The sequence below is a fragment of the Cyrtonyx montezumae genome, unplaced genomic scaffold (genome assembly GCF_038088225.1).
Source record: "Cyrtonyx montezumae isolate F1298 unplaced genomic scaffold, pur_monq_1.0 scaffold_8, whole genome shotgun sequence".
Lineage (NCBI taxonomy): Eukaryota > Metazoa > Chordata > Aves > Galliformes > Odontophoridae > Cyrtonyx > Cyrtonyx montezumae.
Window position 1 is genome coordinate 29,373,630 of NW_027072089.1, and position 276,947 is coordinate 29,650,576.

General features: G+C 39.7%; 6 protein-coding genes across 10 annotated transcripts; 3 read left to right on the forward strand and 3 right to left on the reverse strand.

Annotated features, from left to right (window-relative positions):
• Nucleotides 1–693: 693 nt before the first annotated feature.
• Nucleotides 694–7,306, reverse strand: LY96 (lymphocyte antigen 96). 2 transcript variants are annotated; one of them, XM_065752409.1, is made up of 5 exons: nucleotides 6,779–7,302; nucleotides 5,297–5,386; nucleotides 4,137–4,265; nucleotides 2,904–2,956; nucleotides 694–1,248 (listed from the first exon to the last, which is right to left on the reverse strand). In XM_065752409.1, exons 1-5 carry the CDS (start codon nucleotides 6,864–6,866, stop codon nucleotides 1,147–1,149), a joined length of 462 nt encoding a protein of 153 aa, XP_065608481.1. In that variant the 5' UTR covers nucleotides 6,867–7,302; the 3' UTR covers nucleotides 694–1,146. The 2 variants fall into 2 exon arrangements, with proteins under 2 accessions (XP_065608481.1, XP_065608482.1); XM_065752410.1 differs by lacking the exon at nucleotides 5,297–5,386 and having other exon boundaries at nucleotides 6,779–7,306.
• A 6,491-nt stretch (nucleotides 7,307–13,797) lies between these two features.
• Nucleotides 13,798–16,606, reverse strand: TMEM70 (transmembrane protein 70). The gene is made up of 3 exons (XM_065751833.1): nucleotides 16,422–16,606; nucleotides 15,421–15,532; nucleotides 13,798–14,429 (listed from the first exon to the last, which is right to left on the reverse strand). Exons 1-3 carry the CDS (start codon nucleotides 16,587–16,589, stop codon nucleotides 13,981–13,983), a joined length of 729 nt encoding a protein of 242 aa, XP_065607905.1. The 5' UTR covers nucleotides 16,590–16,606; the 3' UTR covers nucleotides 13,798–13,980.
• Nucleotides 16,607–17,062: 456 nt separating this feature from the next.
• Nucleotides 17,063–29,304, forward strand: ELOC (elongin C). 2 transcript variants are annotated; one of them, XM_065753402.1, is made up of 4 exons: nucleotides 17,063–17,149; nucleotides 23,021–23,080; nucleotides 25,002–25,145; nucleotides 27,121–29,304. In XM_065753402.1, the coding sequence occupies exons 2-4, from the start codon at nucleotides 23,077–23,079 to the stop codon at nucleotides 27,309–27,311; spliced, it is 339 nt and encodes a 112-aa protein (XP_065609474.1). In that variant the 5' UTR covers nucleotides 17,063–17,149; nucleotides 23,021–23,076; the 3' UTR covers nucleotides 27,312–29,304. The 2 variants fall into 2 exon arrangements, with proteins under 2 accessions (XP_065609474.1, XP_065609475.1); XM_065753403.1 differs by lacking the exon at nucleotides 17,063–17,149 and adding an exon at nucleotides 17,497–17,588.
• Nucleotides 29,305–36,969: 7,665 nt separating this feature from the next.
• UBE2W (ubiquitin conjugating enzyme E2 W) lies at nucleotides 36,970–72,620 on the forward strand. Of its 2 annotated transcripts, XM_065751670.1 has the most exons (6): nucleotides 36,970–37,068; nucleotides 55,682–55,773; nucleotides 61,050–61,152; nucleotides 64,376–64,531; nucleotides 65,523–65,598; nucleotides 69,050–72,620. In XM_065751670.1, the coding sequence occupies exons 1-6, from the start codon at nucleotides 37,054–37,056 to the stop codon at nucleotides 69,061–69,063; spliced, it is 456 nt and encodes a 151-aa protein (XP_065607742.1). In that variant the 5' UTR covers nucleotides 36,970–37,053; the 3' UTR covers nucleotides 69,064–72,620. The 2 variants fall into 2 exon arrangements, with proteins under 2 accessions (XP_065607742.1, XP_065607743.1); XM_065751671.1 differs by lacking the exon at nucleotides 69,050–72,620 and having other exon boundaries at nucleotides 65,504–65,570.
• A 9,261-nt stretch (nucleotides 72,621–81,881) lies between these two features.
• STAU2 (staufen double-stranded RNA binding protein 2) lies at nucleotides 81,882–237,991 on the forward strand. 2 transcript variants are annotated; one of them, XM_065752897.1, is made up of 15 exons: nucleotides 81,882–81,964; nucleotides 100,200–100,407; nucleotides 101,447–101,577; nucleotides 105,399–105,558; nucleotides 107,623–107,758; nucleotides 129,710–129,869; nucleotides 133,943–134,050; nucleotides 140,133–140,345; nucleotides 143,713–143,850; nucleotides 146,914–147,045; nucleotides 149,379–149,439; nucleotides 160,646–160,953; nucleotides 175,115–175,228; nucleotides 235,915–236,003; nucleotides 236,853–237,991. In XM_065752897.1, the coding sequence occupies exons 2-15, from the start codon at nucleotides 100,209–100,211 to the stop codon at nucleotides 236,944–236,946; spliced, it is 2,043 nt and encodes a 680-aa protein (XP_065608969.1). In that variant the 5' UTR covers nucleotides 81,882–81,964; nucleotides 100,200–100,208; the 3' UTR covers nucleotides 236,947–237,991. The 2 variants fall into 2 exon arrangements, with proteins under 2 accessions (XP_065608969.1, XP_065608970.1); XM_065752898.1 differs by lacking the exon at nucleotides 175,115–175,228.
• On the reverse strand, nucleotides 81,905–86,584 carry LOC136058496 (protein FAM246C-like). The gene is made up of 2 exons (XM_065751973.1): nucleotides 86,548–86,584; nucleotides 81,905–82,635 (listed from the first exon to the last, which is right to left on the reverse strand). The coding sequence occupies exons 1-2, from the start codon at nucleotides 86,582–86,584 to the stop codon at nucleotides 81,905–81,907; spliced, it is 768 nt and encodes a 255-aa protein (XP_065608045.1).
• Nucleotides 237,992–276,947: the final 38,956 nt, after the last annotated feature.

Consider the following 276,947-nt stretch of genomic DNA (forward strand, 5'->3'; position numbering starts at 1 on the left):
AGCTATTTTAATTTCTATGCTTCCTTTTTGTTTATTATTTTATTTTATTTTATTGTATTGTATTTTATTGTATTGTATTTTATTTTATTTTATTTTCCCTTTCCTGACGCTCAATTTGAAATATGCCTCTGGGTGTTAAGTGAGATTAGAAGCTTTACTTCTAGTAATTTTCATGCTTTGAGCAGCCTGAAAGAGCTGGTTAGTTCTGATTTCATGGTTTTGGCCGTTTCGAAGTGATCTGCCAGGTATAGCACAACCTAGCGGCCAGTGTGAGCAAAGCACGGGCACATTTAGTGCGGAAAAAAACCCACACCTCTATTAATTCGCTGAGCCCAACAGTTGAGAATGAAAAGAGATTACAACGTGCTTTTAATATCTGGGAAAAATTTCAGTCTCGACCATCAGGACCAGGCTCGATGACCATCCTCCTGCTTCTAAAGGAGACAGCATGGGAGTCTCTGCCCAGCAGAGTTTTAGCTCTTTGCTCAACGCATCAGTAAACCTGCGTCGTGGTGGTTACAGCTCTGTACATGTGAACTCAGTTGTGCTGGATTGGTGCAACTAGAAACGCTATTCACTTTGGGTTATATTAGCCTCAGCCACATAGCAACTTTTTTTGCTCCTCTGCTACATCTCTGTGCAGATGGAGTTGAACGTTAGGAAAACAACCCAGAGTAAAAGTCATTTCACAAGTTGATTGTACAAACAAATTTATTGTTAAAAGAAAAAAAAATAGAAAAGCAATTTTTCCAGACTGAAATGCTGTTGTATTTTAAGTCGAATACTTCTAATTCTTGTACTTCAAATCTTCAAAAATTCTTGTATTATTTTAGCATAGTCTGAAGTACTTGGCTTTTCCATAACTCAAGGCACAGCACAGAAATGCAGTTCTCAGTCTGATCATTTGGAGTTATTCTGTGGATTCCTCGGGTCGCCCAGCTCCAAGAGAAGTTGTGCATATTCATATTGAGCATCCGATCGCAGCCATGCCATAAATGGATAAGACTCTGTCATGTTGCTTTCCACACAGAACTTGATGTGTTCTACCTCAGGAAAACTGGAGTGCTTTATATTTCATAAGATGGATTCCAGTTGTTTGCAGAAGGAGCCTCTATGCCCTGGATTTATTTGAAATGTTTGTGAAATTCAGAAAGCATCTTGTTTCACTATCATGGTGAAATTCAAGCACATGATAATATTCTGCTCGGAAGCATCAGAGAATGCTCGTAAAACAACAGTGTAATGTCCCTAAAGAAGAAACAAGGAAATTAGTACATAATGCTGCCCATTCTTGGCACAGTGGTCCCTTCAGGTCTCAAGCTGCCTAGTGACCCTTTGGCTTTATCCGAAATCATGGTGAAGCCTTGAGAAAACTCTGATCACAGTGATCAGCCCTGCACTGTGTTCCCTGACTGAGCACAGTATGGGCAGTGATGGCCCAGCTGTTACCAGCAGCTCCCAACTCACTTCCCCTCCTAGAACAGCTGCTCCTGGACAAGTAGAATCCTGCTTGTCCAATCCTGATCCTTCAGCCCATCTGTAATTCATCCACGTTTTTTTGTAGTGATCACTACTGTAAGCATCAATGGCCTTTGGGTCGGATGGAAATTCCTTCCAGACCCACAGTTCTGCCCATGTATATCCTGCAGTGTGACCCATTAAGCAGTACAACTATAGATCTATCTAGCTGCTGCCTAGTGACTCATCTTCACACCCTTGCACAGACAGAATTAGTACGTCAGGACAAAAAACATCATCATAGCCCCTGCTGAACTCACTTGCCACTCTACCTCCTTTGAAACCTTCCTCTTCTGATATGATAAACTAGTGATGAGAACTTGGGAGCTGAAGGGTTCTTCAGACTAATCTAAAGACTGGGAAGCCTGTAACAGTTTCTGCTTTCCTTATGATTAGCCATAAGGAAGCATCAGGTATGCCATAAACAACTACAGGAGGACTGCTTCTGGCAAAGACAGTTCCAGTCTACTACTAGCTCTGAGGCTGGAAGAAATGTTCAGATGTCCAACCTCCTCAGGGGCCAGATGGGCATGTAAAAAGAACCCATGAAAAAGAGTGAAATGGACAGAAATAATAAGGATGGATCTATTCAAATGGGTAAAAAGAAACAGAATAACATACCAAAAGCAGTTAATGTGCATTAACTTATACTTTTGGTCTTTTCATTTATAAAATAGAGGAGTAATAAAGGAAAAATGATCTGAGCACATCTAGAACTTCAGAGATGCTACCATTCTGGACTTGTCATTTCAAGCACAAGAAAGTTTTCTGACATTTTCTTTTGCTGTTTTCTACAGTTCCGTTGAACCTATCTTCCTAGAAAATATATAAATATAAGACGTGGACCTGTTAGAGTTGGTCCAGAGGAGGACCACACAGATGATTAGAAGAATGGAGCACTTCTGCACAGAAAGTCAGAGACAACTGGGCTTGTTCATCCTGGAGAGGGCTGAGGCCTCCAGAGAGAGCTCATTGTGGTATTTCAGTATCTAAATTGAGTCTACTGGAAAGATGAGGGAGTCTTTATCAAGGAATGCCAGAGAGGATAGGAGGAGGGATTTTAAACTAAAAGAGGGTGCATTTGGATTAGATAGAAGGAATGAATTCTTCACTATGAGGGTAGTGAAGCACTGGAACAGGTTGCCCAGAGAAGCTGTGGATGTCCCATCCCTGGATGTGTACAAGGCCAGGTTGGATGTGGTCCTGGTCTGGTGGAATATGTCCACAACCATGATAGAGGGCTTGGAACTGTATGGTCTTTAAGGTCCTTTTCAACCCAAACTAGTCTATGGTTCTATGATTCAATGATCATATGATTCTACAGTTCTGTTAAGTATGCTTTTATTTAACATTATTGTCAATTTGAATAAAATGAGGAAAAGTACCTTTGGAAACAATATTCTATTTCCTTTAATGTCAAATTGTGTTCCAACAGTTTCTGTAAAAAAGATAAGTAAATATAAATGGCTATTAATCACAAAGCCGTCAGTGAAATTTCATAAATAACTTCAAAGAAATATAGCATATCTCTCAGCAGCACTGCCATTGTCATCTACTCTTCCAGGGATAAAACTTCCACCTCTTTATCCTCCTAAAACTCAGCCCATTTGTCTAAACAATGTGCAAGAAAATAGAAATCAACCAGAAGGCTACTGCAATATCTTCTACCAACCAATCCTATCGTGATATGTCTGGCAATTCAACTTGTAATAGTAGTTCAGACAACTGGTAACTGAATAGAACTGATATTCACTTCCAAAAAAGAAAAAGAAAAAGGAAAAAAGGAAAACATGGACCATATAATTGGAGCTCTGTTCTAGTCTTTTTGTCTTTTAACCAATATCCTGAATACTCCAGATCAGAGCCTTTGTCATGATAATGTTGGTTAGCTTGTACAACAGGATTGACTCTAACAAAACATGTTCTATGTGGATACAGATAGTATCTCTAAAACGCCATGCAGACACTTACCTGAATAATCCATTCTGTATGTTAGTAGTGACCCTAGATCCTCTTAAGCTTTGTGTGCAGTCCAGTCAAGTATAGTGTTTCCATGTCATTTTAGAAGTGTTAGCAATAAAAGTGTCATAATGCAATAAAGTGTATTACTAATCCCATTTTACAGAGATGGAAACAACAGTACAAAGACATCAAAGAGCATAATTTGGAAACACTCGATTTTAGAAGAGTTCTGCCACCAGACAACTGCATGCTTTAAATTCTGTCACCTGAATCATGAAGTGAGGGGTGAAATCATTGGCCCATGTGGCTTGACTAGAGTCCAACTGTGCGCAAACTGTGATTAGATCCTTTGCTCTCAAATGGTGAAGTATTACACCTTTCAGTGCCTTAAGCTGCTGCTGCTGGGAGTCAGAGGCCTCAGAGAGAAAGGGCAACTCAGTGATGGCTGAAGTGCTATAGCACAGCTAACTTTGATAAAGGCTCACCTTTATGTTTCTTTCTTTCATCTAAGCATGATGAATTGATCATAGAGAGAAAATTCTATGTGCACGGGTCAATCAATTAGTCTTCTCAGAAATCTGCTCGGTAGCAAGTACTAGAAGAGAGGCCAGTTTATGCCACAATCTGCAACCTGCAAGGCAAGGTTTCTCACTGACCTCCTTTCATGCTTCCACACAGAGAATATGCATCATCAGTCCCGCTGCAAAGAACTTCTTTCCAGTGCAATGCTCTGGCACCTTCATACCAGACTGTGAAGAGTATCTTCAAATAGATGACATCACTTTCTAGTTAAGACATTGCAAGTAAGAAAAAAGTAACAGTTGGGAGGAAAAAATACATGTGCAGATACACTATTTAGATTCAAAAACTATTTTTTTCTGAAATCTGGATTTTTGTAGAGCCCCTCAAAACTACAAATGCATTTCTTGAAAACCGTTCTCTCCCGAAAAAAAAAAAAAAAAAAGTTGGTTTCTTTTACCAAAAGGCATCAGACTTAAGAAATATTAGAGTGACAAATTTCAAAATCTCTTCTAATTTCTTCAGCAAAGACAATACTGTTCACTCAGCTTCACAGCTCCTCCCTGAGAGATTCCACACCTGTAGTTTTAAGGAGGTATTGTAAACAAATTGTCCAGATTGCTGGTAGCCATCATAAGGTTACCTTACTAAGGGAAGCAATCTTACCCCAGATTTATACATTTCACTGAGAAGGTGAAGTTTAAGATGCAGCTCAAGGAATAATAGAATCACAGAATATCCCAAGTTGAAAGGGATAAGTATCATCAAGTGCAACTCCAGGCTTCATAGAGAACCGCTCAAAAATCAATCTATATATCTGAAAGTGTAGTCCATACAAGTTTCATTACACAGTCTGCCAACTTAAAACTGGGTTTAAAGATTAATTTAAAGCTAGGTTTGCAAACACAATCCATTACCATATTTCCAGTTTCTGGAGAACACATATTCATAGTCCTGCCATGCTTGGAATTTTTCTCTCTTTAAAATAGCTGGGTCTTTTTCAGATCAGATCAGCTTGTATACAGCAAAAGTTTGTTTGCTCATTTTAGAAGTACCTGAGCTGTCTCAAACTGGCTTATGCAATGCCAGTCAGTGTGTTGAGCTCTGAAACCTGGTCAAATGACTCAAATTCAAACATGCTTACTTGTGTGTTAATCGCAGAAATATATCTCTTAAATAAATTGACATTTAGGATGAAGTGTCAGCTTTTTGCTTCTGTCACTTTTAAATTTTTTTTTTTTTTTTTTTTTTTTTTTTGCATTTGGACAGTATAATTCTCCAGGAAATAGTGACTCACTTGGAATCCAGGTAAGAGTAGCATGCCAGATGGATTTGTTGAGGATGCTGCAAGGTGTCACATTAAACTTGAAATAATGAGATGAAGAATCTACAGGATAAAATTATTTCGTGTTGTGAGAATAGATTTCTCCAGTGAATTATTGAAAATGTATATATGTATACATTTACAGTAAACACAAACACAATACAAATAGATTTAATATAAAGTACATATTATACAATTGTGAAATCTAACTATTCATGGTAAACGTTAAAGATTTTTTCAAATGATATTTCTGATTGTTTACATGCTTAGAAAGCAAAAGGAGCATCATATTACCTCGTGACTGAGAAGTAAGAAAAGTCATTTGTTGGATTAACTACATTTTGCTCTCAAACAGGCAAAAAATACGCTTCTTCCTTTTTCAGTCACACACTTTTCATTAGCATTATGACATCAGGATCCTCTGATGAAAGTATTCCCACTTACACTACACTAACACGTTACCCAAAGCTAATGGGCCTCCTTAGGCAGCAACAGTGACTTCATCATGATTTATAATGAGCTCTGTCTTCTATTTTGTGAAGTCAAGCAAGGGTTGTGCTAAAGGACTGTCAGTCTGCTGGTAATTGGCAGTCGTGTTCTGATCATAACTATTATTTATAACTGTTATTATCATAACTAATTATGATAGAAAAATGGACAGCAAAACACACTGTAGTCTCAAAGGCTTAAATTGCAAGCTTATGCCATTAGACTTGTTACATTTTTAAAATGAGTATTAATGGAAAGCAAAGAACCCAAAGTAAACTTTCCCTCTTGTACATTAGTTTATATAGCTATTTTACAGGTGATACACTCTGGTAATGCTCATAGACATGCATCTTTCCTTGCAAAATACTTCCTAAAATTCCTGTCTTCCTGACATTGAGCTATGCAAGTGCACGGAGCCTGCTTGGCCCTCACAGCCTTGTTGTGCCTCATTGCTGCAGAACTGATGAAAAAAATCAGTCACAGATCCCAAGGCCTACCCCTCAGAGACAGCTAACAACCAGGAGAGGAGCTGTCCTGATGCCCCAGAGATGCACTGACCCCAGCCTGGCACAGCCTCACAGCCTTTTTTTTTCCATATTTTGAGTGTAAAATATTAACTAAATCAGTGTGGTTAATTTATACAATACAAAACTTCCAAACCAAATTCAAAACTCCTATCATCCTGTTTTTCCTGAATCAAAATATGCCTCATGCTTTATCTACTGAGTAGTAAACAACTTCCCTCTTAGCTACTGCTAGCCACCACTGAGGTAGTATTTATATTTATGAGGTAAAAATCTTATAACAGGGTGATTAATAACAGAAATATATACCAGCTGAAATTCTTGTTTAGATTTGCCTGTATTCATCCAAGAAACATATGGAAGAGAAAACTCAGATTGCCTTAGACTGAAGTAATTACTATGCACACACCAGAAAGAAAAGAATAAGTTAGTTTCTACTTACCACAAAAAGTATACGACAGCTCTAGATCTGACGATGTACAAAAGAATCCACTGACTCCAGGAGTGAACAAAATGAAAAAAACAAACATATTTACTTATTTTGATTGGTATTGGAAGGAACACTTCATTTTAGGGAAAGAGGAACAAAAATTCAGCACAGTCATCATCAGTCACATGTCTTCAGGGGATATTCAGTTATTTTGTCAAATTCTCTGCAATGTTAATTAATCCTATAACAGCACTATCAGTTATCTTCATCATAAATTTCACGAAGAAAAATAATTTCTGCCTTTGTTGTTACATCTTCTCCAGACAGTGCAGCTCATGTTAGGAGTGAAAATGAAAGAGAAAACTGTGAAATAAGGAAGTGAGAGAAACTAAAAATACAATTACCAGAAGAATGTAAAAGGCAAATGGGGCTGACTCAACAGAAGCAACTGTCGTTAAGGCTTGATCTCTCACATGCTCATGAGGTATCCTGTACATAATAAAGGCAAGTTACACTCAGTTGATGAAAACCTAGTCCACCCTTACTGGTGTGTTCGTCAATAGTTCTCATGATGAATTTCTTACAAAGCTCGACATACCACAAGAGCACTCAGATATTATGCATAGGCCTAACTGGATGATATAATTCCAAAAGTCAGTAAGGATGGAGGTGAATGTGACCAGTTAACATATTAATGACCAGAACCACTGAAGTTCTGCACTATGTCAGCTACTGTCTTCAAAGCTGCATCGATCACAGTTAAACTTCTTAGTGAAAACAACCCTAAAAATCCATACAGTTTTTACTAATGAGCTCCACACCCCTCCCCCTAACTCTGTGACCTCTTCTCATGCTCTTCACTGCCATCTCTAGCAAAGAATCTGCACCATGCAATTCCTGCAGGAGCACCAAGTCCAAACACTGAACATTTTGTCAATACAGTACATGATGGGAGGTTGGAGCCAAATGACCTTTTCCAGCCCAACCCATTCTACGATTCAACAACTTCAACATTATATATTTTCCCTGATAATACCCAGAGTACATACACCCCACACAGACTTTAGCTGTCATTTAACAGACCACTATAAAACATCCAAACCATTTGCAATCATTGCAGTAATAGTTATGTTTCCAAATTGTCATTTTTTTTCTTAAAATTATCAGAATGAGTAACAAAATTAAAATAAATCAGAAGGCTGTAGAAGCTGGAAAAAGAAATGTAATAATGAATTAGACACTAAAACGTATCTATCTCATAGCTGTGTCAAAAGAAAAGATTTCTTTTAAATAACAAAGCTCTGGCCATTGATCTGGAGTGAGTCTAACCAGCCAGAGCACTAGCCAGGATTGACAGAAGACTCAATAGATCCAGCAAAAATCACACTCCAGTTTGAAGTGAATGGGAGACTGCACTGACTTCAGGGCATTGACATGAGATGACCCCACTGAATGCATGCCCCTCTGCTGCCAGGATGGGACTTGCTTCACTGCACAGCACATTGGGTGACTGATGGACTCATTAGAAAGAGCTCTGCAGACTTACAAGGTCATATATAAAAGCTCTTAAAACTAAAATGAAGACAAACTCTTTGTTGAATCCTGTGACTTTCCAGACCGGGTTCAAAGTTGTGTTTTCTCTCATAGTTATTGCTATAAATGAAATAGATGAGGAAGGAGTCCCCCCTGGTGGCATACACAAACACACAGGGAACCCCTGCATCCTGTGTTATTCTTTGTTGCAATTGTACTGCACGAGACTATTTCAATACTTTAAAAAATACAGCATAACTAGGCTTCATTTTAAATCATTTTTATCTGGCTGTCCAACTAGAGAAATGTAACAATAAGTTCTACTGGCATATGGCTAAAATTTCTCTTATGATGACGACAATGAAGTCTGTAACCTTTACTATCACCTCTGGTCAAACTGTACTTAATTCAAACTAACTTGTCCTTTTCAAATCTTTTTGCCAAATTCAGTTTTAGATGTATGAGTACTCTAATGCTTGTATCAATGGCAGTAACAGAAGTGATCTTCTGTGGCTCCCAATGGCCAAAGCCCAAAACTAGTACACCACAGGTGTGCTTTTCCACTTCCAAGTTAGTATGAAGGGTGCTGGAGAGGAAGCATACTTCTGTATGTTTGATTTTTATTAAATAATCTCTCTTCAGTGTTTTTCATTTGTACTCTTATTTAGGAGGAAGGTGAAAAGAAGAGAAAGAACAGTGGAGAGAGCTACACAATTCATTTTGTAGAGTGCTGTGAAAACATACTTCAATTTTGAAATCCTTTATAACTACATTTCATAGCTACCAAGTGTCATGCCCATTTAACAGAAAATAAATCTCAATATGGATAATTTAGGGATTTTCATTTTCATCTCAGATGCTGTGAATAAAATTTAACTCCAAACCTTCTACCTGATTTGTGTTTAAAATCCTTAAACAAGTTTATGAAACTTCTATCTTCTTTCTTAATACATCCAAACAAGTGCTGTGATTACATGTGATTGCTCTTTAAAATAATAACTTTAGATTGTTGGCTGCAAATGAGTACTGTGACCAGATGAGCACTTATAAGACTCTGAAATCTCTCTCAGGAAAGATTTACAATATACTTTAGCATAATGCCCCATCACAGGAAAAAAAAAATAAAACAACGAACAGCAACAACAGAACGCAGACCAACAGTATTCCAGGGCAGACAGAATTAAATATAACAGAATTGTGGCATATTATGGAAGCGGGGTTATGACTGGGGACACTAGACAGAGCCAGAGAATTCATCTCCTCTACATACAGCTGCTGGAGTGCTGGGAGTGACAAGGGAGGTGCACCCAGAGCAGTGCACTACTGGTGAGTTTGTGCCATTTGAGACAGCAAGAAAATAACTGTGGAAATAAAGAAAGGGAGCAATGTGTATTATTCCAAATTATTTTTTTAAATGTTGTATGCCCTTTGGCTTAGTGATGTGATGTGAACATAACATGTTAAGCCATCAGAGGCCGTTAAAAGTGAAGTAAATGCAGACCAAGTGTTATTCTGTGGAAATGATTGTGTTGCAAATAATTGTCTGTTGCCAGTAAGCTACAAGTCTATTCTTTCCAAGCCAAGTTTAGGATCAAAGCTTATAGTTATACTCTAAAGTATGCATTGAACCATTAAATTTGGCAGGAAGAAGAGAAAGCAGAAGTAAAAGGAATTAGAAAGGGCTGTGTCCTACCTGAGGCTGACAGTCAGAAAGCATACCACAGCAACACTGCCTAAAAGGGTATTCAGGAAATTAAGACAGCTGGACATATTCCCTGTTTGCTCTTGTTCTCTGTTCTTCCCTGCTTAAAATAGCTGCTCATTTGAGCTTCTTTAAAGCTACTCACTGAGGCCTGTATAGCTGTGCTATAATCTTATTACAGTGGATCCAACTCTTAGTCAGCTCACTTGTCCCATTTCTCAGGGGGGCTGCAGCGGGCTATGTGGCACATAGGGTCATGAGGAAATCCATGTTATGACCATAGAACGCCACACCAACCAAATTACAGCAGTTTACCAAGTTTCCACCTATGAAGTTATACTGAACAGTTGTAATAATTCATGTGCTCTTACTTCTTATGGTACCATTTCATTAAATTTCCATCACCTTAATTAGATTCTCACAGTACAGTGCAAAAAATCTACTCAGCTTTTTTTCTCATCTTTGTCAATGAAATGACTTTGATGTGTAATAAAGCATGCTCCAGTGAAACTAGCTGATTTTAGGAAGTGTGGTTATGAGTGTGAAGCACCTCAGAGCCTTAAAGGTTTCTCTTTGAAATCAGAAGGGGATCATTTTCTGATCAGAATATTTTACATGTACAAAAAAAAAAAGTCTGAGGGCTGTGGGGTAATGTTGTTAAAAAAATAACACTGAAGAATGACAAGCATTGCACTATATAATTCAGAACACATAGGTACTGATGAATAATACAGATGAATAATATTGTGGACAAAGCTAAAGACTTTGAGAAAAAGGGAAACACTGGCAAGAGAACATCATGCAGCCAGAGACTGGAAAGAAGTATCTGCACTTACCCTGTTTTCCCACAAAAACAGCAGTCATCCACCACCTTCTGTGGAAACTCTTAAGGCTGGAAGGGGGCAAGTGTCTAGGAAGGAGATTTGAGGCATTTCGTATGCTCCTGCTCTTCACAGCAGATTGAGCAAAATCAGTACTAGAGCAAGATGCAAGACCCAGCTGCTTATAACAAGAATCAGGTTGGCACTGAAAGGCTGTGGGAGCTCTCAGCTCCTACAGTAGGTGCAGCCTTGCTAATAAGACAGCTTGTAGAGCACATCTTTCACAAGGTTGAACTTCTATATCTGTATTTCCTTCAGAATCTCTGCTCACATGTACGTACCCATTCTTCAAGTCTTATAATTTTCTTCTATGATGCATACCTACAACTGAACAAAACTACCAGGAATAAAAACACTAGATTGTAGGAAACTCCCTGCAATTACGTATAGGTAAAGGTATAAAGCTGAAGAAAAATAAACAAGAAAATGGCAGTTGACAAAATTATGGAACAGTGAATACATTCAACAAACAAACACGAAAGGACGTGGAGATGATACACTAAAAAAAATATCAAAACATATTCAGGGACGAGGACTAACTTAAAAAGTCACAGTTTATTGCAACACACTATAATCAGTTCTCTTGCAGAATGTGTGAGTAGCAAAAGGGGCTGTTTTGCATTACACAATTTTCTAGCTTAAAAGTATATCAATCATTTCATATTTTCCAACTTGGAAATGCACTTAGTGCACTATAGAACGCATCTAAAATTCAGTATCTGGAGAATTGGATTGCATGGTATGACAAAAGGATGGGCTCTGCAAATGGGGAGTAACAACACTGTGAACTGAAATATCTGTACTCAGTTAATACTATTCAGGACCCAAAGTAAAACAGAAATTCATCTAGAAGTCCTTGTGGATTATATTTCCATTTCTTTATTTTGTTCCTAACATAAAGAACAAAACATCATTGCTCTGGTTTCAACAAGTTCCAGGGATCTAAACCAGACACCTATGCTTAAAAAAAATAAATAAAAATCCAACCATCCCTGAATTGCAAACAAGGGCAGTCAAATGCTAACAGGAATTGGGTCAAAAGCATACTTATTTAGTGGCCATACAACATCTACGAAGGTAAAGAGCTTGTTTCCTGAGTTTACAGTTTGCAAATTTAGGAGCAAATAAATTGTAGACTCAGTGGAATATTGTGCAACGCCAGTAAATTTGATCTTCCCCAGTGCTGGAAAGCAAAACCTGTTTTCATATTTTAGTGAGATTGCACTTCTATATTAAAGTACTTTAGCCTAGAGAGGTGGTGGAGTCTCCTTTTCTGGAGACGTTCCAGACCCGCCTGGACGCCTACCTGTGCAACCTGGGCTAGGGAGCTGCTTTGGCAGGGGGTTGGACTCCATGATCTTTGGAGGTCCCTTCCAATTTTCTGAGAGTACATCATGGCCACAGTTATCACCTAAACCTGGGTTTTTATTTTTTTATTTTTAATTTATTTGTCAGAAAGCCACTTAGTAGCTTACCTTGCATTTCAGTCAGGAGATAAACAAGCACCAGAGATCATTTTTCCTTGTCTGTTTTTTTTGAGAAACATAACCACTTGGATGGAAATCTCTTATTATTGCTGCTTAAATCTGATCCAGTAGAATTCCAAATCTCAACAGTGAAAATTCTTTGCATTCAGAAGAAAAGGCAGAGGATTTTAGTATTGCTTAAGAGGTAAGTAAATAAAAAGTTGGGGCCTTTCCATTAGTGACTCTTGCAAACTACTTCTTGTTCTCCATTTGGCATTCAAAGATGAACTTTGTCCACAAGCACAAAAGAGAATTAACACATCTGACATGAAAACGTTGGACAGATTTTTAATTTGGTGTAAAACATGACTTCAACAATGACAAGTACCACAATCATGCAATTAGAATTGTTTATTACTGGCCTCCTGCCTTCAGTATGATGCATTAAACATACAAAAATATATCGCTGCTTACTTACCTAGTGATACTGGCTAGTGATACAGAGATAGATCAGGCTTTTCAATTTAAAGCTGCTAATATGAAAGAATCAATTTGAATTCTGCACCTATTCTTCTTCAGTGATTTTTTAAGCTTCAAAATATTCAGGTCTTCGTCACTTGTACACAAGCATCTGTCAGTTTCTGTGACAAACCTCTACTCGGTTTAAAAATGTTTAAATGCAATTTCCATATACTCAGAGTGCAGAACTAATTTAAGCAGTCTAGTCACACGTGAAGATCTAATGTTCTTTACTTGAACTAAATGTGACTTTCCTTGCAGAGCTTAAGACCAAGAGGTATATTTTTTAAAGGCACAAGCTCTAAATAGTACTCTGTAAGAGACTCCCTTTTGTTTCCCTGGCTTTCATAAATGCCAAAATAACCCACTTAAACCACAAGTTGCTGGTAATTTAAATTGGTACAAATATTTGTCTCAACTTGATTTTCACAGCACAGACCTTGATGCTAAGATGCCCCTTCCACCACACACAGAAAAGACAGGCCAATTCTTTTTCAGCTCTGCAAATAGAGCTGCTTGGAAGAGTGACTATCTCAGGAAACTGTTTAAGTAGCTGTGAATAGTTAAGAGGTTGCAGTGACCCAGCCATTCTTTCCATCTTTTCCAGAGACCCACAGACCTCTAAAAGGAGGCTACAAGAGGAGTTAGCAGTAATACCTGTATGCCTTCTGAAGTGAAGGCCAACCCTACTCTCATAGGATGAAGAGTAGGCTCCACTAAAAAAAAAAAAGCCTGACCTTTATGTGTTAAATACATCTTATCTCTAATCTTAAAAACTTAACAATGTACTTGACAGGTAATGAACATTCCTGATTATTATCTATATAAATAGCTCCTTTTGAAGAAGAGATGGTGAACTTGCAGCACAGCCCATGCATTTTATAGTTCTCCCGGTTAGTCAATAATAAAAAATAAACCAAGAATAAGCACAAGAGAAGCATTTTTTAGTGTATTTTGTGTCGTTAACTCTGAAGAAACTCTGCATTCTGTACATTCCAAAATTTGAGAAATTCTGAAGTTACCTGATACTTAAGAAACCGTAAGATAGCTTAACATTCTTTCACATTTACAGCAGTGCACTATGAACAGTAAGTGACATTCCTTATCTTCAGATTATTTACTTTCACCACCTTTCTCTTCCTCCTCGAAATCAAAACAGAAGGCTTTGTCACAGCCCATGAGACGGTTATAATCCTGAGGATCTGGGAAAAGCGTTGGATTAACAAGCATTGATTTTGTTTTAGCATAAAATGTTGTAAACATCTTGGTGATATCTGGAATCTTTACATCTTTCTGATGGAAAACTGTTGCTTTTTCTGCCAAGATTGCATTGTATGTAATAGCTGTGTACGTGTCCATTTCCTCTTTGTAATAGAGTCGAATTACATAGCCCTTTGTAAGGATATGCAAAGTAACTGGAGTAACAAATGTAAAAAACCCAATCAACCCATAAAATGCAGCTTGTAGAAGCAGGCTGTCTGTTCCAATACCAGTTTTGAGCATGAGGTAGGGTGCCATGAACAGGTTGAATATGCTGGTGGAGTAGGAGAAAAATCTCACACCTACATAGAACAAAAACAAAAACCCAAGGTTAATACTTACAAGTAGAATTGTCTCTATAATTACCTACATTCTGCTACTACAGATTTTTGTTATTACTTGAACAGCTAAAGTTATTGAAAAGCCATTTTTAAAACACTCTCAAAGAGAAGCCATTAACAAGTACCAGGAGGTCCAGTCCTCTCTTCCTGCCACTCTTATGGTTTGTTATATTCACGCTGGGTCTAATCAAAGCTAGTAGCTGGCTTTATTTCTAAGATGAACTCTGCTATCATGCAATTATACAGATATATGCATTTTTCACTTCACAGACAGGAGTAATCATTAAACATATAGCTGGGAACTTCTCTTGCCATCAACAACCACATCAGACATTCAGTATGCATTAAAGAGAAGAGTTTGCTAGGTTCCCCACTGTGTTTAATTTGAAAACTGTAGATTATTCTACATTCACAAGTATTCTGCAGACATCTTTGAACACAGCTTGAAAGACAGCAGCCACTGACATCCATCACCCACACTTGAGACACAATGAGAACCAGTAGTTTAAAAATGCTGTGAAAATTAAATACATACCAGGGCATACTTCACCCTTCAGTTCAAAAATGCCCATCAAAAAACATTAAGTGAACGACTTTTTGCTAAGTCTTTAGAACATTAATTGGTCAAAGAGACATTAACCAAAGTCTCATTACCGACAGCACTTTTGTCATTCTAGTGACATTCAAAAGCATACAGAATGCAAATATCAGATACAGCTGGTCAATGTTGGGTAATCAACTCTGAAGGCTGCAATAGAAGCAGAAGCAGGCTGAGGGATTACAGGGTTGCACTGTACCTTTGGAACTCCCTACAGACCTAAAATTAACTGAAAAAGAAATATTGTTAACATTAATCATTATAAACCACAGAAGTATAAAACAGAGCACCACAGACAGATTTTTTAAATTATTATTATTTTTTTTTTTGCTGTACAGAGGTCAAGTTACACACCTAACACTGCTTTTGCTAAGTTTCCTTTATAAACCAGTCTTCCATGTTCTGGATGGTCAGAAGGGGCAGATGTGCTAAGGCTGCGAACTGCTACCCCTTGAAAAGATGTAACCTGGAAGATAAAACCAACATCAGTACCTGTCAGCACTTCAGGGAATTGTAGAATAGAATCATTGAGGCTGCAAATGACTTCTAAGACCACCTAGTCCAACCATCAACCCACCCCACTACACCAAATAACCATGCCTCTCAGTGCCACATCTAAGCATTTCTTCAACACCTCTAGGGACAGTGACTCCACCACCTCACAGGGCAGCTTGTTACACCTCAACATTCTTTCTCAGAAGAAGCTTTCCCTAATATCCAATTTGAACCTTCCCTGGCACAACTTGAGGGGACCACCTCCACAGATGATTCTGTGTCCTGAACCTATTCCCAGCAACCTGAATTACACATTAAGGTTAGGTTATAGGATATAGAATCATTTAGATCAGTAAAGTCCTCTAATGTCATCAAGTCCAATTTACACTGCTACTAAACCACATCCCTAAGCACCACATCTACACATCCTTAAATCCCCCGTGGAGAGTGTCTGCTTCCCTTGGCAGCCTATTATAGTGCTTTACAAGACCTTGCGTGAAGGGTTTTATCTTAGCATCCAACCGAAACCTCCCCTGCACAAATGGATAAATCACATCCCTGATCCTGCTAGCTATGCAGTTTCCAATACGGGCTAGGATGCTGCTGGTCCTTCTTGCTCACCTGAGCACACTGCTGCCCCATGCCCAGCACGCTGTACGACACACTGCATTATAACCCGAGATCTTTTTGTACACAACCTCTACCTCTCAGAACCCCAGCCCAAGACCACGATCCCGTTAGCAAACTCCGTGCCAAGCGAAGCTGAGAAACTAAACACGCCTTCCCAGCCTCTTCGTAACGTTCGTCTTTCTCGCAAAGCAAAGCACCGCCAACCCGAGCCCCCTCCCCGCCGAGCACACCTCGGGGAGCGCCCCGCAGCCGCTCCGCAGCCGCCGTCCTCCCGCGGGCAAGGGCAGACCCAGGCGGCAGCCAGTGAGCGGCAGCCCGCGGTGCGCCGCACCCCGCAGCCAAACGTGGCCGGGCCGAGAGGCGGCGGCACGCCAGCAGCCGGCGACGCGGAGCAGCATGGCAGCCACGTCCCGACCCGCACAGCCGGCAGCGAGGGGCGCGGGGACCGGAACGGCGCGGTGCAGCGGCACAGCCTCCGGGCAGCGCAGCCCCGATCTTTGGTTCCGCCGCAGAAAGGGCTCCCCCTGCCGTCACACCGCCGCGCCACGGAGCCCGGGGGTGCCGGGAATGGCAAAGCAGCGCGAAACGGGCCGGGGCCGCCGTGCCACGCGGGAACCCTTAGACACAAAGCGCCCGGGCTGTGCTTTACGAGCCGGGCGGCACGCGGCTCCGCTCTGACCGTACGGATCGTACTCTGCCCTCTCACCTCGTCTTCCCTGTTTCTAACATGGCGGACAACACCTACCCCACCTCCCAAACCTCAGCCGCCATGAACTACAGCTCCCAGCATGCCCCGCTTCCGCCGCGCTGCACGCCGGGAGCCGAGCGCCCGCACGCCTTCCAAGGGCAGGGCGCGGGGGGCCGGAAGTGCGCCGTGACCCAGCGGAAGCGCTTGGGGGGCAGCTGGCCCGATACGGCGGGGGCCCTGCGAGCGGGGCGGACGGAGCGGCGCCGACGGGTGAGTGTGTGCCGAGGCCTCGCCGCGGTCACCTGTGGGCTTTCACCGGGCTCTGCCCCTCGGAGGGCAGCGAGCCTCGCTGCCGGGGGTGAGGGGCCCGGGGCGCTGAGCGAGGAGGCCTGGAAGAGGCGGAGGTGCGTGGGGAGGCGGCGGGGTGGGCTGGGAGCCGGGAGTGGGCTGGAAGCGAAGAGCGCGTTTCTCCTCTCTGTAAAAGTCCCTGAATTCTGCGCGGCGCCGGGAAAGGGGCTTTCCAGAACGCTTGTTGTGATTAAATATCGCTCTTAAACTTTTTCCGCTACGAATGACCGTCCACTATCATCCCACGCCGTGCCCTAAAGAAAGGGCTGTAACTAAGGCCGAAAGAATTCAGGATGCGTTCCCTGGGGTTGTTGTGCCAAGGTGCGAAGTGCCAGTTGAAGCACTTTGGCTGTAGTGGTCGGTGAGTGTAAGCAAAACAGGATTGCTGGGGAAGAGCCGTAGATGGGCTGACTTGTAGGGAGGAAGACGTGCTTCTCAGCAGCCCTTGCTCCTTAAAGGAGGCTTCAATTTTTCTATGAACGACCACAAGCTTTGCAAAGTTACTGATGGCTTTACATGCATGTGTGTAAAGTGTGACGCCAGCAGGCAGCTCTGAGGGCCACTGTTACCTATAACGTGTAGTACTGTTTGAAGGAGCTTTAAGCATGGTTAATATTGTAGATTGTCAGGTGAGCATTGTGCTATAGGTAGGCAAAGTTGTACTTTTTCTATTTACTTGGATTTGCTCTGGTTTTGCTGTTGCAGAACTTCAGTTTGGAACACAGAGACATGTTGGAGACCTTTTGGATCTAAGAACAGCTTTGTGCCTGTATTTATGTACTCAAGTTTCCTTCTTTTGCTACTATAAGAACAAGACTATAATTGAGAGTGAAGTGCTATTTATTAACTGAAAGGCTCCTTACAAAGGCTAAGTGTTTTTCTGTGACATATCTTGAGATTGGCTATGGAGTGTGTAAATAATTGGTTCCCTAAGTTTTACTATCAACACTGAGAAATTTAAGATCTATGATCTTTAGAAACTATCGTCACTTCTGGCATTTCTTTGTAACAGAGAACAGTCACATGAAATCTTTTCTTTATTGTAGTAAAGTGACGATGAACTGATGTACAAAATTTCTTACATTCTTAATGTGAAGAGTTAATAGTGGTTCAGTGAGGAGATCCAGTTTTCTAAGGTACTCTCTTCTGTCTTCCATCTTTTTTCCTGATCCATTTGCCTTTGTGGTCATGCCCCTTATGCTTTCTTTGTGAATACATTAATATCTTTTGAAAGTTTGCTTAAATTCAGATGTTTTTACTGTGGGTTTTTCTTTTTTTTTTTTTTTTTTTTTTTTTTAATTCTCAGTGTACACTTTAAATTTTGTCATAGAAATACTTTTAAAATCAGAATAAAATATAAATATCCTGTATTAACATTCTTCTAAAAGTTAATCTGGAAAGTCTCAGAATGTAGTTATCATGGTTGTGGGGTAGTTTGCATAATTGTAGTTTTTGATGAGAACAGAAATTGATACCGTGTTAAGGAATTGGAATATACAGGCATCTTTTTTCCTCCTTACAGCAAGAGATGTAAAGTAACCAGGGCTTTCCTGCTATGTTAGGGAGAAAACTGTAACACTTTTTTTTTTTTCCCTTGCGAATTACTGGAAAAGAAAGCTTCTTAAGAAAAAAGAATACCTTAAATAGAGTTATTTGATACTCCATGCACAGCATCCTATCTCACCACCTGCATATCTGAACTTAGCATTCACCTTTACTGTACCTTCCTAGTGGATTGGCTGATCTGTCAATTTTGCTGTATCAGGTTTTCCTTACGATTTTTCTAAATATGTTTCAATCCATGTTTACCTTTTTTTGGCGTGTGTGTACCCTAAACATTGAATACTAAATTGAAACGTGGTATTTTTAAACAAGCTTCTCTTTAGGATCTAAAGTAGGTAAGTATACTTGGATCTAAAGTAGTAAGTATAGTATAGTTTAAAATTACACAGTAAGACACTTGATTTTGTGCACAATGGCCTTTCTTTACTGAAGAACTCTTCCTGATATACAAACAACACTCGGAAAATTCCCCATTTTTCCTCTCAGCAAACCCAGGAATTGTGAAGGCATTTTTGTTATTTGCCCCACATTTTCCAAAAAGTTGATTGCACAGAACACAAAAATGTCACCAACTGAAGCGTACAAAAGACGTGTGTGTGCCTGTAGTGCACAGCTAATGAAATGGAAGCCTTCCGAGTTACCCTACACCAGAATCCGAGTTTCAAACATTTTTCTGTGGGAACAAAGAATCCGAGTGCTTGCAAATGTTTGCATAGATTTAAGTTTCTTGTGTTAACTGGAGTAAAAGGATGGCGTTCTGGAATGTGTACAGCAGTTGTGTGTGTTCAGTTAAATTAACATATGCCCATCAACTGTATTTTAGTCTTCCAGGCTTAGAAGGTGTATAAGGAAGTGATGTTCTGAAAATTCTGGGAGGGTTGGGTGGCAAGCATGCAGCTTTGGGTGTAAGTCAGGAAAGGGGTCATGGCCTTTTTTTTTTTTTTTTTTTTTCCTCCTGAATTTGATGCTTAGAAGACACAAACAAACAAAAAAGAATAAAAACTAAACTCACTGTACCATTCTATTTCTTCTTGGGGTTCTGAGAAGGAGAGTAACATATTTAAACACGCAGACAGGAACACTTGTGTTGTGTTGACAATTATGGAGGTTTATGACACTGAGTTATATTCTACCTCAAGGTGTAAATCTGTTACTGCTTCCACTAACTCTTGTGTAAGCTTGTGAACCAGGAAGGGAGTCGACTGAAGAAAACAGGCTGTGGCTCATGCAGGATCATGTTAATACCATCTCAGATAACTTGGGCGTAGTTGTTGGAAAGAAGATGCTTTTCACAAAACAATGGTGTTGAACTGAACTGTGTTCAGATCTTCATAATGTGTCATGACACAGTGAATACTTCTTGATCCAGAAGGGGAACCAGTACTTGCTAACAGTTTCTTAGTTTTGTTATAGCTTTTCCAAGACTCCTATTTTCCTTTGCTTGTCTCTTCTATTGTTGCACTGAGCTATGATCCTTTTATGCTCTTTACTGTCCATGTTTTGTCGTAAGAAAATCTGCACTCCCATTCTTAATCATAATTATCCCTTGGTTCCTTTTTTTTGACATTACACATTGTTTTGTCAGTGGAACCAAGTTCTATCCCTTGCCTCCAAGCTGAATGCAGTGGTGTGTAGAGGCTTCCAAAGTCTTCTGCTTTTAGCAATGGAGTGTTATTTTTGTTCTGTACTAGCAATAAAATGTTATATTTTGCTAGTACTATTATGTTCAAGGAAATAACAGATTCACTCCTTACATGTTAGGTTACTTCAGTGGGCTAATCCTTATTGGATCCTGTTTTCTTTTGTATTTCATACGATCAAATGCCAGTTAATAACTGTTATTATTTTCTTCTTTCACCATATGATAACACATTCCATTTGAAGTTATTAAAATGCTCTCTGTGCATTTTTTTTTCAACAGCTCTAGTATTTAGGTGTAGCCATTATTTCAGTTCCCCAGCTTTAGCTCCCTCAGGTTATTCATGTAAGGCAGCCTTTTTGTTCCTGAGCAACAGATGCTCTCCAACAGGTCTATTTCCATTTACAAAACTTGTTGAAACAGATGAAAGATGCCGTCAGTTTTGGGCTGTTACTGTTCCAGTGCTCAAATGTAATTTCTGTGGAGGAGTCACTGGAATTGCTGAAAATGGTGAAGGCATTTCAAGTTTGATATGAAGATATGGTAGTTTACACAAATTAAGATAATTTTTGACCTTGCCCAATGTTTTTATGTGGAAGAAGATTTTAAGTGTACCAATGGGGGGGGGGGGAAGATGTTTCTGTGAAGTTGGAATAATTTTCAAACACAACAGTAAAGCAGGCAGAAGAAGATGCCTTTTGCTCAGTGTTTTGCAGGCACCTAAAATCTATTGTTTAATAGTTAGGAATGGTTAATCATAGTTAAAGTGCCTTCTTGTGAGAGCTCGAGTGACCATTGGGATCATTTCATACTTCCTTGCCTGAAATTGTTATGAAAAAAGGGAGATGGAAGAAATCAACGCTCAGCATTGAAGTACTGTTGAGAAGTGCAGCTATCTGCATTAGCAAGGAGCTGTAGCTTCCAATGATCTGAGTCTCTTGACTTTACTCAGGATCCTCTTGTAAAATTTCCTCCTAATCTTTCAGCTCCCTCCTCAACTTGCTTACTTTTTTTTTTTTTGGTCAAGCTTTTACCACAAATAGAAGAGGGAGGAGATCTGGGGAGCAGTTTCTTCTGCTTTTTCATGCCTTCTTGGGATCCTTCTCAGTAGTAATAGCAGCCCATGCGCCTGCTGTTGCTCATTGCCTTTCATTGCTATTAAATGAATTATCAGAATTCTTAACAGTTTTTTGCTGCCCCAGGCATCTCCTGAGTAATCAACCAGAATCACTGGTTGTGTTTTGCTGAACCTGTGGGTGTGTAACAGTACATCATTGATTTGTGCTGGGTTAATGTTTGGAGAGTAGCTGTAGACATGAAGGGAATTTTAGGACAGCAGGTAGATGGAATTTCTCTTTCACAGTTTTCTTTGCCACACTGGAGATGCAGTTTGGTATAGAGAAATACATGCTGAATCTGAAAATAGTGCATTTGTTATGCAAATAAGTGCTTTCATTTCTGCAATTCTTTGGATTCATGTACTTGCCTAATATCTGCAGCAAGCTGAGTTTCCTCTTAAAAGCTATGGAAGTCCTGGTCAACTTACCATGTGAATACCTACATTAAATATCTGGTGTAGGTTATCTAAGTGACACTGGTGTCTGTGTCAGGAACTTGCAGTCTTCTAGGAAGGACGGCCTGGGGGCCAGGTATTTAATGCACACTGATCAGATTGTTCTCTGAGCCTTCTCCAGCCTAAATTCCCCAGCTCTCTTAGCTTCTCTGTGACTGACAGATGCTCCAATCCAGGATGCATGACAGTATATTTTGTACTGAGGAGCCCAGACCCGGAGCAGTACTCCAGATACCTCCCACCAGAACTGAACAGAACACTCAGCATGCTCCCAGCATTCCTCCTTGATCAGCCTGGGATGGTCTCGCTCTTCTTTGCTGCCAGAGCACATTACTGGCATGTGTTCTTGCCATCCCATAGCTTGTCCATCAGCATCCTTGAGGCTCTTTCTGAGCAACCCACTTTTTGGCCTTCAGTCAGTACTGGTGCATGGTGTAATTCTTCTACAAATGCATTTTCCGTTGAACTTCATAGAATTCCTGTTCTTCCTTTTCCAACTTGTTGAGATGTCCAACAAATACTAGGGCACCCATGTGATGTAACAGCCCCTCCTGTATTCACAATTTGCTGAACTGTTGTCTGACTTTGCTTCTGGAGACAAACTGTTAAAGAGCCTTCTGCGCTGTGACAGAACTTACTTGCTTTATCTCCCCACTACAGCTTCATAGGTGGTGTCCATGGTAATAAAAGCATAATAAGCTCCTGAAGTAACTCTGGCTTTATGGTCAAGGGCTCTTAAAAAACATAGGGAAGCATTTTCTTTACAAAGCTACAATTTGGAGATTCTAGAATATGGTAAGCTGGTAGGGGTATTGTTAGCAGAAAAAGCAACAACAACAAAAGCCAAACCAAAACTAAGAAACACCAGTTTCAAAACAGTGTTTAGTGTTCATAATATTGCATGCTTTGTGCCATCATGTTCTTTGTAATGGCCTTTACAATAATATGAAGGTTAATAACTAATTCTGACTTAAGAAGTTGTATTAGTGACTAAAAACACCACCTCGTGTATTTTCAGACGCTCCTACTGAAGAAGCTGCTGTTGAAAAGAAATAATTTTTTTATAAGAAGAGAATGGGTAAGTGAATTTTTCTTAGATTCTGCTGTTCCTCATGTGAAACATTTTAGCTCTTAAATTGTTGTAGGGCTGGATTATAAGCCTCCCAACATTGATCTTGTAGCTGTTTTTTATTGTAGCCTGAAAACTTGCTGGAACTTCCTGCTAATGTGGTTTTTGGAGGATTTTTTTGCGTGAGAATGTTTATTGAGATGCATATCTGTCTAACAGTAAATGTATTTATCTTAACATGCCAAATGATGAAAATGTATGTGCTAAAATAGGATGCCTTTAGTTTTTATAGCACAAAAAGGTAGGGGACAAGAAAATTTCCCTGTATACCAGCTGAAATTCTTCATTATTTTGTTTGCTAAGGTCAATCTTTTTAATTCTGATCATAGTAAGATCATAAATTGATCATAAAGAGATCATAATAAGGACTGACTCGTGTGTGTGTGTGAAACTTAAACTAATAGAAACTGTCATATCTATCTCACTGCAAATGATGGTTGAAAAGACTGGTGCTAGCTGTACTTTTTCTGAAAGTGTTTTAGCATCTTTGTCACTGAAAGCAAGTTATTAAAATGGGCAGTAACTAAAGTAATTTTAACTTCAAATTCATGAAATGACTTAATTGATGGGGAGAATATTGCATTTGCTATATCACCAGATACAGTATAAGATAATATATTGCAGTTAATATAAATCTTTTTGTGTGTTGCCAGAAGTAAAAACGACACTAACAATCAGATGTCAAGTGTGTAATTTGTTTTGTCTCTGTACTCATGCATGCAATGATGAAATCCTGGCAGTAGATTACTTTTCTAGAAGTATATAAGTATCACCTGCTATAATTTTCCAAGCTTTTATAACTTGAAAGGCTTCCAGTTTTACCTTACTGCCAAAATTAATACTGTCCTGAAAATTAAATCTTATGTGCAGTATCAAATTCAATTATTAATTTCTAATAGAACTGAAGCAATGCTTAGTGTAGTGGTTCTGTACACCTTTAGAAAATACGGTATTTGAAATGTGACATTAACTTTTCAGTTTGAATATGATAGAAATTGTGCACTTATTGAATTGGGGTTTTCTTTGCACTTTAAAAGAAAGGGAGAGGAAGGCTTAAAGTTACAGTAATCTTCATTGCAGTTTATAGGGGTGTGTGAAGACCAACTCCAAGGTCATCTTGGTGCTAAACATGATGTGGGTACAGAGTAGTCAGTGGTTCCTACCCCAGAAAGCATGTTGTCAAAGCAAATAGGCAGGGACACAGAAAGACAAAAGAGAGAAGAGATACAAGAAAAGCATAATCAAAACTGTTATGGGCAGACTTCACAAATTTATTGGGTTTTTGTGCTTTTTCACTGAAGTCACAATATGGGTCTGCACCAATGTTCTTGGCCTGGCTGGCCAGTGAGGGATGAATTACTTCATTTTCAGTTTTCCAGTACAAAAATATCTGCTTTGCTTTCATTCACACTGTACTTCAAAAAGCATTTTTTTATCTTGCAATCTGTATTTTAAAATATTAGATACATATTCAGATGACTTCGAAGTTATAAGAACTAGCGTGCCAGACATAGCAGTAATTTTGTGACTGGAAAAAGTAGCACGTTCTTAAAAGAGTAAATTCTTTTCACTTAAGAATTCACCTAAGGAAAACTTCTTTCCAATGCAGATTGTTGAAATCATATCAGAATTTGGTGATGGAGAAAGGGGAGTTATTAATCAAAATTGATGCATTTCCTAAAAATTCCTCCTTTGAAATAGGTTACCAAACTCTTCAGAGAACTCTTGAAATATGCCAATATTTACCTTATTTTTGGTGGTCTGCAGTGGTTCTTCTGTCTGCAAACATAGTCATGGGAAAGACTGAAGCTTGCATTCCTAGTGTTTGGAATCAGTCATTGTGTACTGAAACTGTTGTTTTCCATCACAGATGGAGAGGAGAAGACATACGGTGGGTGTGAGGGCCCAGATGCTATGTATGTGAAGTTAATATCTTCTGATGGCCATGAGTTCATTGTAAAAAGAGAGCATGCGTTAACATCAGGAACAATAAAAGCTATGTTGAGTGGACCAGGTAAGTTGAACACATGTAATTATCTTCATGTATTTTTCTTTCTCTGTTGGACTAATTGAATTTCTATTGTGTAGTGAGCAAAAGCTGGAGCAAATAATAGTTTGTACAAACCATTACTAATTCCGTTTCCATTGGAACAATCCACCTCTGTGGAGTATTGTATACCATATAATTGGACTCTGGTCAAGTTTCTGGACAGTTAGTAATTTTATGATGTTATTACTACTAGTTTCCTCTGTTAAATGAACTTGAGGGCATTATGTGAAGCTTGCAGCTTATTCAAGACAAGTGACTCCAATGCCACCTCCATGGTAGAACTTTCAGTACTCACAAAATCTTCATGGCAAGGAGTCCTTGAGTGTAATGGCACAAGTTAGTAGGCATGTGAAACTACTTCTGCTTTTAAGAAGTGTCTGAACTAACTGTTGAAGCATGAAAGGGTGGAGGAGAGAATGAGAAGCTGACTTGCATGCTTTCCTTCTTCTCTGCCCTTGTCCCATAGAATTAGTTGTGGCCCATTGATTAGCAGTAGGCTGTGTCAACCTCTGATCCTCATATGGTCATTCACTTTTTTATTCTGATGAATGGAATTGCTGGCAAGATCTATTTGCTAAACATACTTTCAGATTGTTCAATGATAGTTGAGCAAATTAAGCAATTAAAATTCTCAGTTTAATAGTTTGTAATGGCACATGACAGTATATTGCAGATCTATTATCTGATCTGCTCAATATCTGTCTCCCAGGTGTGCAAGAAGAAGAGTAGTTACAAAATGCACTCTAAATTTGTTACGTGATCTGCAACATTAAGAAATAAAAGGCAAGGAGAGCTAGAAAAGTGACTGTGTAAAGGAGTCAGCATTTAAGTGTGTTTATATAAACATTTGTATGATAAACAAGTTAGCAAGTAAAATTATTCTTACCGTCTACAGGCCATGGTTTCACCACTGTGTGTTCTCTTTTCAGTACTGTGACAGTGTCAGTATGCTAACACTCGTGTAGCTTCCTATTGTTTGTATTATAGACTTCAAGGCAATTGGCTTCAGTACGTGTGTTCAGATATTTCTACACAAATACATGTAGCCATTAGTACATAGCTCTGCTTTGTGGTTATTATGAAAGGGATCCCTACGGAGATATTCCTATAGGAATGACCACATACTGCTAGGTCACCTATAAATACAGAGTGTATGTTTAGTGGGATTTCTAGTGTCTTTCAGCTTCATAAGCTTAAAGTTGAGAGATATGAAAAGTAGTGACAAAGATAGTAGAGGAAGGCTGTGGGATTAACAATGGGATGATTTCGTGTGCCTTGTTTCAAGTTTAGAGGACACAAAAGAAAGGTTAAAATATAGTTGCATTTTGAGATTTGAATTGGATATATTGTTCAAATCTAACAGGGATAAACCCTTACAGTATGTGACCTTTCCTCCAGTACAACTAGGGTTTCCCTCTTGTTTCTTCATGTCTTTTTTTTCACAGCTTAACAAGTTAATGTATCTTTAAGGTTTCATTCCTCTATCATATCTGCCTGAAACTGTCCAAGAAATAGAGTGGTAGTGGGAGGAGACAGAACTGATAAGTGTGCATGTGCAGATGTGCAACATATGTAAACCATCTTTTTTTTCTTGAGAAAGCTAGCTAAAAAAATAGATGTATACCTCTTTCTATAAATGATAATGTGAGCTTTAGTGCTGAGCACGCTGTGAAAAGTATTAGAATTATACCTAAAAAAAATAGTTGTTCAGAATGTTAGTATGTTGCAGCCTAAATAAACAAACATTTTATAATACAAGGGATCCTCGTGTTTGTGAAGGTTTTGAATGTGGAGCACCCTTATTTGTACTGAGGAGTATAGCAGCTAGGAATATGGAACCTAGTAAGTCTCTTGGGAATATCCTTATTCTTGTAGTGAAGTGTTTCATTTTGCAGTGAATTGAGATTCTGATTTTTTTTGTTTGTGTGTTTTCCCACAGGACAGTTTGCAGAAAATGAAACAAATGAGGTGAATTTTAGAGAGATCCCATCCCATGTCCTATCCAAAGTATGCATGTATTTCACCTACAAGGTCCGCTATACTAACAGCTCTACGGAGATTCCTGAATTCCCAATTGCACCTGAAATTGCACTGGAACTTCTGATGGCTGCAAACTTCTTAGATTGTTAAATAAAATAAATTATAATAAAAATGTAAAACTTTTTTCAGTATTTAATACATGTAGTTAAGTTAGTAACTTTTTTCAGATAGCATGTTGCGTGTGTGCTGTTGAGAACTGTAAAGTTCACTGCAGAGGCAATTGTCTTCAGTCCTTTTGCATATAGCAATCATTCAGTTGAGATTTGTTTTGCTGCTTACACAAATGAGGACCTTTTCACAACTGAGACAAATAAACAGATATGCCAATTAGTAGATGGCTATGCCTTATCCTTTAGGTGTGGTAGAATTTTCTTTTAATACAACTGTATAAAATACTGGAGTTTAGCCTAATGCTCTCTAAAAGGAATAGTTAAATAGAAGTAGCTGTTTAGGGTTTCTAACTTTCTCTTATTGTTAAAGTTTCTAAACATCTGAACTTAATCTCCTTTATAAGGTGGCTGTCCTTTAGCATACTTATACTAACTAGATTAGAAGTGCCCTCTCTAAGGTTTGCATACTGACAGCAATATTCCATTTAAGTTGGAAGTGGAGTATGTAGGACAATGTTTAAGGCTTTTAATTTAATCATCGATTGGACAAGTGAAGAAGTGTAGTTGATGCATTTTTCCTTTCTAACCTGAATTTTCTCCTTCAGTAATTACAAATACTGAAGTCACTAGTCTATACAGTAACACTGTGATCATACTGACAGTGGCTTTTAGTCTGTGTATATGCTGTGAAACGTATAAAGTTGTTCTTAACGTACTGTCACTTGACCTGATATGAATTTAATATAGTTTCAGTTATGGTTTATTTCCATTGTTGTGGTGGATTATGTACTGTATTTAATCTTTAGATTAGCAGTCATTCCAGTTTTCTAAAATAGCAACTGAAATGATAGCAGTTATCCTATTCTTTACCTCTTTCCTGACCTCTCCGTTAGATCCACAGAAAAAGACCCTAAATGTGGAGGCCTTGTGTTGGAAGGAAAGGGCATTAAGGAGATGTTTAAGGAGCTTTTTAAAATAAATGTAATATAGTTATTTCCAATGTTTTTACAAGTATTTTAGAGGAAAAGGATTGGCAAGCCAGTCACATGCTAGAGTGAAACACATCAGTTCTTAGTAATTCCTGCTTCTAATTGCCTATACAGATGGTTCTTAGTTTAAAACAAATTTCCATGAAGCAAAAAAGGAGGAAAAAAAATGCTTCTTGTTCAATCACGGCCTGAAGAACCCTTCTGCCAAAGTAGTCTGTAAATGAGAATGTGTCATGAAAAGTAATGCAAGAACAATGTAGTTAGCATTTCTATCAGCCGTCTCTGATTCATATTTTTGATTAAGAAGTGATTGTGGTCTTTTATGGAGAAGTCCCACTAACAGATGCTGGGATCTCTTCATTAATGGATTAACCAAGGGTGAATTTAGCGGGTAAAACTCTTGTCTAAGCCTGATTGCCAACATAAATACAATCTTTGAGGTTTTCCAGACAAAAACTGGTAACTTGCATAGACTGCAGTATGCCTAGGGAGGAGTTAAGTTCTGACAAATGAACTTACTCTGGACTTGAGCAATGCTCAATAGACAAGCTTACGTATGTCAACACGTTGATTAGATGAGCTGGCATTAATTCACATCACATACTTTGGCACAATTCATCGTGTTTAGTGTGGGGATGTTTATGATTAGATTGGTTTTGCATGATAAAGCTGAAGTGTATTGCAAGGCAATTGTCTGAAATCCTATGTCTGAGCACTATGGTCAGTACTGTTAATAACTCAATTTCAAGAGCACTAAAAAGAACGCCAAACAGGAATACCCTGTTATGCTGCTTTTGTTAGAGCAGCTAGGAATATGCCCTAAAAGCAATAGAGGTACTGGCGTAGATGTTTAAGTTCCAACTACGTTGCAGGCTGAGAGTCTTAAGTTCTTCAGCCATTTTTAATAGTCTTGAGGTTAATAACTTGAAGCTCAATCTGTTTAGTTTAAAATGGAAGTAAAAATAATGTCATTAAAAAAAAAAAGGTTTGTTTTAAGCATTCCAAAACAACCTTCTGTTGAAATACATTGCTTTTTCTTATTCCATGCTTCAGCAGCAAGGTAAAATACCTGTTTTATTTCTGAATGATAATTTCATTGTTTTTCCTTCAGCTCAATGTATCATACAGTAGCTCTGAACACTCAGGAAATGCAGTAGTGTCCTAGAACACACTATTTGCAAAACCACTGGCTGTTAAGAAAACTAACCCGCAGATTTCTAATGGGGAGGGGGGCAGAGGGAATTAGTGCAATTTATTTGGTAGTGACATGGGTATGCTATTAACAGACATTGGAAAATTACCACACTTAACGCCTGAGTTCTAAATAAATTTCAAAGTTGAAAATTTTTAAATCTTTTGTGTTTTTGTGGATTTGTGACTTATATAGATTTTCATGAATGCGATGAATTAATTGCTAGTGTTAGTGTAAGCACTTGAGTTACAGGTTTTGAAACGTGTATGATGTTCAGAAGTTCCTTTCCTAGTTCTAAAGAGTTTTGTTGATTTAGTCATAGTTTAGATGTCTTTGTGTTCCCCCTAACTGCAACTACTCACAGTTCTGAAAAAGAAAAGGCCTAATACTGACAGAAGATGGCATTCCTAACTGCCTTGAAGAGCGTATTTTAAGGTTCCATCCCCTATAATACTGAATTCCCTTTTGCTTAATCTGCTAGTTTTGTATCTGATTATTTGAATTTTAAACGTCATCATAACTTATAAATTTGTTCCCAACCATAAGGAGCAAGGAAAGTCTTGCTGAATGTTATGGTTTTTTCATGGTACAGGCTACTGACGAAGTCACTGATGGCCTCCAGCATGAAATGGTTTGCTCATCTGGAGCAATCTGAAATATGTTTTTACAATATTGGAAATTCCCTTTTGGTTCTGAGGTTTAAAAATGCAGAACTTGTCAACAATCACTAGGCTCTTATATTCAACAACTGCATGCAATACATTCTTTGAAAGGAATTGCTTAAATAGTGGTAAATGTGTAGTTGCTTCTGCCTTTGTTTTATTGGTATATATATTGTTGCTCATAGTCAAGAGTTACTGAATTGGCTATTTCCTCTCCCCTCTTTTTTTTTTTTTTTTTGTCTTTTTGCTGTCCCTTGTAAAGGAATTTCCCAACACCCATCTAAATCTGTTCATTTATGTGGTAAACTGAAGAGGAAATCACTAGCATGGTAACATTTTTCAGTCCATGTTTTATGCTGACTATTGGTTTTTAATTTCTGTCTCAAATGTTGCATTGTAATTTAAGAGTACCAGCTATTGCAGGGTCAACAAAAGCATGACAGCGTGTAGGAATCAATGAGAAACAGCTACCTATCCTAGCTTAAACAAAAAGTAGAGACTGAGGCGCAAGCTTAATTTCTATGTCAATAACTGATAAAATATCAGGAAGTCTTCTTTTAAAATTGAATAGATTTGAAAATTAAACTATAATTAGAAAGATTAGAAGAAAAAGCATATAGTGTTGTTGTTTTTTTCCATGGAAAATGTTCACTTTTTTTTTAAACGATAAACTGAAACTGGATTTCTTTTTAAATACAGCTTATTAGGTGGTGGTGCGATGCGAACACATCAGCACTGTGACCTTGATGTGTTGCACAACAACTGGAAGAACAGACAAGCATGTGGTAGTCGTGGTGATTATTAGTCACGTATGAAGCTTGTTTGAGTGTTGGCAGTAGGGCAACGCTGAGAGAAGAATGATGACTTTTTATGAGTTCAAGTTTTTAAAAGTGCTCTATGCCATGAAATAAAGTTTTGAGCAGGTTAATTCTACAGACATAGCGTATGGTGCAATCTCTTTACTATGGGAGAAAGGTCACTGAGATAGAACAGTGACATTGCCATGACACTGTTTTATGTTTACAGAATAGAGGATTTCCCTCCCGTGCTATATGAGAGGAGAACCAATGTAAGAAAGATCAAAATTACACTATGACAAATGGAGTACTTCACCTTTTTCTCTTGAACGTGACATTAGTCACCTTATGTTTTGTAGCCTCGCCTGTTGAGTGTAGAATTAGAAAATTAAAATTGCCCTTAAAATATGTGCAGCAGTGTAGATGGGTGAAAGTAACAACTTAGATGAGAAACTAACATCCTGGTGATGGAAGGTACTGGTCCTCAGGATAGTGTTGTGCTATCAGGTTTGGAGGACACAGACAGTTTTGGTGACTTAATGGTACTCCTTATTTATTGCCATTTTATTTTTTTTTTAAGTTAAAAATAAGTGCAATGAATTCTTTCAATATTAATAATTAATTAAAACTGTCTTTTTAGATGAGACTTCACAGCTAAGCTTTTTCTTCCCATTTAAAAAAAATACTACAGATATACCCTTTTGCAAGAAAATAGTAGAATATCTTCAAAATGCCTTTTACATGAAGCCATAAGTAATCCACGATTTTTGTCTTCGGTGGCTACAAATTCTTGTCACTCTGCTTAGTATAAATAAATAAATAATAAATTGACAGAATATTTGTTAGGCTGTTTATTTCTCTTGCATAAATAGTTCTTGGTTTTGTTTGATATCCCTGAGACTGAAAAATATCTGGAATCTATTTGCATTTGGAATAAAAGATTTCATTAAGCTTTTCGTATAGGCAAATGCTTTTTTGCATTACTCTAGTAGACTGGATGCAAATGATTTTCAGAAATGAGGCTCCATTTCAGTCAGAATTATTTCTAGTCAATTACTCAAAACATAAATGATCTATCAATTAGACGCTCTCATTTAAACTGTTTTCAGATAGTCCTAGAGCACTTCGATTATGAAAACTACTAGTATTACTTAGGAGAACTGTTTGAAGATATTTAACTGAAATAATGAGTAACTACTCATCCTTTTTATTTTCTTAATGTAGTTAAGACATTGTTTCAAGGCAGACATATCATGTATGAAGTCTTGTCTTCTCAAGGAATGCTAAAAAATAAACAGAAAAACCCCATAAAACGCAATTTTGTAAGCTGTGGTGGCTAGGAAAGGTAGTGCTCAGTGTGATGCACACATCTGGAGGGTTCATTTTTCATCTTTGAGGAGTTGTGACCACTTACTTCACAGCTGCCTAGGTCACCTGAGAAGTCACTTCAGCAATTTTACCTTGGTTCTATGCTTACATGATCAAAGAGCAGCACAGATCTGAAAATCCCTTATCAGTTCTTTCCTTTTTCATTGGTTGTGAAGTATGAGTCACTTCTGTGTATAACAAAATCCATTCATGTACCCCTTGGGCTTTCCTGAGCAGCTTTCAATTCACAGTCTTTATAAAAACAACAATAAAAGAGCTAACACAAAGACTTAAGTGATGTTTATATTTAAATCTTAAATGTTTTTCTTATCACTGAGTAGAGTCTGAGCCATTGTTTTTGAAAGGTGCAGTAATCATCCCACTTACAAGAGCACTGGAACAAGATGCTTTTATGTTTTAAGAACTTAAAATGATTACATAATGCCACAGTATTTCATCCATTTAATCAATTATAGGTCCTATGCTGCCCTCATTATTTAATTTTTGTAGCTAGACAGGATTTTATCTTTTACAGGATTTTTAAGAGTCAGAAGAGTACTGGTGCCAAAATCACGTTTTGACAATTAATTCAAAGTGTTAATTGCAGTATACTACTGAAACCAGCAGTTTCCTTCCTTGCCCTGGCCTTGTGTCCTTCCTCCCTTGCAGTAATTACAACAACTGTGTGTTCACAGAATAGGACAGACTTTTTCTGATCTGATGGAAAATGATTATATGTGATGAAGCCCTGCTCTCCTGGAAGTGGCTGAACATCTGCATGACAGTGGGAATTAGGAATGAATTCCTGATATGGCTTTGCCTGTGCATACAGTTTTTGCTTTACTTATTGAACTGTCTTTACCTGAATCTGTGTCTTCTCACCTTTTTGATTCTTTCACATCCCATTGAGGGGAAGCTAGTGAGAAGCTGTGCAGAGCTTAGCCACCTGCCAGGGTTAAACCACAACAGCAGTACAGTCTTCCAGCGGTTAAGCTGAAAGGTCATCCAGTGATCATCCAGTGGCTGCAAAATTGCTAAATCCCACATAATAGAAGAAATGGAAACGTATGACATCTTAGAACAGGCTCACCCTCTTTTGAAGTTGGGAATATGGTAAAAGCCTTCCCTTAGCCTCCGTGTGCTCCTTTGAAAGACCTGAGACAAGTGACAAACGTGTCCCTCAGTATTCTCAGCTAAGTAAGATAAAATTGGAAGAAGCAGTTGATGAAATTAAGTAAGGAATAAAAGAGCAATAACATTTCAAAGGTAAAAAACATCTTGAAAATATAGCTTATATTTCATTTTTTGCTACGTATGCAATTTATTTGTATACTTGATGTATTTCTGTCTTGGTTTGATTCTATACCTTTTGCTACTGTGACACGGACAGTGCTTTCTGCAGGTGTGTCAAGCTTGTGTTTATCAGATCATCTCTGTTCCATGGACATTTTAAGCTCAGTGTACGTGAGCCTGGCAGTGAAAGAAGCTGGCACAATTCCTCTGAGGTGTGCAGCCCTCTGTGCTCCTGAGACACAGTCTCCTGGCACTGCAGATTACGGTTGCTATGTCACTGGTGCCACAAAGGGAGGTTCATGTCAATGCACAGCTAAATTCTGTGGGAGAAAGAGGTAGGATGGAAGGCTAAAATGTACACTGCTCTCAGTCAAAAGGAATCAAGCATGAGTTATAGTGGTGGAAGAATGATATAGGGAAAAGGAGAAACCAGAGGAAAACATGTTGGTAATGATAATGGGAGAAATGGAATGTAAAGAACGCTGATCAATAAAAATAACTAACCTTTGTAAAACTGCTTACATAGATCAGAAAATTCCTGATAAATGCAGATGGCTTTTTTTTTCTGTAAACAAAAGGTAATGCAGACTACAAAGAAAGGTGGATTTTTGAATCCAATTCATGAATATTTTCAGGTACATTTTTAGTAGGAGGTGTGGTTGCAATTTTCATGATTTGCACTACGTATAATAGATGTGAGTCATCAGCCAGCGTTTGATCAGACCAATGCAAGATGCATCCTGAAATAATGAAGATACCACATTAAATTCCTCTGAAGTTTTGAGTGTTTGTGATCTAGGACCACAATATAGGGAGCTTCTAGCAAAAACTTAACTGATGCAGGATGAGGCCACACTAGCTAAATACTAAAGCTTTCTTTCACAAAGATGATTAACTAAAAATTTTTCAGTTCCCACAGCGGCTATCTCTGCAACTGCAATGGATTACGAAGGGTTAACTGCACACATCTTTTCTCCCATATTTTGTATAGGTAAGGGTCAGCACAGCAAATTGCACTGTAACCAACTCCTTGTGAAATCGACCCACACTGGGATTTGGTGCTTTTTGCTGTTTAGATTACTGGGTAACTTAGAACAAAGAATGCTATGAGCCATCACAAAGACAGGGACCAAAATGTAAGGAAGAAAATGTGTATTCATGAAATTCTTCTTGAAAGTCTGCTAATAGCTTTTTGTTTTGTTTTTTTTTTCTTTTGCTCTAATTCCTATAGCATTGTGCACTGTACAAACACTTATTAAAAACACTGCCTACAATTCAGGTTACTGAGGTATTGGGAAGGAATTCTCCAGCTGCCCCTATTGCAGTGATAATGAGGAGGTAAAAAAGTTGCACAGATATATCAGGCAATCGCATGACACTTGAAACAAACAAAGATGTGTAGTGTAAAATAGACCTTTTGTGTAAGCAGGAGTTTATTTATGGATGCTGACTGGATTCTTCCGGTCACAAGTTTCAGCGGCAGAGTAACTGCCCAGTTTCATAAATGTTTGGTTAAGATAGGGTGGGATATAACCCATTTGTGCATTATAATTCATTGAGGGGCAGATCCTGAGCTTTGTTTCCCATGTTTGTTATCCTGAGGAATTAAATTTGCTGCTAGATTAAATAATTTCCGCAAACAATACTTTAGCCCAAAATGTAGTAGGTGCCTTTATTTTTAACATTGAAAAGCTTCAGTGATTAATAAAAAAGACTTCTTGAACTTCAGAATGGTTAAGAGGTATGAATTTTTGCTAAAGCCTCTTCTTACCCAGAGATTATTTATCTTTATTACAGAACTATTTTGATTACAGTTGTTACAATGCGACACTACAAAACTGTTTAATGTAAAGCTACCTTGCAGTCTCTGAGGTATGCTGGTGTTCATACACTTTTATGCCTTTTCGTAACTTGACCTTGATCAGTGTTCTCTAGAACAAGGTTAAGAAACTGAATATAATGGATTCAAATCAGTTTTGTCTTGCTGTGATTACATCAACAGGAATAGTCAATATGTCCATGTTTATAGCTGAACACATGTCCGTTGCTTAAACTTGATGTTCTTGCTATCTTTGTGGCATATGGCATTAAGAAATGTATTTTAGGATAAACATATGCCTGAATCATACAAAAATAACAACATCTAGTAAAACAGTTAGAGCAACAGCAATGTTCTGCTTAATATTGTAACGGCTCAAGACAGATAGGAAGAACTGTGGGGAAAAAGAACCCTTCTACATCTACTGAATGCAATAAATCTGCTCACCAATACTGCTCACCACAGCAGAGTAGAGGAGGAGCATCACCTCCCTTGACCTCCTGGCCACGCTCTTTTTAACACACTCCAGGATCCCATTGGCCTTCTTGGCCACCATGGCACACTGCTGGCTCATGGCCAACCTGTCATCCACCAGGACACCCAGGTCCATCTCCTCAAGGCTCCTCTCCAGCAGCTCATCCCCCAACCTGTACTGGTGCATGCAGTTATTCCTCCCTAGGTGCAAGACTCTACACTTACTCTTGTTAAATATAAAGACATAACATTTGTTCAGCCATTTAATTGGGTCTGCACCCACCAGGACAGCTCCAAAAAAGGAAAATCAGGTACTGCCTGTCTGGGGGAGGTGATCCAAGAAGGTTCTTTACTGATCATAGAGTACAGATGCAAAGGAACTCAAAAAGTCCCTGAAGCATGAAGTGAGGCCAGTTGCGAGACAGAGGCTGCAGCTATAAAGCCATACAAAGTCTTTGGGTTTATGTACATGCTAACATTAGGGATTCCATGGGGTCGTGTTCTAAAGTACTGTGTAGGTTTACCTTGAGAACCAGGTAGGTCTGAAACGGTCTGGCAGGAATAATGTCTATGGGGAAGGTGTTTCCACAGGGTGCTTGCTTTACAGACTGCGTGCAGGATGACTGTGGGGCTTTTTGCTTTCACCTCCACAGCCACCGCAAAGGCACCTGGTGCAAACGGCACAACAGCTCCCTCCACGAAATGACAACACCCAATCCAGAAACGCTCCCACCTGAAATATGCCCTTGCTAGTTCGGGCACGCCTGTACTTACAACGTCAGGGGAGGAAGTAAAAAAATAGATGAGAAAGGCGGTAGCGCTGCACTGGAGATAAGGAGCAGCTTCGTTAACAACAGCATCCCAGCTCAGCGCTGCTCGGGGTCCGCTCGGAAGCGGTCTCCCAGCGCTCTCTTCAACCCTCCCACACGGTGAGGGCAGCAAGACCAAGGACAAAACCCGCCCGCCCGCTTCGGCAGCCGGCCTTGGCGCCTGCCCGCACCGTCTCCTCCGAGCGCATGCGCGGCGTGGCGCTCACGTGACCACAGAAGGCGGGGAGGGAGAGGGGCGCGCGGCGCTGCGTTTGTGAGGGTGCGGAGTGGCGGCGCGGCGGGAGGGGGAGGATCCATCATGGCGTCCATGCAGGTGAGCAGCCTGCGGCGGGGCCGGCTGCGCGGCCGGGAGCTGAGGAGCACCGTTACCTGAGCGGTGGAGCCGCACTGGGGGAGTGCTGCGGGCACTGCGGTGGTTCCGAAGGGATCGCTCGGAAAGGGCGGGGGGGGGGAGGCTTGCATCAGGAGTCCGGGCTGGGCTGGGGCGAGCTGAGGGGCGAGGCCGGGCTCCGGCTGCGGGGTGGGGGAGGAGGCGGGAGGTGAGCGGCCCTGTGCTGAGGTGCGGGGAGCGGGTCCTGGGGGGCACATCCTCGGAGGTGGGGTGAGGGGATGGAGAGGAGGCCCTTGGTGGGGTTTGGGGGACGTGGGGCTTTGCTGGGGGCGGGGGAATGAGGGAGGGGGATCGGGGCTCCCTATGGAGACCCCGTTAGGTCGGCGGCAAGGACGTGGCCGGGAACCCCGTCCGTGTGGGGCTGTCGTTGTGGCCGGTAGGAACGCCGCGGCCCACGCCGTGTGGCCCCGTTGTCCCCTCTCTATGAACCGAGGTCGCGGCGCAGCTTCGGTCCTGCGGGCAGCTCTCGTCTGGTTTGGCTTGGCTGCATGGATGGGGCTGCTGGAGGCACGGCGGCGTGAAACAGCCTGCTGCTTGACAGGTCTTTCCAGCTGAATTATTTATTCATACGTGCTCCGAAGGAGTGAGGCTTAAATAGTAGCTGCAGAAATTGCTCTGTGAGAATGAGTTGCTTTCGCTGTGTACTGTTCTGAGTGGATGGGGATTTATGGTGACGTGCCCAGGAAAAAGGATCACTGGGTTTGGTGGCTGTGGTCTGTCTTTTCTTACCTCACCTATAAGTAGTCTGCTTTACCTTAATTTTTTGTTTTCACAGTATCTTTAAATGTAGATGGCCGACTGCTTCTGTTTTCTTCCTCCAACTGCTGTTTCTTGTTTTCATTCTGATATTTTTTTGTCACTACTAATTGGACAACTCTGGAGTGTAGAAATAATCAGATTAAGTTGTCCTGATAGCCTGGCTTTAGTGTTAGCGAGAGGTAAAATGTCAAAGCAGTGAACCTTATGGGGTAAAAATTCTACCAGTTATGTTCCATGCCATAAAAATAACTGTGTGTCTTTCTGAGTTATTGAAATGAAATGGGATCAAGAACTTGAACGCACTTGAACATACTGTACAGAACGTTCTTGATTTAGCAGTGCTTGAGACAGATAGTCCGATGCGTCTTGGATTTATCAGCTTAATCTGGCAGATACGTTTTTGTAATGCTTTTCTTTTATGGTCCAACTTCACAAGCGCAAGTGCAGAATTGAGGCAATCCTTCCTGAAGCAAAACCTTCAATAAAATGATGTGGGGAGAAAAACAAAGTAGGGAAGTGACAGCTCTGAAACATGAAGGAGGGAGGCACACTGTGGGCTTTGGTAAGCCTGGGCCGTGCTGCTGTGTTTGGCCTATAAAATGACCTTCTGCTGCTTGCCTCACCCTTGTTCCTGTTGATCCCTTTTTAAAAGGGGAGTGATTACAAAAAGTGAGGCTGTTTAGGATACAGGAATTACAAATATTGTCTCAAAGATCAGTTGTGTAGAGGTTGTGCTGTCTTCCTGTAAACACAGCTATGGTAGGCCTAATGTTGTAGGTGCTTTCGTTTTAGAAATAGTTGCTGTAAGATGCTTTGATTTTAAATTTTTGTCTTTTCATGAGATAAATTTATGGAGGCTTTTTTTTTTGTTCTTTCTATCCTACTAATTGCATAACGTTCTGAAAATTAAAGACTTTCTCCTGAATTTTAGGCATTTGTTTATGTTATATTAAAAACAATCTAGAGAAATGAAATAGAAATTGCTTTGGAACTGTTGTTTTGAATAAGTGAGCCTGTGCGCTCTGAAGACGTGTGTCCCGATTTTGGATGCTTCCATTGGTGACCAAGATACGGAGGCACTGAATTCTTGTAATGAAGAACATTTTACAAAGAAAGCAAGCTGCTGCACTTAATTTTAAGTGGTTTTTCTGTTCAGCAATATTGACTGTTAACGTTTAATGTTGAGGTCTGTCACCATACTGTTACAGCAGTAACATTGGTACTGGTAAGAATGCTCTGTTGGTACTTGAAATACATTTCAGACATATTTTAAGCTGCTATAATTCCATAGAACAGTATAATGCCCTCAGTAAACTAGATGCTGTTTTTGGTATTCACCAGAATTTCTGGGATTGGCTTAAAGCAACATAGGCATTCTGGAAGGGAAGTTCTGAAACTGTACCAAATCACTGCTTTTTGCTGTGTTCAATGAAGTAGCTACTCAACCTCAGTATCTACTGTGGTTCAGCCAATGCACTGTAACTCATAAAACTTGTGAGTGTGAGTCATTGTGTGCATATTTAAGTTTTATGATTTGTTTATGCTGGACACCTGTTGTGGTAGGTTACTGTATGGCTTTGCTAGAATAATAGAAGTTGGTGTTGCTGAGATCCTGTGTCTTGCTTTATAACCCCTCTATTGTCCAAAGTGTTGACTAATTTGCTGTTGGATTCATTTAAGCATCATTTAGGCAAATGCCGTTGTGGTTTTTTTCCAACAGTTTCTCATAAAACAACAAGCTTGTGCAATTCCTTCCTGGAAAAAGAAGGAAAAAAAGAATACTGTAGAGCAAGCAAATGGAATGAACTTGCTTAAGACAATTTGGCATGGCATCTTTAGTCTTAAAGCTAGAGATGATGTAAAATGGATCATTTCTGTGCTAAATATTGCATAGTCAGTGTCTTTTTCTAAGCCCGCAAATCTCATCTGTTTGCATCTAAAACTTGGAAGATTCACTATGTCTATAGTGCTGACATCTTAACCACTCTTCTTTTACTTCTCTTCATTCTTAATGCTGAGTTTCTTGAAGCTTTGAGTTATGGCAGGATGCGTTTAAATGGCTTTCACATACACGTCTGTGGGAACAGCCTTAGCTGTGGATTTTATCACCTCTGGTCTTTTCATTATGTTAAGCACCTGAGGCTTATTACCTGTAGATGTTTAAAACTGATTAAATTCAAAGCTAATGTAATTAATGACACAAGCAACTTTACTGAAGATTGTAGATAGCTGGCCGTCAGCAGGCATGTGTGTTATCAGCTCTTTGTTTTTTTGCCCTTGAAAGCTGCCTGCTGTTAGACCACCATCAAAATGCATGCGCACCAAAATCTCAAGTGCTATGGTAAAAGCAATAGGCATTTTGTTTTCCAAATACCTGTGTATTTAGGAAAAAAAATTAAGAAAATATAATGTTCAGAATATGTCCACATTCATTTTAGCTTCATTGTTTCTGTTTGTTGCCGGCTCCTGTGGTCTCAGTGGGAGCTCCTGTTTCCAGCTGATCTCAGAAAAATCGTGTATTGCTTAATAGTTCTTTGGTATTGATAGCAGCTTTATTTAATACTTTGGAACAAGTGTGTTTTTATTTATTTGACAGCTTTGTCCAGAACAAAAATATCTAAAATGTATTTAATGAAATGTCAAAAATAAATAAATAAAGGGTTGGGGAGAGGAAGGAAGGGGGGAACAAAAAAAAAAGAACTTCAGTGAATAGAACCTCCATCTGACTGGGACTTCAGTAATGTTGCACATGTTCTGTGCTGCTGAAGGTCACAGCACGGAATGCTATTTCTGTTGTTACTTCCATTTTCTAAATATTTAGTTAAAAATAAATTAACTTCTGTAGCTACATAACCAATTCTGAGATGTAAATGTAACGAGATTACTGATAGTAACTACCTGAAATATTCAGTAGTGCTTGTTGGTGCGGTACTGTTGAAGGTTTAAATAATAACAATAAAATATTAAAACTAGAAGGTGAGGATGCCATAACTGAGACTAAAAAGCATTTGTCCTGTCCAGTAAGTGGTTGCTGGTCCTTTGTGTAACCTTCAGTTATCAGTCTGTGCTTCGATGGAGTCTATTAGTTTTGGCTTACAGCCAGAACAGTAGAGTAAGATAAATGTAAAATTAGTATTTGTTTTATCAAGATGGGTTTGTTTAATCTGTTTTTTTTTAATTAACTGTTTAAAGTGACTTGAAAGTCTGTTGAAGACTCACAGCTATTAGCTCAGTAAAAATAAATTACTTTAAGCCCTAAGGAGTCTTGCATGCTTCTTATTGTACCTACACCTGTATAAAATGGTTTGGGAAACACAGCTGCAGAATTTATGGGTTAGACTAGAAGAATTCTCTTTATAATTAGAAAGCAATGGTAGACTTCAGTTTACTAGGAACTTAACTGTCTGGATAGCAGCAGATTTGTCTCCCAGATAGGCCAACTGTGTGGTGGCTGAAGTATGGAAAACTATGAAAGCTTTCAACCTCTTATTTTGAATGTTGATGTAGCATCAATGTGTATATTATTTAATTTAGTAAAATAGAGCAGGCAGATATTTACTGTGAGGAACCGTTTATCCCAGTTGATTGTAGATGGTTTTTTGTTTGCTCTGATAATGCCCTATTCCTGCTCTTAGGCCTTAAAAGGAGAAAAAGAAGACAATAAATTTGCAAAAGTCAGGGAGTGTTGTCTTGTTTGTCTGTGCCTTTGGAAAGCTCTGGGTTTGTAAGTAATAAACTAAAGCAGCTTAGTTTAGGTGAAATAATGTGCAAGATGTAGATGATCAAGCGCTTCAGTTGTTTGGTCAAGTTCCATCAAGCTGAGAATATTGGACTAAATGTTCTTCACTATGAAGGTGTAGGCTGTACCGGATCCTGCAGGAGGTTAAGTGGTTAAATTACCCCATCTAATGTGAAAGAGACGAGGCACAACTTCCATGGAGCTTGCCCATTGTTACAGATGTGCATGGATAGATTTGGTATAATGATCGTATCTCTTGTGTAGCCTTGTTTCATGTTCAGAAGAGAAGCTTGCAAGAAGTTCTCGCTAAGGTTGGCAGTGGTGAGGTGAAAGTCTTTCACTGAAAAAAAATTTCTGCGTTGTTGTGAAGTAGTACAGGACTGACAGTTGTGAACTTTGGGTTGTGTTTCCCCCTTTGGATGGGAGGAAGAGGCAATGTTGAAAGCAAACTGAAACAAGAAGTAATTTTATAGTGCTGTTTTTTTTTTAAGACAATAAACAGCCTTTTGTGGTAGAACATAAGCAGGCAGGTTACTTGATTAATTGAGGGCTTTCAAAAGGTATTCCGGAATTTATTTCTTCCCTGAGTCACCCACCTCCCCTGCATCTGAGATCATCTTTATCATTAATGGAATTAAAACAGAGTATTAACCTAGGGGATGGAAAGAAGGGGGTGGGATGCCGCCGTTAAATGTAAAGTGGGAAAGGCAAGAAGGTAGTGGTGGCAGAACATGATTTACTGAGGCTTACTTTTGGTGGTGATGGCTGGTGTGATTGACAGTGCTATATGGCCTTTAGTACACAGTTTTATAAAGAGCTTTGAGAGGTAACAAAACCAAAGTTGCCATCTTTTTATTCAACTTTTTAAAATGAGAAGTACTGCTTGATTAGCCACAAGGAAAAAAAGATTCCGAATATTTGTTAATGTCCTCGTTATGCCAACCCATGCTACTACTGTCTATTCATTTCTTTAACTGAAGCAGTCTATATGGTGTCCTTAAAAGACTGAATTATTTGTTTGACTTGTTAGAGGCATGTGGGACTTGTGCTAGGTGTTGTTATGCTTGAAGAATCAATTCAGAAAGTAGATTATTAGCTGTCAGTTTCATTTTATTCTTAATTAATGGATTTCACTTAATTTGCTTTAAAGTGAAAGGTTTAGTGTCAAAAATGGGATTATCTGACAAAAAGCTTTTGGGGCTGCGGTGTGCAGAGTGGTTTTGTGTGTGGTTCTTGGTTTCTATTTAATTGTATTGCAGTTCTGATTTTAGGTTGATCTTTTCTCTAGGCAACTAAGTCAATCATACTATGTATTCCTTTTAGAAGAGGAATAAATTATTGCTTTGGCCTCCTGGGCAGATATTGAGAAATCCACAGCATGCAATATTTCTTGCTTTGTTTTAGAGTATCTTGGAGTAGAGCATGTGAAGATAATATCCTGTTTACTGAGCTGAGAGATCAGCACCACCACTCGCCCACCCCTCCCTGGTCCTAGTGAGATCTTAAAATATTCAGAACAACTAAGTGTTATGAGTGGACACTTCATCATGCGCTGCCTTTAGGTTCCCTTAAAAAAGAGAGAAGCACAGAAAATGCTTGGTGCTCAGGACTCGAACTATGGATTGGTCTGGGAGAATATCGTGGAACTGGGCTGCCAGATGTTAACATGTTTTATTAGAAATAAGGAGGAGACTAATCTGCTTCTGCATCTGAGTACAGATTGAAAACCTGATATTTGGCCAAAAATAGATCAAACTGAAAAACAATTCTTAAAAATCAAATCCTGCTTTATTCTGTTATGGATGTGAAGCAGCTTTGCAGTGTGAAGCTGCAGCTCTAATTGGGCACATCGGACAATTTCTTTCTTCCTTCCTCCTCTGGGCCTTGATTAAAACTTAGAATAAGAACTTTGATTAGAAAGAATTCTCCCAGGATTGTTACAGTCAAGTGTCTGGATAGCTTGTGGGTTTGGGAGTCTGGACCAGATGTTTTCACCTGAATAATGTGAAGTATTCTCTGTGGGGGCTTTCTTGAATAAAGCGGTTGTTAGGAACCAGGATTTCTGAGTTTGTAGTAACTGTCACATCTTTTCTATTGATTGCTTTATTTTTAGTAAAAAAAAACAACAACCCCACAAATATTTATATATATATTGTTAGCTGTCTCTGTTTTTAATCTTCATTTGTTTCTCTTGTGTGAGAGCTTTTGGTATTTAAATTTGGATGTCTAATTACAGTAACTTGGAATCAGTTGCAGCAATACCCTGTTAATAATGTGGGGTTTTTTGTTTCTGCTGTTTTTTATCCTGTTTTTCTTTCTGATAGAATTTTTGTTTCACAAGCACTGCTATTTTTCCAGTGCATCAAATATCACATTCCTCAAGATTTGTGATACTTTTTAGTAAGAAATACACGAATGGAAGAACCAGGATACTGAAAGTAGAGTTGTTACTGCTGTTGTTTCTAGCTAGTGGGTAGTACCAGCAGACTTGTAACAGCTCTGCTTGTGAAACAACATGGTAGTGTTGTCACAACAGAGTCATTACAGCCTAGTGACAGCTATTTTTGTGCTTACCGTTTGCCTCCATTCAAGGCAGGAGCATGTCTTTCGTGTGTTAAAACTTCTCCTAATCAAAAAGGATGTTTTCATGAAACATTTTGTAACTTGAATGAGGGAGGAGGTGAAAGCTTGTAAAGCAAAATGTAAGGGGTCTTTTTTTTGTTTCCCAAGACTTAATTACAGGATGCTTTTGTGCTAATAGTTCTGAGTCTCTGGATGTGCAAGATGACAGTTTGCAGTTACTGGAGAAATACTGTTGGATCCCCTTGGAGTGCAGTAGATTGACTAACATAAAGCAGAAGACTGGAGCACATAAGGGATTAATTTTTAACTTTTATTTATGAGTCATCTTTTCTTCCTTGCAGGTCTCAAAACTGGATTAAGATTTGCATTTAAGTGTACAGGACTGTGTAGCCTTGGAGGACTACTCCTTTCATGTCTCATCATAATGAGGAAAGGTCAATGCTAATGCTTGAAAATAGCTTTATGACTAAAATGACTTGCAGATTTTTTGGGATACCTGTCCTTTCAAAGTTGCTGTTAGATTTCTCAGTTTAGTTTTTCCAAGTCCTTATGATAGCACTTAACTGTCTGACTATGGTTACCAACTTCTCTACTATTCAAGGTGGAAAGGCTGCCACGTTTTGGATTAGTTGTCCATCCTATCTTATGTTGGAGAAAAAGGTGTGATGGTAGAAAACTTCCTCCAGAAGAAATGAAAGGAAGCTGTATACTCATCTTCCACTTATGTTTTCTGCTCTATTGCTAGAGTGAGTTGTTCAAGCTGCCCTTGCTATGTCCTGTCTCCTACAGCAACTCTTTTTGGATCAGTCAGCTCAGTTTTTCTCTTCCTGAAGTTTCAAGTCTATTTGAAAGATTGCTCACAGGTAGAGTGCTTGACTAAGCTAATTATTAAGCTTTCAGTTTACAAATTTAAATAATTGCACTTCTTATGTGATGTTTCTGGAAGTACCAGAAAGTGGAATAATCAAGAACTGTGGAAATTTGAAGGCATGTAGTGAGCTTTCTTCGATTTTACTTTTTTCTGCATCATTTACCTTTGTGAAGTATATTCATCTGTGAGTCAGGAGTATGGACACTATTGAATTTGGTTGCATTATGGCATTAATATTTTACTGCTTATAAACAGTGTGTATGTATTTTGCCCACTCCATTTGGGAGGTCCAGTACTTTAATTGAAACAGTATTAATTTGCTGCCTTAATAGCTCTCAACAGCATGTATTTTCATAATTGCTGATCTCTTAGGGTACATTACTTTCTTATACTTTTTGCATATAGCTTTGTTGAACTTTGAACTCCCTCTGGAGTGAAGGAGGAACAGAACTGTTGAAAGAGTTGTGATAATGGCCTTATAACTGGAAATAGACACCTAATATTTGTGATACACCTTTTTAAAGGAGTTGAGAAAGGTAGCTTTAGAGCACCTACAAGAATCAGGCAAGCTTTCATGTCAGAAGTAGTTGAGGGGTAAATGTCGTTAAGGACCCTGTTGCTTTGTAGGATATTGTGATTAAAGGCTGTCTATCTGGGTGTGATTGTTGTTTGTGCTTGAATCAGAAACAAGATCTCTGACTTGATTATTATGACAACGGTATTGTCATATATGCTTTAGGAATACAAGTTTTTCCCTTGTTGAGGTAGCTGACAGGGACACAGAGATTAGTGAAATTTATTTTGTAACTGTTAATAGATGTTTGTGATATATATCATCTGGCTTAGTGGTGCCCGTAATCAAACTCACTGATTCTAGGAGCTGGATTCTGAAACGCTGACATTGCCAGCCTCCAAATCTCCTATCTTATGCTGCCACTCTGTTTCTATTTCCTCATTTTATCTGCCCTGCCTCTGCTGCTTCATGTGATTCTCCAGGAATCAGCACAAGTGAGAAATTTAGCTGTGGTGTTTGAGGTGCTACTGCATTGGTTCCAGAGTTGGCAAAGGAAGGTGTATGCTATGTTGGGGAAAGAAGAATGTCTATTTCTCTTAGCAAAGGGTGCTAGAAGCTATTGGCTATGGATATAAATTTAAACCTGATCTGTGACAGACAGTGGCTGCCATCTTCCTGGGTTGAGATGATGAAGTTTGTTGTCAGCTGTCTGAGAAGCTGGTGGGAATTCTACTGCACCAACACCTGGTAAATTTTATTCTTAGCTCTATATGCTTTGAGAAGTTGTATGAGTTTGACACACAAGAAAATCTGTGGAGGATAATGGAGAGGGTCAGATCCTATTTGACAGAATTAGCAGTAGAATACAAGTCTGTGTAAGGCAGCTTAATTACTTGAATAAAATTCATTTTGGAATTGATATGTGGATTGGCATTAAGCTGTGTTCTTTCTTTTCATCCTTGAATTGCTCTTTCCTGTAGAGGTAGGTGAATTAAGTAATCTTGCTTTCAAAGGCTCCTCCTACCTCTGTGAAAATACTTGTGACTACTGGCTGCACTGTTACTCTCTACCTTTTACAGCTGGTTATTTCTTTAGCAACAAGACTCTGATGTCCGCACCTGGGTTTCTGATCTTCCAGCTCTTTTCTTTCCTTTTTCTTTAGTTAGTGAATGCTTTGTCAGTATGATACCTTTTAGTTTTGTTTACTTGGAAGTTGTATTAAAAATGCTGAAGCATAAAATCTCTCAAAAATAAGCGATCGATGTAAGATTGTCTGTGTGTCTTTCATCCATTCCCCCATGTAAGTAGATAACTCCTTGACTGCATCCAGATTTTTTTTCCTCTCAGTTGTCTTCAATCAAAAGTGGACAAGCAGCATGGGAATGTCTGTACGAAGTGGTTAGCACAGGCACTGTAATGATGAACTTCTGATATGGAAAAGAACAGTACAGCAAGTGTAAACCTCAAGAGCGTATAAATGTATAGAAATATCTGAGTGAGTGATGGAGGTTATTTTGGGAATGAGTAGCTGTACTAGCTGTATTTTGACTTAGATGAGCTGGCTGAGATCCTGAAAGCAACTTGAATATATGATAAAAGGAGCGGCATACTTTGTTTGCAGTGTGACAAAAAAGCAAAAGTAATTATATTTACTTCAGATTTTTCAACACAGCTGGAAACCTGAAAATGAGGAAGGACTCTGAGTGTCGTAGTGCTACAAGTTCATAGCAGAAAATGCTTTACAGTGGAAAGCTGTCTCCATATAGAAAAAAAATGCAGCAAATGTAATGAAAGTTAATGTAAAAGAAAAGGTGAAAGCTATCCACAGTGCATTGTTTTAATTAGTGGATTTGAAAAGCGTTAAGGAAGACTTTTATTCATCGCATAAGAGAAAGCTGAAGAAAGGGATGGACCCATTAATGGAAAAGAAAAGCAAAGAACAGATGATACAGATGCTTAATGACAATGAAGCAGAAAATCACGGCAAATATAGGACGGATTGGATAGCTTTTTGGGATTGGATATTTTGTCAGCCACTAGGATTCAACCGCCTGGATTGTTTTTTTATTATTGCATCTGATTTTGGTAGGTTTTGGGAATTTGTTTGAGTTTCCAGGTGATAAATACTGTTTTTATTACTCTGCTTATGTCTTGAATGATGGCTTCTGGAAATCACTGAACCAAATGTTCTCTGATGCCTATAGGATATATCACGGCTGCTCTGAAAGTAATGCCTCCCTATTTGTTAATGCTGGCTTATGGTGTCAGAAGTGGATGTTGAGGGATGGCAGCAGGGATTGAACCTTCCCACCAATATTCTGTTATGTTTTGTTGCTATGTGACAGACGGCAGCAGAGGGGCAGTCTGACGAAGTGGTGTCTGACTTGGAAGTGCAGATGAAACAGAGGTGTGCAATTGAACTCTTCCATGTGGGGAAAAAAGATGCCTGCTGACATTCATCAGTGCTTGCTGAACAACCACAGTGAGGTGGTGGGTGGTGTGTTTCAGCTGTGGCTACAATGGGCCACCTCCTCTGGTGCAGATTTTTAGGAGCTGGTGAAAATGCATTACTAGTAGTAGTGACTGGTTGAAAAACAGTGTTTTGTAGCTGGGTGGGTGCTCTATCAAGTAGTATTATTGTACTCTTCGTATCTGTTGTCATTTCTGTCAAAATTAATTGGAGGCATTACTTTTGGAATGACCTATGTAAATAGATAAGTTATAGCTAGGAATTCTGTTTTGGCTGTTTTTAAGAACAAATCATATGGATGATCACCCAGATCATCAATCAAGGTATTAAATGGGGCAAGCCCCAATAGCAGCCACTGAGAAACACCTGATGTGACCGCTCTCCACCTGGGTTTCACTCCATTACTACCGCTGTGGGCCTGTCTATCCAGCCAGTTCTTTGGCTATGAGGAGTACACTTGTCCAATCTATGAGCTGCCATCTTCTCGAGAATATTGTGGAAAACAGAGTCAATTGCTTTACCAAGGTCTAGGTAGGTTATTTCCACAGCCTTCTCCTTGTCTACTGGGCAGGGACACCTGGGCATAGAAGGAGATGGGGTGGGTCAAGCAGGGCCTGCCTTTCAGGAGCCCAGTGTGTTGGCTGAGCCTGATCTCCTGGTTGTCTCTCACATTCAGCGTGATTGCAGCCAAAACAATCTGTTCCAAGACCTTCCCCAGTACCGAGGTCAGTCTGCCAGGCCTGTAGTTCCCCATCTCTTTGAACTGGCATGATTTCCATTCTTTTTCTGTGTTGTAACTATTCTGAAAGTGAAACAGTAAGTGTTTTTTGGTGATGAAAATATTTTTTGACTTGTATTACTGTAACTTTTGAATGAGCCAGCAAGAAAAATGAGATACAAACTAACAGATTTTTTTTGTTATTCTCTTAACTACAGAAATATCTTAAGGTATTGCAGCTGTAGTTTGGTTGAAGTGAAATCACTCTGTTTCTACTGAGTGTCTGACTGAGAAAGGGAATATTGTTCTGTCAAGCTGACAGGACCTGTCAAAAGGTATTTTGAGGGCAGTCTTTGTCTGCCATGCTCTCTGAAAGCAGATGGAATGATTGGGATTTTAAGAAAATACGCAAGTAACAACAAATGGAGAAGCTTCAGTTGGAAAAAAGGGTTAAAATAAACAAAATAGGATTCAGCAGAGAAAGCTCTAAGGTATTTCCCTGCTGAGGGAGAGTGGGGAAGTGTATCTAGTTCTCACGTATAAAGCAGTTGCAGGCAAACCGGCATTCCTTTGGCAAGGCTCTAGGCAGTGAATGCTGTGGGTTAACAACACGGCACAGGCAGCTGGGTCCCATACAGGTCCTCACTCACACCATCATGATGGGGAAAAGAATTGGAAGGGTAAAATAAGAACTTGTGGGTTGAGACTGACACAGTAAATGAAGCAAAAGCTGCATGTGCAAGGAAAGCAAATAAAGAATCCATTTGCAACTTTGCATTGGCAGATAACAGTTAAGATATTTGCAGGAAACCACAGTTACATCATGCGTAGGGGTCACTTGGGAAAACATAAACCGTAATACCAAACAGCACTGCCCCCTCTTTTTTTCCCCCATCTGTTTCTGCTGACCAGGACTTGTGTGGAATATCCCTGTGGTTACTGGAGTCAGCTGTCCTGTCTTGTGTCCTGTTCCTATTGCTCGTTCCTCAGCCTCTTCACTGCCACTGCAGTGTGAGAAAAAGGAAAGAACTTGACTATGTAAGCACTGTTCTACATCAGTGTGTGTTAGCAGTACTGTTTTTATCTCAAACCCAAACTATAGCTGCTTAGGCTCTGCTTCAAAGAAAATTAACTCTATTCTAGCTGAAACCAGGACAGAATGCAGCCTGCAAGTGAAAAGCATTGTGCTGCTACAAGGAGAAAGCAAGTACATGGGATATGCACATGAAAGTGTGATAAGTGAATAAAGGTTCTTTTCAGCTGTGCAACTGTGAGGCTTCAGTGAAGTGGCTGGCTTTGAGTATTGAGATTCTGTATGTATGTGTGCATGTTATTACTTATTAAATAAGTGAGCAGCAAAAATGATTTTCTTAAAAATGAGATGATAGTTGAAAGAATAGTCTGTTCAGTAAAGATTGGTAAAGTAAGCTGAAAACAGTAGAAGAATTCTCTATCCATGAGAAGAGTAGGAGGAGTGATATGGTGTAATTTATTTCACTTGCATTTCTTACTGTGAAGAAAATTATTCCAATTGCAAAAGCAGCAGGACAGGCAGAGATAAGGTTATGTGGGAAATAGTAAAGGCTTTTAACTTCAATGATATTCAAAATATCTTTCACTCATACTGATGGTAGAAGGATTGAAAAGAAGTTGACTTCTTTTAGTAGTCATCATCTTTGTTTGTAAGATCCTACAAATGAGATGGCTAAGATTGTTGTAAAGGCATTAATTCACAATCCTTTGTCCTGCTATGTATGCCATTGCTAATGGCAGTTTTGTTCCTGAAAAGCAGTTTGCTACTTTTATGGCTGTCAGACACAAGGAATTCTTTTCTCCCTGTGAAACAGTCCCTTTTCCAGTGTTTTTGAAAACACTCTTCAAAGTTTCTAAAATAAATCTTCTGATTAGCTGTAGCTGCATTCTGGGCTTTGTTTGCAAGAATGAAGGGTAGGCAGCAGCTTAAAGAATGCGATTCTTCTTTCTGGCACTTGAGGCAGCATCTGGAGTAATGTCCTTAGGGAGCCCTGCTGGAAGAAGGACACTGGAGTGAGTTCAACAGATGGCTCCCAAGATGATGAAGGGCTGAACTGTGTGAGGTGCAAGAGGCTGTTCATTCTGAAGAGAAGACTGAGGAGAGTTCTTACTGATGTCAGCAGTGGCTGGATGGGTGGGTGACAGGGAAAACAAAGCATGACTCCTCATAGCTAGAAGACAAGGAGCAACAGGCAGACTGGAATGGGAGGTGTTTCAGTAAGATGTAAAGAAATCTCTTACTGTGAGAGTAGTCGAACAGTGGAATGGATTGACTGAAGTGACCAGTTAAAAGACAGCTTTCTCAGTGCTGGTTAGCTCCCTCGTTTTCGCTATTTGAGTAAATTCTGGTTAGTAGATTATGATTCCCTCTACAAAATTTTGGTCTAGTTTCTCTAAAGGAACTGCATAGTATCTTCCATAGAAGGTCTGTAGGCAGCTATTAGTCTGCCAAAGTAGCTGAGTTTGTAAGATCCTACAAATGATCGAAATGTAATGACATCCTACAAATGCTTGATCGAACAGATTTTGTAAACTTCTGGTAAAATTGTATTATGAGTCCTGGCATGTTAATCAGTCAATGATTGATTTGTATTGCATGGTTGATAAAATGTTAAAGAGCCAGTAGGATTAAATATTTTACTTTCCCAAGTGGAAAAAAAAAATTGTACTCTAGCTTCAAATATGAACTGTTTATCATTTAAGAGAATATATTAAGAGAAGAACTAAGGAGAATTTCTCTCCTTTACTCGATGCGGCAGGGAGTGTAACCATGGAGGATAAGGAAAAGACTGAGGTTCTCAATGCCTTCTTCACATCTGTTTTTAATACACAGAGCAGTTGTCCTCAGGGTACTTCTTGCCCTGACCTGGAAGTCCAGGACAGAGTGCATAATGCACCCCCTGTGATCCAAGCAGAGATGGTCAGAGACCTGCTCCTCCATCTGAACTGCCACAGTTCCATGGGACCAGATGGGATCCACCCAAGGGTGCTGAGGGAGCTAGCAGAGGTGATTGCCGAGCCACTTTCTGCCATCTATCAGAATTCCTGGTTATCTGGAGAGGTCCCACAAGATTGGAGGCTTGCCGATGTGACTCCCATCTACAAGAAGGGCCGTAAGGAAGACCCGGGGAACTACAGGCCTGTCAGCCTGACCTCGGTATCAGGGAAAGTTATGGAGCAGATGATCTTGAGGGAGATCACATGGCACATCCATGGAAACCAGGGGATCAGACCCAGCCAGCACGGGTTCACAAAGAGCAGGTCGTGCTTGTCCAACCTCATCTCCTTCTATGACTGGGTGACCAGACAGGTAGATGAGGGAAAGGCTGTTGATGTAGTCTACCTGGACTTCAGCAAGGCCTTCGACACGGTCTCCCACAGTATTCTCCTGGGGAAACTGGCAGCCCATGGTGTGGACAGGTTCACTCTTCTCTGGGTGAAGAACTGGCTGGAAGGCCGTGCCCAGAGGGTAGTGGTTAATGGAGTTAAGTCCAGGTGGCATCCTGTTATGAGTGGTGTCCCCCAAGGGGCAGTTTTGGGGCCCATCTTGTTTAATATCTTTATTGATGACCTAGATGAGGGAATTGAGTGTACCCTCAGTAAGTTTGCAGATGACACCAAGTTGGGAGGATGTGTCAAACTGCCTGAGGGCAGGGAGGCCCTTCAGAGGGATCTGGATAGGCTGAACAGCTGGGCTGAGCTCAATGGGATGAGGTTCAATAAGACCAAGTGCCGGGTCCTGCACTTTGGCCACAATAACCCCAAGCAATGCTATAGGCTTGGGGCAGAATGGCTTGAAGAATGTAGAGAGGAAAAGGACCTGGGGGTGTTGGTTGATGCTCGGCTCAACATGAGCCGGCAGTGTGCCCAGGTGGCCAAGAAGGCCAACGGCATTCTGGCCTGTATTAGAAATAGTGTAGCCAGCAGGAGCAGGGAGGTGATCATCCCCCTGTACTCAGCTCTGGTACGGCCGCACCTCGAGTACTGTGTTCAGTTTTGGGCCCCTCACTACAAGAAGGACATTGAGGCCCTGGAGCGTGTTCAGAGAAGGGCAACAAAACTGGTGAGGGGCCTGGAGCACAAGTCTTATGAGGAGCGGCTGAGGGAACTGGGATTGTTTAGTCTGGAGAAGAGGAGGCTCAGAGGAGACCTTATTGCACTCTACCACTTCCTGAAGGAGGGTTGTGGTGAGGAGGGGGTGGGCCTCTTCTCCCTGATAAATAATGACAGGACGAGAGGGAATGGCCACAAGTTGCGCCGGGGAAGATTTAGATTAGACCTGAGGAAACATTTTTTCTCTGAAAGAGTGGTCAGGCACTGGAATGGCCTGCCTAGGGAGGTGGTTGAGGCACCATCCCTAGCACTGTTCAAGAGGTGTTTAGATGAGGTGCTAAGGGATTTGATTTAGTAGTTTAGTGGGTAGCGATGGTGATAGGAGGATGGTTGGACTAGATGATCTTGTAGGTCCTTTCCAACCTAATGTATCTGTGAATCTATTTGGTCCAGTAAAACTCGTCTCTTTGTGTAAAGACTGCCTTGCTTCTCTTTAGGTTGTAGCAGCTAGAATAACACTGAGGAAACCTTAGAAGCACTTCTTTTCACCTTGAGCTGCCTAACACTTTCACGGTTTGTCATGATGAGACTGGAGAAACTTAGGGATTGATTATGAAATGATATTCTTTCATTTCAAAAGAAGTTAAGATGATAGGTATAGCTGAAGTTGCATCTTTCTCTGATAGAGCACCTGGAAAAATGAAAAGCTGCTTTGCCGTCTCTGATGGCTGCTGTTGGTCTATTTCCTGCTGCTCTGGGCTGGGATCCTTTAATTTGTGGTGGTCCTGTTTTGTTTGGGTTTTGTTTTGCCTTTTTGAGTTTATTTTATTCTTGTGTGGAGCAGTGTTGGGACGCATGAAATCCATATGGTCGTAATATAGTTGCTTATACCTGCATAGACTTGAGAAGGGTGTGGGGTTAGAACAGATGTACTGAGGTTGAAGGAAAAGAGTATCTTTTGCTAAGACTTGCTTTTGATTGGGAGATTCTTCTGATTCTTCAGAAAAGCAGTTTTCTGACCAGTGGCACCCCCTTCCTCTGCTTCCACAGGAGCTGTGCCCAGGAACTTTCTGTTAGTTGGATGTGCACTGGAGTTTTCCTTGTGTGATAGGTAGTGGTAGTCAGCTTTTCTTTGTGGTTTCCCTTATACCAAGGCAGTAAGTTTCTTTGCTAAAACTTCTTCTAATTTCTTGCACAGTAGAAATGTTGCAGGATTGCTTTTCTGGGGAGATTAATTTATTGAGGTTTTGTTCAAATATTTAGTTTCATTCACGTTAAATGTGTTAAAAAAATTTGGTGGTACAATCTGAAGCTTTTTTTCGCCCAAATGGTAGAGAAAGGAAAAATGAACACAAAGTCGAATTTAATTATTAGTAAGTTACATAGGTTTCTTATGGAAGTGTTATTGCTTTTTCAGCAGTATTGCTTTTACTGCATGCCAACTATAATAGCCTCTAATTAAAATTCTTTTATGACAGCTTTTCACTTCAAATTAATTTCTTACAAATAAGACTTTCAAAAGTCTTAGTGTTCAGCAAGCACAAAGCAAGTTTTCAGGACTGCTTGGTACTAAGTTATTTCAAAATGGGAACTGTGCATGTACTAGAGCTTTTTCATTAGCTTTTTCATGGCCTGAATTAATTGTAGCCCCATTTCAGATCTATTAATGAGATATCAAGTCACTTATACGTTGTGATTCAGCATCGGGAAAATTAGTTTGAGAATTAGTTGGAAAAAAAATAAAAAATACAAAGAATACCAAAGCTACAGTTTGTTTTATGCCTGTACTTAAAAGAAGAAAAAGTATGTTGGATGAAAAAGTAAATGTATTTTGTGATCCTTAGTACTATTTAAGTCTTAAATCTCATGTAAGGATGTTTTGAATAGTAAGGATGATGGAAATAGACTGGTAGGCTGTAAACGTGAAGTGTTGGCAGGAAAAGGGATAATAAGATATGTGAGAACCTTGACTTTTCCCGTTATACAAATGCTTGGAAATGACAAGACATATTGTGTAACATTTTATGGAGAGCAAAAAAAATACTCTTTGAAAGCATTGCCAATGGGTAATGCTTTACAGAGGTCCTGTATCACTCACTCCATACAGCAGCTCTGTTAGTTTTATAGAAAATAGTTGGTTGCAGTTGCTGACTTATCTCTGTGAAAATTGGTGAGAAATACCTGACCTGCTGGTATACTACTTTTGTAAATGTTACTCTGTAGGTTTTAAGATGCAGTTATTTTAAAGTTATAAGGTAGTTTATTTTCTGCAAAATCACATAATGCTGTTTAGCTTTGTCTTAGGTCCTTTGGGATAACCTAAAACAAGGAAAACACTTGCACCGGTGCCAGACAAAATTGTATTAAACAACAAAAAGAAGGAAGAGTTGTACTCTTACAGTCTTGAAAAATTGTAAATCTGATTCTATCTGGGGATTACAAAACATTCTCTGTTAAGAATAGAGCCGTGAATTACATCTTTATTATATCACTAAATCCTGGATACTCCTGGGTATTTTGTGATGCAACAGCATTTCACTTAGTATTGTTGTAGATGTTAGAAAATGCATACAGGAAGTTGCAGTCACAGGACTCTCAGCTTAAAGATGCGCAAACGTGCAGTTTGATTTCTTGGAGATGACCCTTCTTTCTCTCCTTTCAATTATGCTTGTACTTAATACTAGACTCATTTAAAAACTCTAGCTTTTGGGAATTGATTAACATTTATTTAAATGCATGTGCTTACTGTTGAACTTCATTTAATATTTCAAATATTCTGTACAATTCCTTTTTAGAAAAGATTACAAAAAGAACTATTGGCATTGCAAAATGATCCACCTCCAGGAATGACTCTAAATGAAAAGAGCGTACAAAATTCAATTACACAGTAAGTATATCTAAGTGTAAGTAGTGAAAAGTCCGCTCATGCATCTTCCACAAATCATTCCAGGTAGCATTCTGAACTTCTGTTTTTAATTTGGGAATAAAACATTTTTCTCATTAATCAGTCTATTTCTGCAGTGTGCTGGGTAGTCTCAGGAACTGGCATAGTGAATTCATTACATTTGTATGCGTTTTACTGTTTTAAAAAATGGCAATTGGTATAAACTCTTCATGGTTTGGATTCAGGTAACTTAAACTCTTGCAGCTGCTAGCCTGTGAGACTCATCTAAATTTCATTGGAGAATGCAGTAGCTTATTTAGAGTTTTTTCCTTTTTTTAATATTATTTAAACTGTTTCATAGTTATTGATTTCCATCCATGTTTTCTAAAGGAAGTGGAGGAAGCATCTTAAAAAGCAGAGTTGTTGAAGTTCATTTTTTTGCACTGTTGTCCTTGCTGTATTTTTGTGATGAGTGAAAACTGGAACAGAAGTGTGGTTAAGTATTCTCTGTGTTTCTTTGAAGTCAACAGATGTTTTCTTGTATTAAATTAGTATTTTTTAACTGACTCAAATTCAAAGACTTATCCAGAAATGTTAACAGATTAATTTTGTGAGTTTTTCTTGTCCTAATTTTAGAAAAATTAGATTTAGTTAAATTTTTGCTTCTACTATTAAGAATTTCTGAGTATGAATCTCAGGCTGTTTTTCTGCACTATATGTGCTATCGATTGATGGATTGGTTTATAAACCACATGTTGAGCTGCCTTGAAGTTGTTTCACATTTGTATTTGTGATGATGGCACATAGACTGTACTACATGAGGTTTTATACTGCTGTTGCTTTTTAATGTTCCTGCTTTTTGTGGTACATGATGCAGATGAGTATTAATTTAATAAATTGAAATAGTGCTTTCTAGAACTTGTTGCTAATAACAAACTGCCGTGCAATTCATGAATTGCAAGTTTTGTTTCTTGCTTTACTTTGTCATTTTTTTCTGAAAATAAGAAACGTTTTACTTCTCAAAAGCTCAATTTTTTTCTCTTTAAACAGTAATAACTAAGTAATTTTATAGAAGGTGAAGAGTTGTAAAATGGGAAGTTTATGTTCACAGTTTTCCATTCTTTGAAGAATCTTTATTGCCAGAGTGCTGCTAGATTGTTTGTTTTGTTTTTGTTTTGCTATATGTGATTTTTTTTATACCTTTCAATACCTTAAAAATAGAAACTTCCTGTTTACAGTCATGCTAGTGTTTTTTTCTCTTGTGTACTGTCACTGTTACCACAGTGCTGGGATCAGTGCCAGCCCCCTTGCTCCCCTTGTAGGCTGCCATGATGCTTTCCTTCAGCCTCCTGTTCCCAGGGCTAAACAGACTTACTGGCCTCGGTCACTCTTGACATGTTCTGCCCTCTAGGCTCTTTACCATCTTCATAATCCTCCTTTGGATAGAATATAATACCTTTAGTCCTTACGTTGTGGCACACAAAACTGCCCACTGTGCTTAAGGTGAGGCCACACCAGTGCAGAGCAGGATGGTCCCTTCCCTTGATGTGCTAGCAGTGCTGGGCCTGTTGCACTGCTTGGTATTGTTGACCCTTTTGTCTACCAAAGCACACTGCTAATTTGGATTAAACTTGATGACAACCTGAACTGCTTTCTATGAAGCCGTCCTCCAATCTCTTGTCCCCTGAGTCTTTACATATATATGTGGCGTTACGCATCCCAAGTGCAGAATTCAACACTTTTTTTAACTTCATATGGTTGTTATCATCTAGCTCCCTGATTTGCCAGGATATCTCTGCAAGGCCTCTTTTCATTGAGGGAGTGAACAGTTCTTTCCCCATTTAGCATCATTAACAAACTTACCTTAGTGTCCTTAGAGTCCTGCATCCAGATCAGTTATAAAAATGCTGAAGAGAATGGGCTCTAAAATAGAGTCATGTGGTACCCTGGTAGTGACTGGCTGCCAGTGTGATGTGACCCCATTTACTGTAGCCCTTCGAGCCTGACCTGTCAGACAGTTGTTTACCTGTCATACTGTGTGCTTGTCTAGCTGATTGCTGGACATACTGCACAGAAGGTTACTGTAAGTGTTGGAAACTTTTCTGAGATAAAAACCAAATCAAACAGAAAATCCTACATCAGCTAGCTTCCCTTGATCAGCTATATGGACAGCCTTGGTGTAAATACAGTTAAGCTAGTTAAGCAGCTTCAACATCATGAACCAATGACTGCATTATTTCAACTGTTTTTCTGTAACTTCCGCAATAATTTCCTCTATAGCCTTACAAGGAATAACTGGCCTGTAATTACCAGGGTCATAATTTATTGCCCTTCTTGAGATCTGTAACATTCAGTAACTTTGAGCCTACTGAAACTTCTCCAGATTTGTAAGACCATTGAAAAATAATTCAGAGAAATTTTATAGTGAGCTCTTTGAGTAGCCATCACGTTCCACAGATGCATGCATATCCAACTGGAATGGCAGATCCTGCACAAGTTCAAAGTTGGCTGGGAGTTTATCTGTCCTGCAGTTCAGGACTCTGGGAGTTCCAGAGCTATTATCAGTATTAATTATAAAGCCAGAAAAGGCATTAAATGTTTCTGCTTTATGAACATCCCTGTTTGTGAGGTGACTTGGTTTGTCAAGTAATGTACCAATGTTCTCTGGTGCTCATTTTGCTGTTAAAAAAATACTTTGTTGTCCCCTACAGTACTGGCCAGCATCTGTCTCAACTGAGCATTGACTACAGTTTTTCTCCCTACAGGGACAATGCCTCTGTAGTTCTTCCATGTTACTGGGCCTTAATTCTAATATTAGTACACTTTTTTTATTTTTTTCTACCTAATCTCATGAAGAAGATCCCTGTTCACCCAGGCCAGCCTTAATCTTGACTTCTGACACACTGGAATTGCCCTGCTCCTTTGCTCTTAAGATATGACTCTTAAAAGTGACCTGCACTGATGGATGCCAACATCTTTAAAAGCAGATTCCTGGGGCATCTTGCAGACTAGTTCCCTGAGCAGCCTGAAGTCTGCTTTCCCCATATCCACTGCTGAAGCTTTGTTGGCAGTTATTTTCCTGTCACCAAAGATTTGAAACTCAGCTGCTTTGTGGTCACTGTGGCTGAAGATGGCTGCTAATTGCCACTTCACTGGCAAGATTCTCTCTGTTTACAAGTAACAAATCTAGGAGGGCACCTTTCCTACTAAGCTCCCTTAGTAATGTCCTGGACCTATTTATATCAGCTATATGATACCCCCAGTTAACAGCTGGGAAGTTGAAGTCATCCATAAGGACAAGAGCAACTGTTCTAGAGATCTTAATTGTAAAATAATCCATCGGTGTTGTCATCCTTGTTGGGTGAGTTATAATAGATTCCCGCAACAATATTTATTTTATTTGCCTTCCCATTAATCTTTACCTAGAGGCTCTCAGCCATGTAATTGCCAACTGTGAGTGCTGTGCAGTCCAACTCTGTTACATACAGTGACACCGCCTGCTTCACCTTCAATTAAAGGACTTCCCCATTACAGCCATTATTGTATTGCTGCTCAGGATGCATTCCTCCTGAAGAGGATGGCAGCAGTTCAGAAGAGAAGCAATTTTAGTGTAATAGGGGAAGATGAGGGATCGGTGTTGGGAGTGTTGTTATTTAACGTCTTTGTAGGGAACATTGAAAGTGGGATTAAGTTCACCCTCAGCAAGGTTGCGAATGATGCTAAGCTGAGTGGTGTGGTTGACACGCTAGAGGGAAGGGAGGCCATCCAATGAGACCTGGACAAGCTTGAGAGTTGAGCCCATGCCAACCTCATGAAGGGTAAGCGCAAAGTCCTACACCTGGATCGAGGCAATTCCAAACACAAATACAGGCTGGGTAGAGAACATTTTGAGAGCAGCTGTGAGGAGAAAGGTTTGGGAGTGTCAAGTGATGAAAGACTTAACATGAGCCAGCAGTGAGTACTTGCAGCCCCAACACAAGATAGACATCAGGCTGTTGGAGTGGGTCCTGAGGGGGGCACAGAGGTGATCAGAGGGCTGGTGCACCTCCCCTACACGTCAGTCTGAGTGAGCTGGGACTCTTCAGCCTGGAGAAGAGAAGGCTCTGTGGGGACCTTGTTGGGTGGTAAGGCACTGGAACAGGGAGGCTGTGGATGTCCTATCCTGGGGGCGTTCAAGGCTAGGCTGGATGTGACTTGGATCAACCTGGTCTGGAGGGGGCTGTCCCTGCCTACAGCAGGGGGTTGGAACTAGGTGATCTTTAAGGTCTCCCCCAACCCAAACCATTCTGTGATTATTTGAAAAGTGTGCACCACTGAAATACAGGGATTGCCCATATGATGTAAGAATGGAGAGAGGCTGGGAATAGTATCATTGTGACTTTTAGCTGAAGGAGACACTGTTCTTTGAATGCATTTCTGTTCTGAAAAAACTCTTGTGCTTCACCTGCAACTGATGTAAACATTCTTATATGATGGTTTTTGTGGTCTCTTGCCAAATCTTTGTTACTGTATCCCTCAGATTTGTAAAACTCAGTTGTGGAAGACAAAAATGGGGAAATGGTTCTACAAAGGTTGGTATTATTAAATGATCAACCTAGAGTTGATTTTATTAAATGAACAACCTAGAGTTGTTTTTGTTTTAAATCAGTTTGTTCCATGTTGTGATGGAAGGATCAGAAACAGAGGAAAAGTGCATCTTCTTTACAGTTGCAAATCATCCATTTTCTATTTTTAATTTTCTGTGACCTTTCCATTTTTGTTATTAACATTTAAACAGTTTTACTGTTTCCTCATATGTCAGATTATGCAGCATTTTGTTTCTGACTTTTTCATAGATGTAAGCACAGCAGCATTATTCCTGTAACCTGGGGATACAGGTTTTATTTTAATAAACTCTATTGATGATTTTCTTGACAGAAGAATATAAATAGAATGGAAGGAGAATGACAGCTACTCTGTTTTATTCCAAGCCTGTTTTTATGTAGGAGTAGTCTTTGGAAGTCTTCTCTGTCAGCTATGGCTCATGTAACAATGAATTGATGGGTCTTTGATGAGTTCAAGTCATCATAATTCGCAGTGCTATAGCAGTGCCTGTATATGAAATACCAAGCTTGTTTCTTTCAGAGGTGGGCTTTTGATACGTTATTCACTTCTGTAATAGCTATACTAATGGAGAGTTTGGAAGATTGGCTGCATGGTAGTTGATTTTGTTTGTCCTGTTTTCTGGGACTAAAATAATATATTAGTCCATAATTCTGTTTTACTTTCTCCATTCTTAGGTGGATTGTAGACATGGAAGGTGCTCCAGGAACGTTATATGAAGGGGAGAAATTTCAGCTTCTGTTTAAGTTCAGTAGCCGATATCCTTTTGATTCACCTCAGGTATCTGCTTTTCTCCTTCCTGCTTAATTCTGCCTCTAATAGTTGTGTAGCACAACTGCTGAATATTAATACTGTCTGTACGCTCTCATGTGAGGTTAGTTGTTTCAATTTATGTTAAACATATTGTGCAGATGCCTTTTTTCTAGAAACAAGTCTTCAGTGAAGTGTAGTGCCTACCGCAGTCCACTTGGTTTCATGGGAGATGAAACAACAGTGTACACCTGAGGTTTCTTTATTTATGTAATATGAAAGAGCAGCACAGAATAGCAGGAAGTTTCCTTTTGCTGCAGTACAGGAGTGAACAACAAACAACTCTTTTGTCACTTCAGCTTCTAGTTCCTTTTAAAACCTTTTTCGCCTTCACCTTTTAATATGGCTGTTGAAATACTGTTAATGTAATTAGGAATTCTCATAGATACCTGGCATCTTTGAGTGGTCTGCAAGTCTAGTGGTTATTATTAAGGTGAGCTACTGCTTTTATGACAATGTGAAGTACTGAAGGGGCAGCATTACTGCTAGGGAATAGGATGAGCTCTGTATGTTCATCTGTCCATTACCTGAGAGGGATGTTACAAATCATGGCTTGTAGGAGGGATGTAGGTGTTCAGCTATCACTTCAGCTGTCCTGAGAATGAAAGAAGAAACAGTAGTGCTTTAGTTCTGGCCCTGATTCAGCTCAAGGTTTTAAGAATCATCTTTGCTTTTCTCATGATTTTTGAGTCACAGAATTGTACGGGTTGGAAGGGACCTCTAGAGATGATTGAGTCCAAGCCCCTGCAAAGCAGCTCCCTAGCCCAGGTTGCACAGGTAGGCGTCCAGGCGGGTCTGGAGCGTCTCCAGAGAAGGAGACTCCACCACCTCTCTGTGCAGCTGTGCCACTGCTCCATCACTGCACTGGGAACAAGTTCCCATGCACATTTGTGTGGAACTTCCAATGCTGATTCAGTTTGTGGCCATTTCCCCATATCCTATCACTGCACACTGCGGAGAAGAGTCCAGCCTTGTCCCTTTGCCTCCTACTCCTTAGATATTTATAGATGTGGATCAGATCCCCTCTGAGTCTTCTTTTTCAAGGCTGAACAGCCCCAGGTCTCCCAGCCTTTCCTTATAAGGGAGATGTTCCACGCCGTTCATCATCTTTGTAGCCAAACTCTTTTGAGGAGGTCCCTGTCTTTTTTTGTAGTGAAGCTCCAGCAAGGAGCAGCAAGAGTTACTTGAACTGTAAAAACACCTGTCTTTACATATTAAAGTACTAACTAGAATGCTGACTCTTTGGCCTCAGATTTTAAGGAACAAACTGGTACATTCCCATCTGCATTTTCATCAGGTTTGCAGTAAGCTCATAGGTGGTCCACAAGAGCCGCTTTGTTTTGGTACCAAGTAGGTACCAAAATGCATGCAGTCACATGCACAAAGTATGGTAAAACAGCAGTCTAGATCAGTACAAGTAGGCAAATGTATTTATTTATTTATAAGCATAAAGGAAATTAAGTATTTAAGTACTGGATATTTAGTTGCTGTAATGGCTAGAATTTCCATCCTGCTGCGGTAGAATAATTTCATTCTGTTTTAAAGCTCTTAATAATTCTTTCTCGTATAAATCTTCTACCTATGAATTGACAATTTATGTTTCTGCTATTTAATCACTTGATTGTTTTCTTCCTGAAATGAATGTTGTCTTGTAGTGTGCATGTTTTACTTACTATTCTACCTAGTTCTGGTTGCCTGTAAAATGAATACATTAATTAATATTACATACATTACTAAGTTATGAAGGTAAGCTTTTCAGTGCATAAGAAGTACCAGGTAAAGACTTAGGAAAGATCATTCTGCATCCATTTTTTTATTGCTGCCATAAAAAAATTGCACGCTATTTGGCAGATCATAGAATCGTATAGAATCAGAGAATGGCCTGGGTTGAAAAGGACCTCAAAGATCATCTATTTTCAACCTCCCTGCCTTGGGTAAGGTCACCAGCCACTAGAGCAGGCTGCCCAGAGCCATGCCCAGCCTTGCCTTGAATGCCTTCAGGGATGGGGCATGCACAGCCTCTCTGGGCAGCTTGTTCCAGTGAGTCACTCTGAGTGAAAAACTTCCTCACAATATCTAATTAAATCTCCTGTCTTAGTTTAAAAGCATTCCCCCTTGTCCTGTTGCTATCAACCTGTGTAACGAGTCATTCCTCCCCCTGTTTATACACTCCTTTCAAGTATTGGAAGGCCACAATGAGTTCTCCCCTGAGCCTTCTTTTCTCCAAGCTAAACAAGCCCTCAACCTTTCCTCATGTTTCAACCCTCTGATCATTTTAGTGGCTTTTAGATAGGTTTAGCTTTCTCACCTTTCTCACCTTAGATTCATTTGTGATTAAGGTGAAACTTCTTTCTGGTAGTCATTAATGAGATGGGGTGTATGTACATGAAGTTATAAGTTCTTAAGAGGCTGCTTCATGTTGTGATTTGAGTGGTAGAGGTTTATTGTGTCGTTTTGTATAAGATTACAGTGCTTATGCTGGATGAAGCTCAGGAGGATAATGCTGCTGTGAGGATTTTTTTTACTCCCTTTTCATTGGTCCTGAGCTGACTGTTTTTTTGTCAAACTTACTGTAAGAGCAATAATTATCAAAATTGATTTTCTAACCTTTGTATTATCCTTTAATAGAGAGGAGTTGAGGTTCTCAGTGTTGTTCTCTGTTGTTCACTTCTGTTAAATAAAATTCCATTTAAAATAACAATTTAAAATATTTCCTATGTGGTAAAGTACTGTGTTGTAAGAGTCCTTTACGTTACAGCTAATAGGATTAGTATGTTTAACTCTTTGAGTTGTCCAGAATTTATGTCCTATTGTGTCCATAGAAATAGTGATCCCAGAACCTGATGTTCTGGCTACACAGTTGTATTCCTTAGGATATAAAAGACTGAGGTTGCAAGATTCAAATATTTCAGTATGATGTATTTACACTGTTGCTTTTATATTCTTTTAGTTTTGTAGCAGTTTGTAGGAAAAAATAGCATTTAGCCATTTATGCAACTTCATCTTTGCTAGCTAAGAGGGCTTCTGTTTTCATTTTACGTTTTGACTAATCGCTCAAAAAATGAATGAATATAATATGTTACGTTGTATTATTTATAGTAAATGAAAATGTCAGAGCCCACATTTTTTTCCAAAACTGGTGTAGTTTGATTTAAAAGTTGGACAGTAAATTGTTTGTGTATTTTTTCTCTAGGTCATGTTTACTGGTGACAATATTCCTGTTCATCCACATGTTTATAGCAATGGTCATATCTGTTTGTCCATTCTAACGGAAGACTGGTCTCCAGCTCTCTCAGTACAATCTGTTTGTCTTAGCATTATTAGCATGCTTTCCAGCTGCAAAGAAAAGGTATGTGGTTTTTTTTCATTGTAGTCACTGGCTTGTGTTGGAAGGGAATGTTAAAGTTTTTATCATCTCGTTCCAGCCCCCTTGTGATGGGCAGTTATATTAACATGTGAACTTAAATTCTTGCAGTTCTGTTAAAATAGTTTGTTTCCAAAGGCAATGCAGGATGACTACTGAAATGTCTTTCTTGCAGATGTCTTATTTATTGCAGTTGTACTATTCTATTGACCTTGATTGCTTTTATTTCAGAGAAGTAAATGACCCTAATCTGCTTTTTTGATCATAAATGAGTGATGCTCAGACTTTTCTTGTAGAAGTCGTTCTTTTACCATTAGTTGTTCTTTTGACCATTAGTTTTGGAGTGGAATTTCTGTGTAAGTTAATTTGGTCAGAGCTCGTATGTCTGTGCTTTCCCAAAATGCATATTTAACACATCCCAGTCAGTCTTAGACATGTGATTTTTGTAGAAAAATTCCCCCCAGATTGCTTTGTTGCATCCTCTGCTTCTGAGTTTCCCCAGTGATGATGTTTGGAAGAAAACCGAAGAATCTGAAGTACTGATCAGACATATATGTGTTTATTTGATGGCAGCTTAACTGAAGATCATTTTTTGCCCATTCCAAGCTGAAACTTGTGGTTGTGAACTGGACCTAATATATAACAATTAGATAAACTGCAAAGGAATTCTTTTCCCCTCTCCCATCAAAAGCTGTTTCTTTCTCATGGGCTCTCCTCTTTATTTATTCTTCCTAACACCCATGTATTCCTACCCCCAATCTTCCTCCAGGCTATTTGGAATTTTTCATGGAACCTTAGCTTGGATTATCTCCAGTAAGAACCATTACTTAAATTTTTCTTGCAAGAGGGCTATCCCTGTTTGCTACCTTACTTTCACTATATTCACATAATAATCTTTCACAAACTTCTTAAATAGTTCATGTATTTACTACATGGGGATTGTTTAATTATTTGTAGGTCTTTTCTTCTGTTGCAGAGGCGGCCTCCAGATAACTCATTTTATGTAAGAACATGTAACAAGAATCCAAAGAAAACAAAATGGTGGTATCATGGTAAGTATTTCAGTAGCACCAGGAATTTTGAAGGTTTTTAAGCAGAACACAAAATGTAGGGATGAAGGATAAATACACTGAAAGTCTTAAACTTAAATTTCAGAAGTTTATGAAATTTCTGCGTCTGAGATACTGGCTGTGAGTTTTGTGAATTTTTGTATATCTCATTTTAAATAATTCCCAACTGACATTTCAACAGCACAGATTCATATGTTTTAAATTGTTGGACTAAATTTGAGTAGCAGTTCCTATGAATTGTCTCACTCCATGATGGGTCTTAAGTTTTAGGTGAAGAGAATCCTTGATTAAACTAAGTGTAGCTCTTTCTTTTATTGTCAGTAACACTTTTAAAGCTTTATCTGTAGTAAAAGTACACTTATGTGTTTATAACAGCCACATTTTTTTCAGTTAATTCTGCTATCTGTCAGTATTTTTGACATGAAACAGTTGGCTGACTTAAAGACTCTTAGAAACTTACAGTTAGAAGTATAGTAGTAAGATTTTACGAGTACGTGATAAATATTGATGTACTAAAATTGCTTTTTATAATACTACAGTATCTAGTGTTGTGTTGTTGTTGTTTTCCTTGCTGTCTGCTATCTTACTTTATTCTGTGTGATTTCTTTCTTCTGCTTCAACATTTGTCATCTTCTTCCCAGAGCTGGGGTTGGCTGTATGTCCTAGTTCTGTCTGGTTCAGGAAAGAAAGGAAGGCAGGATGGGAGGGACTGAAATAGGCAATCCTTTATTTTTCTCTTCTCTTGTTGGCCAGTATGCTCTTGGCTTTTGCTAGGAAAATACTATCAAATAGTTGCTATCAGTAATCTTTGTCTTTAGGAAAGAGCAAAAAATGCTGTATGCTTAGATGGAGCAGGGAGGAGCTGGTCTTACCTTTAACTGAAGCCTCCATCATAAGACATTCATTTTCTGCTGTTCTCCCCACCCCAGGGAATGTTCTGTTCTGTATGTGAAGTGAGGTCAGGTAGTTTGAGGTATCAGGACTTGAGAGGCAGCGCTGCTTTTGTGGGTAAATTCTTAAAAACTCAGATGCCTTAGCAATTAATAATGCTGATGCCTGTGGATTTTTGATAAATGGAAGCAAAACAGAATGAAACTTGTGATACTCTTGATAGTCTCTCTAAAACAACTGACTTCAATCACAGTGACAGTGCTGTATGTTGTAGGGTTAACAATTAAGAAATATAGGACTGCTTATTACGTATTTGTAAATAATGCCTTTTTTTAATAAAACTGACTCCAATAATAATGATATTCTTGCAAGGATTATAGGTTGGATTTTTCGTCTTCACTAGATGATTCAGTACTCACTTTCTCTTCTATTTTCTCACTCATGCATTTTCTTTGGTGCTTGATTATTTCGAGTTTCCTTTCTCTTTATTGACAATTTTGGGGGAAAAATTCATTTACTGTTTTAATTTTGTTTTTACTGGCTAGTTATTTCTAAAGAGAAATGAAGTTGCTTCATTTATTGGCTTTATCTTGTAATTAAAATAAGTCTTGTTTGCTTTGGATCGGTACTATAGTCATCTCCTTTTGTTTGTGATTTGAAGTTCTCTCAGGGAGAACAGATGCTACTTTTGTTTCTTATTTATGAAATTCAAGTTAAGTAAGGAAAAGATCAAAGGAGCATGGAAAAGAAATGTGCTTATTTGACTCTGAAAGTTACCATATAATTGTGACTCAAAAAAAAAAAGTAATCAAGCTTCTTATATTTTGTATTCTGAAAGTCAGAAAACTTAAGTCAGAGTAACCTAGAAAAGCAACCTGAGAGACAAGAGAAAACAAGTGAGTTTATTTAAATAACTTACTGTTTTGCTTCATTATATTTTCATTTGTTTTTTACTTTTTTTTACTAATTACAAAGTAGATCGTAATGTTTACTGAGCTTCCAGTCCTTTTAAATTCTTATATTCAAGTAAAACCTGCTAATGTGTGTTGGACAAAAACTGTCATTTCATCCTTACTTTGGCAAAGCAGCTTATTCCATAAGCAGTTATAGATCTGTATCGTTACAAATTCAGTGTCCTCAGAAGCCCTTTTTCAAAACTCCTGCTTCCTCTTATTAATTATCTCTTTGGCAACTAAAGAAAATTTCTGGATTATCTACCTTACTCAACATCTCCATCAACTGTACACTGAATTTCACATTGACTTTCTCAGAGCTGCTCATGCTGTGTCAGAGACAGAACAGGATCTTCCAGATGAGGCTTTTGTAGCCATCCAGACTGAATGGGTTTCATAAAGCTGTTGTCCACTCTTTTGTGTTGCCAAGAAGTAGAATTTTATGGGGGGGAAAAAATATGTGGCAGTGATACTTGTTTTTCAGCCAGCACTTCCTTACTTTTTCTGGTTTTTGATTATTTTTTGTTAAAGGAAGTGTTCTCCCTGGTATTCCTTCTAGACTTCTAGTATGCTGTTTAAACTCATCTCTCTCTCTTGCTTTCTTACCCGTATTTTTCTTTACACGTACAGTTTTTTTGTTCCTTGCCCTCATAACAAAACAAAGGCTTTTTTTTATGTAAGAGTATTGAGGATGTAGTGTTTCCAGTGAGAATGTAAAATTGTTTGCTGCTACTTTTGGTTTTACTGTCTATGAATTTATTAACTTATACAGTTAGTATGGCTGCCTTTTCTGTGTGCAAGGTTACAGTTAAGTGCATTGAAAATTACCAGGCAGCAAGTTTACTTTCTGTTAACAAGCTTAATGTGTCCTGTTACCAGTTGCAAATATTCTGCAGGTTGATGTGTAGAATAAAAGATTTAAATGGGTAAGTTTTCACAGGCAAATAGTAATATTTCAGTATTAAACTATAGTGTAGAAATGTCTGGCATAGAATGCTCTTTTTTAATGGGTCCAGTCACAGTACTTAAAATTCAGTGAATATAAATATTTTCACATTTAAAGTTTTAGTATTGCAGTAGTGATCAATTGCTTTTGTGTGATTTGATCAGCTGTAGTTTGTATTGATTCCTGAGAAGTATAGAAAAGCATTGAGATTGGAGGCATGTGCATAAACCCACTGCTGACGCTTGGTGATACGTATTCCTTGTGAAAGGATTTCTCAGTTTCATCAACGGATGTAGACCTGTTATTACTTCGGGGGGGCAAAAATGTTAAGCATATTTGGTATTTTGATGTTTGACTTTCTAAGTATTGAGTATGCTAATTATTGTCCTTCTAATTGTCTGCTTGCCAATACTAATGTGCTCGAGAATGTGTGTGTGTTATTTTGGAAGTTTTATATTTTATATTCTCATCTCCTGTTTTCTTGAGTCACTGGAACAAAACGGTGAACTTATTCAGTTGATGTGTTTCCACTGCATCTTAATCTCTATGCCGGGATTTGCTTCTGCATACAGCACCTTGCTAATTTGGCCTGAGAGTGCTCATATATTTTCTATAAATACTCTCTTTTTATTTTATTTTAAAGATGACACATGTTGATGCCACCATTTTGTGATCCTCGTAGCAGAAGATAGTCCTACTGAGAAAATGAGCACTTTGATCATTCAGTCTTTGAACTTTAACCTTTGACTGGAAGTGACCTATAGGCAAAGAAGACTACTTCCTTTGACTGCATTTTTACTAGTGTGCATTCTGGGCGCATGTTGATCGCTGGTTCAGTCCATGCAACTGACATGCTTTTATTAGTCATACAGTATTAATGCAGGTGTCCAGAAATGTCAGAATAATTCCATTGTTTTTATTTTAAGCTTTTGGAAGAATTCCAGGTCTTCATATATTGTGCAATAACACTGAACTCCTTGGCGGTTTTGGTGCATCCATTGCCGGCAATGGACATTGTACCAGGGAAAGGTTTTGCTCCTGCCATTAAATATTGATGCATAATAGAACTTAAGAAGGTTTCGGATATTTGAATTGTAAGCAAGGGATCTACCTTTACCTTCAAAGCCACCCCATTCCTTTATATTTGGATTCTATGCACTGTGATCACAAAACTAGCAGCATGAGTTGACATGCTTAGCTGAAGGACTGTAATAAGATCATTGCATATTTATTAAATTGTTTGTCTGCTGTCAAATTGTTTTGACATGGAAGGTTTTTCAAATGACATTGGCAGGGAGGTACAATGTTATCCCTATGGTGAAATAAAACTACTTTTTGTATATAGTTATTCATATCTCTGAAGCAAAGGTATGAGTAATTTAGGGTATGAATGATCTAATCAAGAATTTATTTTGGAGATAAGAGAGGATGGCAGTGATATAACTGAACTTGCTGCAGTCCATAATGGGGCTTGTAATTTGTACTTTAGAGCTTTTTCCAAATAGATTGCACACTGTTATTTCCTGCTAGCCATCAGCATGAGCCCTACTGCCTACACCAATATTTCATTTATTTATGTGTTCGAAAGAAATCCATATAACATTTGTTTGCATTCGCTGTTTCTTTTGTTGTTGTATGTCATGTTTGAATGTTTCAAAACAATATTTTGATTGAAAAGCTTTGTCAGAAGATATTTTCATGTAAATTATTTCTTTACCTTGTAAGCATCATCTTGTCTTTTAATCCTGTACTATAAAAAGAAAAAAAATACATTTTTGACAGAGGCTTAATGTTTTGACAAAAAAGTGTGGACCTTCTTATTTAAGTTTAGACTAAAGTATATTTTCTTAAATTGCTTGTCCCTCACAACCATACTGTTTTGTTTTGGTTTGGTTTTCCTCCAGGCTTTTACTTCACCCCCTCTCCCCCTCCAAAAAAAAACAAAAAAGGTGAAAAAGCCTAAAACCATATTGATGTATTTTCTATGGAGCAACGTTTTATTGAAATAATAGTTGTTCTCACCACTCTGTAATATTTTGATACTGCAATTAGGCTATCTTTTTAGGAGGCACTTTTATAAACTTAATACCTTTACACGTATGCAAAATTTCTATGACTTTTTTTTTACTGTTGCCTTATTGTTGCACTCAAAAATAAAGAATCGGGTGGTCAACATGTGAATGTTTAGATGAAGTGACTACTTGATTTAAAAAAAAGAAACTGAAACCAACAGTGACACAACCCAAAATGAATAACTACAAAAACAAACAGAATTGGCTGATAGTACTGAATTTTTTAACTGCTGTATAGTAACTGACAAATTTTATAGCCTTGTACATACTTCTCTGTTATCTAATGTTTAAAACATTTTTAAAAATAATAGAAGCATAACTCAGGGTGGATAGAGTTCAAATGAATTTGCTTTGGAGAAGTATTTTGTACAGCAATTCAGTTGATACTGTCGGGAAAGTGAGGCTACAATATACTTCAGGAACTGCTATTTTTTCTACTGTATTGAAAATATCTCTTGGCCTTTAAAACTAAATGGTAAAAATCTAGCTTTGGATATAAATTTGATGTGTATATATATACTTTCACAAAGAGCCTTTAAAATCTAGAATTCAGATTCTTTTAAGAGACAAAAAAAAATCATTTTAAGCAAATGAAGTAGTTGTGCTCCTAACTTTTTGTTTAGATAAAATTTATTGCTTTAAGTTAATCAAACCTGTTACTTTTGGAAATGCTTTGTATGAATGAGCAGTGATCTGAATATTTAATCTGTATATTCTTGTTAACTGCTCTCTATTAGTGATAGAAATGATTGTCACATCTTGTAGAAATTCATGTATTTTCATACAACTGGTTCACATAACAGATCCTTTCAGATAGTCCACAGTGAAGAGACCTTATTTTGATACAAGGTAATGTGTCTGAAGAAATGGTTAAAGTGCATCTTCTCAGATACTGAAATCTTTTCATATGTTGGATTGCCGTTCTACAGTACATGATTTCAAAGAAGCTTTATGACATACTGTATGTGTTCTGTTGAAGATACGTGTTGTAATGCAAAGCATTATATATTTTTTGATCTATGCTGTCACATGGACTACAATGAAGTTAACTAAATTCATGCTGCTCTTCAATGAAATCCTCTGTAATAAGAGAAAAAGAAATCCAAGGTAGATTAGAAGAGAATTTACCTCAAGTCTTTTAGTTTACAGTAGAAATGCATTCACTGGTTCTCTTGTAGATCTATTGCTAAGTTCTCCTATATACAGAGGGCAAGGACAAGGCCTATGTACCACTCGAGCCCTCAAAATAATGCAACTACACAATACTACAATGCCCTGAAAGGGAGCTTAAGTTAGTTGAAGGTGGTGCCATCCTTTCCATAGGGTGACCCTGGGTATGTAATGCTCTTTCACTCACATTAAATGGTTCCAGAATTGGCTTGAAATGATCTTGCTTTTATTTTGTGTCAATATTAATGTTGTTAAACACTGTTCTTGTGTTTAGTGTCTTTATACTATAACACAATAAATTCTTGTTTTAAAATAGATTACTACCCTTGAATATAAGTACGTGTGGACCTTTTCATGGTGGAGTGCAGAAGTATTGTTCATTACATTCAGCTGCTCTTGAGACAAAGCTGTCAGTGCTTCCTAAAAGCTGTGATGGACATCCAGGAAGGGATTTCTGTAATACTGAGGTGTTGTGTTTTTCTTCCAGACAACATCTGCTGCAAGGATGAAGAAAATGATATATTTAGGAAATGAAACCAAAACTTAAGATAAAAGTAAGAAATTTTCAGGTAGAGCTGTGAGATTATTTTTCATTTCTTGTAGGTTTTTAAATAGTTCCTTACTGTGGTTCTCTGTTGTTTGACAGATGCTTTATATATCAACGGGAAGTTTCAGATGCTTGTTTACAGTTATGGGAAAGAGAGTTTCTGTTATTTGATGAGCATATGTTGGGATTGTTCAATGGAACTTACACTTGCTTTCAGTTTTGAACAGTTTATGATGCAGTGTCTTCTGTTTTGGAAAAAGACACTTTTGTGATATCTGAAAAAAAAACTAAACTATTTTTTTTAAATATTCACTTTTTAATGCATATATCATATGTTAGGAATAGTCTTCTGTTTTGTTTGATTTTTAGTTCTCACATTATTTGAGATCATGGCCAGACATAGTTAACAGTGTCCAAGGTTTTAAAGGTAAGGTCTAAGGAAACCATAAAATGTCCGTGTCAGTTTAAAGAGTGGATCAGACAAACACTTGCCGTGAAAAAATATATAATCAATAATAAGACTTTTTGATGGGGTTTTTGCTTTTTTTTCCTCGTTGTTAATGTAGACATTTATTTAAAATTAATGGAGTTTAAAAAAAAAACACCTGTTACACTCATGTTTTTCAAATCATGTCTTGTTGTGTTGTGATAGTGGAGTTGCATAATTCCTACCTTTGGGGAAAGCCAGTGTAGTTTTTGCCTCCTTGATAAAGAGTTCAGCAGTATGTTGTGCTGTACGCTTAGATTGAAGCCTCACAAATCCTGATCATTCTAAGAAAAACAGCTGAATAGCAATAGCTGGGTGTTGAACTGAATAAAGAAAACTAAATGGCTGCGGTAATATTCCATTTTCAGCTGCAGGCTACGCAGGAGGCCGAGGAGGTTGATTTGGGATTTCATTTGTAATGCAAGTACTTGTTGGCCTATTGTTTCCAGGACTTCTACAAACTTTCCAGGCTGTCAAGCACAAATTCCTTAAAATAATGTTGAGGAGTAAAAAAGCCAATCTTTTACTGTATTAAAACATAATTCAGAAATGCAAATTTGAAAATACATAGCTACTGCTATTTATTTTTACTCATGTCAGTAATGAAGGATATTTTATTTGCTTGCCATATTTTTTCTTCCAGGTTTATGCTACTTTAAAAAGGAAGTTTGATGCCTTTTAATCAGTTTCGTAACACTAACTTCCCTTGTGTTGTTGTGCTCTCTGATATTTAAAATCTCTACAGTAACACCTTTAAACTCCTGCTTTGTCTGAGAATTCTGAGCCCCCACAGTCTTCTGTTCTCCAGGCTGAGCAGTCCTAGGTCTCATCTGGTTCTCATAAAGGAGGTGCTACTGACTCCTGATCGTCTTTGTAGCTCTCCACTGGACTTTGTGGAAGTTCCTTGACTTTCTTGAACTGAGGAACCCAGAATGGTATGCGTTATTTTGTGGTTAGTGGCTTGTTGATTTTTTTTTCCTGGACTGGACTCTCTGAGGTTGGAGGTTTTCAAGAGAAATCCACACAGTTTGTCATCTCACCCCTTCCTCTGAAGGTCTTGTTGGAAAAGCAGATGAAATGTGATGGTTTTGATATCTATTTATACTGGGTCAGTAAGGAATGGCTGCTGTCGTTTTGACTGACAGTGAATTTATTGCAGAGGAGCAGCATGCTCTCTCTTACTCTCTAAACTGTTCATATGTCTACAGAAAAATATTGGTAGCTGTGCTTCATATGTTTGAGATAAAGTCACTTGTTTATTGGATGTAGATATTCACATTGACAGCTGGGAAACACTGATTAGTACTTAAGTAGTAGTATAGGAAGTATGTATCACTAGGTAAATGATCTACAAATACCTGTAAAAATGCTGATTATCCATGTGATTTATAGTATATCTAGCCTGAAGTCTTGGTTTGCAACAGTATTTGAATTTTCAGGGAAAAAATAAATTTGAGGCATCGCCGTGCACTGATGTGCTGTATATCTACCTCGGTTTTGGGCTCTTTTCAGTCTATTATGTATCTGTGTGTTACCACATGCACCAGGCAGCAGTTTCCATTTTAAGCATCATGCTGAGGTAATGGATGACTTTGGTCTCCGTAGTAGTCCAGGCAATCCTGTGCTGGGGATGATTTTCCAAATTCTCCTGTGAATTGTGTTGACTGACAAGGGATGCCACATGGAGATGAGCTATGCTTACAGAGAGGGCTTGGAGGGATTAATGATGGGGTGAAGATCCGTTTTGATAGATTTCTGAAATCCTTGGTGGTGGCTGATGGTAGTGTAGGAAGGTTTTTTGAAGAGGACGTCAGTAATTGCACCGAGCTGTAAATGTTAGGTTATGAATCTCTTCAAGAAAGGCAAAAAGGGCAAATACAAGGCAGCTGATGGAAAGGCCGCTGTTTTAATTTTTGATCAAGTTAAAAAAAAAAAAAAAGATACTGGAAAACCTGTGTCGGTTTGCCAGGATGTGCTGAACAAACTAACAGTACTGATCCAGTCAAACTCTGCAACTCAAATGGTGTTTCGCCTTCTCTACAAACTGAAGTAGTGTTTTTCTTTATACCTTTACAATAATTGCTCCAGAACTCCTAATAAACTCAGCCAAATAGACATGGCACTTTGCCAGATGAGATTCTGAACTTTGCAGATGAAAAGTGGATCTAATGTGATACTTTGCTGTGTGCTTTTGTAATCCTGCAAGCTCTTTATCTTCCTTCCTTTATTTAGTCTGCAGGAATAGACTAAATGGCATCTAGACATCACTCATCTTATTTCCCAGGTGTGAAGTGGCATGTTATATAGAAAAGCTTTGAACCTTTTTCATAAAAACCATGCAAATGCTTCTTCTAATATAAGTCTCTATGCTCTCCTAGATGTCATCTATGTTTATATTACCTACATCTGTGCTACTTGGTAGTTTTTCTTAAACTCGTTTCCTTGCAGCAATCTGTGACAATTCACAATGTTTTAAAGATTTGCTACTTGTATGTGAAGTGAATTGCTGTTATATCCAGAAGGCCAGTTTTCTTACAGCAGAAGTGGTAGAAAGTTTTAGGTCGTCCTGATCAATTTCATCTTCCTGAGAATTCTGAAACAAATCCATGTCAACTCTTTAGCCAGTGTTGGATGTTCCTGAGTAAGTACAGGAGTTGTTTGGTACCAGCCAGCCTGGCCTGCAGCACTGCTGAACCTCTCAGGGTTTCAGTCTCAGGATTCTATGTGGAGTAGTAAATCAAAGATGCAATGGGAACATTTCTGGTGATCTTGCATAAGCTGTACTGTTTTGTGGTGAGATAGGTTCCTTGAAATGCACAAGGAAGTCGCTATAAAACCTGCCTGATTTTCAGTTTTGCTGTTAGGACTTGGTCACAATATCATGCATTCACCTAATATTTTTCTTTCTTATTTACAAAACATTGCTAGGTTTGGGTTCTGGAATGGAATTTTACTGCGTGGTTTATGCCAGAACTTGGCTTCTTGTTTTTGATCTCCACAGTAGTTTTATGTCTAGGCAGTTGTTAAAAATGCTTAATTAATCTTGCTTTGATCACGTATTAATCTGGATTGAGATCAGTGCATATCCATCTTGATAACGTATGCTGTATGTTACCATGTTTATTTTCAGCTATTCATTTTCTTTAAAAGTGAAGGTTTCTACTAGCTTCTACATTTCCCTTCTTTGATTTATTAAAAGTAAAGATGAAAAGAATTACAAAGAATTTGAAGACAAAGTGAGAATTTGCCAGCGTAGGTCTCGAAGCTGAAACTTAAGGGCCGCCTCTCTCCCGCTCTGCATTTCACTGTTGAGGATATCTTCTTTTATTGTTTTTTTTCTTTCAACAAACGTGTGTATATATAAAAACAATAATATGCCTGGTGTCAAAGAGAGCTGTGTATGTGGTGGAAAAAAACTGAGAATTTTGGGATGGTGTTCATCTGTCTGTACAGATGTGGTGCATTATAGATTTTGTCTTTGTGTAGCTTTGAAGGATAAAATCATTGTCAGAGGTGGGGATGTTTTGCTAAACTCTAAAGGTGTGTAGGCACTGTGTTTGCTTAAACTTCCAGAGGATATGAGTACTCCTTTTTTAAGCATTTTTAATTGCCATTCATGTAGATTGGTAGTATTTTGTTAAATACACACAACTCCACAAATTGAGTGGGGGTTTTACTGTTGCATAAATTGTCAAATATCACAAAATAAGCACTTTTGGTTAAAAAAAAAAAAAACCAAAAAAAACCCACACACACATATATATATATAATGGATGAGAATGGTTTGGCTCAACTGAGTGGTGTAAAGCAGCATTTTAGCAGAACCATCCAGTGAACAAATTCGTGTTCTTTCTTCATAGATCCTGCCACCCCCTCAGCCACCATGTTGCCATTACCCTGACAGCACATGGTTGCAAACTAATGATTCAGTGACAGGGCAGCATAAGTTTAAATGGAAGTGTAGTTTTTCAGTGTTCTTAGCAGACACAGAAGGCCTTTACTAAGGGCAGTAAATTAATTCTGACAATTATTTAATTAACTTAATTTTGACAAGATTAGGAAGGCATGCTAAGAAATGCTCTAAAGTCAAACAGACGTCATCTAACAAATAATTCTTATGTTCAAAATGACATTGTTATGATATTAATTTTCTGTCTGGAAAAGTTCCCACACCAGTTGCTGTATTATGTGGCAAAATATTCTGTATTTTAAATGACGTAATACTGTTCAGTAATGAAAAGTTAAAGGTATAAATCACAGGATCAGTAGCTGCATTAAAACATTTGAGCTGCAGTGCTGCCAGCTGTCCTTGCTTTCAGTGCCTTCCATTCAAGAGATCACTGTAAGATGAGTGTATGTAGCCAATAACTTTGCTTTAGTGTCCTACTGATTGTGATAAAACTTGTGTTACTGATTTCTGTTTACAATAGCAGTAACTTTTAATGCTTTTTTTCTGGGGTGCAAAGAAGCCTTTTCCTATATGAAGTATCCATATAATGTTGTGTACAGAGGATTTTTTATTTTATTATTGCATAACTTCATATATGACTAAGAAAGCCCTTGTTCCAAGAAAGTAGTTGTTCAGAGTGTTACTCATTTGACATAGCTTTGAATTGCCGTATAATTTTATAACCTTGCCCAACTGCCTTTTTTTTTTTTCCCAGAGAATGGTTTAATGTCACTGGAAAATACAGATCCTTTTAACTAGTTGCAGGGTGTATTCAGTGTCCTGCGATAAAAGGAGTGTTGCAGGAAGGCTGGGCTTCATCTGCTTTATAATCCCTGCCACAGCAAGGTGGTTAAGATTGCTAATGTAGTGCACAACATTTTTTTTAGTTTACCTTGCATAGCAGGATTGAAAAACAAGCTCACTGTGCAGTATGGAAAGCACATTCCTACTGATCTGCTTATGTTCAGTCTAGTTGTGATATCTTAAATCTACTTCAGGTAAATTAATTACAGGACAAGAACATATTTGGCAGTAAGTGAAATAATTGAATTTTCATGTGCAGTACTGGGCTGGACCTTTAAGAATCTTTCCATCCAGTTCTTCCTTTTTTTGGTGACCTGGTCTATAAGTCTTTGACTTGGAAATGGTTGGGTGCACCGTCTCAGCAGCACAGGCAGCGTTCTTAGCACGGACACTGATGCAGAGCGCTGCTGCTGGCAGAGTAGCTTTGTATGTGTCTGAAGTGTGCTGCTGTGACCTATGTGCAGTGAGGCAACCATGAGAAGCCAAAGCACTTCGACATGGGTGTGATGCTTTCTTGCAACACTGCCAGTGAAAACAGCACCGCGTCTGGACTTGTTTGAAAACATCTTTACGTAGTCAGAGTGCCATCAGTAAAGGGAAATAAAAAACCAAACAGCTTGTAAACAGCAATTTAATCTTACAGAGTCTACTGCTGCTCTGGCCTGTGACTACGCTTTGGCTTTCTCATACTTTTCTCGTGAGCAAAGGCGACATAATAAGTAACAATCCCTCAGAATCAAGGAGCAGGCCATTCCTGAGCTTCTGGCTGTGTTTGTTGTGACGGAAAGCTGATACACAGTGATCTGCAGGTTGGTACTCCATGTGTTGTTACTCTCTGTAATTCATCATGTAGTTAGATCTGTCTTCAGTGCCTCTGTGCTCAGGAGGTTGGAGGCACTGATTAACCTGAATTAGCTTTCTGTTTTTTTCCCCTCTAATACATTATGGCCTGCATTTCAGAGGGATAATGGAAAGCTAGTTTTTTGTCAAGGTGAGAAAACATGAGAAATAGGAGGCGTTTTCTGCACTCAGTACAGATGGGAAACTTGTGTGCAGTAACTGAACGCACGAGTTCGTGCAGTTACCCTGCATAATAGCTAGATGTGCATAAATACGCATAACATCCTCTCCAGTTACAAGGGTGGGATGACTGTACGTGAAGTTCTTACAGTTCCTTGTGTAGGAATTAAATTAGGAAGATGTGTGATGATGCAAATAGCTGACACAAAGCCAGTCGTGTCTTTAAAACCCCAAACAAATTAAACGTGTAAATTCTGAGTAGAGGTTTAGGCCTGGCTCTGTTGCAGTTTTGGATACACAAACTAGAATATAACACTGTAGTTTTCTTAATGTGTGAGTACAATTACTACTACGTACCATAAAATAATTTGCCAGTATAATTTTTAATTCTCACTAGCATTATTAAAGCATTTATTTAGGCAAGACATCTATGTATGAGTACAACAGGAAGAAATAATTTCTGGGAAAGGCAATTCTACCTGCAGAGCAATCTGGATTTGAGTCACTGGGCAGCTAATGAAGAACTGCCTATTATACCGTCGTGTCCAGAAAAATAGATGCAAGCTGGAAGTTGCAAACCCAGCACATAATTTTGGTTGGGCTCACCTTGTGGTGTGTTCTTAAATAATAATATTTTTACAGGAATGGAGGAGCTCATTCTTGGTACTAGCAGGAATGTTGGAAATACGCTGACAAGCACGAGTCCTAATTCATTTTCATTCTGCTAATGATTGTGATTCATTTGCTGTAGGGAGCTCACATCTTAAGTGTGAATCATGGAAGAAAATATGTGAGTTGTGAAAAGCTTGCTGCTAAAGTCTTTACTGGAATGTGGAGAACAAATGGTCTCTGTTAACTGAAGAAGCACTGTGCAGTGCCTGTAAATCGCCATCCATGGGTGTTTTCAGAACCTAAGTGGGTGGGGCCCTGAGCAACCTGCAGGATTCAAAGCCACCTGTCCAGCTTTGACTTAAGTCCTACTGGGCAGGACTTGAGAGGCTGTCGAGCAGATGACATCCAGAGGTCTTTTCCAACCAGCTTCAGCCATTTGGTGTTACTGTGGTTTTCATTTCCTCCCGTTTTCAAATGGCATAGTGAATTAATCACACCCATTCAGATTTAGCTATGGGGGCTCTCAGCTGTTGGGTGTCACAGCACTCGCACTGCGGACACGTGGACTAGAGCAGATGCACAGAATGTGCATTAGGATACAATGCTCTTCAGAGTTTGCTTAAACAAATTAAATTCAACATACATTTTTAAACTTTTTTTTTACATCTTGAATTTTTTTACATCTTGTATGATCAAACAAATGCTGAATATTAATAGCACAGAGCAGAGATTTTAGGAGCTTGTTGGAAATACATCTACTGCTTGCTGAAAGCTTGGATTCAGTACTTACAGTGCAATAGGGTTCTTCAAGCTAACAGCGAGTTAAAACTAAATGCTACAAGTAAAAACAACTGAACAAAAACTTGTATGGGATCTGTCATGATTCAGCTTCTAAATTACTTTTGTGCAAAAGCTTTTGTAGTAGCCTTATGAAAGTAGAAACTTTTATTTCCCACCAGTACACTATAGCAGAGCAGTATGTAAGAAGTAATATCCTGCTGTGTTCTTAAGCTCGATTCGTACATGAAAGTCAAGGTAAGGCATCTCACAAAACTAAACAACAGAAGAATAAGAAGGGCAGGGTGACGAGCTATCACAGCTCAATCGAGGCTGTGTATAAAGCTGTCTAAGCAGATGCTGTGTTCCCCGAAGGGTATTTAAACAAACTGTGTCATAGCAGTGCGCTGTCAGTGTGGATAAAGCCTTGCTGGCACCTAGGTACTTGTAACACCATCCATTTGCTGTATGAGTTACCGTCAAATTTGGACAAAATACGGCTGGGGTGCGCTGTTAGGGTGCGGTTATACCCCCAGCCCCTGGGGCAGTGGTTGGGCTCCGTCCATCGTGGGGCATTCTTTGCTCTCAGCGGGCACACAGCACCTGCTGCTCCAAGATGGCCACACAATAATTAATTTCATCCCGGCCCCAATATTTTCATTGTTCTGTTTGGTTACAATTTTTTGTAACCAATTTTTTCGTTGCTGAGCAGTTCGGCAATCTCAGTTCTGCACTAAATCTGACAGTCCATGTTGTTTTTCCTGGCCAGCCCTATGTTGTGTAAGTGACAAGCAGAGCCCGGAGCTGCGCTGGGGGCAGTGCTTTGTTAACGGACCGTAGGACTGTGCTGTGTGGAAGCGGAGCCCTCCACGAGCAGCGCTGGGTGCCGACAGCCTGAAGGGCTTTGCCGCCTTCCTGGGCAGCTCCTAGGTGGGAAGCCAAGCCGAGCTTTCGCCACTGCCTCTGCTCCCGTGGCCACGCCCAACGGTTGTTGCAGTTGCCCTCCTCTTCACCACGTCTGTTGCAGCGAGGAGCGCGGTTTGCTCGGACACCACGGAATGAGATGCTGACATCAGTCGTATTAATGACGTTGCGCCTTCTCTCGTCGCCTGGGAGAGGAGAGGGGTCGCGCTTTCAGCGGGGCTGTTCCGCGCAGAGGCAGAGCGAGATGAGTAAAAGCGAACCACAAAACCGGTTCTCCGAGGCGGTGCGTCGTTTGCTCCCCTCGCCCCATGGCCCTGCGCGCCGTTCGCTCCCCGCGCCGCGCACGGAGGTCCGCCCCGCGTGCCATAAAGCGGGGCAGCCGCAGGCGGCGGCTCCTGGAGCGGCGGCGGCGGCGGCCTGCGCCGGGCTGCCGGTAGGGGGCGGGCCGCTGCTGGGGGAAAGCGGGAGGGAAGGAGCAGCGAAGCGCTGCGGGGCTGCTAGCGGAGGAGGTAAAAGCGAGCGGCTCGGCTCGGCTCGGCTCGGCTCGGGGCGGGCGGCCGCCGCCGGAGTAAAAGGCGATTCTTGGCAGGGCGCCAATCTGAAAGAGCCGTGAAGTTAAAGGGCGGCGGGGGCAGCAGGGCGAGCTCCGCAGCGCTACCGCCGCTCGTCCGCCCGCCCGCTGAGAACTTGCGTACCCCGCGTTCCCCCCCACTCTCTCACCGCCTGCGCGCTGCCGACAGCGCCCGGGCCGCTCCGCCTCGCCCCCGCCCGGGCACGGCTGCCGCGGAGAGCCCGACGTACCGGCCCCGGCAGCGCGGCACGAAAGGGGCGGCGGGAGGGCAGCCCCGGCCCCGCGGCACGGCTGCCGCTAGAGGCGCTGCGTGGCCTCGCCGGGCCGGGAAGGGATGCGGACGGGGCCATTCGCGCTGCGGAGCGGGGGGAGAGCGAGGCCGTGGAGCCACGCCGGGAGCGCTCCCCGGGCGCCGGGGAACGGAGGGGGCGACGGAGGGGCGGCAGAGGGACCGGCGGCGGGCGCGGGGCGGAGGGCGGACGGACGACGGAGCCGCGGAGGGAGCTCCTGGGGAGGGGGTGGTGCGGAGTGGTTGGGGCCGGCGGCGGCCGCCGCGGCGGCGGGGTCAGTTCTCTTTAGTGTTTGCCGATGTTGGAGGCGGCTCCCGAGCGTCCCCGGGAAGCAGGTAACGGGGCCCGCCGGGCCGCCCCGCGCCCTTCCGCCGCGGGACGAGGGCGAGCGCGGGACGGGGGAGCCGAGTCCCGGCCGGAGGGGAGGGGGCCGCCGCAGCCATCATGTCCGGGTTCTCGTCCCGCTTCTCCTCCTCCCGGCTCCGTCCCCTCCCGCCGGCGCGGCGCGGCCCCGGACATGGACTCCGCCGACCCCCGGGCGCCGTCCTCCCGGGGCACCGCTGCGCCGCGGCGGGGATGGAGGAGGGAGACGGCGGAGGACGCGTCGACTCCGCCATCCGCCCCGCGGCCCTCGCCGCCTCCTCCTCCTCCTCCTCCCCCGGGCTCCGGGGCCGGGCAGCGGGCACACAGGCGGACGCTCCGCCGCAGCCCCGGGTCAGGCTCGGCCCTGTTTTCGGGGTCGTGCTCGGCACGGCGGGGCTGCGGGCCGGGCCTGCTCGGAGCTGCGCGGGCAGCCGCTGCGGGCTGAAGCGGTCTCGCTCTCCTCGGCCTGCAGCCCCCTCCCCTTCCCGGTGTGCCCGCAGCGCACGGCGGCCTCGGAATTCCCCGTGCAGTAACGCTCGCGCTCCCGCACTTCGCCCATCCGTTTGCCTGCTTCGTTCCCCGCGCTCTTCGCCTGAACTCGGGACAGGGTCCTGAACTTTGCCAGCAGGACTGCGCTGTCGCGCTCCCAAAATGGATGTCAGCGTTCATTCCATGAGGCAGCTGGCGGCTGAGCGGTTCCTGGGGCTCACCGGGCACGGGGGCTGCGCGTGACGTGGGGTACAAAGACGGGGACGCGTTTTGCTCGGCCCTCGCTGCCCTTCAGGTCTGTGGGTAGAAAGGGTTCACCCTGAGTGCAGCCTACAGCTCAGGGTGCTGCCTGCCCAGCCTGCCGTGCCCAAGCAGCGCCTTTCCCGGCCGTGTGCCCACCCGGCGTTGCCCTGCGGCCTGCGGGCTGTGCTGCTGCCTGCTCAGGAGTGTCCCCTGTGCAACTGTTGTAGTACTAAATAAAGTTTGTTGCACCGAAGAGTGGGTGGAACATCCCTTCTGCTGCTCCTCGCCGTGCCTCAGTGGCTACGGAGGAGATTGTGTGCGGATTGCCACAGGGCACAAGTAAAGCTATGGCTCCCGTGTAGCTAGGTGGGGTTGTGCTGCACTCCTGTCATTGGGTGCACTGACATTACAGCTGTGGAGGAGGAAAGCCCGAGGTGTATAGTAACTCCAGGTTGGGAATCTACACCCGCGTAATGATTTTGGTGTATTGAAGCTGTTTTCTACATACAGGGAGATTCCACACAGGCTTTGTTGTGACACTGCTGCCTATAGACTGTGCCAGGTCTGGCAGTTCCCTGAATGAAAGCCTTCTGACACCCAGCAGCACTGTGCGATTCCCAGCACTGACTTCCAGCCAATTTGCCCCAGTAAAGCTTCCAGAGAGGGAGATGCCTGCTCTTGCTGTGCTCACTCAGAGTCCTGGTGCTGGGAGCTGGAGTGAGGCCGCTGCTTGGTCATGGTTTGTGAGGGAGAGCGCAATTCAGGTTTTTCTTTGCTTGAAGGAACTTTTTGGTGATGTTTGCCTTTGGCATCCAGTTTGAGTTCTGGTCAGGATGCAATTTGGAGGCTGAAGTCTTGAAATCTCTTTGCCAGCTTCAGCTACCTCTTCCCTCAAGGGTAACGTCAAACCCATAACACGTTTGAATAATCTTCAGTCCTGAGCTGTGAAAGCGGTTTCTAAAAGAGCTCCCTGATTTTACATGCAGGAAAACTTTGTCAGAGGTGTTTCAATGGCTTGACCAAGTTTAAAGAGGCAGTTAACTCAGTCAGCCCCTTCCCTGAGGGCATATGCTAGGGCTCGGTCTCCCACAGAGGTTTACAAACACGGCTCTGCTGCCATCCTGGCATGTTGGTGGAGCTGGGTGTGTTTGGGTTGTCAGGTGCCACAGAGTGACCTTGGAAGGTTAGATGGTGTGGCAGAGCAGGTCAGCAGTTCCAGCACTGCTCCCCCAGCTGCTGTGAGGGCTGCACCTGTCATGCACTGTCTCTTTGCTTTGACCTGCCTGGAGCATGTGGCTATTGATCTGACAGTCCTCGAAAAGAAGAGAAATGCTTGGGTCAATTATATCCGGTCCTTCAAAATGCATCCTACTGCAATATCGTGCAACAAGGAAAGGAGGCCTTGGAAGGTGTGCATAGGCAGTGCTAGTTTTCTTGTGTACTTACTTCATACGTACGTGTAGACATCTGCATAGATTTCATCCATTGGAGAGCTAGATATCTGCTTCCTCACACCACATGGGTGTGGTTGGGGGAGTGGGCACCTAACTTGTGATTTATAGGATAACTCTGAGTAAAGATAAGTTCTGTGACTGAGCCACCAAAGCTTCACTTTTCTTTCTTGGCCACATTGATTGAATATGAGCAGCAGCAACAAGGAGCTCCCTCAGATAGGCCTGCCCTTGCCAGAACCGATTATGTTGCGTTTCTCATCTTTGGGTTACCTCACAGCCCATATTTCTCACAACGATTCCTGATTTTTCTCTCTCTTCCCAAAAGAGAAAGAGAAAGCAAGGAGAAGGATGATTTCCTCGTGCAGCTGTGAGTTCTGCTGCTGGAGTCTGTGCAGGTGTGCCCTTCAGGTGTTCATGTGTCCCAACCACCCTACTGCTGGGCAGACTGTGTTGGCATCAGACCCACAATGAGGATCAGGGCCGTGAGGGGCCTTGCGGAGGTCCTGACCTGAATGCCTCTCTTTCTCTGCTTGCTGTTCATTGCCTGCTGCTGCGGTACCTACAGGTTTGGAGTTCTCTTTGGTGCAGGGGTGTATGAGATGTGAGATGGGGGTGCTGTGAAGCAGGCAGGGAAGAGAATGAGGTGCACGTCTCTGCACAGGGAGGAGAGGTCTGTGAAGGTGTAAATGTGGTGGGAGCAGAGCTGGTCGGAGCATATGGCTAATCCCTGGAAAGGAGAGAAGTGGGACCTGTGCATAACATGTAATATATAATAAGAGCCAAGGGGCCTGCTCTTAGAGAGTGCTCGTGTCTGCTCATTGTCAGGGAACAGTCACCATCACATTATCCAAAGTGTGTTTGTGTTACAGGAGCAAGAGTTCAGTTAAACCTGAGAAATGGTTTGCCCTGCCTTGGTCTGGAAACTGTTTAGAATTAAAAAAAAAATTCCTGTCACAACTTCTCATCTGAAAATGAATTTTGAAAACCTGTGTCTAGTGGTGTAAGACTGGAGTCATGTGTGTCTGCAGCTGGCAAAGCTGGTTCGTGCTATGTCGACAGCCACCATTGTGTTTTTAAGCTGGTGGTGGTTGGAGTGTATCCTGGTAGCAGAACCTGCGCTGCAGTGGTAATAGTGTCCTCACCTGTGTCATGCCACCTCTTATTTTTGATTTAATCATGTACACTTCTCTATAGTACATGACTAGTATGTAATGTATTTATTGACACTTTATCTAATCAAATCAGAAATGCATATTTTTTCCTAGTAAATAACTTTTTTTTTTCCATATTAAATGTTTAATTTTATAGTTCTCTATCCCCACAATCTTCTGTTATAGTCCCTGCTGAAATGATAATGGGGGATTCTTTTCAGACTGGTTAGAAGTCAGCATCTGGGCACAGATTTCAGATGGTGTTGGAGAATGATCATGGTGATAGCCAGTGGCTAAGTTGTACAGCTTGCACGCTGGGTTGTCTTGCTATCCTTAGTTTCTGGAAAAAGGCAGCTTGCTAAGATGTTGACCATAGTACCACACACTCAGAGGATGTATTTACAACTTCCTGAAAATCTCCAAAGGATTGCACTGACGTTGTTCATGCTTACAGTTTCTCTGCCTGCCAGCTTTGAGGAACAGAGAGTTAATGCTGTTTGCCTCCTGGCTGCAGGAAATGTTTTTGAGGGTAGGAGGCTGGATTTTCTAGGGAAGCTTCTAGCAGTGAAAATGGTCATCTGTGGGAATAAGAAGACTTCTATAGAAGTCAAGAAACCTCATTTTTACTATTATTGCTATTCTTAGTTCCTTCTTTTCTTCTTCTATCCATATAACCGAAATTTTAAGAAGCAAGTGAATTATCATGCACTGTTCCCAAGGTGAAATTGCAGAGTTGGTACGGAGCAGTGTTGGGTCAATTTGTAGCATATCCAGTTGTACTGAGATGAACAAAGAACTGACATGTCTGCAGGAGCTCTGACTGTGTTATTAGAGAAGATAAAAACAAGAAGTAGTCTAAATGTTCCTGTTAGAAATTCATCATTTTCTTCCCAGTGTTCATCCTCCTTCAGTCCTGGGTATAAGCTTGCAGGGTTTTTTCCTTTTCAGAATGTGGTAAGCATTTTCTTTTCTTTTGGTTTCAGTCCTGTGTTTCTAATAGTACTAAAGCAGCCTGCTTTGAGCCGTCTTCCATCTGTGATGGCGGTGTTTCGCAGATGGACATTGCCAGTTGTGTTGTGCTTAAGAGAAGAGTATACACCCAAGAAACATTCTTTTTGCAACTGGTGAAAGGCTGGGAATTTTGATGAATATAAAGAATGACTACAGAGGGGTTTTCATGACAATCCTTCTGTGTGTAACGCAGTCCAGCACACTTACAGGTCTTGTATGAAATAGGCATTCTCTCTGCTTCCATTGTGCAATTAAGGCTGGCTGTCAGTAATGAAAAGGGATGAAATCTTGTCCCAGATCAGGAGGCAGGAGAAGCTGACCCTGCTTTCTGAATACTGTCTCTAAACTCTCATTAGATGAATCCTTGACCTTTTCAGAAAGGGAAAACGGCCCACATTGTCTTTTCTCAGCTCTTTTCATCTGAGTAGTCTTCAGCAGTTAGGCAAAGCATTAAGCAACTGATAAGTCATTGAAGATACCAGGACTGGATCCCATTTCTAGGGACTGATGAAGCTTTGATTCACGAGGACGTTCTGGATGTGGAGTTGAAGGCAGCTGTAGGCAGGTTTGCCAGGTTCCAGGGGAAGAATTAATCCACCAGTTTTATCCAGCTGTTGCATTACAAGACTTCTCCAAAAACCAGCTGTTCCAGGTGTGTCTGTGAGTGTGAATCAATGCAGCACGTGCTTTGGAGTCCCTTTTTCATGTGACCATTACATTAAAGAGCAGCTTTCTTTGCTATTGTTGCAAATGATAGCAAAGGGCAATGAAGCTGGTGCAGGTTCTGGAGCACAAGTCTTCTCCCAGATAGCAAGTGATAGGACAATAGCTAATAGCCTTAAGTTTTGGCAGGGGATGTTCAGGTTGGATATTAGGAAAATTTTCTTCCCACAAAGAGTGCTGAGGTACTGGATCAAGCTCCCCCGGAAGGTGGTGGAATCGCAGTTCCTGGAGGTGTTCAAGAAACATGTAGCTGTCATGCTTGGGGACACGAGTTAGTGGGCATGGCAGTGATGGATTGATGGTTGGATTTGGTGATCTTAGAGGTCTTTTCCAACCTTAATGATCCTTTGATTCTAAGTCCTGTACCATTTACCTTTGCTTACATGCCTCAGCCATCAGGAGCAGGTGAGATGTATTTGCTCTCAAACTGATATAGCTAATGGCCTAGGTCATTCTCAGCTTCTTGATTTCTTCAGTTTTGGCAGCCTAGTCTTTTATTCCAGTTTATGCATTTTCCTCTTCATTCCACTATCATAAAGACAGGGCAGGGCCTCGGAAAGACAGGGTAGGGCAGAGCACTGTGGTTGTACTTGTTCAGCCAAGGCAGTTTTCATTCCAGAGCCCATTCCGCTTTATTAATTTGGATGTCTCTGCTGTTAACAGTGGATTGCAAGCCTCTGCTCCACCTCTTTGAGTCTGCAAGTTTACCAAAACTTGTAACACATAACAGTCAAGATGCTGGGTGGCTTTTGGGCTGTGAGCCCTCCATCCCTTTGGTACTGAGGACCATTCTTGTTGGCCAGTGATAAGACTTCGTCAAACATGTGTGTGGGTAGCAAATAGCATGTATTCTCTTGGAGATCTTAGAAAGGTGGGCCCTCCTTTCCTTTTGAAGTGTTTTTTTATTTAGTTGATTTTCATTTTGAAGGTGAGGAATAGGACTTTCAGATCAGAAATGAACAGGAGTGTTAGCTCCCTGAAAGTTCGGAAGTTGATTTTTCTTTCTCTCTGATTTAGAGTGATTCCCCATTCACAAAAACTAACTTCATTTTGCTGGAGTTAATGGTCTGGGAGTCCTGAAAGTGATGAAGAAGACATTTATTTAAAGGCCAGCTCCGAGTGTGATGCATCTGTCCAGTTATGGGCCTGTGCTGTTGCTAGCAGTTCTGGCATTCCTCCTATCTGCAGACTTCTTTGTCACTCAGTTGCAGGTTCTGTTACCTTTTACTTTGAATCTTTTCTTGTTACCAGGAAATCAAGTTGCACTTTCAGCCAAGGCTATCCTTCGTTTTGTTTCTAATTCTATATCTGTATAAAAGTTCTTAAAAGAATTAAAAATTTTAATTCAGTTTCAGGTTACATTTTTTCCTGTAATAGTTATGCTTATAACTTCCTCCAGTGTGCAGAAACCAAGTTATTCTGAATCATCAGCTGTATGGATTCAGATCTCTTATTTGCTACCCTGTAATATATCTGACTCCTAATCATTAGTATGTAAGCAGTTGGAGGAAAAAGTCTCCTTATTTTGTCGTGCTGATTCTCTGTACTCTCAGGGTGCTCAGCTTGAACCGAATCTCTTCTTACTAGCCTCTTTTCTGCTGTTTGTTGTTAGTTTAATATGCTCCTCACTGATCCAGCTATAGAGATTAACCTTTTGCCATCTTGCCAGATGCATGTTAGTCTCTGCTGCGCTGGAATGTGCTTGCTCAGTTCATCAAGTTTTTAATGTTTAGCTTCTCTGATCGTATAGACAGAAGTTTTTCTTCAGTGTTTTTTGCCTTTGCTAACTTACATCACCTGAAAGGATCTGTAAGCATACCACTAGGATTTTCCCCCTTACAGGATTGCCCAGACTTCTGTAATCTGCACCTTCTTGTGCAGAAAAGTATTTTTTATCACCCCACTTAAAAAATATCTGCCCAAAGCAGGGATTTGCTATAAGGAATCAACAGGCCATTGCTTTCCTCATGTACTGTGCTGAGTTGTTGCTGATGACTTATTGCATTCTCAGGATGCTTAAAGAGTCTGTATTGATAGCTGCTTGCTGCATGTGGTTGGAGCAGTTAGCTTTGTCCCCTTTGGCTTTCTGTGAGACCCTCCCAGGCATATGTCTTTTCCCAGCCGGTTTGCTGGAGCTGAGAGTATCACCAAGGCACCCCTGACTACGTAGGATCTTTTCACTTCTACACTCTTAACAGTTTTCGTTGCTGAGCCAGGCATGTGTCATCAGTTTTGCAACAGTTTGTGACCTTGCCCCCAAACTTAGCAACTCTAAACTTTTCTCCAGTTGAAAACAGATCTTCAGACAGATAATGTGGTATAGCATATTTATTTTGCCTTTTTTCATCAGTTAGAGAGGGCTGCATGTGAGATAGGAAAAATGCTCTTTCTCTGGGTTCTCTGCAGAGCTCCTGATCTAAGATAAGCTACATCTATGAGCAGCGTTCCCTTGGCAAACAGGGAGGTATTCCTAGGACCTGCACTGAACCCAGCTTATAATTCAGACGTCACAAAACATGGATATAGGAGAGTTGAGAGAAGGGGGAACTGAGGAGTGATTCACCAACAGGGGGTGAGAATTTCACTCAGACTTTGTCTGGGAGCTGCAGCTTTTTGGAAGCTGCATGAGACTTTAAGTTGGGAATTCATAACTTGGGCTGTGAAACGCTCTTTTTCTTTAAATATGCTTGTGGAGAATTAAAAAAAAAGGCACTTAAACCAAAATTGTATCAACGTCTTTCAGTAAAGCATAACATCCACCACTTTGTGCACTAAAACACGCTTTTCTGAAGGAATCGGAGCTGTTACAATGAGGGACTGATAATAGAGCTGGTAGGAAGGGCTGTAAGAATTTGTGTAGAGAAAGGATTTATTTTTTGTGAAGAATTAGGTATGATTGTATTGCTTCACTCGTGTGTGTTCTGTGAAATGATCACCAGTAGCTTGTCACGGCCAGCCATGTATAAAACCTAAGTCATTTTCTGAATCCCATTAACATGCAATTTCTAGTTAGGGAATAAGTTTTTACTCGAGAAGTAATTTTTGTGTGTTTCAGAACAAAGTTAAATGGGATGCATGACTTAGAATGCATGACTTAGAATAATTGTAGAATAAAAGTATTTTGTAATTTAAAGTTGATCAGAGCTCATTAGGAATAGCTCATGTTAGGAATAAAATGACTAGTTGTTTGCACAAAGTGGAAAGGAGATAGAAATTTAGAAATAAATATCAGATTATTAGAGCTTTTTAAATAATAATTGAGTAAGAAGCTAGATTCTGTGACAGAGTTCAGCTTGGATGCTGATATCACAAATAAGGAACCGGTTACAACTTTAGGAACAATTCAGTAGTGGCAACGTGTCAAGTCTGAGTCATGGTTTTTCATTGACTTAATCTCCTTCTGAACTTTTAAGCTGATGATTGATTGTTAAACTAGTGGCTTAGGCTGCCCTTCTTTTCAGCTCTTTTTCTTCTGGAAAAAGCTTAGTTACTCATTTTTGTTTAACCTAAGGCGATTGTGGTTTGTCTGCTCATCATCTGTAGTTAAAGATGGTATGATGTCCTCTGTATGCAATGGCAGCCAATAATCATTTCAGTGTAAACTTTTGTTTTTTCAGTCTCGGCGGAATATGTGAATGTTCACAGTTTCTGGAGTCACTGAATCTTTATTTCCTTGAGCCTTTCTGACATGTTTTGTGTGGTTACATTTTGAGGTAGCTGTGGAAACTGAGCACTTAGTGTCAGTGTTGCAGTCTCTTGATGGTTGTCCTACTCCACTGATTATGGAGCCAGGTGAGGTCATCTTTAGGAAGAGTCACGGGTGTGGCTGTGTATCACAGACTGGCTGAGGAGATGCATGTTTTCAATTTCCAAGAAGTCGTAGGTAGTTTATATTACTTACCTTACCACAATTATTTAGAGTTATGATACTGCTGTTGCCTTTTGGGTTAGTGGTTGTTCCCAGTCACAGCAAACTAATACAGAGAAGGGTGTGACCCTGTAGTGTTGTGTATCTGATCAGTAAGCTGGTTTTTGGGATGTCTCTCAAAGCATGATGCGTTTGGTACATGGAACGTCTTCCACAAATAGGGCTCTTGTGATTATCTTGCTTTTTGATTGGAGGAAATTTTACATTTTCTTTTCAGGATATCTTGGATGGGTCAAACTGATGGCTGCGTGCGAACCAGTATTTGGACTGGCTGGTCCAGTCTCTTTTTACTGGGGTAAGGTTTGTGTGAGAACTGGGGACTGGCTGTTGGAAATTTCCCCCTCTCCCCCTGTAGGGTGAATAATTCTGAAGAGAGGAACTCAGATGGAATAGTACGGAGGATGGTATATTTCCATATGGCTTTATACAGATGGTACACAGACTACTGGAAAAGAAAGGGAAGGCTCACCTTTACAATGGTCAAGGCACGCTGATGACTCCACTAGGGAGGGATCTTCAAGAAGAGATCTCCCTTAAATGGGGTCTGGGAGCAGTGGAGCCAGACTCCACCCCTTCCAATCACACAGATACATTGCCTTCACCTGTGCCCCTGTGGCTGACTCAGTGCTTGCCTCAGGTGATCAATCAGTGGTTCAGGCCGTGATTCAACAGTTCCCATACACCTCTTCCCTTTTTTTTTTTTTTTTGATCATTTTCTCTGATTTTTGGACAGCTACAATGAAACAGGAGAAGATTTTTGATGAGTTTATCTTTGTAAGTCAGTAGAGATCTGCATGAAACACTAATCTTTCCCCTTGTGCTAGGGGTTACGAACAGGTTCAAGAGCTTTGGCGTATCTGACAGACTCAGTTTTTGATGCAGCAGGTTGACTTTCAGTATATTCTAGTTTATCTTTGGCACTGAAATCTTTGAGTTGATAATCTCATTCATCTCTCTCATCATTTTACACAAGAGTTTTGTAATTACGCTTCTGAAAGTGCCTTAGGCCAAGCCACTTTCCCCAAGAGATGTTCGCTCTGGTCACAGACCGTGTGCTCTGAGGAATTTCAAGATGTTTGATTTTTTTTTTGTTTTGTGTCAGACTTTGCTTCAGCATTCTTTGATATCAGCAAGGATGTTTTGTAAGAATGTCAGTTCTTTTTTCCATCCTGGTTCAAGATGCACAAATAAACTTTCTGTACTTAGGAACTCTGCTACAGATTTGCCATTGAAGTTTCCCATTGACAGGTGGCCCTGCAGTATTCAAAGAACCACCTTCAGTGTTTTGGTGCAGCCTGTGTTGCTCCTTACTCAGCATTATCCTGTCAGCCTTCCAGTTGCCATGGGATCCAGAGGGATGACCTGTCCTTCCTCTCCACACTTTTCTGCTGAGGTTTTCTCATTACACATTTGTAGACTCTGTGTAATTTGCATGTGCAAATTATAACCAATGCCCCAAGCCCTGCATTTTCCTTCATTCCTTAGGGGAGACACCATGAAAAGGCCAGTCGTTGGCAAATGTGTTAGGTGTGGCTCTTCAGTCTGCAGTTCTTCTCATGGGAGTTTATTTGCTTCCATAATTATGTCTGTTAGTTTTAATAAAGTCCATTATCACTGGATTGTCTAAGACAGGTTTGACAGTAGCCTGTGAGTAGGCTTCAGTTGTCTGGATTTCAACATCCAGTGCAGTTGGAGGTGGAATTAATCTTGTCTAGTCCTCAGCTGTTGCCCACCTAACCTGAAGTTAGTCCCTGGTTGTTGATAGCCTTGGCTGGATGTTTGTGTTGAAACACATGCAGTAATACCATTTTGTTGCCTTTTCACACTGTGGTTTATCTGAACCATCTGCTGCACAGAATATCAGATGTGGCATCGGTCTTTGAGAGAGGACTTTTGCTTTTTGGAAGGTACCAATATGTGATGTTTTAGGACATCTCAAATGGTGCTGGTAAACCATGAATGAGCTGCTGATTTTCACACTGTATTTCCTTTAAGACTTCAATGGGGCACTCTGCTTATATTTGGAAACCTAAATTACAGCTGTCTTTAATTCTCACCTGAAGCCATTAAGTCTTCCTGTACAGTTTTGTCATAAAGTGTACTTCACTGTTCTGGAGTGAGATGCACCACACATATGGATGGCCTTACAGATCACACATTTTTGTCTTGGACACTTTAGCTGTAGTGGCTTTAGCCACTGCAACTACAAAAAACATTTGCTTGTTACATTTGTTTGCTTTCTAATATATAACTTGCATTGCCAGATGTATGAATCTTATCTCAGTTGCAGGATAAGCCTTTTCTGTTCTAGTCTTCTTGCTACACATAATAATAGCAATAAAAACCCTCACCTTTGACCATTCTATTTACTGAGAAAGTCATAGATTTTAGCCTTTTGATTCCATACTTAGTTACCTTATTTGCCTGCTTTGTTTTTACTTGGAAATGTTCTTGTCTTTTCAAAACAAGTAACTCTAAAAAGGAAGAAAAGGATTAAATCTGACAGATATAAGATACGTATTCACAAGTAAGAGTGATCTAGGCATTGATTTATGCTTTACGTAGCATCTGTGATCAGTGTAGCACCGGAGATGAGGAAACTAATATAGTTTCGTTGCAAAAGAAATAAATGTACAAGGTGAAACAGATTCTAACATAGTCTTCTCAGTTCTTGTTTTTGGTTTTAATGTGCTCATCCTGTGTAGCAATTTAAAAAAAGGTGGCTAAGCTGACTGCTGTTCAGAGAAGTGGCTGAAATTATGAGTGCAGATATTTTGTTGAATTTCCTTTTCTTTTTTTTTTTTCTTTTTTTCTTTTTTTCTTTTTTTCTTTTTTTCTTTTTTTCTTTTTTTCTTTTTTCTATTTTAAATCTCCCCCAGAATACTTTTCTGCTTCTCTGATTTTCAGCCAGCAATGAAACACCTCAGAAAACTTCACCGATCATATATAGAAGTTTGCAAAAGATATTCCCCTGCAGATGATAATATCCTGACAGAAATAACTTCTGTATTTTCTGGAAGTGTGATAGGATTTCATGTTCTGACCTGGCGAAAGCCCAGAGAAATTTACAGCTGCTCATTCCACCCACGTCTGCTCGGCCTTCCAGGATCTGTGTGTGCCACCTTTTGCTGTCCTCATAAAGCCAAGGAAGCCACTTTTGAGAAAGTGCAGCACTTAGTTGTTCCTCTGAGGTGCAGCTTAGTGCTGAGCAAGCAGGTGAACTTTTCCATTGGCCTTGCAGCTCCTTAAAACTTGAGTGTTTTTCTGTAATCTCTGTCCATTCACCTTCCTCACTGTGTGCATTTTTATCTTTGGTTGTAAATTATTGTATGGAACTAACTAGAACAAAAACTAGTGATTTTTTTTTCTCTTTTCTTATTCCTCAGGAAATTAAAATGCTCGTAAGGCCTGATTTCACTTACTTTCATATATTACTTATACATTAAATAGCTTGTAGCTCTGTCCAGATTTCCACTGAAATTAAGTTGCCCTAATGTAAGGCAGTGTAAAAAAAAATAGTAATAAAGGGAAAATGTAAACAGTGTGGAGAAGCAGCGCTTCAGTACATTGTTTGGCAGGAAAGCTAAGCTGATTAGCACAAGTTGAAAGGGCTAATTGCTTGCACCCATGCCAGGTCATGAGTTTATGGCCCTCTGTGTATAGGCACAGACTCTTCTCTGATCTTTCCCTCACCTGGGGGCTGGTTCAGTGAGGTAACTTAACAGGGAGCTCTGTGCTGGGGGAATAGTGGGCGCAGGATTGCCCTCAGCTGTGGCAACCAAGCATTAGGTCAGCTGCCCTTCCTAGGGCAAGAAGCAACAGATTGATGGAGGAACAAGAGCTGAGTGCAAGCAGTATGAGGACCAGTGCTGATAGTCTTCTTTGTACACCAATTTCTTGCATAGTTTTTCAATTTTGCATATTTAAAACTTATACACAAGGTAGATTTTATTACTAATTCTAGAGAGCCATCTGCTCACTGTTGCTTTAACTCGTGCTCCTGCTAAGCTTTTTCTGTGTGGCTATCACGTTATTTGATTTTATAGAACAAAAAAGATTGAATTAACTGTTGCTCAGAAGGTAATGCAGAGCTGTGTATGTTCTGTCATCCCCAAATCAGCTGCCAAATACAGCAGTACCACAGTAAGACAAATAAATATAAAGCTTAGGACCTGTGTAATATTTATATATGTATATATGTAAGTTTATATATATAACATGTATTTCATACATATATATGTAAAATATAAATATTTTTACATTATACTTTTGCTTTATAGATTATAAATTTGTATCAAAATATTTACAGTAAAAGTGCGAAGCAGCGCACAAGAGGTACATATAACTTTTAGCAGTTTTGTATACTACTGAGTGAAGTCATATTAGCAGAATAAATGCTTTTAAAGAACTTTAAAGCTAAACCGAAAGCCTCTTTGGTGAGGAGCCTATATTAGAGTTCAGTGACTTGTGATTTTTGGCAAAGGAGTTGCATCTACTAACTGCAGCAGAGTTTGGTCTGGGAAACAACACTGAGATGCTGCCTGCTTAGACACTGCCTGCAGGCTGTTACAATGCTGATCCTGAACTTTTCAGTATTGTCCTTATTGTGGATGATGAAGTAACTAGTACATTTGTTAAGGATTTAGATGCTACAAAGTAAAGTTGGAGGAGACTGTAGACATTTCAGAACTAGAGTTAGATTTCTTTATGATCCTGAAGAATTGAAACAATTGCCTTTTTCTTCTTTTTTTTTAATCTTTTTTAAGGGAATTCAAGGAAGACAAGAACAAAGTCTCATTAGCTGCAAAACAGTCAACCTCACAAACAAAACACAGCATGCAACATGCCAAGTAGCAGTTCTGCAGTAAAGGACTTGAAATCATAAAGATGACACTATTGTGGAAAACAGGCACTAATTACAACTCTAACTGGAAGTACTGAATGTATAAGATACAGGATGTCAGTGTCTGGTTCTCATTGTTAGCTTTTGTAAAAAACTGAAGTAAATGTTACATGTCATTGGTTTCACAGTTTATGGAATAGGCTGTGTTTGTTTAGTTGCATGACACAGTAGCGTGAGCGTGCAGTTAGCACCCTGCTTATATGTGTATTTTCACATTCTGCTCAGATGAACTTCAGCCTTCCACTTGCTGTTGGGGTCATTAGCTTCTCCAGCTGTGTTGCTTTTTCCCATGAAAGCTTTTCTTTCAAGTCGAGTTTTTGCTGTTCGAAATATTCACGTTTTGAAAGTACATTTAACATGAAAACTTTTTGCTTGTATTTCTGCCTTCTTTGCTGTCTTACCTGTTTTTTTTTCTCTTTGCTCATTAAGTTAGTTTGACATACTTTAAGAATCAATTTACCTCGCCGTTTCATTTGTATCTTCTGTCCCTAATTGAAGGATACAAGCCAATGCATGTTCCAGAAAAGTAGAGGAAATGATAATTGAGAAACAGAAGTATTAAGTAGTGTTGTATGGAGCTTTTAGCACAACATGGGTTGGGCTCGAAAGGGGACATTCATGGGACATTTGCATTTGTTAAAAATATTCTGAATCTATGACAGCATACAGGGAAAATAAATGGAATACTTGACAGTGATGTTTTCACTTTAAATTCTGAGGGTTTTTTGTTCTGTTTTTTGAAGTGAGATTAAAATTCACTGCTTATATGTTGTTGAATGAGAAGGTTAATACCAAGCTGCCTACTGAAACCTGTGGAACTGCCTAGATACAAAACGTTTTTGAAAGCTGAAATGGATGAAAATGCTTTTAGAGTGTATTTACCTCCCTTTAGGAGTCTGGTGGAACCTTTCTGGTGTATCTGTGCAGGATACACTGAGAGGAAAAGCACTGCTGTGTTTCGGAAGGCACCACAGGCTTTTGTCCGTAACTACAGAACTTGTGGCCTTGTGCCTACAGACTTCAGCTCTGCATACTTATTCGCAATGAAGACTGCAAAGTAATATCATTGCTGTGGTGTTGGCGTGGCAGTTGGGGACTTCATAAAGGAACAAAGCTGGCAGTCAGCAGCTGCACAACAAAGATTTCCAACAAAGATCCAAGTGTTTAACTTTGTGCAGCATGAAGAAAAACTCCTTTGTGGGCTCTTTGATGTATCAGCCCCATGGAGGGAGCTGGTTAGCCACTTGAGATGAGGTGTGTGGCCTGTTCCGGCCATATCCATAATGGCCTAATGAGTTATCCCTTTTGTATCTGCCAGGTTTTTCACAGCTATCCACACAGAAGATCTGCAGTTGTTTTGGTTATGTAACTGGGTTTCACCTCTGGTAGCTCCATAGGATCTCTCTGCCTCGAGCCCTACATTTCGGGTTGGTGGTGAATGGCTCCATGCTGCGGGGCTGCAGTGTTTGTGCTCACAGAGTGTCTTAACGCTGGTATAGAGGTGGAGAGGAGTGGGAGCACACAGGTTTTCTCTGACATCAAAGTTTCTTTATGTGATAATGTGAAAAAGATGTTACAGCTGTCCGCTCTGTCGTTTCTGTCACAGTGGGTTTTTAGAGCAGGTTACAAGTCGGTGATCTGTGTCTCACCTGCTGAAGAATTAGACCTTGCAATTACATTTGCTGCCTGGCAGCTCTGTTTATGCAAGTTAATTTACAAAACAATTATGGTTTCTTCTAGGAGTTCTTTGGCATTAGAGACATAAGAAAAGTAGTAAAATAAACAAACTCCCAAATCTAATATGTTACGATGTTATTCTTACTTCCTCCACAGTTTATTGTAGTACAGAATGTCTTTTTTTTCTCCTAAACTTTATCTTATTCTCTTTTCCTTCTTCATGATCCTATTACCAAACTAATTATTTTTATCCTTAATAGAAAAGAATAAGTCTTATGATTTATGCCTTTAGAACATCAGTACTGTAACAGCTATGAATATACTTCATAAAACACAATTTATTTGAGTATTGGTACGTTCTGCTTTCTTGAAAAGAAGAATCAACTCTCAAAATACTGGCAGCTAAACTGACAGGGCCTGAGGTGTTCAGTAGTATCTCATACAGTACCGTACAAGTGATCTTTCTTACACTCTCAGTTAGATGCTAAAATGCTGAAAATAGTCTAAGGTGTTCCTTAAACTTTAATTATTATAGTGATTTTTTTCATATTATTTATGTAGGTGTCATTCTAAAGATGATGTTTAATAACTATGGCCTGATTCTGCCATCGTTTGCTTTGATATTTACAATAAGGAACCTTTTTGAATTTATTCATATAAAATATTTGAAATGAGTATTAAATACATATCAGAGAGTTCTCTAATCAGTCTTAGGTCCCACTACCAATACTGTGGTATTCTATGGCACTTCCTGTTAAGTGATAGTAAAGTGTTTGCAGTCTGAATTTTGCCCTTGAATTTGAACTCATGAGGTGTTTGAATGTATCTCAGCTAACTGCATATGTATTTTTCATCTGTCACTGTTAGCATTGTACTGAGGATATTTATGAAAATGGCAAACAATTGCATCTCAGCTTCATTTCATATTATGTTTTTAATGTAGGCTTTTCAGAGATTGAAATCAGTCTGTCTTCCCTACGTAATGTAAGTGGCCTTCCAGTCTGAACATCGTCTTCAAAGTACAGATGCACAGTAATAGAATTTTCATTATACGAGTGCAGCTGTGCTAAAGTAGTCCTACTGCATGGAGTATCTATGGTGTATCTAGAGAGGTGGGATTTTATTCCAACTACTGATTCTTTTTAAGAACTGGTTCTTGGGTGTTTTAAAAAAGATTTGGGGACAGGGAGAGGGAAGGGTGGGTGGAAGGGAAGGAAAAGGTCGAGAATACTGATTTAATCACCAGAAAATTGCACAGAGATGTACTCTTTTCAGTAAGACACTAACTAGAAAGTTTTTTTCAAGTGATAGATGGGATTTTTTGCTGAGGAATAGAGTATTACCCAGCAAATATAGCATGGAGCTGCACGATGATGGTGCTCCACGTGAAGGATGAGGTCTCACTTTGTGTCCTCCTGCTCCTTGGTCAGAGGGACCAAAGCTGCATCTAGCAAAGGTCTGAGATACCAGGCTGTGTGTTGGCTATTACAAGATTGTATCTCTGCTCTGCACTGGTGTGTATGAGTCCTAAGAACACTTACTGAGTAGGAGCAGGTGCTAGTATCAGGCCATCCTGTTTGAATGAGATAATTGGTATTCGGCATATTCTAAGGTACATGCTTTAGGCACTGCATTTCAGGCAGTACAGGAAAAATGCAGTACCTGTGCTTGTTATTTACATCAGGATTGATGTGTTCCACCTGTATCTAGGATAACTAATTTTTCAGTACTTACTTTCTCTATTTTTTTTTCTGTTTCTTTATTTATTCTCCATTTTTTTTTCTTTTATTTTACACATCTGTTTTCTAGTTTGCTAACAGTCAGTGGCCCTCTTTGGTATTTTGTTTGTGCTTTACTTGAAAAACGTGCTACTGCAATTTGTTGCAAAGAGATCAGCTCTTGGCGAAAGCGGCCACTGCTGATCTCAACAACAGAATAACTGAATGGAATTTTCATAGAATCACAGAACTGTAGGGGTTGGAAGGGACCTCTAGAGATCAATAAGTCCAACCCCCTGCAAAGCAGCTCCCTAGCCCAGGTTGCACAGGTAGGCGTCCAGGCGGGTCTGGAACGTCTCCAGAGAAGGAGACTCCACCACCTCTCTGTGCAGCTGTGCCACTGCTCCGTCACTGCACTGGGAAGGAGTTCCCATGCACATTTGTGCAGAACTTCCTATGCCTCAGTTTGTGGCCATTTCCCCTCATCCGATCACCACACACTGCTGAGAAGAGTCCAGCCTCGTCCCTTTGCCTCCGGCTCCTTCGATATTTATAGATGTGGATCAGATCCCCTCTGAGTCTTCTTTCCTCAAGGCTGAACAGACCCAGGTCTCTCCCTTGATTTTGTTCCAGAGCAATCATTCTTCCTGCTGTTCTTTAGGCAGGGTTAAGCACAGTTAAGCAACAGAACCTGCAGCCAGGTTCTGCTTTGGTAGTGTTCCCTGGCTATGGGTAAACTACTCTGTTCCTCCATGCATTGATTTGGAAGTAATGTTTGCAGGACTGTGACTTCTGTGGATAGTTTTGTGGCCCAGATCCAGAAGCAAAAAGAATTGTTATTAATATCAATACTGTCATTTGATGTTAAAAATGCAGAAGCGCCCAGCTCATGCTGATCTGTTTATTGCAGTGATAAACAATGGCACAAGTTAAGATGCAGACGACAGCAAACCTATCTGGCCCTCCCATGTCCCCCATGGTGCTACCGCTGCCAGTTACAGCCGCAAACACGCTGGGCCTGCCTTCTGCCATGAATGGATCCATCCCAGAATCGGCTGCCAGCTGCAGCAGTCCCGCTGCTGGCCTTGCGGACCCTGTGCCCGCCAGCAACCCACCAGGTAAGGTGCCCCAAGCACACTCTGTGTGTTGTTCATGGAAGTTGTTCTGCTCACTTGTTAATTAAAAAGAAAAAAAAAAGTGAGGTCTTTAAGAGGATAAAAGTAAAGAAAAAAGATTCTGTGGAAAAATATTTTGTCTGAATTGGCTGTTTACTACATAATGTTTCTTTAACTGAGCCCAGATTTACAGTGAAGTGCTGGTTAATAATATAAAAGCTCAGAAAAGAACGTGTCTATTTTGTCACATTCTGAGTATCTTTTACAGAGAAGTTTTAGTTGTGCAGGAAAGTCTCCAAGTGTATTTCTCTTCCCTAGAACAGAATGTCTTCAGACTGCTTGGCAGTATTCAGTGTTTCCTTTGTAGCCTAATAAGTGCTGTAGTTCCTATGCTGAACTGGATATAAAATACAGAAATGTTATTGTAAAAAGTTAAGCGAGCAGGGAAAGTTTGTGCTAAGGTTAACTACAAGTAACTTGAAAAAAGAAAAAGAAGGCTAAGAAACGCTAGGGCAGAGTACGTGAAGTAAGTAGCCTAAGGAAAGTTGAACAAAATCCTTAAATGGAGTGTGGAAAGATCTTTGGTAGTGCTTTGAGAGCAACTTTATTATTATGAGAAAAAATTGAGAACTGGGAAGAAGGAGAGACCATAGTGTTTTGTCTGTCTTTATCTTTTGCAGCCTTCAAAGTTGAGACGTTATTCTGAGTGCATAGTCAATTCATGGAACTAGTTACACTCCTGAGAATGAACTTTGGCATAGAAAGTGTAGCATATGTTTATGCCCATCTCCACTGTTATCTTTTTCATTGAAATATACTTTTAAATTGCATGTATTCTAAATGATCATTATGTAATGCGTATTATCTTATGATTAATGTGTAAAAAGTATTTAAACATCGAATTTAGCATATTTGCAAGAAATATTTTTAGTCAAAGTATTTCTTTTTTAATTATTTTAAACATACTACTGGTCCTGCCAAATTTGCCAAGTTGTGAAGAGAATATTTCTCCTCAAAAGCTTTACAGACTCTTTGTTCGCAGCTCCTCTCCAAGATAACATGGCAAACCCCAAAGAGAAAACTCCAATGTGTCTGGTAAATGAGTTAGCCCGTTTCAATAGAATTCAACCCCAGTATAAGCTTCTGAATGAAAGAGGGCCTGCTCATGCCAAGGTAAGGTCACACTCGCAGATTATGAGCCAAATGTTGAATGTTGAGCAAATTAAGTCTTGATCTTGACGAGCACAATTGTAAAACACAACTATGCTTCTTGTCCAAAGGGTTTCGTATATTTATTTATTTTACTTTATTATTTTTTATTTCAGAAAATGAGTCCGTGTTTCCTTTGTAGCTCTGACTTACACCTTTGAGTTTATTGTTGGTCTCTGTAAGGACCTCCTGAAGGTCTTTCCTGAGTATCACCACCTTATCTATGTCATTTTGGAGTGGTTTCTTTTTAGATGTGTGAATCTTTCTCCCCAGTTGGCATGCCTCTGATAATTAGCTGAATTTATTTCATGGTAGTACAGGCTGCTATGGAGCTAATCAGTGTCATTTTTAAAGTGCTTATTTATATGATTCTGAGTCCAGGAATTAGATTGATCATATATATTTGGATCTTGCATTATAAGGAAAAGAAAAAAACAACTTTATTATTGTTCTTTTCATTAAATTCTCTGCAACCTTAAGATTTGTAGTGATAACAAGACTCCTTGTATGATGGTAGCATTAAAGTTTATAGTGAGCTGGCAGTTAGTTCTTGTTATTTCTCATGCTGATTTGGATATCTGTCTTCATTTTATAAGTAGGAATTAGAATGCTTTCAGGTAACAGAGAGCACAGAGGGATAGTCTCATCATAATCATTTTCAAATGATTTTGAATATCCTCCCTCATTAAGGCACACTCTCGGGGAAGAGAAAGAAACCTGATAAAGTCAGAGAGATAAATAACATAATTAATAGCTGCTTTGTACTCTGCTGTTTCTGGAGTGGCAAAACTGAATACAACAGTAGGCTTGAACTTACAATTAGTGAAGTTTCAGCCAGCAGTGAGATCCTCGTGTGGCATCAGGCCCTCATTTCCCTTGCTCGTCATGTCAGCTAGTAAGGAGCTGATGTAGATTCCTGGCGTTCTGATTTGGCTGCTGTTGTGCATGCTGCTTGCCTGTGGAAGTGATGTCAGCAGGTACAGGGCTGGTGAGAATGGGCAGGCTTTCAGAAGTGGGGATTGAGGTTCTCATCCTCTCCCTGTGAAAGCATTTGGCATCAGGTGATTCACTAGTTGGTTGGCTGTAGGTTGTGATGTATTACATCTGTTTTGCTTTCTGAAACTTCTCCCTGCGATGTACCGTGTTCATTTTGTTTTCCACAGCTGCGATTTAAGTGTTTCAGTCATGAGAAAAGTGTGCTTTGGAGGTTGGAACTTGATGATCCATGGGGTCCTTTCCAACCCAAGCCATTCTGTGACTGTGATATGAGCTGTATGACGTTTGTATCACAGCTTAAGTTTTAGCAGAATAAGATACAGTTCAGATGTATTCATTGCTTTTTTCCAAGGAACTAAAATCAGTGGAATTGAGCCTGTGTTAGCTGCACTTCTGAAAGACAGATTTTCCAGCTGTTTTCTTAGTTTTTCAGATTTTCAATTCACCTCTCGTTATTTTCAATTATCCTCACACTGATGAAAAACTGTTACGTGCTGTACAGACTGGCTGTTGCTCAGAAGAATTTTAAGTGTGATTTTGTCCTGTGCAGCAAGTGAGAATGGCACAGGAGGAGAGAGAATAAAGAACAAATGTAATAATGCAGATTGATATACGTTTGGCCGTTGGAAAGCATAGACTTGGGAGTTTTGGCTGTGTTAGTAGTTTTATATAGTGTGCTGGTTAGTTTACCCGATAAAATGTGTGAATCAGAGCTGAGTCTGCTCTAGAAAACATGACCTAAAGGATGTGTTGCTGCACTCCATTTAAGGAACCTCATTTTGCTTTGTTCACACACGTACTGTGTTCCTGTCCACCAGTGGTTTTCATGATTTTCAGAGACATGCTGTACCAGATAACAGCCTCTGTTGTGGTCATGGTAAATTTTGACATCCTTTTTTCTGCTTGTCTTTGGGAAGTAAGTTTTGACAACAAGGATGAAATGGGATGCTAGGAACTGTGGAGCTGTGAGTGAAGTGACACTTCTTAACAGTCTGTCCAGAATGTCTGGAGGTCTGCCCTCTTCTGAAAAATCAGAAGCTCTTTATTAGCATTAACAATGTCTTCAGGTGTGTTTGATGGGTGATCCTTTCTTGTGTACTTCTATGTCAGTGGAATCCCAGGAGACGAAAGAAAGACCAAAGAAATTAGACAGCAGTACAGAGATGAGGGAAGAGTTGGGGGACATAGCAGTTCAAGGGACTGGGGAGGAGGACAAAGTTTGACTTGCAGAAAATGTGAGGAGGGAAGAATTGCCAAAGTACAGGGGGACTGACATCAAGAGCGCAGCACAGTGAAAGCATGCACAGGCTGTTTGCATTTCTGCTGTTCTGCCATCAGGCAATTAGGTTAAACATAGGGAATAGTTGCTTCCACAGAAAATGGGTAAGAAATGCCTGTCCAGTCTAGCAGAACTGTGAGCTTGAGCCTTAACACTTTAAAATGTCACTGGCTATTCCAGACTTTGTTTTTAGCCAGTTTTATTCCTTTAATTAAATTCCTGCATTCTCCCATTTAATTAATTATATTCCTGACTACTGTGCTGTTTGTTTATTACTTTTTCTTTGAGAAAGTTATTACTTGAAGGGTAAGTGAGAAGGCTAAGGCTCCAAGTACAGAAATTTACTGAGCTAGCCCTTCATTAACTTGAATATATTGCTAAACAGCAGTATATGTAAAGGCAGATTTAAAGGTTGCCCACTGCTTATCTCTAGATACCTGGTTCTGAATCTAGCTCATTTAAATAACTTCAAAAAATATAGAGCAAATAAATGTCCAAATGAAAATTCTGCTTTATATTATAGAATTCTGCTTTATACTGACTCTAATACATAGATTTCTTTGTGCTGCCTCTACTAAGTTATACCTACCTCAGAAGATGAGCTGTCTTAATTATTATGAGTATCTGACAATTATATCCTGCTTTATTTACTTAGAATTTGTATGGAAAATGTTTCTTTTCTTTTTTCCTCTTGTTAGATGCTCGATTTTAAACAGAACTTTACATACCATTCAGAAGATGGATTCTGTCTGGTATCTTAAATGTGCTTTGGGATTTACCTTCGCAGTTTGCACAGGCATAGGCACTGCTTGGAGTAACTATCATAGATTTTGAAATGTATATATTTCTATCAGACACCAGTTTCTGAACTGTGATTTTTTTTTTATAGTTCCTGTCTTCACTGCAGAACCATTTTATAGAGCTATAGTTTTCATTCAAAAGGATAGTACTTTTTTTCCTTTGTTACCTTGTATCATTGTTCATATCTGTTGTGACTCTGCCCTTGAAATACATGGGTTAGGCAAGAAATCCTTTCACTGTGTACAGATATTTTGGCTAAAAAATATGCTGTCTTGAAGAGTGTGCAGTCATTTATATCTAGATTATATATCCATCTATATTCAGATTTGTTACAGAATTGCATAGTTTTAGTAGCAGTCTTTACCTGTTATCAATGGGTGGAAGTGACTGAGTTAAAATGTGTGAAGAAATGTGGTCTTAACTGCCCCGTATATTGTCTTCCAAGAAGAAAACACATTTGCACAGTTATTATTTGCTTTAAAGAGTATTCTCTTCTTTTATGGTGTTGCTAATTTACTTTGCCATCTGAAACACCAAATGTTGTCCTCTGTTAAGGACCCACTGATCTCTAAGATCAGCATTTTTCTGAGAGTTTAATTCAGTTTAATAAAGATGTGACATATTCTCTTCATTCTTGTAGGTTTTCATACAGATTAGTGTATTCTGCTGTGATAATCTTGCCTGTGTTCACTTGTTCTTTGTCTTGAAGATGTTCACAGTGCAGCTGACTCTTGGAGAACAGACATGGGAAGCTGAAGGAAGCAGTATTAAGAAGGCCCAGCATGCTGCTGCTAGCAAAGCTTTGAATGAAACTACCCTTCCCAAACCAACTCCTAGACCACCCAAAAATAATGTTAACAATAATCCAGGTATGATGTTTTCCTCTGCATAATAAATCTTAAAATGTAGGAATGTTATATCACTAGTAAGTTGAACAAAATATAGGTTAAGTTGGCAGATAAGAATCAGCCTAGTTCTTTTACAGGCAGGATTAATTAAGAACCTGCACAGGAGAGTTTTTAATGAATAGAATAAACCAACTGAATGTAAATGAATATTGATGACATATGGTTCAGCTGTATGCAGAATGATTGTATGTGACCAACAGTAAAGAGAGGAACAAATTGACCAATATTACCATAGCAAAGGCTTTTTTTGTTGTTGTTTAAAAAAAACGATTATTTTTGGCTCTTTTTTTATTCCAATGGAAGAGCAAAATTTGACCAAGTCTAATCCTTTGAAATTATGCATGTAGTGCAAATATCAGCTCAAGTTTTGGCATGGGTTTTTTCTTTGATAGTTAGTTTCAGTTTTGGGCATTGCACATTTTTCTTCTTAGCAACTCGTACGATTAAGAAGCCTTCAACAGCTTTAGAAGTTGTTTGAACAATTAAAAGAGCATGCATTTCTGTCTTGTGTCATTGATACTGAAGTGTTACCTGTAAGTTGCCTTCAGTACTGCAGCACCTTCCGAGTGGATGGCACTTCAGCTGCATGATTGGTGATCTCTTCTGTCTTGTTCAGGAAAGTTACTAAAAAACCCCATTCCTAACTTTATTTCACACTAATATAAAAGAAGGAAAATAGTGAGGAAAAAAATAGAATGTTCCTTTCTTGCTTGCTTTTCTTTCTTCACATTCCTCTTTTTCCCTTCTTCTCTTTTTATGTCTGTTTGGCCCCATTCTTCCTTTATTAAAAGTTCTTTCAGACACTTTCTTCAAGTAGAGTCGTTTTGCAGTTAATCTTCTGTGGGCTGTGAGAAAGCAGGACTAGCTTTCCTTTAGAGCTTAGAAGTATTATCCTGTGCATTAGACATTAAAGACTGTTCACAAGTAATGCAATAATATTCTCTTGCTCCCTTGGAAATCAGTGTGTCGCTTCTTCAGGGCACTCGTTTGATCCTGTGTCATTCACAGTCAGAGTGTTTTAAGCTTTTAAGAAAGCAAATGATATAAATCTCTGTAAAATCAGGTCCTGAGATTTGACTCTTGACATCACAGAGTATCGCTCAGCTCCTAGGTTTTTGTTTCTTGTTTTTCTTTCTTTTCTTTTCTTTTTTTTTTTTTTGGTCTTTTAGCATATTTGTAAAGGGAAAAGCTACAGATAAAAGAAATAGGCATTAAAAGAATTTATTAAAAACTGTGTCACGTAACACTGTAGAAGTCTGCAAGACCCAGTAGTGGCCTTTCAGTATCTAAAGGGTGGCCACAGGAAAGAAGTGGACAGATTCTTTAGCAGGGTCTGAGGTGGTAGGGCAAAAGGAAATAAGTTTCAAAGTAAAAGAGGAGGCAAGTGGTAGTGGTTTTCTGTTTTTGTGTTCTGTCACCAGTAGATGGCTGCAGTGGCGCTCATTTCCAATAGTTCCAATTCCAGTTTGTTTAGGTCATTCCTGTTACATCGTTTGTTTTCAGTCCTAGCCTTGGGGTTTTAAGTCTTACCAAGAAAACGTTTTTTTTCTTACTTCTGTCACAACATTACCAAACGAGTACAGTAATGTATATCACTATCTGTTTGTTTCAATGACTCTTAACTTGATTTATGATTTTATTTAGTGGTATTCAGCAGGAAGAAACATTACTCTTTTATTTTTTATGATTTCAGAAGGTCTTATATCTTATTATAAGCATTTTGCAATGATGAATAACTAGTGTGATTGTCATACTGATATTCTCTTTCATCTGTTATGATTAATTACTGAAACTGCATACATTTTTCAGTGTTCTTTTTCGTTGCTTTTGATTTAATTGGCATCTATATTTCCATCTTGTAGAGGTGACAAAATACCATTGTAGCTACTTACTATTTAATTTAAGAGCAACAAATAGCTTCTGAGTTTATTACAGCTCTCTTGCTGCTCATCTTCATCCTGCACATGTGTTTTGCAGAATTTGTGGTTTAAGCACCTTACGTGTACTCTTTTTTTTTCCCCTCAGGCAGTATAACTCCAACAGTGGAGCTGAACGGTCTGGCGATGAAAAGAGGAGAGCCTGCCATCTACAGGCCATTAGATCCAAAGCCAATCCCCAATTACAGAGCAAATTATAATTTTCGGGGCATGTACAATCAGAGGTTTGTACTTTTTCTGTCATTTTTCTCCAATTTCATTAATGTGTATTGAATCTTTATAAATTTCATAGAGTATTTCAGAGTAAAAAAAGAGTAAGGTTTTACTAGGGAAAGCCTGTGCAGCCTCATTTAGAAACACAAAACCTCCTCTTTAAAGAAGACAGGCACCCAAAGCTTGAAAGAAAGGAACAAAGATATGTAAAACAATTGTTTCTATTTTTTTAAAGTACAAACTGGAGTTATGTTCACCAGCCGTGGCAGTAAGGATGCAGGGTGTTAGCCTGAGAGAGAGGGTTTTTTTTTTTATTATTGATAATTTCTGTCACATTATTGGGATCTTCAGCACTAAAAGTGAAATGGTCTTTTCTTAGAAATTGGTTATAAAATTAGGAGGTCTTTGTTTTGAAAGTTATCTTGAAATCACTCTCAAGTTTCCAAATTTTTTACCATTCTGCATTGTCAGCTATCTCAATTCCTCAACCTTCCGTATTCAGTGAGTAAAAATCCTTTATTTAAAATACTTATATATTAAAACCCTTATTAAAAATCCTTTATTTCACAGTGTAGAAGCCTGTATTTGGAGGCCTCCATTGATTTTGTAATGACAATAGTAACTTGGAATAATCTTTGAGAAGACAGTATTCCGAATTTTGCTTTTAAGCTGTTGAATTTGTGAAGAGTAAAATGCAATTGAAAACTTAAATATGAGGGGCAGTTTTCTTAAATGGCCATCAAAACATCATCTGCTTGAAAATTTTATACATTTCTGAAATATCTTCATCTTTCAAATTTGTATGATTTTAGTAGAGATAGAAAAACTGTTCTAGTTCAGCCTGTGTAAAATGCATTTTGTATTAAATGCAACAATCTGTGAGAAACTTAAGGTAGTGTATGTATTCTTTGCAACCCTGAGGGCTATTTCTCAGATTTTTTCCCATTCTTGTTTTTCTTTCTTTCTCAGAGGAACTGTATTTGATCAGCTCTTTCAGAACTAGGCTAAAACTCCAAAGGTAATAGGAATGCTGTTAGAATTTCCAACAGAATATTTTCGCAGTGAAATATACTATCCTTCTGGTAAGGGGTTTACTTAATGGATTCCCTAATAATTTTATTTACCTCATAATTATCAAGAAGAATACAGCTATGAATGCTCATGAAGTGGTTCTGCTCAAATTACTCTTGTTTGAAGCTGAGTTTATAGCAATGTTTGAAAATTAGGCAGTTTGAAATGAAAATGCAAGATGAAACAAACTGGAAGAAAACTCTATGATCATTCTGTAGAGCAGTGTCTGATTATTGTGTTGCTTCTTTTCTATTTCATGTTACTGCTGACTAGAATCTCCACTCATATGTGATATAAGTAGCTGGATATGGGGCCTGAAATGAGTTTTGTTGGTATCCAGAAATGTTACATTTATTTTAATTGGTTTTGTAGTGACATTATTTTGACTACCAGATAAAAAGGCTAGGCTGGAAAAAGTGCAACTTAGTGAGAAACATAAAACAGAGCGTTCTGGAATCTCAGCTTAGTTACTGAAATATATTTCTAGAAGCAGAACTCCAAGTTAGCAGGTGCTAACTTTAAAGATTTGTTTTTCTTGACATGGGAAATGAGTAACATGTCCAATGGTTTATCATCTTGTTCTGCATCAGAATGTGCTACTTTGTTATGATCCCATACAAAAAGGACTTAGACTCTGTAAAGTATCATTTGAATGCTGTTTACTTGAACTAACATTATAAGAGAATAGCATAAATAATCATATGCCCTTTAGATACCAGGCATCCCAAATGATATAGCATGAAACAGGTCTCTGTCTTGTGTGCAGTGTATCATGAAGACCTTACCTGGCACAGACTCCTCTTTTTGGCCATTCAAGCTGTTGGTACAACAAGGATACAACTGTGTCATTTCTGTAATTAGAATGAAAGCATTGTGATGGTGAGAAATTCTTGCTCCGCTGCTAGATGAGGACAAGGCTATGCAGGTGCCAAGGGGGAGCTGCCTGCAGGCTCCTCTCCTGCAGCCAGGCCTGTATGGCACAACAAAGGGCTGGAGGCAGCCAGGGCACTGGGTTAGCAGGGATGCACATCACAGGCAACTTGTTAAGCAGGAGCTTTCCCATTGCCTCTCCTGACCTACTTCTGGATCTCCTGCAAGAGTAAGTGAAACCCCAAATGTTAAGCATATATCATACAGTACTATATTATGTTCCTTTCAGGTGAGATTGACATTTATTACATTCCCAAATAGCTTACTGCTGTGGTGTATTTGGGATTCGTACGTACATTTTTAGCAGTGGAGTGGTAGAATTGAGGTGTTGGACTTTTCCCAGCTAAATGGATCCAACATAGTGTTGAAAAGTAAGATTTGAAACATAGCATAGGTAGCATACTGCACTCTGTGTTATTCATTTTCATTCATTTCTGACCATAGATTCAGAAAACAGCTGTGTTATTAAAACAGATAGTAAACATGCAGAAAAGTTGGAAGACTTTTTTTATATATTGTAACTAAAATCCTTTTGCTTGTCTCCATTTTTAAAAATATGCTTTACAAGTAGGTGAAGATCCAGATTAAGATTAAGAGATCTTTTTGGGGGACTTCGATTCTGGCAAAATGAAGGACTTGAGGAAAAAAAGCAAAGAACTGAGTTCATCTCAGGACATATCTTTTGACCAGTTATACCTAGTGTTTCAAGTGGCACAAAAGATCCTTTTCAGGAGCTTGTGAAAGTGTGGTCTAAGAGCTGCTATTTGCATGCAAAGCTGAGAGCTAGCTTCCATGTCAGCCTAAAATGATTTGTGCTGAGGTGACCTTGATTCCTTCTCCATTACACCCAGTCTATGTTGCCCTTCAGTTTTCCTGGCTCCAGCACTGGGAGATGAGCTGCTCAGAAACTAAGCATTTTTGGAGGAGAGGAGGGTGTTGAGGAAAGGAATGGATAAGTTACTGCTTGTCTAACATCTGCCCTTAAAACACTTTCTCACCAGGTCACAAGGCCTTGTGCTGTCACCAGAGGGGGTGAGGAGTGAGTTTGTAAGCTGAAGCTGATTTAAGCTTGTGAAGAACTACACTTGCACATGCAGTCAGGCATATGGGTATAGGCAGTGGGTGTATAAAGCACAGAGGATGTTGAAACAGGTTTACGCATAAAACACAACGATTCAATTGTAAGGTCCACAACTGATGGCATAAGTGATAACAGCATTGGGCCGTTGTCATTATGCTGCATGTCAGCCTGAGCTGACAGTTTGTGTAGTGCTGTGCTGAATCACCTGAATGCATCAGCTTTGGTATCTATATAATGTGGTTCGCACTACATAGAGATAAGTAGAGATGAGACCTTAAGAGCTTTATCTCACTCACATGGAGTCCTCTCCAGATTACCTTTATTCCAGTAGAATTTGTGCATGTTTGGTGCTGGGAATCTCGATGGCTTCTGATAAGGTGAGCTTTTAAAAAGCTTTATAAATGGACTCTAAGGAAGTGCTAATGCTTTAATAGACTCTGAGGTAACTCATTTAGGTTGCAACTTGTGAATTTGTCAGTGCACCATTTGGCACCATTCAGGAGAACAGGCAAGCTGCTCAGGAAAGGCTGGATTTTGAAACAGTAGGTCAGGTTTGAGAAATACTGGCAGAACTGAGGATGAAATGTGTATACTATTCATATCAATGGCCAGTGTTAGAACCAGCACTCCTTCACACCTTTAAGTAGGCAGTTGATTTAAAGTGTGTGTAAGTTAAAAAATTATATATATGATGTTCAAATTAAAGCAGTTAAACAATAAAGCAAGATATCAATTCTGACCACAATGTCATCCAGCTTGCTTTGTTGGCACTGATTGCTTGCAATAGGGTATTTTGTCTTCAATTAGAACTGAAAGCAGTCATCCCTGAAGTTCAATGGTCCTGAAGTATTTTCAACTGTAGAATGGCCATAAATGACAGAAAAGAAATGATATCCTACAGGCTTACCCAAACTAAGTGTCTTCAGCCAAGAAATAAAACCACTAGAAACTGAACACCAGCTTTTGATGTTTCAATATGGAAAGCAGCGTCAAAGAGATCACACAGCTCAACCCTTGTTTTCTGGGAGAATTCAGAAGTTATTTGCTTATTGCATAAAATTCCCTATTATGCGTCTCACCATGATCTAGAGAGCTTGAAAAACCTTAATTTAAAGAAAAAAAAAGCTTTCAAGATTAAAAACACTTGTGAAGTATAGGAACAAAGGGGAAAAAATGACAAGCTAAAGGATGGGAATATAATAATTAGAGTAGCTTCTTGGTTTTGGGGAATTTGTATGGCGTGTTAGTTCTGTAAAGCACATGTCATGCAAAATGGTGATGTCCATGGGATAAACAGCAGCTTCTGTGCACTGTGACAGTTTCTTCTGCACTAAGTTTTATGTTCATTTTGTTTAGGGTTGCTTCTCCCTGCAAGTATATTGTATACTACTGACTAAGAAGAGGACTATTACCTCTCTCTTTAGTGAATGAGGGAAGAGTATCAAGACCGCTCCTCCTTGTCTTCTTCACAGCCCTGTCATTCTGAGCTCATTTCTTTGTTGTTACCAAACACATATTTACAACATCTAACTTGGAGAAATGAGGAGGAATTGTAGTCTTGCCTCTTCTGGAGCCAGCCAAGCTGCCTGGCCTTAAGGCAGTAGGCATCTCCCTAAGAGTGCATATAAATCCTTCCTCCTGGGCAGAGGGCTGAGCTGCTGCATGGGCCCGTTTACTTAAGTTTAGTTGCTCCTGAAAATATGTGTGTTAGCCCTGTGGTTCTGTGTCCTAAATATTGAAGAAGTGCTTTAAAAACGTGGCATAGTAAAAAGAAATGCTGTGGGACTGGTCTTTGGTTGATTCCATCTGTGGACTAATGTTCTCCAAATTGAGTCTGATTGAAAAGAAAATAGTATGATTATTGGGTGAATTACTGAAATTGCCAGATTAGTTAAATAAAAGATTGTATGGTGAAAGAATGGATTAAAAATGAAAAGATTTTTGTTTCTTCTGTGAATGTTGAGTTAAAGATTAAACATATGCATCAAAGGGAACAGATTAGAAGCTACTGTTACTTGACTTTGAGTCTGCTTAGCAATGCAATCAAAGCCTTCATCCAGCTTTGTGTGTTACACAAAAGTTACTTAGTACTATAGAGAAAAAGAAAAATCTACGCAGAAGAACAGCTGTGGATAATGTAAGCCAAATTTTTGAGTAGGCTGCACTGCAGGATATGTTACAAGATGTCAAGACTATCTCCAGAAGTACACCTGCAATTACACAACCCATATACCTAATTCACAGAAAGAGGATGAAGCCTGAAACTGTGCAGGCTTTTAACAGTCCTTCTGTTCCACCTGAGTATACTGTTAAGAGGAGATGTCTGCTCACGGAGAGCTTCATCCATCTGAGACTTCAGTGTAGTATTGACCAGACCTGCCAGAAGCTAGGAAAAGATAAAACTCCATGGAATTATGTCTTTTCATTAATCCAGATATGTAATTACCTTATTATCTTTTGCTGAATTTGAGTTATTGAAGCTTTTTGCAACAAGAATGGATTTAATACACAGCTATGTTCAAAGCAGATGTTTTCACAAACATATATACTGTAACAACTGGGTGCCCAAACACGGTGCCATTTGAGGCATTATAGGGTCTCTGAGATGCCTGTGTCAGACCAGCAGGTTTGGCAGAAGACCTAGAGGAGACCATCAGAGAATGGCAGGCCGGGCAAGGTATCATAGGGCTTTTCAAATCAGTCTGTGCATAGTCAAGCAAATGAACCCCTAAAAGCGAGGTTCAGTCAGCTTGCCATTTTAGGTAATCCACCAGAACTCCATGCTATTCATGGGGAACTTCTAGTTTCCATAGAGGAGTGATGTGTCACTTCTTGCAGATACCTTTGGTGCATGTATCTCTCATGGGGATATGATTCTGTTCAGGCAGCCAGAGGCTTATGCAAAGCTGGGACTCAGATCCAAGCTCAGATACCTCAGTAATGATACCAGCCTGTCCATTGGAAGGCTGTTGTCCTGTCATAACCAGTGGAAGGCCTGGTCAGTGCAGTCATCAGTCTGGAGTGCTATTTGCTGTGCCATAAGCTGTCTACATTTTGAATGGGTCCCTCCAAGGGCTTCACTGTAATGGCAGCTTATTTTTCCACACATTATTAAATACATAAATTTTGGTGTCTGAATCTAGAGCTGAATCCTGCTCTAAGAAGTAGCTAAGAATGTTCATATGTTGTAATTCTATGAATGCTGTAGTGGGAGTTGTCAGTCTGTGACAGTGGAAGGACTGTAAAAAGATAAAAATGTCTCCTCAGAGTAGAAGTTCCAGCAGAACAAACTCTGTAAGGATGTGTGGAAGAATCTGGGTGCTAACAACTCTAACAAGAGGCAGGCAGACACGTACGCTTTCTACTGAAATGATTTTGATTTAACTAAGCCACGTTTTTCTGCAAAAAGCTGTTAGGCTTTTTGTCTTGGTCCCCAGGGTGAACAAAACCCCCTCTCATGGAACAGATTTGGTAGCACAGTGGTTTTTACCTGGTTAGTATCATTGGTTTTTGGTTTAATCTGTAAAGTACAACATCTCTCCCCTAAAGTGGCCAGGAACTGGAAGTGCTTTGCCTTGCTTTTCCACTAACCGTCGCAAAGTTTTGTCCTTAACATTTGCACTTCATGGATTAAGAGGTGGAATGGTAAATATGTTTACTGAGTGACTTTGAGAAAACTCTTCTGCGTTCCTTACCCCCTCTTCCCCAGTCTTTTGGACAAGTGAACGAGAACAGTTTGGGAAGAAATTTGAAAGCGTGTGAGCATAGAAGTATGGAGTTTGGCTAGAATAGATGAACATAGTGTAATTACTTTCTGAACAACAGATGTGGATTTCAGAGAGTTAAAGGAAATATATGGTAGTTCTAACAGCAATGGAGGTGATAGTTCAGATCAGCAATTTAATTGTTCAGCTGGAAACATTTGATGTAGACCATTAGATGGCAGCATGAATTTGTGCTTTGGTACAAGAAATTCACAGCAGAAGCACTGTAAAAAGTTGTCTTTTTCTAAGCTAGAGCTTTTTATTATTTTAAAATGTCATAATTCCAGTATCAAACAAGTAAAAATAGGTTTGCTCCATTGTTTTATAACTTTCTTTGAGTTTTCTTCTTCTATAATGATTGAGGCTGTAAAGCAGCAACTTTAATGTCTTTTTCTGTTTTATGTGTAAATCTAGTGCATGTAAAAGGTGCCAGTTTGTTAGCAGTGAAAATTGAAGCATTTGGCATATCTACAGAACGACAGCAAGAATTCTGTGTATTATTGCACTTCTAAAAACATTTCCTTAAGGATAAGGCTGCAAATTGGTTACCAAGCCTGTAGTCTGTTCAGTGTAATGATGCTCTCTGATGGTGTGGACATTGATTCTCTTGAAAGGGACTGAGATTGCCAGCTGATTATTTACTGACTTCTATACATGGCCAGTTGAGACACGATACTGAGCAGAATCTTGTATGTCGGTGTTATTACCCTGCTGGTGCATCAGTGGTGTAATAATCCACTCGCAGGTTTATAAAAGAATTCTTTGTGTTCACCTTCTGCATGCTACATTTCACTTCCCCGGCCTGTTTGTTCCCAGTCATTGCATGCCTCCCACACGGACATATTGTTGTAAGGCAAGCATTGAGTACAGCTGTGCTAGGGTTTTTCTTTGCTAGTGTTTGTTTCTAGGAAAGGAAAAGGGAGAAAGTCAGTCCATTTCCTGTTGGTTTAAAACAGCAGAAACATCTGTTTGTCTTAAGATAGTTTTCCCAAAAGAACGGTGGCAAGGGAGCTTGCAGGTGATGAGCTTTGCCATTGCCAGTAGCTATCAGTTTAGACAATAGTGATTAGTATGGTCTGTTAGAAAATAAAAAAAAAAAATTTCAAAATCTCTCAGAAAATTACAGAGGTTATTTATTCCTGCAATAAATTTTTTGACAGCTCATGTTTAATTTCGACAATGTATTAAATCATAAAAAAAGCATTGAGTATCTGGGATCAGAAAACCCGGATCCTGAAGTGGAATCTGTGGGCTCCATTAAGCTCTTCATGAGAGCTGTTTTTCTGTAGTCGCCTCATCCTGTTAGGGTGAAGTTTCACAGCGCTCACAAAATGGTGTTAGGTGATGTGCCTTGACACGGGGAATGGATTCGTTCTGACATACTCATGCTATTGCTACCATCCACTACGTTAATGGGTGCATTTAACCTATCAGGAATCAATAAAATATATATCCTTAAGTGTATTTACAATCTTACATTGACAGCTGTTAAAAATAGCGTTACGTAGCTTAAAATTGAGCTCAAAGGACATAGGGAAAACTCTGTGGATAGTTTTCCCAGTGCAGTGTCTCTGCAGTAGAGCATTTAGCTGCTTCATACTTCTTTGTGCCCTAAAATGTGATACGTGAAGAATAATGTTTTACAGCATTGTATTCTTCTAAACTGTCTTCACTCAAGGGTGGGTAGTTTTGCCAATAATATCTTGGCCCTATTTATAGGGGAACTCCTGAGTCCTAATATTTTACTCTCTCTCTCTTCGTTGTTTTTTAACATTTTTTGATTTCAGGATATTGTGAGCTTCTCAAATCACTTGCTTTCTTGCCCTACCTGGTAAGAGACCAGCCTTTTCCTTTTGTGGTCCTTGGCTCACATTGTGATTATTCCTCCTGAAGCTTCCATCTGTGGACAGAGTTCGGGTAGATTTCTTTGTCTGGACTTTCAGACTTCCTCTGATCTCTCTCTGGAGGAGGTACAGATTCACGCCTTCGAATGTCAACTGTGATTTTTCATGGTCTTGCTTAGGCTGAAAAGCATAAGGATGAAATAGAGATCTTCCTCATCTTTACTTAATAGGTGTCTTTCAACACTGTTCTTCCACTTGAGGGAGTTCTTGTAAACCTGATTCAAAAATCTTCAGAGCCAGCGTCTTTCCCCAAAACCCAAAGAATTTATTTTATCTTCTGGCCTTGCATGTTGCTGGGTGTCCCCCAGTCCTTTCCCTGTATCTGATTGTTTAAAGCCTGCTTTACTGTCAGGATACTGACAGAAGACTAGCATTGTTGGTGTGTATGAAAGTAAACACTGATTCAGAATGCTCTCCCAGGAGAAGGAATGTTTAGAGTGTCTTTCTTTCCACAGTTTGCTTTTTATTCATGCCTGTCTTTTTTTCCTGTGGATCTACTGAACTGTGGATCTGTAAGACATTAGGTTCAGAAGAAGCTAGCCCAGATGCTGTCCTTTTTCTTGTTACAGCCTTTCTGCTTTGCCCAGAACCTGAACTTTGATCATAAATATATTCTCTTTTCTTTGCCTGCTTTTCTTGCAATGCTACAGGTCAACTGCTGTTGGAGCTCAAATGATAGTTTGAGAGAATATAATAATTTTGCTGAGGGAAACATGCAAAAGAAAGTTAGTGACTTAATTTTTACCAGATAACAACTTGATAAGATCTGCCTGGAATTGTAATGGAAACAGCATCTCTTCTAAGCCAAGGTCTTTGTCCCTTTAGAGCTGAAAGTTTTGCCGCAGACTGAGGAAGCATAAGGTTTTCTCAATAAATAAATAAATAAATAAAAGATATCTAAAGATTCTTTTATGACAGGATTCCTTTACAAACGAGTCTAGAATATAAATTCTCACCAGACAGCAATATAATGTAGATCCTCTTTATGTGTTTTCTAAAGCAGTAGTTTTGGTGGCTGCTTGTTTTCTTTGAAAGAAAGTAAAGTTAACATCTTTTCAGAATGCTAATTCCCAGGATCTTCTGAAGATCTGCTTTTCTCTCCAGGACCTTTTTAAAGAAGAATGCCAGTTTAAGTTGGTTATTGTCAGAGAAAGGGCAGCTGAACTGGCAGCATCATGTACTTTGGCACCAAGAGTTGTTTGTATGAGTTGTTCCACTGAAGTGCAGCTTCATCTCCAGTTGTGATCAAAAGGGAAATCATCTCCAGAAAAACAAACAAACAAAAAACCCCAGTCAAACAACAAGAGCCTTTCTTAGCTTTGAGTCTCTTTTCCGTGACAAAAGAGGAGGAGACTGACCATCTTACCAACTTAGATGAAAGTCTGGCATTCATGCCAGTGAAATAGAAATGACAGTTCTTAAGAAGATGGGCAGTAGCAGCTGTGCCTTATTTCTACTCAGTAGAAGTAACTGTCTGTACTAGATTTGTTCATTAAATCAAAAGTCAGAACAGCCATTGTGGATAAACATCTGATCAACAGTCTTTGGTAGCCCTATCCTCAACATCTTTTTCATAGTCTCCACTTTCTGAAATACAATTCCACACCAGCTTATAAACATTTCCTGCTTTTTAACAATTCTAGGATCCTGTGTTTTAGTATATTGAGCTAACAAATTCCAACTTTTATTTCTATATTAATATTCTGCATTGAATTGTACTCAGTGGACCAGCTGAGGCAACTCACTGTGCATTGGTGACTGCTGGTACTGGACCCTCATTGCAGTCATTTATCGTTTTATTAGCTATGACTGTATATTTCCTTGTTGGTCATTGGTGTAAACCTATTTCATCCACTGGAATTTGAAAAATTGAAGTATTGGAAGAGAAGTATTATGCCTGCTATTCATGAATACACTCCCTGGGAAATACTGCACTTTCAATGCTTTTGTGTAGGAAAGAATTGAAGTACTGAAAGAATTCAGCATTCTTCTTCTTGCTCTCTTATCATCTTGCCCCTTTCAATCTTTGCTGTAATTAATTAGCAGACCCTTCCTTTCGCTTCCCAAGGATTCCCTTCCCGTCCCAAGGCTTCCCTTGTAAGGTCATCCTTGTTGTTTCAACTTGTTAATGGGATTAGTGCATGGCAGCACAAAATACGCTCTGTTCCACATTGGCCAAGCTGTATCTTTCTCCATGTTTCATTTCTTTCCAAGTCTGATGGTAAAGGTGGTCAGATTTCTGGACAGAAGCTGTTGCTGGCCGTGATGGTGCATTTTTAGAGGATGATGACTAGTGAGTTATGAGAACACACACTGTCAGTTAACTGTTCTCAGCTGCTTAGAGGAGGCTTGCTTAGCTGTAATTAAGTGTGATTTTTCAATTTCTTCTTGGTGTCAGTCCTTTAATTGCCAACCTTAAAATGATAGGTTAAATTTTGACTCAGGAGAACGCAATTTAGTGTCTGTATGTTTACATTCCTCCAAGTGGGAATAAAATGTACCTCATTATGCACTAGTGATTTCAGTTTAACTTAAATTGGATGGGGAGAATTGCTCTTCAAGCATTCTTGGGCCTTCTTCTCTACTGTGCACAATGTTAATTAATTACTGTAAAGACCTAGACCATAGATGATTTTATTTTTATTCACTTCACATCATATTACTAGTATGATAAATGAATGATATGCTTTATTTTCTCATTTACCAGGTCCATAGTTTGGCAAGTGACGTTGATTTTTTTTTTTTTAATGTGAATTTCTTATGGAGAAGGAAAATGATATTGTAGTCAGATATGCAACACTGTTTATGTTCTTTTACTGTAATGGGTATTTGGACAGCATTCTCTGTAACCACTCTGCGTGCTTGTAAAGATTAGTGAGTAATACAGTTCATGGGAAATTTTATGAGCTAAAGTAGATAAGAGTTTGAGATGTTTGTCTTCTGGATGTCTGTTCTAACCTTTAAGTATGCAGTGTACATCACAGCTTCATTATTTTTTCTCTTTTATTCTTATTGTACTTGTTTTTGTGTCACGGAAAAGAACATTTTCTTTCTACTTGTATTTATCTTTTCCTCCCTCCCCAACCTCCATCCCCATTTCAACACTGACCACTTGACATTTCAATGCCTTAAACTCTGGAGGCAATATTTCTGTTATGTTCTTATAGTGTTTATGCTATGTCTGCAGTCAAGAGTAAGTTGATGTTGTGTTGACCATTTTCATGACTTGATTGCTTGGTTGATAGATAAAAGTACTTCTCCGGAGGAACATAACATTTTGTTCTGCGCTCTCTTCTTGATTTTGATTGTTATTTTTCACTTTCATTTCCCACCCTGTGTCCCTTGTATAGTACTTTGGAAGGTTCATGTCATGATCCTTTTTTCCTATTTTTTTCCTTTTACTCCTTCACAGCCTTTTTCACCCATATCTCATAGAATCAGTGTGGCTTATGTTGGAAAGGATCTTAAGCTCCAACAACCCTGCCATGGGACACTCTTCTTTGTTTTAAAAAGGTTACTCAGGCGGGCTTTGATTCCCTTCTGCCACTTTTAATACGGGCTTTAGTCTGAATCTTCTAGTAGAGGGAGAAATAAAAGCAGAATCAGAGATCTGAACTTTGTGTGCATGTAAGCGTCCATCTATAACTGGTTCTACAAAGCCTGCTCAGTATGTTTGTTGTAGTACCTGTTAGGCTGATCTGTGACAGTTTAAGTATTCTGTAGTTTTCTGTTGGCTTCTTCTAAATACTTCTGATACGGAACACTCGTCAATGTACATATTCTTTATTGCAGACAGTAAACAAATTAGTGGCACGTGCAGAGAGCAAATACTGAAATATTTATTTTCAGTCAAATGTCTGAATTGAGCAACTTGGAATTCAAAGATATAGTGATGTGGCAATATTGTTGGCTTATCATCACAGGTTCTCCTTGTAAGATTCCATGGTAGATAATATTACACAAAACTGAATAGCCTCCCCTTTTGTTTTTAAGTTAGAATTGTTTGAGATTTGATATTGTGATAGTGGAAACATGAGTGTTTGGGTTTTTTTTATGCTAATGATGTCATTTGAAAGAACTGCATAGTCTATTACCCAGTATAAAGAAAAAAATAAAGGTGAAAAGCGAATCATCATTAACTTCATCAAATATTTGCAGAGTCAACATAAATTATAAAACAAAGCTTAAAGACAGGGAAGTAAAACAGGGTAAAACTCAGCCTGATGTTACCATATACTAAAGGTAAAGTTTGTCTGACTACTCTGTCAACCTTGTATCTTTTAGGCAGAGAGTACAGTAAACCTTATTTAGTGGGTTTCGGTGAATCATTTTATAGCATTAGATAAGAATTCTTTTTTCATTAAAATGAAGAAGATGAGGATTTGTATAAAGAATGCAAGGTGTCAAAAGAGAAGAAAAGTAATCAGAGGTATTAAAAATCAAACTTGGAGGAAATTTAAGTGCTTTTCCTCTTCCAGGTTTAGTAGCAATCTTTTAAATTACTTTTGTTAAAGGTGCACAAAAAGTAGGAAAGTGGCCATGGAATGCAGAAGGTATCATCACTACAAAGGAAGGTGAAAATACACGAGAAGAATTGGGTGATTGTAACAAGTAATGCACTGGAAAAGGCATGAGTCTGGGCTTTCCAATATAACATGTAAGATCAAGAGTTTAGGTACTTGTGGTACACCTTCATTTGTCATGTGAGGATTGTTCAAATGGAAATTTGAGAACAAGACAGTCATCTGATATTAGTGATTATTTGCAAGATAAGTTAAGAACAACTGATTTGATTCAACCAGAGGAAAGGCAAATGTGATTTTTACAAATGTGTTGAGCAAGGTGTTTCTGGTAAAGATACATAAATTCTGCTGTTATACAGACCACTGGTGGTCTTTCATAGGGTGTGTCATCCACCACTCTTAACCTTTAAGTTTGGGAACAGGTGCGAGTCTAGGGAATGGCTGTGAAAGATTATCAGGGCAGTGGGAAGCCTTTAATTAGGCAAAAAGATTCTAAAATATCTCATGTTATTCACTTGCAGAACAAAGGCTGAGAAGGAATGGGAATGCTTGTATTAGAAGGTAAACGAGGTATGTAGATTGAAGGATAGTGTTGGTGCAAAACAAAACATACAAATATAGCCAGGCTGAGTATTAGAATATTTCTAAATATCATCCCAGCTTGCAGATCATCCTTTCAATAGAAGTACTGGAAGCGAGTATCTTACTTATTTTTTGATAGACCTTGATAGATGAAGAGGACTGTGTAGTGTCTGCCACTCATGACACTTGGTTGTTTAATTCAGAATCATAGAATTGTTGAATTGGTCAGGTTGGAAAAGACCTTCAGGGTCATTAAGTCCAACCCCAACAAAACTATACTACCCTAACTCTTAACAACCCACCACTAAATCATGTCCCTGAGCACCGCATCCAGATGTTTTTTAAACACATTCAGGGATGATGGCTCAACCAGCTCCATGGGGAGCCTATTCCAGTGCTTAACACCCTTTCTGTAAAGAAGTTTTTCCTTATCCATACTAAGCCTCCCCTGGTGCAACTTGAGGCCATTTCCCCTTGTCCTGTACCAGTGAGAAGAGACCAACCCCACTCTCACTGCATCACCTTTCAGATACTTGGAAGAGAGCAGTAAGGTCTCCCCTCTGCCTCTTCTTTCCCAGACTAAACAGCCCCAGTTCCTTCAGTCGTTCCTTATAGTGCATATTCTCCAAGCCCTTCACCAGCCTTGTTGCCCTTTGGACCTGCTCCAGCACCTCAGTGTCCCTTCTGTACTGAGGTACCCAAAACTGAACAGAGTCCTTGAGGTAGGGCCTCACCAGTGGTGAGTACAGGGGCAGGATTACTTCCCTAGTCCTGCTCACCACACCAGTCCTAATACAAGCCAGGATGCCATTGGCCTTCTTGGATTTGCTTACATTTAGATCTTAGAAGTAGAGAAGGTTTGGGTTTCTCTTAAAATGTGAAGTATCTGTGCTATGTGATGTCATTATTTCTTAAAAAAAGAGTGTAAAAGATGCTTTTTAATCTCTTTCTGTTAATATGTTTCCAACACTCAGTTATTCTTTACACTTTAGGCACAGGTAATTAAACATGAAATTCCTTAGGGGGGGTTCCATAACTGGGTCATAATTGGTTTCATAAACTGATAATAACAGGTATTGAGAAAAAATACAGAATCATCCAGAACTACATAGATTTCATCATTTTTTAAAAGATTGAGATTACAGTTTAAATCATCTTTTGAATGAAAAATAATCTGGGACAAGTTTACGTTACTTTTATCTCAGCTGTGAGGCATGGCTGAGGGGATGTAAACATTAGGACAAGTGAAAACGGTAATAGGCTTTATAAATAAATCAGCTGAAGAGAATTTTCAGTAATTTATCTTTCAATCTGATAAGGGATATGCATAGCTGAAAGTGAAACATCATGCTTTGTCGTGATTGCTTAAAGATTGTTCTTGGAGGATGTGGACGTGACTTAGGAGAGGACAGCCACACTGATCCAGGGATAGTGGGCTTTAGTTCTTCAAAGGAGTACTTGGAAAGGAGTCTTTGTTTCCAGGTATTGTTACGGACCTGCTGAAAGAACCACTAGGTTGACAGTGCGAGGACATAAATGGCTATGCTGGATGTTTCCCTCTTCAAAACATAGAACTCACATCTGTAAGAAATCCACGTGGCTAATGGACTGCTTAGAAAAGTAGGGCACGGCCGGGGAACAGCTGCACTAAGCAAGTTGCTCCCCCAGAGAAATTTCAGATGTTATGGAGAAGTTGCTCACAGTGAATGCTGCTTCCTACTCCGCTGCACAGTCTGTGTCTCTGTCCCCACACTTGTAGAGCTCAAAGCTATTTTCTGGTTGAGCCTTGTCTGCAGGGCTGCCGGTTCAATTGAACTGGAGTGGAAAAGGAGCCCCAGGGAAGGGAGCAGAGGATGACCCTCTCAGCATGGAACTGGCATCTGAAGAATGACTCTCATGTACCAGTTTAGCAGCCCCAATTTTAGCAGCCCTCATCTTGGCCAAACTGGTCCTTGTTCCTTATCAATTTCATTACAAAATGAAAATAGGATAACAATTTTGTAACACTTCCATACTGGGGGAGTAATTGGGTTTAGTTGTTTTTTACACAGGTGAAGAATGCCTTGACCACTAGAATTTAGACAAAACATCACTGGAGTTATTAGCTGGAGTCAAAATCTATATCAGCTTCCTGGTTTCCTTATGCTTTGGATTGCACTTGTTTTTTTAGCCCCTTCTAAGAGTATAGGAACAATATTTATCAGCAACGTTTATGCCATTGAGGAATCCAGAGAAATGCAGTATGAACACATAGCGCGTGTACTAATACTTTATTTGTCTTTGTGTGTGTGGATTTGATGGCCAAAAAGGAAGAGGCCCCAAGGGCTCCTTAGTATGCAATTAATATTTTGGCTAGAAAAGCAGCAGATTGTTTCAGTATGCTTACATGTTATGACATCATATTCCAGTAAAATTATAATGAACAGAATTTTTGTTTGTCTCTGTGGCAAACCAAAATGAGTTTTCTAATTGTCAACAGACCTTGGTGATTTATTTAATTATAGTGGCGCCCGCTCACACCAACTTAGCTAAGGTCTGTCAGCATTTCTGTTATGAACCCCTGTTTTTAGGGGTTTATAACTAGTTGTAAATATTTGCTCATTGCTGGGACTTGGCATTCAAGGTCACAACCATAGAGCAAATATCCTTTTTCAGGTTGACTATTTCAAAGTGATACCAGTGGTGTTAGCTAAAATGCAGATTTCTTATTCCATGAAACTCAGCGGGAATTAAGAGAACCTGCTTCCCAGCCCTTGTATGTGTAGGATCTCCTTAGGGGTCTCATGTCCAGAAAAGACAGATGAAAATTAACTTAATAGGTTATGTGTGATTGCTTGTTAATATATTATCTCTTATCACGTTCTGATAGAGCATATAATTTCATATCTGTATTGCCTTATGTTGTCTTCTGTTCTTGTAGTCTTGTCATTTGGATGTGCCTGACAGTTTTTGCTCTGTGGATTTTGTCAGTATCACCTGGGAATGTTTGTATATAAGAATTTTCCCTAGAGAGCAACCTCAACCTGTGTAAAATGCAGGGAAATGCAAATTATTTAAATGCAGGAAGTTTTAAAATCTAATGAGTCTGTGTGAAGTGTTGCTGTTTGACATCCTGACTTTCCCAGTTCCATGACTGAACAGACCTGCAGAGGGCTGAGGAGTGTAGTTCTCAAGTGCTTGTCACAGAAGTCCTGAGCTGCTATGGTACTGTACAGTGATCAGCAAATTCTCTGTGAGTGTCTAAGAGCGGTTTTCAGGCTTTTTGGAAACTCAGGTGTATACTGGGAAGGTTTGTTAATGATCAGTGGCAGACAGGACATCTTGTCTGGCGTTGAATGGGCGTGCCTCTCTAGGACCCAGAGTCATTCTGTGTTAAAACTCAGTTTAACCATTGCATTCTGCTCTCAGGAATACTTACCGCTTACTTTAATGTTTTTGCTAATGCAGACTTTGCACTGAAAGCTGAGGATGCTTTGTTTCTGTTTGACACATCCCATGTTGTAGAAAGGCCAGTATCCTCACAGATTTAGGTGATTTTCTAAGGATTTCAGGTACTCCCTTGTGGTATGACCTCAGCAACGTTCACATTATCAGTACTCTTAACTCTGCTTGAGGCCATGCAGAGCAAGAGAAATTTAATCAAAACTGTGTAAAACCTAATCATTCTACCAATGCCAGAGAGCTGCATGAGGCTCTAGAGCCACAGGCTGAATATCATTTTCCACATTATCACATAAATAACTCCCGAAACACTCTTTAAAATAATAGGTGGGTAGGGGGTGAGGGGAAAAGTGTGGGTCTGTTGTGGTATCTGAATTGGTAAAATGAATTTAGGTTCATAGGCTTTCCTCCATTGCTTGGTGTGGAGTGGAAGTTAGGTTTAGTAGCTTAACAGGCAGGCAGGAAATTCTAGTGGAGACGAATGTGGAATTTCCCCATACCTTTTTTTTTCCTGCTTAAAGACAATTGTGTAGTAATAAGGTGCAATGTGCTATCCAGATACCTGCTGGCTTTACATCTCCTCTGATACGCTGCAAGCAACACAGGCAACAGTCTGCAGAGCAGTTTCCACTTTATGGTGCCTCTTGTGGGATGGTGGAGGATTGCTCGAAACTCTTTGAGGAACTTGAGGGTGCTCTTGCTGCAGATAGCTAGCAGAGGCTGCTGCTCTTAGCACGTTCTGTCAGTCACACCTGATGAAAACTTGCATTGAGCTTTTCTTCCCACCAGCTCCTGACTAGAGAAGGCCAGGCACCCTTTCATTGTGTATGAGGAAGAAGCCCAGAAAAGCACCGCTCTCAGAGGCAGCCAGCTGAAGGAGCACCTTGCATGGTGCCTCACACAGAAGGGGGCCAGAAGCTGTGCTGAGGACAGTGTGTTTGTACTCAGTGATGGTGGTGTCATGCCACACCACACGGTTCCTAGCTGTCCCTGATGCATGGAGACTTTGAGTCAGATCTCGCCCTGGAGGGAAGATGGAGCTCTCCTGACCTTCAGCTGCAGGAGTGCTGGAAGCTGCAGCTGGGAGTGACCAATCTGTATTACCATGTAAAGAAAATGCAGGAAGATGTCAGCAAGCTAGACTAGAAGTGATGAATGAGGGACTGGCTGGATCTTCTCTGAGACCCTAGAGGTATAAGAGCATGATTCTCAAAGGAGGAGCAAGGAGAGTCAGTGCTTAATGGTCTGGGAGATGGGGAGTCCTGTGATGATGAAGGCTGGAAGTCTGTGACTTTCGGCATCAGGAGGAAGGCTCCTGCTATACTGATGGCTCTTCATCTACAGGTTCAGTGCTGTGACAACAAAAAAGGTGTTTGGAGCTCTCAGAGCATCCAGCTGAGCTTGAGCACTGCAGCAGCACCAGAAGGAAGTGGCAGTTCATAGCCTCATCTGTGAACCTGACCCCTGTTCAAGATTAGCTGCATGCCAGGGCCTTAGAAATTGTGGAGTGACTCTCAAGGATTGTCTGTTCCTCTATATACTACCTGCTGCTGATCATCTCTGTGGGCGCCAAAGATACTGCCAGGAGACAACTGGAGCACAACAGCCATGACTACATGGCAGCAGAAACTGGATTTTTACAATTGTTACACACTCCCTGAGAATCACTACTTGGAAGAGACAAGATCAGGGGATCTTCCCCTTGGTAGAGCAAGCATTAGGCTGAGCAATCTAGTGAATTCAGGGGAAAAAGAGGGTGGAGTTATCTACATTCACTTGAAGAAGTGACGGACCCAACTAGTAAGCAAAGGCAGTGTTTACAAGGGAGATCCCAAAACAAACAAAACAGGGCTAATGAAGACCCACCTCAAGTGTATGTACAGAAATAAGGACAGCATGATGGGGGAAGCCCATCGACCCTTTCTGTGAAATCAGCACTGTTGCATTCCCATCTGAAATGCAAGCATGCTAACATACCACAGGGAACAAATGAGAGGAAAGGGAGGACTGCGTGCAGGTACAGGGCTATAACCTCACTGGAATCACAGAGGCTAGTTCGTGCTTCAGGAGTGCTATAGTTATTGTATATGAAAGACAGGCTGGTATGGCAAGGAGAAAGTATTGCACTTTATGGTGAGAATACACAGTGGTGACAGTGGTGAGAATACATGGATTTCTGCTAGAGGATGTGTGATGGGATGCCTAATAGATTACAGGTGGGGATTAGAGGGCAGATCAATACAAGCAATATTGTAATGGTGACTCCTACAGACATCATGATGAGGAAGAAATAGGTGAGGTCTTTTTCAAGAACTGGAAGAAAGCTCATCGTCATAGGCCCTGATCCTCATGGGGAACTTCAGTTATCCCAGTAACTGCAGGAGGTAAAACGCAGCAGGGCACGAGCAGTCCAGGAGGTGTCTGGAATGAGTCCATGATGACTTCCTCATGATGTATGAGAAAACACTAAAAGAGCCATGTTCAGTTTGGGGAAGAGGAAGCTGAGATGGAGTAGGGAGTTGACTGCAGTCTTCAGTTAATGTGATGAGCAGTTTTAAAGAAGACAAAGTCAGAGTCCTCTCAGCAGTGCACAACAAATAGTCGAGAAGCAATGGACATGTGTTGCAGAAAGAAAAATTGCTGTTACATTGAGAAAAAAAATCTTCCAGAATGGGTGGTCAAACACTGGAACAGACTGTCTGGAGATGTTCTGGAATGTGCATCTCTGAAGATGCCAAAATACCCTGGATTCTGCCTGAAAAAGATGGTATAACTTCAGAGTTCGATCCTGCTTTGGGTACTGCATTGGACCAGATAACCTTTAGGATTCTTTCCAACTTGAGTCATTCTATAATTCTATGAAACTTCTACACAAGAAAATGCATTTCTAGGCCTTAATAATTCCCTATAACTGTGTTAAACTGTAAACAGGAAAGCAAAGTAAGTGCCCGCTTTCTGCGTTCATAAAGGCAACTTAGCTCAGCCCTCCAAGGCCCTATAGCTGGAGGCTTCTTGGAGCCAGTATTATGGTTTTCCTCTTTCCATATAAACATGTTTTTAGAACTTGACACAAAGTTCAGGGACAATAAGAATGGACTGCTTATTCACAGTTGTTTGAGCTTGAAATGTGCTGCTCAGAGAAAAAAAAAGTGCTTTTTATAATTGAAACAAATCAGTTACATGTATTAATTAAAAGTCAGTCTTCATACAAAAAGGTCATCGCACAAAAATAGAGAAAGCATGTTTTAATAAAGGGCTTTTAAAAGGAAGAAGTACTTCGCTGTGTTTTTGAGTGATTCTAATATTGTTGCAGTGGACCTAGCTTTTGGCCAACCTTTCAGAATTTGGGGCTTTTGTATGTTGCCATAAAGTAGGTACAAGTTATATGTCATAAAGGAGAAAACATTTTTGATGTGTGTGTTTTTCCAAGGAAGAAATCTCCAGTGTGTTAGAAGAAACACTTAAGGAGAGAGCCTCAGGCATAGACCATAGAATACGAAACAAATTCCCTTACCTGTATAAAATATAATTAAAAGACTGTTTTGTTTTGGAATGTTCTCTTAAAAGATTATTATTGTAGCATTCATTACATTAAATTATCTGTACAAAATTATTTTTTTCAGTCTGGGGTGGTGGTTCTGGGGAACGTATCTTTCCTGTGGAACTCAGTGATGTGGACAAGCTCTTGCATTTGTTGTCATGCTGCTTTGACAGTACCTTCCAAAACTGAGAGTGGCTTGCTGACTCTTTTCTTCATTCCCTGCTAGCAAGGAACATATGTCGGGGTCGGGATCTTCAGTTGATTTAACTATTTTTGTTACTGAAAATAGAGATGTGGAGTTGATACAAATAAGGTTACTGCTTTCTCTGAGGTAAAATAGCTGTTATTTCATAAGAAAACTTAAGTTTTTCGTTTTATCTTTCTTTCAGTGCCTTTGAAACATATTTAAAACAGCAAATCTTGCTATTATGCTTGGAATTCTTTTCTGTAAGGTGAAAAAAGGGAAAGCAATAGGGTGGCAATTTATACATCTCTTTCAGCACCTGCCAAAAGTTTGGCTACTTGAGATGTTTGAGGAGTTGAGCTACTTGAGGTGTTGGAGGAGTGCTTCTCCCTAGCCTTCTTTATGCTTATGGATGAGAAGTCTTTATCCTTTACAAAAAATTCAGTATTTCAACTTAAACCAGAAGCTAGAAGTACACTGCCCAGGTCCCTCACTCTCTTCCATGTGACTTTCTGCTGAACTGTGCAGGCTTGCTGTCCCTGTGGGACATTCTTCATGCTCCTTCTTCCTCCATGCCACTTTCCCCTGTGTCTGGAGGTGTCTTCCAGACATAACTTCCACAGGAGCTTTCAGTTCTCTTTGGCCTAATCCTCTCAAGGCTCAAGCCAGGAAGATAGCAGCATTAGGCTGCTGACTTGGAGCATTGTCCAGCTGGTTGCAGAGGTGTGGAAATGGGGGAATGAAGAGCTGGTGTGCACATAGGAACTGCCTTACTGGTCAGTTTTCATGTATCTGGGAGATCTTACTGTGTGAGGAAGAACAATGATGTAGTCCTCGCTACTGCTTTATACTGCATGCAGTTAATGGTTAAAATTTCTAACTTATATTGCTGCTTTCTAACACAAAGAAAAGCATTAACTTGTTTGTGACTTTTTTTACAGGTATCACTGCCCAGTGCCTAAAATTTTCTATGTCCAGTTAACTGTTGGCAACAGTGAGTTTTTTGGTGAAGGAAAGACTCGCCAAGCTGCTAGACATAATGCTGCAATGAAGGCCCTACAAGCTCTCCAGAACGAACCTATTCCAGAAAAAATACCTCAGGTTTGTGTTTCAGAAAATGTGCCATTCCTAACCTTCTTGTTATGGTACCAAGCCTAACAATCTGCTTATCAGTTTTTCAGTGTTCTATTTTCATATTAGTGCCAATAGCAGAGAAGCAATGCAAATAAATCATTGAAGTTGTTTTTTTCTTTATAACTTTATAACTGCACACGTAACGTAGAACAAGACTTCAACAGCGAAAGTAAGTAGATATTTAAAGACAAGATTGTCCACAGTCTTAAAAGGTTTTTTTGACCCTGATATCTACTGCAGAGCTGTCTGATGGTTTTAGACTTTCAGCTCTTTGTTACCTTTTTGAATAATTAGCTTCCTCAGTGCTGAATATGTAAGTGGTGTATATCACTACTTAAAAATGGAAATTGTCATTTTAAAATATGTTGGCAGAGAAATTAATCACAGAATAATGTTTACACATTGAAAGTACAATTAAAACCAGAATTATTTTATAAAACTGAACAATGAAATTGCTCAGTCAAATAAGCCAAATGCATCAGGAGACAATCTTCACTTCTTACCTAAGTGCAGAGGATAGTATGTAGTATAATGAAGTAAATAATCTATCTAAATAAGCTGGATGTGTATCTGGTTTGTGTACAGAGATCTAATAACCCTTACATGTATGATATTTACAAAGCAGAAGTTCTAAGAACTTTAACCTTCATGTCTAATTGGATCTATTTAGTGTCTATCGAGATTAATGTCTGTTTGGATGTGAGGAGATATCATCATGGCAAAACTGAGTTTCCTAAATTCTCGTTGCATTCTGTATTGTTGTCCCTCTTGTGAGCTAAGGAAATAAGTTCATTCTCCTTTTCACCACCATGAGGATGGTGAAACTGAATCAAATCCATAATTAGCTGAGAGAAAAATTAAAGGAGATCTTTCAGAAGAGAATAATGCGTGTTAGGTGTGTTAGGAATCTTGTGGTAGTGATAAGATCTGTAGGAGTGCTGTGACATTCTGGTGCAGCAGCTGAAGGCTGTCTGGGGTGCTGTAGGATCAGTAGCAGATGTCTGTGGGTTAGGAAAGTGAATGAGGGTCCAAGGAAAGCCCATGTGTCTCTGTCGTGCTGAGTCTACTGGTTGTAGGTAGGGATAATGAAGGATCCTTTTAGTCTCCTTATGGGTTAGAGCCATGGGTGACTGGAGAAGGCTGGAAATTACACTGGAGTACCCAGAGGTGCATGATACCAAGTTGAGTGCATCTGGTTGAGTGGCAGGTTATAGTGGAATTTAGGGTCTCATGTTACCAAGGATTGGGGTCATGAGAATTGCTGAGTGGTGGGATGTGCCCTCATCATGGGATTGCTCCAGCTCTGTAGAGCTTTGCTTCCTTCAGCAGAACTAATGTGCTGGGATCAGCCAGGGAAAATGTGAGATCCATTATGCCTTGCACATGGATCAGAGCCAGTACACGGAATCTAACTGGTCCCAATTGCTTGATTGGTGGAGCTTTCTTCTTCTCTAGCCAGTGCCACTGTGCTGCCAATGAGAGCAGGACAGGGGAAGACAGGCCTGCTGAGACCAGGCTGGCCCTGCGTGAAACTGGTGAGCTGCATTGGAGCAGGGTCTGTGGAAAGCAGCACAATAAGTATGAGGTCTTAAACTCTGGCCTTCAGAACCCTGTTTGCTTCATGAGGCTTCTGTATAGTCTTCATTTGTCTTGATGCCCACATTTATTTACTTCTTTTTCAACTGTGTTAAGGATAAGATTCCTCATCAATATTGAACTGTTAAAGAAGAGTATTACCAAGGTGCTTCCTTGAGCAAACATATGGAAAGTATGAAGTGAGCAGAAGCAAGAAATGATCAGTAAACAGAACAGGAGAGTAGGTGAATCTGAAACTGCTTGCATAAAAGAACTATTGTGTGTCTGCCAAACCACCTTCCTGACTTATTGATTTGGGCCTAAGAAAGGCTTTGCAATTACAGTGTCAGTTCTGGAATGAGGGTCAAATTTAAATTCAAAGCATATTTTACCAACCTGAAGCTGAGGAAGTTAGATGACTAAGTGTCAAAACTTCATTGCTTGGTGGTAAGGTCTGAGCTTTAAACTATGTGATCCTCTGTAGTTTCCAGTGCAGGTAGTCACTTCACTGTGATTGGTGAAATAATACGTAAGGGCTGAAATTTTAGGAGCAAAGGGGATATTCAGTGATTTTCAATATCAAGTCTGTATGGCCCTGTGTTATTTTATGTGAGCTATGCCAGTGACTAGTTGTTCCCCCTTTCAAAGATATATGTTGTGAAGTTGAGTGTGGTTGAATTCACTTAGCTTCACTTTCTGTCTAATCAGTGTTTTCTTATTTTTGCTAAATCTAAAAACAACTATGAAAAATCTCTTCCCTCTATGTATTTACAGATTATGTTTAAGTGACTTTAAATCTTTTTGTTGAAGTAATGGTTTCCATAATGTCTTGGTGTAAATTTGTTTTCTTTCTAACCAGCTGTTCATCTGTGTGGCTTTTTTGTCTGCCTTTCAGATTTTCAGTTTATAAAACACAGACTTAATTGAATACCATATTGTGTAAGATTTTCACTGAAGTTGTTTACAAAATAATATTACTCCACCATTTGTTTGACATTCTGTATACCCAAAGATACATTTTAGGTTTTTAATATTGTCCTTTTAGCTTTATTCAGTTGATTATTCACAGCAGGCCTAAGTCCTTTGCTGAATCAGTGCTTTGCCTATCCTGTAATGATCTACATTTTTGATTTCAGTAATACTTTACATTTCATTGTGTGAAATGAGCTAGAAGTCCTACATAGTTTAATTCTAACTACCTTTATTACTGCTTTACGCTGTACCCTTTATTTTCAGCAGATTCTGCAGACTTTTATTTTAGAATTTATTTTAAATTGCTTTTACAGAGTCAACCACTTAGAGAGACGAGAAGTGCTCCAAAGTCTGTGATTGTACTACTGCTGCTGTGTTTTTGGTCTTCTTTTTTGGTAGATACAATTATATGCTAAAAGTTAAGAAGTTGTAGATAGAGTATTGGTAAATGCTCTTGTTATTCTGAAAAGCCTATCACTTTTTACTGTTATTGTAACTTTATTATCTGGATTTTGTAGCTGTGCTGGTGGTTGAAGATTTACATCAGGCTTGATTACGTAAGATGGAAACTCTGCAGGAATCCACCTAGTTCATCCCAAACTTCTTTGATGTTTACCTCCACTAATAAAAAATTAGGAGTCTGGCCAAAATTACAGGGCTGTTGAGAGATCCCAGTTTGAAGCATTCAGGGCACTGCAGTGTGAAAGTAACTGGGAAGATCAACCTCTGCAAACTTAAGTATAATGTGGCCTGGGAGAGTGACACCGAAAGGCAGCAGTTGCAGGAGGTGATATTGGGTCCCCATGCCAGTAGTTGTCTGAAAAAAAAAAGGGCTTACCTAAAGTGCAAAGCCAAGCCAAATTTTATGCAGGATAATGTTTGCACATGCCTTTTGTTGTTTTCTCTCTAATCCTCTTTGTTTGCTATGTTCCTATGGATAAATAAATAGCTCTCTGTGTTGAGCAAGCTGCTCTCTGTCGCTACCTTTTCATACTGGTCATTAATTCCCAGAGGGAAGCCGACAGAGGGGCCGCTAAGCAGCTGGACCTGCTGGGGACACCTGTAACCTGGTGACCCAGTCAAAGCACAGGAGGGTTCGCTGTACCCCTTCTGACAGAAGTACTGTCTTCAGTCTTTCTTGAGAAGTACAGGAGACTTTGTCCTGGCTTGGAAGGGGAACCTACAGAGAGGCGGTTAAGTGGCTCACAGGGTCTTGAGTACTTGTGTTCAGAGCTTGTATTTAGATGATTGTTAGCAATGCCATTTATAAAACTAAAACCCATAGAAGTTATTTTGCCCTCTGTCACTGGTTTATAAAATAATGTGTTCGTGTTCCTTTGATACGAAGCATAAGTGCATCATATCTGGCTTCACAGGTCAGTGTGAAGGGCGGTAATGGGGTGCTGAGGTGGTATACCAGTGCCGCTTCACAGTGTGACAGTAGAACGCAATAACGACAGAATTTGGTGTCACTGTGTGCTCTTCATTTTCAGAATGGAGAAACAGGAAAAGAAACGGATGAAGATAAAGATGCAAACAAGTCTGAGATCAGTGTTGTGTTTGAAATTGCTTTGAAGCGCAATATACCCGTCAGTTTTGAGGTATGTGTTCTATATTATCTGTTTGCTGAGAGTATTGAAGAACCCAGCACTGAAATTCAACACAGTTAAAAAGGACACTTAAATGCATGTAAACTATAAATAAATAACTTTGGTATTATCGTAGAATCATAGAATATTCTGAGTTGGAAGGGACCCAAAAGGCTCCACACAGGACCACCCAAAATTCAAACCCTATGTATGCTGGACATACTGACAGGAAGGATACTGTGAGAAACAGCATTGAGAGCTCTGATGAAACACAAAAAAACATCAACTGGTTTCCTTCCCTTGGTCATCTGGGTAAATAACTGTAATAAAAAGACACTGAGTTTGTTAAATATTCACCCTGTGAACCTGTGTTGCCTGTGACCAAACACTGCATGGTCTTTCAAGTGTTTTTCAGTAACTCCTAGAAGAGTCTTCTCCACAATTTTGCCAGGAACAAAGTAAGACTGACAGGGCTGTCCTCTGAAAGATTAACCAGCTCCTGGAGTGGTGTGCTGGTATCTATGATGACTGATCTGTATCAGTACCTGGAAGTTGAACTTCTACTATAAAATGAGACGTTCTTTCAGTAACAGTATAATGCCAATTTTTGGCAGGAAACAAGTAAGTAGTACTACAGGACGTATAATCAGTGGCCACACTCAAACTGACCTCAGATAATCTTCAGAACAGAGTTAGATAAAATCTTGGCTTTAACTGCAAGTATCCATGCACTACAAAATTCCCAAGAGACTTTGCGTCCAGTTTTCTGTTTTCAGAAAGTCAAGACTTCCTTTCAGTCTTTCGCAGTTTGACACCTAATCTGTCTCTACTTAAGCCTCAGTCTGCGAATCTGCTTCTTACACCTTTGTTTAACTTAAGTAATAATCAATATTTGGAGTAGCTCTAATGCACTCAGTGAACTAGCTGGGAGATGAGTGATAGCAACAGCAGAATTTTTCCAAAAAGAAAGTTTTTACACAAACTGTAAGAATCTAAGGTTATTGTGGGAGGAACCACCAGACTTCCAAGCTGTGTGCCTTCTTTTTTCTATTGTTTTTCTAATGCAGAAAAAGTGGATGTATTGTTACACATTTACACTAAGCAAATGTGAAGGACATGCCTACGCTGGTTATTTTCTCTAGACTTTTTTAACCTTGACATATATGTAGGTATTTGCCTGTAGAAAAATGTATTGTTGTGTGACATGCTGTAGTGCATGCTCTGTACAGTTTACTGATGTGTTTGGCCAATATTCATGGTTTGGCTGATGTCAGCTGAGCTACTTGGAACTTACTAGAAATTTGAGAAATCACTCATAAGTTAAACAAGGAAGCCAAAGATACTGAGTGTTGGTTTAGACAGAGCAATTTCTTGGCATAACAAATGTGTACGTACTTCATATATGGTGTCTGCAATTGCAAAGAAGTTTTAATATGAAGTAATTGGAAAGTTGAGAGAGGAATGTCTCAAGGATAAAACTGTAGTGTCTGGGGCTGTTCGATTATCATTTGGGGTTGGACTCAATGATCTCTGGAGGTCCCTTCCAACGCCTACAATTTTGTAAAATTTGCAACTGCATGGAAAGAATGTAATTCCTATGTAAGATCAATGCAATGGAAAAACATGCCAGTGTTTGAAAAAGGAAGAGAAGAATTAATGCTTCGGTTTTCACACAAGTTATTTTCTACCTTAAGTATTTAAAAGTGTTTGGAACAGTTCCACGCATATCAGTGCAGTAAAATACAGAGAGGTGAATGGTCACAGATCAAAGAGTAGCTTGGATGCTGGAATGGAAAGAAGCACAGTGCTTTGAATAAGTTCCTAACTTCGTTCCTGTGTTTTAGCTTGTTTAAGGGAGAGCATTTGGTAAGGACAGAATGAAGGAAGAGATACTTAGTGCAGGAAAAGTGTAACATGTCCTTTGCCAAAGAATGTTAACAACATTGAAAAAAGACATTTTCTTGCCCTCCTGACAGGTTTTGTGTTATTTCTTGCCTTTAAATCTGAGTGTAAGTGACATTTTAAATTAGAATTTTGATTTGACTTGGTACTAGCTTGCATTTCAGTAAGTGTGCTAAGCAATTATGGGTAATCCCCAGGATCTGATGTTTCTAATAGGATTTTATTTACAAATGGTTTTGTGTTATTCCAGGCAGGCATCAAAGCTTTCTCTAGCTTGTTTTTGTGCAATGACTATAAAACGATCTGCCTTTTCTTCATCTGACAAAGCTTTAGCAAATGTTCCAACAGTGCTGTGTTATGCAACTAATTAATGGTCGTAAAGATATGTAAAGTTCTATGTAAACACGTTCTCGGAATTGCATAAGGGGTGGAAAATAAGGAGAGCAGGCAGAACCCAGTAGTTTTCTTTTTTTAATGTAACTGTTCAAACTGTGCACATGGTTTCATTCCAGCTGCTCTGCCAGTGTCAGGTGCTCATTCTGTTCATCCTGTTTTGTATAATGTGGCTGATTCTAATTCCCTAGGAGCATTAGGAAGAGTTTTAATGAATTTCTATTTATTAAATTGCTAACTAAAATGAAGCTGTTCCATTCTGGAAAAAAAAAATCCAAACCAGAAAAAAGCAAACCCGAGCTTAACCTTTATTTGTCAGCTTAACCTTACTTAACCTTTATTTGTCAGCTTTTCAGCCAAAACACAACCCTAAGGGCATATGTGGGCAAGATGAGCAGTTTTTAAGGGGAGATACAAAGCTGCTAGCATTTGTCAGAACAGTTCAAAGATTTTACCTCTTAATCTGTCCTTGAGAATAGTCTGAATTTTTACTGTTTTGGTTCTCTAGCACCATGGCTGCTTTTTACTTTCCAAACTTGTTAGTAATGAGTTAGGTTGGCCTGGAAGACAAAACTGAGGTCAACAACTTTAGGTGTTAGAAGAACTGTGTAGAAATGATGCAGTGCTCACACCAGGCATCAGATGCCATCAGTCTGTTGTTTTATCTTCAGTACTGTTCCTGGTCGCAGTGAGATGAAGGCTCAGTATTTTGAGTTTGGAGCAGAGCAGACTGCTGCCCCTGAAAGGCTGAGCATGTTCTCAGTGAGTTTTGTGCCCATCTAGCCCTTGGTCTCCTTGGCATTAGGTCTTTCAAACTGGATGATGGATGTACTGAGTAGCCCTCATTCGTCTGTTTTGATAAACCATCCAGACTCTTTTTATTTTAAATTGGGTAAATCTGATATGTCAGCCCACACAAGCATACAGAAATATATTGGTATTGTCTAAATTATCGTGGATATAGGTGACATGTTTTTGCTGACCTGTTCTTTGTCTTCTCTATTGTTTTTTTTTAATGTCCATTTAATCTTGTCATTGTCTTTTGATTTTTGTACCCGTAGTCTCTTTAATAATTGAAGCAGCATTCTCTTTCATTGTAATTGTACTGCTGTTTTTCATTTGTCAGCATGATTCATTGAATTGAGCCAAATTCACTCTTGATGTAACTTGACCTTAGATGAGTTTTGGCCCCATGTGTTTTCTCTTGCTGGAATTATTCTTTAAATCAGTGGAACAGAAAAGAAAAGTGTATTGAACTGTCACCCTTAATCAAATTCTCAGCTTTAAATTAGCCATGATTTGATCCATAGGTCGTATCTTTCAACTGAGGAAATGGTTTAATGTACTAATGCAAATAGTGTTCTTGGAGAGCAAAGGCTGAATTTCTTTTAAGTGTTTTGTATGCCTAGGCTTATAGAACAACTGTTTGAAATCATGTGGAATAAAAAGATCCAAAATTTGAGGTTAACCAAAAATGTTGTTAGGTAAATATTTTTTTTGCTAAATTACCAATTTTGGATGTTTAGCTTGATCCAGATCCCGTCCAAATCCTATGGGGTTCATTCCATTGACAATACAGACTTTTTTCATATACTCACTAACAATGAAATAGTTTTGAATGTTTTCCAGGATGTTATTTACCTCATGCCACATGCTTAGAAGTTTAAAAGATGAAAATTGCAGCAGAATACATTGGTTTTATATTCACGCATATGAAAATATAATCAAGTTTTATATTAAAATTCTTTTCCATATATATACATTTGTGTGCATTTATATGTATATGAGAAAAAATTTATAAAACTAATATTTAAGAAACTCAGCAATTATGTTTGTTAAGCAAGTTACTTTATCCTTTTTCATCTGGTCAGTATATGCATAGTTGTATACTTTATTGATGTGCTGTATTGCATATAAGTAGAAACACCTATATAATGCCATTAATAAGACCACAAAAAGATTAAGAACTCTAGTAACGTTAATTCAGCCTTGCTCTTTAGAGCTGGCATGTTGTAAGACTTGGATAGCACCATGCAGTAGTCAGTTAAGATACATACTAATGACAGAGGAAAGGGCAATGCTGAAGGATGTAGCACAGGAGTAGCTCTTCTGTGCCTGCAGTGGAATGTTCGTGCGAGTGCAGCTTCCCTGGCAGAGGCTGGGTGCCATGAAGGCATGGCCACTTCTTGCACTTCACCTTCAAGTGAGGCAAACTTGAAAATGCTTCTGAAATCATTACCCTAAATCTGAGAGTGGGAGCTCTCCCAGATGCAGCATGTTGGTCACATGCTGCCACAGATGCCGTATTATTCTGGGACAATGTGGACCGAGTTGTCTGTTAGTTTTCACTTGTGAGTCTTATTGAGATACGCTGTGACAATTGTATTTGCTGGGTGAAAATGCCACAAAAGAGAGTTTAAAAAAGAAATACAAGCCTATGGAGGCCTCATTACAGTGTAGCTGCAAAACTAAATGATGCAAGGGACATGACCTTGATAAAAAGAACTTTAATACAAAACATGTTTTAATAATATTAAGGTTGAAGGTTTCAGCCCATTAAAAATACAGTTATTGCACCAAGAAGGTCCTAGCACCTTTACCTCTCCTCTCTTGCACTCAAACATTACAATTCTTCGATGGATGGTTAGATGTTACTCCACCTACTGAAAAATATGTATTTGTATTGCTTTTGAAGACTATTAATAGAGAGAGGTGCCTGTCAGATGCTCTAATCTTCCTCGCACACATTAAATGTAACAAAGATTAAATTAAGTAGCTGCTTCCGCCCATCAAACAAAATAGCTGAACCTTTTCCCAGATGAGGTCTTTAATTCCTGATAGACGTTATCCAGACCAGTAAGTGTTGCGTACATGAATAGATGACTGTCTTAGCACATGCAGTACTATGATCTGTTGGTAACTACATCCTAACAGCATCACCTCTTAGGAGGATACTTGTGTGCATGGAAGAGTGTAGACAGAAAAACAGCAAACAAAGGTGCACCATTCAGAACTTCCAAATTTTGTTTTTTCATACTCCTGCAACTTTTAATAATGGAGGAGTACTTCAAATGGATTTACTCGTTGTCTTTTCATCCTGTGTATGTTTGGAAAGGGATGAGTGAATTAAAATTTCCAGAAACGATTGGCTTTTGTGTGAGTGATGGTGCTTCTCTTGGTTGTTCCTTTTCATACTGGTGGGAGGGACAGCTGAGAGTCTTGGAGGCAGGCAGTGCTGTGGCAGCCTTTCCAGTGGGCATGATGTCTCTGAGCTGTGTGCTCTGGCAAGGTGAGCTGAGAGCAGGCAGTACTGTCTGCAGCTAGGATAATGTGAAAATTCTGGCCTTTAGGATGGAAGTTTGTAACACGAACATTCCAGATGTTAATGAAAACAGAAAAAAATGTTCATCGTGTTAAAACAGTGCCATACAAACATAGTTTTGAGTATATTGTATGGAGAGAAAGGTTGATGGATCTTTATGAATTGAAAAAGTGGCTTTGGTTTAAATATGCATTACTGCTGTGGTGTATCTGTGTTACTGATGTATTTTGAAACTGAATGTCTCCTGTATTTTCTGTGAAACACTGAATGTGGTGGTTTGATTCACGTTATCTTGTCAGTCTTTATTTTCTGTCCTCAGACCTAGTACTGCCATGTATGACTCATCTAGATTTTGTGAAAACCCAACTGAATGGTTCTGTGTAGGAGAAAGACTTCATTGGTATATTATGTATGTTCTAGAAAAATAAACATTATAGGTTATAGGATGATTTGACTCAAAATACTTTTGTTTAAAAGGTGATAAAAGAAAGTGGACCTCCTCACATGAAGAGCTTTGTCACACGAGTTACAGTAGGAGAATTCACTGCAGAAGGAGAAGGGAACAGCAAGAAGCTCTCAAAGAAACGTGCTGCCATGTCTGTCCTACAAGAGCTGAAGAAGCTTCCTCCTCTTCCTGTGATTGAAAAGCCAAAACTGTATTTCAAAAAACGTCCAAAAACAATATTGAAGGTATGTGCATGCCCTTGTCAGAATTAAGAATACTTGCTTACAAAGTATCTCATATTTTAAGTCAGTAAAGCCTTGTTTGCCATTTTTCTGTCAATATTGTTATGAATTTGCTTGAATCCCATACCTTATTTATTTATTTAATTCTGAAGATGCTATGCAATTCTCCAATGCAATGACTTGTGAGGAGCTGTTTCTTAACTGGGCTCATGTGACCACATGAATTAGTTCAAGTGCAGTGGAGGATCGAAGCCTCCAAGCAACTCTGTATATTCATGAGGATTTTTAGTATCATCTCCTTTGAGAGGACTCATTGGAATATATAGCAGTCTATCCCTACTCTTTTCCTGTCTCCCCAGTTTGAAGAGAAAGAATATGAAATACTAGCGATGTGAGAAGTGTTGTACAGCCCAACTTCCTCCCCTTATGGAGCTGAATTTGGGAGTTTCCTGCTTTCAGTGTTAGTCTGTTTTGATTCTGAAAAGACTTTAAAGAAATGCAAGTGTTTGTTCACATCTCAGCCTAGCGTGTCACTTGTCATACTTTCTTCATTTCGTGTGCCTGTGTTAAGATTAGCATTTGTTTGATAATGTTCTTAAGCTCTCAAAAACAGCTTGAAAATTTTGTGGAGACCAGTCCATGGAGGACTGGTAGGCTCTGAACCATCCCTCCATTAAAATGTGTGCAGTCTCAGAGGCAGTTCATGTGCTTTTTCCTGCACCAGTGAGACATCATTAGCAACTCTGGAGTCTTCTAAGCTCAAGTTTCTTAAATGGTGCTTTTATTCTTGGTGGTGGTAGATTTATTGCTACTTAGAGAATTCAGTTATCCTGCAATGACTAGCCCTGGTTTGTGTGCTCATCCTCAATTTGTATAGAAACAAAGGACCATCTGAAGTAATCAATCCTCCACTTGACCCAACAAAAGCAGCCGCAGAGTGTCCATATATTTATGATGCATCACTTCATTGTCTCAGCATTGTAAAGCTAATCAGATTAACTTGTCATCTTTCAGATGTTTTGCAAATGGTCAAAATCTTCTAAATGGCATTTTATTTTAGGAAGCAGTTTTGCGAGGTGGTAGTAAGCATTTTGTACATGACTTCTCATTGTCTGACATGTTGGATGGTCACGTAGACCTATGCAAAATAATATTGCTTGAAGTATACATAAAGCATACTTAGCTGTTCAAGCTTGTGTTAGTTTAGTGAAGGTGATGGAGCGTTGGGTTCTTAGTGCCTCATGTTACAGTCTCTTTTGTCCCCATAATACACAGCCTCAAGACAAAAACTGTAGGAAATAACAAGGAACCTTCACATTCAAAACCTATGCTTTGGAGTAAAGCTTTAGGGCTTACATTTCATTTCTATTCCTGAAAGGGAGAAAACAAAAAACCTCTTCAGTTTTTCTGGATTTGATAACAATGGAGGTGATACAGAGCTTTTGATGAAATGCACAGCTATGGCAATATCTTGTGCTACGTTAGGCTGGGTAAAATCACACCAGTATGATGTGAAGTTTTAAAGATAGCTTGAATTCAGCCCTCAATGAATATTACCTAGATGGATACTAAAAATAAATAAACAAATACACAAAAAGTGTGACCATTTGTAATCTTCATACTACATTGAGAGCAGAGTTGTGTAGCAACATCTTGTGTAAGCAAACACTTTGGAGACTGCAAAATTGGAAAACATATATAAGTTGCTTCCTCATCTTCCTTATTTCGTTTGTCTTCAAAACACATCAAGTGATTTCTCAAGGAAATCTATGTTAATTAGGTAACTAGCCCCCACTGATATTCATGGGATATAATTCTCACAAACTGCTAGGAAAAAATTAGCATTAGAAGTTACTTAATACAAAATATCAATGCAGCTTTAAGGATCTGAAAGCTGAGAGATCTGAAAAAGGCTGTTTTCTCTGGCTTTCTCATACTGATACATTTGGCTCAAGAAGAATGCTAAGGATATAACCAAGTAAAAACCTCTTATTTCACCATATACCATTTGCCATTGCAGTCTTGAATTGAGTTATTCAAAGTTGGTGATGTTAGAAACAGACGTCAGTTGTGAAAATAACTTGATTGTGTAGGAAGTTGTTATCTTTTGAATATAAAGTCTTCTGCTTTTACTGTGTCTGTTTCTTTTAGTTTATTCTGCACATGTTTTGGACATCAAAAATTATGACAACAATAACTTCTTTATACTGGTGTATATATTTATGAGGCTGTATCTTATGTCCTGCACTTTATTTAGCCTGCTCTTCCTTTGTCTCTGCCTGGCTCCTTGCCCACACAGCTGCCCTTGTGCATGACATTGTCTTAATTCTTTCACCTTCATCTTCTCTAACGACTTCAACGATTGTGCTATGAGGGATTCACTGCACAGGTTTCTTAGTATCATCTCTTCGGGTTCTTGACCGCTTCTTTGCTTCTTGATTTGTGCTGCAAATGGAAAATGAATATCACAGTAACTTTAAAACTACTCTACATTCAAATGTCATTTACATTTTTAAGTTCTTCTGTTGTGTTACGATATTCATCTGTTAAATAAAACCACAGATAAATGTGTTAGAATCTTAATTTCTTCTCTTTTCCTCAGGTTTTACAAACAATATTTTCATAGCTGTTTGATGTGAAAGAGAATTCATTGTATGAATAATGACATTAAAATGATTTCAGAACTAATACAAATAGGTTGTAAGGACTGTGTTTTTTCACCCGTCTATGTAATCTTGGACAGAAAAATTTCTCTGTCTGTTTGTTTTCCTGCATCAGATCAGTTCTCCCATTATCAATACATTTTGAAGCATTTGAAGTATACTGTGGGTGGCTTATGGTGTGTACCATTTTTAGCTATTAGAGATTTTCTTTGTGTTTTCTAGCTTCACTGCATAAAAACATTTTGAGGGTGAATTCCTGTGGCATGCAAACAGAGCAAGCTTTCTCCACTTTTAATTGCACTGTAGGATGGAAGGCAGGAATGCTGAGATGGAAAGTATGACTTTACTTTGTTATATGGCAAATCTTTTTTGTTCCCATGAGAAAACAACTCTTAATGTACTGCATGTTCAGCGTTGTAGGAGCCTATTTTAAGGATCACAGGGAAGGGTTGTAGAAATAGGGCAGTGAAATATAATTGATGAATCTCTATTTCATCCATCTCTATAGGGTGTTCATGGATAAAGGTATCAGTAGCCCACCTTTGTTAGATATGCACACAACTTGAAACAGTGGCTGGCAAGAGGTAGCATGAAATTTGCTTATTTCTCTCAAAACGAGAATTAGATAAAGAGGTAGTAAAATAGCGTAGCATATATAATAGCGATATATAATGAAATAATTGTTCCTTCTTTTAAACCTATTTTAGACTGGACCTGAATATGGTCAAGGAATGAATCCCATCAGTCGTCTGGCTCAGATCCAGCAGGCCAAAAAGGAGAAGGAGCCAGAGTATGTTCTTCTTTCAGAGAGGGGGATGCCTCGCCGTCGAGAGTTTGTTATGCAGGTATCGTCTGCTGTTGTGTCTGAGATAGTGCCCTTGCTCTGTCATGATCTAACATGAGAAAAATGGTGGCATAATATGAAGCTTAATCCTGCATGTTTAACTTTTTGCTTTACAATCAGTTATATGACAGGAGTATGAAACAGTGTGAACTTCTTTGCAGTTGGATTAGATAATCTTTGAAGGTCTCTTCCAATTGAACTACCCTGCCCTATTCCTTCTTCTGGTGAAACAAATAGCAGTTATTTGCCCTCTAGAAGTTTTTCTTGTAGTGGTTTTATATTTTTATACTCTTATTTATAATATTTTTATATTCTTATTTATATTTTTATACTCTTGTTTCACCTAATAGCTTCTGTTTTTTTTGCCCCCTTCGTAATTTAAAATAAAAATAACTTACATTTTTCTTTTTGAAAGTTTTGCACTTGTTAATCCAAGTATTGCAGCACAAACAACTATTCTGAAGAATGAAGAATATACTCCATATTTCCAAGCAATTTGGTTTAAAAAAATAGTGCTGTAAATCTTCCAATAACTCTTTTTAGATTTTCATCTGCTTGGGTACCTTTATTGCTATTTGAAATATGACAAGAACAGCCTTCCGTCACAAGTGTTAGCCTGTCCAGTTGATGGATTTGTATATGATACAGTAGGTCATTAATGTTTCTTCGATTTTTAAATTGGTAATATTTGCAGAGATTTGGTGTAGCCATTATATATTGTGTTAGATATCACAACAGCAGGCTAAGAAAGGTATGGAACAAGAAAGAGTTATTTTTCTTGTGTTTTCATTGGAGTAATTTTGTGCCAGGACAATCTAGAATAACAAACCTGAGTATGTTTTGACCTGCTGTCTACAAGCCATACCAAAATGATAATTCTGATCATAAGCAGAATTTATGATGTACTAGCATATCACTTTCTTCTCAAGAAGAAAAGTTATGTTTTCAATGAAGTCTTTAAATCTTTCCTTCATGTCTATCTAGATAGGCTAGCAGTCTTCATTTCCTTGGGCCTCAGAGTTGGCAATTTATTCTCTCTTGAAAAAAAAAACAAGTATTGGGTTCCTTTTGTTTTAGGTTCTGATTTATGAATGTAATCTTGGATTTCCAGCTTCTTATGCTATTCAGAAGTATTTGAATTAGACCATATCTTTTCCTATGCTCAAATCCTGCCCCAGTTAGAGATGGTTCCATGTGGAGTCAGCAAAGTGCTGTGTAACGCAGTCCAATGTTAGAATGATGAGCTGAGAATTTGTACTGCCACTGAAGAATTCTCAGTAGTGGTAAAGTATTTGGCTTCAATAAAAAAAGAAACTTAAGAGCAGTGAGTACGTAAAAGATTCCACTAAGAAGTCTGGTGAATGAAAAAAATCAAAGAAATTTCATAGAGGTTTTGCTTTTCGTGTATCTTCTAAACACATGTATTTACCCTTTTCTAATATTTTCACACAAAAACCATTCTGCTGCTTCTCCTGCCTTGAGGAAGTCTCCGTGGATTCATTATGATGTGCAAAAAACCTTATCAGAATAAAAAGCCTTTGTATAAACTACTTAAACAATGTTTTCATTTAATTTAATTGAATGTGGAAGTAAAATATCTAAAGATAATATGTTCATTTTTATCTGTCACACAAAGAGCAAGTTTAGATGTGATGAAATGGATCCAATTACTTGTCTTGACCACTAGATAAACAGAAGAAAACCTCTGATGACATTAGTTGGTGTTCTGTTCCCAAAGTTAATTTCAGAAAGCTCTTTCTCTTTGTAGTCAGGCCTTTAATCCTTGATAGAGGTTATAATAATAGCTAAACCAGTTTTACAGGTCTGAGAAATAGCAGAACATTGATTTATTGTGAGCTATGTTATAAATTATCATTTTGTCTTGTCCCATTAAAGTCTCTTAGTTTTATTGCATATAAGCTTGTAGTAGATTGGCTGTTTTCTAATTGTAATTTCTGAAGTATATAGAATGTAAAAGTTCTGTTTCAAGATTATTAGTATTTCTATTTTACATGGTTGAATCTTTTTTTTTCTTGTTTAATTCTATATGTATTTTGAAGGGATATCCGAAATCATTTATTTACAACCTCTTCTTTCTGATTTAGAATTAATGGGGATATATATGAGTAAGAAAATCTAAAAGTTTTAGGAAAATAGATACGTGGTAATTTGAGGAAAGTGAATAATTATTGAATACCATAAATTACTTAATAACACACATTTATTTAAGAACTGTGTGCCTATTCTTGTCACCTTCTAAGTTCCTTCCAGAATTCTTCAGCTTACTGACCTGTAAACTTTCTTTTATTCAGATTGCTTTGACTATTTTATTTTATTGTTATTTTGGGTTTCCTTTTTTTGCAACGTGATTTGGAACTATATGTTATTTCCAGAGATAATTTGGAAAAAAAAATATCTTAATGGACAAACTGAAATATAGCTATTAAAGAATTTTAGATATTGCACAAATGACTTGCAGTGGCTGTAGTAATACCTCAAATCAGACACATACAGCGTCAGTAGGGTAAGAATAGTACCAAACCCAAGGAATGAGCTCAGGACTTGCTCTTGGAGGATATTTATCACTTATAATAAAAAAAAGTGTCTTTTTTATTTCAACATTTTAACTTCTGTTTGTGGTCTGGAGGGTATCTTGTTTGTTGGAAGTGTTTTGGACAGCACAAATACAGGTCCATCAGGGAGACAGCCTTCTTTACAAAGAAAATTTTGATAAAACCTTTTCAGATGTAAAAACAGAAAACGGAATGGCATTTCTTGCAGCGCAATGAAGTGGAAGGAATGTGAATATAGTTTTCAGCCTGTAAAAACCACTCTCTTTCAGTCACAGTCTCCAGGTCATTGTCTCTCCATTGTTCAGGATATTGTCCTGCTGATACTGGGGAGCTGCTGAAGGCTCCTACAAGGACATACCACTTTGGTACTATTCTTACTTTCTCTGGATTGCATCTTTATGAGAAGAGCTGATGCGTCAGCAAGATTATTGTGTGATGATGTTAAAGGGTCTTGCATTTTTGGTAATTATGATTAATATTTTCTTTTTAAGGTAAAAGTAGGCAATGAGATTACTACTGGAACAGGCCCAAACAAGAAAATAGCTAAAAGAAATGCAGCAGAAGCAATGTTGCTACAGCTGGGCTACAAAGCCTCTACTCCTCTTCAAGACCAGCCAGAAAAGGTGAGAACCAATTGTTTCGATGCCCAGATTTTACCCTCTTATAGATTTCTTAGCTGTATCAGCTAATCACTTGGTACGAACAGAACCTTAAACCTGGGCATTGCATTGTTGGGTTGCATGTCAGAGGTCAGCTTTCATTTCAATGCAGCAGGCAGTAATAAGTGCAGTAAGAGCAGCAGAGAAAATGTACTTCCAGAAGACAGTGTGTTTGCTAGAGTGTATATATAGTGTGTTCTTATATTTCTGCTTAAGAATAAGTCTCTTTTATACCATCATAGGTACAATGAGAAGACACCTCTTCTGGAACTGGGAAGAGTGTTGTCATTAATTTTCATACCCATTGGTATTTGTCTTCCATTGAATTTGTTCTACATTAACTCTAGAAAAATAATGGCCTTTCTAGCCTTTTAATGGCTTGGAAAAAAAAGGTGTGTCAACATTTTCTATAAAAGAAATAATATTTTACATTTGCATGTACTGTATTACGTATTTCCTTGTTAGCGATGTGCAGCTCAGCACTCCTGGCCTGACTTAACTTTATTGATTAAAGGTTTTGTAATCAAAGTGGGTTGCAGAAGTTCTTACAAAATTAGGGCAAGGCATTTGGCTGAGCTGTGGGCTCTGGACAGCTTCTGTCATACACACACACAGAGTCCTTGCATGTGTATATTTTGATCACAGCTGAAGTGTTTGCTGTGGCTGCGTCAGCCAACTCAGGTCAACAGAATGTTCTGCTGGACTTTTATAGGTACCACATGATAAATCTGTATATAGTGCTGTTGAGCAGTTAAGAAGGGGTGATGCTCTATTTTCTTGCATTCGTTAACCTATTTCTTACAGGTGCATTGCAACTCCACAAAAAAAGGACAGCAAAATAGATCTAATTACATACTTGTTGAAGTAGAGATCTTGGGATCGATGGGATAAAACACAGAAGCTTAATATTATTCTGAACACAGAGATCAAATATTGTACTGTATACATAAAATATACACTACTCAAGTTTTATGAAATGGGAATGTTCAGGATAATCGTTTTTTTATAGCTTTGTAGGGCTTAAGGACATAAAATGTCTTTAGAACATCTGAATTGATCTTCTGTATACAACAGATTGAACACATAAAGCACATATACATGATAAGTTTGTATAGATTAAAAAAAATTAGTTCTCAAACTAAACAACGGCTCCACACATAGAGCAGGAGAGATAAGTTACCATCTGGATTTGGGGATCTTATTGCCAGATCAAAATATGTGGACACATAGGACAAGTAAATGCAAGAAAAAGTCTCTTTTTTTGTTGTTGTTAGAATACATTGGAACCTTTTATTATTTAAATTTGGAGTGTCAGACTTTATTTCTTCTGACAAGCGTTCATATGGTATCTGCATACAGTATGAGTGAAATATATCCCTCTGACTGACCTGAGGGATGCTTTAATTCTGCACTGAAAAAGGACCATCCTTACTTTAGGAGTCAGCACTAATTGGGACCTGCTCAGATAATCTCCTCAACCAAGACATGTCTAGTGCTGGAGAAGAAGGAAAATGGCTGTTAGAGTTCTACTGATTGGACCATTGTAAAATTCCTTCTGTATAAATTGCACTGTAAAGATGTACCATTAGAAAATATTTGCTTGTCTCTTTGCATCCCTAGTGGGGCCCAGTGCAGATTACCTAACTATATCAAGTTGGCCTCTAAATGGAGAATTTTCACTCCTCTTCTTTCTTATGTTTTCGAAAAAATGAAATTCCTCCCCCTAAACCCATAACTGCTGAGTCCTTTCATCTCCTTTCTTCCTCTCCTTAAAACAAAAACAATTGTGAAGACAATCAAAAACTATATATGAAAAAAAGAAATGTCACATGAATCTATTTTGGTTTTACTTCTGTAACTAAGTGGATTCCTAGCAAGTAAATATTTTAAAATTACACTCAAAGTACTTTGCATTATTTATACATTCTTTCATAGGCAGATATTAAGATCTTCTTGTTTTAGAATGTAACTTCTCTGTAGTTTGTGTATATTTTCAGTTGAGAGCTGCTTATAACGTTTAATTTTAAGTCTGATTTGGTAACATTGAGTAGAGGGTAATTCCTGGAGAAATATTTATATTTCAGTGTTAGGCAGTGGTTATTAATGTTTATTCCTGAAGGGTACATTCCTCAAATAATCTACTTTAGACCAAATTTAAGATATTTTAGCAAAGATGTGTGAGCAGATGTGGCAATCCTAAGTCGTCCTTTTCAGAAGTTTTCAATGATATTTGTAAGTATGAGTGTTCTGTTTAAAGAGTAGTTTAACCTTTGTTTGTCTCTTTCTACCTGTTTCAGATTGGAGAAAACAAGAGTTGGAACGGACAGAATGTTGGGTTTCCTGAGCCAACAAGTAGCAGTAAGTATAGCTTTCTACATTTGTTGTTATTCTCAGTTATTTTGGTCTCTGTAGTATTTAGATTGTTCAAGCCAATTGAAATGTTTTCTTTAAATTTATAATGATACAAATTAAGCATCCTCTGTCTGAATATAGATATGAATAAATGCAGTAACAAGAAAATTTTAATTTACCCTTTTTTTCACCATTTCTTATAAAATTAGTCATGATTTTATGAAACCATTGAGTCTTGCAGGTTGTTGGGGAATTTAAGAAGTCATCAAACTTCAGGGTCAGTACCACATTCCAGCAAGGTTGTATGCATCTTATGTATCTTCTTCTCCAAGGGTGGAGATTTCACAGCTTCTCTGAGTAACATATAGTTATCCTCACACTGATTTATTTATTTATTTTTAACTTTCAGCCTTTTGGAACAGTTGTTTACGACCATCATTTCCTGTTTTGCTGCTACCTTTCTTCTGTAAAATGCCCAATTCCATCATTTTGACAACCCCTTCTTAGGTACTGGAAAGTTACTATTAGGTCGCATACCACTATCCTGCAAGCAGTTCAGTTTTTAATCATCTAAGAATTCCCAGTCACTAATATCTCAGTTTGCATACAGGGATGCTGTGTGATACCATGTCAAGGCCTTGCTAAAGGCAGGGTAAATTACATCCATTGCTCTCGCTTTTTTCATAAATCCAATTGTTACATCATAAAAGACACTCAGCTTGTTCAGACATTTCTTTTATCATTCATAAATTCATCCTGATTTTTCTCAACAACTGTTTTTCTTTTGTGCGTGACCATTAATTGCTTTTAGAAGACTTACTGCATGATTTGCCTAGGGATTAAAATTAGGCTGACCAGCCTGCCTTTTTTCATGATGATGGTGAGGACTTTCTCTAATTGTTGGGAGACTTCCCTGATCTCCATGACTCTTCAAGAATTATAGATAGTGGCCACAAAAGAAGAAAAATTTGTTCACTTGGAACCCTGAGATATATCTCGTTTGGTCCAGTGGACTTTTATTGATTTTATTGAAAATGACTCTAGATATCACATCAGCTTCCTCTCCTTGTTGTTTCTGTCTTCCTTAAGATCTCTCTATGGATCCAAAGGCATGGGAGACCTTGCTGGTGAACATCAGCTTCAGTTTCACTACTGTCACTATAGTTGTTAACAAATAGGACATGTCTGTAGATCTTTTTCATAGATTTAGTTTACAAACCTGTAAACCTGTGGTAACTGAAGGACTTTTTTTCACACATCAACACGGATGTATTTGCAGATACCACAGACTGGTACAGAGCAGGCTTACAGTCTAGACTGCATTTCTAATGCATGGAAGGCATTCTTAAATGGTCTTGTTTCCATTCTTATAATACCCAATTAAATTAGAATTCAAGTGATAGGTACTTAGCATGTCAGTAGCCATCATCTTTTTTCTCCCAGTGCTATTCAGAGACCACTGTGCTTAATCCCCTGAGTCCTTTACTCCTTCTTCTAGTCTAGAGGGCTCATTCATGTTAATCAGCTGATTGAAGTGTATCATTTTTGTTTTCAGAGGAGCTGTGTTATCATTTTGCAAAACAGGAAGGGTTTGAATACCTATGCAGTATTCACTTGATGTTTGCATTTGTTGTAATCCTAAAATTTAATTTTAAGTGGTCTTGAAAACCTGAGATAGGCTCTAAGATTGCCATATCTACCATTTAGCATCTCTTATTTGGATTTCCAGTAAATTTATTCTAGTAAAGTTACTGTGTTCTGTTAGCCCAGCATATTATTCATCAGTTCCCTTTGGCAGGCAGGTGCTCTTCCTTTGTGTACATAATGTACTAAATTTTAATACGAAACTTTGTGAAATAAAACTAGAGTAGTAAAGTGAAGATGTACGTTGTAGTACAACAGAAACAAAAAGGTAATGTATTTTAATGGAGTTGAAGAACAGTTTCCATTGTGCTTTTATTATGTAGTTTGTTTTGGCTGAGAATTACCCTTAAGTCTGTATCCTCCTACATACTTGATGCGTTTTTAGTATTTCCTGTTACATGTCCTTGAAATTTCTCCTGTTCCCCTGTCTCCTGTACTTTTGCAGCTACCATTGCCACAGACTTCATTTCTGTTCCTCCTACTCGTTGGCAAAACTTCTTCCCATTGATTTACTTCTTTACCTTTCATCTTCATTTCACAGTCCTAAAGATGACTTGAAACAAGAACCTGTTTGTTTCTTTGTTTGGAAGATCTTAGACATCTTTCACACGTGGAATAACAGAGGCATGAGTGTGATGTTTTCGTGATGCTTCTGGAAGTGTTGTTGAAGCCAGTATTTTTTGAGCACAACACAAATATTTGCAGCCCATATAGGAAATGTTTACTGTCAACAGGATGCTCATTTATTTCTTAGGATTTGACTTAAGCAAGTACCCACAAAAACAAAATGTGAAACAAATAAACAGTCCTAATACAAACTGTTGTCTCTTGGGAACATTCAGCTTTTGGTTTTGTTTTTCTGGATAGGGATAATTATACATGTCATACAGCATGTGTTCTAGGAGAAGCTGCAGATGAGGCATAAAACATTTGAAAATGAAGAGCAAAACTATGTAAAACTTAAAGGAAGAAGTATTTGAGTGTTTTTATTTTATATTTCCAAAAATGAAAAACAAATTGCTCACATACTATTTCTTTGTTGCCCTACCCTCAGTTTTCATAGACTAGATTTCCTTTATCTATTTCCAAAAATGTTAGTGGCCACAAAGCAAATATTAAAAAACTAATGAAAGCAATTACATTCAGAACAACCCTACCTCTCTGTAAAGGACAGGGTTTTTGTTTTTCTTGCCTAACATTTTACTACTAGGGATTTCTGTGTGACTTTTACAATCTTTGTTCTTCTGAGTACATCTGCTCCTGCTGTTTGTTCACCACCTGAAATCATAATCATTTGTTTGTGACATCACAGTTAGTCACTGTGAAGATGATTAGATTGTCATCAACAGATGACAGTGATTTCAGACGGTAAATGAGCAGCAGGAGCAGATGATCTCCTAAGGAACAAAGATACTTGATCTCTTGCAATTGTTCTTAGTACAAAACAAGCTATGAAAGAAAAAAGCAAATAGATATTCAGAATTTTCTTAAATCTCTAATGAGAATTTTCAGCATTTGTTCATATATGGCCTTAATGTAAACCCTAATTATATGGTTACATTCAAATTTGTAGTTAGAAGTCTCATGGTTTTTTTTTGGTTTTGTTTTGTTTTTGGGGTGAGGGTGTGGAGGTGGGGGAATAAATGCAAAATAAGTAATGTATCAACTTTTATATAGGAATATCTTCTCTTTGAAGGAAATAAAATTCATGTGAACTACATAGCTCTGGCACTTGGTGGTTTTATAAAAACTTTTTTTAATAGTCCTCTGTATGCTTATTTTCCAACTGGGTATTTTGATGAAGCCTTACAGTAGTTAATTTAATACCTCTGTATTTCTATGAACAGTAAGAAGTGTACAATTTGGGTATAAAGTTTTTATTTTATACTTCAGACGTTTTAAAATGAAATTTATCTGTGTTATATTTTGCTGAAACATTTAATTCCTTCTGGGGTATTTCAGAGGTGATTTCCAGTACATTGTGTGCATTTTTACTCAGTACTAAGTACTGTGGTTTCTGGAAGGATTCAAATTAGTGCGTTGGTATGTAACATGAGATTTGGGCACAACTGAGGTGTGCTGTCGGTCCTCCTCCATTCCCTGTATGTCCCTCTTTTGGAGATGCTTTGTTAGGTTATAAAAATAATGCAAGTTTTGCATCTTCAGATGTGATGCCATCATTGCTGATTATAGATGTGTATTTTTAGCATATCTAGTGTTTTAAACATGCATCCAGAAAGTGAGAGGCTTATGATGTAGGTTCAGTTTCCTTCTTCACTAGGAGAGTACCCGGAAGGTACAGAGTAATTTGGGTAATGGAAACCCCCATGTGGAGATGTGTATCTAATAATCATTATCATCTACTGACAGAGAATCAAGAATCAGATATTGTCAAAATGCAAGAAATCCACAGAGAATGCATAATCTAAAGGAATCACGGCATTGTACCATTGATTATCTGTAGATTAAAGCATTTGTAAGTGAAGGTGCAGTTACGTATTCTAGTTATTTACATAAAATACCTTCTGCATATTTTACGAGTTGGTTAAAAAAAATGTTGCAAACAACCTTTTACTTGGTTCTGGAGTAGCATGGATTATGCATAAACAAGAAACATACACTTGGATTGAGAGTCGTGGTTTAAATGTCGTTGGCCTGAGAAGGAATCCAAGTCTTAACTTTCTAGGGTACTGCTTAATGACAAAGTCTTTCATGTATAAATGTGTAAGAAGGAGCAGCCACCATGACAGTAGATAGCTGGCTCTGTGGGTAATTTCAGAGAAATTCAGCTTTTGCTTTTCCTAGTCTTCTAGATTTTCTATACAAATTACATTTGTTCAGGGTTGCTAGTCTTTTCCTTTGAAAAAGATCTGAGTGTGAAATACCAGCACAGAGCTCTTTTTTGATGTTAACTCTCAAATTCAGATTAAAGACTCTAATTCTGAAAATGTACTTAATTTTCTTTGTTCAGCCCAACAAACTGAGCAGTATCCCGCAGTACTGCATTTCTCTAAGTGCTTTCACTTTTCTGCTTTTCTGATCCCCACCCTTTTTCTCATCTGGAACCCACCAGCTACATTGCCATCAGTCTAGAGTAATAGATTCATTGAAGATCTTGAACAGAGGTGTTCTTGCTGTCAGAACCAAGACTTAATTTTCCATTCTCCCCTCCATTCTCTTTATTTGCATCAAACATCTTAGCCGGCTGACTTCCACTCCACCACTGCTTTCTTCTCCTCTGATTTCATCTTCACTCATACCTATGCTGTGTTTGTTAATGTCCCCCTTGACCTTCTTAGCTTCAGCAACCTCTCTGTCCTTGTCTTTTAGACTTGCTCATTCTTTCATCTCTTCTACATACAGGTCATGCCTTTGTTTTCATCATCACAATTCTCATTCCCTTCTTAGTCTGTTAATGAATAGTCTTGCCTGCACAGGTCACTGTCTGGTTGTACTTAGGCACTCTCCTAATTACGTCACACTCTCAAAGATCACTTTCTCGCTGCTTTTACAAGCACTGTGATCTGTCAGCTCACTAGCTTCATTTGCTCCTGCTCCAAAGCAGGAGCAAATTACCCTCTTTAATAAGAATAGTGTCTTTCTGCATTTATACCGGCTCTTTTCAGAACCCGCTTCATCTGGATTGTAGATTGCATGGGACACCATTATATTGTTGGGTCTTTATTGTGCAGAAATTATAATGTAGAAATAATAGCATAGGTGTTTTGCTTATGTCCAATAGAATATTTCATATTACAACTGTAGAAATTCCCTGTTACAAAGATTAAATCTTATTTTTAACAAAATTGTACGTTCCCATAATCTTCCAAAGTAAAGCTGTGGAATATTTCTCTGTAATAAAAAGGACTTTTCTCACTACAGTTTAACATCATTTATTACATAAAATATATACAGCTTAAGTCTCCTATGAAACTACAATTTTAGTTTGGTTGTACTGAAAGAATTTCAGTAAAATCAGTCAATCAGTTTATTTATCTATCTATCTGTCTGTCTGTCAAGACCTAACCTCGTGATGAACTAAATAGTTTTTATTTAAATGTCATGATTATTTTAAGATTAAATAAACTAGAATTTTAACGAGTGACTTTATATAACATCAGTTTGTTTAAGGTCATGTAGACAGATCATTGGTGGAAGAACATTGTGTAATGACAAAACATTTTTTCACATCTGAATATTGCAGTAGCTAGTGACTTAGAAATACCACAGATAGCTGTGGTAAGTAGATAATGATTGAATCTTGGCTTTTCCAGCCAAGATTGTGTGTAGACTATTACTGAAAACATAATGGACATACTATTCGCCTATTCAGTTGTTTGACTGATGTTTTCTGAGTTCCTGCTGAGGTAATAAAATTGGAAAATATTCCAGTATATAAATAGGTTTTTTACAATGAGTGAAGTATGAAAATGTAATTACTTTTTATGATAATATTTATATTTTTCAGTCTTGTTATTGAAATAGTTATTTACATAATTTTTTTTTTTTTTTTTGCTCTCAGTGAATTTGTAATAGAGTATAAGACAAGTTGAGAATGTGCCAGTTCTGTAGAGGAATTGTTGCAAGTGTAAGTTCTCCATGTGTCTTCAGATTTTTGTCCATTTTAATTTACATATTAGTGAAATCAGGGTTGGATTTGGGTCTAATTCTTCTTAATACCTTAGTGCAGAATGTTGCAATGTATTTTCAGCAGTGCAATGGAAGGCTTTATTCAATATGAATACAGGTAAAATTGACTGAAAGAAAGCTGTTGGATGGTTATTGATTGAGTTTTCTACTCAGTTCCAGAAAATACTGATAATCTCTATGAACAATCTTTTTTTCATCCACTGATGAGTTATTTCAGTGATAATGGTGTTAAACAATTTATGAGCAAGTCAAATATTGAGTTATGTCATCGTTCATTTTGTGTCACTTCGCAAGACACATAAGCATTGCTTGTGTCCCATACCAGTGGTTGTAGCACAGAGAAGAGCATGTACTCTACAGGAATGTCAGAGAAAGCTGTTCACCAGCTACAAGGTTTCTGACACACCAACAAGTATTACTTTTCTGTTGGATAATGGGAGCCCAGGGAGAAAATTGTAGTTTGTGGTTTTGGTTTAGACCGCATATACTTAGTTTCCTTGAAACATGAGAAGTCAGTGAGTGGCCTTGAAACACTAGAAGTCATTGAACAGATACTATTTAGAAGAGTATATCTACAGTGTTCATCAGGAAAAAAGAGAAAATAGCTTCATTACATATGTGGATTGACAATACAAACCTGATGTTGTAGATGATCTTTTGGAGTTGCTTGATAAAATTAAAATCTTAGCTTTTTCTGATCTTCCTGACAGAAGTAGTTAACTGAAAATGGTTCACCAGTGTTACTGGTGTGGTCACTTTAGGAGTTGCAGGCAATACTGCCATCGCTGTGAACTTTTCACAACTTAGAAAGCCCGCTGCTATGGGGTAAATTGTTTCTGTCCCTGTATCCAGTAAATTCAGTTTTGCAGTCTTAATTATATTCTAACATTTCCAAATGGTGGCTGCCCATTTGCAGAAAGGTCTCCCTTGAGACCTTTCTGTCTCCTCTGGCAGGGAGACCCTATAGACAATGGATTAGGGTTAAAAATAGCACCATTTCAGCAGATCTTTTGAAGAATGCCACTGCTGCTGCTGCTGCTATAAAAAGAAGTGGAATCAAAGCATAGAGATGCATTTCAAGGGACGGACTCATGAAGGATAAGCCATTTTGCATCACACGTTTGCCTTGAAGTATAAATTGTTTTGCAGTTGTGACAGCGAAAGTAGACAGTGGATGATGAGATTTATTCTTAGTCGAGAGAAGTCTTTGGTTTGGAGTTTTCAGAAACTGTAGAAGATTGTAAGAGACTGCTAACAATTACTGCCAAGGATGAGTAAGACGTGTTTTTCAAATGTTAGTGATTACACTGCATAGCTTGCCTGAATATTTTTGTAACACATTTGCCCACAAGTTTAAATAATATAAATGGAAATTATTTTAACATGTTTCATGAATGTACCTCTTAGTTATGTCCAGCAGAAGGTGCAGTGTTGTTGGTCTAAATGGTAGTATTATAGTTCCTGTGACTCTTCAATAGTTGTGATGCTACCTTTGAAGTATGACAAAGTATAGGATAACTGTTTAGCAGACACATCAAATACTTTTTTTGGGGGGGGAGGGGAAGGGGGAGGAGGGAGTGAAAGAGTAGCAGATATATAAAAGTGTTCATCTAGAGGTGTCCTCCTGCAGCACAAGGATGTGTTAGAGCAGAATATTTCTCTGTCCCATGTTTTTTATTAAAGTGCTTATCCAAAGACTAATTATGAGAATTCCTGAAGAGTTTTAGTTTGACCCTTATTCCTGTATTGATGTCATAGTCCTTATTTTGTGATAGCATAGTTACAACAGTAACTAAGCTTTTATACCCTTGAAGGATTCAACAGAGTTGAAGTCAGCAGACAACAGCGGCATGATATTAAAAGAAACTTCTTCAATAATATGTTACAAATAGATAATGAATTACAAAAAAATACATGCTTGGTAGAAGTTTTTAAAGAGAGATAGTTTTAATGAATTTTACAGTAAGTTTTTAAGAGGCTCCATGAAACATGGGCCCTGAATATAAAAATCTTAATAGCTTGCAACTATATTAATGTAATGGCTGGAATATTACATTACTTTGTTTCCAGAAATAATCAATGACTGTAATATAGTATCTGCTCTCTGAGCCAATGTATGCTTTAAATTAATTATTGCTTATAAAGCACTTTGAAGTCTGTAGCTGAAAGGTGTTGCATAAGTGTAGAGGTACTATTATTAATTTAACATCACCATTAGAGTAAAGGCAGTGCTTTAGATGCATTTGCTATACTCTGCTCAATATCTTTTTATTCATCATATGCTGCATATTAGTTATTTTAACATTTAGAGAGCTTAGTAATCTGGAAGTATTCCAAACCATTGTTCCAGACAGCAGTTAGACATTTGGGTGGATCATGTAAAAACAGTGAAATGGCTGAGAAAGCATGTAAAATGTTTGTTTTAAGTAATATTACATCAATGGAACAGACATCTGCTGTACTGGATTTGGTTTTAAACGTCTTGAAACTTTTTTTTAACGTTGTGTGTTCTTTATTTTCTGGAGAAGTAATGCGTTATTTTTCAAGAAGTATGTTGTTACAGATTCTGTTCACTTTTGATTTTTATTTCTCAGGTATGTGTTGAAAATCAGATTTACAGTGAGCCAGGTCGTAGGAGGTGCCATACACCTGTCACTCGGTGTCGTTGTTGCTGTTTGTTTTTGAAACCTGACTTCAACTACCAGCATCTGTAGTATCTATTTTAACTTCATTCATACTGTCTCTCATATAAAACTATTTAAAAGTGTGATCAGTGGTAAGCCTAGGAGGCTGTAGCTGAAGAAAAACATGTTACCACTCTATAATGTGGTGATTAGGCACTTTAGAATAACAGTGGGTGTTTGCACAACTGCTGTTCTCCACAAGGTTGTATTCTACCTTGTCTCAGATGGAGAGGAAGGCACTTTACAGACCTTGTCCTCCATTGTTTCCAATAGCACTGCTGTGAATTTGTGCTTAGCTCTGGAATTCAGCAAAGAATCACCTTTGTTCTTAGGACTCTCCAGCCCCACATAGGCAGGGCAGACAGCAGGCAGGTGGTACAGGTACATCCAGCTCTGCCTCAGTGCTGGCACAGTGCTGGGTACAACAGCAGCAGCATTTCTCTCTGGATCTGAGGTATTCATGAAGCAGAGGTCTATCTTCTGATATGCATTTTCTTAACGTAAAGAGAACAGCAGCACTCTACAAACTAGGCTCGCATAACCCTATAACTAGGTCCTTCTGAGAACTTTGCCAGTGCTTTGTGGAAGGTTTGAGCTGACATTCCAACTCTAAAACCACTGTTAATTTAAAAGCCAAATGTGTGAGTAAATCGATTAAAAGATTCACCTGTAAGCAATTTGCTGAGTCAGCAACGAGGAAGTTCAATTTTCACTGTGTAGTTGCAAATGAGGGTATTAATCACTGGTAATATATTTTAAGTAAGTCTTTTTGTAGTAGACATTTCACTTAAGAGTACCACTTGGACTTCTCGGAGTCCTTTGCAGGAAACTGGAAATTATTTCTCTTCTTTGAATTTATTTTGCATTCAGAGAGATGTATTGCAAATGAATTAAGCATTGAATATTTCGGTTTCTCTTGAGATAACTTAGTTGAAAAATAAGTTTGTCATTCCTAAAAAGAAATGCCATATGGCTCGAGTTCACAGATGTTTTTTTTCAGGTATACACTGGAAAATCAAAGTGTGCTATTATTATGAAATTAAACATTTCAAGCTCATTTTGCAGCTTAATAACAATAAAAAAGAAGTTTTCCTCTTACATCAGCAAACCAGGTACTTGTGCTTCCAACAAATATTTCATTGTGTACAAAACTACCAAACTTTGTCCCTAATTCTGCACACGCAAAAATATTAACAAAACTGCTTAAGTACATGTTCCTGTTTTTAAGGATGTTTAGGGTCAAGATGTTCTCTAAAAAATATTTAATATTTAAAATGTGGACCCGTTGCTCCTAGTTTACATGTCAGTAGAAATATTTGAATGTTTCCTGCAGTTCACATGAATAAATGTAATTTTGTAATGTTTGCCTTGAAACCAGTTGATTTTAACCATGACACACATACTTTCTGTGCTCAGCGTGAGCGTTGTCCAAGACAAGTAACTATTGGCAAACTATAGGTTGCTGTATGTGCAGCTAGATGTTAGAAAAATTTAAAAAGATTAATCTTCATCAAAGGGCACGCAGTTGCATAGAAGTCATGAGCACTGGAACGATGTGGCTGCAAGGACATTTAAGATTACTGAAGCCCAGGCTGCTGCTGTAATTCAGCAGATGCTTTAAGCCAGCTCTCGAGGCACTGCAACTATTACAGGGAGCCATCCTGCCCTGCTTTTGTCTAGCTGCTCATTCTCATGAGCATCACTGCATGATCCTACAGGTGCTTGTGCTGGCACAGGCAGTAGAGCAGCTGGAGAGAACAAATAACAGCTGTAGGTGGGAGAGGGAAGAACAACTTCTGATGGTGATAGCACTGACATAGGCTAGTGTAGAGTATTTGTCAAACGACAGTCTGAATTACTCTGTCAGGTAGGAGGCAGAAGGTTGTACTGAAATAACGATAGTGCTACTATTCTGAAGCAGCAGCTGTTCCTCATGGTTTGCAAATCTCAAAACCTTATTTATTCACGTTGTGTATTCTGTGCTTGCCACATTTTTAGAGTCCAGAAGTTTTTAACTACTTAAAAAGGATGGTGGGAGAGGAAGAAGAGGAGCACTTTCAGATCTGCTTTGCTTCCAAACAGCTAGGCAATTTCATTTACAATTACCATGGGAAAAAAAAGATACTGCTTTTAAGTGCTTACTTTGTATTGTGGTGAAAAGTATGTTAATGAAAATTTTCTACATTCCAAGACTTTTCTAGGGTAATAAGAATGATCTCTGCTTTTATTTTCAGCACCAAAGGGAATACTCCATCTCTCTCCTGATGTTTATCAAGAGATGGAAGCAAGCCGCAACAAATCAGCCCCTGGTACCACTGTAAGCTATTTGTCACCCAAAGAAATGAGCCAGACTTCTAGCTCTTTCTTCAGCATATCTCCTACAACAAATAGCACAGCTACAATTGCCAGGGAACTTCTCATGAATGGAACATCTCCGACTGCCGAAGCCATAGGTCTAAAAGGAATATCTCCTGCTTCCCCCTGTTCTGCAGTGCAGCCTTCAAAACAGCTGGAATATTTGGCAAGGATTCAAGGCTTTCAGGTATGGGAGGGGGAAAATGAAGCTCTTCAGCCAGAGTCATAGCATTGCCATCAGGGTTTCTCTCTTGCTCTCTTGAATTGGGCGTGCATGTAACTTATCTTGTAAAATTAGCTCATGTCCAAGGCAGTTTCTGGGGCCAGGAGATACAACCCTGTACCAATATACAATATGTATGTCCCTCCTCTTGTTTGTTCCTTCCTTCCCTTCACTTCACTACAGCCCATCTTTCTCTCCGTTGTTTATCCTCTATAAAGAATAACAGGCTTAAATCATGCTTTTGCTTGCACTTCTTTGAGAGTCTTCAGCTCTTGGCATTCAAAGCTTTACAAACTGCTCTGACACTGGTTTCTTGTGGACTCAGCTCCAGACGACACTAACGCACTCCCTTAACTTTGCATTTGTCCTCTGGGTTGGGTTGTTAAAACCGTTCCTCTGCTTCCCACACTGCACCTGTTAACTGTCACCTGTAGAGCAGAGTTTTGATCAGAAGGTGCAGTCTAGGAGCAGGTTTGGTATCAGAGTAGAACAGATTGTTTTTCACATCACAGTCAGTACTGGAGAATGTGAGATGTACTGTGCTGAGTCAGCGTGTTAGTCCTTCAGCACTGGTGCTCCATATCCAGCAATGCTAAACACCATATGTTTTCTAGGACAGTGAAAGCCTCTGTAGTACATTCAGTCATCTCTGCAGTGTGGAAGACGGAGAATGAAATCCTCTTCCTGAACACCATTACATGCAAAATTACACGCATATTTGTGTGGTAGCTCATTTTACTACGTTGCACCGTTGAAGGATAGGACCAACTATGTAGAAACATTTTTCTTCCTGTCTTAGAGGCCTTTTTCTTTGTTTTTGTTTGTTTATTCCTTTTCGGAGTTGTGAATTTATTTCATTTGAGAAGTTGGTTTTGTGCGTTCCAGTGTATGTCATTTGATCATGTAACCACATTATGGAAATGGAAGGTTTCTGTTAGAATTTTTGCATGCCTGATAATGATATTTTTCATCAAAGCCCATGTAATTTTCAAAGTATACATTTGTCAGAAGTGATTTAAAAGAGGCTGCTAGAGTTACAGAAATAGTGTCAGATATTCTATTGGCATTAGCAGCACAGTTAAATAGCATTTGCGGACATCGGCTATCACCTATTGTAGATTTGACCTAACATTGTTTCTGTCTCAAATGTACATTCATTCAGATTTCTTTTGGCTTTCATTTTAAAAATGTAATTTTTGATTCAATAGTTTGAATTTGTCTTAATAGAAAATAAAATCTAAGCCTCACAGTATGCAGTTAAACTGCTAAGAGGAATTTGGTTTTTCCGAGTTCCACTTGTTACCTGCCTCGCAGTAGGAACAGATGAATTCTGATGAAAAGAAATTCAATCCCTGATGTTTTCACTGCTTGCTTTCACATCTTGTCAGATTGCTTGTGTCGACTAGTAACACTTTGTTTTCATAGAACCAATGCACAATTTATGTTACTGTTTTGATTCCTGCTTGCCTGCAGTATGTGGTGACTGTAAAATGATTAGTTGTTTGTCCTGTTTTTTGTACGTGGTTTTTTTCATGCTTTGATTCTAGTTGCTAATGTAGAGATTGTTTTTAAAGGGTCTTACCTCGAGCCGAAAATATAATCCAGTTACCCCGTAAACTAGACTACTGCATTTTGCTTGCCCTGACACAAATCAAGAAGTTTGGTGGGGAATGTCTGTTACTGACATATATCTTCTGTGTATGTGACTGCTGGTTTTACATCGTATTAGCATGCTTTTTAACACCTCGCTTGGATAAATCTGTATTGATGTGAAACTCTGACACTGCCGGATCCCTGAGCTGAGGTGGAGTGGTGAACAGAATCTCTGTGGGAAATGGCTTAGCAGCCTGGCAGGTGCATATCACAGGTCTCTTCACCATTTCAGCCTAGAAAGCTCTTTGTGTTCAAGAGTTTAAAAGCCTATTTCTTTACAGGTTAACTTTCTCAGGCATATTTACCAAGTAGAAAACAACTACATTTACAAACAGATAGCTTGTTTCATGTTTCCTGAGTGACCCAAAAATGATTTTTAAATTGTTAGCATGTGTTTGTATTCTGGTCCAGATGATAACCATAGTTTTGTCTTTCGCTGAAGAGCATATACATTCTGTTCTGTTACAATGTATTTTTGGATTTTTAAAAAAATCAATAAATACTCATATGATGTTTCATTTGTAAATGTAAAAAAATGTTATTTACTCATTTGAATGTTTATTTGAACTTTTTTAGCTACAGGGAACTCGTATTTAAAATGTGATGATTTAATTTAAACTCTACTGAACTGTATATGATCTCAGTCATGTTCTGTTGTAAGCCTTTAATATTAAGTTATTCAACCAGTGTATGGAAAAGTGCTAAAACGAAATTACATTGTAGTTCTAAAAATATTTGTAATTGGTAAGCAGCAGCTCAGTGTCACTGAAAAAAACAGGTGTTTAGCTCAGATTCTTTCAAGGCTTGGGCTTCAAATTACCAGTGATAATTAAACAGAAGTACTTCACAAGCAAGCCTTTACAGAGTCTGAATGGAGCATTTTTAGTTCTCTCTTCATTTTGATGTACGCTATCAGTTAATTGTTTTGCAGGCTGCCCCAGGCATTGTTTAAAGAAAAAATCATCTTTGGTTATTTTTAAGTGGCTGTGGTATTTTAGTCATTGTTTTGCAGCTAGATTAGTTCAAGTTATTTTTGGTGACCTTGTAAGTGCAGTTTTTCAGAGTTCATTTTTGATCAGAGATCAGAGGAACTTTTTACACATGAATAATGTGAGCTTGCAGTTGTTACAGAGGCAAAATGTAAGTTGCAGGTAGCTTGTTTACAGTAGGAAATGCCCCTGGCAGCATCCACGGCGAACAGACAGTACAGATGTGTTGCCAAGGGTTGGACCCTTGTGGGTCCCTTCCAATTCAGGATGTTCCATGATTCTGAAATTAAAAAAAGACATGAGGGAGAGCCCACTGTCCCCTGCATGGCTGTAGCACACTTGGCTTGCTGCTTTGGCAGGACTTAGGTATATTAACTTGTCTGTACTGACCATGTAATAAGACCGCACACAGAGTGTAGTATGTTTCTACTTCTTTCTGAATACAGAATGCAGTGGTTACACAATTGATCTCTTTTTTTTTTCCCTTCCCACATCTGTTTAGTGGTTAACCATTCCGTTTGATCAGTTGAGTGATTTGAATGTTGTACTGTTGGGCATTTCTGGATGTTTCCCATTTCCAGTGGTGCAGGCACACACTTTGGAGGGAGTCCTACTGGATGCTCAAATCAGGTTTACTTGTGGCCTGTACATTTCAGCGTGCGGTTGTGAACTGTAGGCAGGGGTGGGTCTAAATCAAATTTCCACACCTGTATTGGGGTTGATGTTGAGCTCAGGCTTCTGTCTACAATAAATACTCATTTTGCTTTGTCAAAGATTGGATTTCGTCAAGGAAGGGATATCACTACTGAGATAGGTATGCAAATCTGAGCAAAACTCACTGAATTTCAAGCTAAAGCTGTAGTTTTGAACTTATCTTTATGTAATCGCATATTCCTTGCAGCAGGACTGCAGGTCAAATTTTAAAATGTACCTAAAATAACTTTCAAAGCTGACACAGGCACGGTAAATGCTCACAGCAAGTCATTGAGCTACATGTGAAATTATCTAGAAAGGTAGATGCTTCTTGGGATTTCATAAATGCCTGTGCAGATTAGGTACCCCACTTTCAGTTAACTTGTAAGCCTGGCTATCGTACACAACATTTCACAAATCTGGGCTCTTGTCTCACACCACGGACTGTGGTACACCTTGTGAACTCATTGGTTGAAGTTAGTATACCTGTGTGATTCCTGCCCTGTTCTGTGTTGTCTGATTCAGATGTTCCCAGGTCTCTCAGGATATTTTCTTGTGCTTTGGATTTCACTCTGGTGTGATAATGTTACTTTCCTCCATGTCTGCTCACGCCTTGTGCTGAAACGTGTATGCTCTCCTACAGGAAGAGTGAGAAAGGGAAGTCTTGTCTTTTACAGACTTAGTGTAGTATTTGAAGTAGCCATCAATTTTAGTTGAGACTTTGCTGTGCCCAATTTGTGTTTTCTTTTTGTGGGTGCAACTTGCTAAGTACTACAGAAGGGTCATTTGTCTTCCACAGTAAAGGACAGTGACCTTCTCATCCATCCCTACTGAGTTTTTGAAGGTATTTGAATCTTGTTAACAGTTTTAATGGCAGTTAAAGAGTTCCTGGTCTTTTTAATAATAGAGAGTTTAGGCCTGAAACTATTTCTCAGGGAGATAACTTAGAGACCACCATGACAATTGGATTTGAGTTCAGTGGAAATTCTTAATACAGGAGGAATGAGCAAGGAATCTGGCACTAAGCCTGAAGTAAATAATTGAGATATAAATTGTTATCACAACTTTTGTGTATATATTCTTGAAATTTGATGCAATGGCCTTTAACTTCCTTCATTAACATTTTGTTCCCAAGTACAATAATTCATTGAAGATGGACGAAAATAACAATTTCCATTCAAAAGTTCGTTTCCAAAGCTGTTTGCAATTAAGAAATGTTGCTTATTTAGTTAGATTAAAATTCATTGCTCTGCACTGGGTGGAATCAGCTCTCCTTTCGTTAGTTTTTGTTAGCTACATGGCTCAAGTGAAGTATGCATACTGTATTTGCTAGAGCTCCCTGGGAGAATTGACAGTAGCTATTTCCCTCCTGTTTTCTTGCCTCTGAAGCTGTTTTTTACCTCAGCAAAAACAATATCTTACCCGTTTTCAGTCCAACTTCCCAGAGAAGCAGAACAAATTCTCTGAATTAACTGATTATTGCAAGAATTTTTTTGTAGGGTTGCAAGGTTAGGGATAAAAGAAGCAGAAAAAAAAAGCCCCAAGCATTCCCCATTGATTCCAGATTTAGATAGCTACAATAAAAAGAGTTATATATTTATTGTTTTGATGGCTGGGTGAAAGCAGTGTGAGAAATACTTGATATTGCAAGTCATTCTCAGCAGAGTTGTGCTGCTGAGGAGGCCTATAGGAACAAATGAATGCTGTGATGGAAGGGAAAGCTCTCAGCAGAATGCTTTGAAGCAGTTCATTTGAATGCAGCTTCCACTGCTGCCCAGAAAATCAGTGGGCATTTCCTGTCTCTGTATCTGCTGGAGAGTTGAGTGTTTCCCCATCCCAAATGTCTGGTCTTGTTTTTTTCATCATGATGTTCTTCATGTCTGTTATTGACTTTATTTGAGTAGAATTGTAGAATGATAGAAACGTCTAGATTGGAAAAGGCTTCAAGATTGCCAAGTTCGACTGTCAACCAGAGCTACCGAGTCCATGCCCTCAGTGCCATTCTTTTTCTCAAGACAGAGAGCAGCTTCTTGCTTCTTTCAGCCTTTCTCCTGGTTCACTGTGTTGTACTAAGTGACCCTGCGCTGTGCTATTCATCTGTTCTTCAGTAGTTATCTACTGATCCTACTCTGCACAAGTTATAGCTAGAAGTATAATCATTTTGAGGCGATTGCGTGGAAGTGATCAAGTACTTAAGGTAACTAAACTGTGGTAATGTTAATGAAGACAAAGACCTATCTCCTATGAATCATGAATGGCCAATATGATTTTCCTCAGAGAGCCACTCAGATCAGTTCGGAGGGGAAAAATGTCCAATTTATTTTGTTTTAGGAGGAAGGGTTCTATGTACTGAACCTATTAAAATGAATATAATTGTAATTACAGAATTTGTGAGTTTTAAGAGAAAGTACAGTTTCAAAGTTCCCTGCAGATGAATGAAAAAGGTATGTTTTGTCAAGTATTCCCCTAAAAGCATTAAAGAATAGTGTAACAAGTGCTAAAAACTAGAATATAAACCTAAATTATGCTGTTCTGTCCCTGAGCCTGGCAGATGCAGAGAGGTTGGTGGCCGCTTGGAACTGGAGTCACTGAAATACACTGGGACTCCAAGCCCTCCTCCTTCCCCATGTTTCTAATGCTGAGCACAGTGCCACATGGTGTGGATTGTTCCTTTGGTTGTGGGGTCAGCTGTCCTGGTTCCTCCCCCTCCCAGCTCCCTGTGCCCCCTGCCCCTCTGTGAGCAGATGAAGCCTCCTTGGCTCTGTGCAGCCCTGCTCAGCAGCAGCTGAACATTGGAGTGTTATCAGCACAGTGTTGGTTGCAGCTCTGAAGTAGAGCACCATACAGGCTGCTGTGAAGAAAGCTCCCTCCATCCCAGCCAAAACCAGTGCAGCTTTCTAAATTTCATTGGCATTTTTACAGTTCTGTACCACCAGGCAGAAATCAGGAAATTGGAGAACGCTTTTTATCTGTGTGAACTAAAGACTTTTGTTCTCTGAAGAAAACTTACACTCTTATCAGGTTATTCTGTTACAAAGTTTCCTCATTTATTCAAGAGGACCGCTATTTTTGTTGTAGCAGTAATAGGGATTAAAAGGGAAAGAAATTTCATCCAGGCAAGAGCAGCAGCTCATTCAGGATTTTATTGATGATTTCATTGGCATCTGTGATTCACAGAGCACCAGACAACCTGTGAAATGAGAGTCCTTCCTTGACTCACAGAAACATACAGGTGTCCCACTACACTGAAAATCACCTTGAAATCTAATGGCTATGTTACATAGGTAAGGGACATCGTTACCTCTCTCCCTTTATGAGGAAGAGCCCAGTATTCAAGTCCTGCTGCAGGTTTGCACTTCTCCAGAAGCAATACAGGTGCTTCTTTCTCCTTTGTTTCTAGAAGGAGACAAGGCAAAATGGAGAAAGCCTACGTGATGGCATTGCTTGTTTCCACGGCTGTTGTGGGTGTGTGGCATTGTTAACACTTGTGTGTAAACAGCAAACAGCTCGTGCTTGCTCAGCTCATCACTTGGGTGGCAACCTTCCTAATTCAGAGCAGCGTTCCTGAAAATGTGTTTCCATTGGTACTGTTCTATCTCCAGGCTGATCATGTTGCTCTCTCACTTTACCCAGCTCTCATTCCTCCACCATGTGGTGAGAACAAGTGGTCCAGGCCCCACTACCCCATTCTCCAACTTCTATTGACTGTGAATTATTATATTAATTACAGTTCCTATTGCTGCGCATACAGTATTTGTCTGATTCAGTATATGTGAGGCAGATAAGTTGTTTCTGAGAAAAACGTCAGCTGTGACATATTGCTTTGTTGTGCTTTGTAGTGATTTCATTTCTCAATAACTCATTTTTCTTATTTTTATCAGGTCTTTCTCATTCTTTTCGAGGAGTGATTGTGCTCAGCATTTTAAGTTACCGTGGTTAAATTACTCTCTTCTACATCTGCGTTTCATATTTTAGTTGCAGACTGCAGAAAGGGAACTGGGCAGCAAGGTGCACTTCAACATAATTGTGGCTTGTTATAGCAGGCCATGTTCCATTGCATGACTTCAGCCTCCTGCCACAGGCAGCAGAGATAGCTCTTTGCTCTCTTGAGTGCTAGCTGCTGAGAGAAGGATGGCTCACTTACTAATACAAATGCATACCAGGCTTAGGGTCTAACAGAGGTAATGTGAGCAGTAGGTCCCATACTCTACTGATAGTCCCTCAGGCTGCAGCAGCAGTGCCTGTAGTTAGTTTTCTTCTAGTCAGAAGCAAGCATCACGTTTAGAGGTAGGACAGAGCTGGGTCTCCTTGGCCTGACAGCACCATCCGTGTATGGTCAAACCTTCCCTATACCCCATGTCACTGAAGACAGGAGCTTTGAATATACTTAAGTAGTACAAAATAACAATGTGCAAGCTTCTTTGGCTCAGGGGCACCGATTTTGCTATTTTTTATATATTCCCTTTGGGAACTGTATCGAGTTTTTTCAGTCTTATGCAATACTTCTCATGCTTCTGTAGATGGCAAGTACCTGCCTTCTATGGTCGCTATGGTCAGGAATGTAAAATACTGCTGCAGTGAGCTGTGACAGCCTTTTGCTGCGTCCCATTAGCTATTTCTGGCAGAGTAACGGTTTAGTTCTAAGTCTAAAACCTAGGATTGTATTTTAGTGGAGATTTAAAGCTACGATACAGCTGGTACTCAAGCTCTGTAGGAGAAAAACACTAGAACTGCTCAAGATTTACTGCTGGGCTGTCAGTCTTCGGGCTACTGCGTGGCTTCCCCCGTCCTGCAGTAGCTGCAGTGGAGCCCTGGCCACTGCTGGGAAGCAGACACTGCGATTGATGAGCCCGAGGCGTGCTAATCAAACATGTGTTTTCTTGACACACTGATTGTGTTATATATCACATATGAATGTACAGGCCTTTATCTTTCCTTAATGATCTAGCAAGGGGTCTTTTTAAAATGTGGGTGTTTTTCATGCACTCCTTAGATTTGTTCCACAGGGGGTGACCATTAAACACATCTGACGGGCACGCAGTTAGCCAGCTCCCTGCTGAGATTAGTAAAATACTATATTTAGTAATCGCACTACATCAAGGAACTCCAGCATTGCAGGAAACAGTTTGATTCAATGCTTTTGCTCTCATTTTTTTAATATATATTTTTTTAATTTTATCTCTTATTTTTTCATCTGGGGCAGTTTTTTTCCATCTGTCTTGTTTTTTTTGTATCTATACTTAAACTTTTCCTAAAAGAGTTTGCTCACGCAGTGGGATTTTCCCCTAGTTTTACTTTGTCTTTATTCCTCTTCTGTTCCACTCTCACAGATGACCTGCAATGGGATTGTAAAGCAGACAGGAAGAAAGCAAAGTGGTATTCTGAATCTCTCTTGTGACACTTAGTGTCTGGAGAGACCGATCTCCTATTTCTTGAAGACACGAACCTGTTGTTTGTTAGGAAAGCTCTATGAATAATACAAGGGTTTGCATTTTTAAGTGCTATAATACTGTATTATGAAAGCTCCTGGAATCGACTTTGAGGGAATGGTTTGAAAACAGCAAGCAAATTTAAATGTTTGGGTTTATTTTCTTTTAACCAGGAGTATTTCTTCACTAATAAACATGTGTGAAACAGCACTTGAGCATCATTAGGATGGTCTGAATTTTTTAATTAGGTCACTTGACTGCCAGCAGATGAGTAACACAGAGGGTAAGCTGAAGGGCTGACATGACAAAGATAAGCAGTTCAGCAGGAAGCTGAAGGAACAAAAGTACTTCACGGGACGTATGTCCAATTCAGAATTACTGTTTCAAAATCTGATTTTTGGGTTCATTTTAGTTGGTATTTAGCTGTAAATCCAAAGCAATCTATGTAAAAACGATGAAGTAATTCTGTAAATCCAGGAAGAAAGTTGGTACTTTCACTTTAAGGGGCAGATTTAAAGAAATACCATCCTTTGTTCTAACAAAATAGTCAGGGCTTGTCAATCCAGAAGATTTGTGCCTTGCTGAACATAATGGCATTTTATTACCTAGTTTATTTCTGCCTAGCATTCTGAGACTCCTGCTGATGCTTTGACTCAGAGCAGTTTTGGGTTTGGAAACATGAACTCCAGTGTCACAGATGACTTCTTTCTTTTGGTAATTCGTATTATGTTTTTTAAGTTAATAAATGTTCAATAAAGAAAGCCTTTGGCCAGACAGAACTTGTGTTTCAAACTGTGAACATCTAAGCAGTGCTGTGTGAAAATAGCAGCCTTTATTTTCCCTCCCTTCATCTCCTGCTATAGTGCAGTCAGCCCAGCTCATTGTTGACCATAGAAGAGCGAGTTTGTGCCTGTAGCAGCTCTTGACTTCCTTAGTGATGCGTCAGTATAACATGACCCTTGTTTAGGCAGGAGGGATGCTCAAATCCTGACATGCCCACTAAAGACCAGGAGAATTACTCCTGCATGATGTTAGGGACATTGCGTTTGTTGAATAATGTGTGCAGGTTAACTGTGGCCATTGTCTGGAGTTGTGTATTGGTCCAGGGTTTGAAACTAGCCTGCTGCAAGACAAGTCCTGCAATATTTCTACTGTTTTTGTCGAAAAACTTAAACATGCTGAGGGATATCATAGCAAAGCTAGATTTGAGAGACTTGTATTTATATGAATGCAAAAGAAGTGGGAAATTTCCTACTTGTGGAGCAGCGTTGTGATAGAAGTAACCTTAACTACAACTTGTTACACAGTTTTATACTCTGCAGCTTAGCTTTTCCTCTAAGATAACATACACAGTTGAGAATTTTGGCTATGCCATTCCACATTCAATTGCGACATTGTAAACATTCATTTTATATCTTCCTTTTTGCAAAGCTGTAAGTATACATCAAAATGTTCCCATCTCTACAGTAATTTAAAATATTAAAAACAAGGACTAAATTTCAACGTGGCTGTAAAATGTCTTCAGATCTTCACATACATTTCTGTATGCATGCGCCTGTTGGTAGTGCCCCTGCATTCATACTCATGCCACGCAGCTTGCTCCTGAGTGACTTAATCTTTTAAAAGGATATACAGTTGCATCTCCTGAGAATATCAAACATAAAAACATGGATGTATGAGCAAATCCACTCGGATTTTGGCATGTGCTTGTGGAAAAAAAGTCGCCTAGGATTTATTTCATTGTTTTGATGCCTGGGATGCACTTTGCGTTTTATGTGCAGCAGTTTTGTGCCCTGTCTACACAGAACAATGGGGTGCTGTGTTTGGGATTCCTGAGCGGGTTATATTTGATTTATCTCAGACACTGGCCGTGTGCAGTTACCCAGGAGAAAAGCGAGCAGTGCAGTGTGCTTTTCCCACTAAATGGGCACTCATTTAGAATGATTGCCAGGATCTGGCAGTGGCACTGCTTCGTGCTGTGTGGAAGTACCTTTGAGCAGAGTTACACGTAAATCACTCGTATCGGGCTGAGGTTGAGTTCTTGAGTTTTATCTCAAAAACTTGCACAACCCGTCAGTGTGTTGGCCTTTATTTTCTAACCAAATTGTAATGCTGTTCTAATAAAAGAAATCTCTGCTTATATGCTAACCAAATAATATACTCCAGACCTTAATGAATGAAGCGTCGTTGCTGTTCAATCTTTAAAATACACCAAGCTAATTTATAAAAGTCCCTTAATTACAAAAAATAATAATAATAATAATAATCAAACCTTGAAAATTAGGATGTAGATGGTGATTATTCTCAGAACTCTTTTGTTTTTATCTACATAATAGATGGAAAAGGAAAACCACCAGTTCTGGCTATGGTAGAGCCATTCCTCATGGGCTCTAGTGGGGATCCTCCACCACCAGCCCACTATCTCCTCTCCTGCCCAACAGAGGGGCAGTGCAGGCAGGCTGGGGGCAGCATTCACAGCTCTTCAGGCACAGGCACTTAGTAAACTTAAATAAGAAAAGTATTGCTGCAGTTGTTAATCTTAGCAATAGCTGTGCGAGCACGCTTGGAGCACTTGGCCAGCCTTCAGTTGCCGCTCCTCAATCGCAGATTCTGAAGGAAGCATTTGCTCTGTCTTTTGTGTTCCCCTGCCTCGGATGATAATGATATTCTTAAAGCAGTTTTATAGACATTCAGGATCCTCTCATACTTAGTCGTCATAGCACAGACGTGTCAGACAAAACATTTACAGTATATTGCTGGCTGAAAATCCAGAACTATCTGCTGCTATCTGGACTATTCGATAACTATTCAACTACCACCATTTCTATCTGAGTGCCCATTCTGCTCAAATCAGTAAATGCCTAATCACACTTAGTTGACAAAAAGCTGTCAAACTTCTGATCACAGATCACATTTGAAAAAGAAACAGAAATAGAGAGTTTGAGAACGCAGTAGCTGGGCTGATAAATAGCAAAACAGGACATTTAACCAAACTGGGGTTTTAGTCACACACATGCCAAAACATAGGAGAAAAATGAATGTTCTTTGCTGACTGTATAAATCTGTAGGCTAGAGAAACTTAGTGAAAGGACAAAATTTTAATTTGTCCCCCTTCCGAAGCCCAGTCTTTTGTTTTTATATCTCTGTTTTCTATAATTAACATCAAGAGTGTTTATTTTGGTTAAACTCAAGAACTTCAACAGAGCAAGAAATAATTAGAGGACTATTGTCTAAGAAATTATGAAGTAATGGCCTCAAGCTGTTAAGATGAGGCCAAAAATGCATCAAGAAATTCTTTCAGGGAAGTTGAGCCTAGAAAGATATCAAAATTCTGATTTTATTGCAGTTTCAACATGCAACTCAAAAGGAGGGTGTGGATCAGATCTGCTATTGCACATGATAATGTGATGTGGTACTTTTAATTTTTCCTCTGAGTGTCTCCTTTCATCTTCTTAACTTTGCTTTATTCCAGTCAGCAGTAGTGTACTGTAACTTTATTCTTATTACTCCCATTAAAAACAAGCCCACCGCATGCTATGCAGTTCAAAAAGTTCCATTTTTCTATTTCTCTGTATGCTGTCTACAACGTGTGCTTTTCTAGGTCACCAGATTTTGCCCCTTTTGCTATGTCACATTTGCAGGACAGAATCTTCCTTGTCAGTTTTTCTGCCCCATTTCTCCACATTGCTTTCCCACAACACATACTGGGCAGAATATCTAGCTTGCAACTAGATACTGCAGTTGTGGAGTCTTGATGAGTTCTTGTCATAACAGTAGTCCTTGATATTTAAAGAACTTCGGTTTATATTTGCAAGCCAAATTTCATACCTTCTTACTTCTTTCAATTAATCAAAGTTAAACCATTGTATATGTGAAGGGGCCTCTTGTGGTTTCTAAGTAAGTAGTATGGCTTTTCTGGCAGGGAGCCACAGGCAATTTGGTAGGCATGTATTGTGGGGGTTGAGAGAGGAGGAGAGACAGGGATAATCCAGAAAGCTTTAACAAGGGCTGGGTGAAATCAGTATTTCAGTACTGACTGCAAGAACTTTACATTCTGTATCCAACTTTTGGCCATAGCAGAATTATTATTTTATAATGTGTTGTCAGTAAATTAATTCTGCAATACAGCAGTGATTCGATTTTCCTCTCACTCAACCAGTCTTGCACTTATTTTGCTGCACATGAACGATTCCCAGTTTGCACCTGTGGCAGGGAAGATACACGCACAGTGAATATAGTCTGCATGGCTTACGAATCAGTATTGTGAATGTTGCTAAATCAGTTCCATAGGAACAACATGGCTCCTAGCTGCTCTCAGAAATAATTTTGTAGCCTGTGTATAAAGGTGAGGCTTTTTCACGTAACCTTTGCCTGAGATCTGTGCAGCTGTAAATAGATACTAACATAAAAGGTCTGTCTCCAGCAGAGCTGATCTCTCTTTCCATTTCTGACAGGGGTCACATAGCCAATGTAAATTACCACCATAAACCAAATTCCACCTCTCCTGTAGAACAAAGTGCTTGATCTGCCTGTCTAGAAGCCAGGAGCTACGTAGCAGATTGTAATATTTCAGCAATTCAGCATGAGTGGCAACATGTTCTTAATAATGAAACGCTGGCAACATTTAACTTGATTTTGTCTCGACATATTAAAATCCATCCTTTCTGTAGGGGATTTAAGAACTATCTGAAGGGGGCCTGAAGACAAGAAAACTAATTCAAGTAGAAGCAATAGCTTCCTCTGTATTTCATGCAAGAGTCAGGTTTAACATGCACATCTTGACGTTAGTAGAGAACAAGCTAACTCGTAGAAAATGATAGCCTAGACATCTCAGGAAGAATGTGAATTCTTCACCATGCTATCTGTCATTTTGATTTAATTACAAAATCAAATTAAAATATACAAGGCTGTGTAGCCATGCCAAGAAAGTTAGTGAATTTTATTAGATACGGCATTTCAATTGAAAAATGAAAACTGTTACTGCCAGGGTTTTGGAGGAGTAATGACTTACATAGATGTTTTATAACTAAGCTACAAAACGTTAAAAATGACATCTAACTTTGAAAGTAGGTTCTTGTAATTGTGTAGGTATGACATCTTGAGTTCAGTCTAAAAGGCTGTAGGGACTGGAGAACTTAGCACTTACAAATTATCCAACAGATGACTCAAAGAAAATTTAACCCCAGTACAATATGTGACTACCTAGAATATTTTACACAATCCTTGTTTTGTGTTAAAGATGAATTCAATGTATATATTTGGAATTCTTCTTACAAACTTGTTGAAAAGGGACAGTATTGTAGCATGACTCCCTTGTACAAACCTGGTGTTTAGCAGATTACGTATGTTATTCTGTTATAGGTACACTACAGTGATAGACAAAATGGCAAAGAGTGTATGACCTGTTTGACACTGTCTCCTGTGCAGATGACTTTCCAAGGTATCGGAAGCTCCATTGAAGCCAGCCATGACCAGGTATAATACCTTCACCCACACTCCTGTACTTTTATTGATATCTAGTAAGGCCAGAATGTCAGCATTAGTAAATTTTAAACGTAGACACGTCTTTTGGTTTTCATATGGCATGTTCTTGTCAATGGGATTTGCCTATCTCACCGTAGTAAAATGAATCTCTAACGAGTTCCCGAAAAGGAGGCAGAACTATGTTCCCTTTTGCATATTCTTAAGACGTTAGGAAAGCCTGAAGAACTTTGCTTTGAGTTTGTAGCCAGATGTAAGGTTTCTGGAAAGGTTTTGTTTTATTTTAAATATGTGTCGGTTCTTGTCTACCCTGTTTTTACTGGAAGATTGTGAGTAGCTGGAAAAACAGAGGTGAAGCCATCGTCTCTAACCATCATCTGTCACAAGAAATTGTCATTTGAGAGGGAAAAGGGATTTTCAGGCAGGCTGTGTAAAACTCCCATTTTGTTTGGCTATTGTTAAAATGTTTAATTCAAGCTTCTGGCAAACAGACAAGGGAAAAAAAAGTCACTCGTCACCCTGCTGCTTCTGATGGGAACTAAGAGGGACTTCCATTCTGCTCATTTTGTCCTCCGATGTTCTTATGTGTAAAAGGACAATACACTGATAGTCCACAGATTTTCAAAGCGAAAAGGAAACAAGTACAAGAAAACTTTAAACCAAACCTTGTACCTTTTAGATATTCAGTAGATTGGAAAAAGTACCATTTTTATTTGACTTGCAGACCACCTTTAAATTGCAGTATGCTCACATTTACCACACATTTAATAACAATCTGTGCAAGAAAAGGGAAGAGTCACCTGAAGAATTATTGGAATTAGTCACCTTTGGGGAAAAGGTTCAGACACTTAGCTGTATTTTAGCTTGATGGTTTGATTTTGCTGTTGTTGTTTTGTTTCAGTTGGAAGTCTCTGAGTTAGTTGTTAACATAAACTAAGACCATTAGTTATTTACGTGGTAACATGAGGATACTTCCTGTCCTTAAGTGTTTGGTGTTTTACAGTAATGGAGAGCTGGGGTAAGTCAGACGACTTTGACAGACATATTCCGTTCAGTCCTCATTTCATCCAGCAACTTGTTTATGCTGTTCTAAATCCACTCGGTTTTTCTTGCAGTAAAGATCGCCTTTTAAAATTTACTTATGTCTCAAATACAATATTTAGACATTTCCATGAGTATAAGGTGGTCCCTGTCAACTTGCTAACAACTACATTCTGGGCTACCAGCCAGCTTGGCCTTTGTCTTAGCATTTATTTAGGCTAGAGTATGATATGTAAACAGAAAAAGACTTTGTAAGCAAAAAGTACGTTTAAGTCATCTAAATAATTATATATTTAAGAAGTCTAAATGAAAAAGTGTTACTGAGCTTGAAAAGTTAAGCACCTAGATATTAGGAAATTCCAGATTATGTGCAGCATTAGTATGATCCCATTCAGTGCTCAAAACAGGACATGCTTCTGGGAGGAAAGAAACTGCATAAAAAAATATAACCAAAGATTATACTCTTGGCTGTACACAAATGGGTGGAATTAAGTCTGTTTGGGCCATGATGAAGCTAGAATTTCCTAATCTTGCTTCAGTTTGCAGTTTAAGTAATATTCCTTCATCATTTCTTTTAGTTATGTAATTTTCCACATAGCTTTTAAAAAGGAGAAAAATGATTTGTCATTGCATGATGGGGTGGTTGTTGCATTACTGAACCCACATCACTTGTGCAAAGATTTTGTCTGAGCAGAAGAAAATAATAATCTCAAAGCCAATGGGCAATTCATGAATCACAAAAAAGATCCACCGTGCTGGTCAGGAGACACAAAGCTCTGCTCATCCCCTTTCTAAATGTGAATGGGGCCTCACTTCTGGGGGAAGAAAGATGCTACTGACTGCTTTTGTTTGGTACAGGGAATGACAGGACTGGGTTGAAGCCCTTACCTAAGTAAACATAAAAATGAGTAGTTAGCAAACGTACAGAACCTACATAATACACTGGAGCAGCTACTGGAGTTAACTAGTGATGTAATTGGATCTCTTAATGGGCTGATAAAAAAATGTTCCCGTTTCTTTATAATTTCTATGTGATTTGATATGATTTGACTTTTTACTTTCTTTTCCCACAACTTCACTCACAGCAGGCTTGTGTGATACCCTTATTCTTATAAATATAAGAAGTAGAACTGCTATACATTGTTAAGCTGAGTTGCCCTCATTTTAAAGTTTCAAATGGAATAAATGCAAGGTAGCCATATACTGCTGTAAAGCTAGAAATGCTTATTTAAGTCATTCGTTACTTCCACATCATCTACTTTGCATTGTATAAATTCAGGTGGGCTGCTGGGCTGCTCGCTTGGACACCTCTAATTTCAGTGGAGACATGTTGATTTGTGTCAGCTGGGAGGCCTGGCATAGTTTGATTTAAGGCTTTGTCTACTTCTGTGCTTAGGAAGATAATTTAAGTCACGTTAAATCTAAAATATCAACTCTCTAAATTCAGTTGGTGTTTTTTGTTTGTTTGTTTGATTGGTTGGTCTGTTTCATTTTGCTTTTAGTGGAAAGCAAGTCTCAATAAGACTAGAATTGTTTCGCTGTGAGAAGGTGGTAGAATATGTTATGTATGTGTGTCTAATAAGACAAATATATACCATAATTGTCATTATGTTGTAGCAGAAAGACTACAGCTGAACGAATACCTTGACCAAAATAATAAAAAAAAGAAACAAACGTAAGAAAATCAGGTTTCCAGTAGTACCACAGTCTACTTTTGAGGTTGAGTTGTCTTTTGTAGTATAGGAAACTCTCACCTTTCACATCCAGTGGGAGATTTGTACCCAAAAGATACCAGTGTGGCTGCAATCCTACATAAGTGTATTATCTTGCTGTTTCAAATTTACCAAGTCTCGACACAGCAGTTTTCAAAGTCACTTGCTCTTTTGCTATACACAGTAAGAAATTTGTCTTTTCATTCCTTAGACTGGCTTAAATTCTCTGTTTCATAGGAGTAAATTTTTTTTTCAAATGCTTCATTGTTTGAGCAATTTCAGATTGTAATAAATTGTTCATACTGGTTCGAAATATATTATTCCAAACATCTGACTGACAAGACATATCTCATTTGGTTATGAAGCAGTATTTTCAAACTATCGCTGTTTTTTCATTAGTTATTTCTTTATCTATTTTGTTTTGTAGTATCTAACAGCATCCTCCTAAATGTCTCTTTCCTTAATGGCCACTATTATTTAGAGGTGTGGTTTTTTTGTTTGTTTTTCTCTCTAGAACTCAGCTGCAAGCTACTTTTACTTAAAATAGTCACCACTTGTAATCAGTACCATAAGTTTCTAGAGATGTTCACTCAGTGAACTCATTGTGAGTTTCAGGACTCACTGTATTGATAGGTAGGTTAAATTTGATGGTCTTTGAAATACAAGAAGTGAGAATTAGCATAGTTTCAGTATAAAAGTGATGCTTCTACTTCATCTTGAGTGAACGGCTTCCATATCTGCACATCTATTTTGCAAACTTGCAATTTTTTACTGTCTTTTGTGACTTTGTAATGATTGGTGTTTCATCTCTGAATGTAGGACCTCAGAAGCCCGCAGTTCTCATAGCTGTGAAGAAAATCCTGAAAAAAGAGCATCTTGGGTGCAATATTAGGGCTTGCAGATAAGCGAAATGAAAGTATGAAAAACTGTTTTAAAATGAAATCATTTTAAAGTTCTTTGTGGTAATAGAGAAAAAGAGATAAAGCCCATCCTGAGATCTCTTGAAAGCTTGCCATAGAATACTCTGCCTTTACAACTGAGTCTTTTAACTTGATGTTCATTGTGGGATTACCAGTTCTCTACACGCGCTTTAAGAGGCAGCTCAAAGAACCATGTATTTTTTTAAAGTCTCATTATTTCAATACTTTTTGGTGATTTTGGAGGGTTGAACATCTTGTTTTTTTGAAACAGGCCATGCTACCTATTTGTTACTAACTTTTGCTTCAGCTAGTAGTGCTATGTGTGCTGGTAAAGAAATGAAGATTTATCCTTTATGGTCATATCTTGAGTCCATAGCATCTTAATCCTATTCACTGTATGAGTTGTATGTTAGATGATGTCTTCAGAACTCTCCTACACGTTGCAGTGCATAAAATAGAACGCTTATTTTTTGGGACAGGTAGCCATTTTGTAATGTTATATATAATCAGTTTTATTTTCAAGTATAGATATAACTAGAGAAAAAAAAAATTAAGCGGAGGCAGAAAGTAGAAGTGGAATGCCTATGGATGAGGTAGACTTGGTGAGAGAGCCCAGCAGGGATGGGGAGGCTCTGCTAAAAGGATGCTGCTGCACTGAACTGTTTCAGAAACTGCTGGTGAGAACCTGAAAAGGCAGCAGCAACAGTGAAATGAAATGTGCTGTGTAGCAAAATGTCACTGTTGGCCTGGGCAAGGTTAAGGCCTTATGGTGATGCCCAAAGGTGAGCAGCTCCTGCTGAGGTAGAAGTAGTTCTCTGGGGATGAAAGACCTTGGGAGTGGCTGACAGGCTTGGGACATTAAAACTTAGGACAAAATTGTATGGGGAATTTGTTGTAATAGCAAATACTTGATACATATGGAGGTCCACATCTCTGTATTTTCTATGCTCTGAGTTTGTAGAGCATGCTTGGGAGCATCATTGAGGGTGGTTATGTCAGCTGGAGCCACTGACTAACCTGTGAGAAAACCAAAAGCACAAAAGATTAATGGTGCAGTCAGTGATAATATAGAGGATGGGAATTCATCCAGTGCTGTAACCAAAGAAGATGAATGGGATGGGGATTTTTGCTAAGATACCTTTCCAGACCAGGAAAAAAAAAAAAGCTATTACTGGGTACTGCATTAATTTCTTCTTGAAATGAATTTCATTCTAGACTGAATTTAGTGTTTTCTAGATGTTCAGATTTACTTCTCAGTAGACATTTTTTTATCCTGGACATAGCAGAAAAAAAAAGAGTAAATGGTGAGATTCTCTTTAAAAAAATACAGGTATCTCTTCCTTCAACTGGTATTGTCTGTTTCCCTTGTTGGCTAATTTCTGCTTTATTTACTGTCAATTCAGTGCTCATCTCCCTGGGATTTCCTCAATAAAAGGAGAAGGGTTTAGTATGACTCAGTGAAAACCTTCTAGCCATTTTTCCAGGGCTGGGTGATTCCATCACATCCCCTTCACTACCAGGAGTCCTATCTGCTCTTGTGAAACCCTCTCACACAGCTGTGGCTCCTGCTGCTCTGTTGTGAGCTGGCTGGCTGCTGCCATTTCCCTGACAGCTCCATACCTTCAAGCCATGGCCAGAGCTGAGGAGATGGTTCACTTGTGACAGAAATACAGTCTGCTTTTGATATATAACACCAAGCTTTGCTCTTCTATCTTTGTGTTGGGAAACTTGCACCTTTTAATGCTGACATTGCAGTCAGGAGTCATCCCAGCAGGTTTGGGTTAGGCTCACTAGGTGGTTGCCTGCTATTCTGTACTTTCTTCCTTGTCCGCTGTGCTCCCCACAACTGCATGGAAGCATTAGTACTCTGTCTCCGTAGCCTTCATCTTCTGTTTCACATTAACTCACTCTGGATGTACGTGACAGAACATTTGCTTTTCCCTGGCAGCAGCTGAAGTTTTCCTTGATGAGCCTGAGATCAAACGTCTGTATTTGTTCAGAATGCGTAATCGTTCATTTTCAAAAAGTGAGTTACTAATTAACTGCCAAATGGGAACAAAATGTAAACCAAGACACTGCTGTCTCCCAGACCCTTTCAGTGCTCTCATTCAGGGCTTCTTGAGCAGCTTCCTAATGTGAATGCCTCTCACTGAAGATGCAGAACAGGAATTTTCAGTGCTCTGTGTAAGGTATGTTTGTTTACACAGTAATGTCAGTGGGATATAAATTGCTACTGTTGCAGTCTGCGGGTATCTTCTGTGTTTGTCATGTAAATGATGACAGCTGCCTGTATTTTGGGGTCTGTTTCCTCGTTTGTTAATAAAAAAAATATATCCTGAGATATCCATGTGATAACTTTAGATGAAGTTTCACAACGGTAGTGAGGTTCACAGAATCACAGAATAACCGAGGCTGGCAGGGCCCTCCATGTCCAACTGATCCACACTGTGCTCAACCAGGGACACCCAGAGCAGGGTGCCCAGGCTCATGTCCAGACGGCCTTTGAGTGTCTCCAAGGTGGAAGACTTCACCTTGGCTATTTCCTTCCATTGACTTCACCTTCAGCCCTGGCTGTTGACTCTTCTGCTTCCTAAACCACTGAGCTGGTAGAAAGTAACTCAAGTTTTTATCCTGCTGAGGTGAATTGGCCCCCTGAGAGTAAGGTGAGTACCAGAAGCAAAATGAGGGAGACAGCAGGACAGCCCAGATATGACAAGTGGGATGGAATTGCGGGCATCCACTCTTCACAGTGGCCAAGCCAGTAGACCAGCTTCCCATCTTGTAAAATGTCACTTGAAGAGTGTGAGACAAAAATTAACTCTGTAGAAAAGTGATTTTCTTGTAGAAATGTTTGGCTTATTTAGTATCCTTCAATCTGTTCCCTGTTCAGTAGCATGATTTAGCATAAAAAAGAGAATAGGAATGCATACAGAAGGAGGAAGAGCAGGCTTATAGCATCTCTAACCCCAGGCTTGTAACCTAGAGAATTTTAGCTGCTTTGGATCTGCAACCTTAGTAGTTGCTTGTGTTAAAATACCTAAGTGAGTTTTCAGTGCGGTACAACATGTGGAAATGAAAAGAAAGGCATTAACAACATGCAATGAACCAGCCTTCCAAGGACCACAGACCAGCTGCTTGCTATTCTTTGTGATGCGTTTCTTGTTTGTTTTGTTTTACTGTGACTTTAGGCTCATGTGGCCAATTGTGAAATGTAAAAAACTTGTGAGTTTTTTTTTTATTATTATTTATTTATTTATTTACTGATGCTATTGCTGTTAGGGAAGGCAAGAAGATAAAACAAAGGTATTGGAGAAACTTGGAAAAGCTAAAAGTGTCATTTTTCTGCCTTGTCCCGCTGCAGCAAGATATTCATTCATATACATTTGCAGTATCAAGAAATCTTAACAGCTTTTTCCCTGGCAGGAACAACCAGTGGGAAGACAACAGGGGTCGGTTCTTCTACTCAGTAGTTAAAAGTGGATAGACAGAGTCCCACTAGGCAAAAGTTGGTGACAGAGGTGGGCCCAAAATGAAGTGAAAGTAGACTCCTCTAGTAGCTTGTCTTGCAGTTGGGATTTACAATTTCTTGTTCTTTCATCTTGACCTCTAATGAGCAGTATTTTCAGTCTAATAGCTATATTCATTTCTGTTTCTAGGGCTGGTAAAGTCTTTTAAGCCTTTTGAAATAAAGCTAACAGTCAAAATCCAGTTGCCAATTTTAGAGGCACTTCCATTTTAGACTGGTATTAGGAAAATATACACACTACTTTATTGCCTGCACTGTACTTGCCAGAGTTATTTTTCACACACTAATCAAAGTAATGCCATATCTGTTTGCTGATATGTTTTTAATCACTTGTCATTCAAGTAAGTTGCTTAACACACTAATTATATAATTGGCATTTCATCATACATTTCCTTAATACTTCTACAAGACAGAATAATGGTTTGCACATGTTGCATCTGAGGAATTGTGCTTTTGCCAAAATTGTGTTTGCCACCTAGCTTTCTCACTCCTCTTGAAATAACATAACATGACTGGCATTATGCATTCAAGTAATGCAAAGTTTCATAGCTTTTTGTCTGCGTAGTCATCATACAACCGCTGGACATTCACAGTGCAAGTAGGAACTAAATGTGACATCCTACACCCCTTTGTTTCAAAGAGGCCAGGATCTCATAAGGAATCTTCTGACAATAGAGAAATGGAGGAGGTTGGGTTTTATAAATAATTGCGGGGGAATAGTCATACTTATGTACTGTGAAAGACATCAGGATAGTGAAACATACCACTCCCTTCTGTCACTACTTTCATTTGATCCCATTGGTATGGTGAGTGGCTGTCTGCTCAGAGTTTTAAAAACTTTTCCTTTTTCTGTTTAAGACAGGCTTACATTCTATAACCAGCTCTGATGGTGGGCTAGTATAAGAACTTCTGTAAATTTAGACTGTTTACCAGCACCACCTTCCCACAGCCAGCTCCTGTTATCTGTTGTGTCTACAGAGCTTAAGCATTCATCTGTATGTAGTTTGGCCCAAGTGCTGAAGCACTTTTCTCAGTCTTTTAGGCAAACTTGTTTATATTTTGGGCAGGGATAGGATTAGTGGAAGAACAAAGGAATAGTCAAGTATTGGGAAGAGCATGAAAGTAGTCATGCATTCATGCTCAGTGCAGATTGTGGCAAGCTCCTGTCCCGTTTGAAATTCAGTTCTAAACTTACTGTCTAGCTATGCAACTGGTGGCATGAATTGGTACATTAAAGGTCTAGATCTCCGTGGAGCATGAGGAAGTTTTGGAGTTTTGTTTAGGAGCACCAAGGTTAAACTCAATTCCCACAGAGTTGTGCAACAGCATCGTGCTTACTTCCTTGAACAGTTTTTTGTATTTTTCAACATACATACCTCAAAGAGAAAGAGCTGAAGATTTTCCCAGCTCAATCACTAATGATTTACCTGATAAAATGATTTATCCTTTTTCTACTATTGCTGTCACTGCCCTGGTTTGAGAGGAAAAGTGTCAGACATATCCAGGGCAAAAGGAAATGTTTCTGTTCTTTACCAGAGCCCCTTTAACACAGCATCAGAATGTTTCTCTTGTCTCCCACATTCATTTCATATACAGTTTTTTTGTAATGCTGAGTCACCAAGTGAGAACGTTCACCTGTTTGAGTCAGGAAGAAAGGAGTCACCATCTGGCCCTCTCTCTTAAGCATCAGTGTGGTATACTCATTTAATGCAGCATCTCATCTTCCACAGAAGCTTCACGTGTACTCATCTTCTCCATCTCGTAGCATTGCAGACCGCCTGAATTCCAATACCAAAATGTCTCATTCCAGTGAGATCCTTCACATATGCTAAATTTAAGAGTGCTTCCAAGTAATTTACTCTCTCAAGGATCCAGCGCTAGAGATAATAAACACTAGAATGGAGATATTGAACAAAACCAAAACAGTGAACTCTGAAGTTAAACTTTAAATTTCATACGTATTTCGTTATATCCACTCTTTCTCTTTCCCATCATTAAAGAGACTGGGAGACCTAGTTTTTCACAGATCCTTATGGCTGTACAAATAATTGATTTTACAGTCCAAAATCTCCTATCTCATCATTCATCCCCTCAAAAAATAGTTCAAATTGATCCAAAATAAAGAAAAAAATAATCCTCGCCAAAAACAATAATTCATTTTGTACATGGGCTTCTGTAGTGAAACTAGAAAATTGGCTGAGATTTACAAAAATTGTGGGAAAGATGATAAAGTATTTTGCCTACTGGCTCTGTTGTTCATGCATTCATGCAAGATGCAGATGATGTGAACCTTATTCTATCCCTGTTACCACCTCATGCTACAGGGCCAGTAGAGTTAGGTAGTCACATGCACGTGAACCTTGTCATGGCCATCTCTTCTTTCACTGCTTAAAGAGTGCTCAGCAGGGCTGCGAGAGCAGAAGAATTTGGGCAATCTCATTTCATAATACCCTACAGGTGAGCAGCTAGGGTGCTGTTCTGAAAACTGAGGAAGATTCAGATCCTGTGAATCAAAGAATTTTATTATACAGTTTTCCACAGTCCAGTCCCGACTGTTGGCCATTGTGTGAATCTTGCTTTAGTTTTATCCAGTAGTGACCAAAGTTAAGAAAACGTAACAGATAACTTTAAAGTTTTTAAAGTTGTTATGCTATTTACAGTTGAGATTGAAAAATACTCGTCCCAAGTTTGGGAGCAGATTTAGTCAAGGCAAAACCGTGGGGTTTTATTTATTTATTTATTTATTTATTTTTTCCAGTGAATGTATTTTTAAGAGAGAATGTGCTTGCCCCGAGGCAAGTCCTGGGGAGCAGTGCACATCCAGCTGGTGGCGGCATTGCCAAACCTCCCAGCCACTGCTGGAAACGGTCAGGAGTGGCCACGTGGATCACTTGGCTACAGTTTCAGGTAGTAAGACACTTTCAGCTAGTCCCTGCACTCCCCAGCAGCACCCAGTTCCTCCCTTCTGTAACTCCTCTGAGCATAACCTGCAGGCAAATTGGAAGCTTCCCTTCCTCAGCATTGTAAAAAAACGTCACATTTGCATCAGGACTTTTAAATCCCGGTTGCATGGGTTTATAGGGGACATCCTGGCATGTATTTGTTGCTAAATGTGTTATGTTGGCAGCATTGCTCTGAGACCAGAGCTGAAGGCAGGACAGTGTGTGCAGGTGGCACTGGGGCTGCGATCAGTCCCAGTCCCTGTACCTGTCACGCCTCAACTATTCACATAAAAAGCACACCTATTACTGATACACGGCTCCTCCCAGCAGCTTAGAGATTCCAGCTGCTTTCTGAGATCATAAAAGGCCTGCTCAACCATGACTTCAAAATGTCAGGCTATTCAGCAAGCCAGTCCTATTTCAGATGCCTCCCTAAGTATTTCATACTTAAACTTTGTTTTAAATAATTGGTGGTAAATCTTTTCTAGTGCGGCATGCTGTTTGAAATTATGAATTGAGGAGATTTCTGTGCTGTTATGTTTGATTCAGTACCCCATTGTGAGGTGTTACACTAATGCACTGTCATTCATTTAGTGGGACAGCAGGACCTTCATGAAGCTTTGTTCATACGAGTGGGCCTTCACGAGTGTGCCTAGGTTTATCAGTGCAAGATCTAGGGCTGGATTTTGGAGTGTACCAGAGAACAGGTTCATTCTTTCAAAATCAAAATTAAACAGGGATCGACATGTGAGAGAGTGTTTTTTCAGTCTTCGTATGTATGTCCATCCTTATGAGGAAAATAATGGAGGAGGGGAAAAAAATAGAAAGGAATATTTGGTACGATTTTCTAATTTCTGCATAATAGTTAAGCAAGGAGACACAGGTTTTAGAGAGTTCCACTTAGAGGGAGGAAGAGAAAAGAAGGAATCAAATGTTGGCTTGACCCCAAAATGCTTAAAGCCTGATTTGCCCTTACAGAACAAAAATACTAGCACAGAAGTCTTACATGCTGGGAAATATTACACAACAGTTTAGACGTGTCAAGCTACCTTGAGAAAACTTGCAAAAAGTTGAAAGGTTTTTGGCCATTATTTAAATGAACTGGATCTTGTGGCATTTTTTTGGAACTCTTCTGATAAGTAACACTTGAAACATTTTTGATCAAATAGCTTTTCTCAAGCAATTACACGTTCTTAATTTAGAGGCCAGTTCAAATGATTGCTTGTTACCTTCATTTAGCAGAGGTTTAACTGCTGTGATTTTCTGATCCTCTTAAAAAAGGCAAACAGGGAGAGTTTACACAATAAAAGTTCTTTTTTTATTATTCTCAAATTAATTATTTTGAAATATCTCACAGATTACATCAGTTTCTTACTCGCATTCATGTTGCAAGATGGCGACTATTGTATATTCCTAGTGATGCATTAAATTAGTTGTTTACATTATAAAATCTAAACATATTAGAATCTTTTGTATTTGTCTTCAAAGATTCCTATTCTAATAAAGCTTTCTGAAACAAGTAAGGTTGTCTTTTTTGTTTAGTTAATGCATCAGTGGAGAATCTACAGATTTGTAGCCTTTAGCCATCCCTGTCTGTGTTTAGTAGAGTGTAAGGAAATCGTGTTTGGGACAATGTATATTTTCATTTAAAATGGGAAGTTTTACTTTTAACTCCATCATTTTCCATTTAGAAGGAGTGACACCTGAGCCAAGTGTAGGCAGAAAAGTATCTAAATTCATCCTCTTTTCTTAAGGACTCAGTTTTGCTGCGGCTTTTAATTGCGGTAAAAGTGGTTTGGGTAGCGAAATTTTGGCTGCGTCATTCCTATTTCTGACATCTGTGAGTCTCTCCTCAGTTCAGAGGGATTCTGAGGGTTAAATGGTACAAGACCAATATTCCATAAGGGACATAATTTATAGTTTTAAAGAAGCCCTGCAATTTGGACTCTGTTTTGTTCTTTATCAGATACTTGTACAGACACATAATGAAATGGGAAAATGAAAAGCAAAAGCTGTCAGCTTTAACATGGCTGGAGCAGCTTTGTGAAAGCAACTTTTACTTTTGAGAGAAGTACATGAACACATTTTTATCAACAGAGGAGCTTCTTGAAGAGGCAGCTGAGCAGCACAGCAATGAAAGTCCATTCCTTACCCTTAACTGATTCCTTTTAAGTATCTTGCATCTCCGTTTTTCAGCTAGCAGAATGTTTTACTTCACTCTAGCTCATACTGTATCTGCCTTATGGATCTGGATTTTAATATGTTTAGGCATATATCCTCTGTCTTACAGTGATTCTGAAAAACAGCAGTATTTTACTTTCCTATAAAAGAAGCCAACAAAACCTGTGTTAAAGTCAATGCTCAAATAAAATGGTCACAGTTATTTGTTACATCAACAATCATCACTGACAGGAAGAGGAACAAAGCAAATCTTAGCTTCAGAAACAACCTATTTTCTGTGTACACGATATGCCTTTTAGGATAACAAGCCAAGAGTGCTTCTTATCTAAATAACCTGTAGAACATACAGCAGTGTAACAAGCTCTTGAGTTATAGTAAGACTTGGGAAACGTGACAAAATGAACGACAGGATGAGGGGTACGGTACCAAAACTGGTTGGGAAACCTGAAGTATAGAATTTGATGAAATTAGGAACATCTTGTATCTGATTATGACTAAGGAGTAAGGAAAATGATAAGGAGTAAACTGGCTGTAGTAATATATGTAACAGTCTGCCAGAAATGGTTTCTGGGGCTGTTACTTGTTGAGATATTTAGGCAGGATGTGTTCCATCAGCAGCCTGATAGTGCCATGTGTAACTCTTGATATCTGGATAGTTTAGTAAAGTTTGAAGTAAATCTTGAAGCTTCAAAAATAACATGGGAGATCTGAAATCTAGACTACAAATCAAAGCCCCAGGATTAAAAACTGAAGGCAGTATTTTGAATATACTGTTTCTGGACTTCCGACTAGAGATACCTTAACCTGTGGTAGCTGGAAGCAAAGAGCATCCACAGCTTTTAAAAAGGCTGTGTGCTTTGTCTTTTGCAGGAGCTTTACCCATTCTCTTTATGTAAGATACTAGATGAGTAGCCACACTGCTGAGTTATAAGAAAATCTGATTTTTTAATTTTGTTGTCCAAATGTCCTATCCCATACACATTTTCATACCTTTATAGCTGTGCATTATGTGTAGACCCTATTAAGATTAGCTGATGATTGGACTGTGCAAGTCTACATACAGTCAGAAATGCATGTTCATCTGATGTAAGTGGAAGTTGATCTGAAGTAAAATACCCATCGTAGCTGCATTGCCTGGGTTTGGTATCCAGACATTGTTTTGCCTGGGATCTTGACCAAGGGCAAGAGAATAAAACACTATCTCAAGAAGTATAACTGATATTCCAACAGTTAGTTTTTAATCTCAAAACTGCAACAGTCGAAGTTTCCATCCATATCAGTGTCTTCTACAGTGTAATTAATGATGTGTAGTTTTGACTCCTTTTTTGTTCTAGTCATGTGACTGGAGATGTCTGGCCATTGCCTCCTGTAGGGCAGTGGTGACTGAAGAGGAAAGTGTGGTCTTGATTTTATGAAAAGTGATGGAAAACAGTACAGAAAAGTGAAAGCTCATTGTGTCTTGAAGAACCACACTGTCTTCTAGACCTCCTCTTTGGTAGTGCCTCTTCTCTCCTAGACCTCCCTTCTCATTCCATGGCACAAATTCACAGTTGAAGGAGGAGCAGCTCGGAGTACCAGAGCCTGGTATGTGACTGACATTTTGAGCAGGAGTGCAGTATTGTTGGGGATAGTCTTAATCAGATAGAATGAGCCTCTGGGGTGTTTGGTATGAACTTCTGTGTTCCCAATCACATTCTTGTGCTCAAGGAGAAATTAGAAGGTAAGCAAGCCAAGGTGCCAGCTAAGTATAACCAGGGATGTACTTTAGCTTCTACTATGTAAAGAAGCCAGAAAAGTCCTTTGCAGCTGACTGTGCAAGTATGCCAGTGCATTGATGAAGAAGACAATGTTTCAGAGTTCGCAGCTGAAGTTTCCTTTACATTCTTTGTATGGCAGAAGAAAGTGAGAGCTCAAAACCACTTCTCTCTGTACACTGATGTGCAGATGTGCTCCTTTCTTCTTGTCTGCTCAATGTCTTCTTTTGAATTGTGTTACCTTTGGCACCTCTCTCTGAAGATCTCTTATCATAGGTGAAGCCAGTACACTGTAAGATTATCTCCTCACCTTCCCTCACAAGCAGAATAGCTGAAATTTCTTTAGTCTCATAGCACAAAGAAGTTGGTACATACCTTATTCTCCCAGTTCTTGTTCAAGATGATCTAATCTGTCAGTACACTTAAACTTTGAAGCTTAGAGCTTAACATGGTCAAGTTCTGGAACATCAGCGCTGTCTGTATTGGTAATACACTTTCCTGTTCTTGATATTGTTCTGACTGAGTCTTGGTTGCTGTTGTAGCCGTTACGCTACTTTTACTTGTGTTGTTTTTTCCATCTTTTATTCTATTTTTTTTTCCTGGAATAAATGAGCTATATCTGAATGAGATGGAGTCTGTACCATTGCTGATTACCTGTTGAAAAATTTTGTAATGCTTATATCTCAACATTAGAGGTGTGTTCCGTAATTAATTCTTAGACCGTGCTGGGAAGAAAGCCGAGAATGCAGCAAGAATGCACTACATGTGTTGAAAGTAGGTCTTTATATATGGCAAACAAGATTCAATTTACCCTAAATTTCATTATTTCATGAGGTGCATTCCTTGAGTGCTGGCAGTAAAGTTCAAAATGTTAATATGCTGGTATGATTAGGATGCTTTTGATGAATGTGAGCTGTGTGAGGCTGGGCTCCTATTCAGAATCAATCAATCAGTGCCCAGGGAGGTTCATAAGTAAATGTCGTTAAAGCGTGCATTTGCTGAGGGTGTATCTGTGTTCTCTAAATAATTGTCTGACATATTCTCTGCCTGATACCCTTATGTAGTGTCAAACATTACAGACCAAATAAACCATAAAAATGCAGGTCTTCTGTCCACAAACACACAGGAAGTGGGAGACCTCTGGGCAGTCCTGCTGAAATCAATTATTAACCCAGTCTCATGTCAAAATACTTCTACAGTCTTAAGTGAAATAAAATTGAATCTGTGATTAGGACACAGTTCTTACAGATTACCTCAGAGCAGAAAATTTATTCAACAGCTGTCTGTGCAACATATGAAGTAACGTATATTTGTTTATTCTCATTGAGGTTACAAAAACTTAAATGTCTAATTGCAGAGCACTTATGCGTGTAGTTAAAATTAACTTGAAGGGATTACTTGTACATTAAGTCACACAGTTACGTTGGATTTTTAAGATCTGGCCTGGATTATATACATCTATCAAAGTACTTAAAACATCTTGTCACTGTGGTGTATCTCATATAAATTAATAATCTGTGTATACATCAGATATGCAATCAAATTATATTTCACATATGAAATATATTTAAAATATTTTCTTTCTATATAAATTTCTTCAGTGCAGTGTTTTTTCTGCTGAAATCTGAGATGATCTCTTTAATTGTGTAGTGTTGTGTTTCAGTAATTCAAGTCACAGTGCAGGTGGTACATGCAGTTTACTGATGTTAGAGATAGTATTTAAACAACTCCATGCTCAGAGGTAGTATATCAAAAGTTTTTAAATTGAGGGTGACAGGAACTGGTGCTGCGCTTTCATGTTATCCAACAATGTGGAAGAATTTTGACATACAGCTGGAATGATCAAACCGCACCAGTTTTACTTTCTAACTTCAGTTGACATGAATTTCAAAGGTATTTGGAAATTTTTAAATTGCATGCTATTTATTTGGAGAGTTAACCTTCCTTAGGGATCTTGTTTATTACCCCTGCTAGAAGGCAGCTTATGATCTGAACACTGCATAGGTATCAGGAAATCTGACAGATTTTTCAGTAAATCTCTTTTTATGTTTAATTTGTGATTCATGCAGAAGCTGTAGTTTCTGTGAGAGCTGTTACTATAAAAGTGAAACATACTGCTACTAACCTGCCCACATTATTGTACAAATGTGTTTCTTTCATCGATACAGGAGGAGAGTGGCCTGACAATAAATAGATTACATCAGATTGTCTGTGTTCGGAGTAAATATGGGTAAAACTTGTAAACATATTTAACAAGAAGCCCAGAGTAGTTTGGTGATACTTATTTGTTTCTAATTCACATTGTAAGTGATCTGATTTGTGCAAAGTTAGGGAGTGTTGTAGGATATTTACTGGCTTGTTGCTTTTTGTCTGAAATGGATATTTTAACATTTTGTTAAAAGATTGTTGTGCTGCTTAAAACTGATGCAGCTCAAAAAGCATAGCTTTAAGCTCAGAGATACGCACTTTGTGATAGGCTAAAAACCGTATGGAATTGAAAGTTTTCTGTGAATTCTCAGACTTCGGAGTCTGGTAGCTGTTACCTTAGGGCTGAATTTACTTTTCTGGTTATATGTTTTTAACTTACAAAATAAATGAGATTTCAAAATCTAAAGAAAGAATTGAATTTACAAAAAATGCTGTAAAAACTCATGGTTGAACAGTAGCTAGGAAGAAGCTATTTTTAGAGTGGCTACCTGGATTTTTATGTAAGCGTTTATTTAAATCTCAATAAATATAAACAATTTCCCTACATTTTTACTAACAGTATGGTCTTTTATGCCACTGGTGCCTTTTGTTGTCCCAGCACCAAGTGACTACTGCATAGTGATGCATACCTCAGTGTAGCAGCTTCGTTTCATAATTATCTGACGGAACAGAGAGCGATCATTTGGTGTTTGCTGTACTTATCTGTAGCAATAACAAAGGATTAAATGCGTCCTCACTCCTGTGCTACAGTTCTCACACTTTCCCTGCTGGTCCAGATGGGCAAGAGAGAAGTGTTCATACCGAAACTCGGCTGAGATGGTAGGAGGGAATTAGTTATTAACAAATCAATATACGTCTCATTAAGTGAAAACAGTGTCATGTGTGATAGTGATTTCTGTTAAATAGAAGCCTACGGGGGAAAGGATTATGGCGTGTGATTGAGACACCTGTTGAGAAAATAGGCAACTATTGACAAGGCTGATACATGACTGAGTGACTGCTCTGCTAGTCTTCACATGATCCCCACAGAGAGCGAGCTTCGACCGCCTGCTAAACAAGGGCTGTTTGAAGTTTCTTTTTAACATTTCCAAGACGTTAATTCAGCGGGACATCTCCACCGGGGTTCTCCATGTCACCAAATCAGCAGCTGTTGAAATTCATTCACTTCAGCATGAGATGTTTGTATAAGTTCTTTTTTTTTTTTTCCTTTTATTTGTGACAACAGCAAAGTAAATAAAACCCTAAAAATTCAGCACTACTTAGCTCGTGTATGTGTGAGAACGGCTTCTGATAGCAATTGTAGTTGCTAAGGCAGAATGTTTATTTGCACAAAACATGACAATCTGGGCAGTTTATTATGAGACAAAAAATACTGGTTTTAATAGACATCTCTGTGACATTTTTCCAACGTAAACATTCAGTCAACTACTGTGCCAACCATCAAACTTGTGTAAAAAGTGTTTTGAAACAGAATTGTCTTTGTTTTACAACCCCTCAAAAATCTTAAAAGTCTGAAAGCAAATGTTTCCTATTTTTTCCAGTCAGTAAATGAAACGCTGTTTCTCGGGTAGGAAAACATTTCTATCTGACTCACATTTCCCTGAGAAAACAGCTTGTATCATAGAATTAGTTTAGTTTGAGGGGGAAGCAGAACAAGGCAAGACATGTAAACATATTACAAAGCTTACTTTGATATTTAAATGCTTTTTTTTTTTTTCTTTTCCTGGCCATCTGAAGGAAGGTGTGGTGAATGTAGTCAATTGTAAATAGAAACTCTGTATTTTCAGTCAGCTTCATTGTTAAACCCGAGAACTGCTGACCACATATGAAGACTGCCGGTTTGAGCTGTTTCTCTTCTGTTTATTAAATCTGTTAAGACTTAAGTGTATTTTTACAAGTTCATTAATGTATTCCATTCTCTCTGATGTGTTTTTTCCCACTATTATCAGATTTCATTATATGGGATGAATTATCTGATCAACCCATTATACAACCAAGCAGCGTTAAGTCTGATTGGAATTTGGTCTTCCTTCAGTTTACAGGGGGAATATTGTGTAAATCAGACTCTCGGGTTTCAGTGGGAGGCACAGGGCTGCACAGCATCCATTTGTCAAGTTGATTGCACCTCAGCGAGGTTGCATTAGCTTGTCTTTGAACAGAAGTGAAATCCTATGCGAAGCTCCCCTTTCTGTCATTTACACTAACATCCATCCTCTTAAACCAAGGCCTCAGAGAAAAACAAAGTGATGGCACAATATCATCAGTCACTCAAGTTGTCTGTCATCTGTTTTCTTAAGGAAATGACTTTTAAGTTAGTGGAGCAGAAAATCGAAGAAAATTAGCAGAAGGTTGTTGTGGAAGTAGGAGGAATTCTTAAAAATTGCAGATGTATGTCGAAAAGCCTGATGGCAAGCAGCAAGTAGAAATGCAGTTGATTCTGGCTTTCGGCTTCGTGTTAATAGAGTGCCAGCGTACCTGATACGTAATAATTCAACTCTTAATGAAACTTTATTCATAAACTTGAATTGGGCTGTAAACGCACAATAAAAAGCTGGTATGCACATTTTCAGCTTTTATATCAGCGGCTCTGTTTTATGATGCTGTATACTCAAGCAATTTGCACTCTTTTCCATGTGTCAGGAGAGCTGTGCGTGTATCTCAGAAATGTTAAGCTGGAAAGGCTGTTGTAAACAGCTCTGGGAGGTTGCTTGGGAGTTTTTTGAGTCCTAGAACTCGTTTTTTCATCCTGATGCCAGTGCAAATGGCAGCAGTAAGTAATGTGACTTGTTTAAACTCATGTGCCAACACACTTGTGCGGTGCAGTCGCAGCAGTGTCCATAGGGTTAACGGTGTAAATGAAGAGAAAATAAAAACATGTAAGTTATGCAGAAAATAAAAAGCACCACATTGGAAAAGATGTTTTTTTTTCTCCCATCTTTCCAAACTCTAGTTTTATTCACTCTGGGTATAAATTTTAAATTTGAGGTGCTTGGTTAAACTTCAGTCCATAAGAGAATTAGTTTTGTCTTGTATATCTTAAGGGAACATTTTCACTGTATGTTTTAAAGGAGGGTTATGCTGACTATTTTAGGTTAGAGCAAAACAGCACATTCCTAGTTTAAAATAAAAACTGTGAGCTCTTGCAACAAACCGGTGTGAATTTTGAATTTATTTAGTTATTTTGGAATAGATACGCCTTCTAAGGTCTTTCCAGACATGCAGTAAGTGATGTGACTAGCATTTGTCAAATGTGCTTCTTCCTTCTCTTTCTTTTCTCTCTACCCAAGGGAAATAGCATGAAGATTTTATTTAATTATATGATACAAGTATAGTAGTCTGAATCTTACTGCTCAGTAATAGACAGATTCCTGATCTCACCACAGTTATTTAGGATGAGAACCTCTTTTCGTATATTCCCGTTTCCTTATATTCTTTATTTTCCTTCTGCTATTATTAGAGGTACAGAATCTCACAGAACAGGACAGCTCTTATATTGCTGCATTTTAGCATAACTTGGAAGATTTGGGTGGAAAATGGGGTGACAGTACAACATTCTGATATTCCTTTAGACCTATGTAGTAGCACATCATCACTTGGAAATAGGAAGGAAGTGTAGATAAAGGTTAGTCTTTTAAATAATAAGCAAAGCACATCTTTGTAACAATCATTTACTAATGTAATTTTCAGCTAGTTTAATTCTTCATTCAGTAAGTAGTCAATTTTTATGTGCTTCCCAAGGAAAACTTGAAATGACTTTGCAATCTTGAACGTGCTTAAATTTGAATATCTTTACTTGACAGAGACATTAAATATGCTGAAGTCAGTCTGATGTGTAAGGGTCTGCAGGATCAGATCACAAATCTATCTTCCTTCTTCGGAATAAGTCTTGTAATAAAGTAATATAAGTAATAAAATGTTTCAGAAGCAAATTATTTTTAAATTTGCATGTAAAAAATTATGATGTAAAAAATTACAGATTATAGAAATATCAGGTATGCTGCTCATGCTGCTCACGTTGCGATACGATATATATTACTTCAGGTTGTGCTGTGAAGATGGTAACGGCCACATTTTACACTTCTTTCCCTTTTATAACCTAATGTTAACAGTTAGGAATTTGGGAACTTGAGAGCCCTAGTAGATCAATCTTGATTAGTTTATTTTTCTTTGTAAAGATTTTGATAGCCTGGTAATGCTTTTGTTTGAAAGAGTATTCTTTACTTCCTCTTGTGGGGGATGAATTATTGTTACACCCGGCTCTTCCTCTGAAATAGTGAAAAACAATTTAGGTAACTGAATCTTTGATGAGAAGACCTTAGATTGAAAAGTCTGGCATTTAATTGCCCTTTTACTCATAATTCTTCTACATTTAACCTCAAAGGTGATTTAAAAAGTTATGTCTTAATTGCATAGCCTCACTCAATCATTAGTGCTTTGCTTTGCAGCAATTTATTATAACTTTATTTCCCTGAACCATCAATGAAGATGATGCTGAATTTTATATTAGCCAAGTGTCCTTTTAAGATTAATGTGGTAATATAGATTTTATGCATGCTTTTTCAGCTTTAATATTTGTGTTATTTGGGGTTATAGGTACAGCACAACTACTTAAGTAGTTCAGAGAACCCTCTGAGTTTTGCCTGAAGAACTGATGCCTTCCATTTATTTGACAGTGTGTGTCTGCAAGAGAAAAGAATAGCAGTGCAGTCTCTAGATCTTTTTACATCTTATTTGCATGGAGTTTTCCCCTTTGAAGATGGTAGCTAAACTCCCATTGTGAGGTGAACTCTGTGATCAGGCAGTCTCAGAAATGGGGCTGTGGGCACAGGGGCTTTGCTACAAGTGTTGCTATTAACACTGAGCAAGTCACTTACTCTCCCTTTAAATTGTGCTTCTCTTTCATAATGCTTTTTTGGAGATGACTGCATTCTTAAAACTTTTAAGGGTTCCAGATGCTAAGGCTGTGAAATACCAGGGAAACCTTGTGTCAGGGCAAGACCACGGCAGGATTCATGATGAGCATGTTTCCTGTTATGTTTTCCAGTTCATTTTGATAGGTAGTTAAATTTGTCAGATAGAAAGAGTTGAACCCACTCGATGTAACTGTCATAATTTAAAAATTCACAGCTTTTCCATGTAGTCCATATCCAAATTCTCTCTGATTAGAACCAGCAGCTACCGCTGTCTCCTTTGCAAGCATTTTTGCTTGCCCAAAACTCCCAGAGATTTCAGTGGATAAGGCTAGTTTGATGAATACTTTAAGCCAGGTGTGCTGACACCAATGCCAAATGCTCTGTCCTGCCTTCCCCCACTCTCGGCTGCTCATTCCTGACCCTCTACCACTCTTTCCTTTGAGCTCTTGCAGCTGTTTTTCCTGCAAGCAGTGATGGAGGTGAGGGTGGGGGAGGACAGGACTGTTTCCTTTGCCAGCACCGCTGGCACAACCCACAGAAATGTTGGTTTGGGTTCAGACCCCAGAGTCAGCTGGGTGAGAGACATCACAGGCAAACCAGAAGGATCTTTGCAGCATTCTAAAAATGTGCACTTTAGGGATGTGTCTTTGGGTTAAATGTTGTGGAATTTGCTGTGTGTTGCACCCTTCTTTCAAGGAACAGGTAAGGTAATTTTAGTAGCACTACAAACAGCAACCTCTGCCCTAATTTCACCTCCTGAAACAAAAGGCTGTGTGGGGATGAACTGGCATTTTGACTAAGCAGAAGAAGGGTATGACTGAGTGTTAAACCGCGCCCGCTGGAAGTTGGGTAGATCTGGAAGACAAGTACAAAGAGAACGTGAAAGATAAAAAGCAGGAGCAAAAGGCTTAGGAAAAGAACTCAAGGGAGGATCAGAAAGTGAAAGAAATAACTACTACAATCTCAAAAGGGTTTGCATTCCTGGCTGAAAAGGCTTTAAGAAGGGATGGCAAGAAATGTTTGTTGTTGTGTATCTCCTGCATTCAAGAAAAAGGAGTGACGTTGAGGGCGGGTGACTTCAGAGCTGTTTTTTTTTAACTAGATATGCCTAGAAGATTATTGACTTCATAATTTTCTCCTCCTAATAGGAACGGCCCTCAGGGCCTCAAACTTTGGCTAATCATTTAGGTCAAAAGGGTAATAATAACGTAGAAGACCGTGAATTAGAAGTGTACCCTGGGGAAAGCTTGAACCAATGCAGAAATAGAAAATAACCATACAAAAGTCTGTAATGGGATCCTCTGAAGCTGAATGGGAAAATGAGGGCTCGTACAAATACACTCGCCATCTAATATGAAACATAACTCCAGAAGTATGTATTTTTATTCCCTCTTACAAGACTGAAACCACAGTGGAGTTACTGGAACACTGAGGCTGAACTAATCCCATCACGGGATCAGATCTTGGTAATAAATAGTTCCAGGTGTGATCCAAAGAGCAAGAATGTTTTGATTTGTTTAAACTGAAAGGTGTGGAGTTTTTTCAGTCTTTCCACTCACGAGGGGGGGTTGTATGAGGTGTGTAATTGTGGTGCATAACTGTTTATTGCATAGCACTTTTCACCAGTGTATCTCAAATGCTATATCCAGAAAGCTGATAGCATTTGTTACAGGTAGGGAAATGAGGCATGAAGATGCTAAAAGTCTTGCTAAAAGTCAGGCATCATGGTGATGACAAGCCTGGAGGTATACAAACCCTGGTAAGCACTCTACTTTGCTGCTTTCCCCTGTATACAGAGCATCCTTACAATTTGACACTTTCTTTATCGTGAAACTTGGAGTTTGTTATGGGAGAAGTTTGAGAAAGAGCTATTATTTCCTATGTATTCATCTCATGAATGGCAACGGCCCTGAATGGAACGAGCATGTGTTTAAAGATTGTACCATAGATACATACATGCATAAAGGATCATATTAGGGTCACGTAGACGGTCTTATGGCCAGTGTCTCTCTGTTTTCTAGTCTTCAGTTTTGCAGTTTTATGGACTACATCTAATCAAGCACTCAAAGGTCTACAAAGTAGGCTATAATTATGTATTAGGTTGCTAACCTAAGTTCGCAGCACCTTTCTACAGGATGTGGCTGCCCTGGCAGCAGATGGCATAGCAGCAGATAGAACTCAGATAGAACTATACCTCAGATGAGTAATTTAGATAAATGTGTATGCTGAAGAGGGAATTGCCTAGAGCTGTTTCCTGGAACACACTAAGAAGTTCTGTATGTTTCTGCACCATAAGCCCTGGTCAGACATCATACAGCTGCATCAGGGGCACAGATTGGTGCTAAGTTCCACTCGCAGGTCAGAATTCTCCCCATGTTCATCCCACTTAAGAGCAGGAACAAAGTTTATGGCCTGGAGTGTTTTTCTGTTCTGCTTAACCCACATGTCTAAAGGTATCGGCATGGCAATGGAGAAGGAAGGCAATGAAGAGTGCTTCTCTGTACCTATGCTGACACTTGAGAGAAAAAAGCGAGTGGGTGCTATCTATCCATGCAAATGATCACCAGTAGGTAGCAAGTACAGGGCCTCTGAGTATACTTTTCTTTGGACCGTACTGCTGTGCAGGGGCTCTGAACTAGGGAAAGCGTTCTAAGGTACATCCCTTAGAGTACCTCTAAATAACTTGAATAATTCATCAAGTTTTGGACCCCTAGTTTCCCCTCAAACACACAGCCAATTGTACTTTAGAAGGCAGTTTGTAAAGCTCTGTAAGGACAGCTGCTTAGCTCTTCTGCCTGTAGATGTTTTCAAGCAGTTTCTTTTTAGTACCCATTATCAGGAGATGGCTAAGCTGACCACTTAATTTTTTGCAGAGTTCATACACTATAATAATTTACTTTTTATCTCATTAGGGTTTTACTGCCTTATTTACATTGTAATAGCAGTAGTGATCTTTTGCATATAGTCACATTGCCTTTGATTGGGAATAATGCCAAGAAAACTGAGTGCTTCATGATTTAATTATTTGTGTTCTTTGCAAGAGTAATTAAAGGATCATGCCAAAATCTTATCAGAGCATGAAAATTTAGCATACCAAGACTGAAGCTATTTAAGTGGCATGCCAATGATTTATGTGCTGACAACATTCCCTTTTAGAAACTCTCTCTTCACTACTGGTAGTTAGAAGTGTAAAGAATGCAGTTACCAAAAAGTGCTTGTAGAAGGAGGGAATAGGTTTGCAACTGGCTGGTGACTGTAGATGTCTTAGTTTCAAAAAATATCATCAGAGAAATTGATTTTTCAGAACTGAGCAAATATTTTCTGGAAACCAAGCCACGGGCATGTAACTGAGAGTCAACCAGCACTGATACAACTGTTCTTGCCAATCCTTTTCTAAAGCTTTACCACAAAGTTTTTGCGCTCCAGTTACTTGTTGGGAACACTGCTTTCATCTGTAAGCATTGTGTTGTTCCAAAAGTATTGCAGTATAGGAAATACTAGCAATTAAGATATTCCATGTAATCAGAAAGCTAAGATATCTTTACTTATCACTGTATTCTTTCTAAGCCACATATTTTGACCTGATTTTTTTCCTAAGTATTTTCTCTATCAGGTTAACTAATATATTTTCAGGCAACAGATTTAATCATCTCCGGTGTAACAAACTTTGCATGGCACACCTACCACAGCCTACAAAGTTAATCACATCTTCTCCTGAAGACTTTTTGAATACTTAAAGTACTGGTCTGATGAAGAAGGTGCTTAAAAGCATTTATTTGTAGATGCTTGGAGAAAAATTATTTAATAAAATAGCATTCATATGTTTAACATTTGAAATGATGTTGTTTAACATTTGAAATACATCAGTAGCACTGAGTCATTTCTCTACTCAGCAACTATCTGATCCCAGAAAGAGTATCGGCAGCGTCCTGCAAAGTGCTGATCTTCAGCACTTTTAGAGCTTTGCGGAATTGATTTCTCAGTCCCAAGGCAATTGTCCATATCATGAAAGTGCTGAATACTATTGTAGTCAGAAGCCTCTGTTTGAGAGCAATCCAAGAAAGAATACCAGTATTTTGTTTCCAAGTTCTTTTTGTGAAATGGTTTGGCTCTAATACATAGAGAATTTTCATAAGGCTCTTTGAAAGTCTCTTGTAAAAAAAAAAGTTGTATTTTTTTTCTATGTGCATAGTTCATTTTTAAACCAAAACTAACTAAAAGTTGCCCTATAAGCTTTTTTCTTAATAATCAGCGACAATAGCAGTATTTGTATCTCCCCAGAGAATTAATATACTTAATGTATTTAAAATATTTGAGTAGTCATATAAAATAAGCAACACAAAGGTGCCATACTGAATTCATTAACATTTCTTTCATATGTAATCCCAAGTATCTAGATCCTTATAATTTTATTGGCAGAGGGAGCAAGTACGCAGCTCAACATACCAGCTGTGTTATGAGCATCTAAATGTTAATGCACTTCCACAGGCCTATTTTCTGTTTTGTTTTCCTGCCTTGCAAGTGATTTTAGTATTAAGAAGTCCCATCTACTGATGCCGTCTCCAGACCATACTTAGCTGCCTATTTTGCTTGTTCCATCACCCATCTCCAGCAGAGAGTGAGGTCTCCCTTAGTCCCTCTTCAGCCATTCCATGCACGGCTGCCCTCCTGCTCTTTGCTCACCAGAGCAGAACTGCTGCACTGAGACAGCAGCTTGGTCGGGCACTGGGACTGCTGGGCCCTACAGAGCTGCCATTCCCATGGCTGTTGTTGTCTGGAGGAAGAGGGGACACAAAGAAATGTGAAGGTAAAGGATGGGTCACTGGTTTGCTTTTCTTGTTCTTTGATATGAATAATTGTTAGGAAACAAAATGTAATTTTCACCTCGAAAACAGAAATTAGTACCATTTTTGTTTGACGGGGTGACATCTTACGTTGTTAAAGAGAGCCTCAGATGGCTGCTAGGGATTAGTAGGGAAAAACATTTCACTCGTAGGTCACCCGCACGGGTCTGGCCTGGGGTGCGGATGACTGACAGCTGTTCAGATGCGATGTCCATGGGAGGCCCCTGTGAAGGAAGCTGCCTGCTTCAGGACAGTGTCAGTGTCACCAGCCCACAGCACCACGGTGAGTAACCTCTGCAGCTGTCCTGCCTGGAGTACAGCCTCGAGGTGGTGGGACTTGACGTTAGTGGGACGTGGGGTCTTCTGCTTCTGCGCTGCACTTGCATAATAAGCAACATCCTGTAGCAACATCCAACCTGTAGCCTGTGCAAGCTCTTGCAGAAGGCAAAGACACACAAGGAAAGACAGCAAGAGCCTCTCCAAATACGTGAGTATTGCTGTGTTGCGAAGCCATGAAGAAAGCAAGCAGCAAGGCACAGGATACATTGCCCACCAATGTATCCTGTACCTTGCTGTCCATTGCTGTCCCATATTCCTCCCCACAACATTTCCCTCTACCAGGCCTCTCTTTTACCTCTTTTTCTTGCTGCTACACTTTCCCATGCCATTTTTCCCCCCTTGTAAACGATGTGAAGCAAGTATCTAATGTTATCTGTAGTGCTGACACAAGAAAATTAGACGAGGTATATTACAGTTGAGTTCAGTATGCTTTCCAGAGAAAACTGGTTAGGTCAATTTACTTGGCAGTGTGTGCTGCTTTAATCTTAACTCAAGGCCTGCTGTAGATGTACAGCAGCTGGGGCTGATGTCTTCATGCATGGTTGCAAGTCAGCCAGTTAATTTGTGTTTGTTGAGAGGTAGGAGTCAAGCAAATTTTTCTCTGTTGAATGAAAACATTGTGGTGCTAGTAACAGGTGAATAAGCAGTGCTGGATAAGAAAACAACCTGGAATTACTGCCTAAACTTTGAAGAGCTGGATTCCACAACAGAGAAGTCACAGTTTCATTCAATTTATAATGGCAGTAGTGTAACTCCAAATCTTTCATTAGAAGAATTAAAAAAGACAAACTGGCTTGACAAACTTTAAGACAAAACATGTCACTGGTGGAAAAACACTTCAACTCCAGTGCAATGCAGAAGGCTGCTAATATGGGTGGTCAGTATATGGGTAAACCTTTTTGCAGGCTATAAAGGCTAAGTAAGTTGCTTCTCCTATCATGTTGACGTGTTCAGGCTCTCAATGACCTCTCAGGCTATCCCCATCAAGTCTGTTGCCTTACGTCTGTAGAAGCACCTTTGGCTATGCAGCATGTGACCCATGGGTGGATGTAGTTCCTGCCACATTCTGTGCAGTCCTCAGAGATTAGCACTACATTTGCCAGGACTTTTGACTTTAAATATGTGCTTAAAGTTACAGTCAAAGAATAAACTACTTTTAAATCGATTCTACTTAAACGCCTATGTTTTAATGAAATATAAGATGAAAAAGGTATTGCTCACCCTACTCACAGTTAGTATTCTGTGATATTAATGGTAGGCCATTTCCAAGTATACCTTAGTGTTACACCTTAAAATTACTTTAAACTGTATATTTAGCTTATAAGACTTTGGTTCGAATGGTCAACAAATTCTAATAGTAGAAAATTAAATCCAGGTTTTTTTTTTCCCCACTTTTAGAGTCAGACACCCGTTTCTTCTCTTTCTGGGAATCCTGAGCTATTCCTTGCAGAGCATCACAGCCTTAGTTGAGGTTGTGATGCGGGAAAGGTCAGAGATAGAGAAGTAGTCAGAGGGGATAAAATCCTTTTTTCCCCCCTCAGTCTACTCTAATTCTCTTTATTTGGCACTTTTTCCTGCATCTGTGTTTGTAGAAGAATATCACACTCCCAGACACCATATTATTTTATCACAAGACTTTCTTTTTGTACAACCTAGCTTTTCTCATTTAGTGCTGTGGTACATATAAAAAGTGGGAAATTGAGACTAAATGCGATGAGAAGTCATCCCCCTCTTACTCTATAGCTGTATTACTGCTAAAGATGGTATTGTTAAACCACTGATGAACCAATTAAATTTCAGGGACCTTTTTTACCAAAGAATCAATAAAATGCTATCTTATGAAAATCTGCAAGGGTTAAAAACTAATCTTGTATGTTTAATTTCCATAGAATATGTCTGCACACCTAGTCATGAAGACAGCTAAGGTACAAACTGTAGTCTGATTTTTCCTCTGAAACTTGACTGCTTAGCTGCTTAGAATGCTTTCCTGTATAATTCTGAGTTTACCTAAACCTCCAGGTGAAAAGCCACCTTCACACCTAGTGAAGCCTTACCACTTTTTCTCTCAGGAGAAGTTAATACATTTTCTTTGCCCAACTCAAACACATACTACCAGGTTAACCTAGGAGAGTGAACCTGTCTGAGACCCTTGTGTGCTCTCTGAAGGAATGGGTGGCAGACAGGTAGCACTCCTTGTGTATCAGTAGTCCATTATGCTGACCAATAGTTTGACACTACAGCTCCACCAGCTTAATTGCTAGCTGCTACCGGAAGAAATGATCTCATCCTTTTCCTGCCATCTTGCTCCCAGTCTCATGATTGCACAGGCATCTACAAGACTCACTTTGGAGTGCTACCCTGCAAAAATGAGAAGAGATTTATGGCTACCCTTCAGGGTTGATTGGGTGCCCATAGTGGTGGAGAACTGGGAGCAGGAGCATGTTTCTAGGGGAAAAGGAGAGGCTGGGCAGCTCATTTTAACAGTGACATGGTGCTAGATGGGCTTAGTCGTCGTCTTGCCAAACAAGCCTTAGTATTCTGTACAGAGCAGCATAATTGCACTATTCCACAATAAACCTGTGGTTCCTGTTGTGAGTCAGCCTATATAACTGAATTAAGTTTCCAAATGAATCATGCTTCTAATGTAGTCCATCGGGCATGGTTGCACAGACCATCTGTTAGTGGTGACACTTGCATGTATGCCTGGCACAGCCACCCCTTGTGTCAGTGCAACTGTTTGGGTCTGTAGGATGAACGAGTCTGGAAAGCTGGCCAACATGAAAAAGAACTTCTATTTTCTTGGCAAATAGATGGTTGTAGCAGCATTATTAGTGAAGCAACGCAGGGGCTGGAATGGCAGTAGGGAAGAAGAGAAAAAAGGAGCAAAGACCTGCCTGGATACTGGCATCAGAGGAAGTATCTGCATAACCATTGCTGTAATAAGTGTTTAGCAAAGATTTTCTTTATCTAAAGTAAAACGGACATCTGTGTTTGGAGCAGAAGGTCTGAGTTTATTCATACTCCCATCATGCCACGCTAGGAATCGTGACAATCTCGAAGATTAGAGTAGTAATGCAATTTGCTTCATGTTGTCAGTCAAAGTGAGTGTGACTCTGAGTCCTGAGTATGGGGCAAGATAAAACAGTTGTCTGACCAAAACTGGCAGTAAGTCAGTCCTTGAAGGAGCTCCTGGGATTAGATAGTGTAGCCAGGGCTGATTGTTCACAGAGTACGAGGGGGAGGAAGGGGCTGAGGAAGAGGGGAATTTTGCAGGTGTCACATCACATGTTCAGAAACATGCTCACATTAATGGAAATGCTAAACTGGAGCAGACAGTGTAGGTGACAGGACAGATGTGGACCTGCAAAATATTGCAGTTATATAAATATACCTTCGTTAGTGTCTGAAAGAGTTACACATAGATCAGTGTCTTTGAACTTCAGCTCCGTATTCACTCTGCTGCTATTTTTTAATAACTGCCATCATGCAAAGAGCTGTAGGACCAATGTGTTCCCAAGTAGATTCCAAGCACGAGTTTACTGAAAGGGAAGGAGGACAGCAGGATCCATCCCACAGCACAATAGTGGCATTTTACAAACAGCTTTGAAGCATTTGGATGTGTAGTGTTTTGCAGTTGCCTGTGAAGTTCTCTGATGTCAGTTGGAGCGATTAGAAGTCTCGCCATATGCTCCAGCCTTCTTTTTGTGTGGCTGTGGGTTATGTGCAAATCCTCGAGGTGGCTGGCAGAACTGTAGTGAGCATATTGGGTGCTTGCATGAGTCAGGGTGTAACGTGCAATGTGCTCAGCATCCCACACTGATTGCAGCCCCTTGAACTGGAGTGCTCTCAGCACCTCACCATGGCAGGCTCTTAGCGGGTGGACTGCATTATGTTACCTTCCTCAGAAATCAGGTGCTGCTCTTGTCAAATCATCTACGCCTTTCTCTGTGCCCAAATTTGTAGGGGTAACCAAACTTCCTCCCAAGTAATTCCTTGCTGTTACTTTGCTCTGCAGTGTATGAAGGAGGTTTGTCACGCAGAGAAGCCTGTGAGTCAGACCTGTAGGGCATGTCACTGTCACGTCAGGTTCTTATGCTGAAGCTAAAAACAGTTTGTGTCAGTGCTCCCCATTAGCCGCCCTAATTTTTAGATGGAAAGTTGACTGTCACTTCTACTCAGCTGCATCATTTCCTAACATATAATGATGTGCAGGTTTTGTTTTGCTAGCCCATAGTCTGTGTAAAGGCTTTATAACAAGACCTAAGATGTTGATTTGTTTATAAATGAAGTCTGGTATTTCATGCTTATTCTTTCTTATGACCCTTCTAAACAAAAGACAGATTTACCTATGTTCAATCCTGTTGTTCTTCCTAGTCAAGAAACCATTAGTTTTATGCTAATTGTAGGTAACAGTAACCTTTTAGTCAAAACAGGATCACCTGAAGTACGTTTAAAGTGTGTTTATGAAGCATAGCTGCATGCTACATGTTGTGTTAAAAAATGTCACTATTTTGTGTGTGCAGATATGCTTTGTTAGTAAGTTTGCATGATTGAACCCTGGTCTTTATTTTAGGACTTTTTGGTTTACTTCTAGTTGTTTCTGCGACTAACTTCCAGCTCCAATTTGCAGCTCAACTGTTCTCCATGTAAAAAATGTTTCTCTTGGTTCCCCTGAAAAATTCTGAATTTCTAATTATGAAAGGAAGCTGTTTATCATTGTTTGAGGTGTCTGTTCGACAAGCAGTCATGCAGAAATAGTGCAATGTGTAGGCTCCCAGTATAAATAGAAGCAATCATGATCCAAAATGTGGATAAGTAATTAGAATAATAACTAGAAATAAAGAAGCTTTGTCAGTTTGCATTCCCTTCTCTGAAGCAGCTAAGGGCAAGTGTAGAAACTGATACATATCTTCAGTTTTTCCCCCAAAATGAGGATAAAATTGGATTTAAGAATAAGAGCTTATCATATAAATTTAGGTTATGGAGGATGTACTGTAGACTGTCAAAAATACTATGCCTAAGGCAGATTTGCTTCTGAAGGGAAGAATGCAATAAAGCCTAGGGTCATACTGAAATTGAACTGCAATGTATTATGAAATAGCTCAGTTCTGTAATTCCTGGGTTGTTACATTCAGATTTTTTCCACTACGGTTTTCTGTTGATTGAAAAAATCCTCTGGTAAATGCCAAGGACTAGCAAAGTTAAGGGTCTTTTTTTTCCTTTTTTTTTTTTTTCCTGTTGAGGCTGTCCAAAGCAAGAAGGAGATAATTCATTCTTTGAAAGATACTGAATACCTGAAGTGGTTAAATGTATTTCAAGGAGATGATTGAGCATAGTGGCAGTGAAGGTGTACCTGGTGAGAACTGTCCATTGCATTTGTGTAATAGATCTTATGTATCTTATTTGTCTAAGAAAACAGTGAAGGTTTGGTTTCCTGTTTTTTACCCTCCGAGCTAAGACCTAGAGGATGAGGTCAGAGAAGACTGCATATCATGTATGATCTAGTATCTAGCATGAGTTAATCAGACTCAGTGCTGCTCTAAATTATACCAGCACAAACTAGTCTTCTGACACTTCATTACATAATCCACTGAATGTAACAGTCTTTTTGGATTATTCCTTGCTACAGGTTTGTAAATGCTCCGAAACTAACAAAGAAGCAGATGAAACCCATTTTTCTGGTACTGACAGTTCTTGTTTGTAGTCTAGCTTTATAAATAACTCCAGGACAGCTGACATCTTTTTCATATAAAATGTGTTGGCAAAAATTGGCGTGAATTGGTTCCATTTCATCGACTTTCTTTTTGGTTCTCTTTTTTTTTTTTCCTTTTCTGTGGGAGTATTCTATTTTTTTAATCATTTTGGAATTTGGAAGTTTATTCATATCTCCTTAAGCGTATATTATTTGAAGGAACACATAATCCCTTTTAGGCAGCAACTTTTACAACATGTGGCGGGTGCTTCTGAATCAGCATCGAAAGTTGGCATCTCCAGTACCTCCTTCATCAGAAGCAGTGAAGTTTCATCAGAACTAGTAGGAGAAACATTTTTCAAGAGAATGTAAAGATGTGGTGCTTCTTTACTCAGGGAAAGAAATAAAGCTGACATTTATTATTAAAAAGAAAAACACGAACACTTCAGAAACTCTCTTGTATACTACCTTCAAACTTAACAAAGAATCAAAAATTTCTAATTGAGGATAGACAGTGTTGGTAGTTGAGAATTGAATATGATTTGTCATAAGAATGCACTCCATTGCCTGCATATTTGTAATGGGATTTGATGATTTTCCATGTGTGGAAAATTGTGATGCAGTATATCCTCTTTCTGGCAGATCTAGAAAAGAGTAAAATGCAGAATAATATCATTTTCAATCTATACAGTTAGACTAATAAGCTCTCCCCAGTCTACGTTGTCCAACTTTCTTGTCCATTTGTCGTAACCACTGGGAAAATCATCTGAGCTCACTGTTTAGAAAAATACACAGGAGAAATGTGTTAGAGCTCTGAGACTGTTGCATGCTCTGGCAACCTCGCAGCTGTATGTGGGGTCAAGAAGCATGTGCCCAGCAGCCAGTCTTCCCTCCACTCCATTTCTCCAGATGTGACCCACATTCATGGGCTGGTGGGGGAATCGCAGTGGGACTCTTGCTGCAGGTGCCTGCTCCTGATGCATTTGTCATATGCACCCAGTAACTAAGGTGTATACCCTTGGAGCAGTCACCCAGGTGAACACACCATGCAAGGCCTGGTGCTGAGGAGTAGGGAAAGCGTGAGAATCATGGCCTATCTCCTTTCTGATGTTCACTTCTCAGCTAATTCAAATCTATTTAGATCTTCCAAAGCCCTTTGTTCAACTCGTTGAACTCTGCAAGAAATAATTCAAGGAAATGCTTCAGGCAGTGGAATGTAAACCTCAAGAAAGGTCTGAAGGTTTCTGCTCATAATGGGATCCCAGCATCTCTTAAATTCGTGGATTACCTGATCCTTTTTTTTTTTTTTTAACTTCTTAAATTGGATATTTATAAGATAGAAAATCCACAGTGTTTCAGCTTTCAGGAGGTCAGTGGGAAGAGCCTGTTCAGGCAGTTCAGGCAGGTATAATCCTGATCTCTCTCACCAGAATCCCTGGTTGGAAAAACGACTGGGAGAACAGGTCACTTTATATAAAATAATAACTCTGGGAGGATTCATGGCTTTGCTCTTCGCAGATTATGAGCCCAGACAAAAAAGTCTGACCAAAGCAATTGAGCCTTTACAAAACCTTTCCAAAGGAAGGGCTTGGATGTTTAAACTGTTTTCCTATCCCAACTCAGAGAATGACTTTTCTGTGATCGTATATCAACAAATAAACTTTTAGCTAAGCTATGGGAACAAAACCAAGTGGTTTTGGCCAGTAATAACATCACAGTGAAGTGAGGATGATGCAGAAAACTGAATTTTCTGATCTTTATTATTGTCTCGTATTTCTAATAATCTACTTGAAGTTAATAGATGACATTCTATCTTATTCTTATTTTAACTTTATTTTGCAAATATATCTATATATAATGGAAACCACAGCATTTCTCAATGCTGAAATCCATATTCTCCGATAACTTAATTCCATTTCTGGATGCAACAGACACAGATTCCTTTCTAACCTAAATGAAAACAGAGTGCAAGGTATTTAATATCCTGTCATTGAGACAGTGCAGGCTGCTACTATACAGTGAGTAGTATATTAGTATGTGATCTGTTTCAATTAAAATGGACTGGTATGCTAACATAGGAGTAAGATGAGTGATAGTCATCTGTCTAAGGGAGAACAGTGGTTTTTGCATCTAGGCTGCCCTAAATAATTTCACACTGTCCAAATTTTTTAATAATCTTTTTTTTAGAGTAACGTGTGCTACTGATTCTTCATAACATTCTATGAAATAATTGATTTTTCAAATAGTGGAGCTATCAGAGCATGGTTATTAAGACTGCAGGACAGTGCATGACAGTGTCATGTGAAAACCTAGTTTTAAATAAGTAACACAAACTTCAAAGAAACACGGTATTGTTTAAAGGAAGGGGAAATTCTGAGCTCTGTTGGTTATAACAGTCCACATTCTCAAGGCTGCTGAATTCATGATCTACAGCTATTCACAACTTTATATACTCTGTAGCCAAATAGGATAAATACCCACTAAGGTTAGAGCAGCATTGGTAATCTGATCATTTGCTTTCATAATCTTAATTCAGTACCCAGTGCTGCTGCATTTGTTGCCCTGAGACTGGCTGGGAATGGAGGTAATGTTCTTCCTGACAGCCTGTATGGTGCTGTCTTTTAGATTTGTGGCCTAAACCACGCTGGTAACACGGTGATGTTTCAGCTGTTGATGCACAGTGCTTGCACAGTTTCAAGGTCATTGTTTCTCACTCTGCCCTCCAAGGGATCGGGTTAGGGGGTGGACGAATGGCTGGGAGATGAACCAGGCAGAACAAAGGAACTGAACTGATCAAGAAGGTGTTCCATGCTTTATAAACGTATGCTCAGCAATTAAGCTGGAGGGGAGCTTTTCCAAAGTAACCATCACTCAGAGGCTGGCTGCTCTGCTGTGGGAGGGGATAAGGAAGTACCTTTGCATCACTTGTAATTTTCCTCTTTTTTGCTTAAACTATCTGCATCAACTGACAATAGCTTTTCACAGTTTTACCCATCTAATTTTCCCCATCCTGTTGTGGGGATGAATGTTAAGATTGTGGAATAGGTTATCATATGTTTCTTTTTTCCTTTCTCCTTTGTTAGCTGTGTTGAGAATACACACCGTTCCAGGCAAGATCTCATGTGTATTTCTCAACCTAATCTTGCGAAGAAGTGACAAGGCCACAGATATTGAGTGTGCCATGTTCTAGGCTGGATAAAGACGGTTTACTGTCCTGATCTGCACAGAAATCAGATAGTTTGACCCGCAGTGTCTTCCTTACACACAGAAATATCTCCATTTCAATCCTATTATTCATTTACACAAAACTGGACACTAGGGCAGAAAATGTGACTTGGTCTTTTGTCTGTTTTATATGTACAGCCTTTTGTGGGTCATCCTATCTCTTCCAAGTAGATGAAAGATTGCTCTTTCTCTACAGCGCAAAAGCAAACACTTCAAAATTCAGTTTTAATTTTCACTTACATGCAGTGTGTACTGCAGTGGTCTGGAAATAGGCATGAAATAATCTGTCAGTAGTGTTCATTGATAGCACAAGAAGAGCAGAGTGTTATATATGGTAAGTCATAGAATAAATTGCAGCCAACCTACTGGATTCAAACAAGGTCCACAATGACATAGTTAACCACAAAATTATTCATCGAGGAACAAAAGATCAAAGCCATACTGACAGAATGGAGAATTTTAGCCTAAAAGTAAGTAAGCAATCAGGAGTGGGCATCTGAACAAGAGTTCCCATTACAGCATTCAGCCACAAATGTGTTGGATAACAGTAAGTATGCTACAAGGTACATCCACGTAAACGGCACTGGTCAAGTTGGTACTGGAAGAATTCATGTAGTCCCAACATCAGCATTTTTGAAGGGATATGGAAACACTGAGGTAAGTTCACAAAACAGTTGCAAAAAAAGTATTTGTTGGAGGAAGTGTGTGGGGGGGAATGTCTTCTCGTGAGAGACTTGCAAGCTCATTTGGTCTGATTTGTAAAGGGAAAAACTGGGAACTAACATGACTCTGTCAAAATGCTTACAAAGAAAAATTGTTGATTCCTAGGGGACTCTTTGATCTAGCTGAGAGGGACATAATAAGAACCAATAGCAGAATTCTGTAGGTTCTCAAATGCAAATGACAAAAAATTAGTTCTGGGCTGTAGGATGGTCATCAGTGGAATCAAGCTGCTAATGTCTCTGCAGTTATATGGGTCAGGGTAGGATTTCTGTAGTCAACACATAGTCGCAGCACTAACACAATATGACATATACAGGAGGTCAGAGTAGGCCAGCTCAGGTTTCCTTCTGGCTTTATGAAACAATGAGTGCATGCGGTTTGTAACTATGGAATAGAAATCTTGCTAACCTGTAATTTCTTCATTGATCCATGTAGCACAGAATATTAAAATCAACACACAATTGCATAAGGGGAGAAAGAGCTAAATGGAAGGAAGGGTGTTGGGGTGGAGTGGAACTTGTTTTCATAGCAAGATCTCAGCTGAAATCCTGCTACCCAAGGGTGCTTCTTTTTGAAACCGATGATTTGGACAGGTCTCTTTTTCACTTTTCTTTGGGTACTGAGTAGTGAATTCATTTTTTTGTTTGTTGTATCATATTTTTAGACCTGGATCTCTCCATCTCTGTACAAGTAGCTTCTGGCTATGACATTGGTAGAACATAGAGGAATGCTGTGGGTCACTCTGTGGTTCTTTAGCCAAGTAACAAGTTATTTTCACACTGCTACTACTTTTTCAGCACTGGGTAGTTTTTCTTTTTTTCAGTTAACAATGATTAATACTTTCCTGTGGATACTGTGCTTTACCACAATGTATGTTTCCTTCCACAATATTTTTCTGTTTGTAGAGTGAACCTGTGATTGTCCATGCTTTATGACTGCATGAAAGCTTGAAAACTACAGAGGAAAAGTTAAATAAAACTCTCAAAAATTTATGATTATTTTATTTGGGCTTTGAGCTGTGTATTTAAACCCCATCTTGCCTCTTATGCACAGAGATATAACACTCAGTTTGAATATTCTCTTTCTGATGCATCATTCAGATAAAAGTACAGTCACTTCTTTTTTTCATTAAATCTACCAGAAAGCTTCTCATCTTTTTACATCTCTTTCTTCTCTACAAAAACATATATTATTTTCTACTGCAATTTTAATAGCTGGATTTTGGGTAGGAGGTGAAGTTGCATCACAGGGGAATTTCTCCTTAAACCACAACATTGTGCAGTGCTTTTCACTGGCCCCAGTGCTGGCTTTTCATTTCTTCCCCAGTAATAATCAGAACCCATTGGCAGACTTCAGCATATCCAAATTGATCTTGCACAAGTCTCTATCTCTGTCTAGTTACATTTGTACAGAACAGAGTTCTGCAAGTGCACAGGGTACACCTCCCTCTTCTCTGGCACAATTCCCTCTAGATTCTGTTTTTTGTCTTCTGTCTACCCAAAGGAATCTCACTTTGTGGTTTTAAGGCACCTCAGACCATGATGCAGAAATATGCAGAAATTTTCACAGCATGAAAAAACAACAGCATGACATGATTTTAGACCTACTAAGCTGAAGTTCTGTTATCCAAAGCTTCTTTGTTACGTCATCACTATGACAACTTGGATGACTTTCAGACACCTACAGGTCTTTTAGTTGAGGATAGTTGCATAGCTTTACCTGTACTGAAAGAACAGAGAGAGACATTTCCAGAAGCTGATTCCTGCCACCTATTTATCTGGGAGACAGGTATCATGCTCTAGAGATACCTATCTCCTTTGACTCACAGAAGATAGTTCACTTTGTCCATATCCTAGGTGAGTTTAGGGTAAATGAAGAATGGATCCATTCGTGGATTACTAGCCTGCCGTTTCTTCTCCCACTGACAGTTTATTGGGGATTGTATTAAAGTAAAATATACTAGTGTTTTGGGGAGCAAATAACCTTATAAATGGGGATACTTTGAAGTTTTGCATTGGCAAGGCATGCAAAATGACATGTGTGGTGTTGTGTTCCGATATTTACATACATTTTGAAAAAAAACTGTAGGAGATCAGATATATCTAGACCTAGGTAAGTGGCATATAGTGTTATATTCTTGCCTCATCAATTTTAGGAGTGGAGTTCCTGCTCTGTGCAGTCCAATTCCCAGTAAATATTCCTCTCCAAAGAAGTTCTGAGTTTTGTTAGCTTGAGGATCGGCACTGTAATCTACCCATATTTATTCAGCTCTAAGAGAATAGTATTTCACTGACAGAGGAGACAAGTATGAAGGGATGACTTTGACTGGAAAAAAAAATGTTTCAAAGTGGAGGGACACATTTAAATGTTTAACCTCTGCTTGTATTAGCCACTTCTTGGCTTCTATGAAAGCTTCTTGGCATGTGCCCTGCCTGAGGTCGAGTAGGACGTGGGAGAGATTGTGCTTGGATGTCAGAAGTACTACCAGTTGGGGGGGGGAAATGTGTAGCATTCCAACAGATATAATTAATGACAAGTGTTGTTGTCTTTCTCCTGTGCCATCCACCCACTGGCTGCCTGGTGCTGACCCCTTGCTGTCCTGCTGACCTTTCCAAAGTTTATTTTAAAAAGGCATCCTTGCTTTTCCAAACTTTTCAGCTGGGCTTCCCTTGGGCTTCTTGTTCAGTGCATGCCCAAGACTATGCTTGTGTCCACTGCTAAGTGATCAGCCACAAGTGTTTCCATTAGAGGAATGATTAATGGAAACTTCCTTGGGAATGGAAAAAGGCAAGTGGGTAATAGAAGTCGAGAAACGTGTTAAAACTGAACAAAGGAACTTTGTTTCTTCTTTTCAGAAGGAACTTATTGCAGCAAATTGGACTTATTCTGTCACTCACTTGGGTCTTGCCCACATCAGTAAAATGCTGCAGTTGTTTCCTCAATGGTAGGCTTAAGAGAAGCTTGTGCGTTCAATCCATTTCCCAGTGAGCAACCACATCAAATAAACCCACCAATTGAATTGTCTTCTGTGTTGACAGATTTAGTAGATGTATGGTTTAATGTTGTGTAATGCAGGTGCATGAAGTTTTTGTACATCTAAGTACCAAGTAATAATACAGTGCCCAGGATTGAAGAGAATATTGGAATCTGATCTAGCTATCGTGAGAGTGCAGCTGTCAAGTTACTACTGCCTGGTAGCATTCTCCAAAGAGAAGAGGGTATGACTAAGTCTTTCATTTGCATGATCAGTTTCTGTATGATCTCAAGCCTCGCTTCACCTTCTGCTTACCCTTTTCTCATGATGGGATGTTAGAGGCAAACAAATGCTTTTTCTATTTTCATTAACTAGACCTTGTGCTTAGCGCTTTCAGTGTCCAGGGACAGCGTCCATTCCCTCAGCCCAACCGACTTGTGCATGGATGGTACAGCATGGGCATGGTGACTGTTTTTTCACTGCTAAAAGGAGTGGATGAGGCACAGTGAGAGTAGTATTGGGAGAAGACTAAGAGCCCCGTGCTGTCTCTTCACTGGAAAAGTTGAGGACTGCAGTTTCTAGATCTACTGGTAGGGCCTTCCACAATGCTTTGTAAAGAAGCTTCCCTATTTTCTGTGATAAATCAGGGCTTTTGTTGCTTGTTCTTTCAAGTCTAACAGTGTATTAAGAGTTTTAAGAGAAAATGATAATGTTATCTTCCCACAAGCCAAACAGAAGGGACAGTTCCTCTGCCTGCCAAACTTTGCTGTTCATCAGAAACTATCAACTCTAGAGACTTGGTAAGTTGTTATTCAGCATGTGCACATGTATTCTTTATGGATTCTGTTTTTTAGGGCTAGAGCTTGATCCTGTTGCCAAAGCAAGAAAAACCATGCAGTTCTACTGTGATGCAATGGGGAGACAGAGGCAGGGGATTGGAGCCGTTTTCCACTTAGCAAAGCAGATGTGAATGAAACTCCTTTGCCACCTGTACATCAACAAAAAAGTTTTGTTTTCTAAATCAGTTCTGCACGCTTTCCTGCCCTGCCCCATGTCTAAATCCCACAGTGCACAATGTGCTGGAGAATGGCTGGTACTGGCTGGCATCTCCACGTGCCTGCACAGAGGAAGGAGCAGCCCCTCCCATGCATAGCAAAGGCATTCTGGTTTTATGGCATCTGGGCTGCTGCAGCTGTTATAAGGAGGGGTTTGCTCTTTTTAGAATTTATTAGCAAATTAAGCATGACATTTAGCAAAATATGCAGTCCACATTGTGAACTTGTAGCTACTACGCAAAAAATATCAATATATGTTTGTTGCAGTTCATTGAAAATTCCCAGTGAAAGGTGGAAATTACATTCTGACTGAATGTGCAACTTAAAAGTACAATTCTTCACTTTTTTTGTTTTGCCTGTAGAATTCAAAACAATATTCAAATTTAAGTTAGAATTTCGCAGTAAAAATGATATCAAAATATTGGAGAAGATTGATTGGCATTAGCTCTTCATATATGCCCAGCTCTGATGATACCACTGCATCACATTTAACACAAGAGAATCAGTGATCACGAAGAACAAATTGTCTCATGCTTCCTGAAACGTGCTCTTCCTGAACAAGTGCATTGTTAACTTGACATGCTACTGCATATGTGAATAAGACCTAGAAAAAATGAGATGCGAGCAATACAAGATTAGAAGCACATATGGCTGTATGAGGGAACAGCCTTTATGTAAATACTGAAGATACTTTCTTAAGAATGACAGTTTTTTTCATTTTACTACCATTTTTTTGCTGTTTTCTTAATAAATAAAATGTTATCAGCCTGATAAGTCTAAAAATTATCTGAGTTTTTTCTCCAAGATTTTTGAGTTCTTATCAGCTACCACTCTTCATTTCTTTAATATATATACATATACATAGGCTAGTCATTGTTTTTGTTTTTTTAACTGGATCTGAATGATTGATATTCCTTCACTTTATAGTTAATTGTTGCACTCTTTCTGGAGAGGACTAACAAGCTTTGTCAGCTCATTACTGCTCCTTTTTTGTGTGTGTGTGTGTAATTAATACCCATTGTTCATATGAAGTTACAGTTCAGTCAGTTGTAGCCTAAAAAAAAAAAAAAAAGTATGAGATTAATGTTAGGGAAATACAAATTATTAACCAATTTGCAGAGGTGATTGATTTCCATAAAGTAAGTTTATTTACTAAGTACATGTACAAATGATACAATTTCTGTATGGCGTAACTAGAAACCAAGAAATGCCACTGCTTTTCCCAGCGTTTGAGTAAGGGAGGGTGGGTGTTTTGTATCATTAACTTCAGATGTGAGTAAAATAATTTCCAGCCTTAGAGGATATGGAGTGGAAACAGGCCCAAAATGAATTATAGAGCTTATTTTACCAGCAACTGGCTGAATCCAATGCTTCAGAGTCCTTAATATTTTGTGACTTGCACCTTGTGCCTCACCTAAGTAGTATGCAGTGTTTTATACTTACAGGATAGCATCCATAGAGAACTGGCCCTATCCATTCACATCTCTTTTAGACGTAAGGGCATGTTAATTCAGATAATTTATTTTTAGTTGCTCAGGGAAGGAGAAAAACTAAAATTTGGAGGTAGAAGGATAGTCTTCAGAAACACTGTATTATCCTGAGAGAACTGGAAGTATTTCATCATTTAAATATCTTTTTTTTGTGAGTAGTCCATAGGACATAGAGGAATGCTGTTTGGCAGATATATATTTCTAAAAATTAACCTGAATGTTCCTATATAGCAAGAAAATGTGAGGACAGGATTGTTTCACAGAGGAACAGGTTGAAATGCACTATTGGTCGGTCCCAGACTCATTTTTGTATAGCTGGATGTGTGTTGCAGTTTAGTAAAGGTACACAAGAGAGCTATTATCCTCACTATGGGAACTAAGTTGTTTTCTTTAAATTTTAAAGAAAAGTATTCCTTATTTATGGGGAAAATGGTTAGATGAACGCAGAAGTATTCCTTACTGTTCCAGGGACTTGCTTTATTTTTTATTAGAACCATTGTAGTACTATCTTTTGCAGACTGACATTGGTTTACATGGCAGTTGGGATGATCTTCTCCAGTTGTATAATCACAGGCCGGCATGAGAAGTCTGTGGGTGGTTGTAAGAGATTTTCTAGGCTCCTTTGTTTCAGGAGTTTGGTGTCCAAACATTATACGATTTGTTTATACTGATTTCATTGTGAAGGAAATAATAAGTCTGATCTCCTCCTCTCTTTATTGTAACTGGATAGCATGACAGTTATCTCAAACATAGTTTCAGTAAGGTCTTATTTGTGCTTGAAAAATATCGTTGTATGGTGTGCATGGTTACGAATGCGTTTTCTCCTCTTCTGGTGGTAGCCTTATAAAGCTATCACCATACTATTTATATGGGAGCTACAAATACCAAATTCTTAGCATAAAAAAAGGTTGGACATAATGTTTTACTGCCATTTAATTTAAATTCATATTTTTCCTTTTATTTTTACATTGGTATTTTTGCTTCTATTGCGAGTGTGTTGATTTTAAACAATTTAATTTTGCTCCATCATGGCAGAGTAAAACTGCTTGTAGTCTGATCCTGGAAATCCTCTCATGGAGTTTGAATAAATGAGGAGGCTTATTGGAACTCGTTTGCATAAAGACAGCTTGACTAATTAAGGATTACTATTACTTATCTTAATAAAATCTTTTATTAAGATACAGCTGTATAGTAGTTAAAATGAATCATATGGAATAAATATGAGGCAAAATAGCAACCTGAAGGCTTTTCTTCTCAGCTGTGGTTGAAGCAGTTACTATTGGTTTCCATACCTTACACGGTTAACGCTGACTTAGACTCTGTTCCTTCCAGAGCCTGAAGGTATTCATAATGACAGGCCATTGGAGACACACTAATGCAACTGTAGCTATTTATCTACCTTCCCAGATAGTCAGAGGCACCGTATAACAAAAAGTTAACAGGCTCACACAAAGAATGCACAATATAAGGATCATTATTGTATCTTACACATTAAAAAAGTCGCTGAAAAGCAGAAGTAGTGGATTACAGTTTCTGCTGTTACCACTTAGGATCTTTGCGTTAGAGCAAGAGTTGGGTGAAGAACAGAAATTATCTAGGGGACATAGGGTGCTCCCCAGGACAACTCAGTAATTGCTTACAGATCATTAGCTTACAGTGTCAGGCTCTTTCATGCAGTACCTTTCACTCATGAATCTCAAGTTATTCTTTCTGCATAGTGGCCCAGTTCAGCAGCTGAATCTTCTCTATCACTGAGCCTGGAGATTGGATTCTCACGTTGGAGCTGGGACATGTGGCGTGTTCGTTTAAAGCTAAGAAACTGAAATCTGTCCGTTTTCAGTGGTGGACAAATGCTCTCACAGCCACGGCGTTGTCAAAAGGGGGACCCTCACCTCTGCCTGCTTCTCCAGTGGTCACCTTTTCAGTGAAAACAGTGAGCTCTGCTCGGGTCTGTAGTAGAGCTGGAAGCTTCTGTCTTGAGAAGGATTGTGTGTCTGTGGTCCTGTTTGACCAATCTCCCAAATCCTCTGTGTGTGACCCTGGCTTTGCAGATGAACTCTGGAGAGGAGCAGGAGTTCAGGTGCAGGTAGCTCCATATCCAGCTTATGGCTTTCTCTGGTCGTTCTTCAGAGAAGCCCACCTCTTCACTTACACCAAATAAAGAAACCAAGTACTTAACTTTAGACCTTTGATTTTATTCCAAGGATGTGCTATTTAAAACCTCGCTCTTACAGTGCCTAATTTGTAAGCACCTGAATTATTTATTGAATCTAACCCTGACAGGTTATTTTGTAACTAGCAAGATTTTGCATAAGCTCTTTTTGACATCTGTGGTTAATGGATTTTAATAATAGGTGCTAGAATGAAATGATAAAATAGCCGTTAGCAGATCTTCAAGACTAAAAGCCAGCTGTTCAGCAAAGTTATTGGACATGTATCTGAGTGGTTTTTTTTTTTATTGTAACTGTAAATGGAGGAAAAACAGGTCCATAGTTGCAGAGCTCCGTTAATCAGAGTCAAGGAGTGCCTAATCTGCATTGCTGAGCTGCCAGCTGGAGTTGTTCCTGAATTTAAGAAGTCAGAGTTCTTGAGAAAGCCTCCTTTCAGCTTGTTAATGTCTCAGTTTAAGTACTTGCTGGGTGACGGAGTGCCCTGTGTGTTTCCTCTTTAGCAAAGGAGTACGTAGGACAGCATTCATGGAGATATCTGGAAGCATCTGATCTGGTCCAGTGTTAGTAATCCTTTTATCTTCCCACCTGTTTTGGTAGCAGCAAAAAGTGGGAATTACTGACTGTAGGTTTTTGAAGAAAATGGAAATAGATGCTGAATCTGAGGGTATATTTAACCTATCTATTAAACAGGAAAGCTGTAGGCAATAGAAAATACTATACAAATTACACCTGCCACTTCACAACATGGATAGGAAAGTAGCAGATACTGATTTCAAGTAAGGACTAATTGTTCACCTCAGTCTACATTTGCTAAAGAAATGGTTAAATTTCTTTGTACAATAGCAGGGTTGGACAAGACAACGACAACAAAAGAAGTTTTTCTGGAGTTTTTCGCAGTGCTGTCATTTAACTTGATCACTGAAGTGATGAATTGCTGAAGGCAGATTAGGCTTTCACAATTTTCTGTTTTTCCTTTAAGTAATAATCAAATATCCCTAAAAGGCAGAATTGTGAGGCAAAAGGAGAAATGATGAAGTTAGTTATGATACTGCTCCTGTATTATAAAATGACAGGCTATAATGTTGTATTTCAAGAAACAAAATGTGATTGAAAATGTGAATTCAAGCATGGAAAGGGAATGGGAGTACAAAGATAGTATAGTTTTCTTTTGTTGCCAGAAAACCAGGGCATTTTCTGTCCTTGCTGTAAAGACAAACTTTGGGCCACTTGAAAGGTATTCATGCATCTTCAGAAAGGTGAGTCCAAGCATAATGCTCATCCTGTCCTCCACTGCACTGTAGATGCAGTACAGCTAGCATTCTACTCAATAGATTCAGTAGTGCTCTACATGTGTTTCAGAAACTGTCAGAATCCTCAGATCCAAATGGTAAATTGGAATTTTTACTTGTAATCTAAAATTTTAAAATGCCGGTGGAACAAGCCCTCTTTTTAAAAATTAACCTTTGCAGCTTCCTTCTTATGTTAGTATGTATGCCACTTGCCATACATTAGCTCTCCCCTAAGAAGCTGTTTTATTTTGCATTTCACCTCTAATTCCTGACTCTGAGAGCTAGGATTGCTGGACGCTATGTGCTAGTGAGGAATGTATAGGAGCTTAACAGCAGGAGCAACAGACCCAGGTTAAAAACTCAGTGACCAGGAACAAACGTGCCTTTTATTTCATCTCCCAGCTAAAACCCTAGATACAGTTTATTGGCTTTAAACTTTTCTCATTTAGGAGAAAAATCTAAGCTCAGTGTTTCTTCTTAATCGCAGCCACTTTAAATGGGACATATATGGCACTATAAATTAAAGTTGCACAGAAGTATTCTTTGTTCAAAAGACTTGGAAAATGTTTGACAGTTAACTATTAAATGGTATCTAAAATACCTGGAATTTCCTTTAAAGAAATGCATTCCTCTACTGAAATTGACAAAATCAAATTTACAGAAAAAAGATGATCAAAATCTGCTACTTGATCTCAAAGTCAGGCGATGAGTGTATGCCTGAAAAATATTCAGCTAAATTTGTTCCCCAATGTCACATAGCAGATTAGTGACAGAGTCACTCTTCCGAACGAAACAGATTTTTTATCCCACGTAACACATCAAGATTTCAAGTATTTTCACTCGCTTTGACATGAATTAGAGGTCTCTTGAAATTTTTCATGCAGAAGAACAAATAATTATTATAATATGGATGTGTCACCCCACACCCACTCACCAGGCCCAGTGGTCATGTATGGCACTTCTCAGTGATTTTTTGACTGCCATCTGTCCAGGGCCTAGAAGGACTTTCCTCAAAACTGACATGTTCTCATAAGGAGTTTTGTTTCTTCATTCAGTGTTCTTTTGAGAAAGAATTTTGACCCTCATCCTAACTCCTAGTTCAATGTTCCATCCAGCTGGCCACACATCCCCACCAACAAATACATGAGTCACCACTTTGAGGGACAGCAAGATCTGCATCATCTTCATAATACTTCTGGTGTACTTTTCTTCTCAGATTCTGGGTCCTGACATAAAAAGGCTGGAATGAAGGATATGGTGTTGTGCATACCCAAGTGAAGGCAGGGAGCCAACAAAATGCTATTGTAATTACAAGTGAGCATTCTTGTATCATAAAACTGCAAAGAAAAAAACTATAAATCAGAGCTGTCCTGGTGGTCCCTGGCAGCAAAGCACAGGAGATTTGAGCTCATTCCCTGAGCTAGCCAAGACTGGGATGCTCGTGGAGACAGCAGTTCATTCCAAGGGAAGGGCATTCCTTGTGTCTCCTGAGTGATGGTCATGAAAAGCTGATTCTGGTGGGAGTCAGATCCAGCCTTCAGCCCTGCAGGAGTAATGGTCTAAAAATGTTGTCCATTGAGGAAAATAAAGCAAGCAGAGATCTGAAGGAATTTTATCTTCAAGTGCTCTGTCAGGGTGCCTAGGAGCCTGCCACTTCCAGTTAGGCCTGAACTATCGTCTACATCCTGTATTCAGTCATTGATTGTTACACTTGAGTAAGACTGTCCATGGATTGTTACCTAGATTCATAGTTCCATATACTCACTCATGACACCAAACAGTGCTATGACATTGTAATGGGAATAGAAAACTAAAACTAAATAATGGAATCCAAAGTATCTCTACTGAAGTTCCTGTCACTGATAAACATGGACTCAAACTTTGTGTTCAATTAGAAATGGGTCTTTCTACTCTCCTGGAACATTTTTCCTTTTTTTTTTTTTTTTTTTCTTGTTTCTTATGTACGTACAGCTCTTTAAGAATCATTGACCTGACTGGATGTTTTACCAATTTCAAAAATAAGTCAGTAGGAGGAGGGTAGGAAATGCGTCAAAGCTATTAGCACTGGACAGTTTTCTAGCAACCACCTATAACAGTCTGGGAAGTGGAGGGCCGGGGGGGGTGGGGGGGGGGCATATTTCCTGTGTATCCAAAAGACATGGCTTGAGCTGAGCCCACATTTACAAACGGTTGGGGAGGGGCAAAATAAAATGATCTACTTTTGTGAAAATAAAAACAAAACAAAAAAAAACCCAACAACTGAGAGTATGCAAGTGCTTACAGCAAAATAAACCCCAAACTGACAGCTGCGCAAACAGCACTTGCCCAGCAGTGGTAATCAGTTACTAGGAATGCCCAGTTTCCCATCAGATTAGTAAGAATTTATAATTAATTGCACATTTAGCGTCTCCTCTGTACTGAAACCACAACTTAATCTGCTAACCTGATTGTGGAGGAGGTAAAGGAGACTGAAATTCAAGGTCCTGCTTTGCTGAGCATGTTATCTCCCTGTTGATAGCCGTATGAGATAAAGACAGGCAGGGTTTCCAGAATCAGCCCCTTCACTGGTTTAAGAGCTGCAATCCTAAAAGGTGAGGTGCTTCTTCCTTAACAGATGTGACCCCCTTCAACTCTGATAAACTTCCTGAAAAGATGAGGGAAATCTGTGCCACACAGGATGTGCTCAGCACATTGAGGGATTGAGTTAGTAATGTCCCTGATAATTGTGGATACCTCATTGTAGGAGTCAGTTTTTATTTAAAATTTTTTAATAGGAGTATACACATCTGTCTTTATACCCAGCAGCTTTTCTGGCCCACAAGAAATCCTCTGTGAGTTTCCCCAACTGAGCTCAGTGGGATCTCTGTCAGCTGCAAGATTTATGTCATCTTTTTCAGTCCTGAGAACTGTTCCTTAAGCTTTTCACATCTGGATTTAATTGGAAAGACATTAAAAGACATTAAGTGTGCTGGAAAAGCACATTTTAGAGAAGATCTTTATAGGCACTTCCATTAAAGAAGCTGATGGTTGTAGGTTAAAATGGGATGAGGATAAGCCATCAACAGTTAGCAAGGACAAAATTACATTACAAAGTGCTTCAGATGAGAATTTCGGCCTGTAGCTCTTGGGCCTGACTGATCTCGCTTAAATCAACTTCAATTAGGAGAAAAATACTGGTTAATGCAGTATAAAAATACACTGAGATCAGAATAAAAAACTTCTGCCTTTTGGAAACACTCAGATTTCTAATTACATGCCTTATGTGCTAAATATAACACTTCTAGCTGTCAATCTAGATTCGGTACTTTGTTGGACATACACGCACACTTGTAAAATGAGACTTGGGGAATGAAGAGGGGGATTGGTCCTTCTGCTTTCAGCATGGAAGTGTCCTTCTCTGAATGCCTGTATGTAGACTGCAAGAGTAGAGTTACACAAAAACTGAGATAGTACGCAATTTAGTATGTGGGCTTCACTGGAGATGTTGTAATGCAAGAATCCAGATCCCTTAACTCCCCATTGTTCAAGCTGTAATGTGCTGCTTCAGTGAGCCAATGGACAGCCCTCTCTATTAAGGCTAATATATTGCTTTTTGTCTTCAAAGTCAAGTTTCTTGTCATATTTAGACTGACACACACTTATAATCTATGTTAATGGACTTGAACAAACATTCTTTCATTTTAAAACAGCTAAAACCAAGGAATTTGATATTAAGGAAATCACTCCCATATCTAAATTAAAGTGTACAGTCTTTAAAAATAGAAATGTGTCAAATGTTGAAGAACAAAAACAAAGAATTCTTTTGTAAAACGCTGAGGAAAAAAAATACTTTTAAACATTTCAACAAAAAAAAAAATTAAGTGAAACAAACAAATTTGTTAGAAGCTCTCACCTACCTGTTTCTCTTTAAAGGGAATCTTTTTATCTGCTATGTTGTGAAAAGTATTTAATATTAATGAAAATATTACCTTGCTGGTGTGGTAGTGGAGGGAATGAGGTACTTGAATTACAGACATTTGTTTTGTTTGGGGTTTTTTGGTGGGTTTTTTTTTTTCCATCATTACATACTTTTTCTCAGAATCTCCCCATCTCTCTTGGGCTATGATAAAATGCACATAAACCAGTAAAAGTGCCCGACCTTGTCCAGCCATTTCTGTGCTCATGAACTCTCCCTTTATTTCAGTTTCCTTGTCTAGAAAAACAGGAGTAATAAAACTACTTCTTGTCCTTTGGTGCCATTTTGTCTTATGAAGAGTATACTTGGAAGTGGAGAGGAAACACATTTAAGCATTAGCGATTCTGTTGTACAGGTAGAGTTGACTTTGTATATAAGTATAACCCTGCTGAAGTTAGCAGACTAACATGTAATAATTTGAACTTAGTTATGTACTTATTTTTGTATAACAATTTTTGTATTAATTTGTTGTATATTAATTTTGGTGTGAATTTGATTTGAGAGTTCATAAAAATCTTCTAATATTCAGTGAGTTTAAATCAGCACTTGCCTAAGAAAACCACTTAAATAATGGAACAAATACTTATATCTTGTTTAAATACAACACATTTTAGAACACATTCGTTTTATTGAAATAAGTTCTGGCTACATGTACACTGCTAACTAACATCAGGGCCTGTTTCCCAGTGGAGAATGACAGGGTCTTTACCTCATTAAGTACTGCAGTAGTGATATGAAACAATATGGAGCTGTGACCATCGGGCTGACAAAGGGGGTTGTCCATTGCATTGTGTTTTAGAAGAAACCATGAAATCTTCCACAGCCAAGAAGCTCAGTCTACTTACTTAAAATCACATTCTTCTGCAATACTCATAGGGTTAATGACACTGGATTTATAATTCTACACAGGGATGTGTAGAAATGTCTAGAAATAAATAATTAAATAAACCAATTTTTTTTCTGAGGACGCAGCTGACAAGGATATTTTCCAGCCTTCAGTGGTGAAATAGACAGTGATTCATAGCCTTTCTTCCCTGCTGGTGCAGCATTTTGCCTGAGGATACTCATTCTGCTGTATTCGGTTTTAGGTTTAAAGTCATACTTCTTAAAATCTCTTATAATATTTGTCTGCAACTTCTCAACCATTTTTTAGTGTTGCCTGTATTGTACCATTTACCTCTACCTGTCCATCCAATCATTTGTAATTATTGAAAGAACCTCTGTTAATTTGGTATCTACTTCCTTCTGTAAGTTAGAACTAAGTAGCTTCTGGCTGTGGATACAAAATCACAAGCAAGATTAATTTGAATTTTAACTTCTGTCTGGTGAAATTCTCTTGTATATAGTGTAAATGCTTGGAAATTTAATTTTAAATGATTTTCACTATGCTGATTAGTAAGTTGTGATGATGCGTTATTATTTCAATCTTTATTCTTTCACTTATAACAATTGAAGGAAAAATAAGAAGTTTTGAATTTAAGGCTAAATACACTTTGAAAGAACTTTCAGGCTTTTAGTTCAGATCTAGCGAAGACTGAAAAGGCACTGAAATGATCTGACAAAAGGAGCTTGATTAGGATTTATTTTAACTATTGGTACTTGGGCTAAACTTTCACACCCCATTTCTTCACCATTAGAGGGTGGCACACCTCTGTAGATATTAGCACTGAACCTGAGAGTTCTCCAAGATGTTCAGAAAGAATTTCTAATTTACCGATTTCCAGCATGAATTGTAATGCAAAATTAGCATTTTGTTAGCACTTGAAAATAGTGTTCCTCACAATAGAGTGTATTTGAAGAGGAAGAAGTGTGTGAAGATGCAGAGTTAAGAACACTTCCTCTCTGAGTCCCTTATAGAACTTTCAGCTGTCCTTGGCAGAAAGGTCAGCATCTCTGCCCCAGATTAGAAACGTAGAATGGCCTGGGTTAAAAAGGACCTCAAAGATATCTAGTGTCAGCCCTCTGCCATGGGCGGGGCTGCCAACCACCAGACCAGGCTGCCCAGAGCCACATCCAGCCTTGCCTCGAATGCCTCCAGGGATGGGGCATCCACAACCTCTCTGAGCAACATGTTTCAGTGCATCACTACCCTCTGACTGAAAAACTCCCTCATAATATCTAACCTAAATCTCCCTTGTCTTAGTTTAAAACAATTCCCCCTTATCCTATCACTATCAACCCATGTAAACAGTCGTTCTCCCTCCTGTTTATATGCTCTCTTCAAGTACTGGAAGGCTACAATGAGGTTTTCTCCAAGCTAAACAAGCCCAGTTCCCTCAACCTTTCCTCATAGAGGAGGTGTTCCAGCCCTCCAGTCATCTTAGTGATCCAACTCTGGATCCGTTCCAAGAGCATCTTTCTTGTGCTGGGAGGCCTCAGGCCTAGGCTCAGTACTCCAGATGGAGTCTCACAAGAGATGAGTAGAGGGAGACAGAGCAATCACCTCCCTTTCCCTGACGGCCACCCCTTTTTTGATGCAGCCCAGGAAATAGTTGGCCTTCCAGGCTGCAAGCAACGTTAATCTCTCATGCTAATATTGTTTCACATTCCATATTGTTTGATCAGGTACTCTTCGTAAAAACAAACAAATAAAAAACCTATACCTTTTCATTATTTTAATAATTAAGTGCTTTTCAATGTAGTTTTCTGTCCTTGTGGCCAGAAAGTCTTGAATAACCATTAAAGCCATAGAACTGTCTCACCTCAGATGATCGTGCTGCTCTTTCATAGGTTTTAAGGTAATGCTTTGCCATTCATTACTTTTGAAATTATTTCATAGTCCTAATAATAGTGATGAGTTATCTAGTGTGGTAGTTCACATGCTAGAATATACCAGTTTCCAACGGACTCTTGACTGTTAACTCAGTCCATTTACTTAAGGAGATTGCTGAAGATCTGCAGAAGTAAAATGTCATGTTGAATAGTGTTTTTTACTCCATCCACTTCTTGTAATACTGAGAGGCATGGAGGATTCCAAACTATGAGTATGTGTGTCCAATAAAACTAAGTGGTTGCTGTTGTTGATAGAAGCTCTGCATAATGCATAGGAAAGTTTGTTCAAGAACAGTTCATCCTTGCTTTATGATTACCCCTAGAAAACTTGCAAGGTCAGACTCTACATTGATTGTGTGTCATTTTAAATGTTGAATGCATGAGTTGCCTTGGGATAGCATTAACTGTTCTAAGCTACATCTGTATGGCTTTGTTCTTAGTTCGAAGATACTGGATTCCTTCTATCCTCAAACCTCCTTCTCTTGATGGGTGCAATCAGTATGCTTAATTGTAGTACCTATCAGGTGACTGTTCATTTGAGCAGACATTAATCAGTTTGGAAAACACTGCTTCCATGTAAATTACATGAGCTAATCAGATTATAACTCTGCGCTTTTCATGCATATCATAAACGGTGCGAGGAAAGGGCTTAAAGTCATTTAATTAAGGTTTACATTGTGCAGTGTGAAAAGCCTTTCTGAATTTAATTTTTAAACAGATGTTAACACTGGTTCACATGAAATCTAATCAACTGGGGAGAACAGCACATTGTGAGGAAAGCAGTGAGAACTCCTAGCAGAAATTACCTCTTCCAGTGCAGTAAAGTCACTTAGAACAGAAGCTGTTGGGAAAAGGGATTTGTTTCAATAACCATCCCTTCATTTCAGTTTAGCTCATATGTTGCTGACCGGGTGAATCCAGAGGGATTAAGTGAAGATGTTAAGCAGTCAAGTCTTAGCTACCTCTTAGCTACCATACATGTGCATGTATGTATGTCTACACATGCAGATATATCTTCCCTTTATGCATCTGTGCCTGCATGCTATTTTGTATGTGGACAAGTTAAAGGTAGTCAGAAACATCTTCATCAAGAGAAAGCAAAAATAGTCATCAGGAACAATTTTTTAAATACATACGGAGTTTAATAGCTCATAGAATAATAGTTGCCTACCTTTGGAATACTAAGTCCTCAAACTCAACAGCTGTGATGTTGTGTTTTTTTTGTTTTTTTTTTTCTTTTCAATAGCCTTTAAATGTGAAATTTAAAGCTATGCATTAAAAAGTCATGAAATGCATGTCATTACTGATGCAGACAGGATTTCTGCAATGTTGTTGCACAGATGATACTGCCTTTTGAGGCCTAAGCTGTCACAGAGCAGAGAAGAACCTCCCTGCTTTGGGGAGTAACATTTATTTTTACTTTGAAAGCAGATGAACACTGAATGTTTGTAAATACACTTGCAAGCATGTTGATTCATGCATCAGCTCTGCTATTTTCTAGGATTTTGGCTTGCAAAGGTAATCAAGGACTAGAGTTTGATGTGCCTGTTGTTTTGACCTGGTGTGCAAGCATTTTCTCAAGCATACACTCGTTTATGTATGTGGCATGTGTCTTACAGGCACCATGATCACAAGAAGTCATTTGCAGACTCAAACTTGATCTCAGACCCATCTATTAAGAGGGTAAAATCTTGTCATAAAACCATAGAACCGTAGAATTATTTGAGTTGGGAGGGACTCAAAGGTCATCTATTCCAAATCCCTTGCAATGAGCAGCTAAACCAGGTTGCTCAGAGTTTGGTCCACCCTGACCTCGATTGTCTCCAAAGATGGAGTATCTACCACCTCTCTGAGCAACCTGTTCAGTGCTTCACCACTCTTACTGTAAAAAAGACTTCTTCCTTTCATACAATCTGTATCTCCCCTCCTTCAGTTTGAAACTATTTCCCCTTGTCCTATCACAACAGGCCCTGCTAAAGAGTCCGTCCCCTTCCTTCTTATAGTACCTCTTTAGGTATTGAAAGGTCACTATCAAGTCTCCCCTGAGCCTTGTCTTCTCCAGACTGAACAGCTTCAGCTCTCTCAGCCTGTTCACGTTGGGCAGGTGTTCTAATCCTTGGATCACTTTTGTGGCCCTCCTCTGGATGCACTCTTAACAAGCCCACATCTCTCCTGTACTGAGGACTCCACATCAGGTGTAGTGAGGTCTTGTCAGTGCAGAGCGGAAGGGCAGGGTCACCTCCCTCACCATACTGACCATGCTCCTCTTGATACAGTCCAGAATACAGTTGGTTTTTCTTGGTTGCAAAGGTACATTGCTGGTGCATGTCCAGCTTACCATACACCAGTACCCCCAAGTTCTTCTTGTCAGAGCTGTGTTCTATTCTTACCTCCCCCAGTTTGTACTGATAGCAGGGGTTGTTGTGACACAGGAGCAAGGCTGTGCACTTGATTATGTTGAGCCTCGTAAGGTTCACCTGGGCCCACTGCTCAAGCCTGTCTAGATCTCGCTGGATGGCTTCCTGACCTTTGGACATGTCAGCCACACCACACGGCTCGGTATCATCTGCAAACTTGCTGAGGGTGTACTCAATTGCACTGCAAATGTCATTGATAAAGATCTTAAAAAGCACTGGTCCCAGTACTGACCCCTGAGGGTCACCATTTGTCACCGACACTGACCACCACTCTCTGGATATAATCTAGTAACCAGTTCCTCATCCATCAAACAGTCCAACCATTGAACTCATGTCTTTCCAGTTTGGAGAGTAGGGTGTTTTTGGGGACCATGTCAAAGGCCTTACTGAAGTCCAGATAGATGACATAAGTGGCTCTTCCCTTGTTCACTGGCACAGTTACACCATCATAAAAGTAAAAAGGTTGATCAAACAGGACCTGCCCTTGGTGAAACTATACTGATTATCCCGTATCACCTCCCTATCTTCCATGTACCAGGAGGATCTGCTCCATCATCTTCACCCGCTAAGAATTGGGGCTGACAGGTCAGTAGTTCAGTGGGTCACTCTGTCTACCCTTCTTAAAAACAAGAGCCATATTATTTTTTTTCCAGACACTAGGGACTTTACGTAATCACCATGACTTTTCAGATATCCAGAAGGGTTGCTTGGTGACTAAATCTGCCAATTACCTGAGGACTCTGGGATGCATCTCATAAGAACCTGTAGACTTATGGACATTCAGGTTCCTCAGGCAGTCACAAACCTGATCTTCTCTTACAGCAGGAGAGTCATTGCTCCTCCAGTTCCCACCTTTTGAACCATCCACTTGCGGGCTGTGTGTAGAATAGTCGCTAGTGAAGACCGAGGCAAAAAGTTGTTGAGTACCTCAGCCTTCTCTTTGTCTGTTGTTACTCTCCTGCCTGTATTGCTCACTAGAGGGGATATGCCCTCCTGGACTTTCCTCTTCCAGTTGATGTACCTACAGAAGCCTTTCTTATCATTCTTTGCACCCCTTGCCAAGACCAGTTTCAATTGAGCCTTGGCCTTCTTGACCATATCCCTGCATGGCCTAGCAGAATCCCTATTACTCCTCCCAGATTAACTGTCCGTGCTTCCACTGCTTGTGCATTTTCTTCTTGCTCTCCAGATTGACCAATAGGCTCTGTTCATCCATGCCAGTTCTGTACCTTCCTTCCTGACTTCCTCCACCTGGGAATGGAGTACTTTTGTGCCCCAAGGAAACTTCTGCCCTTTTGTCCTTGAGGACAGATTTCCAGGAGGTTTTCCTAACTAAATCCCTGAAGAGCTGGAATTTGACTTTTCTAAAATTAATCTTCCTGATTTTACTCTTTTCCTGTTCAATATCTCTCCAGATTGTGAACTCCACTATTGCATGGTCACTACAGCCCGGACAGCCTCCAATCCTGATGTCACTAGTCAGTTCACTTGTGTTGGTGAGCAATAGGTCCAGCACTGCATCCCCCCTTGTGGAGATGTCTATTACCTGTCTCAGGCAGTTATCCTCAGTGCATTTGAGGAGCGTCCTAGATAACCTACAACTCATCATGCTATTTTTCCAGCAGATATCAAGGTGGTTGAAATCCCCCAGCAGGACGGGAGCCTGTGAACACGATGCTTTCTGTAGCTAAAGAAAGAAGGCTTCATCAGCAAGCTTTTCTTGATCGAGTGGGCTGATCCCAACCACAAGTTTCCCTATGTTGCCTCTGTCTCTTTCACCCATAGGCTTTTGACTTGTTTGACTTGTTTTTAGGGACAGCTCTTCACACTCTTTTCCTTGATGTAGAGGGCAACACCTCCTCCCCTCCTGTCTTCCCTTTCCCTTCTGTCCTTCATTACCTACTGTGGACCCTTTCTTCATTCAGTTTTGCACCAAAACTGTTTCTGACACAAGTTTATGTCTTCACATTGAATTAGACCAAGTGATGTTTTTTTTTCATGGTCGTAAAAAACTGAAGTTAGGAGACATCTCGCCAGTAAATTAACAGTACCAAATAGTGTATTTATTAGAACTGTCTCTGACCTCCTTGCTAAACGCAACTGCTGAAAGAAAAACAACAAACTGAAAATTTTGAGTTTCACAGAATAATTTGAAATGCAATATGGATTTGAGGGGAAAAACACTAAGTACATACTATGCTAAAACAAATGGGAAAAAGTTATCGTGAGGATGTGGGCTTAAATGCACATGGGCTAGTGTAGTGCCTGTCTGCAGTTCTTGCTAAAAGTATGATCTAATGTTACTAGATTGTCATTACGAGATGCTTAATCCCCAGAGTAAGAAACAGGAAGAATATTTGCAAGTTTGAATGCTATTTACTAATTGCCAATTGACTTGAGGAAAGCTAAAAAATGACTGGAAACATCTATCCCTGTCCTGATACACACACACAGTAATAATGGAAATGGCAGCCAAGACAAACAGCTAGCAGCGCGGTGCATCCTGTTGGCATCGTATTTTTGGCACTGTTGTAGCTACATAGAAAACAAGTGATAGAAGAAATGTGTAAGGACATCTGTTCTGTAACCTATGGGGCTTCACTCACAAAACAGTTGTAAAATCTTCTGGGGGAGAGAAAAAATTCTCTGTATCTGTGCAGATGCTCTATTGTAAGAAAAATATCAATGGAAGGAAGTGTTGAGCCTTGAAAAGAGGAAATTGTTCACCAGATTCACTGTCAAATATTCCATTCTTTTCTTTCCTTTTCACTTAGCCTAAGTTATCTGCCATTCACAAGTTAAATTTAAGCCAAGCTGTGTAAATCCGCTGGGACTAATAGAATTGAATCATAGATTAAATTAGCCTGGTGTCTGCTTGTAGCGCTTCTTCAGTGCAGTTTACTTGAGATCTGTGTCACTGCTGATTATTCAGGTCACGGCCTTCAGCTACCAGCTTCCTTCCTGAATCCAGCATCTTCATGTCTGTCTAGAAGTATTACAGGGCAAGGAGAAGCATTAAGGATATCTGTTAAGTCCAAAGTATCTCACTCTGTCCTTCATCTACTGCTCCTCAGTCACCTCCCACTAGTAGATATTTTAAAAAGAAAGGAACTTTCCCAAAATACGAAAGTTGTTGCAGAAGTCAGGATATATGCAGTTAGGCTTCCTCCACAGGTGACCTACAGGGAGAAAGACATTTTCCATGCAAAAGAAATCAAATTTCATGTAAACCTGGAATACATTAGGAAACTGGAAGATAAAGAGGGTCTGTAAGTTGTAAGAGTTTGGGAGGACTTGGGGAAGGAGAGCAGCTGGAGATCCTGGATGGGAGAGCATTTAGGAGCGGGAAAAAGAAGAGGCCTGGATAGGGGGAGATTTGTGGAGTAGTAGAGGTGTTTTCCTCCGCTGTTAAAGAACTCAAAACTCTAAAGTAGATATTAATGAGGGAAGACCAGGGGCACTGGATTGGCTTGGGAAAGATGAGGGAATGAGGCAGAAGATGGGGAACAGGGGCTCAATAGTCTGAGATTTTGAAAAGATTGTCAACTTCCAGGGCAGCAAAGGTGAGAAACCCATTGATGAAGACTGATGCAGGGCGCTGGCTCTTCCAAAGTGTTCAGTGACACTTCTGCTTGGAAGGTCAGGAATACCAGGTACAGGATTGCTTTTCTGCTGCTTGAGTCCTTGAAAATTTGGTTTTAGTAATATGATATATTTGAGATCTCACCTTTTATAATGCATTTTTTTATTTGGAAAGGGCTTCTTGGTGGAAAAGACTTCTCCTTTGAGATAGTGGCTCATATTCCTCCAAGACATTCCAAAGCAGTTTTTTTCTGGAAAGCAGCTATTAAGTCTGCTCTGTAATTTGTGTGATCTGCCTTGCAATAACCAGTTTCGTGAGTAGAACAGTAGTGAGTAACAGATGATGTACTTATTCAAAGCAATTCTAGAAAGGAAAATTGGGTTGGTCCAATTAATCTCTTGATGATTTGAGGATTTCAGTGACCACTTATCAAGCTCAATCTGTCCTGCATATCACATGATTACCTTGTGATCTAATTTTGAATGAAACATGGCACTGCTTATTACTATGATCAGGGCCTCTCAGTCTAAGCCACTGTACAAACAAATAACCTGAACAGACCGTCCTTTCACAACAAGCTTACAGTTCACATATCAGACCAGGAAGCTAAGAATGGATATTAAAAAAGTAAACAATGTAGATTCACACAAACAGATGGGTAGCAATAAAGCTGTAGGAGGAGCAGATGTCTCAGCTTCCTTCTGTCCTCGCAGTACTACGTAGTGAAGTTATCTGGGCTACCATTTGTAAGAACAGATGAGATTTGATTGCTTTGCTGATGTCAATCAGGAAAAATGAGTATGAGAAGAAAGGAGATTCTTGTGTCCCAGCCTCTACCCCTTGAATTGTTTGTGGCTGGTAATTGGCAGTCCATGGTCGACTGAAATACAATACAGGAACAGCTCTGTGCAAGGAAGCACAAGAACCCAGTTCTAGCCTCTCCTTCACTTGCTGAGCAATGTTTGCATTGTGGTGGAAAGGATCCCACAGAGGTGAGTAGATGGGAGAAATTAGGATGAAGAAAGGTGCTGGGTTACTGGAAGAAACAGAGAAGTGGAGAGGATAGAAGAAAAACCTTGTTATCACTGGGAAAAATTGTTTTGGCTGGAACAAACTTAGTGATTTAGCTGCGCAATCAAGATCCAGAATGGGAAGGTGGATCAGAGCCCATGGGATCTGAGAATTGACCTCTGAAATGGCAGGCACTGTCAGGTGGCAGAGAAAGAGAGAAATTTGCATTTTCGTATTTCTCATACAAAAATGCAAATATACCAAATGTCATGAAAACTAGAGTAAATGTTGAAAGGAAGGAACCTGAAGGGTGATAAACCTGTTAGATCCTTTAGCGGGAGAAGTTGTGTCTGAGGTGAGGTTCTGAGGCTCAACCTGTCTGGATCAAGCTGTAGCATGGAAAAGTAATAAAAAGGTGTAGGCAGCAGATAATGTAAGATGAAGGGAATCATTATGTGAATGGATGGTAAGAAAGAACTGGTAGAGCAGGACAGATGTCAGATACAGGGGCACATAGCATATGGCAAAAGAGGAGTAGACAAGTAACTAACAGCGACAATCTGATGTTCAAGAAGTGTTTAGCTTTCTATTTGCATGCTAGAACAAAACCCATGAAACCTCACAAACAAAAAAAATCCTCTTCATGCATTATGGGTGGGAGTATCATGTACGGCCTTCTGTAGCTTTGGCAGCTAGTCATTACTATAGACAAATCAGGGATACATGGTCTTTTAGTTCAGGGCAGCCTGGCAATTTTTGCACTGTTATTCATCTTGCCAAAATACACATTGTCTGATAATATTTAAGTTGTATAAACATACCTTTCAAGGGAAGGAGCTGTTGAGAGAATCCAGGCAAAGAATTAGTTTGAGAGCAAATCTAGTACTTCATTACAATGGCAGCTCCTGTTCCTGACAGAGCCTCTGCTGTCCGAAAGGAACGGGAAATGAAGGCAGATACATCAATTCTTTCTATCCCAGCAATGACAAAAAGAGTGACTTCCAATTTTCTAAACAGCAGTTGCTGGCTTCACCATGAACAGCAGTGCCAGAGAACCTGCAGTCAGTTCCAGTATTTGCAATGTCACCTTGGGTGACAGTGCCTGTGGAAAGCCACCTCTTTTTCCACGCTGTGATTAATGCATCTTAGGTGGGAGTGATTAAATAGAAAGTTCTGCTTTGCCTTTCACCTTTGAGACAGGAGAGACTTCATTACTTTTATTGTTCTGGGTGTGTTTTCTTATCGAGGCATGTGGTGCCTGGGAGTTTCATAATCAACCTTTACTAAATTAATTACAAAAAATCATTTGTCTGTTGCCAAAGCAGCTAGGGGAAGGAAGAACAATGTGCTTCTCGGAACTAAAGCAAGACTCATGAAGCTGAGAGAGAACTTTGTCAACAAAAAATGCAATTATGCAGAAAAGTGTGAGCTAAAAATTGATAATTCTTCTGGTGCTTCCATCTCACATTGGCACAGCCTGCTTAGCACAGTACACTAATGTATAAGACATCAGCCTGCTGTATTGTTTGTGCTCCAGCTTTGGGGTACTGGCAGCGCCCTGCTGCCCATCTACCTGTTGGTCACACCTGCAGTCATCTGCAAGACAAGATCTGCAAGTTCCATAGGAAGATCCTGGCAGTGTGAAATCTAAGAAAGCACATGGAAAAGGTGAAGAGTCTTTTCTAGGAAGAGAGGCAAGAATTCTAAAAGTGTATCACGTTATTGATGTAGATAGTGCAGCTTTTGTTAACACGTACACCCAGGAAGAAGAAGATGTCTACAAACCTGTGCACAAACACAGCTGTTTATGGTGGCACTGTTCTGTACCCTCTTTATAAGCTCGGAAGTATAAATGGCTTCAAAATACCAAAATAGATTTCCTCCTCCACTTGGTATTAACACAGTTGTGTCAGTGGGTTTTTAACAATTCATTTTTTATTTAGGCAGCATTAAGTGCCTTGAAACAGTTTTCAGAACAAGGACTGGATCCAGTGGAAGGGGCTATGAAAGTTGAAAATGGATCACTTGAAAAGTAAGTACCATTTAAATCCTCTGCATTTTAATGCCTGTGTGGCACTGTAGATAAGAAATATTAATTGAGAGCTTAGTTGCCCTTTTAGACCTGTGCAGAAACTTTCCGTTGGAATTTGCATAGTTGTTGACAATTTGAGAGGATAAACAGGATTTCAGGTTTAGTATTACTGATAATATTTACTAATGAACTATGAGACAGTCAATCTTCCTATGGAAACCCTAAAGAAAAGGATTTTCCGTTTATTGTATGGATTATCCTTAAGTAACATAACATGATTTTTCTCCAGTTTATTGTAGCACGAGATATTGCCTGTAAATAGGATAGCTATCTGCAGTGAGTCCTCATGTCTGCAGGGTGAATTTTACCCTAGAGAATTTAAAAGTAAGTTAAAAATTCTTTCAGGTCTTAAAACCTCTTATACAGAATATTATCTTTAAGCAGCAGACAATAGATACAAGTTTCACAGTAGATTTTCAAATATTTAGGGAAGTTGGATTCTTCATCCAGCACAGATTTTTTTTTTCCTGCTGTTAGTATGTTTACACAAAGAGAAAGTCTGCATTAACACATAAATTAAGGGAATGATAGAATAAGAGAAGGAAGACTATAAGTGGCATTAGGAGTCTTCAACAGATATAGCTTGGCTATTTATAAACTAATTTAATCAGAAACAATTTTCCATATGATCTCATCAGCATAGTATTTGAACATAAATATTGTTGTTTCACTTTAAAATGTTACCTTCCACAGTGACCTTTGAATCTCATGTGCCATCTGCTAATAAACATGTCTTAAAGATGTGCAACCCTGGACCTTACCACTCTTGTTAATGTATTAATCTTTCAGACAAGTCAAGCATCTGGGAGAGAAAGCAGACAATAAACAGACTAACTCAGGCACCATTGCTCAGGACTGCAAGGATTCAAAGGCTGTCGTCTAGGAGCTTCCCAGCACCCACGGCTGCCACTGCATCCTTATAAACCTGTCAACACGCAATAGGGTGTATGTGTACAAGGAAATGAATGACTAATACCATTATTTGAGTCTTATGTGAAGACAACACTATTCTAACACAAGAGATAGTATACATGGTACTGTTTATTCAACTGTGGAAAAAAACAAAATTGAACATTTCCCTTAGAACTCAAGATCAGAGCATAACTCAATTGCCCAGAGGCAGAAGAAATCTGATCATGTTACTGGAGGTTAAAACAACAGCTAATTAACAAAAGTGTTAGAAAAAAAAAAAAAGAAAAAAAAAAGAGAAAGAAAAAAAGGTAAACTTTAAAATTGATTAATACTGAGGAAAAGTCAGCATTGTTTCAGTTATACAATTTTTCGTAGTGTAGTTTTAAGTTCAGCTTACTGTTTTTTAAATAATGCTTGAATATTTTAAAATTAACCAATGACAGTGCTGTGAGAATTGTAGTTGTTGTCTTCATATATAGTCATACAGCTTATCTTTTTATGCAGACATTATGCATTCTTCATTCTATATGAATATGTATGACTTTAAGATGCACTACTCAGAGTTGTATGCAAACAGAAGTTTAAATCATGACAAGTATTTGCTTAACATGAACAGATGTTAGTTATGATCAGTCTCAATATACTCCAGGAAAAAGCAAATATGGTATTTGATTTTCCTTGCCATAATCGATTGAAGAGGCGTCTTGCCTCCAGGCGACATGTTCCCCTTCAGTTCTGCTCTCTGTTGTGTGAAGCACATCTACACCCCATTCCGTGTGTTGTATCAGCCCACCATTTGCATCAACTGAGTGTTTTTAATACCTGCATTCTGACCGACAGCGAAAGGTAGGATTGCAACCTTATCAAGCCAAGGTAGGAAAACCGTTGATGTAGAGATGGTTCTTTTGTGAAAGGAGCAGCAGCAGAGATAAGACCTGTGGCTGCGCTCTGTACCAGCATATTGCATTTCAGTGTGTGGCCAAATGCAGTAAAACCACATCAGTTCATGTGCACAATGACAGTGTCGTCTCTTTCTTTACCATTCACAGGCAGACAGCTAAAAGAATGGGTGGAAATAACAGCACAAAAAGCAGTTATAAACGAATGAAGGACTGGCTGCCTTGCCAAAGCCTGAGCTCAGTCTTCCCTTCCCCATGCCACCGCCTTCTGCAAACCTACTTGTGTTAGAGCAGTGAATCTGGCATGTGTGTCACTTATTTATCGAAAACAGCTATTTTATTTTTATAAACCTCTTGCAATAAACACATAAAGCAACTGCCAACTGCATAGCAGTCCTGACAACATCGCACAAGATTTCAGAAGCGTGTAAACCAGGGATCACAACCCCGCTGACTCACTCAGGAAAGCAGCACTGTAAGGAAATGGTGCAAGGTACGGCAGCATTGATTCAGTTCTAGGACAGCTGTGGGGTAATGTGTATCATGCTCTTACAGAATCAGCAGTCTCTAACACTGAAGAGTCCTTCTTGCTGTTTCATATCTCTCAGGGGTGTGTTTCACTCTCCCAGGGAGCCCCTGTGCTACGAGTCTGCAATTTCCCAAGGTTCTGGTTCCATGGTGTGCAGTAGAGTGAGGAACAAACAGAGTCTGTTGGTTTCCATGGAACTGGGAGGTTACCAGGGGTGTTTGGCACCCTGCAGACTCAAGTTAGTGAGGTGGCAGAGTACAACAATACTTTAGCCCTTGTACTTCTTATTTCTCAGTGATACCTTACCTTCCTGAAAGAGCATAAGTTCTGCTCCTCCATCATCCTTGCAGCCAGAAAAGCTCAGAAACAGGCTCAGTCTGTTCTGTAGCAGTACCTTTCAGGAGCAAAAGAAAGGACGAACAGGTTCCTCGATGAGTTGCTCTTCAGGGCAGGAGGCTGAGCTTGTTGGGAGGATGTGGCATGGAGGCTGGCAGTATGGTGTCCTAACTAACACTAGCAGCACCTCTGCACTGTGTTCCCAGTTCAGTGACCACAGAGAGACCCTTTGCTTTTCCCAATTTGCTCAGAAGCTGAAGGTACAGCTTGATGCTTTCTCACCCTCAGCAGGAGGAAAGCTTACAGTGCTCAGCAGCAAACCTTTTTTTTCCAGCACCCGTGTCAGCAATAGCACATACTACTGAGGCACCTCTAACATTGCCATCCCTGAGTCACAACCACAAAAATGTCCCAGTAATCCTCCAGTTATTGCATGATTGCATGGATGGTAGCTTGCACCCATGCATGCAGCAGAGCTCACCACACTCTAACTGAGCACATGGCAGCCAAATGCATGCCAGGAGCTGTCTGAGCTCAAGGCAACTCATCCTGCTCCCTCCATTCAAGATAACAGTTGCGCTGCTGGTCAAAGTCATGCTTGAGTCTCACTCCGTCTAGGTAGGGAGGGAGGTGGTGGTGCTGCTTATTTTCCTCAAAATTATAGAAACATTGAGTAGATTTTTGGGGAAGTTATATGGTAGCAGGACTTGTAACTGTTTTCCGCGTGCAGGACTGGCTAATAATTGCCCTGATCACAAGCCAGGTGGTTTTGTGCAGCCTGAGGTAAAGCACACACAGATGGCAGTTTTAAAGCACCTCCCGAGCTACGGGTTAAAAGCCTCTCCAAAGAGGCTCCAGTGAAGGCTAAGACAGAGCTTTTCCTGACATAAATCTGAAGAAAGAGTTCCCGCTCCCTGCCGATACAGATGGGAGCACCGAGGCTGTAGCGTGGAGCTCATCAAGAGGCTGCACCTGAACTCCATTATGTCATTTCAGTGCTACTAATGCACTCTGAGGCTCCTGTCCCAACGCAGAGACTTCAGTTTGTCTACCTGTGTCTCACACACGAGAAGTTTCTCAATGAAAACCCTGCAGTGTAAACACACACCGATGTACAGAAATGCACTTTAAATGTAGTTTGGCATTATCCCTAGCAGCCTCCCAGGAGCCCGGGGAAAATTCCTGTACCAGAGATGTTGCAGCAGCCAGTGGACTCGTCTCTGATCCTCGATCTTGTTGGTTCACAGCTGTTCCTCTTTGTGTCTGAGCTGGCAGCATCTGAAAGCTGCTGGGAAGAACTTAAATCCATTGATTTGAAAACTAGTTTGCTTTTCCTCCAGCAGCCCCTTTTGTTTTCTGATTTTGCTTCCCAAATTCTGATCAGGGTTAGTAAATAGGGGCATATGAAACAAAGCAATGTCTACAATTACTTTTGTTATAATTAGCTAGAAATGGACACTGAAAAAGGATCAGTATGTTTAGAAAGCTCTTATTTGTTCTAAAATGGCTGAGTTGCTTTTTTCTGACAGAAGTTAGTCATTTCTAGTTATTATTTTTAGATCATATTGTCTTTGAGGCAGAGATTTGGCCAACCTTCTGTTTGCAAAGCACCAAGTGTAGTTTATTTCCCTGTTTAGCCTGCATCCCACATCTCACATCCTGGATCCCAGTGCGCTTTACAGATGAGTGAATGCCGTACTGATGTGGATCTGAGGTGCACACGGATGCATAGGAATAACGCTGGAAACAGTGCTTGTCTTGCAGAGTACAGGGGCACTGTGGTGAGCACTGTGTTCAACCTTTAAGGACTAAGAACGCAAATTACCATTAGTTCTAGACCTACAACCATCGTTAATCAGGAGGAATTATGCTTGAGAGAAAATAGGACCCTCAGGTATCCTCTCAGAAAATCTTTTCAACACCTTCTGGAGATCAGTGAATTAAGAGCTTGCACAGGAAAAGCCTCATCATAGAATGAAGGTATCTGATGGGGCTCGAAGGACGAGAATTCATATGGTTAATTTTATATCTGAACTGTCATCTCCAGTTGCACGCGGGCCTGTCAACAAATCAACACGCTCTGGAAGTTTCTGTTCTCACTTTGACACATGAGGCACCGACTTCCAAAAGGACAGATGTGCTGCTTCCAGCAAATGCAGTGAGCAGCAAGGCGTAGAGCTGGAGAAAGGGGCACCAATCTCTGTGGCCCTTCTTTGGGCACCCCAGCATTCACCTGCCATTCACAGTGGGGATCATCCCACGGTTGTCCCACAGCTGTAGCCCCCACCAAATTCAGCAGAAAATTCTGCCACTGTATAATTTCACCTGACTGAAGCTGGAGTTACAGGATTTAAGAGGTTTGGTGCTCGCAGTCGGCCTTTTTAGAGGGTCTTTGCGTAACGAGTTCTTGTTCCCTCTGCATTTCTCCACTCTCACGCACGAGGATGGAGCTGAGCCACAGTGGGTTTTGAATGTCAGAATGGGAGTAGTTGGGACAGGTGACTGCAGGAATATGGAATCCCCTTCTCCGTGGTCTGAAATGACGATGAAATAAAATCCTTCCTAAAGAGCATGCGAGGCTCTTGATCTCCCTGACAGTGCATTTTATTGGTGGGTGGCTGCTTGTTTTTCTTGTTCTCTTTGACTTGCTCCAATTCCCCACAAAACAGCAGCAAGTTTCCTACTTCCTGAAGTGAGAGCTGAGCAAAAACGTTAAGCCGGATTTGTTTTCCAGCTAATAGGCAGAGGATTGGTGGCTTTTCTTGTTTGTTCCAAAGCACAATGTAAAAGAATACACCTGTAGAATCTATCCTCTCCGTGAAACATTTTTAAGCAGATAAGATTTTCTTTCTTTGCTCAATCACGAGCGGTCTTTGCAACCCCAGAGAAAAATCAGTGGAGGGTGGGAGGTTATTTTTGATGACAGTGAAGACAGGGACTTGACAGAGCCCTGAGTACCACGTTACATAATTCTGTACTCTTTGTGGGGACGTTCTGCGACAGATGGGAAAGGCCGGTGACTGTCCTTCGTCGTCAGCTTCCTCACTGAGGCACAGGAAGTTATCTGCACTGAGCTACACCTAGAGCAGCAGTGACCAGCACTGATGTTTGCTGTAGCAGCCCAAGGACATCTCCACAGAGCTGCAAGAAGGAAGTCCTGAGTAGCTTCTGCCTTCCCTCTCCGCAGACGACGAACCATCCGTGTGAGATGCAGGAAGCAGCCTCCCTCTGGGTATTTACCTCTCATGCAGGTTTCTGTCTGCGTGCAGCTGCATTCCTCAGGCATCATATGGGCTGAGCAAGTGTGTGTGCATTGGTAGTTCAGATGCGTATGAAGTGTCATGGTGGTATGATTTCTATTATTCCACATGAACGGCACTGGCTTTCATTTTTGATCATACAGCTTGTTATTTGCTGTATGCTGTTAGTCATGGTTGGCTGTGCACTTTTGTGCTTGGTGTTTTAACTCTGTAGCACTTCAGTACAAAGGAAATTTAAAGAACAACAATGACAATGTTTCTAATCTGCTCTTAATTAAATAGCCCTCAATAATTGATTTATGAGGAGAGAGAAAACAAAACAGAGTGGTAGCTAATCTGAAAATATAACTTCTTTTGGGGCCAAAGTTTCCTTCTATTTACAATAACCAGTATTTATGGGAGCCTGAATACCAGCAAAGTTTTATTTGACAGCACTCACTAAATGAGGGCAGAATTCACTCACAAAAGACAGGTTATGCCTCTCCCTATAATATATTAAGATTTCTTTGTACATTAAAACAGGTCACGTAAGTCTACTTATTTACATTCACTTGTGATTAAATGTGCAGCATATTTTCTTTTTTATAAGCCACCATTACTTGTTAAAAACGTTCAAGGGCAATAAAAATGAAGTCAATATAGTGTGATGCTCTGCTTTAAAATGGTCTCTTTCCATTTGTCCACCCATACCCTACTGCCCCCCCTCTCCTGCCCCCATCCAGTTCACTGTAGTTGACTGGAGACAGATTTGTTATTATTGCAGTTATTTAAAGACAGGAGATCTTCCCATGTGGTTCAAAGCACACATATTTTGATATGGTTGGCAAAATGAAATGAAAATGAACGTGGCGCAAAAAATGTCGTTACCTGCGCTTAAGATATACCTGATTTATTTGAATTTGAAAGACTGAGCTGATCAACTGAATTTTGACTTCAGCAACGCATAAATTTAATCAAATACTGTCCCCTTAAGCCATGTAGCTAGATCAAATATAATAGCAATAAGATAAATAGAACTTAAACTGAGTTGTCTTGCCCTATATTATCATAACATGAAAATTTATTGTAAACCAAACTTAACTTTCCTCTATACTGGAACAAAATATAAAGAGATGTAAAATATTTTCTTTGTCAAGGAAGGCATACCAAGCCAGAGTGCAGCACAGTAACTGTACTCAGACCAGGCATTACACATGGCTTTACTAAGTTCACAACTATTGTATCACTAGGGCTATTGATCGCAAGTTGAACCCCATTGATGACTCATAGAATTGAGAATTGTTTGCAGATGCATTAGAAATACTGCAGGTAGGTATCTGCTTAGCAGAGACTACAATTCCTTCATACAATAGGTGGTAGAAGTAAACAATTTAATGAGTGCAGAAAATAAGTAGTTCCATACAGAAGAAAAGTCACCAGGCCTAAGGCTGTACAGCTGATTTATGCAGCTCACTGCAAAGATGCTGCTCTTATTATTGTGAAATATTTGTTGCATGTGATCAACAAAGAAAGATGTTCCTACCATTTCAGTGTTTCTTCTAACTCATAGACACAATAACCCAAGGGCCAGAATGTTAATAGCACTGACCTAGTTAAACTAGAAAATACAAGATTTTCAGACATCTTTTCAGACATCTGAAAATCTGATCCAAGCTGGGCACAATTGTCTTCAATATCACCTTTCGAGTTATTTTGAAACTCCTTTGGAAATACTGGCATATCTACCAGCCTGTGGTGAAGTTCTAGAGGAAACCAAGTGGATTGTAGAGGAGGAAGAATGCTGGCAAGGTCTTGACAAAATTTCTTTGCAGATTTTGCAGGCATCTAGAGTGTGAAGATGTCCACACAGATCTGAAAAAGATTGTGCAAACATTTTCATGAAGCAAAAATTTGTGAGTAATCAGGGACTTGATATTTTCCATGATTTCTTTTTTTTTTTTTAATTTTCAATTTAATTTAGACTTAACAAGATATCCCAAACAAACCCTTCCCCCCAAAAAACGTGTTTTGCTTTTTTCTACAAACAGAAGTCCCTGACGTTCTATTTCAGTTAAAGAATAAACATAAAATAACGGTTGTGCAAAATCTGGAAAAGAGGACAGTACTGGTCCCTTCTGAATGGGTTTAAACTTGAAGTATATGTGTAATATATTTTCTGTACTATATATCTACTTATCTGTGTATCAATATATATCTCTATGTATTTATATACATACCTGTGCTTCACCTACATTCTAGAGAAATAAATATTTAGTTGTCTTACCCGAGAACAAGCCAGGTGTGGAAAAATCTCCATGTACCACAGTTCTAACACCTTAAGATCTTAACATCTTAAGTCCACTGTCAGTCACCGCTTCAAGGCAGATGCTCACTCACAACAGTTTCCATTTCTGAGCATGGTCAGAAACATCTGGGCCTTAACTATGTGAGCTGTTTCCAGCTCTGTACACTCTGGGGTTCTGACACTGGATTGTCACCTTCTCACAAGGAGAAAATTCCTTATCAGGTACATGTTCAGGGTTTCTTACCAGTTTGGGCAGCATACAAAATCCTGCTGAAAGAGGAGCTCCTGGTGAAACAAAGATGTTTTGTTTTCAATCAGTAGCTAAGACTGGAGTTTATTTTCTTCCTCTGCACCTTCCTTTATAGTTTCCACTGAGGCTGGGCGTCGTCCATCTTTCCAGCTGGTCCTCCTCTGTCGAGACAGATCTATTTAGCATTCACTAAGGCAATGAGAGAAGTACCCTATTACCTATGGTACTTGTAGAGTTGGATAGGAAAGAGGCTGATGTCCCAAACCTTTTCTGTGGGTTAGTGAAATATCAATATAAGCTTCTCACGTTCAGATCCTTAGCTCTCAACCACAGAATATTAAATTATTTTGTTTGAAGTGTGATAGTTTTCGCGGAGATGTGAAGTTGCCTGATGACTTCTGTGTTTTTATTTGAAGGTGGAAATGTGTATTTTGCCTCTAGTGAAAAACATTGACAAAAATTCACAGTAATCTCACCCTGTGCATTCCTACAACTTGATCTGGTCTGCAGAAGTGCTTGAGAATACAGCAATCAAACATGAATTACACGTGCCACCCTCCCTATAAGGAAGCATAAGCCTTGTTACTGAGAGGGAAATTACCTTTCTTCATGACTACTCCACTCAACTGATGAACTTCCCTCTCTGCAACAGGTGATGTAAGTCTGAGCGTCGCATGACCATGACATAATCAACATCTTCAGATATAGGTTCAGTCTCAAGGATTTTTGGACTCAGAAATCACCTATAACATCTGAAGTCAAGAGGGCATTATGTACTAAAACACACCTTAGCTTTTTTCGTTCTTATTTGCACTGGCAAATGCAGTCACAAAACTGTGAGTCTTCTGCTTTTCCCTTTGATTGAGAAGTTGTATTAAAACATCATAAATTGCTTCAAGATTCCACATCCTCTCAGCTCTGCTCTTGCTTGCATATTTGCTTTCTCTGTTTAAATCTCCTACTTTTGTTTGTCAGCTTGGACTCATTTAGATTCACTCTGTCAGTGTTTCAGAAAGAAAAGGGTAAAGCAAAATTTCAGAGCAAAAAGTGAAAGTGCTTTGGAAATAAAATTAGCTATTTTATTTTATTGCTTAAGGCCTTCACCGAGGAACAATTTCTGCAACATTGCCTGAAGCCAAAGAAATCTTAACGCAAAAACAGCCAATAGTTTGATAAAACCCAGACCTCCCGTGTTATGCAATTAAAGGTTAGACAGGGTGATAAGAGCTTTAATTTACCTTTGGGAGATATTCATCAGATTTTGGATTAACTTAAAATATGTTTCCTGTGCATTTCTTCCCTATATCTTCAGTATTTCCTCTGGTGCAGAGGAACAGAAAATGCTTTCCCGAAGCAAGGTGAACTCCAAGCTCCGTAATTCTGTATTATTTCTTCTAGTGGCCAGGAAAGGCAGTGGAATAAATTCCCGTATGGGCTTGTTTGATGTGAGTTCTGTTAGTATTAATTATTTATACGGCACCATGCGTGTGCGTGATTCCTTATAGACAACAGATAATATCCCCCAAGAGCTTGCAAACCAAACAGCCCAGTGGTGCTAACACTTCTTTGGCTTTCCTTGGACTTACTACCTGGAATAATCCACTGATGTCAGTGGACTGCTTACACGCTGGTAAGTACTCTGCTGGGTAGGAAGTGTTTGCAGGATTAGACTGTAGTTAAAACAAGATGTGATCATTGGTGACTAGGGGCAGGGAAGGCGAGTGTTCCAGCAATAAGATCATGCTGTTGCTTTGGTTATAATGAAGGTGTCAAGGGGTTCGGGCATTTTTAATGTTTTATGTTATTTGTGATCCTATTACCAAGAAGGAAAAGCCCAGCTTTATAGGCCACACGGAAGAAGTGATTTTTCAAGCAGGAAGACTTGCTTCAAATGTGGGGAGAGGCACAGCTTGTTGCGTGAGGAAGTGGACTCCAGAGGTAAGAAGGAATGCGCAAGAGAGACGTTGACCATATGCTCTGAGATTCTCCATCCTCTGCTGCAGCAAGCACGTGTCCACTAGATCCTTGAGAGCATTTTTTTAATTTTTTAATTGAGGGCATTTTCTGAAGATTCCCAGTACATTTCCAGCTCTTGGCAAGACCCAGGCACATCTGTGACATTTAGCTGATAGCCTCCTTACTGACGGGAAGGTTGCCAGTGAATCCTTGTGCAACTGTTTATGCTACAAACCAAAGCATACCATTGCCAGTTTCACTCTTACAACACAGAGCATTTTTCCTCCTTAACTGAAAGTGTGGGACACAGCAGAGCTTTTAAATGCTAAGAAAATAACCAGCTGAAACAAGTAATAAGAGAGACATCAAGGATGACAGACAGTAGGCCCTCTGCCCAGTGAGACACGTAGCTAGGGCATACTATACTTTTAAAAGCAGCCTACAGACTTCATCAAAAATACAGGCTTAGCCTGTGGCAGGAAGAAAATTGTTCCAGGATTTCAAACTTCAGAGAGACCCCATCCTTCAGAGAAACACTGTCAAGTGTTCAAGGCCAGGTTGGATGGGGCTTTGGGCAGCCTGGTCTGATGGGTGGTGTCCCTGCTCATGGAATGGGCATTGAAATGAGATGATCTTTAAGGTCCCTTCCAAATCAAATCATTCTGTGATTCTGTGGAATACGACCAAAGGGAAGGGAAGCTGCCTTCAGTGTAAAGGCACAGACTAGCTATGGGACTGGGACAAGGCCCCAAGGGAAGCCAGAGGAAGCAGAAAGGCTTGAGCCACTGACCTGGTGTCAGTGGAAATCCTTCCTGGGAGGCTTGTCTCATGAAGACTTCTGCACAGAAGTGTGGCTTTGCCATGGCAGGGCAGCAGTAGAAACGGGGTGAGCAGCAGACTCCAGCATCTTTTCACTCTTGGTTGAGTGGGAGAACTTCTACCCTGCCAAGGGCTGTAGGAATAGATGAAGTGGCTGGAGAGGAGTTCTTCTTCTGGGGTAGTGTGGGAGCACATAACCTCACTACAGTTTTGCTTTTTTTCACAGCTCCAAGAGTTGTAGTCTGTGAGAAAAGAGTTGCAGTTATGACAGTATAAAAATGATAGAAATTAGCAGGGAAATTCAAACAGGAAGATGAGCTTCCAGCCACATTCTACAGCATGAATATTATATATTTTCAGCATTTTACAGAAACTGAATGGGTGTCAAAATGGTTAAATGAGCCAAGAGACATCTACACTAGGAGGGTGAGGATGGCACTTGCATGGAAACAGACTTCCCTAGCCCTCACTTTTCTGAATCCCCACAACTTAATCCCTCTGTGATCTGTGGGACTTCTCTTTCTCCTGAAATAGTCCCTGATACGTGACTAAATTTGTTTCCATGCATTTTTTAAAGTTTTTAAATAATTCTGAAATGCTCACAAAGAGCACTTAAAGCAAACAGATATGTGAAGGCAGATCCGCAGATTACGGGACTTGGATACTCTAAATTTTCTCTTCCCTTTTTGGTGTTTAATATGTTTCAGACAGTATTGCTGCTTGCTCTTCCACGTTTGACACTTTTTAACCTGAATTTTTATACTTTATTAGTAATATGCTTTGAATTCTACATAAAAAGAACTGGGGATGTAAACAGCCAGACCTTCCCATCTGATGAATCTTTTATGTATGACAAACACAAAACTGACCAAGAAGTGGTGTGGTTCTGATCTCATTTTCCTTACTGTACAGACAGCTTTTGATGTAGGAACCCTGTGTCTATTTACTCAGCGCATCTGACACTTGAGGTGAAGCTTTTATTGGCACAAGGTACACCGGAGTGTCAGTCACAGCGAAATAAGCCATTGTCCTCACAGATAATTAGTGTGCCTCTCCCCTCATACGGGCACGTTTTCAAAGTTGCTTATGACCTCCCGCGTGAATGGCGTCACACATACCTTAGTGGTAATGCATGCAAAATAGCCCCAGACACATGACCAAGAAACAGATTAAACTGACATTGACAAAATAGCCCCAGACACATGACCAAGAAACAGATTAATTGTAGAGCTGATGCTTCACAAGTCCAAGCGTTGTCTTCTCGTCCTCGTTGACATCAACCAGCAGCTCTCACTGGTACTTAGGGGCTTGACATGGGTGTAGGGGACTGGGGAGTACAGGAAGGTTAAAAGAGATGCAATAGCTCAGAGTGAAGAATGTAAAGTATCATGGCCCTTTCACATAGTCAGGACAAGAGGAAAATTCAGAGAATGATTGTCCTCACCCACTTGCTGAGCCTTGGGAATCACTGTAACATGGGGCATCACCTTAGACCATGCAGATGTGGCCTCTAAATGTGTTTCAGCTTTCTGCAACATCTCTGCCAGTCTGCAGCTACAGAATTTTACATTAGTTTTGCACTGAATTGCCAACAGAGATCTTAAGAGATTTGGTCTCAAAAGCATACTACTGAGTATACAGGGAATATTGTCTGGATGTAATTAAACTGACATTGCCCAGCAATTCCATAGATCTCTTTGACTGGTGACATTAATATATGGAGCAAGCATATGAATGGATTAACATATACAGTCCTATAATTAGCTGTGTTATTAAATTTTATAAGTAGTTGGGGGGAAAGGGGCTTGTTTGCCATCTGTTTAAAAAGTATCTCTCTTTCCACTTAAAACTGGATATAAAAAACATCAGACGTGGGCATGACTGCCTTACATACATTACTGGGATTATTTCCCTTGAGTTAACCAAAGACAAGCGTGATTCATGTATCAGTAGAATGCTGTACAAAAATGTGCATAGCATTTTTTCACTTAACGTTCCTTTCCCTTCACATTGTAAATTATGAATCGTGTAAACATCACGAATTACAGATTTTTCTTGGTTTGGGATTTTTATTTTTTCATCATGAACCTAAAAACTATGCAGTGGAAGACTAATTATGCCAGGCTGCATGATAAATTCTTCCATGATAATGACGTTTTAATCCTATTCTTGTCACAAGAAAATAATGTAACCACACAAGCATTTGTTTCAGTTTCCCTAGAAAACTTGTAATAATGAAATTATGGTTTTAAAACCCAGACACACACACATGTACACAACCCTGCTGACTTTGAATAGAATGCATGTTTTTATAGGAAGAAGGAAAAATTGAAGGAGAAAGAGATCTGTACTGTGTATTTAATCATTAGCCTTAGTTACGTGGAAATCATCTTTTAAAAAGTGAGAACGCTGAATGATAAAAAGCCTATGGCCTAAGAGTAAGACCTGAATTCACAGAGTCTTCAGCAGAGCTGTGTCACTTACTGACGTGTCCCATGGAACTTTGTGCTGTGAGAGCACGGGAAAATGAAAGCAGATAAGAAAGACAAACACCCACACCTGAAAACTTACAGAGTGTGAAACGACCTCCAGTACAGTAGCTGAGCACCACAATAAACCAATATTTGTATATACAGCATTGCAATTAATGCTACATATCTTTAGAGTGATGAGCAAGCATTTGTGATTTCCAATCAAGCATTCGGCAGTGGCTTCTGCAACATGCAGATCAAGTGTTTAAACAGGTTTTCCAAAAGGAACATATGACAGCAGTACCTGAGGAAAATGTAATTGAAAATGAGGAAATCTGGATCTGAGTGGTTTTTCCATTTGCCTCGCATTGCCTGAGATGATGTTCAGTTAAGTCAGAGGCAGAGACTCACCCCAACATTATAAACCTGAGTTTGGAGTTCATTCTCACACTCACAAGGATTACATTTAAAAGTCATTGTAAAGTCATCGTGAAGGTATAGCACAAACTAAAAAGGAGAACATAAAAGGAAGGTAGCTGCTAGGTGCATCGATGTGTACAATCTAACTTCAGGCCTCCCATACGGTCATCAGAGAGGGTTAAGCTTTCAGCATGGGTTGCTCTGAGTCACTGCCCAGAGGAGCTCAAGGGGCGATTATTTATACAGCACATTAACCACACAGGAGTATATAGGAGGTCTAAAGTTCAGGAGCTGAATGTGAATACCCCCCAGAAGGTGTAGAGTTTGCATTTCTTTCTGTTTGCTGCTGTCGCCTTGGCCCCTGTGAGCTCCTCTAAACCACTCTGTAGAAGACCAAGAAACTTTTCAATTTACAGCAGTCAGAAACAACCACTATCAGTGATCGAGACTTAAGTTATATGACCTCCTCTCTGGCAGTGGTAAAAAACAAGTTATATGCTGGCAGTTTGTCCTGGTGCAGAACAAAGTGGCCAAGACAAACTAGCTGGGTATTATTCGCATGCAAAACAAGAAAAGAAAATGAAAACCAAAAACAGAAACACCCTGATGAGGACCCTCATCCGTCTGTTTTTCTTTAGAGGTGCTGTAACATTAGCTAAATATCACTTATTTACACCTGAAGAAGCTAAATGATCTTGTTCCCATGAACTCTCTTACAAATGCTGTCCTGGCCTGCTATTTATATAAAAGTAGCTGTTCCCTTAATTTTATTCACAATAGCTTCATTCTTAGCATATGAACTTGCTTTGTCAGTATTCGCTTTGATTTATGGAAGATTTCAAACTACCAAAATAACTATCCCTTTTCTTTTCATTAAAGCTAATCCCCACAAAGACACTTTCATCTGCTGATTAGTCATGCCTCAGCGATCCTTGCTAACCAGAGGCTAAGTTATTGATGTGTTAAAGATGTAATCGCGGAGGTTCAAGACCACTAAAGAAAATTCAACGTGTTGCTTGATAGTGTCAGAGTTTAATAGCATCTTGCCTTATTTAACCAGCCTGGGTAGTACATGCTCAGCAGTGTGGTCAAATCCCCTGTTAGTCCATGTGCAAGAAAGGCCTTATTAAAAATTGTTTAATCATAGAATCATAGGGGTTGGAAAGGACCACAAGAGATCATCGAGTCCAGCCCCCCTGCCAAAGCAGGTTCCCTACACCTGGTTAAAATACACGTATGAACATGGCATTACAGGCCATGAATAGAAGAGGTAGGGATTTCCAGAGTACTTCAAGGAATTGGGAACACCATCTCCACAGAGCAGAAAGCAAACCAAACTCCAAATTCCTCTTCAGTTTTCTGAGCTGAAAATCAACACATTACATCTTGTACATGTAATTATGAAAAGTTTGCCATCACAGCTTGTATTTTCCAGGTTTTGTCTCATTTTAATGATCTAAGCAAATCGGTCTCACACTATTTATAATACATAGAAGGTTCTGACTGCTTTGCAGACGATGACAAGCTATGACAATAAGCTCATATACCAGCAGTAATTCCCTATTTGCAAAGGCAACCATCTCAGATACTTAATAGGTGTGCTAAAGAGAATGAAGACTCACAGAGCTCTATACCTTGACTTAGCAATAACGGAAGTCTTCAAGACTAATCCACCACCCAACAAGGCAGCTTGTATTACACTGCAGAGAGGGAACGTGACAAGCCTTAACCTCCTCTTCTGGCAGCTAGCACCTCTGTGACACAGTGGTGATTAGCAGCTATGTGGAGGCACATTTACATTCATTAGAACACATCCTTACTGCATGCACAACTTTCCTCTGTTATATATGTATTCAAGGTTGATGTTTCACTATGTTGATCCTAACAGCTTTGTGCTGTTTAGGAAATAAAATATGAATGAGACAAGCACTAAATCCCAGCTGGCTTTACAACTGGCATGTTGGTCATGGTCTTCAAATAATAACCAGATTAAGTCCCATGTAATCACTTTTTAGGGCATAAATTCAGCTGCCATTACCAATAGTTATCAAGCTCTAATTAAGATCCACTTTGCAGAAGTCTTCGGTGGACAATTGCAAATTAATGTTGTTTGGAGGCCAGTGTGGTTGCCACAATTATCCTGGGCCTGAAAATGGGTTAGCCATTTTTGTGTACTCTGAACCAACACAGCCTTCTGAGACTGAGATGGCGGCCTTCAGAGCTAGGCAATGTCACTTCATTGCATCCCCAGACTGAAGGGGACAACAGCACAAAGATCCCCCCATGGTGGCTCAAGAGGTCTCCAACCTGGGCTGACACCTTGGTGTCGGGATGGGAGCCAGGCACAGTGCAGCTCGCTCGGTGTCTCTGCAGGAGTCCTTCTGAACCATCTGATGCTCCTCCATCCAGAGCTCTCTTACGCAGTTGGGCACTAACTGCATTGACTTTATATCTTCAGGTTGGTCTTCTATCTTGTCACGTGCTTGAAGACACTGGTGATACTCTTTCTGCCCCATCTGGCTTTGTATTAATCACATTATTTTGTATCACTGTCGTTTTTCCAAATGGTTACCATTTCACCCATATTTTGTCAGCCTCTGTTATTTTACAGCATAAACTCATCTGTCCTAGCTGCTTAGTAAATCTGTGAGCCAGATTAGAATCTCCCTTTCCTCTTGGATATTAGACCCAGAGCAGTATGTACAGGGTTCATGGCAGCCAGCTTTCTGCCTCCTCTCTGTATCAGCTGCTTCTTCATCTGGTGTGTTTCTGTGTGGACAGAGTCCAGCTCCAGGGCAGATATTGCTCCTCTAGGAATGTTCTTGGAATCCTCTCACTGACCTTGGTCTGTAAGCCCAAATCCAGTGAGCACATACAAATTGACCCATTGCTATTTTATGATGGAAAGACCCACTCAATGTAGCAATATGACAGTAATACATATATTTGAGATCTGCTCTTCAGATTGAATGAGTTCTCACTCTTGCCGCCTTTCAGTTTTATCCTGGCCAGGTGAAATTTGTAGCTTCTCCACACTGAAGCTTTCTCCACATACTGAAGACTTGCTACATCCAGGCATAAGTCATGCTTGGGAGGGGAGGAGGTTGAGCTCTGCACCACAGCCCGACCCAGTCCTGCAGGTTGGCACTGGATGATGCTCTCTTGGTCTTATGTTGGCCGTTTGCTTGGCATTGTCATTATAGTAAATGAAACCAAATGAGGCAATCAAGATTTTACCCTCATATGTATAACAGGAGTTTGTATAGCATACAGCTTGGACAGTCTGACCTCAGGCTATGTGGAAAAAAAAAAAAAACACCTCTGCAAACGCCCAAACTAGCTAAAGATCTGACTTGGACCAGGTCCATGATTTGTACTTAAACATTTAAGGCAAGTGATTAGTTCCCATATTTTGTGCAGCTTAAATGGAAATCTTAAGAACTGGACTTCCATTTTGAAATACCTTCGTTTCTTCACTTCTGGAAAATGATAAATTACTGTGAGCAATTGATCAGATTAAAATGTACAAAATCACTCATAACCTGTGTATGTCAAATTCCAAGGCAATTAGGATATTACTAGTGAAGAAAGAGATAGCACAGAGGAAAAACATATTTTTACTGTGACCTGTCAGTTCAGTGACTCAGAGACAGCGTATCTGTACCAGATCTGTGAAGCAATCCGGAATATTTTAACCAGCTGGAATGGATAATGCTGACACACATGAGACAGAGCCAATAGCTGTATCTCACAGAGGCAGTAACAGGGCTCACTGTAACTAACAGGTGCTGTGTTGTAGCAAGGGCTTCATTTTATTCTAGTGAAAGACAGTTTAGTTTGCATCCATGCTGTCTGTAGACCTCTAGTTGTTATAAGTGCTACACAGGTAGCGAGTTTGTGTTGCTTGTTGAGTGGCTCTTCATTGACACTGCTGTTTCTGGACAACCACCCATGGATAGAGTATGGAGTGTTCCTTGTTGCTATTGCCCAGTTGGCTTTGTTCAGTCTGACACTGAGGCAGCACACAGCCCTTCACTGCAATTTTGCAGATCTCCTTGAAAATGAGTAACTAACTAAGTCCTCCTTTCTCAAAGGAAAGAATTAATCAATCTGTGAATGCTGACACATATCCCATTACCAACAGCTTACCAGCCCTTCTTATTACTACCCAAGATTTCTCTGGAATCCCAATAAGATCATGTTTCTTGATGATAGTATGACCAGAAAGTTATCTCTTATATGGACTTAAGAGTTCCTTCCTTCTCTCTTCAATATCTCCCCTTTATGGAGTGTTACTTCAGAGCATGAGGAGCCCTATCCTGTGGCACACACGTCACTAGCATAGTCAAACTTCTTTAAAGGATTGAGCTAATACAGCTTGAACAGCTAAAAGCTTCTCCTCCCACATGAGCTGGCACACAGCTGGTAGTTTCTCTGCAATGGCACCTAAGGAAGCACATCTAGGGACACTCAAGACTGGACCGATCTCTGCCCCTCCCAGGGGCAGGCAGGCTGCTTTCCCTATTGGGAGAGCTGTTTGTCCCTCACACAGTTTTCTTCCCTAGAGCTCTTGGAGTATGTCTTCAGTAGTTTTCTGATAGATCTCCAGTAGTCTTCCAGCACATGAGATGTATGACTAATATAGAGGGAAAGGAATTAGGAAAAATCATTTCACTAGAAGAGGGCAGAGTAGAGTGGGCGGAACTTCCCTCAGCCTGCTGGCCACGCTCTTTTTAATACACCCCAGGAATACCATTGGCCTTCTTGGCCACAAGGGCACACACTGCTGGCTCATGGCCAATCTGTTGTCCACTAGGACACTCAGGTCCTTCTCCGCAGAGCTCCTTTCTAGCAGGTCAGCCTCTAACCTGTACTGATGTTATAGTTATTCCTCCCCAGCTGTCGGACTCTGCACTTGCCCTTGTTGAACCTCATCAGATTCCTCTCTGACCAACTCTCCAGTCTGTCCAGGTCCCACTGAATGACAGCACAGCTTCCTGATGTGTCAGCCACTCTTCTCAGTTTTGTGTCATCAGCAAATTTGCTGAGGGTGTACTCTGTCTCTTCATCCAGGTCAGTGATGAAGGTGTTGAACAAGACTGGACCCATAAGCTCTTCACTCATTCATCATTCATCCTTACACAGAGCTCAATACATTCCCATTGTTCGGTCACGTAAAGAGCAACTCCACCACCTTGTCTTTAGGGTCTGCCTTTCCTAAAATGTACATAACCATCCATGACAGCGCTCCAGTCATACAAGCTCTCCCTCCATGCCTCTGTGGTCACAATGAGATCATGGCCCTGTGACTGCACACAGATCTCAAATTCTTCCTGTTTATTCCCTATACTTTGTGCATTGGTATACAAGCATTTCAGAAGAGAAAAGGGAGCAGAAGATGCAGGTTTCCCTAGAGGGATGAAAAGGGATCCCCACAGCTATCTACACCTTTGAGGTGGCTGACCTTCTGTTTCATGTCATAGGAAGCAGCTATGGAACTTCTGTCACTGCTCTAGGTTGCCTGGCTTATTCTCTAGTCAGTTGCAATGGCATAAGCATTGCCATTTGGACTCCACTCCCTAGTCCTTCTGTTTAAAGCCCATCTCACTAGGTTGGCCTGCCTGCTACCAATACATGCCTGGAAACACTCTTTGGTACTATTTTATTTACTAACATTGGAATTGTCAGCACATCTGGAACAGATCTTGATTATTCTTTCAATTATATAACTCAAAGTAACTTGAATACCCTTTTCCCAGTCTAAGAACTCCTGGATTCAAGATACAGTTACTCAAGGGCAATAACTCCTGTCTGTTAAAAAAAGATATTTCTGGACAGTACTTCTGTGAACATTTGTGATAGCAATGTTTGAGCTCATGCATATGCACAGACAGTTACCGTATTTGAGAAGGAGTTTGCAGAGAATGTGAGTGCCAGCATAGAGATTTTTGTTTGTTTTTCAGAGCACATCCAGCACATGGTGATATGGCTGGAAACTGGGACATTCAGCTCTTGTTTGAAAGCCTACGGAACAGGAATCGCTGGCCTTGCCTCCTCTCATACCTTTTGGCTATTCATGGCATAGAAATTGTCACTGGGTGTTGGCAGACATATGGAGAAGGTAGAGTGAATAATACTTGTAAATGAATGCATCTTTTATTCCAGGGCTTATATTCACCAGAAAGGTTCATACAGATGAGGGGATCTGAATGTGATGTTATGCTGACTAAGTAATTTCTGCTGTTACCTGTGAGCTCGTGGGTGAATTTCTATCTTTCACATGCCTTGATGAAAAGTAGCAGCTTAAATGTTTTCCAGGGAAACTGTTGAAGCCTTGCTGGTATAAACACTGCAGGGTGGTACATATTGTCTTGTACTTTAACAGCGGCAGAAGATTCCCAGTTCTGATAAGAGCCTGTGACTGCCAGTGGAGGTGTTGTCTGGTGCCTCTTTATTAGAATCGTTAAGATACATAGAGTTTATGGTGTTTCTTACTCCTCCATTCCAATTATTGTTAATCATCAAGTATCAGAATAATTCATTCTTTAATAAAGATCTTCATATTGCTTTTCTTAGTAGGTCTCGAATCCCATACAAGGCGCAAATTCACTGCTCTGCATGCAAGTATGAGAGGGCATTCCATCTGGGACCAGGAAGGAAAGAAACGTTAATGTGAGATTATTCCAACCAGTTCACATAGTGCATTTCTTCCACTAGCACTCCACCACCCACCATCCCAGCTGGCTTTGGATTTTTCTGAACACCCCATTAAATGTACAGGACACACAACACTTAGAATGTACCTAAACGTGATAAAATTCCACTCTCATCGCCATGTCAAGGGGTCCCAGGTTGTGTAAATGAGTGCAGCTGAAGACTTTTCCATTTTCATTTTTGTTTTTACCATGGGGTTTAAAGTGTCACATTCTGTAATATAACTTCCTTTTTCTAGCCACAAACAAATGACATCTGCCCACTTTCAGTAATAAACCTGAATGGAGGGGACATTTCCTTTTAGCTGGTTGGGCCCCTTCTTAATCTTCAGGTTCCTAGTAGAGCTGGGGAAAAGAAAAACTTAAAAAATCCCCTACTGATTAAATACACTAATGAAAAGAGTTTTCCTTCAAGCCCCTGAGTGCTGTTTGCCTCACACAATCTCAAGCATCCTGATACAGTCAGTGTTTGAGGAGCTGCTTGCTGCTCCCACTCTTGTTCTTACATCATAGAGGAAACACTTTCAGGAAATGAATATTCAGTTAACCTTCTCCTCCCTCAACACTTTGGGTTTTCCAGTCTAGGACAGAAAGCATACAAGGAAGAATTAGGACGGGGAAAGAGCACCATAGAGGCAGGCTAGACATTGCTATATCATACACCTTGATTTTTCTGGCTGGCACAAAGTTCAGTTGTCTTTCTGGAGATGTTTCCATCAAATAATCTCGATTTCACTGAGCAGGAAAGTTTCACTTCCTGTCCCACACTGGAGCTTGTGCCCCACAAAGTCTCAGTATCATTTTCAAAGGAATACCTCTCTACAGTTGTATGTGAAAGAATGGGCTTCCAGCCCTTGATGTATCCTAAGCCTGTATCATCTTGTTGCAACAGTGAGGTGCAGCCCACTCTTGGAGAGGCAAGAGTGTGGTTTAGATGGGACTCACCCAACTCTTTTTCACTCAAGAGCAGGGAATGACTGAGGTTATCATAGGTTCATAGGTTCATTAGGTTGGAAAGGACCTACAAGATCATCTAGTCCAACCATTCTCCTATCACCATCCCTACCCACTGAGCTACTAAATCAAATCCCTTAGCACCTCATCTAAACGCTTCTTGAACAGCGCTAGGGATGGTGCCTCAACCACCTCCCTAGGCAGGCCATTCCAGTGCCTGACCACTCTTTCAGAGAAAAATTGTTTCCTCAAATCTAATCTAAATCTTCCCCGGCACAACTTGTGGCCATTCCCTCTCATCCTGTCATTATCAGGGAGAAGAGGCCCACCCCCTCCTCACCACAACCCCCCTTCAGGAAGTGGCAGAGTGCAATAAGGTCTCCTCTGAGCCTCCTCTTCTCCAGGCTAAACAATCCCAGCTCCCTCAGCCGCTCCTCATAAGACTTGTGCTCCAGACCCCTCATCAGTTTTGTTGCCCTTCTCTGAACACGCTCCAGGGCCTCAATGTCCTTCTTGTAGTGAGGGGCCCAAAACTGAACACAGTACTCGAGGTGCGGCCGTACCAGAGCTGAGTACAGGGGGATGATCACCTCCCTGCTCCTGCTGGCCACACTATTTCTATAAAAACTGGGAAACAGATTGTGAGCAGTCTAAGTGAAAAGGTCATTTGTTCTTTTGTTCTTAGTCACCATAAATACCAGACGCATCATTTTAAAGATTAGATTGTCCAGGGCAAATGTGTGGCAAGTCTGGAAGCAGTAATCCAGTCACTCTGTGAGGAACCATGTCCTTCCTTTCAAATTATTTATAGATCTCTTTTCAGAGAACAAGGGAAAGATTTTCCTGCCTTCCCCAAGCACAGGCCTGCAGAATGGCACCATCCCTGCCACCAGACCTAGTGAAGTGCTTTCTAGATAAATGCTTTTTCTTTCTGCTGGAAATACAGATATACTGAAATTGAAATGTTAAATGGGAGTGTGACAGTTCTGACTCTGTTTCATGGATGCTCCAGATCTTCTGCAGCCTTCCTGACCAGTTGCCTTGACAGGCTCAGTGTTTCTGTCTTGCAAAGTGTTCAGAAAAGCACCTCTTGGTTTCAAAACACAAGGAAATTCCACTTAAAAAATTGGTTTTGTTTTTCTCAAAGCAAATAAGTAGCTATCACTAAAGACTGGGGGGACTGTGAGAGACATTTAGAAAGTCACTCTTCTAGACTGTCATCAGCACAGCCTGAAGCAAGAATTTTCTCTTAAAAGAGGTATTATTATTTCCCATGAACTTGTTGAACAGTTCACAGAATCATAGAATCATGGAATCATAGAAGAATAGAATAATAGAAGAATTAAGGTTGTAAAATACTTCTAAGACCATCTAGTCCAACCATCAATCCATCACCACCATGCCCACTAACCATGTCCCTCAGTGCCACAGTTCTTTGCTGTTTGTTCAGTAGAAGGCCCTGAAAGTTTCCATGGAAATAGAAGCTGATTCCTTCCTGACTTTCCTCCTATGGGGCACTGCCAGGTCACACCAGTCTGGGTGTATTCACCAACACACATTTGATTTATCCTCAGGCTGTAACAAGCACAGCAGATTTGCCATGCTATTGTGGGGTACAGCAGCTTTCAGCTTTCTTGAACCACGGTCCTCTCATTTAAGTGTAGCCTCTTCTATGTAGCACCCCCTATCCCCCACCCCCCTGGACTAACTAGAAGTGTATTTTGACTCAGGAACATGGAGCTGAACTTCTTGTAGCACATGCAGGAATTTCTCTGTATTGATCCTGCCTTGCCTGACAGAGATGGTGAGACAATAGCTGTTGCCAGAATATGGCTCCTGAGACCAGTCAGTGCCACCATACAGCCTGCAAAGTTTGGGGATAGTATTTGGTAAGATGAAAGGAAAAATCTAACTCATGTCCATTATTGCTTCTTGTCTCCCTTTGTTTCCAAAGTTTGTCCAGAATCTTCTCAGTGGATAACCAGCCACACAGCATTCTGCCAAATAGCAGTCAGAGCATCTCAGCATCATCCCTACCATCGTCACCATCCTATAATGGCATACACATGATACTTGGAAATGAAGTTGTAAATACCACGTCCACCTACAGAAAGATATGGATATTCACATTTTTATGTACTTACAAAGCCATTATGTATACTGCTACTGCACAGCTCATGGGAACATCCGTTGGGAAAAAAAAAATACATGAGATTTGAGCTATTGTAATCAGCTAGTTTTTCTCTATGGCCTCTTCAGGTTCTGATCCTTCAAGGCTTGTGTTCCTCACAGCTTCTTTCTGCTACAAGGGTTTCTAGGAAAAAATGCTTCAGATCTCCTAAGACGAGTCACAGCACTTGGCCAAACAGAATTCTGCTGTGAGATGAGGGAAAACACAAGTACATTGGTTAGAGATAGTTAATTGTAACCCCTGCCCCTGACTTGGAACACAAGAGCTTGGGCCATGTCACCAAATGTGGGTCACTGACTTCAGAGCCTGCGATTGCATACTGTTCCCATCTCTAGTTCAGAGGGGATGTTCTCGGAGTTAGCTTAACTTTATAGCCCTTGACAAGTTCACCCATAGTTTATATTTTCCAGTATTTTCATGATGACTAACAGTGTTATTGAACTCCAATGAGGGCAACCTCTCCAGTTGACCATGGTCACTCTGGTCATCTCATGGTTGGACCAGGCCCACCCTGCTTCTTGTCTCTGAAACCCTGTGCTGCAGAGCTTTTTAGGCTATCCCACATCTCCCTGATCTGCTGCAAAACTATTCTCCTTCCTCAGTTTGCTCCTGATGAGAGTAGCTGTTCAAAGCAAAAAAATGTAGCCTGTCACACTTGCCAGTATCTGAGAACTTCACAACACATACATGTGCCTACCAACAGGAGAGACTGAGGCTGTGGGCAGAACATGGACACAGAACAGACACCAGAGGTTCTGAAACCTCTAAGAGCCCCGAGCAAAGACAGCATATGGACATGTGTGATGCTGACATGCCTGCCATACAAAGCTGGTAGAAACATGCTTGGCTCAGAAAGTCACAGTGGTAGTACAGTGACTGACTGGTTTAGAAAAGTTCTTGTGTAAAATGACCAAAAGCAAAACTTGAGGAAATTCCTTTATAATCAAGATAGTTTTCTATCCCATATGCAGGAAAGCAGAGGGATATTGCAAGAGTGGGGGATTTTGCTAAGCGGATTAACATATTAACTAAAAATAAAGATTGGACATATTTGGAATTCTAGGATAATCTTGCTTTTCTAGTGACAATAGAAACAACTCAAGCCCCTCTCCCATGCTTACTGTAGAGCTCAAATTCATTCTAGCCAGTTAATTCATGAATTTATCTGTATTGTGCATGAAAAAGATATGTCTGTGCCTAGAGCGCATGCTGACATTTGGTCCAGATGATCTAATGATTGGCATGTTCTGATTCAGAAACTGCATACCACAGCACTAATAAGATTTACTTTTAAATTCAGAATTGGTCTTTACTGAATTAGTTACTTCAAATTTGTTTCTTGTACAGCATCTCCCTTTCATTTTGTCCATCCAAACTTAGAAATCTGACTGGGAAGGAGATTCTTAAAACCTCCTATGTTCCCAGCTTAGCCTGAAATGTCAGACCTCCATGTCCTAATGCAGTGCATGAGCACATCCGGAGCCTGAGATGAATAACAGTGGCCACTCTGAGCTGTGTGCTTAACTGAGACTTCATTGTAGGATGTGCAGCCATACGCAGGCTTTTGCTTTCACCCATGGCCATGGCTTCTGTTTGTCTTTCTGTGCTGCAAATACACATTTGGCTAAGCAAGCCGATACGCTGACCTCAGGCAGCTCTGGGCTCCTCAGAGTGGATCCCTGCCTCTCATCAAAGAGCAGTCTTGCTGCAGGATCACATGGGGGACCTTGGTCCTGGAGATTATCAATGATGTTATGCTAGGAGAGTGCCCAAAAAGCCAACAGCTCCACGGGGGTACAGGGTGCTCCCACTGCCTACCTTACCTCCAAGCTGTGTTAATGAAGGCAACTGATGTGTTTCCTCAACTGTCCTCAGGGGAGCCTCTTGCATCAACTTGGTGACCAGTTTTACTGCAATACATGTTTGTGGAGGTTTCAGGCAATGCAATGCATCGGAGAGAACAAAAAGCCCCATGGGAAACTGTGCTCTGTGACACAGCCATGGGTACTGTATGCCTGTTAGCCAGCCAGCAGCCATGTCCATTTACATTTGGACAAATCAATCTCACCACTCCTATCTACCCAAATTTCTTGCAATTTAAAATGATTTCCTTTTTCTGAGCTGTAAATACAGCTGAAATTAATCACGAATTAATGAAAAATAAATGCTGTAGGAGTCTTCTGTAAGAAACTTCCAGTGAGTTTATGTGCATATACGTATGTATGTTTATGTACATATACACACATAAACAGACTGCACTATTTCGGCAGGGGACTTTCTATTTTACATTCTGCTTGGACTAACACTTGCAGTTTAATACCAGATATCACTGTGAGACATAATGAGGGTCATTAAAAGTATTTATTAGCTTATTAAACTGAGCAGCCTTCACTGTTGCAGCTGGACTGTGTTTTATAGAAAACCCAGCAAATCCCCAAAGTCACACAACAGGAGCCCAATGCACTTTAGCTGATGACAGTGTAAATATCAAATTTACTAGGGCTAGCAAGTGGCAAACACAGTTCTGGTATGTTATTTAAAAGCCTGCCATGAGGCATAGTACGTAATTCTCAACTCGTAAGAGTAGAGCTGCTCAGTAAGGAAGTATGAGAAGAATTTGATAAGATTTAGTGATGTTTTCAGGGACAGAGTTGAATTACTGGCAGTCGGAAAGCTCTTAGATATTATTTGCAGGTCTGATCTGATGATACTGAAGTAAGAGGGAAGACTTCAGTAGCTTTAGTATCGTAGTAGTTTAACATTAGTTTTAAACATAATACAACAGATATACAGGAACTGCCCACAGCTTTATCAAAATCTACATGTTAAATAAGTTTTTTATTTTTGGTTAAGTTCAGGAAGGAAGTTAGAGGGCCCATCAGGCTCTGCTTGTGTAAAAGATGTGTGTTTCTGTGTGCGTAGGTAGGTGTTCAGTAGGCAACAGCCCTTTCCACTGATGGCAGCACACATCTGATTTTTGAGAGGTGACAGTATCAGTTGCCTTTGAATGTGAATGCTTCCTCTTTCATATCGTGGTTCCTCATTTTAAATATTTTTGAGGCACTGTGATAATGTGATTTTCTGTGTTTCTACCATTCTCTGTGCCCTAGACTTGGGTGGAGGTGAGAACAACTCAAATGCAGGCCTTTGTTCGACTGCCCACAACACCTTCGTTGGGAAAAATGCCCTTAAGGATCAGCCAATGCCAAGTCCCCTCTCCCCGGACAGAAAGATGGCACTCAGGGCTCTGCCCTCAGGAAGGCACTGGGTGAGTGTCTCCCAGCCCTGCAGATGTTGCAAGGTCTGAGCTCATGGAATTACGCCAGGGTCACGCAGCCCTTTAACCTTAACTTTCCAGTAGTCCCTCACTTGTGAGGATGATGGGAAAGGCTACAACCCTCTCAGACATTACTTGAGCTGTTCCTCCAGAGCAAAGATGAATGGGCAAGTCCCTGGAGCAACTGCTAGCTGCAGTATCAGCCACGCCTTTGGCACTAGACAACTTCAAATCACCAAAAAGAAAAAAAATATAATCAGAAAGGGATTAGTCACAAGGAAATGCTATTTGTTCCTAAAACATCCTCTCCTACATACTCATCTCAAACCTGCTCAGGAAAAGAGGCTGCCCAGGTGCTGGGTGAGCAGTGTGGCCGAAGGGGGAAAAGCTGCTCGGTCATTTTGAGATAACTGTGACTAAGACTGATGACTGCACTACTCTGTGATCTGCATTAATAACAATAATAAAAATACCCCATGCCCCTTTACACTGCCATTACAAGGAACTCACGAATAGTTTTGCATCACTTTCCATAAAGTAAAAGGAAAACCCCTGCTGAGGTATTTTTTATTCTCAGCCTATCTCACTGTCCTACTCCAACACCCACAGCTCTCCTGAAGATACAGTCACTGCTTATTCAGAGTTCAAGTGTAGGGGGACCTTGAGCTGTTCTGCCAAAAGCTTTCCCCTTTCCTCGCCACCCCCGCCTGAATCACTGGCAGCAAATATAATAGCAAAGGGTGTCACATTCATTTTACTGTAATCCCGCAAAGCAGCCTGGAATATTGTGTGAGATTTCTTGTAAAGCTGGACGCAAGCAACTGTGTGTGTATACGTGCGCACACCCAGTTGCCAGTAAATAATCTTGGACTCACACATGTGGAAAATCAATGGTTGATCTTTTTTCTTATCATTAAGAGTCCGTATTCAAATTACAGTCAAAGACTTACTTCTCTAAGCTTTGTTCTTCCAAATGCTTTGTGAAACTTCTTACACTAGCAGAAGTGTGTCCCAGATAGCTGAAAGGCAGGAATTATAAGAACCCACGCCCCTATACATACATTTTTATAATGGCTTACACTGACACAAGCCAGGAAATTCAGAGTTCAGTCTCTAATGACCTTAATTCATACCTTTGAACACACAAACTCTTCTCTCTATAGGGCAATATTTTATAAATAGCCAGTGGGACTTAACCCCAAATTTTTACATAGCCCTGATTGTGTTGGCTCTTCCTTTTTCAGCTTTATCTTTTACAGGCTTTCTTGCTCATTTTTCAAAAGACAACTCTTACAAAGGGAGATTGGGAAAGGATTAATTAGTTTTCTGTAAGGCTAATGTTATTTTGGAAGCACTGGGGTATTTCTTTTCATTTTAATATATCTTAGGCATACATATGCTTTATGTGTTCTTATGAACACAGTGGAAAATGCTGTAATTAACTGTTTTAAGGACTCAACAGTTAAGAAAGCCAAAATAAATTGCTTATACAACCTTGTTCCCTTGTCTTAACTTACATACAGAGATGGCTTTCACTTAGGGTTGATCTCAAGATCGCTCTGGCTTTTGCCCTTATCACTCCCTCCAGCCTCCCTGTCCTGAGTCCCTGTCACCCTGGACAGCCCAGTTCTCCAAAGCACTCATCACATCACAGCCTCTCACACCTCTAACCCCGTTTTTCCATCCTCTCCTAAGCTCCTGGCCCACAATAGCAAGTGCCTTCTCCTGTCAAAGGGTGGTTTGTCACTGAACAATATGACACACAATTGTGGTGTATTTTTCACCAAGTACTCCTTGTACTAGCAGGTCTCCCACACACTTTGCTTACAGTCAGTAAAGAATACAAATAGCCTCACTCTGCAAATGAAGAAAGAGGAAGGCCATAGGGACTAAGGCCAAATGCTCTGCACAGGTGCAAGCCAATTTATTAGTCTCCGCCTGCAGCCTTTGGTACCTCTGGATCAGAGGAAGAGGTGATGTCCTAAAGGGCCCAATAGTGGTGGAAGAAGCATCTGCAGAGAAAACTGGGACCGTGACAAAGGGTGGTTATTTCTTCTAGGAAAAAAAGACCAAAACATTTAACAGAATCACAGGAATGCAGAATGGCTGATGTGAGAAGGGGCCTCTGGGGTCATCTGGCCCAACACCTTCACAGGAATGAACATCCAGAGCAGGGTGCTAAGGACCGGGTAGCTCTGAAGATCTCCAAGGAGGAGATTCCACAGCCTCTCTGCACAGCCTCTTCCATTTCAGCCAAAGGAAAAAGCAGTAGCAAAGCTGTTCTTCCCTGCTGCAAAAGATCCTTTCCCACATGCAGCTTCCCAGAGCCTTCCTGGGCTGAAACTGAGCCAGAACAGAGCAAGGCTCTTGGGCCAGCAAGGCAGGACCATGGCTCTGCAGCTGAACATTGTGGAGCTCGTCTGGAAAGCAGCTGAATTCCACTTCCTTTTTCTCTATTTTCCTTTTAAACTCAGTGACTAGTCATTTATAAAAATGCATGCTCAAGGCTCCCCAGTAAGGAGCTGCAGTGTCATGCTCCTTCCTATGCTGCCTGTGCAATCCCTCCACTGCTATATTTGTCCAGAAATGTGATTCTGAGAGAAGCCTGAGGAGAGGCAGCATCCTGAGCACAGCAGCCCTGGCTGACAGTGATGTGAAGCAGGGAGCCACAGGACTGTCACCTGCAGTTTGAGACCTCCAGGGAAAGCATAATTTCTGAATTTTTTGCAAGTAAACAGGATTGCTTCACAGAGACAGCTGACTCCATCTTTGGTTTCCCATGCAACACCTGCAGCTTCACATATTTGGCTAAAGTTTGGGTCAAAAAAAGGGTAACATTAATATAATCAAAAGTGATGTAATGAATTTAACTGAGTGAATGGTTTCTAAACACTCCAAGGTCTTCTGGGCTATGGACTGCTGGGATCCTGAACCTGAAAGCTTGTCAGCCCTTTCCAGAAATACCAGCAAGTGTTAGGAAGGATATTGAACACATCCTCACTGACAACCTGATGGACTCTGTGTTCCCAGAGCACCTAAGAGCAGCTTCCACCCACATGGGGACATTCCTAGTGCCCTCTGAAGAGGTACTTCAGGGCTTCAGCTTTGGTTGCCTTCCTGTCCCCCATGTTCCACCAAGGGGTACAGGATGACAGTCTGGGCATTGCCCACTATACAGCTGACCATAAAGACTGTGCAGGATTCACACCCTGTAAAGTAACTTGTCCAATCATATCCCAAATTCTCCCTTAACCCTGTATCATCTTTCTTACTCTGCCCAGCTCCTCAGGATGGACTTACACACCCAGCTTAGCTCACAGTATCTTCCAGCCCTTTGCCAATTCATTCCCATCCATCTGTTCCTTACTTTGCTTTTCTCAATGAAGATTTCTCCTTTTCTCCTTGGCTGGAAGGATGTCCCCTCTGCACTCCAGCCTTCTCATAAATCTTCAAAGAAACCAGATGGCAAAGAGTACCTCGTTGGCTGTTCTGCTATGTGTTCAGGTGAATAGAGCCAAGAGAAAGAGGGAGTTTTCTGCCCTTGTACTGATGGAGCAACAGCCCTGATTCCACCACTGCCAGCAATCTCCAAATGTACGGAATAACAAAACAAGTACATGAAAAAAGCCTGGCAAATGAGGTACTTCGTGCAAATTTTGTTAGAAGGCTTCTTTACACCACTTGCTTTGTGTGGTCAGAACACTGGTGAGGTACAGAGGCAGTAGAAGCTGTTTTCTTGCCTTTTGCCAGCGGCAGCGTCAATTGGCTGGGTTTTCTGTAGCACCACTTATTACAAGTACACGCAAAACTGCTGTGAGTAGTCAAAACATTGCTTGCCATGTGGACAGACTTGACACAGAGTAGGCTGTGTGGTTTGGATGCAGATTCATGGTACTTAACAAGGGAAGGCAAGGCTGAAAGTTCTGTGGTGTGTTGGTGTCTACATCCAGGACCTCTCTACAAGCCAGATGCTGTTAGCATCATTTCAAAGTGAAGAAACTCAGGAAAATATCATCAGAAGCAGTCAGTATGTGCAGGAAATAACAGATTTAAAACCTAAAATCTTTTTTTCCTTCTTTCCTTCTAGTCCACTCGAGTTTCAGTTGTTGCAAATGCCTTTCCTAGAGAAAAGAAAGAAAAAAGTTTGCACAGCAATTTGAGCCTACTCTTTGTGGAAGTCTCAAGTTTGAGCTTGTGAAAGTATTTTGCTGTGTCTTTGATTCAAGACAAGCTGCTCAGCTCACTAACACAGCTCAGATCCTGCAGCTTGTCACCTGGTTGGCTCCCTTATTCCTGGCAGCAACCTGAAGGATCTGCCCCAGTGAACTGTTTTTATTATCCTGTTTGGTGGTTGCTTTTTTTGTTTTTTTTTCCAGTTTTTCTCCTGGTGGAGAAGCTTTCCAAATTCATTGATACACTTTTGTGAATTAGCCATTGGGATGCTGAAAGCACAGGTGTTCTGAAATGCATGCAGTTGAGGTCACAGAATAGCTCTGAAGTGATCTTTTGACTTTTGGGTCTCATTGTTAAAAAAAAAATTAGAAGAGGAAGAAGCATCAATTGACTATATCTCATTAGAGCTTTCAGTCTGGCAAACAGGCTAGAGGAATTTCTTAATCTTACATGTATCCTCTATGTTTAATTTTGGAACTTATGTGCAATATCAAACAGATTAAATGAATTCCATCAGTTCCTCATTCAGCACATGCAGAACTTCACAGTTGAAGTTTCCCAGTTGATCCATCCTCTTCCCCTCAGTCATAAATAAAGTCAGGAGTAGAAGATTCCCTTCAAGGAAATTTATCTCTTTGACAGTCAAACAGGTGGCGAAGTTAATGCTAAGCCTCAAGAGAACTTGGTTGGTAAGAATGGCCCTGCAATAACTAACCACAATGATTTACAAGGGACTAAATTGCCAGATTAGGCCTTGATAATTTTTCAACTCTTGACTTCGTTATTACCTTGTGGATCTGGATCTTACATCACCTCTAGGAATGCCTGGGATCAAATTAAAGTGGAAACACCTGGTTGAAAGTCAGTTCAAAATACAGATTTAAGAATGAGGGGGCTGTTTCTGCATGCTGGATTTGCTTTCTGTGCGTGGTAGACAGCTATAAAGTTGTTTCTCTGTGCCTGAATTCTGCATTCAAATGCCAGTCTACCTCACGTGTGTTTGCTATCATTGCTCTTTGTAAACACAAAGAGCCGTGTAGCTGATACAGTATTTAGACCTTTAGATCTGTGAAGTTTGTGTAGTAGGTAAATGAAATGTCCAACTGAGGTTAACTACATGCTCCAAGACCTAGTCCAGGATGAAAACCCATGCTTTGATCTAGCTAAGGAAGAAGGCAGAAGGTTGCATGAGACTCGACAAGGGCGATACCATGGGACATGTAAGCCATTTTTGTTTAGTGGCATGTGAGATCTGAATAACCATTTTCACTAGGGATTTGTTGCCTTGAACAATATAGCGATGTGTTCAGATGCACAGTGCCATGATTTAATGGCTGGAGACAGTAATACTACAGAGCACTGTTTGCGGGCAGTTTTCTGCAGCCCTTACACCTCCTTTCCCTTTGTATCTCAGCTGCCCTCCCCCAGCACTGGGCTCCTGTGAGCCAGGGATTCAAGCACAGGCACAGAACACACAAAGCAGATCAGCTGTGAGGCCTTTCCACAGCTTATCTGGTTAAGACTGCTACCAGGCCAAGGTGGCTATTTAAAATGAAATTGAAGAGGCATACAAATGGCAGTGGTTTCAAAAGAGAAGGCTTCTACTCTCACAATGAACCCTGCTGATTTTGATCGGAGCCTGCCTGGATGGCTTTGGGTGATGAATCTGCCCCAGCTGCCTTGATCCTTGAAGAGCAATCAGTTTTACCATGGCTGCAATCTGGGATAGCAGAACTTGGACTTGAGGCATTTGTTGAGGGTGAGCACAGTGATAGGTGCAGCACACCATTCAGAGACCAGGGTACCTCTAAAGAGGTACTGCTTTGTAGCAGGGGGAGGGTCTCTCACCCCTGGCTGCTTTCTGCTTGAGAAGGCCTCACCTGGTGAGAAGACAAGGGATTTGGGAGCTTTCCACTATGAGGATACACAGCACTGCCCCCACCCCATCCCTGCCATCTGACTCGTCCGTGCGAGCACCAAATGCCAGCCTGGTGTTTATTGTGCACTGGGTGTGGCAGGAATATTTTTCTTGGCTCTTGCGAGGACAGAAGCCAAAGCAGACAGCCCACACAGCAGCACAGCCAGCCTTGCCGAAGGCCTCAGCTCCGCTCCAGCTCTGTAACGAGGTGGGACAGCAGCTGCCCTCTTCTTGAGGGCAGAGGAAGACAATACATTTATCTGCTGCTGAAGGACTGCTTCAAGTCTTCAGCTTAATACCCTGACCACCTCCGTGCACTGCTGCTCCAGTGCCTGCTTTCTGTCACTCCCTTTCTGCTAGGTGAGGAGGGTGTTGGGTGCGTGCCCCCTGCTTTTCTTTTCTGTGGCTAACAATGCTTTTGTCCAGCTGAAGGGCTGTGGAAAGCAGGACTCACGGGACAGCTTCTCCAGCTGCAGCCTGGGCAAGAAAAATCACTGATACACGTGGTAAATACCACCCCCACTTCTTTTGTGGGTGCTTGAAACTTCCCAGCGTAGGCTGGGAGAGAAGCAAGAGCACGAGGATGATGGTAAATAGCTTCCTTTTCCCCTCTGGAGGCTGATGCGGTCACCCATGTGAGTTGGTTCCTGACCCCTGGGCCAGGCCAGGCACCCCAACAGGGAGAGGGGCGAGGATACAGCACCTCGGCAGGTGAGAGGCCTCACAGTCCTGACCACGACACCGGGATTATCTTCAGGGAGTGGGACTTGGGGAAAAGCTCCAGACAGTGACAGAACAGGAAGTTACAGCAGCTGTAGGAGCTGTGGTTAATGAATTTCCCAGTGGGGCTTTAGCTTTTGCTCTGCCTTGTTCCCTCTGGCCCAGAGTGCCGTATTAGTTTCTCCGCTTCCCAGCCATCCCGGTCCCACAAGCTGTTTTGTGTAAGAATTTTCAAGGCAGCAGATTGTGTTATGAGTCCCCAGTGAGAGAATAATTTTAGGTCCAATTCCAAATATTTAGTAACAAAGGCTCGACTTCCCAAGGTGAATCCCAGGAACACTGACAGCATCTCCACATCTGATCGCTCAAGCATCAGGAGGAAGATAAAAATGAAAATATGTGTTTTTGAGAAAACAAGAAAATTGGGTCTCACAAGCTCAGGGGTCGTGGAATTTCATGTGCAGTTTTGCCCTTCGGTAAAAAGGGGCTGCCTTGGCTGACCTGACTGCTCATAGTAGATGCTCTAGGTCTTCAGAGGAGGACCTTCACAAGGGACTGCAAATATTTATAATACCAACAAGCCAGGGAAAGTTAAAAGCTGTTTCTTGGAGACTCTGGGAACACTTACCTCCAGGTCTATTGTACTTGCTCACTTCAGCTTAAATCTTGCCTCTTTTTCAGGAATGGATAATTTGGGCATAACTTTTCTTCCAGTCCCGGCTCCAGGCCCAGCCCTATCCTGGGATGGACAGTGGCTTGCTACAAGTCACTATGGTTTTCTTTTAGTAAAAGTGAAATGAGTTATTTTCTTGAGAAAACTCCACCAACAGCTGTGGCTTATAAGTACTCTACCTATACATAAAGATTCCATATTAAAACATATTTCAAATTATTTTTTAAAACTTACTCCCAAAGCTTATACGTACACCTGGCATCACTATAGAGCTTTGTTCGTTCTGCTGCCTAGGACGGACACTTACACACCTTCTAATTGCTCTCTTTATTCTGCTTTGCTACACAAAATAAGGATGTAAAAGGACAGTCTGAGCTATCACTTGACCAATCTGAACTCTCAGAGCCAACCTAGTATTCCTCAGGAATTCCCAGGTTAGCTCTGGGACTAATGAACTGCCTTATTTTGCACGTGCTAGGAGATGATGTATTACGTGAGCCACACGTTATTTTTACATGTCAAAACTGTTAGGTAAATAACCAGAGAAATGGCCGCTTCTGTAAGTTCAGAAACAAAACACAGAGAACAATTGTTTAAATGACTTTTGTTTTGAATCTCTGCAAGCAGAGAAAAGCTGGCATCTCTTATCAGGTTGTTTGGATTGCAGATACAAGTGAGAGATGAGAAAATGCATGTATCAATGTTTTTGCTGGACCATTCTGGTTTATGATCCCTCCACTGGAAGCCTCTGTCTCATCTGCCTTGTGCTTATTTCCCACAACTGTGAGCACTTGTTAGACAAGAAGCTGGCAGTCCTCAGCATGTCAAGCACAGCAGTTCACAGGCAAGCCCTGGGAAAGCCGAGGCCTTGAGGAAACACTCGTCCCTTGGAGATGTATTAGTGCTAGGGCTCCCACTGTTTCTACCAGAAGCAAGGTTGAATTAGTAGAAGCAACATGGCAAAACTGGTGATGAGAACTCCACAGACACCCATAAAAGGAAGAGCACTGACACTATGTTGATTTGGGAATGCTTAGGAGACCTTAATTCCATCCTCTTTACTGATCTTCCTGCTGACAGGGCACTCCTCCATTACATGCCAGAGGCTGAACTAGCCAGGAGCACCTTTCCACAATAGCTGGAAAGGTCAATATTCCTGGCTTCCAGAGCCTTGTTCTTGCTTAAATGAAGCTGGAACAGTTTATGCTTACACACAAGTGTACATGTAAGCACAGTCATCCCAGAGCAACTCATGAGCTGAGAAGCATGTAGACAAGTGCTAGTAGTGTCCCTGGGACAATGGCTGGCTGCAGCTGCAGTCCAATGGGGACTGGATGTCAGCATGTGGCCGGGTGCTGTGTATGCATGAAGCTGCTAACATGGGGTATGGAGAAGAAATCCCTAGGGCCATATTAGCACCCCATTCTTCCTCTCCTACCAAAAATCTGTCCCTGGATGCAGCAAATTGTTTTGCTAATGGCTCAGCTTGAGCTGATCCCCATGTCTCAATGCCACAGCAGCTTTTATCAGTAATTGGATTAGGCAAGAAAGGCTCCAATTATCAAAGTGCCATAGGCACTGGAACAGCCATATTGCTTGATGAAATTTTTTTGGCCAGATCAAGCCAACATTTTGAGGGCAATTTGGTCAGGCTGTGTTTAAGGGAGCATTGCAGCTCCTTGACTAAGAGCTACAATAGCTCTGTTTAGGAAGAGGGAAATAACATCCCGCTGACCATACGTACACACACACACACAGTCATGACTTCCATGCATTCATCATTTAGTTCAAAAGCTTTTATTATTATTATTATTATTTTTTGTGGAAGAAATGAATTGTTTGTGTTTAGCCAGCATTAAGGAGTTAGGTAAGTATGCAAGGCGTACTGCAGCTTCTGAAGCTATTTTAAATATTTGGGTTGTCCACTCAAACTATGTCTAAATAAAGTTAGTACGAATTTCTTCATTTCTTTGATGGCACGATAAAGCCAGACTTTCTGTCACTACATACATCATCATTCAATAGCCAGGTTGAATCACGGCAGGCTGATTAGGATAGCAGGTTTTGAGGATTTCTGTAACTGCATTTCTAACTTTGTGAGGGACTGTCCCTAGGCATCACAGTTTTACTTTATTTATTTATTTTTTCCAAGGAAGAGGAGCAGCTGTGTGACCAAACACCTGGAATTTAGGGTTAGGAGCTTCCTGACAACGTCAGCCTTAAATCAACTGTCCCCATCAACCAGCTCTGCCTAAGTGCATTTTGGGGGCAGAGAGAAAAGCTTCTTCCTGGGATGGACAGTTTTATTTCCTTCTTGTGTGGTATGAACTTGCAAGCAATGAGTACAGCCCCAAGCTTCTGTACTCAGAAAACTTGGGTTTAACGCATTAATGGACAGAAACAGACTCTGCAGCTAAGTACATAATGGATTACCACTTACGTTGTGAAATGTTTTTGTTAAATAGATGCTCAGGAACTGTTTACTCAGAGACACTGAGAGTAGTTAGGAATCAAATTGAGAGGTTAAGTTAACACTTTAATAGGCATTAAACTCTTGTGCAGATGCACATGTTCAGAGGCATAGTGATCATGGTATAATCCTTTAATTTATGTGCATTAGCTACACATCTTTGATTCCTCTGAATTCCCCAAGTTCCTCCTAAAGACAAGGCTTTTCAGTTTGTCCACATACACAAGCTATGACAGTTTGTGACAGTGTTTCAATGTAGAGAGCAAAGGTTGCTCCTGGATTATTTTTCATTATGAAGTGAAAGGACATGGTTCCTGATTAGGTCACCTCAGTCACAGATCTTCTGCACCAGTTATATGATGTAAGGTGAGGCATGCATTTACTGTGCTCTCACAATCCATCACCTAATCAGACCTAAGTGCACGTGGGGTAAGAACAATTTATACTACAGTAGGCATCTAACTTTGGTGCTCCAAGCTGCAAGTAAACTAAAACATAAAATAACCAATATGTACCTGGTACAAGAAACAGCTAACACCAAAACTGAAGATACTTAAATCCTAAACTTTTCTCACTCAAATTACTTAATGGGTATCCCCAGTTTAGAAGCTTGGTGACCACACACTTCTTAGAAAAGCTGGGGAGTGGAACAGAATGAATAATCAGTTTGAGAACAGCTTGGATTTTACAGCAGCAAGTTTTCTCCCCCAGATATATCTGTCCTACAGACAGAAGGAAAGTTTAGGCTTTCAGGCTTTTATTTAGCTCATAGTGTTATGAGATGAATCCATGCTCTATTTCCTATTAATTGGTTCACTGAGAGTGGGTTCAGATTACTGTAAATTTCTTTCCTATATGGACCAGAATAACAAAACTGTATTGGTTGGAAGGGACCTCTAGAGATCATGGAGTCCAACCCCCTGCCACAGCAGCTCCCTAGCCCAGGTTGCACAGGTAGGCATCCAGGTGGGTCTGGAACGTCTCCAGAGAAGGAGACTCCACCACCTCTCTGTGCAGCTGTGCCACTGCTCCGTCACTGCACTGGGAAGGAGTTCCCACGCACATTTGTGTGGAACTTCCTATGCCTCAGTTTGTGGCCATTTCCCCTCGTTATCACCACACACTGCTGAGAATAGTCCAGCCTTTTAATCGTCCCTTTGCCTCCTGCTCCTCCCAGCTTTGTATCATCAACACTCTTACTGAGGGTGGATTCTATCCCCCTCATCAAGGTCATTGATGAAGATGTTGAACAGGACTGGACCCAGCACTGACCCTGAGGAACATCGCTAAGTAAATAGTCCCAGCCCTTAGGAGATGATAGCTCACTTCCATCACACATCTACTAATCAGAACAAAGGTCCCTTACCCTTTGTCTAAAAGAATCATGGAATAGCTGAGATGGGAAGGGATATCTAGGTCCAACTGAACAACTCCTGGTCAGGCATGGACTCAAAGAGCAGGGTACCCTGGCCCATGTCCAGGCAGCTCTGAAGATCTCTAAAGAAGAGACTCCACAGCCTCCCTTGTCACCCGTGCCACACAGTACTTTTTCTTGATCTTCAGAGGTAACGTCCTGTGCTCAAGTTTGTGCCCACTAATTCTTATCCTGTTGGCACTGGGCATCAGTGAACACAGCCTGGCTCTAAAGAACTATTTGTGTAGACACTTACTTGGGAATTACAGACAAATTCTTCAAGTGTAAGCCAAAGATCAAGCTACCACGAGATAAAAGTGGTTGTGAGAATACATTTCTGACATACCAGTTACACTGCAGCAACTGTCTGTACACAAATACTTAACATTGAGCAAATGTGAGAAAGCTTACTCCTTAGAGAAGAAACATGTCATCTTATACCTTCCAAGCTTTGGTTTGAAAGGAACATATGTCAACTCCAAAGGCACTATCATCTGTGCTTGGTCACAGAAACGATGTCTCAACTAGTTAGCCAAACAACTTTAGCAAGAAAGAGTAGAGCTCCTTCAGAGTGGAAGTACCCAATCATCACATAGGCACACGACTAAAGAGGATGAAAAATCCCCAGCTCCTAACTCAAGGCCTACTTCTCTCCCCTGACTGTTAAGCCACAAGTGCCTCTGCAGATGTGCCAAGTGAAGGGTGTGATTTGTCCGGTGCACCAGGAAAGCAGTGCTTATAGAATGGCCTTCAAATACCTGGTTTACATGACTGTAAGCCCAGCAATGTTAAGATAGGAGCTTTCTGTGAATATTTCCATGACCTGCTTATTCCAGATGGTCATTACTGCATGACAAAGACAGAAAGGTACCAAGAGGTGTGCCACATTTGCTCACCTAGGTGCAACAGGTTATGTCCTACAGAATGAAGGAAGAAGTTCCCATCTCAAGTTGCATATTTTCAGTATTAATTTAAAACTTTTAATCTGAGCTATTTACACAGTAATTGTCATAGTTTCTGACCCCAGTGTTAAAGGAAGCTCTAAGTGTGACACAGTGTTTGCAGCAGTTAAGGGGTCTAACAGGGGAAGTCTCCGTTTGCCCACTCACAGGTCTTCACTTCCTGTTCTGTATGTTGCATCTGTGCAACTACAGAGCCACAGAGTCAATAAAAAAATGTCTTGGATGGGTGACAATCTTTCTAATGTTCTATTCCTCTTAAAGTATGGCTAGAGTTTTCAGAAGTTCCACAACTTTCCAAATCAGTTTTTTTCCTGAAATAGAGAAACTAATGTTTTGAATTTGTTAAATAGGAAGCCTGAATTGAACTTAACCTCAGTGCAGCATTCTGCAAGACATGCTATCAGTTTTGCTAAATCTGTAGTCATGGCTGTCTCCAGGGATGCTGTGTGCAAGAACTTTGATACTACTTGACAAACTAGAAAAATAAAAGATTAGTCTCAAAGGACCCCCTGACAAGCACTTAGGCAATTCTTCTAAGATCTATGTGGCATTCGTTATCTCCTTCCTCTACATGCAGCTAATTGAATTTCGAACAGGAGATTGAAAGGTAAGGGTCTGAACACTTTTAGAAACACGGTCACACAGGGCACCAACCATGAGCCCCAGCCAAACAGTTCAAACAGAGAAATGAACCATATGTTCTGGAACGGTATTGAGCTCACTAAACCAGCGTGATAACTTACCTGCTAATTGAAGTAGAACTCTCCAAACCCTGGAATTTGCTTTTTAACTTGGTCTATTACTCTCATAAATAGCATGATGCTTTACAGAAACGTTGTATTATGGTCAGCTTTTTATTTCTCCGTTTCTGTCAGACTATTAAGTGTTCTGGGAATCAATATATCAACTATAAAAGCTGCTTCTTAGTCTCAGACAGCAGTGTAGATTGAAACACCTCAGAGGGGGAAAAGGTGCACTAAAATGATGCTGTGTAATAGAATGAAATTCGTTGTACTTACTCTTAGTGACTTTGCTGCAAGAACATGAAGTTAATTACTTCCCTAGGGTCAAATTAAGAGTGGCTTTCAAAAGAGGAGGGAATTTGGAATAAGGGCTAATGTAAACAGTTTCATCTACTTGAAACTAATTTCTAAACAGATTTGGTTATAACACTATTCTCTCTATATACAAAATAAAATGAAAAAAAAACAAACCAAAACTATGTATGTATGCTTTATACATGTAGTAACTGCAACTACACTGAAACATTTTTAATCCCTTAA

Excerpts from the sequence above, each read along its gene's own strand:
- UBE2W (XM_065751670.1), top strand. Across the intron at positions 61,153-64,375 it reads ATCCTTTTGATTCACCTCAG|GTCATGTTTACTGGTGACAA; the intron begins GTATCTGCTTTT and ends TTTTTTCTCTAG. Across the intron at positions 64,532-65,522 it reads TTTCCAGCTGCAAAGAAAAG|AGGCGGCCTCCAGATAACTC; the intron begins GTATGTGGTTTT and ends CTTCTGTTGCAG.
- ELOC (XM_065753402.1), top strand. Across the intron at positions 25,146-27,120 it reads AGCTATGTTGAGTGGACCAG|GACAGTTTGCAGAAAATGAA; the intron begins GTAAGTTGAACA and ends GTTTTCCCACAG.
- TMEM70 (XM_065751833.1), bottom strand. The coding sequence starts at position 16,589 with ATGCTGCTCCGCGTCGCCGGCTGCTGGCGTGCCGCCGCCTCTCGGCCC. Across the intron at positions 15,533-16,421 it reads GCTGCGGGGCGCTCCCCGAG|GTTACATCTTTTCAAGGGGT; the intron begins GTGTGCTCGGCG and ends TTTATCTTCCAG. Across the intron at positions 14,430-15,420 it reads CTTAGCAAAAGCAGTGTTAG|GTGTGAGATTTTTCTCCTAC; the intron begins GTGTGTAACTTG and ends TGTTCTATGTAG.
- LOC136058496 (XM_065751973.1), bottom strand. The coding sequence starts at position 86,584 with ATGGAAGCAGAGAGAATGCCTATTTCATACAAGACCT. Across the intron at positions 82,636-86,547 it reads GCCTATTTCATACAAGACCT|CGCGACAGCGCAGTCCTGCT; the intron begins GTAAGTGTGCTG and ends CCATTTTGGGAG.
- STAU2 (XM_065752897.1), top strand. The coding sequence starts at position 100,209 with ATGGCACAAGTTAAGATGCAGACGACAGCAAACCTATCTGGCCCTCCC. Across the intron at positions 107,759-129,709 it reads CGGGGCATGTACAATCAGAG|GTATCACTGCCCAGTGCCTA; the intron begins GTTTGTACTTTT and ends CTTTTTTTACAG. Across the intron at positions 149,440-160,645 it reads TCCTGAGCCAACAAGTAGCA|CACCAAAGGGAATACTCCAT; the intron begins GTAAGTATAGCT and ends TTTTATTTTCAG.
- LY96 (XM_065752409.1), bottom strand. The coding sequence starts at position 6,866 with ATGTTTGTTTTTTTCATTTTGTTCACTCCTGGAGTCAGTGGATTCTTT. Across the intron at positions 5,387-6,778 it reads GCTGTCGTATACTTTTTGTG|ATTCTTCATCTCATTATTTC; the intron begins GTAAGTAGAAAC and ends TTTATCCTGTAG. Across the intron at positions 1,249-2,903 it reads ATAGAATATTGTTTCCAAAG|GGACATTACACTGTTGTTTT; the intron begins GTACTTTTCCTC and ends TTTCTTCTTTAG.